At 41.1% G+C, this 288,358-nt stretch overlaps 4 protein-coding genes and 1 pseudogene across 6 annotated transcripts; 2 read left to right on the forward strand and 3 right to left on the reverse strand.

The window, feature by feature from the left end:
• Positions 1-1,947: 1,947 nt before the first annotated feature.
• VSIG1 (V-set and immunoglobulin domain containing 1) lies at positions 1,948-42,885 on the forward strand. The gene is made up of 8 exons (XM_063084861.1): positions 1,948-2,077; positions 23,054-23,217; positions 26,593-26,700; positions 32,107-32,305; positions 38,251-38,406; positions 38,774-38,893; positions 41,633-41,774; positions 42,582-42,885. Exons 1-8 carry the CDS (start codon positions 1,948-1,950, stop codon positions 42,883-42,885), a joined length of 1,323 nt encoding a protein of 440 aa, XP_062940931.1.
• Positions 42,886-49,813: 6,928 nt separating this feature from the next.
• PSMD10 (proteasome 26S subunit, non-ATPase 10) lies at positions 49,814-57,769 on the reverse strand. Its single transcript, XM_063084062.1, has 5 exons — positions 57,648-57,769; positions 54,203-54,301; positions 53,178-53,324; positions 52,917-53,083; positions 49,814-50,607 (listed from the first exon to the last, which is right to left on the reverse strand). Exons 1-5 carry the CDS (start codon positions 57,759-57,761, stop codon positions 50,454-50,456), a joined length of 681 nt encoding a protein of 226 aa, XP_062940132.1. The 5' UTR covers positions 57,762-57,769; the 3' UTR covers positions 49,814-50,453.
• A 255-nt stretch (positions 57,770-58,024) lies between these two features.
• Positions 58,025-125,632, forward strand: ATG4A (autophagy related 4A cysteine peptidase). Of its 3 annotated transcripts, XM_063083277.1 has the most exons (13): positions 58,660-58,715; positions 105,310-105,420; positions 107,734-107,805; positions 109,788-109,886; positions 112,294-112,395; positions 112,577-112,649; positions 114,966-115,045; positions 115,672-115,856; positions 115,978-116,056; positions 121,136-121,281; positions 122,495-122,551; positions 123,942-124,050; positions 124,599-125,632. In XM_063083277.1, exons 4-13 carry the CDS (start codon positions 109,826-109,828, stop codon positions 124,667-124,669), a joined length of 963 nt encoding a protein of 320 aa, XP_062939347.1. In that variant the 5' UTR covers positions 58,660-58,715; positions 105,310-105,420; positions 107,734-107,805; positions 109,788-109,825; the 3' UTR covers positions 124,670-125,632. The 3 variants fall into 3 exon arrangements, with proteins under 3 accessions (XP_062939345.1, XP_062939347.1, XP_062939346.1); XM_063083275.1 differs by lacking the exons at positions 58,660-58,715; positions 112,294-112,395 and adding an exon at positions 58,025-58,071; XM_063083276.1 differs by lacking the exons at positions 58,660-58,715; positions 105,310-105,420; positions 107,734-107,805 and adding an exon at positions 110,810-111,070 and having other exon boundaries at positions 109,837-109,886.
• LOC134367073 (serine/threonine-protein kinase 38-like) lies at positions 71,060-103,026 on the reverse strand (annotated as a pseudogene).
• A 2,297-nt stretch (positions 125,633-127,929) lies between the features above and the next one.
• On the reverse strand, positions 127,930-215,714 carry COL4A6 (collagen type IV alpha 6 chain). The gene is made up of 44 exons (XM_063084862.1): positions 215,709-215,714; positions 187,976-188,110; positions 186,776-186,820; positions 180,909-181,025; positions 178,314-178,382; positions 176,613-176,648; positions 173,631-173,693; positions 172,767-172,802; positions 172,547-172,588; positions 171,454-171,546; positions 169,955-170,008; positions 164,442-164,501; positions 163,337-163,381; positions 162,797-162,850; positions 161,829-161,898; positions 160,673-160,780; positions 159,805-159,954; positions 158,887-158,985; positions 156,966-157,126; positions 156,142-156,321; positions 155,407-155,590; positions 152,502-152,552; positions 149,663-149,734; positions 149,282-149,389; positions 148,008-148,229; positions 147,481-147,642; positions 145,664-145,834; positions 144,800-144,943; positions 144,136-144,261; positions 143,504-143,685; positions 141,314-141,377; positions 140,584-140,658; positions 139,832-139,939; positions 139,631-139,738; positions 138,984-139,055; positions 138,533-138,658; positions 134,878-134,994; positions 134,384-134,545; positions 134,107-134,205; positions 133,362-133,508; positions 132,531-132,647; positions 131,426-131,617; positions 130,458-130,744; positions 127,930-128,190 (listed from the first exon to the last, which is right to left on the reverse strand). The coding sequence occupies exons 1-44, from the start codon at positions 215,712-215,714 to the stop codon at positions 127,930-127,932; spliced, it is 4,980 nt and encodes a 1,659-aa protein (XP_062940932.1).
• Between the last annotated feature and the right edge of the window lie 72,644 nt (positions 215,715-288,358).

Consider the following 288,358-nt stretch of genomic DNA (forward strand, 5'->3'; position numbering starts at 1 on the left):
TTGAGCAGTCCCACTTGGGCCCAAGTCCTGATTCTGCCACTTACAAGCTGTGTGATCAATGGCAAGTCATTTATGTCTCCAAATTTCATTTTCCTCATCTGTAAAATGAGGAGTATGACTAATAACTCCTTCATAGTATTACTGTCAAATATGATGTACATAGAATGCTTAGCCTAGGGCCTGAGCATCATCTAGTAAGCCTTAGGCATTTCATAGCCATTATTACTATGTCACAGGTACCATTAACCAGCTTAGGCAGCTGTGAAATGCTTCAATCTCTTGGCTCCAAAAGGATCTCAGGTTTTTAGGATTAATATCACTCAGGTATGGCAATTTTAGGAAGTATTGGATGGTTTAAAAAAACAGGGCCCTGAAATCGTACAATTAGAATGTGATTTTTCATGGTTCAAGTCAAGCTTGACCTCTCCTGATTGGAAAGAATTGGAGGGTCTAGGACCTGTTTGGATTGAATAAAGGTAGGTGTGTGTGTGTGTGTGTGTGTGCATGCATGCGTGTGCATGCGCCTATGTTTCTGCCCATGCATGTGATTTTTTCAAAGCAGAGTCTATGACATGTGTTTGTACAGTGTGTCAACACAAATTGCCTAGGAGTAGGCTTCCCCAAACACTTTAATGTACACAACATGTTGAGTCACACTATCGGTTAACATAGAGTTCCTGGTACTAACCCTTTCCAGCCTCCCTACTATCGCTGGGTAAGCAATCCCTGGCTACTCGATACAAGCTGATTCATACTTATTGTTAAAACACGACTTGCTAAAGGAGAACTTTCTGTATGGTTTTTTCTTCTAGGACAGTAAACAAAGTTTTCCCAAATTCAAGAGGACAGGAACCTCCATGGCTCTTAAACATATCCCTGAAGTGCCCCTGCTTCACAGCCACTTCTGGCATTTTTCTGGAGGCATCTGGAGGACTATCAGTAAGGTGTCCAGAGGCACATTTAGGGACCATGTGTTCACACCAGGTTGGTCACTAAGAAATTTCAGTCCTTATATGTGACGATGGCAGGGAGAAGAGGCACTCTCACTGCATAACAACATCACAGAATTCACTTCAGAGTTTCCCTTTTTAGAGTTGCAAGTCTGGAACTCCCAGCCTCTTGGTTTAGAAAATTGTAGAATTATGCACTGTTTCCTCTTCTTTTTATTGTTTTCAAGTCAATTCAGTCTTAACCTGGGATAAGGAAGTTTGTTGTTATTGAAAATGATGATTATTTTAGGTTTGCTTTTCAACAAATATACCAGATCATGCACATCCAAATGGGTGCTACCCTTCAAAATAGTCATTTTGACGTATCATGATCTTGAAAAAGTGTATTTATAAAACATCTCTTAAACACTTACTGTGTGCCAATACCAGGCCAGGTCCTTAAAGACACAGTACGTTAACCATAAGTTAGGAGCACATGCTCTGGAACCAGCTGACTTGGAATGAGGTCCCAGCTCTGGCATTTATGTGATCATCAAAAAATTTCTCTCTGAGCCTCAGTTTTGGCAATAAGGTGGTTACCATGGACTGAGGCTGTGGCCAACGAAAACAGCCATACTTGTGATGGGGATGACTGCAGACATTTCACAACAGTGAACCGGTAAAGCAAGATAAAAATGGATGCTCACTCAAAGTATGCAGTAAAGGATGAGAGGAGGAGCCAATAGGTACCACCCACTGAAAAGAATAGAACATCACCTAACTAACTGTGCATGTGAAATAGGGTGTGAGCTACATAATGGGAATATTTGAGGTGGGTTGAGAGGAGTGGGAATATAAGTCCTGAGTCCACCTCTTGCCATCTATGAGATTTGTGCAAATTGCTTAATTTCCCTGTGCTTCAGTTTCTCTTTCTACAAAATGGAGATAATAAGACTACCTACCTCAAAAGGCAATTAGGAGGAGTAAGTGAAATCATGCATAAAAAGCACTTAGCACAATGCCTGGCCCCAAACAAGCACAAATCACCAAAACACAGTCCCTGTTCTCCTTTGGAGCTTGCCGTCTTCGAGACATGAAGAGGACTAGTACACGATTAGCTATGATATATTCAAAGTACTGTGTGAAAGGTATTAACTAATGCTGTAAAGGTGAGATCACATCATTTAGGATCAGTAGATAATCCATGGCGAAGTTAGCATCTGTGGTGAGGCTCACAGGATGAACAGATTTTTCGACAAATAGACTTGGTGGGGTGAGTGATCTGGGAGAAGAAATAGACTGTGTAAAGGCACAGGGATGGAAAAATGAGGCATATGTTCAGGTAATAAAAAGTATTCCATTTTGTATGGAAACCGCTTGTAAGAATTCTGCCAGTTCTGACATTCTTTATTGTTACAAATAGCAGAAAATCAAGAGGAAAGGCAGGTTGGATAACAATAGAAAGCCAGAGAAAAATATTTATGTCTAGGGGAAAAGGTGGTGGAGAGTCATGAAGATTTTTGAACACAAGAATGACATGAGTAGACTTTAGGAAAACTTATTTGGTAGGATTATAAAGGATGGATTTGAGAGGGATAAAGAGTGCAGGCCAGGAGATGGGCCTGGAGGCTACTGCAGCCATCTAAGTGAGAGCTAATAAGGATGAATTTGAGTATGGCAGAGGAGATGGAAAGAAGATGGACTGAAGAAAAGTTTCAGAGCTATCCTTAGTAGGTCTTGGGACAGGTGGTATGGCGGGATAAATAAAAGTAGGAGTCAAAGAATACCCCAATGGAGAGTTACAATAGGGGCGCTAGCAATAGTGGTTGGGAAGTGTCACTGATTTGGAAACAGAGGGTGACATGTGTGAGGCTGAGTTTGAAGCGTCAGTAGGGCCTATAAGAGGAGATGCCTGGCAGGCAGTTGCAACAAGGAATAACACTTCAATGGTGCTATGATTGCCCAAGGGATTTTTGAAACACCTTCTTTGGAACCATTCCAACAGAAGTAAGTTAAAATCTTTAGATTCTAAGCACTGACTAGATTGTGCTTTTCCATATGTAATTCAAAATTTTAAAAATCATACAAAACCATAAAATATGGATAAGGGAGCCTAATAAATTCTGATTCCCATGATGACTACTTTGATGATCAAAAAATATACATATATGAAAAGCTTTAGCCTCAGATCTCTCTCTCTGTCTCTGTCTCTCTCTGTCTCTGTCTCTCTCTCTCTCTCTCTCTCATTCTGGTGCTGTAAGAATGGCATTGGTCTGCCTTTTGGAACCCCCAGACTGCCTTCTGAGCCAGTTCCCAAGCCATGCAAAGACAGCAGCCTCCTTATGATTACGACTCATTTCTTGACTGCAAAACAGCATTACTGAACTTGATTGCCTATCTTGTTCATATGAATTAGCCTCAAATGTCCTAGCTGTTTCCAAAGAGCAGATCTCCTCAAAAGGTAATAATTTGCCACTATTTAGGACATTAGGACATTTAAAAAACATTTCACCTTATCTTACCCAATACACGAAAATAAATTCCAAATGGATTAAATCCAGATTCATAAATTCATCCATTTCACAAATAGTTCTTGAGTGCCTTCTATGTGCAAGCACTGTTCTAGGCCCTAGGAATAAATAGTGAAGAAAACAGACAGAAATCCTTACCCTCTTGAAACTTACATTCTAGCTGGGTGGGAAAGTGAACAGTAAGTCAACTGTGCAGTATGTTAGAAGGTAGTGAGTGCTACAAAATAAGAAGGTAAGGGGATTGGGAAGGGTGGAGTGGGGAAAGGTGAAGTTTAAAATTTTGTGAACAAGGGATACCTTGCTAAAAACTGACAATGGAGCAAAGACTTGAAGAAGATGAGAGAGTCAGCCCTGCTGCTATCTGGGGGAAAGTGTCACAGGCAGAGTCAGTTGCCAGTACAAATGCCCTAAAAAGTGGGAGCGTGCCTGCCTAGTAGGAGACTCAGCAAGGAGAGCAGTATGGCTAGAACAGAGTGAGAAGAGGAAGTATGGTAGGAGATGAGGTCAGAGAGGTGGTGGAGTGGACGAGACAGAACATTTTAGGGTCTTCTAAGCTATCTTTTTTTTAAAAAAATCTTTTAAATTTTAATAATATATTTTATTTAACCCAATATATTCCAAAATTATTCTTTTAATATGTAATCAGCATAAGAATTATTGATATTGTGCTTTTTTTCATTCTAAGTCTTTGAAATCTGGTGTGTTTGTTACACTTACAGCACATCTCAACTCACACTAGCCACATTTCTAGAGTTCATATTGGACAGCACAGCTCCAAGAGAAATAGGGAGGGCACTAGAATTGACTTTAGCAAACTTAGGGGCTTGTAATTGCCCTCATCAACTGTGCTAACCAAGGCACTGAACATATGCGCTATGGATTCCTTAAGCTATTTTAAAGACTTTGGTTTTTATTCAAAGAAATTGTGAACTAGTGGAGGATCTGAGCAAAGGTGAGACATGATCTGACTTGTACTAAAAGGTTCCTTCAGGTGGTGTGATGAGAATAGACTGTGAGGGGCCCAAAGTGGAAGCAGGGAGACCAGTCAGGAGGCAATTGCAGGGATCCAGGCGATAGGTGCTGCTGGCTCAGACAAGGGTGGGGGCAGTGAAGTGAGTGAGGTCAGAGTCTGAAGAGTTTTTAAAAATGGAGCCAAAAGAATTTGCTAATGGATTGGATGTGGTATATGAGAGAAGGGGAGGATTCAAGGATGACATCAAGATGTTTGTCCTGAGCAACTAGAAGGACAGAGTTGCTATACCTGAGATGGCAAGAGACAAAATTATATAAACATTAGAAGAATATATAATATTACATATTATATAATAATGATGTAGAATAATATTTCTGTAGTCTTGGATTGGGGAAGGCTTTCTTACGGAAGCCAGGAAACTCAGAAGCTGCAGAGAAAAAATTAATAGATTAACTACAACAAAATGCAAACTTCTTTATGATGAAAGACATAAAATTAAAAAGAAAAGCTATGGACCAGAAGAAAATATTTATAACATAGATACTAAACCCAGAATAAGATTCACAATACAGTCATGCACTGTAAATGACATTTCAGTCAATGATGGACTGCATTACACTATGGTGGTCCCATGAGATTATAATACCATATTTTTACTGTGCCTTTTCTGTGCTTAGATATGTTTAGATACACAAATACTTACCAAATGTGTTACAATTGCCTAAGATATTCAGCACAGAAACATGCTGTATAGGTTTGTAGCCTAGAAGCCATCGGTTGTACCATATAGCCTAGGTGTGTAGCAGGCTTTACCATCCAGGTTTGTGTGAGTACACTCTACGATGTTCACATAACAATGAAATTGCCCAAGTATGCACTTCCCAGAACATATTCCTGTCAAGTGACACATGACTATATATGAGTACTTCTATAACATTAAAAGAAAGATAACCTAATGGAAAAATTGGCTAAGGTCATAAACAGGCAATTCACAAGGAAAGGCATACGAGTTAAGCCAGTAAATCTGTGAAAAGAGGTTCCACCTCATTAGAGAAATATGAATTAAAAGAACGAAGCAATACCAGTTTTCACCCATGATACTAGTAAGAGTAAAAGACTAATAATTTTCATTCCTGATGAGGCTGTGGAGAAACAGGCACTCTCATATACTTTTAATGGAGGTGTAGATTTGTAAAGAATTTCTGATGGACAATTTTGCAGTCTACCAAAAAATTTAAATGTCCATACCCTTTGATCCTGCAGTTTCATTTCTAAGGACCTAATTTACAGAAATAATCACAGAAGTGGGCAGAGATTTACACAAAAGATGTTCATAATAGTGAAAAACTGGAAATGATCTAATAACTCACCAATGGGAGAATGATTAAATAAGTTACAGTATATCCATACTATGAAATACCATGCAGCCTTAAAATGGATAAGGTAGATCTACAGATGTCATTGGATATAGTGATAGAAAGAGATAATAAAAAATGTTTTTTAAGAGAAAAAAAGCAAACTATAAAACAATATGTACAGTATGATCACCTTAATGCTAAAAAAAACCCAACAACCATGTGTGTGTGTGTAAATGCATAGAAAAAGGTCTGAGAAAAATGCTAAACTCCTGTTGCCTATGAGGTTGGGCATGGGATTACATGTGCGGGTGGCTGAATGGGGACTTTTTTCCTCTGTATACTTCTTTGTTCTTTGAAATCTTTTTACAGTGAAAGTGTGTTACTTTTATAATTTTTAAGTAAAAAAAAATGAGGGATAAATCAGAAACTACGTATTTCTGAAAGTTCCCAAGGGAGAATCCTGGGTGCAGTAGCATATTTGTTACATTACAATCACTCTGTGCCACTGTGCGATGTGATGGGAACAGCATCTAATGCGTACTTTGTGGCCTTGGGAAAGATGCAATGTTTCTGACCCAGTTTTCTTATATGGAAAATTTAGATAATACCTGCTCTATTTATTTTATCTGTCAGTTGCAAAGATAAAATGGAAAAGCAGCTTAAAAATTATAAAGTGCCATAAAAAGGCGAAGGATATTTAATATTTTATGTGCTGGTTAATTGCCCACTTCTTTCCGAGCAATAGTCAATAACATCAAAATTCAGTTCCAAGCAGAGAATTTATATTATCTCCTTGAGTTTGTTTTAACAGAATTCTTCCTGTCCCAGTTAGATCTCACATAACGACAGTATACGTATTTTAATTAAATGCTCCAAAGTTTTTGTGTTCATATGAAAACCTCTGGTGCAGATAGATTTTGGCGATGCCCTTAAATCATACCCTGCACCCCACCCATCTTAGGGCCACCCAGCTCAGACATATTGAATTAATTATCAAGTGCTTACTTAGCACCTCCTTTGTGTCTAGCACTCCCCTGTGGGTAGGTGGCCAGACATCCAGGTTTGTCTGGGACTGTCACAGTTTATGCTGTTTGTCCCATGTAATTACTAATAGTGCTCTTTTCACTCTCAAAAGTGTTTTAGTTTTTTTTTTTTTTTTTTTTTTTAAAGATGACCAGTAAGGGGATCTTAACCCTTGACTTGGTGTTGTCAGTACCACGCTCTCCCAAGTGAGCTAACCGGCCATCCCTATATAGGGATCTGAACCCACGGCCTTGGTGTTATCAGCACCACACTCCCAAGTGAGCCACAGGCTGGCCCTAAAAGTGTCTTAGTTTTAATGATCAATTATATGGTCACCCTACTATGGTTGCCTATGGGGCATGGAAGAAAACACAGGAAGTCCCTGGTTTACAAACACTAGACTTACAGATTTCTTTCCCCATCCCACCTCCCCACCACTGGAAATGCCAGTATTACTTCCAGGGGAGCCATTGTGAAAACCATGGATCTTTTGGAGATTTGGTGGACTTAGAGGTCAAGGCAGAACCAAGGCTGAGAGCTGATGTGGAGCTCCAGAGGGCTATGCTACAAGTTGTCCTCCTCTGCAAACCTCCTCCCTCAAACCATTTCTCTTTATTGCATTTCTTCATCCTCCTGATCAGAGATTCATGTGGAGAAAACCAGCAATCTATTTTCAATAGTGCAAACGGGTTAGGGAATGTTCATGAAAATTGATTTCTTTCCCTCCTAACGCGGAGCTGATATCTGCTTTTGCAGAGGAGGGGGAGTGTTTCTGGGAGGACTAGAGATGGAAAGAAAAAAGTAATTTTGGTGCATGGGATATTCTGGGGAGTAAGACTCTCCCTTAGGGCAACCCAGGGATACAAGGAGCCTGGGAGCTATGAGGGCAGGGGACAGAAAGGAAGGTGAGTGTCCGAGACATGCAATGGTTATTTGGGAAAAAAAAACGTTGTTTTGTGCACAACCCATGTCTTGGGAAAGGAAAGGAACATTCTTTCTCTGCCACCTGCTGCTCCATCTCCTCCTCCCCTTCCCTATATGGCCCTGCTCCCAGAATCCAAGCCAGTATTAGACTATATACCTTCTACTTATGTGGAAGGCTATGTAAGTCTGGGAGTGAGACTTCCATTATAACGTTGCTTCTGTAGGCATATGTACTCTTGGGCCAAGCAGTGAGCTTACCAGTACATTTTTTGGACACACCCTTTCATAAATTGGGCACTGCCTATATAAGGCCTGGTCCCAGCCCCGGAGGGGCTCACAGTCACTAGATTTGGGGGAGACTTAGTTAATAAATAGGAAACTACTAGAGAACAATCAAGTGCCAACTGTAGGGTATTGGCTCTAAATACAATATGAATTTATGGTAAAGGGAGCCAGGAGAGGAGTGGTATGTGGGTTCACTAGAATCCTCACATAGGAAGCATGATTGATCTGTGCTAAGAATGTGATTGGATAACAAGAGGAGTGAGGGGAAAATTCTAAGTAGTGATGGAAGTCACTTGGAGCCAAGATTTTGCATTAGACATGAGCCTGGGTGAGGAAGGCTGCAAGGAGGAATCAGGCCTGATGGAAACAAAATAGCTTTCTAAGAAGCAGCAGGAAATTAGCTTTGCAAAGGTAAGATGGGGTCAAATATTTCCTGTAAATTAAAGTCCATAAAACATATCACCTAAACTTGTGTGCATTTCATGTGTCTGAATACTTTGAGGCAGTAAATCTTGACAGCATTTTTCAGATGGATGATTTAACATGGCTAAAGTTCAGATGAAGTGAGGACCAGATCTTAGAAGGCTGGGAATCCAGTTTAAGGACTTTGGACTTGATAAAAGAGTTCATATATGGTGTTACTGAAAATGGTTGATTAGAATTGGAACATTGGCCTGTGGCTGGTACATAGGATGAAGGAGAAAGAAGTCAGGGAAACCATTTAGGAAGCTTCTATGGTAGGCCAGGGGCGAGGAGCTGAGTTATCTGGACCAGGATAGAAGCAGCAGATTGGAGAAAGAACAAGTCAGAGAGTCACCATGAAGATTGAAACAACAGGACTTAAGAGATCGCTTGGGAAGAGACAAAGGAGGCCTTAGGTTTCTCAGGATAACTTAATCCTGAGAGGAACTTTATTAGAAGTTCATGTTCACATGAAGGCTTTTTACCTGTGCAGCCTCCCCTGCCCTCTTAGTGAACTCCCTTTTCCAAGGAAACCCTATAACACCTATTCAGTAACTTAATTCTGCAAAAATTCAGACTCATCCAATGGAAGTCTTAAAGCATTTATTCACTAACCTGATTTTGCAAAATTAGGTTAGTGAATAAGTGCTATAAGGTTTCTAACCCTAGAGATTTAAGCATGTAATTCATTCTTCTGCCAGTTTTGGCGAAGGGTAGTAACACCTGCCAGAGCTTCAAAAAAGAGTGACACGTCCAGAGTTTGTTCGCATGGAAATGAATGTTTTTTCGCTTCATAACCCCTGTGCCCTTCCTGTGAACCCCATCTCCCCAGGAAACCTTATAGCACCAATTTAGTAACTTAATTTGTAAAAGGAGGTTAGTGAATCAATGCTGTAAAACTTTCATGGAAATATTTGAAATTTATTAGCCTTGTCAGCTTTTATTTGCATAGGCTCTCTTCCAACTATACCGCCCCCCCACCGTGCAAGTACAACTTTTTAATAAGATTGATTTTAGACAATGAGACTTAGAGAATCTGTGTACAAAGAGCTTGAAGAATTTAAATAGGCGGGTTTATTATTAACACAGTAGCAAATATATCAAGGAAACACGCCCCATGAAAAGTGTTTCAAAGAAACACAAATCTGCTCTAAGAATGGTCTGTACCCAATAAGTAAGCCCGAAGAGGCATGTTTGCTTGGTGATGCCCAGTAGATAAGCCTGGCAAACTTCGGTGTGATTGAAGAAGCCAGTTTGAGACACAGCCTAGTCCAGGCAAGCTACTGGCACCTACTGCTCTCAACGAACCTCAACACAATGGTGTTCGCATTTTGGAAGGTCTTTCTGATCCTAAACTGCCTTACAGGTAAGGAATGGATCTTCGAACCACCAAAGATAATTGGAAATGGAGTTTCCTTTTAAACTGAAATTGCAAATTTTTACATAGAATTTTCTGCTCGTGTTCTTCAAAGGAATCGTGATCGGTATGCTGAGTAGAATAATTTTCAGAACTCTTGTTCAGCAAGTATGTGCTATACTGATATTTTGGGGGACCAGCCTATAGTATAATTGTTTATGGAGCTTCTGAATTATAACTTTCTCAGAAAAAAAAAAAAAATCACAGTATCTTTTTTTAATTAGTTTGAAAGGTAAACAAATGAATTTATTCACAATTCGAAGTGTATGCTAAGGATAATTTTTTCTCTGTTTTACTTTAGTGTTTCCTTTAAGCTCACTGTAATTCACTTGTGTTGCTACAGCGGGCAGAGCATGGATTGGAGGGCCTGCCATGGCTTACATGTGCGAAGAACAGAGATTTACTAAGTGCTTTACTATCTAATATTTCTTAGGGAGTTGTGGTCTTCCAATCCTAAGTCTGTATTTTGGAAAACATGCGAGTGATTTATCGTTGTGTGCAATATGGGTGACCTTAGGGATTTGAACAGAACAAAATCATTTTTAGAATTAAAATCCTAACGTTGGTTAGACACAGGAGAGATCACTAATTGAGAAAATCTCTTAGCTAATTTTTTCAAATACTAGATACATTTTGAATCTGTTCTTATGATAAATTATGTCCATGGTAGATAAAATAATATTGTTTACCCAAAAAGAAGATATCCTTAAATCATCAGTAATATTAGGCAGTCAGAATGAGGTTTACTAAGTATATTTATTTATTTATTTATTTGTTTATTTATTTATTATTTCTTTCTTTCTTTATTTATTTTTTAAAGATGACCGGTAAGGGGATCTTAACCCTTGACCTGGTGTTGTCAGCACCACGCTCACCCAGTGAGCTAACCGGCCATCCCTATATGGGATCTGAACCCGTGGCCTTGGTGTTATGAGCACCACACTCTCCCGAGTGAGCCACAGGCCCGCCCCTACTAAGCATATTTAAGGACATAAGAAAACGCTCTGGATAAAATGTTAAGTGAAAAAGCAGGATACACATAAATTATTAGAAAGTTATATACTGAAATGCTCACACTGGGTATCTTTGGGTGATGGAATTATAGATGATTTTGGTCTTATTCCCCAGATTTTCCATACTTTCCAGGTTTTCAATAAAGAATATTATACTATTTTTATAATTAGAAAAAAAATTTTACTTTTCAAAACTATCTGGTGTTTAGTAATAGTTCTTTAAATGTTCATTATTAAATGTTTAAACATAAATGTTGTATGGAATCAAAAGTTACCAGAAGGCAATACTGCATTTATCCTGTGACCTAACCAGGCCTTAGAGCTGGACACACATGTTACTATTTTCCTTTTTCTCCAGGAATATTCACTTACATTTAACTTTAGACAGTGAAAGTCTCTGTACCGTCTTAAAGAGCTTCCAGTTTTTAGCCAGTTGGGTCAACCCCTGGGCCTTCTGCAGCAGTTCTCTAAGGTCACGCCTGGAATCAACATCTACTTCCCTATGTAAGGTCTTATCCCGGCCAATACAAGACTGGGGGTTTGGGACAGTTGCAAGAATGTTTCCTACTATAACTAACATACATGTAATTTTTACTGGTTATAAATGTAAGGTATGGTCATTGTAGAAAGGTCGGAAAATATGGAAATGTATAAAGAAAATGAAAATCACGTGCAATCTTATCACTCAGATTTGAGTGAAATTCTTACCATTTTCTTTCTTTGAAAGTGCGTATATTACGTTAAAAATTGGGTTCATACCTTGTATACAAACTTTTTATTGTTTAAAAACGTTATTATTTAGCATGAAGTTGGGATCTTACTTGATTGTAACTTTTAGAAGACTCAATCAGAATGACCAGTAAATACTTCAGAAAGTTTTTTATTCAATTACCTTATAACTGGTTTTGTTGGTGTATAGTATATACTGTATATCTACACATACATGATCTAGCTGACCCAAAGCAAAATATGGTAGTGCGGTCCAGCAGCGGGAATGGAAATATGGTATAACATATTGTCGTTTGTGCTTACGTATGTATGGAAGTCAGAGAAAGGAAGGTTTCGGTAATCTATACATAACTTTAGCAGTGTCCATTAGTTGATCCAGATATGGCTGTGGGACAACTGATAATGTTTCCCTCAATGTGCAAGTTGACACGCTACCTGGACTTGTTTCAGAGAGAATGCCACTTTTTGGTGTCAAGCATAGTGCCTGACACATAGTGGGCATATAGTAAAAGTTTATTGAAAGATTATTTGGGATTTACCTTCCCAAACTCCAAACATTCAAAAATGATTTTCGTATACATATTTAAAATCATTTTTCTGTACAACTAAGCAGGACAGATTTTCCTTTAATGACTTCTTAGGAAGTCTTAGGTTACATTTTAATTCAGGAAAATAATTTTAATTAAAAATTTCTTCGGCAAAAAATTCATGCATGTCATTTTAGGTACTCATAATATGTATTAGTTACTTGTTAGAAAGATATGTTAATGTTTTACTTTTCATTTTCTGGAGGTATGTGCTATGCATTTTAAAGCAGTGACATATTTGAACTTTGGTTTCGCAGTCAAATCTGAAAAATGAGTGACCTTTTGGTTGTAATATTTCTTAACTCAAAATGAAGCAATTATACATGAAGTAGCTAAAAATTAAATCACTTCAAATGCATCAGGTTAAATATGGCTATTTGGGGGATATTTTCGCTGTGTTTATTAAGAGAATATTAAATTTTATAAACAAAGTACATTGTAGGCATTAAATAAATGAATGAACAATCATCAAAACAGAAGATATTTTAAAATACTTTAAAAATGTTGATTAAGTGTATGTACCTTGGATTATTTTCCTTTAATAATAAGCACTGAATTTTTAAAAGAAATCACACATATTTCAACCACATAAACATTTTTGTTTTTTTGTTTTTGTTTTTGTTTTAATTCAGTAGAGTCAGTGAAGGAAACTGCAGTCCTTAGTTTTGTTTAAATCAGGTACTAATCTTTAGTTTGCTCTAACTCACAGTCCTGTTAATATAAAAATTTTTTCTGACTTTCAATTTTTAAATAATTTCTCAAATTAAAATGACTTAATCCAAAGGAAGGGAACTTTTTTTCTCCCTGACACTCACAGAACTACCTCTGGTTTAAGACTAAATTTGCACTATCTTCTATCTACATGTGACTATCTAAATTTAAATTAATTCAAATTAAGTAAAATTATAAAGTCAGTTCTTCAGCCTCATAAGCCACATTTCAGGTGCTCAATAATCACATGTGGGTAGTGGCTACTGTAGTGGACAGTGTAGAGATAGAACATTTTCATCATCATAGAAAGTTCCCTTGGACAGCACTGGGCTAGAGGGTGATCTCAAAGGCTTAAGTAATGTGTACTAATTGAGGGATGTGACTTTTTAAAGAGCTTATATGGAAATATATAGCTCTTAGCTCTGAAGTGTATTGTTACTATATTAGAGTTGGACAATGTCTGAAAACCATCTTTTCTTGAGAACTTAAGAATTATGATGCTGAGTATTGGGAATCTGGGCAATAAAATTGGTCAGGATGTTTTGCCTTGCCAATTGTTGCCTATTTACAGGACAAATAGTAACCTTAAAAATAAGTGATCTCACTTTAAATTTGAAATTAGCTTCCTAATTCCAAGGTAATACTGAACTCTACAGATCTCAAATTAGTTATACATTTATATGTCTTCTAGTTTAAAAATATTGGAAATGTATGAACAGATTTCTAGTTCCCAAACCCTGATTTTCATTCACCTCCATTCTGGTCTGTGTTATAAATGGCTTCCTGCTGTGTTGACATGACAGACAGAGATTGTGTCTGTCTTGTTCATTATTGTTTCCCCTGTGTTTAGCACTGTTTGTGGCACAAAATAGGTGCACAACAAATATTTGTTACTAGGCTCCACAGCCTCTTCTATGGCTTGCCTTGTGTGAGACCTGTGCTTACTCTGCCTTCAAACACTTTTGTTGAGAGTAGCCATCAAAGGTATTTTGTTTTTGTTTTTGTTTTCCTTATCTGGTCATAAGTTCCCACTGTTAGCTAAATAACAGATACTGGGACTGAAACTGTAGAACAAAAATTATGGCCAAATAATATCTCCAAAAATCTCTGTTTTTATGGAGAAGTTTAGGAACTTTAATGGTCACCAGATCCCCAGTTCTGTTTTTTTTACTTTGGACTCTTTAAAGACATTTGGAAGTCATTATTTAAGCACAGCTAGAGATGTAGCTAACTTCCAGGAGAAATGAAATGGGTTTTTTGAAGACAGGAGGGAACCACTTTTTCCTCCAATGGAGAGAACCAGCTTTCTCCAGTGAAGTTTTCCTCAGAAAGAATAGCTGCATTCTGAAGTCCAGTTTCCTCTTTGGAGGAGATATTATGGGAACCAAGAAAGCATGGGGAGGAGAACGTAGGGAAGAGAGAAACTGCCTAGAGTTAGAAGGTGCTGCATTCGTGTATACACTAAATCATTTTTCTCAATTCATCAAGACATTGGTTGCCATGTAAACAGCCAGCTTCTGGCAGGAAAGCAGCTGGACCAGTAACCTGGCTGTGACAGAGAATGCAGCTATTGAATCCAGGAAACCAGGGGTAATCATTACAATAGTTTGCTTTTTCTTTTGCTTTTTAAAAATATTTGTCAATCCCCTAAGTTCCTTTTGTCTGACTGTTGTAAGAAATCAAGAAGTCTTTGGGTATGCAAAGTTGGGAAGGGGGACAAGAATTTGTCTCTCGACACAATTTCTTCTAAACTTGTCATGACCTCTGTATCCTCATCCCACCCCTTACTCCCCCACCCCTTTCTGGAACCCTGTAGGTAGCTAGGGCTCTCGCTCAAGCCTCCCTACAGCATAGGGAGCATCTCTGAACTTGACCTTCTCTTCCGATACTTACCTGCCAATCCTATGTCCCATCCTGGAGAACTTTTATACTCTTTGACTTTGCAATGGATTAATCAGGTTAATGAGATGAGCCAGTGCCTCCATAGTGTTATCTAAAGTATTGTCACCTATTACAGCCATTTGGAAAGTGTTTATATAGTACTGTAGACTCCCTAATCTGTGGTTTTGCTTCCTGTGGTTTTAGTTACCTGTGGTCAACTGTGGCCCAAAAATATTAAATGGAAAATTCCAGAAGTAAACAATTCATAAGTTCTAAATTGCACACCATTCTTAGTAGCATCATGAAATCTCACACCGTCCTACTCCATCCCACCCAGGATGTGAATCATCCCCTAGTCCAGGGTATCCATGCTGTCTCCACTCCCAGGCCTTCAGTCACTTTTGTAACCATCTTGGTGATCAGACCGATTGTCATGGTATTGCAGTGCTTATGTTCAAGGAACCCTTATTTATTTCATAATGGCCCCAAAGCACAAGAGTAATGATACTGGCAAGAGTAGCCTAACACTGCATCATAATGCTTACATCATTCACCTCATTTCATCTCATCACATAGGCATTTTATCATCTCACATCATCACAAGAAGAGTGAGTACAGTACAATAAGATATTTTGAGAGATTACATTTGCATAACTTTTATTACAGTGTATTGTTATAATTATTGTATTTTATTATTATGGTTGTTAATCTCTTAATGTGCCTAATTTATAAATTAAACTTTATCCTAGGCATATATGTACAGGAAAAAAACATAGTATATTTAAGGCTTGGTACTACTCACAGATTCAGGCCTCCAGTGGGGGTCTTGGAACTTATCTCCCACGGATTAGGGATGACCACTGCACTGAGAATTTTAGTACAGTGGCAGGCTGGATTTCGGGGTAAGGAGCTCTTTGGTGTGCCTCCAAATCACACGGGAAGCTAATTACCTCATTCTTTTTGTACGCCCAACAGTTCTCAAAATTTGTGGTCTCAGGACCATTTTACACTAAAAAATTGAGGGAGATTTATAATCTGGGCCATATGGTATAGACATGTTTCTCCTTTCTTCTCCCTTATAAGCACAATTATAAACCCTAGAAATAATGCAATAGACAACAAAGGGAAAACTGTGAAAGGTGATAAAAAGAATGCAAACTGGTTTAGGACCCTGGGAAAAACAAAGAGGCAGGATATTTTATGTCTCCTGCCCAGCAGAAGAAGGAGGTCCAATCCTGGCATTTCCTGATCCCCATCCTAGTAACAGCGGGCAGCCCAGGTAAGCTCATTCCTCTCCCAGATTGAAATGGAGTCCCTCTGACAACATCAGGTGAGCTTAACACCACTGGCAAAGAGGAATCATCAAGAGCCCCACCAACATTAGAGGACAAAAGAAACATTTTCCTTATCCACTGGGCCTGAGATGCCCCACACTTAATTAGGGATTCTGAGGTGGGAGGGTGGAGTGGACAGGCAGTCCAGTCTGGGAAGGCTCTTTGACTCTGTGGGTCTGTGACTCTCTTCACTCCCACAGAAACACCAGGGCAGCTGCAGGAGCCAGTAGGTGTGTCTCATTATCCTCATCTCCCACTGAGAGACACCTGGCAGCCTGACCTAGGGAAACCTTTCTGTTCCCTCAGGCAACATGTTCAGGGACAAATGGAAGCCACAGTGATACCACATAAACCAAACAGAACAAAATGACACTGCAAAGACCCTGAAAATTAAACTGCCATTGAAACCACAGCCAGCAAAAATAGGCTAAGACCTCTGTGTGAAACATAAATAAGGTAAATAAATATTACATAAATAAAATATTTAAATAGGAGTCTCCTAACATAGTAGACAAAATGTTCAATCAAAAATCATCTGTCATACCACGAACCAAGAAAACCACTTGAATGAGAATTAGACAATAAACAAATGCAAACATTGAGATGAATCAGATGTTGGAATTATCTGACAAAGATTCCAAAGTAGCCATCATAAAAATGCATCAACCATCAATTGAAATTCTCTTAAAACAAGCAAAAAAATAGAAAAGTGCAGTAAAGGAAAAGTTATAAACATATAAAAAAGAAGGAAATTCTATCATTTGCAACATGGAGGACATTATGGTAAGTAAAATAAGCAGGTATGAATACTGCATGATCTCACTTATATGTGGAAGTTAAAAAAGTCGAACTCATAGAGAGTAGAATAGTGGTTACCAGGGGCTGAGGGGGAGGGAGTGGGGAATAGAGAGAAGACTACTAAAGGGTACAAAGTTCCAGTTAGACAGGAGGAATAAGTTTTCAAGACCTATTGCACAGCAAAGTGACCATAGTTAATAATAATGTATTGTATATTTCAAAATTGCTAATAGATTTTAAATGTTCTCACTACAAAAAAAATGATAGATATGTGAGGTGATGGACATGTTAATTAGCTTAATATAGTCATTCCACAATGTATAAATATATCCAAACATCACATTGTATCCCATAAATATATACAATTATTATTTGTCAATTAAAAATAAAATTATAAATTAGAAGACAAGAATTCAAATAAGATCCATACATTGCAATTGTCTACTATTTCTCTGAAGACACTTTTAATCTATAGTTTCACCCTCAATTTCCTTTTTTCCCCTTAGAATTACATGATTGTTTGCCACCCCCATAAGAAACAAATGGAAATTATAGAACTGAAAAATACAATAACAAAAATGAAAAACTTGTTGATGGATTCAATTGTAGAGCAAAGATGACAGAAAATAGAATACATATCTGGTGAAGCTGTCTTTTAGGAATAAAAGAGAAATAATGAGATTCTCAGTTAAAGGAAACCGAAAAGATTTATATACTCTTAAAGAATAGCTAAAGGAATTTCTTGAAACAGAAGGTAAATGATAAAAGAAAGAATCTCGGAGCATGAGGAAGGAAGAATGAAAAACAGAAAGAGTAGAAATATGAGAACATATAATGGATTATCCTTTAACTCATGAGTTGTATGAATCATATTTGATTATTGAAACAAAAATTATAACACCATCAGGACAATGATATTTAAAAGTGCGGAAGGTAGGGCTGGCTCATGGCTCAATTGGGAGAGTGTGGTGCTGACGACACCAAGTCAAGGGTTAAGATCCCCTTACCAGTCATCTTTAATAAATAAATAAATAAATAAATAAATAAATAAAAGTGTGGAAGGTAAATGGACCTAAATGGAAGCGAAGCTTGCACATTTTGCCCAAAGTGGTAAAATATGGAAACAAGTAGATTGTTATGACTCACATATGTATATTGTAATACTCAGAGCAACCACTATGAAAACTCTACAAAGATATATACTTTAAAACACTATGAATAAATCAAGATGAAATCATAAAAGGTGTTTAACTGACAGGAAGGCAAGAAAAGAGAAACAGAGGAATAAGAACCAAAGGAAACAAACAGAAAGCAAATAAAATGGCAGACTTACAAGCTAATATATCAATAATCACATTAAATATAATTACATTGAATATAAATCCCACTATATGCTGCTCACTAGAAACTCACATTAAATTTAATGGAATAGGTGTATTGAAAGTAAAAGGATAGAAAAAAGATAAATCATGTAAATATTAACTTTTTAAAACCTGGAGTAGCTATATTAATATCTGATAAAGTAGACTTAAGAGCAAAGAAAACTACTAGAGACATTATCTAATGATAGAAGGATCAAGCCAGCAGGAGGACATAACAATTATTAATGTGGGTACATCAAACAACAGTGTCTCAAAATACATGAACAAAAACTGATAGAGCTAAAGGGAGAAAGAGACAAACCAACAGTTATAGTTGAGAAGTTCAATACCCCCTCTCAGAAACTGACAAATCTAGTAGACAGAACATTAGCAAGGATACGGAAGATCTGAAAGACAATCAACTAACAGAATTTAATTAAATATTTTTATGATTCCATCTTGATTTATTCAGTGTTTTAAATTATATCTCTTGTAGAGAACACTTCACCCAGCAACAGCAGAATGCAGTTTTTTTTCAAGTACCTGCAGAACATTCACCAAGATAGATTATGTGCTTGGCCATAAAACAAACCTAAACAAATTTAAAATAATTGAAATCATACAGAGTATGTTCTCTGACTACAATGGAATAAAACTGGAATTCAATAACAGAAAAGTCTCTAAACACATAGATATTAAAATAATTTAATTTTAACACTTCTAAATAATTCATGGATCAAAGAGGAATTCTCAAAAGGAATTTTAAAAATACATAAAGTTAAATAAATAAAAATACAACATATTGAAATATGTAACATGCAGCTAAAACAATGCTGAGAGAAATTTTTAACACTAAATGCTTACATTAGAAATGAAAAAAGGTCTTAAATTGACAACCTAAATTTCTACATCAAGAAACTAGAAAAAGAAGACCAAAATAAACCTGAAGCAAGCAGAAGGAAGGAAATAATAAAGAGCTGAAACTAACAGAATTGAAATAAGAAAACTATAGAAAAATATCAATGAAACAATAACCTGGTTCTTTGAAAAAACAATAAAATTGACAAATATCTAGCAAGACTGATAAAAATGAAAAGAAATAAGACACAAATCACCAATATCAGAAATGAAACATGGAATATCACTACAGATCCTGCAGTAATTAAAATATAATAACTTCACATTCACATATTTGACAACTTAGAAGAAACAGGCCAATTCCTCAAAAACCACAAACTACTAAAACTTACCCAATATGAAACAGATAATCTGAATAGCCCAATAATCATTAAAGAAATTGAATTCATAATTTAAAAAGTCCTACAAAAGGAATCTCCAGGCCTAGTTTCAGTGGATAATTCTACCAAACATTTAAAGAATAATTAATATAAATTTTACACATTCTCTTCCAAAAAATAAAAGAGGAGGGAGCATTTTCAACTCATTTTATGAAGCCACTATTACCGATACCAAAACTAGACAAAAACGGTACAAAAACAGAAAACTACAGACAAATGTCTCTCATGAACCTAGATAAAAATCTTCAACAGGACACTAGCAAATTGAATCAAACAATATATAACAGTATATTATATACCATGACCAAGTGGGATTTATTTCAGGTATGCAAGACTGGTTCAACATTAGAAAATCATTCAGTGTGATCCACCATATCAACAAGCTAACCAAAAAAATATAATCATATTAATTGATGAAGAAAAAGCATTTGACAAAATCCAATACCTATTCATGATAAAAATTCTCAGCAACTTAAAAATAGAGGGTATGTTAGTTTCCCAGAGATTCTGTAACAAATTTCCACAAACTGGCTGACTTAACACAAGATAAATTTACTCTCCAGAGTTCTGGAGGCCAAAAGTCCTAAATCAAACTGTTGGCAGGGTTGGTTCCTTCTGAAGTCTCTGAAGGAGAATCCATGCCATGGCTCTCTCCTAGATGGCTGCTGGCAGTTCCTGGCATTCCTTGGCTTGCAGACACATCACTCCAATGTCTGCTTCCATCTTCACATATCCTTTACCTCTGTGTGTCTGTGTGTCAATTCTCCCTCTCCCTTTTCTTATAAGGACAACAGTCATTGAATTTAGGACCCACCATAAATCCATGATGACCTCATGTCAAGATTCTTAACTTAATTACACCTGCAAAGACCCTAGTTCCAAATAGATCACATTCACAAATATTGACAGTTAGGACTATGATTTATCTTTTGGGGGACCCAGTTCAACCCACTACAGAGGAGAATTAACTCAACTTGATAAAGAGCATGTACAAGTAACCTACAGCTAACATTGTACTTAATGGTGAAAGACTAAATACTCTTCCCTTAAGATTGGGAATAAGTCAAGGATGTCAATTCTTAACATAGTACTGTAAGTTACAGCCACTGCAATTAGTCAATAAAAAGAAATCACAGGCACACAAATTACAAAGAAGAAATAAAACTGTGTACCCAACAAAAGACTAGCATCTAGATTATACAGAGAACTCTCAAAACTCAACTGCAGAAAAAGTAAACAATCCAGTTAGAAAATGGGCAAAAGATATAAATAGACACTTTGCTGAAGACATACAAATGACAAATAATCACGTAAAAAGATGTTTGATACCATTCACCATTAGGTAAATGAAAGTTAAAACCACAATGGCATATTACTACACACCTATCAGAATGGCTAAAGTAGAAAATAGTGACAATAGCAAATGCTGGTGAGAATGGGGAGAAACTGGATCACTCATACATTATTGGTAGGAATGTAAAATGGTACAGCCATTCTGAAAAACAGTGTCTTTGTTTTTTGTAAAACTAAACATGCAACTACCATATGACCCAGCAATTGCACTCTTGGGCGTTTGCCCCAGAGAAATGAAAATTTATGTTCACACAAAAATCTGTTCAAAATGTTCATTGCAGTTTTATTCAATAGCCAAAAACTGGAAACAACCCAGATGTCCTTAAATGGATGAATGGTTAATCAAACTGTGGAACATATATACCATCAAATACTACCAGGCAATGAAAAGCAACCAACTACTGATACACACAACAACTTAAGTGAATTTTTAGGTAATTATGTTGAGTGAAAAGAGCCAATCCCAAAATGTTGCCATGATTCCATTTTTATAACATTTATGAAATGACAAAATTTTAAAACTGGAAGACAGATTAGTGGTTGCCAATGGTTAGGAAGAGGGACTGGGTGCTGGAGGGAGGTGGGTGTGGTTTATAAAAGGACAACATGAGGGGTCTTTGTGGTGATGAAACTGTTCTGTATCTTAACTGGGTGATGGATACATGAACCTACATGTTATAAAAATTGTATAGAACTAAAAGCACACACACACACACGCACGCATACGCACAAGTACAAGGAAAACTGAGGAAATATGAATAAGATCAGAGGGTGTAACAATATCAGTGACCTGGCTATGATACTGTTGTATAGTTTTACAAAATGTTACCATTGGGGGAATTGGGTAAAATGTACATGGGATCTCTGTCTTATTTCTTAGAACTGCATGTAAACCTACAATTATCTTAATAAATATTTCAGTTAAAGATTATTGAGGACCCCAAGGAGGTTTTTTTCTATGTGAGTTATTTCTATCTATACTTACTGTGTTAGAAATTAAAACTAAAAAAAAAAAAAAAAATTATACAGAAAATATATAAAAACACATTCCATTAGCTGCCAGAGCAATGACATCATTACCTGTCATGTAGCTTTTGAAAAACTCCATTGTACATTCATGAAAGGATGAGAGTGAAAAAGAAAAATAACATCTTAGTATTTTTATGAAAATAATTTTGATTTTGCAGTTCCCCAAAATGTTCTTAGGGATAAGGTGACAAACTCATCCTGGTTTGCCTGGGATTTTCCTGGTTTTAGCACTGAAAGTCCTGGCAAAACCTGTATGGTTTACCTGAGACTTATCTTGTTTTAAAACTAAAAGTCCCTCATCCAAGGAACTCTCTTGGTCCTGGGAAAACTGGGATGGTTGTTCTCCATACAAACAAACCTTTATGGGTGTAGTGGATTGAATTATGTCCCCCCAAAACTATTGAAGCTCGAATTGCCTCCCAAGTTTTATGTATTAGAAACTTGGCCCTCACTGTGACTGTTAAGAGGGTGGGAAATCCTATTACGGTAATTGAAAGATGGAGCCTTAAAGAAGTGATTAGATTGTAGGACCATGCAGTAGTGAATGGATTAAAAGTGGTGGCCAGGGGCGTGGTTCTGAGGGTTTTAAAAGGAGAGAGAGGAGAGTCTGTCTTTTCTCTTGTTCTGCTCTCTCTGCTTCCACCATCTTGCAATGTGAGACCACTGGGTCACTGTCACCACCACCAGGTGGAGTTTAGACTTCCCAGCCTCAGAAACAGTAAGCAATAAATTTTGTTTTCTTTATAAGCAACAAAAACGGACTAATACTATGGGTCTCCAGACAACTCTAAGAATCTCTGTGTAAGGCCATCCTCGCACAGAAGAAATACCCAGTTCTGTGTCATTACCTCACCATCACCTAGGATTTGAGTATCTTCACATTGTAATTTGTTAGAAACTCCACTCTCCACCCAATTGCTTGCTCAGCTTTCCTGTATGGTTCATTCGACCTTCTCCTCCTCGCTTTAATAAGATGTCTTTGAAAGTATTTTGTGATGAAAAAGTGTCATCAGAATGTGAGTGTGTACCATTGTCTTTTTGATGATTATCTTTTCAGGTCAGGTTAGTGTGGTGCAAGTGACCGTCCCAGACAGTCTTGTGACCGTGACTGTTGGATCTGATGTCACTCTCGTCTGCATCTATACCACCACTGTGGCCTCCCGGGACAAGCTTTCCATCCAGTGGTCTTTCATCCATAAGAAGGAGTTGCAGCTAACTTCCGTAAGGACACTTTTCCTAAACTCTTCCCCTTTGGTAGTGCTGACTGAAAACTGTTGGGGTAGATGCATGAAAGAATGGTATGCCAGTGACAACAGGGGTATCACCTTAGAAACAATGAGGCTGAAGATAGCTGTTTAGGAAAGACCGTCATCTAAGTGACTTTGCCTTTGTCCTCTTCATATTTAGTTATAGCCTGGTATCTCAATTCTGTGTAGGTTAAAATCAAGTGTATCATGTATTCTAGAGTAAACAAGAATGGTTCTTCTCACAGGTGAAATGAGCAGTAATTCTGAAAGGGCTTTCCCCCTAAATATCTCCCTATTATTTGCAGAAGTCAAGTCCTAATTAATCTGCAGACCACTGCCAAACTAAATATCTGGCATTTTCCTGTCAAGTGGGCTTGCTCACCATGCCAGGCTGAGTCCTGACAGAATGAGACTCCTCAGATGGGTGGAGAAGAACCACAGCAGTGATGAATCTTGGGTAATCAAGGACAGCATAAGGCTAGAAATAGGGGATAGGTCAGGTAGGCATAGAGTCTGGGGAAGAGGTTGCCCGACAAAGGTGGATGAAAGTCAAGAGAGGAGAATGATTCCAACTGCAATCTAACTATTACCAGGTTTCCTTCATCTGGTCTAGAGGGTAATTTCCTCTTTAAATTAGTCCAAGGATTGAAGGTGTGTGTGTATGGGGGGGGGGGGGCGGGGAGGCCTGTATGCCATATGTGCCTAGACACATCTCTTGAGGGAAAAGATCTATACCTTTCCTCAGGTTCTCAAAAGGATGTACACAACCCAAAATGGAGTTTAGAGAAGAGACAGATCAGTGTGGTTTGAAATAGTTGGATGCAGTTGAGTCGGGCTTTGGAGGAAAGGAATAGTCTCGATCAGTAGGAAGATAGAGGAAAGGCAAATTAAGTGGGCTGGGGGTGGCCTAGGGGTAGAGGTGGAGAAGAAAGAGGGCATTCGCTTGGAGCAGCCACACCTTGGCCATTTTGCTTCAGCCACCACTGGTCATTTGGAGGTGCTGAGTCCTCTCTTTACTGGAGATCCTGAACATTTGTTTAGCAGGAAACATCATTCAGGGGGAGATTTCATCACTGCTACCCTCTAGTCAAAGTTAAACAATTTTGCTCAGTACTGGTTACCTTGGACAAATATCTGAATCACTCTGTGCCTCTCTTTAAAATATGGTAGGACAGCAATACTCATGGAGAATCAGCTGACATAATGCATGTGAAAACACTCGAAAAAAAATTTTTAAACCCTGTAAATTTTATCCCTTGTAAACACTATTATGATTATCAGCAGCAGTAGCACCACCACCAACAGTGATTCTACCAGTTTCTATCACCCAAAATGTCCTGACCCAAGACCTTGCATGTTGGAGTTAACTAAGAAATTATAAGAAATTACCACTTTCCTTTGCAGGTTGCTCTCAGATTGTGGATGACAATAATTGCATGATCTTTCTTCCTTTTTAAAATTTAATTTCCTGATTAGTCTTTTCAACAACACGGTCTTTATCTGTACGCTTGAAGTCCTTCTCATTTTGCTGGTAGGGGCTAAATTTAGAGTGGTTCAGCCAATACATTTTGAAATGTTTTATGCTTGATACTCAAACCAAGATGTCCTCAACTGCTTGGAGGCCAGGTGAGGCCAGTTTGAGTTCAAAAACACAAATTCTTCTTTATGCCTCTTCTGACACTGGAATTTAAAAGGCCACCTCTTGGTTGAACTGTGTAACTAGTGAGGAGCTGGGAGGGAGCTGCAAGGCTGAAGGATCTTGTGACCAGCAATGAGCTTTTTCTAGACCTGGAGATGCAGGGGAAGAAGATATAGGTGATTGAACTGAGTGTGGCTTGAGCTCAGGACACCTCTTAGAAACACTTCCAAAAAGAAGGGGCCGAGCCCGTGGCACACTCGGGAGGGTGCGGCGCTGGGAGCGCGGCAATGCTCCTGCTGCGGGTTCGGATCCTATATAGGAATGGCCGGTGCATGCACTGGCTGGGTGCCGGTCAGGAAAAAGACAAAAAAAACAAAACAAACAAACAAACAAACAAAACCAACAAATAAAATAAAATTAAAAAAAAACAAAAAGAAAATCTATTAACAAATAAATATTTATTGAGTAGCTTATTTACTTGTCATTTGCCTCATTCTCTAGAATGTCAGGTACAGGTGGGGCAAGTATTTTAAGTTATCTACTCTTTTAGGACGCCCATATCAAAGGAGGTCCTCTGGATTGAGCTGCTGGATCAGGGAGAACATGCTCCCTGATCTTAAAACTGCATGAGACCTGTGCTATGCCTGTGCTTTAGCTACATGGAAGACAAGGTGAAGTAGGGCCAGCTCTTGGCTTGGTGACAGTAAAAACCACCTCCTGAAAGACAAACTTTCTCCTTCTCCTGTTTTCCTGTCTTGTTTCAGCTTACCCTAGCCATATCCCCATTACAACCACCTTTAGGACTATACTTCTAGAGAATTGGAGCCCCCCCCACCATGTTCTGCAGGCATGTGCTTCTTTCTCCTTTGCCAGATGAGTAGTTTTAGGGCCCCAGTGGAAACCTTCTGATAGTCAGTTCTACTCCTTGCTCTGCCACTTACTTAGTGGCTGGATGACCTTAGACAAATTACTTGACCTTTCAGAAGTTCAGTTTTCCCATCTGTAAAATGAGGGTACTTACCTACCTCATAGGTTTCATGTGAAGATGAAACGAGGTGATGCTACTGAAGTGCTAGGAAGCATTCCATACTGTAAGCATTCAGTAAATGTGAGCTATTATTGTTAGCATCAACACTCACAAAATGGTGATTTTGAAGAATCCCTACTGCATCTATACCTGTGGTGTACCAGAGGGACTGGGTCATGGGCACTCGGGAAGCTAGCCCAACAAGATACACTTAGTACAGCTGAACAGTGGGACAGAGCTCTTCAAGGACATCCTGGCCCAAGACTGGTTTCCAGTTCTACTGCTTGCCAGGTCCCTGTGGCTAAAGGGAGGGCCCAGGCTCCTTCTCTGCCTGATCGTTATCGCTGAACAGAGAGCCTGCTCAACCAAGAGGTTGCAGACATTCTGGGTTAAGATGGTATTTTTCAAAATGGGATTTGTCCTCCATTTCAAGTCTATTTCCTCTTTGAGCACTTTTATGCATTCAAAATTCTGTAGTGCATGTTGTATGTTAATTTAGTGATTACTGGTGGGACATTTTGGAGGTGATAAAAAGAGACTGCTGTGTTATTAGACAATTCTGCCATTTATGGGAGTAAGATGTTGCCAGACTGACCACTGAGTGATTCAGTTCAACTCCTGGGTTGATGTAGTGTAACATGTAGCTTCGGCTCTCAGATCCACCCATTTCTGCTCAAACACAGCACAGCCCGTGCCTCAGTACTGAGGGTATGGAGGAAAAGGCAGTCAGTCAGTGTCTAAAAATGGCGCATGCAAGAGACGCTCGGGGAAGATGTAGCTGGACCTCTCAGGTAAGAACACCTATTGGTGTACTACTGGACCCCTTCATTATTTGGAGTCTCTGGGGCACTGGCACCAGCTTTAGGATTGGTATGGGAGTGTCTGTGTTTGGTAATCATCCAAATCCGCACTAGATCCTGACAAAACTGGGACAGTTTTGAGTTTACCTTCTCACGTCCATGTCTGCAACTCTTTCTAGCCTCCTCCAACAGGCTCAGGGCCCTATTGCTGCCCTGACCAGGGCAGTGGCCAGCTCTTGCCATATGCTCTCTTCTTCTCCTCCCCCAAACCATCGTTTTGAAGTAGCAATTGACTCTGAAGCCTGGGATTTCTCAATACCCAGGGGCGGATGTTATCTCTTACTGACTATCCCCTCCAAGGGGTTCCTTTGATGAATAAAGACTGTGGAAGTGTCCCATAAGTCTTATGACCAGGAGGGCCAGGATATTCATTAGCGCAGTCCTCCTCTCAGAGAAGCCCTCCTCTCAGAAAATACGGACAGCTTCAGACAGTCAGTCCTTCAGCGGGGAATTTCAGCAGAAAACTCTAGGCCAGGTACAGGCAGGGTAACATGGAAGTTTTGGGGGGTCTGATGCCTCTCTGGTCCCACAGATGGCCTCTTCATCCACCCAGCCTGTTCCAGGTAAAACTACAGAGACCTCACTTGTCCATGAGCAGAACATGCATTGACCCTGCTTAGCATGGGTCTCTCAGACAATACTTACTTTTCTAGAATATTCATAGTGGAAGAAACCCTTTGCCATCTTCATATCTCCAACACAGACATAATTTGAACAACTTCTTTCCCAGGACTTAGTGTCCTCATGTTTTCGGGCTTCACAGATTTTCCAACTCGGACTGTCCTCTACAGGTAGCATTACATTAAATGATTCTTGAATGTCGGTGGTGCTGGTGGGGCGGGAAGAGTGTTCCATCTCCTCAGGGGCACTTGAAAATAGAGAGGGTGTTGGTTTGATTGTCGTGACTGTGAGTCACTACTGGCACTTAGCAGGTGGTGGCTAGAAACTCTAAATGCCTCCCCCATCAAAGTTTATCTATCCTATGTCCCATTCCTTCAGGAGTCTATTCTTGCTAAATCTGACACATTAATCGAATGCTAAGGTGTTAGGGCTTGGTGATAGCTTATTTTGTTCTCTTCCAAAGAAATGCATTTAAGCAAGGACTTTCTATGCTGTCACCCAAAAGTAGCCACTCACATGGCAAGTCAGGCAAATGGCAAGTTGGTAAGAAAGTGGTTTGGGGACAGGAGAGTCTTTCTTTTGGCATTCTATTCCTTCCATATGCAATCCGAGGCCCCCAGCACAGTCCAGAGAAAAATCTGGGCTTGAGACCATTGCCACCTTACACCTGTCCCCTATAGATAGCTAGCCCCTTTATGAGCAATACAGGAAAGCAAGAAGATGGAAGGAAAAACCGGGTGATTTGCTGTGGATTTCCACGCCCTCCACATTCCTAGAAGGAACCTGCAAAAGCAGCTCTGGAAGCTAAAGGCATTTATATCTCCAACTTAGACTCAAATAGAAAACAGACTGAATTTGATCAACCCTTCTTGGTACTCCAAGCCTCTAGTTAGACAGCAGTGTCACAAAACTGAGGAAAAAATTTTTTAGGACAAATCTGGCTCCCAGCTGCACAGCCTCATATGAAGAGGAACTTGGCACAGAATGAGGGAAAAGGCTGCTCTGCAAAGAACTGAGGGGCGTACAACTGCAGCTGGCAAATGTCGAGGGCATCATGTGGTGAACACACTCCAAGCCAATGAATAGCAACAATCGGCAGGAGAAAGGTTGAGCTGTAGTAGGGGATGGAATGGCCCCAAAGAAGGAAGTTTGCCCAGGAATCATCTTTCTCATCTCGGGCAGTACTATGAATGCCATCTTAATGTACTCAGTGGGAATCAGGCGGTCTGGATTCCAGGTCTGACGGTAGATTAATTGTGTGACCTTGGGAAAATCACTTTCTCTATTGGGAGCTCACTGTCCTTCTCTGTAATAGAAGAGGATGAGTCAGAATTTGCAAACTGGAGGCCTCTGGGTCAGATTTGGCCAGTGGATGCATTTTGGTTGGACATCCAGTATTTTGTTTGTTTGTTCCAACAGTCCGAATGCCTTGTTTGCACTGGCTCTTCAGTTTACCACAGTCCCCACTATCCCTTATGATCTTACCACTATCCACCAGCCCCTCCCAGCCATTTCCCATACTTCCAATATCCATCTGGCTCCTAAAGGCTCCTTAGCCTTAGAAACCATGAACTAAGCCATCTCAGAGGGTCTTAAAAGTAATGTGCTATTGTGAGTTAACACATCAGCCTCTAGCATCACCAAGGGGCAGGCAGAGAAGCCCCTGGGGGAAAGCAGGGCAGTCTGTCATGAACACATGCACAAAGGGCAAATGGGTAAAAAATTAACAAGCAATGCTTAAGGGAACACTTGGATGGATATTCTTAAAGCAGGACTCAGAGTCCCCTCTCCTCCGTGGCTTTTCCTGGACCTCAATTGCTTTGATCTCTAAATTGACAATATTATTTCTTTGAAAAGTGTACAAGCCTCATGGGCCAGGTCCTCACCATTGTTCAGCTTTGATTTTTAAAAGAACCATTCTTTTCTGGAAAATGGAACCAAGTTGCAGTCCTTCCTGTGTGATTAGATAAGAAGTTTCAGAAAACATTTCTTTCTTTTTCTCTTTACAAAGACAGTGTGACAGCGTGGACTTCCCCTAACAGAAAGCCCCTCCATCTATGTGTCTGGCTGCTGTCTAGCCCTGGGGACATTCTTTCTCATAAAGCGACCTGAGGCTAAGGCCTTTCTCTTTTAAATCTCCATTGTTGTTCCTCCTTACCCCCATTCCTATCCCTGATGCCCTTTAGTGTCATTTGTGAGAGGGTAAAATTTATTAGACTGCAGTGTGAGGAGCTAGGGCAGAAAGATTAGTGAAATTCCTTTTCATAGGTAAGTTACAGGTCAAGGGCCTCGTTGCTTATTTGCTCATTTCATCTTGATTCATGCCCAATATGAGACTTTTACATGGCTTCTTTTTATGTCCTGGTCTTGGCTTAAAACACACTCTCTTGGTCCCCTGGTCTCTGCAGAAACAAGGTCCTTTTCACCTGGATCCTTTGGGACTTACTGTGGGCCTCAGGCAGGAGTGATGTTATAGCTCATCGTGATGTCATCAAACAACTGTGTAAAACAGGGATGACCTGTCCCCAGTCTTCTTGGGAGCTGGGGAACTGGCCAGATGTTTAGGATGTAAAGGGCTTTCTTAATGGACAGCAGAATGGATTCCAAGTAAGAGACAACAGGACCTCAAATTGTTGACTAGAAAGTAAATAGGCCCGATGCTAGCTAGCGAAATTGAGAGCTGGTTAGTGTGGGTGTATGGGTATCAACTCAAATGAAGGTAATAGACTTTTGATGAGTTGAACCTCCCCTGTCCTGCTTGAGTTCCTTGAGTTGATACTGGTTTTCTGGTTTGTAAGGCAAACAAGACCACTCTGGGCAAAACTTGTGATTTCAATAGGTGTGAATGCATGAATTATAAATGGCTACATTTAGGGCAGGAAAGAAAGCATGTTTATGTTAGAAAACCAAAGAGAGATAAGCTGTTTTCTCATTTTAAAAAATTTTTCCTGTAAACCTACATTTCTGTCTTAGTTTAAAAATATATTGACTTTCTGCTTATAGGAGAATACATTTGAATTCATCTAGACAATATCTTTTGGTTTTCTAATTGCTTTCCCTCTTTCACCACCTATTAAGGTAAAGAGAAATGGACAAGGAATTAAGAGAAATGGACTGTAGACCTGTCCCAATTGTTAATTTTGTGTGTCATTTTGTTTTTCACCTCTCTGGGCTTCAATTTCTTCTGTAAAGTCAGGGGAGTGAATTAAATGAACTGTAAGGCCCATAAAATTTAGTAGGTTTTATGAAAATATTAATTAGTCTCACCGGACTAGGGAAATAACAGTTTATTGAACAATAAACAACAATCACTTGAATTACACACATGAAGCTAACAAAGTGTGTACATAGAAGGTCTGTATTATGAAGGGACCTCAGGGATTACGTAGTCCAGTGATTCCTAAGCTTCTGTCATTCATGTACTGTCTTCATGATTTTTGTCGTATTTGTGTATCACCATCACTAGTAGTTACTTAATGTTGTTTTCTGTATTGATTTGGTTTTTTAAAATATTAAAAATATCTACCTTAGCCTCACCCTAAGCAACAATATCCATGAAGACACAGATCTGAAGTGTGTATTAGAAAGATATGTGTATTAGAAAGATATGTCTCTTCCTAATACTCATTAAAATGTGTAAGTTTTCATTTATCTACCATGTAAAATCAATGTAACTACTAATACTTGGGAATACATATCATACTTTGGAAAACATTGCTTTGGTTCCTCGTTCAAATGTGGAAATAAAAGGTTGGAGAGATTAAATAACTGTTTCTTATCACAAAGCAGGTTGCCATGGAGGCATGACTAGAGGCCACCTCCCCTATGTCACAGTCAGAGGCAGAGCTATGGCTAAAATCCAGGCCGCCTGACTCTTAGACCAGGCCTCTTTCTACCACATCATGCTGCTCCCGCAGTTGCCATTATGATCTAAGTATTCATGTTTTTTTAATGGGGATGAGACTAGAATACAGATCTTTAAGTCTAGTAAATTATAATAAGAAATGAATCCTTGTAGCTTTACATAAGTCATTTAATCTCTCTGGGTCTAAATTCCCTTCTTTGTCTCAAGGATATATAAAATTACTTTGTTTCATCTTCACACCACCACTACGAGGGGATGGGACCAGATGATTTCTCGAGGGCCTTTCTGCTCTGAAATCTTACTCTTCTAATAGGCAGAACAAACCATTTGCTTATCCAAAGGAGTATGCGTGTAAGAAAGGAGCATGAACATTAGAACTTTTAGGAAAACCGGGTAGTCTCACTGGGTAAAGAAAACTCAAATCAAAGCAAGTTTATAAAGTGGTAAAAAATGAAACGATGGTTTTGGTTTACCATCGGACATTGACGTCCTGTATAATGAGTTTCCTCCAGGTAGACTCATCCACAAGCATCTTGATCTCTTAGCCCAAGCACAGCAGTTCAGTCCTGTCAACTCCAGCTGTCTCCTCCTCTGTAAGATAGGCATACCAACTTCTGCCCTAATGACATCACAGAGCTTCTCTGAGGTGCAAATGAGGTAAGGACTGTGAGCAACTGTGAGAAAATTAAGTGCCCCACTGAGTTGAGAAACCTTGACCACAGGGACCTGTTCCCTGTGGGGGTAAGATGCTGCTTCTTCTTAAAGGTAACATGAGATAGAAAGAGCTTCCATGTAGCTTATCCTATTCCTGGACACTCCCCAGTCTCATTTCTGTTATTTTTCTGTCCTAGATTTACTACTCTGAAGGTGGACAAGGTACAGCCCTTGGGCAATTTAAAGATCGAATTGTAGCGTCCAATGCTCCAGGTAATGCGTCTATCACTATCTCGCATGTGCAGCCAACAGACAGTGGAATTTACGTCTGCGATGTTAACAACCCCCCTGACTTTGTCGGCAAAAACCAAGGCATCCTCAACGTCAGTGTGTTAGGTATGGGAACTCTTTTCTGCCTTTTCTTTTCCTCAAGCTACTTAGGACACTGAGTGATCCACGGCATGAGTTATGCCAACTAAGTCTCTGGGTGTAAATATCCCTGCTCCTTTCACTATCAGGGAAATAGAGACATACCCCCACCCGGGCCAACTCACACAGTAAGACTGAGAAATCACTCATAAAACATGTAGAAATAATTGCCAAAGCAAAAGTACTGCCAAAATGACAGAAGTAGATGACCCAACCTCCAGGGATCCTTATCTCTGAAGGATGGAATGAGAAGAGAGGGGATAACCCACCCTCCCACCAAATGGTCACTAGCAACTCTTTCAGAGAGAACCTTCAATTACAGCCAGAACTAATTGGGGGAAACAACTGTCAACTTTTTACTTCTTCAAAGCCTGCCACAATTCCCACCATTAAGTCATTTTTTTGAATACGGGCAGAAGGGTCCCTTTAAAAACTGCTAATGCTACTTGAAAAAAGTACCACATGTTAAGCCAGTGCTGAGATTTAAGTTATTTATATACAAATATTCATTATATAACATTTGGCAGGTCATATCTGCTCTTAAAATGAAGGTGGAGTAGATCTTTTATTCAGTATTTATTGAGTGCCTACTTTGTGCCAGGAGCGATGAGGTTTACAGTGATGAGGCTTGGTTTCTGCCCTTGAGGAAATCCCAATTTTGGCAATTTCTACGGCTCCTTCCAAGCTGTGTTTGAGAGGACAAAGGGGGCTAAGCAGGCCCTGGGGTGGGAAGTGCTAAAGGGAGGGGTGAAAGGGCTGCCACCCCTTGCTGACTAACCAGTTGAGCTAAGCGTTTTCCCACTTTTAAGTGACCCCAAATGGAGCTGATCTAGTCATTGCTCCTCTCAAGCTGTGTACACACATCCCTGGAAGGGAGGAACTAGATCACATCAGTGACTTAATAACTGAGTAGCTTGGAAAAGCCACAGTCGGTAGATAACAAGGTGCATGCCCAGGAGAACTGTCCAAAGTTGTCTTGGCTTGCTGCCCTGGATATGCCGAAAAGGTACCAGGTGATATTTACTGTGAGGTGTGCCACAGCATCTAGCAACCTGGAAAAGAGGGAAAGGTACTTGAGAGCTAATTTTCAAGAATGGGTTAGTTCAATCAATTGGGATTTTATTTTGCTGAGCCCTGTGCTAGGCATTGGGGTACAGAGGCAGACAAAAGAAGTATTATTCAAGCACTTTCCTGGGAGAGTTTATGTTCCAGTTTGGAAGACTAGCCATGTACGAGAGTCCATCAAAAAGTTGCTGGAAAAATAAAATTGAAAGATAATATAAATCTTTCCACAAGCTTTTGGGAATACCCTCATACATGGAAACTAAATGGTGTGGTATAAATGCCGAAGCAACAAGCTGGTAGTAAGAAAACATAGGTTACAGATCTTACTCTGTACTCAGTGACTTCATATAAGTCAGTCCACCTTTCTCTGGCCATTGTGAGATGGGGTTATAATTCCTGCCCTGTCTTCTTTGTTATGGGGCTCAAATGAGATGCCAGAGATTAAGGGTTTTTAATTGTTCAAAAATGTTGAGGGATTAATCCTCTATTTTCTGTTGCTCCCTGGCTCTGGGGTGTTCTGACCAGAAACAACTCAAAGAGGCCAAGCCTCTTCATCCTAGTGATACTGGAGGAGAGGGTCTGGGAAGGCCTGATAGCCAGCCTCAACCCACCCCCTCCTTTTACCAGGTTCTTGACTCCTCCACAGGAAAGAATTCAAGAGCAGAGTCACAGTAGAAAGTGAGAACCGGTTTAATATAATGAATAAGAGATACAGATTTCACAGGGAGAGTGCAGCCTAGCTCCAGAGACTGAGCAGGGCCCACACCATGTTTAACACAAAAGTAACAAATACAGACTTAAAGTTTAGGACAGAGCACAGGCTGGTTCAAGAGAGTGAGCAGCCACCTGCTAAAAGTAAGCTTCACATAAAAGTAAAGCATAAACACCTCAGCCAGTGAAGAATGGGTTGGCCCCAGGAAAGTGAGCAACAACCCCACCTTCTGCCAGGGTTCAGCTTTTATAGTTTTGCTATCTAATACATATTCATACTGGCTAATGAATATTCAATTAAGGGGGGTTAATTGCCTGCTATGTAACATAATCTTGCACATGCTCAGTTGGTCTCTTTTAGAGCATAATCATTGGTCAAATTCCATCACAGGTGCCAAATACACTTAGAATTTTCTAGGTGCTCTCTAGTGCCTCCAGTGAAAGGTTATTTAAGGGGTAAACTCCTTTTTACTGAAGACGTAGTCTCAATCTCCACCTGCTGGTGCCAAAAATAGGTGCTACAGGCCACCCATAGCTTAGGACTCAGGGATGGAGCTTGAGTCCTAGGAGAGTGGTTTGAGGCTCAGGGGAGTGGCCTGAAACCCAGAGGTGTGTACTGAATCCCGAGCCCAGGGAAACTGAGCACCTCTTATCTCACTAGGGCTTTAAAATAACCCTGAGATCAAGCTAGACAAGAAGGTAAAGTTCAGAGGATTCCAAATCAATCTCTATAAGAAGTTGAGGGTCACTTTCTCTCTGAGTTGTTCTTTCTCTTGAGTCATTGGTTCAGGTAGTTCCTGCCATGACTATGTCATGACTTTTCCTTAAGCAGCCAGGACCCAGGTAAGGAAAGAGGCAGAATAATCTGTGGAATTCTTTGTTTATTTGGGAACTCTCAAAAATTTGATTTTTCTTAATTGGGCAAAGAACAAAGGCATCCTACAAATTTAGGAAATCATACAAATTCTGGAAATTTTGAGATGGCTAATTTTTCTCTAAACATTGCAGAGTCTGTTTGGAGTTCTCAAATCCCATTGCATACAAGCGCCTATTCTGCTTGCCCTAACTGGGGGGTGGGGTAAGGTGGGGACAGGTGGGTAAGAGAGGCCAATTGTGGGGAGAGATGTTGATACTTCCTTAAAGATGGCTCTTCATAGCAATGCATCTTTCAGAGACATTTCATTACCCAGAGATGAACATCAATCCCATGCATTCAGTTGTTCATGCATGAATTCATTCAACAAACCCTGAACACATGTGCCAGTTACTGTGCTAAGCAATGCAGATGGGAAGATTTAAGAGATAGGGTCCCAGCCCACCAAAAGTTCAGTCTAGTGAAGGAGACAGATATGTAGCATAAAAGCTTTCAGTGGAGATATGAGAGGAGAGCTGTGAGGGCACGGGGAAAGGGCTTAAAGATGTGCAAGGGGAATTGGAGAAGGCTTATTGGAGAAAGTGACTTTTGTACTGAATGTTGAAGGATGTGCAAGAGTGTGTCAGGCAGAAGAGGGGCTGAGGTGGCAGGGCACAATTTAGGTGAAGGAAATAGCAATGAGTAAAAGACCAGGTAGTTTGGACAGCCATTTATTTGAGAGATTTCCATTAGGTATGACAACCTTGGAAAATTAATCTCTGAAAAATACCCAGATAGTGTTTGAATAATTATTTCGTGTGCACTTGGAAGGAACATCACCTACCTTCTGCAATCTGGCACACAGAAAGAAAATGATTAATTTAGAGAAGGTTTGAGAACACCCTGAAGCATTTTCATTTATTTTCTGAGGTGAGCCTTTTCCTCCCATCCCAATTCTGTTGAAAGCAATAAAGCTAAATTGGTAGATCAATAGCTTTGCCAATAAAACACCTAAGTTCTACTGGGAACTTTAACAGATGAAATGTCAATTCAATCCTGATTCAGTAGTTTTAGAAGATATATAGGTTTGGGATTGGGTTCAAAGTGATTCACTAAGTGTTTTGTTATTAAAAAAATTAAACGAGAAAAATGTGTTCGAAAAAAAAAAAAAAAGCCTATCTGGGTTTAATTTTGGGCTCAAAAAATGAGTGCAAGCAGGTTTTTGCCCATAATTTAGTTTAAGTCCTGGTGTCTGACTTTGAGGTGAAACACCTCCATTTAATTTTGTTTAAATTGTTCTATTCTGCTATAAAGGCTATAAATTGTCATCTTTTAAAAAAGGCTGTATCTAAATCTAGTGATAGTTGCAATGGACTTCTGGCTAAATAACCGAGTTTAGGATAGGCAATTCAAACAAGTTATTCTCATCTGAGAAAGTCATTGGTAAGAAAAAGAGAATAAAGAGCTAAGTAGAAGAATGCTTCTTCTAATTAAAAGACATCTGCTTAAAAGAGAGGGATAGTGAAGTGTTTCAAAGAGTTACAGCTACATGCAGCTGTCTTCTTGCTCATGTGTACAGAGGCTACACGTGAGTCTGAGATGGCTGAGTAGAGCCAAAGTCAATGCAGCATTAATTTTAGTAGCAGAAATCAGTCCTGCCTGTGGTCAACAGCAGTTACATATGCAAGGCTCTGTACACATCATTTTATTTAATATTCAGATCAGCCAGAGGTTCGATAATCTCTTATTCATGTTTTACAGATGAGCCAACTGAGGTTTGGTTAAGTTAGGTAACCTGCCTAAACACATATAGGGTAAACCTGCAGAGCCAGTGTTCTGTGTGGATCCAGAGTGTGCTCTTTACTGCATCCCAGACAAGAGCTGAACAGCTGAGCAGTCTGAAGCATTTAAGGTCTAACTCGCCTAACTTAGAGAACCTAAGCCTTTAGAGGATTCTATATCCAAATTAAGATAAGGAAGTAGAGAAATTCAGATCACTATCTGTGTATAGGATTAAGGATAGATTTCAGGAAATTCTCACGTTGAACAAAAAAATGAAAAAAAAAAAAAAAGATTGGCAGAATAAGCTTTGCAAAGATGAATGAGGAGATTCAGCTTCCCAGCTTCCCACAGGACAAATCCACTGAGGTGTTTTCACAAGCAGCTGAAACTCAGTATATCCCAAACTGACCTCATCATCACCCCTTCCTCCCTGTCACCCCCTCTCCTAGAATCTGCTCCTCCTCCTGTGTTCTTTATCTCAGTGGATGGCAAGATCATGTACCCAGATGTCCAAATCAGATGCCTGGGACTCATCATTGACCCCACTCTCTTCCTCATCCTCCATATCCAGATGGTCACCAAGTCCTCCTGATTCTACTTTCTTAATACCTCTTGAATCTGTCTTCTTCTGTCCCTTGGTTCAGGCACCCCCAGTGACAGAGCGATCCATCTAAAATGTTAAAATGACCATTATCACTCCCCTACTTAAGCTCCTTCCATGTCCCCCTGCTCTCAGTCTAAAATACATGGAATAGAAAGTCCTCCAAGATATGGCCTCTGCCACTCTCTAGCCTCATCTCTCATCACTCGTCCCACCCCACTTCAGAATTGTGTCAAAGTTACTTTTAAATTCCTGGTGCCTAGACCAGTGCCAGGCCCACATAACTAAATGCTTCTTGAGTGAAGGATGAATAAAGATTTCAGTGCTGTGTAGCACACACACAAAACGGGCTTCCCCTACTGATGAGGGACACAGGCAAATCAAACCTTGCAACCGTTTTGTGTCACCCACAAACAAATAAGTGCAAAAAAAATGACTCATAAAGGGAAAGAAAAATACAGCATTTGTAAAACAATTTTTAAAAAGAATGAATAAGTTTATCTCAAAGTATTTAAGGATTTTATCTTCCTTTAAAATTGTGATTCAAAAGTAGGAACTATGTTCCTAGTCATTTAGTGTTTACTTACATTTGGCTGCTTTAATAAAGGCATATTTTAAGACACAATGAGGAAATTCATGGTTATAAATCCAGGGAGGAGGCAGACAGAGGAGACACTATTTGAATCTTAATGGCCTCCTGGCTAGAGGGTTCCTGCACCTGAAGTGCTCTACTTCCACCTGGTGGTGTAACCAAAAAACTGTCAAAATAAGTTTTCAGAGATTTTTTTTTTTTTTTTTAATAAACACATATTCTGTAAAATGAAAGTGAGGAAGTGATTGTAATTGTCACAGACTGCCATTCATCCAGCAGGATTTTTACTCTTTGTCATTGCCTTCCAGTCAAACCTTCTAAGCCCTTTTGCAGCATTCAAGGAAGACCAGAAACTGGCCATACTGTCTCTCTTTCTTGCTTCTCTGCTCTTGGAACACCATCCCCTGTGTACTACTGGCATAAACTTGAGGGAAAAGACCTTGTGCCAGTGAAAGAAACCTTCAGTAAGTATAACCTTCAACAGCCCCTGGAAAGGCCTTGTTTGTGGTTGGCTGACAGAGTGTGTGGCTGGATGCTTGTCCTTAGAGTTTAATCTTCTCTTTTGCTTGGGGGTGGGTGTGGAACATGTAAAAGGAATATCTGTCTCCCAACATAATGATTGTGGTCTGGTCTACTCCCCAACTTCTAGGAATAGGAACTGTCCTAGATGGGCTACCTTTGGAACAGTCCTGAGGGGCCTAGGTGGACCCTAGACATCTCAAGAAAGGGAGGCCAATGTGGGGAAGTGCATGGGTATCGAATGATCTGTTACACTGATATGATCTGTACGTACAGAAGAGATCTCAAAAATCTATTTTCTGGTTTTGACAGACCCAGCCACTGGGACTTTGGTTATCAGAAATCTGACGGTTTTAAAACAGGGTTATTATCAGTGCACTGCTACCAACAACCTTGGCAATAGTTCCTGTGAGATTGATCTAACCTCTTCACGTGAGTTGACCATACAGCTTTAACAGTTTCTTCTTAAGTCAAGTAGCCTGGGCCTGTCAGCCAAGTAAATTGATTAGGATCACTGGCTAGTCCTTATTGCCTCTCTGGAGATTTGCGTGCGTTATTTATAGGTCGATATGATAAAAGCCCATCCTAATATTGAATGCTTACATAATACTTAATATGTGCCACACACTGCCCTCAATCTTCTCCAGAAAGAAATTTGTTTAAGTTTCACAAAGTCTCTAGAAAGTAGGTATTACTATTCAATAAATAAAGCAATAGTCTCATTGATAATATCAGTCTGAATTTTTCTTTGTGATGCTGTTGGTAAATCCAGGTAACACTGTAACTATGTATGTCAAACATACAGCTTGCAAACTTTTCAGTTCTTAACCACATTGTCAAGACCTGCTTCTAATAATAATAGGGATAAGAACACTGACACCCACAATCGTAGTAGCTAATATTTGTGGAGCACAAATTATGTGCCAGACAGTCTGCCAGGTGCTGTAGGAGCATTATCTCACTCAATCCTCCCAACCACCCTATTTAGGAGGTAGAATATATTGTTAGCCTCATTTTACTGAAAAGGACACTAAAGCTCAGGGAAGTAAATGATTTGCCTAAGGTCATGCAGTTAGTAACTGGCAGAGCCGGGATGCCTCTAAATCTCTAAACCTCTAAGTATAACACTTAAGGGCCCTGGAAGTGTCAAACTGGGACAATCCAGGGGCAAGCCCTCACAAGGGATTTTTCCTCAAACCTCTCAAGGATCACTTGATAACATTTAGGATCTTGTCATCTATTCATTTTTTTCTAACTTACTTTGAATTTGTGGTTTTATATCCAGGAGTGGCAAGTTCCATTGAATTCTTGCTCTTCTATGAAGCTGAGCATCCTTCCTTTAATTTGTCCTGAAGGTTGCTCCTTCATTTTCATATTGCTCTCAGCTCTGTTCTCTTGATCATTTCTGTTACTTTCGTTAGATCTTCCCCAATCTCTTTTGACTTCCCAGAGGTACAATCATACTGCAGATGTAGACACGTAGGATTTGTTCTGAAAACTTGCTTCCTTTCTAATCTTTTTTCCAATGATGTCCAGCATTTGCCTCCCTCCCTTCCTCAAACTTAGGTGATGAAGATGCAGAGATTAGGAAGATATATGTCCTACACTGAAGGAACTCACAGTTCAGCTAGAGGGACAAACAAACCTAAAATATGCTAAATGCGATAATAGAGATCTGCATTGGGACTATAGGACACCAAAGAAGGAACAATTATATTTATAGAAACAGGGGCAGCTTTCCTGACAAAGTGCTATTCCAGCTGGATCTCAAAGAAGCTTGCAAAGCCTGTTTCTTTATCTATAAAATGGGGACATCGAAAGATGGAAGTAGAGAAGCAGGCTTAGGAGGGCAGCCAGTCCATACCAGGGGAAGAGGAAGGGATGTCTCCAAAAAGAAAAACGTAAGAAACTTACAGATTATCTGATGTGTTTGAACCTATTGAAAGGAGTTTAATGGTTTTGCTGGGAATTTTGGGATTAGTGAAAATGCATTTAAGGAAAAGAAAAAATTAAACAAATCCCCCAATGAGGCAATTATTAACCTCAGGGAAAATTGTTTTAAAATGTTGTACAAGAAAGAATCATAGTATACTATGTTCCTCAGATGTGAATGATATTTACATAGTCATAATACTGCAACCTTTGATTTATCTACAACTTATGATATAACTATATTAGAAGCATGTGATTGGGTGTGAGGAGTGGTGTAAAAGAGCTAAATCTCCAACTTCCAGAGTAGGAAGTGTAAAAGAAATGATGAAAATTTTAAAAGGCAGGATGTATCAGAACAAGCCTATAGAAACACAGGGGCAAGAGATTAAAAAAGAAAGTTAAGAGTGGTCACCTCCACTGAATGGGACTCAGAGACGGGGAGGAGTGGGGCAGGGGACTACTGTTTTTGTTACAAGTTTAGTAGAACGATTTGACTTTTACAGTTACTCATACATACTCCTTCAGTGGTAAAAAGTTAAAAGAATGAGCAGGCAACTTGACGAGCCTCTCATCCTTATTTGAGGGGAGGCGGATGGAGATGGACCAGCTTATAACTCAGACATGGTCTCTTGGGGACAATAACTCAGGGCTTGAGGGTCTGGTCCTCAGCTGGATCATCTCACGTTCATTAAGTTTTCCCATAGACTGATGTAACAAACCAGATGACTGTTTATCGAAATGGGCATGTCCCTTCCCGGTGGTCAGAATGCATGAGGCTCCTTGGTGAGCATGGGCTCTGTTGGGGAGAACATGGTTTCTAGGGACCTATTTCACCTATGCTCTGGGAAAGCCTGGTGAAATGTCCCGGCTGATAACAGAGGCATATCTCTGGTGACCAGACTGCAACTCCATGGTGTCTCTCTCACTGGTCAAGCAAATGCACACTGAACACTCTCCTCTCTAAATGCCATTTCAAAACAAGCCCGCCTCCCCCAAGTTGGAATATTTTTTTCTTTATGTGTGTAAATGTCAATAATTAAGTTACATAGTCAAGCCAGTCATCTTTTTTTGCTCACTATGAGTCCAGCTGACAGATTTGTAGGGGTTTCCAGTCCCCCAGGCTATACACGTCACTTTCTCACTGTGTGAATGCCCCAAATATTCCCCCCAAGTCACAAATACACATGTATGAGATGACAGTATGTCCCACTTTACTAACCAGCTGCTTGTGTCCTCCAGATCCAGAAATTGGAATCATCGTTGGGGCCTTGATAGTTGTCTTGGTAGGTGCTGCCATCCTCATCTCTGTTGTGTGCTTTATAAGGAACAAGGCAAAGGCAAAGGAAAGGAAGAGAAATTCTAAAACCACCATGGAATTGGAGTAAGCCCTTATTTTGTTATCTTTACTTGAATACACACATTTCTCAGGCATATCTCTTTCAGTCAGCTTTTCCTAAGCACTTCTTTGCACATAAGATATCAGAAGTATCTTTCTGCTCACTCTAAGTGCTTTTACAAAAAGAATGATGAGGGCCACCAGACTCTGTTCTAAACATTTTCTGTGTTTCATCTCATTTAACCATCACAACCACTCTTTTAGGTCCAAGAAAATGTTTTCATATATAATAGTAACATATTTGTCTTTATACCAACACAGTCATAAAATATAATTTGAAATATGTTTTATGGAACGAGAGGCCCACAAAGGCAAAAGTGCCTAGGGCCCATAGAAGTCAGAATGTGGTCCTGCCTACAGCCCATGCTCTCACCCACTGTGCTATGCTCTACTGTATATCACATTCGTTTGTTGGTTCGTCCCTCCATCTCCCTGCTTCCACAACTAGGTATTGGATGCTAACCAGGTGCCAAGTATTGTGCTAGATGGAGTGGGAGATAGAGATGCATCACAACTGTGGATTTGGCCCTCAGAGACCTTATTAGATTCTTAGACTCTTTCATCCTTTTCAATACTGGTCTTTCTTGAATTTTCATTACGTTGTTGAGACCTAACCTTTCTGAACCCAAAATGAAGACATATGGTCTGACAGTGAATCAGAATATCAGAAATAAAAGATGTCACGGACAGTCTGGGACCTATAGTCACTGAAGCCGCAGACCATATGGCTCCACCTGAAATTTCAAAATTAGCATTTTCTGTCAGTTCTTTTCTTGACCTACTTTCTTGCAGACCAATGACAAAGGCAAACCAAGGTGCAGAGAGTGAAGCAATGCCAACTGAAGACATTGTCCAGCTAGAAGCAACCCTGCCACCTTACATTCATGAGATGGACCCTGCCACCCTCCTGGAGCCAGACCATGAGCCTAACCTGGAACAAGAGTCTGCCCCAGAGCCTGCCCGGGAGCCTGTTCCAGTGCCTGAGCTTGAGATCGAGCTGGAGCTGGAGCAGGAGCCAGAACGGGAACTGGAGCCAGAGCCGAGCCATGAGATTGTAGTTGAGCCCCTACGTCATGAGGAAAAAGGGAGTGGCTAGCCATAGGCTGGTGGCTAAGTACTACATTCATCACTAAGGAACCTATTACTGGCATTTGCAATTCAGTTGACCTAACCAGCCCCTACCTCTTCCCTCTATTCTGACCAACCCTGTTCTAACAAGGTGCTCATTCCTACCATAAATCCAAAATAAACAGGCCAAGATAACTACTAAATAAATGCAAGGGTTCCTGTATTACCAGTAGAGCGTACTTACAATTTTACTAACATGTAAGCATAACAAATGACAAAGCAAGTGATTTCTCAGTTGAAAGTTTTGCAACAACTCCTGTGTTGTATTTAAGAAAACTTTATTTCTCTGTTTTTAGTTACTCTTTATTACATTCCACATGCACACATGACAAGGTGGCACTAATTGGCTTCAATGTTATTTCTAGGTTTAGTTGTTGGGGTTTTCCTATTCATTTTTATATTGACCACTAAGAAAAGAATTCACCAGCATTATCTCATAGATTGGAGAAAAAATTCTCCAGAAACAGAAAAGGAGAATATGTAAAGGGTACATATTAATTGGTATGTAGCATTTAAAGCCAGGTTTGATAACTAATACTTCATTCATCATGTTAGATTTCCCACAGAATCACCCTGTTATCCAATATCTGAGTATAGCAAATTTAAAAAATAACCCAATTTTCAAATGCCAAATCATGTACAAACAGTTTCAAATACAATTTTTTTTTCAGTAAATACAAAATGGTGATATATCATAGGTGAAGTACAATTTGCCTTTGAATGAGCTATTATGTTATCACTGTGTCTGATGCTATCTATTTTGAAGGGGTGGACTAGAAAAGCATTCTAAATGAACACAAAATCTATTTTAAATAATATTAACTAATTATTTAAATATTCTGTTTTACTCTTGGTACATTCCAAATTAAGAGATAACTCTTGTATAAACGCTAAATATTCACAAAAATGCATTGATATCACCTCCTCTTCACCTGTTAAAAATATTTTTTTATGATCCTATTTTGACCACATTCCACCTTGGAAAAATTTACAAGTAGACTGACTTTTTCACTTGTGTAATCAATCATATTTTAAATCTTCTTTGGAAGCTCAATAAATAATACTCAATAAAGTTTCATTTTAATGACTCCTAAGGTAAACCCTTTTATAAACAACTTTATTGACATATAATGTATGTATAATACACTGCAACCATTTCAAGTGTACAGTTTGATGAGTTTTGACAGATGTACACAGCCATGAAACCCACCACACCCATCTAGATAGAGAACATTTCCGTCGGCCCAAAATGTTCCCTCATGCTCCTTTCTGCAATCCCACTGTCGCCCTAGACCTAGACAACCACTGATCTGTTTTCCATCACTAGAGATTAGCTTTGCCTTTTTTTGAACTACATACTTCCTTCTAAGGTGAGTCATTTTTAAATGAAGTAATGAATCTCTAACAGCACATGAAAAGGATTTTCTTGAACTGCAAATCCCTTTCTAGGTAGAGTCTTTGTAGGTTTTAAGGTGGGTTGGAATGGAAATTAACATTATACTTGTCCAGAGCCAGGGAGAGAAAAGATAGCAAGCTTTTACTTATGTATTTGATATGTCAATTTTCAGCTAATCTCAGGGATTTTTAAAGCATCCATAATTCCATTCAGACTGAATATGATACTAAGATATTTGGTGTATAGTGGGTATAGGAAGCAAAATGATGAAGGTCTTAAGAATGACCTAATTTAAACATTTTTAAATAATATTTTATTTAAAGATTAAAAACTAAACACCATAGTGTAAAAATCTCAATTACCAGAATGCCCAAGTAGCTGAAATTCATTTTTCCCTTCCACTGTTATGATAGAGGCAAATCACAAGAAAAGAGACTGACATGTAATAGGCAACAATTACACTCCCACATTTCTGATGGATTTGTGTTGAAAAGAAAGGAAGGCACTATTGTTAATCTTATATGAAGGTACTTCAAAAAGTTTATGGAAAAACAGGATTAAAAGAGAATATTGATCTTTCCATGAATTTTTTGAAGTACCCTTGTACAGCTTTGTCCTTATTTACACTGTTCTGTTTAAAATACTGATAAACAGTTGGATCAGTGATTTTTAACCATTTTTGAGGCTATAGATCACCTTGAGAATCTGCTGGAAAATGCTTATACACACAAAATGTCACATACAGTTTTAGATGAATTACAAACTTCCTGAATCCAAGATTAAGAACCAGTGACTTAAATAAAAACACAGAAGGTGCACTTAATAATTTATGGATGGCTTGCTCCTGAGGGGAATGGCTATTATGCTGTGTGACAGAATAATGATTCGAAATGCTCTTGATAGCCTAGAAGCTGAGCTGAAGTTAACGGAATGAATTTGATAGAAATGGGTGGAAAAGGTCTGGATTTAAAAACATAGAATACATGTTGCCCATGCAGAAACCCCAAGCTGGGCAAGGTTAATCTGAAGTGGTAACTTTCTCTCCCTTCTGTGCCTGTCCTGGCCTTGTGGCACCTTATTTTCCAAACACCTAGGATTCTCATACTCCTTCTAGCTCATTGACCCACTCAGGTCTGCGTCCCTCAAGCAGGACTCATTGCTCAGGACCTACCTCTACCCTTGCCACCTTTTCAAAAGTTAGCTGCTCTGTAACCTATTTGTGTCCAGTGAACATCATCTTTCATCATCCAGTGATCCCATTCAGTTTGGTAAATAAATTAGTCCTCTTAGGAGTATTTACCTTTTAAAGTGGACTCTTGAATACAGATAATCCTTAATCCAGAGTCTAAATGTTGGAATTTCATGTACTGAAACAATCCACAGGAGCGATATTTCTGGGGAAAAAAAGCCTTCACAGCGCCTCTCAAATCAAACCATGTGGGTTACCATCCATGCAACCTTATAAGGTCACTCTGGGTCAGTGCAACTTCATCCCAGTCTCCTCAAGTACATCCATGACACACCACATACTTCTATTTTGTGATGAATCCTGAGACCCTGTAAGATACTGAATTATAACAAAATTCTGTTCACCGGGGCTGGCGTGTTAGCTCAGTTATCACAGCACAGTCTTGAAGCACCAAGGTCAAGGGTTTGGTTTTCCATATTGGCCAGCTGCCAAAAAAAAAAAAAAAAAAAAAAAATTCTGTTCACCAAATCTCACTTGGGCAGAAAAATGGACTCATATCCTAAACGGCTTTCCAATAAGGGAACAAGATGGTTGTTTTTCTGCTTACTCATCATTGGATCAGAAAATATTCTGAACAGTTAAGCTTTGACCAAATTATTGCAGCATAATTCTCACTCAGACAGGTACTAACTGATTTATTTTGCCATAAGTAGTTAAAATTTAAGTGGGTAGTTCCAACCAAATTCTTGGGCTTCTTAACCACTCATTCTTAACCACCCAAAAGGATTTCCAGGAACTTTTCTCATCTGTTTCCGCACTTAGCAACTAGAGTATGCTGGAGTCAACACAACAGCTTTTTGGCTGCGGGTCCTTATTCTCCCCAAATTCATTAGTTTATTTAGTCACCCATTGGACATTTATTGAATGGCTACTATGAACCAGGTACTGTTGTTAGTGCTGGTGGTACAATGGTGTATAGAATCAGACCTAGCCTTTGTCTTCATGGAGTATCCAGTTTTGTTAACTATGACAAGTTCTTTTGTGTTAACAACAATATTGTGTTCACTGCAGGAGAGGAAGGCTGGAATTTGTACTGCACTGGGGAGTGCCTCCGAATTATAGTGCTGTCTGATTAAAAAGGGACTAAGACACAGTAATTCTTGACCAGTAGTTAAGAAACCACATACAGATGGTCCTGAACTTATGATTTTTTGACTTTACAATGGATTTATCAGAATATTATATGCATTTCAACTTACGATACTTTCACCTTATTTATTGGGACATAGCCCCTTCATAAACTGAGAGACATCTGTTCTCGTATATTGATATCTCTATGCCTTTTAGAATACCAGGTGACTTTCTTCCCCCATCTGGTATGCTGAGAAGTTAATACCTGCAACTTTTACACTGGCCTCAGGTTTGATGACCTTTCCGTAAGAATCTCAGAGCTAGAAAAGAGCTTTGAATTCAATAGTGCTCAGCCTGTTTCAACCCCAGCACACCTGAGGGTTATAACACACACAACGGCTCACTCCTGACAATGATGGGGCTGGAGGTGGGAGAGGATGTAGAATTGCATTCTTGGTGGGGGAGACAGGAAGGGGTAAGTGCATTTTTAAAAAGCTGGTTCACTTTTATATATTCCTACCCTGTCCCCGCAGGAGAATCCCTGAGTGAAGAGGGGTAAAATAATCTGCCTGAGATTACACAAAATCAAGATTACATCCAAATTCTGATTCTCAGTGTAATGCTCTTTCAAGTGCACTAAACTACTAATTTCAATAAAACAAGCCCATGTTTTAGTAATAAAAAGTTTTTCTATGACGTCTATAAGCTGGAAAACAGGTTGCAGGGCCTCATTAAAGATTCAAACCAATCAATAAAGACTCAATAATCCCAATTGTCTTTGAAGCTTTGATTTAAATACAAAGAATTCAGAAATAATAATGAGGCTCTGGGAAACCAAAAAAGAGATATGCCAATAAAGGAAAACTGTTCCTCTACTAACAACACTTCTTACAGCAAATGCATGGTTTTTTTCACACCAAGAAATTATCCAATTCTTTGCGGACTTCAACTGGGTGTCCTACAATTGAGTTCAATTCTTACTCTAATATCCCGAGTTGGCACAGACCCCACAGGTTAAGGGCTTGGTCCCACAAGACTGTCCCCACTTCAGACGCCAGTCACAAGTATTGGGTGCCTAGAGTACCCACACTTCTGACTTGGGAGTTCCCACATCTCCCTCCTCAGGTTTGATAATTTGCTATAATAGCTCACAGAACTCAGGGAAACATTTTACTTATGTTCACCCCTTTATTATAAAGGGTACAAATGAACAGCGAGATGAAGAGGTACATAAGGTGAAGTCCAGAAGGGTCGCAAGCACAGGAGCTTCCACCCCCGTAGAGTTGGGATGCACCACCATCCTGGCATGTGGGAATTCACTAACCCAGAAGCTCACTGAACTCCATAGTTTAGAGATTTTTATGGAGGCTTTATCACGTAGGCATGATTATTAACTCAATCTCTAGTCCCTCCTCTCGTCCCCAGAGGATAGGGTGTAGGGCTGAAAGTTCCAAGCTTCTACTCATGGCTTGGTGGTTCTGGTGACCAGGCCCCATCCTGAAGCTGTCCGGGAGCCCACCAAGAATCACCTCATTAGAACAAAAGACTCTCCTAATCACCCAGGAAATTCAAGGGGTTTAGGCACTCTGTGTAAGACATTCCCATCACCCCCATTACTCAGGAAAGTACAAGGGTTTTAGGAGCTGTGTCAGGAACTGGGGGCTGAGACCAAATACTCGTATATATTTTTTTATTATGTCACAGCCAATTTAAAGAAAAGCACCAGGGTAACTGTTACAACTAATGGGTTATTATCAAAATACCAGAGCACGTTCCATTTGGTCCACTGTTTTTGAGCAGAGGCAGAAAATCGATTATTATTCAGGAAAGCTAGATTTTAGTATTAGTTGCTTCTCTAGCTCTGGGTGTTTTCTTGTCTGTAAAATGGAGATGATTTCTGCCTTCTTAAAGGCTATGGTGAGAATGAATATAGAAACTTATAAAGTGTGATACAACTATATTGTAGAACCCACGTCTTCTGACAATTGATTCAGTAATCTTTTTTTCTCCCAACTAGGGATTCTTAACCTTTTGAGAAATCATAGATCTCTTTGAAAATTTGATGAAAGCTACTGAACCCTCTTCCCCCCCAAAATGCACATACAAATTTCTGCACTCATTTTTAGGCAGTCAATAGAACTGTGGAGCTGGAACCACAAATCCCAAAGTAAAGAACCGTCATACTATATCAAACTTGCCAACAGTTTGATTTGGGGCTCGATATGTAACAGAATATAGAAACAGAAAACAGCAGACACGGCTAAATAAGGAATTCATTGTAGTTGGTATAGCTGAGAAATTGGGAAATCAAAACACTGGGGTCTTATAGTTATATCAAAGATCATGTATAAAATGTAGATTTACCTTAAATCTCATAGCACCTCACTGAAATTTTAGATTCTCAATACTTAAAAATGTAAATTTTTTCTTACTGTTCCCATTGACTTATTTCTTCCATTTTATATTCTCGACTTCAGTTCTAACAGACCCTATTAGACAAAACTTTATTCTCTGATCATGCTAAAGAATATTGGAAATAAATTATTTCCCCCGTCATCAATTCTACTCCCAGCATTCAATAGTTTCGTTCCGTAAGATGCTTCCTAATTAATGCTTGTAAAGATTAGTACTAAAAATATCTATGTAAAAAGGGTTTGTATATTACCAGTACAGTTCATGCTTACAAAACTCATTTTAGCTACTGGTCATTAAGTCTTTGACCCAAAATTAACAGATGTTTGTGGGCTGACATGGATCACTTATCTCAAGCAATATCTGCAGCATAAAATTCAAATTAAAAAATAATGAGGAGTCTCTTGGAGTTCATTAGATTTTATGACTAGTAATTTAAGATGCTTCCCTGAATTGAGCCCAAGTTCACACTTATTAATTTCATTTCGTTCTACATTTAATTAGCAATTCAGAAGATTACTGTTTTTTGAGATTTTAGCTGCAGTTCAAGCTTCACTAATTTTATTGACTTCAGAGCTACCAAAAACTTTACTAAGGATTTTAAGGCTTAAGTGAGTGTCTGATTTGAAAGAAAATTTGGGAGATTCTTTCAATATTTTATTTTTTCGTTTCTGAACTACAAACCAAAATACACTTTTGTTACATATCATTTGAATTAGCTTGACATTCTTTTCAATAAAGGATGACTCAATATTGGTACTTTAAAACTTCTTTTTACAAACAATTTTATTTTGGAAAGAAATGGCTTATCAAAAAGATACATGGGTACACAGGCTATTGTTTTTCATTATTTTAGAACATGCCCTCCAACTTAAAATTTGGTCCACTAAAATATATAAGTATTCCTCCTATAATGAAAACAAATTAAACGCCATGGTTGAAGAAACAGAAATATTTGGCACAGGTCTCTGAGTGAGCCTGAAAAACAAGTCAGGATTTGTTTCAACTGAAGGGAGGAACATATAGAACCCATCTAGAACTATCCGGTAGAACTGGCTTGTTGCTACTGGGATTGTTCTTCCTCACAGGGGGAGAGAGGGCACACGGGAGGGTGCTGAAGACTCATAACAGCCACAGAATCACTTACTCGAAAATAACCAAAATTCGATACAGAGTAATAAACAACAACAGTAGAACAATCTCAATAGTTATTCAATGCCTGGAAAGCAATTTGTAAGCTTAGAATAAGTACCTCAGCAGGAACAATAGCCAACATGTTTAGAAGACTTTGAAAGTGAGAAAACTTCATCATTCATAGGTGATGTCTTGTGCACAACTACACTACACTAGTTTTCAGGACACTGGGTGCAACAAGAAAACATACAAAGTGAGAAGAAATCGAAGCTGATTAACCTTCCACCATTCTCTCGAGTATTAAACCCAGGCCACGTTTGGCCACTTGCAGGGGTGTCTTTTCTTCTTTATTCTGGATGTAAATACTTGCTCCACGAGACACCAGCAGTTTTGCTTCTTCCACTCTCTCCTCGTCACAGGCTAAGTGCCTGAAATCAGGGACCACAAAGACCAATTAATCACTACTAATTCTATGTAATGGTTACGATTTCCTGCTAGGTAGTCTAAGTTGCGTATTATTAGGCAGTGGAAATACTGGAAAGTTATTTAATCAGGAAAGGAAAATCAATTTGCATAGGGAAGACTGTTTATAAGTTAAAATTCAGTGGAATAGCCTTACAATAGCAGATCATAACGTAATTGTGATCCTACTGCAATAGAAAAGGGGATCTAGATGGCAGCCCAAGGAATAACGTCTTCATTGTATGGACATTAGTAGTAATTTACCCCCAAGCACTACGTATAATAATTCATGGACAGAATTTAGAAAAGCCCCATCTCATAATCTGTTAATAATAATTTATGTGGCTTAAATTTTAGAAAAGTAGTTTAAAAGATTTTGTCTCACTTGGTCCATATATCTACCTTATAAGTTAGTAAGGTATTATTATCACCATTTTACAGTTGAAATTGTGACAGAGATTAATGTTCTTACCTATGATGACATGGCTGAGCAGTAAACTGAGCAGTGAAGGAAACTAACCTTTGTCAGCATTTACAGTTTGACAGGCAGGGTATTAGGCACTTTACATGTTATTTTACTTAAACCTTGCAACTATCTAGTCAGAAAGAAATTATTGTCCTCATATTATGGGTGAGGAAATTAACACTAAGGAAGGTTAAGTAACTTCTCTAAGTTACTTAATACAAGTATTTAATAGAGTTGATAAGTGGCAGAGTTTGGATTGGGTGAACAGCATCTATAGTTATTCCTAAATCTTATGCTCTTCCCAGAACCCTGTAGTGTCTGAGTCGCAGACTTCCTCTAGGTCACCTTGCCTTTCTAGTTATGAAGAAAAGAGCTAGAATATGCAGATCTTTCTAAACAGAGTCACTGAGAAATACAGGAAAGAATTTTTAAACTAAGAGTTTAGAAAACAACACTTTAATAAAGTTGGTTGAAAGTCAAACTGGAAAAGGTAGAATCTCACTCTGGACTAAAAAGAAGACTCTCAGAATTTCTGTTTCAAAAAAAGGTCACCATTCAACAAAGAAGAAAAGTGGCCAAGTACTGTGGAAAAAATATCAAGGTAGAGGCTGGCCGCAGGTTATATACATGAATCAATTCCAGATGGATTTAAGAGTTAAATGCAAAACAATAACAATAACCCTTCATTAAAAGCAATGAAACATTAAAAAAAAAAACCTACAGTAAAACATAGGTGAATATTTAACTAATTTCAGGGTGAAGAAGTTTTCTAGTCATGAAGGAAGATTAACAAGCTTGACTACATAGAAATTGAAAACTTAAAAAAAAAAAAAACAAAATGAAAAGACAACTAGGAAAAATATTTTCAACGAACATGGCAGAAAGTTAATATTTTTTACTATGTCAAGTCAAGAGCACTTAAAAACCAGAAAAAACAAATTAATTCCCCAAAATGAAACAGAGGGCTGTAAAAAGTTACAATTTAGAGAAATGTAATTAGCCATAGGCATTAAAAAAATGTAACTTACAACTACAAAATACCATTTTTCATATAACAGAAGTATAACTTCAGTGTTGGTGAAGGGGTAATAGGCACTCTTAAACTGCTGTTGGGAGGGTACAATGATACAACTCCTCTGGAAGCAATTTGGCAATATATCGTAATAGTCTTAAAATGTGTGTATTTGTAGACCCAGCAATTCCACTTCTAAGAGTCTATACTAACGTAAAAGTCAACAATATGGCCAAAGGTTTTTAGAAAAAGTTGGTCAATACAGCATTATTTATAATAATGAAAAAGCCAAAAAAGTTTAAATATGCAACAATAGAAGGATAATTAAATTATGGCACATCCATAAAATAGAATTGTATGTAACCATGTAAAATGTTTTAAGCATTGGAAAATGCTCACAATATACAAGGGTACTTCAAAACGTTGGTGGAAAAACAATTAAAAATATGAATCTTTCCATGAACATTTTGAAGATCCCTCATATATGAGATGAAAAGAACAAGATATAAAACTATATACACAGTGTGTCCCCAATTTTGCTAAAAAAATAAGTAAAATATACATATCTGCATATAAAAGACTGGGAGAAAATACACAAAAATGTTAACAGTAGTTATTTCTGGGTGGCAAGATAAGCAATTTTTATTTTTATCTTTATGCTTTTGTGTACTTTCAAGCTTTTTAACCATTAACATGTATTGCATCTATAAGCAGAATAAAAAAGAAATGATGTGTAAGAATTATTGCAAGAGGGCTAAGGCCAGGTAGAATACAAATGACTGTTACTTGTTACTTACAGAGGAGTGTTACCCTCAGTGTCTTGGATGTTTACAGCTGCTTTGTAGTACAGAAGGATATGAATCATCTTCAGGTTACCCTTGGCTGCTGCACGGTGCATTGCTGTAGCCTCATAAAGGTCCTTAGCGTCCGGATTAGCCCCGCCTTCTAGTAACATGACAGCAATCTGGAAAGACAGAGAAGAAAACAATGCAGAAGTCTATTTGTGTTTGTGTACACGTTTAGAACTCAACAAAAGTAGCCTAGGGATGAAACCATACCTCATGCCTGTTTTTGGAAGCTGCGTAATGTAGGGGAGTACAGCCATTTTGATTGACAGCATTCACTTGAGCACCTTTTCCCAGGAGGGCTTTTACAATCTCATCCCGGCCAGCAGAAGAAGCAATATGAAGAGGAGACCAACCCGCCTGTACAAGACACAGTAGTACAAAAACCAGGGGGAAAAGGCACAGGTATTAATGCTAACATTTGGGCAGGATTTACAAAGAGCTGTGTGTAAATTGTTTAAAAAAATAACATTCTTTCCCCGCCCCCTCATTAAGCACTGTAGAAAATTTGGAAACCAGAATGTACAAAAAAGAAAACGCACCCATAACCCCATAACGAAGACAAAATAATATATAAATCTAATTCTAATGTGTTTTCTTCCATATAATATTTTTTAAATCCAAATTGGGATCAAAAGTTCTGTGAGCTACATTTTCCACAATTTCCACTTATCACTATGTTGTGAGAATTTTTCTATGTCATTCTATGGAATTATAACTGTATTGGTTGCATATTATTTTATCATTTTACTTTACTGTATTCAACAATTCCCCCATTAAATTGTTTTTATTTCTTTGCTGTGATATTACTTCAGTAAATACCCTTGAAAAGGAATTTTTGCCTACAAAAGCTTCCATTCTTATTCTTCACAAGTCTACTCCTAATGTAATCAATACCATTACAGTAAGTCTCCCTATATAACAACAAAAAAATCTAGGCCTTCAGTATTCATGCAATATTCACCAAAAAAATTCCAACATAAAACGTTTATAGCCTTTTAGGGTTTACCACAATAAGCTCTGATCTGTATGTTTACTGTAAATTGCAGAGTTATGAGTAGCAAAACATTCTAAAATAATGCAACCACTGGTCTCGTGCTTGATCACCAGGGCCATGCTGTAACTTCCTAGTTGTAAAAATTATAATTTTGTTTATGAGCTTAATATTCAGGCTTCAGTAAACACCAGTCTGGAGTCTAAAGATAACTGGGAATTTATCAACTCTGCTGAGTACTCACATCATCTTTATCATTCACTGGCACTCCAATCTGTAGCAAGAACTCAACAATTTCTAGATGTCCAGCTGAGCACGCCCAATGCAATGCAGTTCTGCTGTCCTACGTGGGAAACAGAGAAGCAAGATGATCAACATTCTTGAAGATAAATAGAAGACAAAAAAGCAGAAAAAATAATACTGGTGCCAGCAAACCTATAGTGTGAGAACAAGAAACGGAAAGCACTGGATCCTCAGGTAGGTAACCTTAAACCATATTACTTACTAATATACGAGGGACCAACATTAATGAATGTAAGTATTGCTGGGCAGATTTCAATGTTTTGGCAGAAATAGAGCTTTAGCTGTGCACTATTACGTTATTTATGTACTTTTATGTAAGGCACTGCACTAGGAGTTTTACATGCATTGTCTCATTTAATCCTCACCATCCTATATGTGACTATCATCCACATTTTACAGATCAGGAAACTAAGACTCCTCAGGGTAAGCAACTGGTGCAAGGTCACATGTCTAGTAAATGGTGAAGTTGGGACACAAACCTCTGTCTGACTCTGAAATCTCTATGCCACACCAACCTCAAGTTAGATGCTCTAGAAAAAACACATGAATCTTATGGGGGAAGAAATATTCATAAAACTAGTTGACATTATCTATATACCCATTTTAAAAACAAACCACACAGAATTAGAGAGCATCAAAAATACTTTTTAAAAAAATAGTAAGTTAAGTTAGTCATATTTTTCAAAGGGAATCCTTATTTGCAGTGACTGCTATACTTCTTAGTCCTATGTAATAGAAAATGGTATTTCAACTTTGATACAAAAAATTCAAACAGTAAAAATAGAAGGAATGTAATAGGAACCTACATGCCTGTTTTAGTCCGTTTTGTGTTGCTATAACAGAAATACCTGAGACTGGGTAATTTATAAAGGAAAGAGGTTTTTTTTGGCTTACGATTCTGGGACAGCTGCATCTGGCATGGGCCTCAGGGCCTGTGATGGGTGGGGGACCCTTCCAGACTTCTCAAATGCCTGCAGGGCTTTTAGCATTAGCATATTAGCACATGGCTGCCTTACCGCCTAGATAATGTCTTTAGCAACTAGTTTATCTGCTTCACCCTTGCATTGTTCTCCCACTCTCCGTTTCTTTACAGCATGGCCAGGCTGCAAAGTTTCCAAATCTTTACGCTCTGCTTCCCTTTTAAATTCTGGCTTTATGTTATGCCTTTGCTGCCATAACTCAGAGTAGGCTGTTAGAAGCAGCCATGCAGCGTCCTGAATGCTTTGCTGCCTAGAAATTTCTTCTGCCAAATGCTCTGATTCACAACTCTGAAGTCCCACCTTCCACAAAATCTAAGGGCATGGACTCAATGCAGCCAAATTCCTTGCTATGGTGTAGCAAGGGTGATCTTTTGTCCAATTCCCAATAATTTCCTCATTTCTATTTGAGACCTCATCATCCGCATGGCCTTTACTGTTCAAATTTCTATCAGCATTCTGCTTACCACCACATAAGGTCTCTAAGACATTCCAAGCTTTCCCTCATCTTTTTTTTCTTCTTCTAAGTCCTCCAAACTCCTCCAACCTTTGCCCATTACACAGTACCAAAGCTGCATCCACATTTTCAGGTATCTGTTTAGGAACACCCCACTCCTCGGAACCAATTTTCTGTTTTAGTCCGTTTTGTGTTGCTATAACAGAAATACCTGAGACCGGGTAATTTATAAACGAAAGAGGTTTTTTTGGCTTATGATTCTGGGACAGCTGCATCTGGCATGGGCCTCAGGCTGCTTCTATTCATGGAGGAAAGTGGCAGGCAGCCAGCGGGTACAAGTAGATCACATGGCGAGAGGAAGCAAGAGAGAGAGAGAAAGAAGGTGCCAGGGTCTTTTTAAGCAACGAGCTCTCGCGGGAACTAAACGAGCGAGAACTCACTCATTAATCCCCGCTCCCCCAGGGAGAGCATTAATCCATTCATGAGGGATCTGCCTCATGACTCACACATCCAAACTCCATCATTGCCTATTCCCTAGATTTAATAATAAATATTTTGCCACATTTGTGTCCTCTAGTTTTTTTTTTCCTTGCTGAGGCTTTCAAAACCAAATCCTAAATATCATGACTTTTCACCCCTAAATATTTCAGCATCTAGAAAATAAGGGTATTTTCTTACATAACTATGAGACCATTATTATATCTACTAGGCTACTTCAAAAATTCTTGGAAAGACAGAATTAAAAGATAATTTGACACCTTTATAACATCTAATACCCAGTCTGTATTCAGATTTCCCCAACTGTCCCCCAAATGTCTTTTGGCAATTGGTTTATTTAAATCAGGATCCAAACAAGGTCCATAAATCGCCATTTGGTCGTTATGCTCTTAAATCTCTTGATCCTGAATAGCTTCCTCTCCCTTCTTTTTATGCCATTGACTTGACTGAAAAGTGGTTAAACTTTCAATGGAGTATTATTAAATTTTGATATGAATTACTAAACTAAGTTTAAATTATAAAATATTATCAGACTTTAATGACGCAATTTTCAGGTAAAGTACTGAAGCAAAGTTCCAGAAAAGAGAAAAGCCTCTTGATTTTGAATTCTCTTCCAAAAGGCACAAAATGGAGATTTGTAAGTATGGGGCACAGTCTCGCTAGCGCTTATCACAGCGCCTGCAAACAAAAGGCAATCTATAAATTATTTGCTGGCTTACTGAGGGCACAGTGAATCTTTCCAGAAACTCAGGGCGAAGGCACAAGGGTCCTTCCAGCAGGAGAGTAGAGAGAAACACTTCACAATGTCCATTCACTTTTGCTCGCCTCTGCCTACAATGTTCGTTCATTCGCCAAGGAAATCCCGCTCACCCTTCAAGGTCTAACTAACTAACCAACCTTCCCTCCTTTGCAAAACCTTTTTCAATTACAATATTCGGCATCAGGTCTTCCCATTACATGTTCTAAAAGCACCATGCAAATTTCTCTCTCCAATATTCACCACAATTTGTGAACGGACATATGTTTTTGTTATTATTCACGTCTTTTTCTTCCATGCGACCCCAGCTCCTAACAGATGGCCCGGCACAGAAGAGGCGTTCACTTACACGTGTTTCACTGAATACAATTAGTAGTAAAGGTAAAGAAATTCATATAAAAAGCTTTCCTCCTTACGGATATCTGAACGTCCAGGCATTTCTGGGAAATGCGGTAGACGTTCTGAAATATCCAAAATTCAGCGAGCTAAGTGCCGGCCAAAAAAAAAGTATATGAGTTCGCGGGGCCAGCTCCTGCAGCCCGACTATGAGTCCTGAGGTGACCCCAGGGTAATGATGGCGCGGCGGAGGCGGGAATCTGCCCCTCGCACAACCGGCCTCCGCTTGGGCTGGGCCCGAAAAGCCACGTAGGGCTTTGCAGACGCCGCCGGCTGCGGAGAGGCCCTAGCGCTGCTTTACCTGGTCAGTTCTAATAGCCACGGATTTGTCGGCCATGATGCTCTCCTTCAGCTCCTCGATCTTCCCGCCGTAGGCTAGGTTGCAGACCATGAGGTTGGACACACGCCCCTCCATCTCTTATCCCAGGATCTACCGGAAGCGTGAGCAACGCCCGCCTCACGTCGCCCGCTTCGGCTGCCAATCAATAGAGCCGGTAGAGCTCTACCAATCACCGACCTTTTCCGTTCCCCTGTTTCTTTTCCCATGGCAGGGAGCTTCTGGGAGCTGCAGTTTGAGGGCCATTCCGAGCAGGAAGGCTCCTTTGCTTGGCTTCCCGCCTTGGCCCCTGGCAGTGCGGAACTACAAGTCCCAGGGTTCCTTGCAACCACCGTAGTCAAGTTGTCGGTGGAATTGGCCCAGGATGACAGCTGGAGAATGGAGTCAGGTACGGGGAGCGGCTTCGTGTGGAACCGTGTGAAAGAGCTGGGGTGGGCGGTCGCTGTTGGGTCATGGAGTTAGCCCCACAAAATGGGTGTGGGGGCAGGGCAAGAGAGTTATGGGAGTCTAAAGGTCCTGTGCCCCCGGGGCCCTGACCTGCAGTGGCAGGCGGAAGGGACAGCAGTTGGAGCTGATTACTACCTCCTGAGCTGGAACCGGTGACTGTGGCTACCCTCCCCCTCCCTGCCACCGCCCAGGGAGTGAAAAGAAGTACGGGTTAATTACCCTGACATCCCGGAGGGGTGGCATCAGGACAGCATTCTGCCACAGCAGTGATAGCATATGACACCATGCTAAGGTGATGTGTCAGGGTGATGCCACCAAAGGCAGGATGTGATCCCATGGGAGGCACTTGATATCTAAGAGAGTTCAGTGAGTCCTTAGCCTGGTGATATCACAACTTGATGAGGGTCATATTTAGGATATCGTGATATGGTTGATATCACAATAATAACGATGACATCGAGGCTTTTCCAGAACTATTAAGCTATAGTGTTTCTTTTCATGGAAATCCCAAATAGTGCCATAGCAGAAGAGATGCAAGGCTTATTCTGAATAGGGTTTATCCAGAAGGTCATTATGCCAAAACAGGTAAGATTAGAATACATTCAAGAAAAAGACTCATTATGTTTATGTTTATCCTGTTATGGTGTAGAACAGGGCTTGGCAAACTTTCTGTAAAGAGCCGTACAGCAAATATTTTAGGCTTTGCAGGCCAAAAGGCAAAATCGAGGATATTTTGTAGGTATTTATATGACAAGAGAAAAAACAAATTTCAACAAATGTTTATTGTTGAAATTCAAAATATAATAATAATTGAGTATATTTTAAAAATACAGGACTACTAATGAGAAGAATGAAATTCTTTTGGGGGTGGATAACATTTTGCTTAATTGTGGCTCAAAGTTAATGTTCCCTATCATCAAAATTAATTCCAAATATTCATCTATTAATGCTGATCTGTAATGAAATTTAACCTATTTCGTTTTTGAAAGTGTCTTTTCACACAGGTAGGTACTGCCCAATACTGATATCAATCCATGAACATATACTTTTAAATTTTATTTTTATTTAAAAAAATTTTTTAAAATGTCAAAATTGTTTTAGATTTACAGAAAAGTTGCAAAGATAATACAGAGTTTCTGTATACCCCCACCAGTTTCATCTACTGTTTTTTTCCTATTTTAACAGCTTTATTGAGGTACATTTTACATATTAAATTCACCTATTTCAGGTGTATAATTAAATGATTTTTAGTAACTTTTCTGAGTGGTACAGCTATCATCATAAATCTGTTTTAAAACATTTTCATCCCCCAAGCAAGATTGCTCATGCCCATTTATAGTTAATCCCCGTTTCCACTCCCAGCCCCAGGCAGCCATTAATCTACTCTTTTGTCTCTATAAATTTGCCTATTCTGGACATTTCCTGTAAATGATATCATACAATATGTGGTCTTTTGTGTCTGTCGTCTTTCATTTAGCATAATATTTTTGATGTTCATCCATGTTGTAGCATGTATTTGTACTTCCTTACCTTTTATTGCCGAATAGTATTCCATCTTATGGGTATAACACATTTTTGTTTGTCTGCTCACCAGTTGATAGACATTTAGGTTGTTTCCAATTTTGGGCTACTATGACTAATACTGCTAAGACATTCATGTGCAAGTCTTTGTGTGGACAGATGTTTTTGTTTCTCTTTGGTAGATACCGAAGGATGGAATTACTGGGTAATGGGGAAAATTTCTGTTTAACTTTTTAAGAAACTGCAAACCTGTTTTCCAAAGTGGCAGCACCATTTTGCATTTCCGCTAGCAAGGTGTGAGAATTCCTGTTTCTGCATATCTTTGCCAGCATTTGTTATTGACTGTGTCTTTTATTATGTAGCCGTTTTAAGTGGGTGTGAAATAATTTCTCAGTGGGGTTTTAATATGTATTTCCTTAATTACTAAGGATGGTGAGCATCTTTTCATGTGCTTATTAGCCATTCATGTATCTTCTTCGGTGAAATGTCTATTCATATGGGTTTTTGTTTGTTGTTAAATTGGGTTATTTGGCATTTTGCTGTTGAGTTGTAATCATATTTATATCATTTATATAAGTATTATATATATTTTATTCACATGTGTTTATATATTTTAGATACAAGTCCCTGTCAGGTATGAGGGTACTTCAAAAAGTGTGGAAAAATAGAATTAAAAGATAATATGAATCTTTCCATGAACTTTTTAAAGATCCCTCATATATGATATGCAAATATTTTCTCCCAGTCTGCTGCTTATCTTTTCCTTTTTTTTAATGGTGTCTTTTGAAGTGAAAAAGTTTCGAATTTTGATGAGGTCCCATTTGACATTTTTTTCTTTTATGGATGATGCTTTGGGTGTGCCTAAGAAGCCTTTGCCTGATCCAAACTCTCAATGACTTTCTCCTACGTTTTCTTTTAAGAGTTTGTTTGTTTGTTTTATCTCTTATATTTGAGTATGATTCATCTTGAGTTAACTTTTCTGTAGGTGTGAGGTGAGGGTCTAATTTTATCTTTTTGCATGTGGATATCCAAATTATCCCAGCACCACTTGCGGAATCTCCTATCATTAACATCTTACATTGCTATGCTATATTTGTCACAACTAATAAGCCCACACTGGTATATTACTACTAACCATAATCCACTCTTTATTCTAATTTCACTAGTTTATTTCTAGATGGTGTCCCATCCGGGATACCACATTACATTTAGTCACTATATCTCCTTAGCTACTTCTGGTTTGTGACAGTTTCTCTGACTTTTCTTGTTTTCATGACCTTGATAGTTTTAAGGAGTACTAGTAAAATATTTTGTAGAAAATCCTTCAGTATGGGTTTGTCTGATGTTTCTTATGATTAGACTGGGGTTATATTTTTTGGAAAGAAGTCTACAGAGGTGAAGTGCCATTCTCATGATATACTATGAAGGGTACATGAGCACATGATTTTAACTGAGTGTATTCATTGCTTGGAATAGAATTCTATTCAATTCTCTTAATATTTGCCTTTTAGCAGGTCATTACATTGCAGATTAATCACTTTCAATTGAAGGTTAGGTGAAAGTTCCTCAATTGCATGGTTAAATGGATTTGGGAATATAGAAATATCTTTTGCACTTGCCTCAAGGTCCAAAAGCCACTGCTGGAACTGTAATTTGGACTCAGAAAATATACAGATGGTCTTCAATGTACAATGGTGTTACTTCTCTACGAAACCATTGTACAAACCCATTGTAAATTGAAAATATTGTTAGTTGAAAATGCATTTAATACACTTAACCTACCAAACATCAAAGTTTAGCCTAGGCTACTTTAAATCCTTAAATGTGCTTAGAACACTTACAATAGTCTACAGTTGGGCAAAATCATCTAACACAAAGTCTATTTTGAAATAAAGTATTGAATATCTCATGCAATTTATTGAATACTATACTGAAAGTGAAAAACAGAATGGTTGTATGGGTACTCACAGTATGGTTTCTACTGAATGCATGTCATTTTCGTACCATCATAAAGTCACAAAATCATAAATCAAATCATTGTAAGCTGGAGATCATCTGTATATGCTGCAAATTTGTGTCAGAATGGAGATATTGCTTGGTTTTTTTTTCTTTAAGTCAGCTTTATTGTGGTGAAATTTGCACACAGGAAATCTCACCTTTTTTAGGTGTAAAGTTCAGTGCACTTGGATAAATATATATTGTTGCATAATCACCATCACAATCAAGATATAGAATATTTCCGTCACTCCCAAAAGTTCTCTCATGCTGTTTTGTGGTCACTTCTCTCTCCCCACTCCTCACTCTTGAAAACTACTGAACTGATTTCTGACCTCGTAGTTTTGCCTTTTTTTTAAGTGTACAATTTAATGATTTTAAGTATTTATAGAGTTATGTTACCATACTACAATCTTATTTTAAATCATTTCCATCAGCGCAGAAAGAAACTTCATGCCTATTTTTGGTCACTCCCCATTTCCATCCCCAGCCCTAGGCAGCTACTGATCTATTTTCTGTCTCTATGGTTTTTCATTTTCTGGGCATTTAATATAAATAGAATAATAAATATGTGGTCTTTTATGTATAGTACTTTACTTAGCATAATGTTTTTATGTTTATCCAAATTGTAGCATGTATCAGTACTTTATTCCTTTTTACGGCCGAATAATATTCCATTTTATAGATTTAACACATTTTGTTTATCCATTCATCAGTTTATGGTTATTCGGGTTGTTATCCCCATTTGGTTATTGTGAATAATGGTGCTTTGAACATTTGTGTACAAGTTTCTGTGCAGGCACATGTTTTCATCTCTCTTGGGTACATACCTATGAGTGGAATTTGCTGGGTACATACCTATGAGTGGAATTTGCTGGGTCATATGATAAATCTATGTTTAACTTTTTGAAGAACTGCCAGACTCTTTATCAAAGAGGCTGCATCATTTTACCTTCCCACCAGCAATGTTTGAGGGTTCAAATTTCTCCACATCTTTACCAATACTTACTAAGGTCTATCTTTTTTATTATAGCCATTCTAGTGGGTGTAAAGTGGTATCTCGTTATGGTTTTGTTGGTTTGAGTTGTGACAGTGTGGGAAGTGCACAAACCATCTTGATATTACTTGTGGTTCAAACAGGGTTGGTTGTTAAAATCTTTCCTATAGTGTAAGTTTTGCATATAAGCATTGTTCTGCCTTGTAATTTTAGGTTGAATTAATTAAGAAACATTGTCAATTCTGCAGCAGAAGTTAATTTTCAAAGCCATTCAGTATTCATTAATAGTGGTTGAGAGTAGTTCTCCCAACCATTTAAGAATGTAAAAATCATTTTTATTTTGCTTGCCATACAAAAACATGAGATGGGCTGAATGTGGACCACCAGCCATAGTTTGCTGACATCTGGTGTAGAGCAAAAGTGTCCTGTATGTAGTAGGTTGTCCTGTATTTATCCAGTTGACTATAGAGGTCAGTAGGCCTATCGTGTGGTATTCACAGACTGCTGGGTATAGTGACATTTCATCATAATAATGCATCAAGGAATTGGATCTGATTACTAGAAACAGCTTCCCCCACTGAGTGACTTGTTTGGGCAATCTTATTTTATAGACAATATATTGTGCTTTTATTTTACTTGATATGACATAGTGGTTAACTTTTAACTCTGAATCCATAAGGGTAAGATACCCCTTGACTTTTTCGAAGTTGCAAGATAGATAGATCTTAGAGAAGTTCCCTTCTCTTTTGTTGCTGGCCTCAAGTTATGGAGGAATGATGTGGTCACTGTTTATATCCATCAAGAGTCAAAGGGGGGCCCTGTTATGGTCTGACTCCCTTGCTGCTCATATGATTGAATGCCCCCTATTGCTTTTTTACTGGTCACCTAGCTTCTAGGTCCTAGAACAAGCCACGTTCATCTTCTAGACTTAAAGAATAATGCTAATAATAACTGGCATTTATAGATCACATGTGTCAGATATTGAGCTTATCTCATATAATCCTCACAACAACCCTGTGAGGTAAATACTATTTTTCCCCAACCCCTATCTTTTCTAAAATGAGGAAACAGGCACAGAGAAGTGAAGTAACATGTATAAGGTTACACAATTTAGTAAAAGTTGGAGCTAACATTAAAATCCAGGCCCATTCTACCCCAAAGGCTAGCACTTAACCACTCCAACTTACTGCTAAATATTGCTGAAGGTGGGATTATATGTAAATGCAAACCTTAGATAATACAATACAAATTCCTGTCAGAGCTCTTTGGGCTGTGACTCTACCTATGATTATGGGGAAATGGCATGATTTTCGTGCTGTAGAGCAGCGCTGTCCAATAGACATTTTTGTGATGATGGTAAAGTTCTGTGTCTACGCTGTCTAGTATGGTAGCCACTAGCCACATGTGGCTATTGAGCACTTGAAATGTGTTTAGGAACTGAATTTTTAATTTTGATTATTTTGATTTAATTTTGATTATTTTAAATTTAAATAGCTCCATTCAGTGACTAGTTGATACCATTTTGGATACTGCAGAGAGAGGTAATTTCCTCCACTTGCTCCTTTCTAATTATCACTAAATATTTTACCCGACACAAATATTCTTTCCATAGCACAACTTCAAATGAATATATCTTATACTGGAAAACAACTTGAGAACACCTTACACGGGGTATATGCCAGTTGGTTAACTGCTGACAGTCACAGGAATACGTTCTGGGTTATCCAGCATGAAACTTCTCCATTCTTACCACTTACTAGATAAGGTTTGAACAACTGGCCTGAAAACCCTTTGCAATTGATTTCTCATTGTTTGCAAATGTAATTTATGTAGCTTATTGTCTGCACTTCACACTTGCCAGTTGTCTGGTCTAAGATGAGGCATTTTAATCTGTGGGTGTATAGTTCTATGTTATTCTGTGACGTACATTTATTTAACTATCACTACAATAAAGAAATGTCCCATCACTACAAAGGTCTCTCCTAAGCTACTCCTTTGTAGTCATACCCATTACCTTCTCCCACCATTTATAACCCCTGACACATACTAATTTATTCTCCTTTTCAATAATTGTCATGTTAAGAATTTTATATAAATGGAATCATAAACTATGTGACTTTTATCAATTTTTTCAACTCAGCATAATACCTTTGAAACTCACTCAGGTTGATATCAATAGTTTGTTCCCTTTATTTACTGAGAAATATGCTACAATATGGATATACCACAGTTTGTTTAACGACTCACCTATTGAGGGATATTTTTTTTATTTCCAGTTTTTGACTCTTACAACTTAAACCATTATGAACATCTGAGTACAGGCTTTTGTGTAGATGTAAATTTTGATCTCTCTGAGTAAATAAATGCCCAGGAGAGCAATTGCTAGGTGGTGTGGTAGGTATATGTTTAGTTTTAAAAGAACTGACAAACTATTTTTCCAAAGTGACTGTACCATTTTACATTTTCACCAGCAATGATGAGAGATACAGTTGCTCCACATCCTTACCAGCATTTGGTATTGGCACTTCTATTTTTTAAATTTTAGCTATACTGATAAGTATGTAGTGATATCTTATTGTGATTTTATTTGCATTTCCCTAATGGCTAATGATGTTCAACATCTTTTTATGGGTTTGTTTGCCAAATCTATATCTTCTTCAGTTAACTGTCTGTTCATATCCTTTGTCCATTTTCTAATTGTAGGGGTATTGCTTGTTTTTTATTTTATTTATTTATTTATTTTTTACTGTTGAGTTTTATGTATTCCAGATGCCAGTTCTTTGTCAGATGTGTAGTTTGCACATATTCTCTTCCAGTTTGTGGCTTGTCTTTTCATCCTCTTAACAGAATTTTCCACAGAGCAAGACCTTTTAATTTTGATGACATACAATTTATAGATATTTTTCCTTTTATGGATTTTTTTTTGTCATGTCTAATAACTCTTTACCAAGCCTTAGGTCTTGGAGATTTCTCCTAGATTCTTCTAAAAGTATTATAGTTTTACATTTCAAGTCTGTGATCCATTTTGAGTTAATTTTTATATAAAATGTGAGGTTAGGTCAAGGTTAATTTTTTTGACTATGGATATCCAGTTGCTTCAGCTTCATTGAATTGCTTTTGCACTGTAGTCAAAAATAGGTATGCCATACTTCTGTAGGTCTATTTCTGGGTCCTCTATTCTGTTTCATTGATCTATGTGTCTGTCCCTCTGCCACACCATATAGAGTTGAATACTATAGTCATATAATAGATCTGAAAATTGGATAGAGTGATTCCTCTTACTTTAATTGTTTCAATATTATTTGTTCCTTTGTCTTTCCCTATAAATTTTATTTTATTTTTTTTCCTTTTTTATTTTAACTTATTGATATACAATGTAGTTGATTTTTATGTTCCTTTACCAGATCCACTTTCCCCCCTTCTTCTTCCCCCCCCCAATCTGCATCATATCTGTTCACTTGTCTTAACAAGTTCAAGGAATTGTTGTGATTGTTGTCTTCTTCCCCCCCTACCATTTATTTATTTATTTATTTATTTATTTATTTATTTATTTATTTATTTATTTATTTATTTTTAACTCTCCCAAATAAGTGGGAACATATGGTATTTCCCTTTCTGTACCTGACTTGTTTCACTTAATATAATTTTCTCTAAGTCCATCCATGTTGTTGCAAATGGTAGTATTTTATTCTTTTTTATAGGAGAGTATTCTGTTGTGTAGATATATCACATTTTCCTTATCCACTCGTCTGATGATGGACATTTTGGGCTGGTTCCAACTCTTGGCTATTGTAAATAGTGCTGAAATAAACATGGGAGTACAGGTATCCCTTCAACATGATGATTTCCATTCCTCTGGGTATATTCCCTGCAGTGGAATAGCTGGGTCATATGGTAGATCTATCTGTAATTGTTTGAGGACCCTCCATACCATTTTTCATAAAGGCTACACCATTTTGCAGTCCCACCAACAGTGTATGAGACTTCCTTTTTCTCTGCAACCTCGTCAGCATTTATCATTCTCAGTTTTTAGATATTAGCCATCCTAACTGGAGAGAGATGGTATCTTAAAATGGTTTTGATTTGCATTCCTGAATGCAGAGTGATATTGAGCATTTTTTCATGTGTCTGTTGGCCATTCATATATCTTCCTTTGAGAAATGCCTGTTCAGCTCCTTTGCCCATTTTTTAATTGGGTAATTTGGTTTTTTGCTGTAAAGTTCTTTGAGTTCCTTGTATATTCTGGACATTAATCATTTGTCAGATGTATATTTTGCAAATATTTTCTCCCACTCTGTTGGTTGTCTTTTCATTCTGTTAATTGTTTCTTTTGCTGTGCAGAAGCTTTTTAGTTTGATATAATCCCATTTGTTTATTTTTCCTTTGGTTGCCTGTACTTTTGGGGTCATATTCATGAAGTCTACCCATTCCTGTTTCCTGGAGTGTTTCCCCTATGTTTTCTTTAAGGAGTTTTACTGTTTTAGGATTAATATTTAATTCTTTAATCCATTTTGAGTTGGTTTTGGTATATGGTGAGAAGTACGGGTCTAGTTTCATCCTCCTACATATGAATATCCAGTTCTCCCAGCACCATTTGCTGTAGAGGCAGTCTCTTCCCCAGTGTGTGGACTTGGTGCCTTTGTCAAAGATCAGATGGCTGTAGGGGTATGCATTGATTTCTGGATTCTCTATTCTATTCTATTGATCCGTGTGTCTGTATTTATGCCAGTACCATGTTGCTTTGGTTATTACAGCTTTGTAGTATAGTTTAAAGTCAGGTAGTACTATGCTTCCAGCTTTCTTTTTTTGGCTCAGGATTGCTTTTGCTATTCATGGTCTTTTGTTATTCCATATAAATGTTAGGATAGTTTTTTTCCATTTCTGAGAGAAATGTCATTGGAATTTTGATGGGGATGTATTGAATCTGTAGATCACTTTGGGTAGTATGGACATTTTCACAATACCTTTCCCTATAAATTTTAGAATAAGCTTGCGTATACTTGAGAAAAGTTTTGCTGAGATATTGATAAGAATTTTATTAGACCTGTATATCAATTTGGGGAGAACCAACATCTTTACTATGTTGAATCTTTCAATCCATGAGCGAGATATGTCTCTCCATTTATTTAGATGTTCTATTATTTCTTTTATTAGGATTATACAGTTTTTAGCACACAAGTCCTATACATGTTTTGTTAGGATTATACTTATTTCATTTTTGAGTGACTGTCAATGGTATTATATTTTAAATTTTGGATTCTATGTGTTCATTACTAGTATATGGAAATATAAGTGTTTTTTGTATGATGATCTTGTACCCTGAAAGCTTGCTGAATTCACTGATTTGTTCCAGGAGTGTTTAAAAATTTTTAAAGATATTTTTGTTTTGTTTGTTTGTTTGGTTGATTTCTTGGGATTTTTTTATGTAGACCATCTTGTCATCTGCAAAGACAGACAGTGGCATTTCTTCCTTTCCACTCTATATGCCTTTTATTTATTTTTCTTCTCTTATTATGCTGGCTAGGACTTCCAGTATTATGTTGAATAGCAGTGATGAGAGCTGAATATTTGCCTTGTTCCCAATCTTAGAGAGTAAGTAGTCAGTTTTTCAGCATTAAGTATATATTTTTGTGTTTGTTTGTTTGTTTTGGTAGATATTCTTTTTCTAGTTGAGGTGGTTTCCCCCTCAATTCCTAGTTTTCAGAAAGTTTTTATTATGAAAAGTTTTTGAATTTTGTCAAATATCTTTTTCTGCATCAATTGATATGATCATGTGAGTTTCCCTCATTAGTCTGTTAATATGGTGGATTCACTGATTGGTTTTTAAATATTGAACCACCCTTGCATTCCTGGATAAACCCCATTTGGATGTAGTATATAATTTTTTTTATGTATTGCTGAATTTTATTTGCTAATATTTGTTAATGATTTTTGTGTCTCTGTTTGTGAATGATATTGGTTTTTAATTTAATTTTTTTGTATTGTCTTTGTTTGATATTGGTATCAATGCAATATTGGCCTTATATGGCTTGGGAAGTATTCCTTCCTCTTCTATTTTCTAGAAGAGATTGTGTAATATGGATGTTAATCTCCTTTAAATGTTTGGTAGAATGCACCAGTGAAACCATCCAGGCCCAGATGATTTCACTGGAGAATTCCTTCTTGTGAGTTTTAAAATTACAAATTCAATTTCCTTAATAGTTATAAGGCTATTCAAATTATCTATTTCATATTTCATATTGGGCAAGTTGTGGTAATTTCTGCTTTTTAGGGAGTTGATTCAACTTATGTAAATTGTCAAATTTATATGTGTATATTTGTTTGTAATAATCCCTTTTGGTGTGTGCAAGATCTATAGTGATATCCCTTGTTTCATTCTTCATGTTAATAATTCGTGTCTTCTCTTTTTTTCTTTGTCAGTCTTGCTAGAGGTTTGTTAATTATAAGGATCTTTTCAAAGAACCAGATCTTTGTGTCATTAATGTTGTCTGTTCTTTTCAGTTTTCCATTTCTTTGATTTCTACTCTTATCTTTATTATTACTTTTGCTTGCTTTCAGTTTATTTTGCTCTTATTTTTCTAGTTTCTTGAGGTAGAAAATTGGATTATTAATTTGAGACTTTTCCTCTTTTCTAAGGCAAACATTTAATGCTGTAAATTTCCCTCTCAGCACTGCTTTAGCTGCATGTCACATATAAATATATATTTTTATTGTGGTTAAAAAAAAGATAGCATGAGATCTGGCTCTTAAATTTTTAAGTGTACAGTACAATATTGTTAACTATAAGCACAATGTTGTACAGCAGATCTCTAGAACTTTTTCATCTTGCATGACTGAAGCTCTATACTCATTGAGCAGCAACTCTCCATTTCCCCCTTCCTAAGCCCCCGGCAACAACTGTTTCCCTTTCTGTTTCTATGAGCAAGACTACTTTAGATAACTCATATAAGTGGAATCGTGAAATATTTGCCCTTCTGTGTCTGGCTTATTTCATGTAACATAATGTCCTCAAGATTTACCCATGTTGTAGCATATGACAGGATTTCCTTCTTGTTATGACCGAATAATATTCCATTATATGTATATAACACATTTTCTTTATTCATTCATCTGTCAGTGAACATATAGGTTCTTTCCACCTCTTGGCTACTGTGAGTAATGCTGCAGTGAACATAGGAGTGCAAATATCTCTTCAAGATCCTGATTTCAGCTCTTTCGGATACATACCCAGAAGTGGGATTGGGACTGTTGGATCATATGGTAGTTCTATTTTTAAATTTTTGAGGCACCTCCATACTGTTTTCCATAACAACTGCTCCATTTTTCATTCCCACCAACAGTGCACAAGGGTTTCAATTTCTCTGCATCCTCTCCAATACTTATTATTTTCTGTTATTTTTTTTATAATGGCTATCCAAGCAGGTGTGAATTATTGATACCTCATTGTGGTTTTAATTTGCATTTCCCTGACAATTAGTGATGTTGAGCATCTTTTCATATACCTGTTTGCCATTTGTATGTCTTTTTTGGAGAAATTTTTATTCATTTCTTTTGCCCATTTTTTTGGACATTTAAAAAAATAGTTTAATAGAAAGACCACTAGTTCTACAAGAAGTCTTCATGGCCATTTCTTAAATTCAACTCACCATAATCAAATTAAAATAATTCCATGTCCTCTTGTTAATAAAGAAGTCCTCTTGTCACAAGAAAAGCAACCTTACATTTTCTATGATATGGTCCATATCCCTATGAGTATACAGACTACATATATAAAGGTGATCAGTATTTTTGAATGCAAAGTAAATACATTAGTGGAGTGCTTGAGTGAAGGTGTTAAACTTCCTCTTCCTTATTATAAACTTGTTACTCTCTGCTGTGGAGTTGGCGTAACCACTTGATGATGAATTCTATTTTTTAAAGAACCAGTGTATTTATTTTTAAATTTCTGAAAACAGTTACAGAAACTGTGTTCATATTTATTCTACTGATGTCCAAACCAATAGGGCAAATGTTCTAACATCAACTATGGAAGATGGCTTTTACTGATTTTCTGGACCCGTAAGATTTGCAGTAAAACCCCAATACTACAGCGTTACTTACAGGTTAGCCTGTGTTGCTTTAAATGATATGTGTTTCTCCTGAATCGATTAGAGGTGTTACAGTTCAAAGCTACAGCACACATTGGCAGAATGGACCATAACACGCACATAGGCAGTGCGCTTAGAAAGGGATGTACGTTCCTTGTATTACAGTACTTTCCTATAATAAAGTTAACAGAAATAATAAAATATTTTTTAAAAAAAGCCAGCTGGCACTGCTAACCAATTCCTGTGGTAGTCTTAGAAATCCTAATCCTGTAGAATTTACTCTTGTAGTCGATAAGCACCACCATCTTCAGGAATATTTCGGTGTATTGTTATCTATGCCAAGCAAGCCTGGTGATGCAGCTACCTGAGTTCTCTTGGCTGTGAGCGAATGTTATCTTCATTCCTAATTTCACAGCTTTTGTGTAGGCAGAGATAGAGACAGGTTGAGTCAACCCTTCAAACCTTTTATAGGTATAATTAAGAAAACCTGGTCTTTGGATTTGTAGTCTGGTTCTGTAGTATTTGGCACTTGGTTGTAAAATATCAGAATCAGGGAAGTCATAAAAATTTGAAGTATCTTCAATGCTTTTGATTTCTGTAAGGATTGTCACTGGCCTTTCCCTGATGTGCCCTCAGTCTACCGCTTCAGAAAAGGGATGATCTTTTTTTTTTTCTACTCTGCTATTTCCAATTCTATTTTCAGAATCAATACAAAGTCTGAGAATTAAGTCCTTGACTTTCTCAGATATAGGTACCTTTAGAGGAAATCCCAGAGTTTCTTTCTAGTTCATTACTTTTTGGTATGTTTCTGGAGGTGTTTCAGAGCAGAATGGTGGATATCCTATTAGCATTTTATACCTAATCACTCCCGAAGACCACCATTCACACAATATGTTGTAACTAGTCTGCATGAATACTTCTGGAGCAATGTAAACTGGCATCCCAACTGTGGAACATGCCAGTTGTCTCCTGTTCTTTCATGTTTCTGCTCTCCTCTTTGACTTCATGTTCTGAAATGAGAACTCACTTGGTGGGTTGTGTGTGAGATTTCTGTAGAATTCAGTCCTGTGAGCTTTCTTTGATCTCATGCATAAACCAGAATCAGATAATTTTACATAACCCATGGCATCCAATAAAAGGTTGTCTGGCTTAATATTTCGATGAATGAAACTCAATTGGTAGATTGCATCTATTGCCGGAAAAGTGTCTGAAATGTAGAACTGTGTTTCTTTTTCTGCCAAGATATCTTTTTTTCATTAGCAATGTCATCATGTCACCTCCAGGGAGGAATTCCATGATTAAATAAAGGTTTCCTCTATCCTGAAAACTGTAAAACGTCTTTACCACATGGGCACCATCTGCTCCTACCAGAATATCTCTTTCTGTTTGGATATGGGCCACCTGCTCTTTTTCAAGCATATCAGCCTTTCTTAATGTCTTCATTGTATGGGTATGGCCTGTATCTTTCTTCTGGACCAGCTGAATCTCTCCAAAAGCTCCTCTTCTTATAACTTTCAGAGACTAAAAGTCATCCAACCCATAAGAACTCCATTTCTTTGCGGGCATATTGTGATTGGTATAACTTCTTCTCTTCATCTGCTATCTTCTTCCATGGCTACTTCTAATTTCTTCTGCCTGGTTTCTCTCTCTTCATGCTGTAAAATTAGGTGCTGTAACAGTTCTCCAATGTGAGCTTGGCTACAGTCACTCTTTCAAGGTATGGTTGCTCATAGGAAATGTTGTCATAGTCCCTGCTATCATTGTCAAGTAACAGAAAAGTTTTGGAGGCTGGGAAGTCCAAGGTCCAGGGGGCACATCTGAAGAGAGCCTTCTTGTTGGTGGGGACTTTCAGCAGAATCCTGAGGTGATGCAGGGTATCGCATGGCAAGGAAAGTGAGCACACTCCCTTTGCCCATTTTTTAAATTGGGTACAAGTTTTTCACCTCCTTGTTTTCATTCTCATTCTTTATGTTCCTCTGACTGGATAATTTCAAATGACCTGTCTTCAGGTTCAGCACTTCTTTATTCTACTCAATCAAGTCTGCTGTTGAGTACCTCTTGTGAATTTTTCAGTTCAGCTCTTGTATTCTTCAGTTCTAAATTTTTTGTTTGGTTCTTTTTAAATATTTTGTAACTCTTTATTGAGATATTTATTTTGTTTATTCATCATTTTTTGAGCTCATAGAGCATCTTTATGACAGTTATTTTGAATTCTTTGTCAGGTAATTCATATACCTTTGGTTTTTTAGGATTGGTTTCTGGAGATTTATTTTGTTCCTTTGTTTTGGGCCATGTTTTCATGTTTCTTCATGTGTCTCTTAAGTTTATATTGGGAACTGCACATATGAAACAACAGCAACCTCTTCAGATATTATGGACTGGCTTTGTACAGGGGAAGACCCTCACCAGTTAGCTTGGCTAGAGTTTCTGGAGGCTTCTAGAACCTATTTTGGGGAGATGTGACTTCTCCGGGTCTGTGCAAGTAGTTTCTCAAGTAGGGAAGATTACCAGTTTCTTTTTCAGGAATTTATAATCGCTTGTTCCCTCTGGTTTCTTCAACACTGCAAGTTCTCTGGTTCTATAGAAGCGAGCTGCCCCACTCTCTCCCTTATTCTCAGTGGCCACCAGGCATCTAATGTATGATCACTTTCTGTCAACTCCCTGAGTCAGTTGAGACATACCAGTACCTTGGACTGCCCTGCAAAAAGCCAGAATACTGATTTATGCTCCACTGTCTCCCTCCCTCAAGAGGGAGAAGCCTCAAGTTGTGCACATTTTCCCAGTTGTGCTAAGCTGTGCTGCCTGTAGCAAGCCACCTACCGCTTTCCTTTGTTCTCAGCAGCCCTCAAGCACTCAAACTATGCTGGTCTATTGGTGCTCTAAGTGAGGTGAGACAGAAACCAGTTCCTCAGGCAGCCCTCCAAACAGCCAGAACATTGAGGATATTTTTTATTCTATGTTTTCTCCCTGAAGCTTAAGGCTGGGGTGTTATCTTCTGGTGCTGAGCTTGCCAGCTTGAGGGAGAAGCTGTTGCAGGTAAAGTGAAATTGCTCTTCTTATTTCAATGTGGCTGTTCTCAGCTTTATGCTTGCCTGGGGTACTGCAACTTCTTAACTGAATTCTAGAATTCTCATAAAGGTATTTGGGTTTATATATCATTGCTATATTGATGGTTCAATGAGGGAACAAGGGCTAGGACTTTCTATTCTGCCATCATGCATATGTCACATATTTCAATATGTTATATGATCATTTTCAATCAGTTCAATGTATTTTTTCACTTCTCTTGAGACTTCCTCTTGACAAATGGATTATTTAGAGGTATGTTGTTTAATTTCCAATTGTGGGAACTTTTTTGTTTTCTTTTTAATTATTGATTTCTAGTTTGATTCCATTATAGAAAAAAATATCTGCATAATATCAGTTATTTTAAATGTTCTCATGTTTTATGACTCAGAAATGTATATTCTACTATTGGACAAAGTATTCTATGAGAATACTTCAAAAAATTCGTGGAAAAATGGAATTAAAAGATAATACAAATCTTTCAATAAACTTTTTGAAAACCCCTCATGTATATGTCAGTTGGATCCAATTGATTGATTATGTTGTTCACATCCTCTGTATCCTTATTTATTTCCTGTCTGGTAGATTTATCAGTTTCTGAGAGGGGGATGTTGAGGTCCTCAACGATAATTGTTGATTTATCCATTTCTCTTTCAAGTTCTGTCAGTTTTTGCTTCATGTTTTTTTAAGACTCTCTTGTTTGGTGCATACACATTTAGGATTGATATGTCTTCTTGATGAATTGACCCTTTAATCATACAATTTCCCTCTGTCCCTGGAAATTTTATTTGCTCTTAAGTCTACTTTTTAAAAAAATTAATGTTTGCATGTTTTCACTCTTTTCATCCTTATATTTTCATTCTCCTTATATTGTTATATTTGAAGGGAGTTTTTTGTAGACAGCATGTAGTTGGGTCATGTTTTTATCTACTCTGCCAATGTCTGTCTTTTATCTGATACATTTAGACCACGTACATTTAATATAATAATTGATATGTTAGGACTTAAGTCTGCCATTTTGTTTTGTTCCATTTTATTTTATTATTATTTTGTTTGTTTTAGGTTTATTTCCTCTGTTCTTCATTTCTCAGTTTTCTTTTGCCTTGCTTCTTGTGGGTTCCTTGTACCTTTTTTAGAATTCCATTTTCATTTATCTGTAGTGTTTTTTAAATTTATTTTTATTTTTTAAATTTTTTATTTTTATTTTTTTTATTTATTGAATCAAAATCGATTATACATATTTTTGGGGTTGAACATGGAGATATGTTGATTAAATCAATATTACTAGCATATATATTGTTACAAATCATAATTATTCTTTATGCCCCTTGTCCAACCTCTTTCTTTCCCTCATTCCCTCCCCCTCCCCCCTCTAGTTACCCTAGATTTCTTCTCTCCTTCTGAAAGAATAATGATTACTCTGTTAACTTGTTGCTTAGATGATCTGTCCAATGCTGAGAGATGTGATCAGTTCCCCCAATATTATCATAGAGCAGATGCTTCTTCTGTCACTCTGAAATGGGTTTTGTGGAGAGAGACATCTTTGTCTCTACTGGTGACCCTTCTTGTGTGAATGCACTCCAGTGGTTGGCGGACCACCTGTGTGGTGGCTGTGGCGTCTACCCACTTTTGCAGCAGCCATGGTTATTGTGGTGGCTGTGGTGGGCCACCCTCATGGAGGTGCTGTTTTTGGCATGCTCCTTGGCACTGGTGGTTTGCCTGGTTGTGGGAGAGAGGACCATTCATTCCCCTTCTCCTTGACCCAGGTCTCTGGGTGGCCTCCGAGGTGCTGGCATGTTGTACCTGGGAGGGTGGTCTGGTCCCCAACTCCATACCCTGGGTCCCTGGGTGAGCTCCAAGGCACTGGCTCAGTGTGCCTGGTTGTGGGAGAGAGGTCCGGTCCCCTTCTACTTGCCTTGCGTCCCTGGGCAGGCACCAAGGTGCTGGCGTGGTGTGCCTGGTTGTGGGAGGGGGGTCCAGTCCCCTTCTCCATGCTTCAGGTCCCTAGGCTGGTCCTGAGGCACTGGTGCAATTTGCCTGGAAGTGGGAGTGGGGTCCAGTCCCCAGATCCAAGCCTCCAGTTCCCAGGCATGCCCCAAGGTGCTGGTGGTGTGCCTCAGGTGGGTCGGAACTAGTTTTTTGTCCTTTGCTTCTAACACAGGGGAACTTCCTGTGGGAACCAGTACTTGAGCTGTGTAGTTGTTTAAATAGCTACTTTGCTGCTGTTTCCCTAGGGAAGGCTTTTTGTGCAGCTCGGGTTTTAATAGTTGATCTTATAGGTACTTCCGGCTCTCCAGAGACCTGGTGCACCTGGGGTGCTTAGAAACTCTGATCTGGGCCTGAGTTTTTTCATCAAATTGCACCCCATGCAATTCTGCATTCCTGACCAGTCTCCTCTGAGTGGTTCTGTGCTGATTGGGGGGCAGACCAGCTGTCCTTGCTGTGTCTCAGTGTTCCCCTGGTGGGCCTGTCTCCCCCACCGCCTGTGCTGCAAACACTTCACATGGGATGGGCCCTGCACCGGTCCCTTACGATGACTCACCGGCCTCTGAATGGCTCCCTTTTTCAGCTGTTCTGGCTCCTGGCTCCTGCATGGGTCCATGGGAACCCTATTAGTGGTCTTGCTGTCCTGGGGGCCGCAGAGGCCCTCTTCTCTCTTGCTGCCTCCAAGTAACTCCATCTGAAGGGCACAGCTGCGGCTTCTGCCGGCTCCTGCTCCATGCGCTCATCAGCTCGAGCCTTAAAGCAGCTGCGGCCCGAAATGCTCAGAGCAGCTTTTTCTTTCTCTCATCGTAGTTTCTCTCGCCTTCATGAACTCCGTAGGTCTCTCCTCCTCTTCCCCTGAGCTCCAGCGGCCCGGGCTTGGCTGATGTTACATTTTTAAAGTTGTAAATTTGGTTGATTTGTGGGAGAGAGTGACGCTGCAGTCCGTCTATTCCTCCATCTTGATTGGATCCTATCTATAGTGTTTTTGAGTGCATCTTTTAAATATATATTTCAGTGGTTGCTCTAGGCATTACATTATACGTATGTAACTTATCACAGCTTCCTGTGTTGACATTTTACCAGTTTGAGTGATGCATAGAAACTTTAATTCCCTTTAAGTTTCTTTACCCTCCCCATTTATAACATGATTTTCTTAAATATTTCTCCTGCATTATTTTAGAATCAAATCAGATAGTGTTATGATTTTGGCTTCATCTGTCAAACATAATTTAGAACACTATGAAAAATAAAGTCTATTTTATTTACCAATATTTTTTCCTTTTATATTGTTCTTTCCTCCCTTCTATTATTCAAAGTTTCCTTATTTTATCTTTCCTTTCCATTTCACAGACTTTCTTTAGCCACCCATTCCTTTAGATATGTCTGCTGGCAACAAATTCTTAGTTTTTCTTTATCTGCAAATGTCTTAATTTCCCCCTAAAAGATATTTTTGCCGGATATAGAATTCTGGGTTGACAGGTCTTTTTTCTCAGTTTCTTGAATCTGTAGGTTTATGTCTTTTGTTAAATTTAGGAGATTTTCATGTTAATTAGCTTTATTTAGCCATCCACAATGTGCGCTTATATCATTATTTTTATGTAATAAATAAATAAGTTTCTATTTGTAAATAAATAGTTTAAAATAGGGGATATTTTCACCCATTGTTTTTTGAATACTTCTTTAGCACCACCCTGTTTCTCTTCTCCTTCTTGGAATCTTATGACATTGATGTTTAATGTGTTGTTATAGTCCCATATGTCCATGAAACTCTATTCCCCTTTTTTCAAGTTTATTTTCTCTCTGTTGTTCAGATTGGGTAATTTCTATTGTTTTGTCATCAATTTTACCGATTCTTTCTTCTATCATCTTTCTGCTATTGAGTTCATCCACTGCTGCCTGGTAATAATGGCATCCCTACCCCTACCCCAGGTATCAATGGATGGTAAGTGGAATTCTCACTTCCACCTGGAAGTAATGAGGCATGCCCCCATTTACCCACCAGAGTTGTGTCAGAGCTCATCCAGTGAGTTTTTCATTTTGCTTATTGTATTTTTCAGTTCTTAAGCTTCTATTTACTTCCCTATTACATATTTTATTACTTTGCTGAGACTTTCTATTTTTTAAATTTGTTTCCAGCATGTTTGTAATTGTTTTTGAAGCACTTTTAAGATGGCTGCTTTAAAATCCATGTTGGATAATTTCAATATCTGTGTTATTTCAGTGTTGGTGTCTGTTGAATGTCTTTTCTTATTCAAGTTGAGATGTTCTTGGTTCTTTGTATCATGAGTGATTTTCTACTGTATCCTAGACATTTATGTTATGAGAACTGGATCTTATTTCAATCTTCTGTCTTAGCAGGCCTACTTTAACACAACTCTGGTGGAGAAATGGAGGCATGGCTTCATTACTGCTAGGTGGCAGTGGGAGTCAAGATTTCCTACTCACCATCCATTGATACCTGAGGTAGGGGTAGGGATGCCATTATTAGCAGGCAAGGGAAGAATTTCAGGATCATCACTAGACCTCCACTGACATCACTCTAGCTTGGAGAGAGAGATTTCCACTATCATCATGCATTGGGGGACTTATTACTGCCTGGCAGGGATGAAAGTCCCTAGTTTCCATTTAGCCTTTCCTGAAACCACCTCAGTACGGAGTGGGGGAAGGGGATATGTGACTCTTTAAAGCCAGATGAAAATAGAAGTCAAGATTCCCCACTTGGTCTTTGCTGATGGGGGTGAGGGTGGGACTGCAATTTTTTCTGTGGTGTTTGGCTGAAGTAGGGCAGTTATTACCTACAAGTTGTCGGTCTTTCTAGGCTGCCCCTTTCCCATTCCTTTGACTAGAGATAGCCAGCTTTTTGAGGGACTTTTTTTGTGTCCACCCATTGGCATTGCTGGATTGCTGGCTTCTCCATGAGCAGGTTCAGGTTATATTACTCAAAAATAAAACCCAGGGAACTCACTGCCATATTGTTACTTGGGTCTTGAGGTCCCTCACTACCAGACTGCCTTCTTCTCTTTACCTGCCAGAGTCTTATTATATATGGATATATATTTCAAAAAGTTAGTGGAAAAATTAAATTAAAAGATAATACAAATCCTTCCATGAACTTTTCAGAGACCCCTCATATATTTAGTGCCCAGTATTTTAGCTGTACTTAGTAGGAGGAATAGGGAATAAGTGCATGTACTTTATCTTTTCTTGGAACTAGAATGTACATGTGGTTGCTTAAAGAAAACATGGATGTTGTGTTAGTTGTAGCCTTTCTCCTAGTAAAAATCTAGTTAAGAATGGGTAAAATCACCCCGACCTCCACCTCCCATTGCTATACTTTTTTATTTTTAGCTATTATTTTTATTGTGGTTGGAAAAGCACAAAGCATAAAGTTTCTTCTTAACCATTTTGAAATGTACAGTTCAATAGTGTTAAGTATATTCACACTGTTGTGAAACAGATCTTCAGAACTTTTTCATCTTGCAAACCTGAAACTCTTATCCCATTAAACTACAACTTCCCCTTTTTTTCCTTCCTCTATTCCCTGGTAATCACCATTCTATTTTCTGTTACTATTAATTTGACTACTTTAGATACCTAATATATGTGGACTCATACAGTTTTGTCTTTTTTGTGACTGAGGTATCTATCCATCTCTGAAACCCTGTTGGCAGTACTTTTGGACACATACCCAGAAGTGGGATTGCTGGATCATATGGCAATTCCATTTTTAGTTTTTTGAGGAACCTCCATACTGTTTTCCATAGCATTTGCACAACTTTACAATCCCACTAACAGCGTACAAGGGTTCCAATTTCTCCACATTCTTGCCAACTCTTACTATTTTCTATAGCCATCCTAATGGGTGTGAGGTGATATCTGATTGTGGTTTTGATTTTCATTTCTATGAAGATTAGTGATGTTGGGCAGGTTTTCATATACTTGTGAGCCATTTGTATATCATCTTTGGACATATGTCTATTCAATTCTTTGACCATTTTTTAATCAGGTTATTTGATTTTTTGTTATTGAGTTGTGGGATTTCTTTCTATATTCTAGATATTAACCCCTTATCAGAAATATGGTTTGCAAATATTTTCTACCATTCTGTGGGTTGCCTTTTTACTCTGTTTGTTGTATCTTTTGATGCAAAGTTTGATGAAAGTTTAAGTTTGATGTAGTCCTATATGTCTATTTTTGCTCTTGTTGCCTGTGCTTTTGATGTCATATACAAGAAATCTTTGTCAAGTGCAATATCATGAGGCTTTTCCTGTATGTTTTCTTCTAGCCATTTTATAATTTTAGGTCCTATTTTAGGTCTTTAACCCATTTTGAATTAATTTTTGTATATGGTGTATGAAAAGGGTCCATCTTCACCCTTTTGCATGAGGATATCCATTGTCTCCAACACCATTTGTTGAGGAGACTATTCTTTCCTCATTAAGTGGTCTTGGCAGCCTTGTCAAAGATCATTTGACCATACACGCTTAGGTTTATATCTTGGCTTTCTATTCTATACCATTGGTCTACTTGTCTGCCTTTATGCCAGTAACACACTGTTTTGATTACTGTAGCTTTGTAGTATGTTTTGAAATCAGGCTGTTTGATTCCTCCAACTTTGTTCTTTTTCAAAATTGTTTTGGCTATTCAAGTTCCCTTGACGTTCCATATGAATTTTAGGGTGATTTTTTTCTATTTCTGCAAAAAAATGCCATTTGGATTTTGATAGGAATTGCATTGAGTCTATATATTGCTATGGGTAGTATGGATATCTTAGCAATATTTAAGTCTTCCAATCCATGAGCATGGGATATATTTCCATTTATTTTTTTCTTTAATTTCTTCCAGCAATGTTTTGTAGTTTCCCATTAGTATATTTCTATATACTAAATAAAAGTTGAATACCAAGTAAAAATTGTTTGCTAAACCTTGATTTTCCAGTGATATCAGGTTATAGAACTATGGATGGTGAATTAGTACATTTTGTGCTGCTATAACAGAAAACCTGAGACTGGGAATTTATAAAGAACAGAGGTTTATTTGGCTTATGCTTCTGGGAGAGCTGCATCTGGCATGGGCCTCAGGCAGCTTCTACTCATGGGGTAAAGCAGGGCAGGCAGACGGCGGGTACAAGCAGATCACATGGCAAGAGGAAGCAAGAGAGAGAGAGGAGGTGTCAGGGTCTTTTAAACAACAACTCTCATGGGAACTAATAGAGTGAGGACTCACTCATTAATTCCCACTCCCTCAGGGAGAGCATTAATCCATTCATGAGGGATCCACCCCCATGACTCAGTCAGTTCCCAACACTCCTACATTGGGGATCAAATTTCCAAATGAGTTTTGGAGGGGACAGCGCATCCAAACTCCATCAGATGGGGTACCTCTTTTTGGTCCCACATATTCTTTACTGCTTGGCAAAATTGTTGCCCATGCCAGAGGCTCTGTTTATTCAGACACTGAAGCCTTAGCTGGCTCCTTTATATTACAGTAGAGTGGGATGAGGGTCTGCATCTTTCTTTTTATTTACTATCATGAAATTTCCCTGAGGAGTAGTCTTTTATGACTCTAACCTGGGACCTTGGCAGAACTGCCTAAGGGTGACAATCAAGAAAGGCAGCAGCAGGCTTTGGATGGAGAGACTCTAACTAAATCCAACCCTGAGCCCTACTTCTTCCATAAAGCCTTCTCTGACTCTGCTTACCCATGTTCATCTCTTATTTCTGGCCTCTTAACAATACTTGTCTTTATTGTAGAACCCAACAGTCATCTTGTCTTACCAACTCAAGTAGGACCTCAGTTACCTGACTCTTTCTGGAAAAAAGGCATTTTTAATAACCAGTTTTTCTAAATGGCTCATTATTTGCCCAATTTAAGCACAATGAGCTTTTTAACATTTTAACCATCCTGAATAGAGTTCTCCAAAAAACAATCTACTCCCTTGACTTCTTAAACAGAATATGTGGAATATGACTTAATCTTTTTTGAGTAAGGATCATTATTATGACTATGAGTTGTTGTATTATCCTATAATACAGTGATATTCTAAGGCCTCCTGAAATATTTTTTAATGTTTGCCCTGTACTAAATTGTCCCAGAACATTTAGTGTGTGTGTGTGTGTGTGTGTGTGTGTGTGTGTGTGTGTGTGTGTGTGTGTGTGTGTGTGTGAGAGAGAGAGAGAGAGAGAGAATACATATTAGGTTTTTATGATTTTCTGTTTCTTTCCTTGGCATTTGGCTCTTGTTGCTGCTGTCAAACTAGTTTTGTGAAACTGACCCCCCACTCCCCAGCTCAGTAGGCTCAACAAAGGCTTCTTGATCGGACTTGATGCTTGAAGGAAATGCTTCTCAAGGACCCTGAGAGGTTCAAGGTTTACCTTCTTTAATCTGTTTTGTTTATCTGCAGGCTTGCTCTAGTTTGGAGAGCTTAGTTGTGGGACTAAGAATTAAATCTCCAGGAACAGGATCCACTGGGGCCCTTGAAACCAGATCACCCTAATTTTTCATTCTTTCAAGCTCCTCTCACGCTTCAGGGCTTTCTAATTGGGGGTTTCTTGCTGGGGCTGCTGGAAAGAATAGTAGGTGACAGGAAGCATTTTGAGGCAACTTTAGCCTATGTCATTTCATCTTATTAGAGAAACAAAGTTCAGAAAGTGACACAAGTAAAGGCACCTTGCATTTGGGGCTCTGGCAAGAAGTATTTAGTGCATTGCCATGGAGTTCAGAGTAAGGAGTATTTTTAAATTTTGCTGTAGGAGTCATGATGGATGGCAGAGAGTAGAAATGGGAGCACCCTTCAGGGACAGTTATTTTGAAATTTAGAATGGGGTTGGGGAATGATGGTACTATGTATACTTCATGTTGCAGAAGCAGTTCAATGTTCTAGATGTGTGACCTGAATGCAATGCATATTACATGGCTAGAGATGCATCTAAAAGTCATAATTGGGAAAAGCAAGGAAGGAAGTTATGAATTGTACTATCCTTTACACATCTATTTTAGTACTTATAATAATGGAATTGCTTCAACTTCTCAGAGATGTTAGAATTTGAGTATACTTGCTGATCTTGAATCTCTGGTGAAGTGGAAGATATGTGAAACTGGAGTACAAGCTTTGAAATTAAGTACATCTTCTATTGACACACCCAGGCACAAGCTCTTATTAATAATTTAGTTTTGAGCATATTAACATTTCTTTTAAGTTTACAAAGCACTTTCATATCTATTTTTTCACTTGATCCTCACTACAGCCCTGTGGGGGAGGTATTATCTCCATTTTATGGATGAGGAAAGGTAATCCTAGAGAGCTTAAAAGACTGGCTCAAGGTGATTTGGCAGTAAAAGGCAGAGCAGAAGTAGAACCCAGCTCTCCTAATTCACCAGCCAGTGTTCTATTCAGTCTACTGCCTTTTCTTTCAATAAGATTTAGGGAGCGAATTTGTTAAAAGATAAACTTAGGTACATTAAAATTTTAAAGAGTTTGAGCGGACAGTGATTCGTGAATTGAGCGGTGCCAAACCACAAGTGGTTTGGCTCCACAGAGGGAGTGTGAAGGAAAAACTTTTATGAGGTGCTTGAGGAAGTAAGACAAAAACTATATTTGATTGTTTAAAGTTGAAAGTCCCTAGTTATACGTTAGTTGGTGGTTTCTGATTGATAAAGTCTCTAGTTAGAGGTTAGCTGGAATTTTCTGAGGGTTTAAACTTAAGATTCATTTTATTGTTTATACTGAATTGGGTATTGGTTTGCTTAAGCAGGAGCCAAAGGCATTGGAGCCATCTTGGCCCAATGGCCTCTCAATTTATTTTTAACTAGTTAAATATATTTCTGTGTTGAAGAACAGCTAATACTATAGTAGGAAAGAACAATTAATAAATTTGTGGTCAAAGTGAGTCTGTAAATATTGATAGCATTTTGGAAAGCCATAAATTGAAAAATCTAATAAATTAGCATTATAGATTATATCTGAAGCCCCTAACAGCTTGTATTTAGATTTGATGTGTGTGTGTGTACAGGGAGGTGGGATAAATTTCGAACTATATCTCTACTCCTGATAATGAAAGAACATTTTGTTGTTAGCGTAATTTTGATCTATATTGCTAGCCTTACTAGAAATAAATCTAGTAAAAAGACTTACTTTTTTCTTTTTCTTTAATTAACTTACAGACAGTAAAGTGCACAAGTCTTAAGTGTACAGTTCAATGAAATTTTATACATGTGTAACTCCACCCAGATAAAGAAAAAGACATTTCCGGCCATCAGAAAGTTCTCTCTTGCCTCCTTCCAGTCCACACCCCCTCCCAAGGGTAACAACTGTTCTGATAACTATCATCATAGATTAGTTTTACCTGATTTCAAACTTCATATGAATAGAATCATACATATGTCCTTTGTTGTTTCTGGCTACTTTTGTTTAACAAAATGTGTGAGATTCAGTTCTTTTTCATTGCTATGTAGCATTGCTCTGTTGATGGACATTTGGGTTGTCTCTAGGCTCTGGATTTTATGAATAAAGCTGCTATAAACATTTTTGATCATATATTTTGGTATACATAAGCACTCATTTTTCTTGGATATAAATCTAACAGTGGAATCAGTAGGGTAGGTGTAATAAATAAAACATTTTTAACTTAGAAAAGTTTTAATGAATGAACTGATGGCTGACCATCTTATGGGGAAGCCCAGTCTATAAAGAGCCACTGTTGGAGTTGAAAATGGGTCTGTGTTTTGTTTAGCAGGTCAAGATTCCCTGCCATCAGATATTAGAGAGTATTTTTGCTTCAGTCAGTGGGCTGGGTCTTTCATGCTTGTGGGTAGACATTTATTTTCCTGCTGTCTGGTACATAGGGTGCACATCCGGGATGAGGAGCCGTTTAATTGCAAGCTGTATCTTTTTTGGGTGGGGTCAAATTGTCTTTTCTTGGGCAAGGTGGCTCAAATGATTATAAAATAACATTGGAAAATCAAGTTCACTTAACAGAAATTTGCCTTAGGATTAACTTGGAATACATCTTTTGTTTTGAAAGTGAAGGTACATGTGTAATCCAAAAACTTAACTCTGGGAGTATAATTTTACAAAGGTAAAGAATTTTTAAACATTTTATGTCTCCGGGCGACATTTACTAATGGAGTGTGATGTTGAAAGGGTATGGGGAAAATTCCTGTGGTCTGGGAAGAGGGCGAGGTGGTTGTAAACTGAGGAGAACACTGGGAAAGTGTTCCAAATGAAGAGTACTGTTCCTGGAAAGGACTCTGTACTTCTCCCATGGTGTTGTAATACTTAGCATGCCATGAGACAGAGACCCACTATAACCCCTTCCACACCAAAAATAGTCACTTCTAGTCTTTGGTTTTGTTTTAACAGAATTTAATTTGATAATGAATGTCAAAAAAAAAATAGGGTTTGCATTACAGGTAATTACTTGGCGGACTACTGTTCTGCAAATCACAGAATACCTAGACTTAGTTCTGGGGGTGTTTGAAATCTTTCAGAGGCTCCATGAAGCTCGGGTTAAGTTCAGAATCCTTACCAAGGCTGCCAATGCTGGCATATTCTGGCCCCGCCTGCCCTTCCAGCTTCAACTCTTTACAGTCCCCACATGGCATCAATATTCCATGCTCTCTGAGCTCTTGGTGTTTTGGTATAAGTTTTCTCTGCCTAGAACATCCTTTCGCTGCTCAATTTGCTTAACCGTCTCTCATCCTTCAGGCTGAGCACTGCCATCACCTTTCTTCCGAAAGCTTCCTGTGTACCCAAGATGGCTTAGATGACCCTATTCTGTGACTCCTAAGCCCTCTGTGCAGACACTCATCATACTGTATCAAAATGAACTCTTTCCTTCTCTTTCTCCTCCCGTTAGACTTGAAATTGCTAAGATATATTGCTATCCCCAGGCCCTAGCACAGTACTAGTCACATTTTAGGCACTCAGTGAAAGGTTGTTAAATTGACATTTGGATGGATATACAAACTAATTTTTAGACTTTTTTCAGTGTGTCCATCCATTCAATAAAAATTTGATGGACCTTAGGGGATGAAATCATTGCAAGGCACTATGACCAGAGCTGTAGGGCAGACAGATGTGAACACTACATGGACTGAGACTTTAAGGAGATCATTTTAATAGCAGAGAGATGACATGTCCACAAATAACAATAATGTAAAGTGGAAAGTGCTTAGTGCCATAGAGGAAATATAAATAAAGAACTATGGGCTTCCGGTCAAGATGGCAGAATAGATGGTTCCCAGCATCACTCTCTCCCACAAATCAACCAATTTACAACTATTAAAACGCAGCAAAAGCCAAGCTGGGAGCACTAAAGCTCAGGGGAAGAGGAAGGAGAGACCTACGGAGTGCATGAAGGCAGGAGAAGCCATGGTAAGAGAAAGAAGGGACTGTTCCTACCATTTCGAATCCTGGTCACTTCAAGGCTGGCCCTGGTGAGCACATGGAGCAAGAGCTGGCAAAAGCTGAAGCTGTGCCCTTCGTATGAAGTTGCTTGGCAGTGGCAGGGGAGAGGAGGGCCTTGGTGGCCCTCAGGCTAGCAAGACTACTAATAGGGTTCCTGTGGACCCACATAGATGTGAGGAGCCACAACAACTGAAAAAAGGAGCCACTCAGAGGCTGGTGAATCATTGCAAGGGACCAGAACATGGCCTGTCCCACGGAAAGTGTTTGGAGTGTGGGTGGTGGGGGAGATGGGTCAATGGGGGAACATTGGGCACAGCAAAGACAACTGATCTGCCCTCCAATCAGCATAGGCTCACTCTGTGTAGACTTGTCAGGAATATAGTACTGCAGGGGGAGTAGTTTGCTGAAAAGACTGAGGTCCAGACCAGAGTTTCCACACAACCCAGGTGTACTGAAACTCACAAGACCCAGAAGTAACCTACAAAGTCAACCATTAAAACCTGAACTGCAGGAAAAGCCTTCCACAGGGAATCAGCTGCAAAGCAGAAATTTAGCTCAATCACAGAGCTCGAGTACTGGTCTGCACAGGAAGTTCCCCCATTTTAGAAGTAAGCAAAGGACAACAAATTAATTCCTGTGCAGAATTTAAGTGGTAGGAACAGCGAATAATCCAACACAGAACTGAAAGAAAAAACAAAATATCCACAGACCAGAGACAAAGTTTGATATTAACTAGAAAAGGTCTCACTTCACCAAAGAACACCTATAAAACCTAGAAGGACTGGAAACCCCCTGGGTTCCCAAGCCGGGGAGGAGGGAGGTTGCAGGGCTTCAGCCATGCCCCCGACACCTGCAACCAGCCAGCAACAACTACTGAGCCATCACAGGAAACACCCTGGGCTCCTGAGCTGGGGCAGTGGGGTGCCAAGGGCTTTGGCCACACCCTCCCTGACATCTGCAACCAGCCCAGTGACAACCAACAAACCACTGCTGGAAGGTCACTTGTCTCCTGAGCCAGGGTGGTGGAGGTTGAGGGCTTCAGCCACACCTCCTGACATCTGCATTCAGTGCAGCAATGACCAAGCCACCACTGGAAGCCCCCTGGTCTCCCCTGCAGGAATGAGGGGGGTGCCATGGGCCTCAACCACGTCCCCACTTCCTCCTTCTCTCACCCTATTTCCCTCCCCCTTCCCCTCTCTCCCCTCCCACCCAACTGCTCCATAACTATATCTTAGAACGTAAAAACAGATGGAGCCGGGGATTGATGCCTCCTCCCACATCCAGGCAAGGAGCATGCCCAAAACACCACTTCCATGTCAGTGGCCCACCACAGCCACTACAATAGCCACGGCTGCTGCAAAAGCGGCTAGATGCCACAACCACCATACAGATGGCCTGCCAGCCATTCATGTGCATTGACACAAGGAGAGTTACCAGCAGAGACCAAAGAAAAGAAGAGGATATCTCTCTCTACAAAGCCCATTCCAGAGTGATAGAAGAAGTGTCTCCTCTACGATAATAGTGGGGAACCTGAACACACCTCTCTCAGCACTGGATAGATCATCTAGGCAGCAAATCAACAGAGTAACCATTACCCTTTCAGAAGGAGAGAAGAAACCTTGGGTTATCAGAGGTGGGATGAGTTTGTATTTGATTCCTATCAGGTGGAACAGTCTTTGAAGCCTGTGGAAGTTTTTTTTTTTTTTTTTTTTTTTTTAGCTGTTTAGTGACACCAGCAGGGAGATCCCTTAAAATTAGTTTGGCAATGACATATTTTAGTATCTTCTTAGTAAATCATTATTAACTAATTAATTGCTAAGCTGATAGTTTCACTAAATAGCCTGGGAAAACTCCAAGGCTTTAAAGCTCCTTGACCTTTTTGCACTAGTCCCTTCTCACTGGAAATCTAGATGAGTTAACATCATATGACCAATTAGTTCTTAGAAATGAAAATTGAAATTGACAGGGGAAAGAAACACTACCAAGATAGTAATGCCTCATAAAAATGCATAGACATATAAAGTGTTGTTTGCTTAGGAACCGTGTCCAAAACATTGCCTTTAGCTGCCTGGAAAAATCCGGACATACTATATGAATTATATTGTTAATATTTATTTCTTTGAGGTAGTTTAGATCACTTCCAGTTAAACGTAACTATAATGTTGTGACTTCAGACTGTCTACTCTTACTCTCCTCTTTTAAACAGTGGGTACTCTATTGTCAGTTTGTATATAATCAGAGAATTTGATTTCTAGCCCCTTCAGGCCAGGCCTTCAATACTTCCTGCCTGGAGTATTGCAACAACCTTCTCATTGGTCTCCTTGTCACCAGTGCCTTGAATACAGCCTTTATCATAACAGCAACACATAGTGGGCAGAACACTGGTTGGAGAGTAAGATTAACTGGATTTGAATCTTGGTTACCCTGCGTATTAGCTATATGACCTTGGGCAAGTCATATTACCTCTCTGAGACTCAGTTCCCTCAAGTCTAAATGGAAGTAATGGTCGCTGCCCTCTCTATTTCAAGGGTCTATCTCCAGGATTATGTGAGAGTGCTCTGAAAACTGTCAATGGCTTTATTGGGACTTGGACTCTACTGGCTGGCTTTAAACCAGTCCCATGACACCTTTCTAATCTCATTTCTCAATATTCCCCAGAACCTACCCCTCCTTCCAATATGCACATACTTATGGTATTCCTCTCATCTGGAATATTCTCCCCTTTTATCTCTGCTCATCCAATTCCAAGCAATAATTTAAAGACCGGTTCAAATCCTACTTCCTCCTTGAAAACTTCTCTGATCACTCTAATGCTCATTGATTTCCCCCTTTTCTGAATTTTGACAGCACTTAGTTGTTACCATCACTTGCCTGTACATTGCCTTTTATTATTATTATTATTTTTTTCATTGCCTTTTATTATTAGCTCTTTCTTTTATATAGGTTCATATCTTTAGCTGGATTATGATTTTATGATGCCTTAGCTCATTCACGTAACATTTAGTGGATGTTTATGAGGATGTTTTCTCTGTATTCCTCACAGAACCAAGGTCAGTACTTAAATAATCATTCATTTATTTAGAAAGTCACATACAGACTCTCTTAAGAGAGAGACAAGTGAACCCATCTTGTCTTCCTAGGGCTTGGAGTACTCCTCCTAACAACCCACCCTTACCTCCACCTCCTACAGAACCATTAAAAAGCCCTTAAAATAGAACTGTCCAGTGTAATTTTTTGAGATTATGGAACTGTTCTGTGTCTGTGCTGTCCAATATGGTAGCCATTAACCACATATGGCTATTGAGTGCTTGGAATGTGGCTAGTGCAAATGAGGAAATGAAATTTTAATTGTCTCTACTTTTTATTAATTTAAATTTAAGCAGTTGCATGTGGCTAGTGCCTACTGTATTGAACAGTATAAACCAATGGCTTTCTAGCTTTTTTCATCACAATGACACAATGAGAAATACATTTTACATTGCAACCTGGTTTATATACACACAGACCAATTTTATGAAACAATACTTACCTTTATTATATGCAATATACTCTAATATTTTATGTTTTATTCAATTTCATTTTTTAAAAACGCTGATTGCAACCCACTGTATAGATTTTATAACCCATTGATGCATTACGATCTGCTGTTTGAAAAACACACTGCTCATTTTATAGATGGAGAATCTGAGGCCCAGAGAAGTACAATAGGTATTCTAAGGTCACTTAGCAAATTAAGTGGCAGGGTGGGGACTAGATCCTAAATTTAGGGATTCTTAGCCCAGAGCTATTTCTAAGAGGGGTGGTAGGTGTTTCCTCCTCTTCCTATTCCTTTTCCTCCTCCTCTTCACCCTGCTGGATGTTGGAGAAAATTAAACACACTACTCATTTTGACTAAATATTGTCCTGGTATCTTGATTCTTACATGAGCCATAAGTTCAGTATTCGAGTATTGCCACTTTTTAGTTTGGTTTTACTGTCTAAAGTCAGAGAAACAATACCATGGAGGCTTACTTTTGACCTACTACATGACTTGGCAGTGGTACTAATGTGAAACTGTCCTCCTTGGGAATACAACCATGCTTTTCTCCAGTTACTCAGTAACAACTGTCTAGCAAGGTGATTCTTAAGAACAATAAAACCTGTGGATGAAAAATCAAGGTGACTCTCACCTCAGTTTGTGGAAGAGGTGCCTCAAGACTTGAATTATATAGCCAACCAAATTTTTTTTCCATTCATATGTCCAGTGTACTACCTTCTCGGTATGCCTTATCAACAAAAATGATAGCCGTTAGAAAGGTGGCATCTTCTGAGCAGCACCTTTTTTTTTAAATCATAGAGGCATTTAGAATCCTCTCCAAGCTAGTCTCTTTTTATTCCTCTGAAAAATGTATCTCTTCAAAAAGAGCAGAGTTATTTTATTGAAAGCAAAAAGAGGCAGCAATTTGGAGGTGCGATGGTCTGTGTATTAAGTGTATTCCTCACCAGTTTGTGCATGGAATCTCCTTTCCCTGTGTACATTTCCAGATGCATTTCAGTCAGCAGTCAGCAGGCAGCAATTTGTCCCTAAGTGAAAACAACAATAACAACAATATACACTTGAAAAAGGCAATAGGGCCGAGCCCGTGGCGCACTTGGTAGAGTGCTGCGCTGGGAGCGCGGCGACGCTCCCGCCGCGGGTTCGGATCCTATATAGGACTGACCGGTGCACTCACTGGCTGAGTGCCGGTCACGAAAAAATGACAAAAAAAAAAAAAGAAAAAGGCAATAAACTTTCCAAAAACATCACTTTAAAGGAAACACAGAAATAGCCCAGTTTTGCATTACATTTGTCGGTGGGTTTACCATTATGTCAGTGGGATGAATTGACTGAAATCTCTAAGAAATGTTGTATCTTGTAGGGCCAAGTTATCTATGGTCCAATTGATTTTTCTAGCTGAAAACTGAAGAGTGTCACTCTTACCAATGGTCTCTTGCCAACTGGACTTGTTATTCCTTTGCTGACTTGCCCTGAAATTTGTCAGGTGCAGCCTCCTGTGCTTCATCACCCACCCACACGAGTCAGTTAAAACAGAATCTCATAAAGTTCTTTCTGGCTGAATGATAACACGTTGGTTATACAAGTCTAAAAATGCCCCTGTTCTCTTAGGAGGTCAGAGTTTCTACTGGTCTGTAGAGATAGCATTCATGTCTTTTGTGTTATTTGACAACCTAGTTTTGCTAGGGTGGGACTTGCTGAGTGAATTCAAGAAAACTTGCAATTTTGAATGTGAAAATCCACTTAAATGCTAAGAATTGCTGATTATTCTTTCATTTTCTTGGTTGTCAGAAAAGTAGGGCACAGGGAGGAAGACGAATGAAGAGGGCGCAGGGCCTGTGCACAGGTGAGCAGAGGCTGGGGAAGAACAGGCATAAGTGAACCCAGGAGGAAGGGGGTGAAGACATGTTTTTGGCTGGGCCCGAGCTTTGGTTTCTGTATTTTCTCCTGCCTTCCTAGCTTCTGCTAATCAACCTGCCATCTGCCATGCCTCCCTTCAAAATCTGTGAAGGTTGACTTCCCCTTCACTTTTTTTTAAACCTCTCCTCCCTTGTCAACCAAATCCATGAGTCTAACATGTTCTGGCTAGACCAAGCTTATTATCTCTCTGCCCACCCCCATGTTTCTCTGCCACCATTTTCTCACCCATGCTTGAAAACTGCAAGTTATTTTTGACTCTATCTCTTTCACTCTCCTCTGCCCCACCTCACACTCAGTTGCTTGTCAAGTCCTTTTAGTGTTCCCTCAACCAGGAATTTCCTCCCTTCCTCCTTGTCACTTATATCTTATTTCCGTTAAGGTTCAGCTCTGATGCCACCTTTTCTAGGTTATGGAAGACCCATTCCCCTCCAGTTGGAATTATTTGTTTCCTTTTCTCCCCCTGCCTTCCATATCACTTTCCTCTCACTTATCACACTTCTTGTTTTTAGTTGTTTCCAGACCTATCCTCTCCACTAGGTTAAAAACCTTTGGAGGATGGGGTCTTCATCTCACCGATGTTTTATCCTCTGTGTTTAGCACATACTTTGTACTCTGTAAAATTTATGGAATGAAATATGGATGAATATTAAGCTGTTACCATACCTACCCCTCTATGGACGTTTTCTTCTGTTTTTGAAAATGTGACCTGACACAATATTAAATATGTATGTATTGCTGAGAAGGCTGTATTAGAACAAGCAGTGTCCTGGCACATTGTTAGCACTGCATGACCTACAAGGAATTTACCCTTTATCTAAGGCCCCTCCTGGCTCGGGAGAGTCTTTTGATTTCAGTTTAGAGAGTTTGTGGTTTTCCTTTCTTTAGCATAAACCCCTCAGAATCTAGGAGCCTTGATTTACAAATGTCTGTTAAGCTCTATCAGAAAATTCATTTTTCGAAGTGATTTTCTCATTTACTTGCAACTTTCCAAAATAACCCTTAGAAATGTAGTCAGTTGCTGGAAAGCAAATTATTAAAGTACAACCTCAGCAAAAATGGCAGAGTAAGGATCTCTGAAAATTCTCCCCATAACAGCAATGAAAAAACTGGCAGAAATTGTTAGAATCAACTTTTTCAGAACTCTGGAAATGAACTTAAAGGCTTGCAGCAATCCAGGGAACATTTATTCAAGAAAAACAGCTGCATGTTAGTAAGAACAGTGTCTGTGGTGCTTTCACTTGCTGTTTCCATCCCTTGCTCCCCGGCTCAGCAGCAACCTTGAAAATGAAGAGGAACAGCCTGAAATCACAGGGAAAACCAACAGCCTGCCAGCCACCAGAGGAGATAGAAGGGGATTGGAGCTCCTTTAAAGCCTCATTTCTAGAGAATTGTCATTGTTTGATCTGTCTGGTGTTTCCCTGGAAGACCCTCCACTTCCAAGATTGTGTTTATTAGAACTGACTTGGAATGGCAGAAAGGCTTTTTCCCAGGGACTTTTTCTGAAAATTATTAGAGGCAATTGATTAAATTCTGACTTGCTTGAAGCAGTAGATAACATTTCCAGTTAACCAAAAAGCTTAAAAGGGAAAGTTGGGGAATGAGATTCCTTGGGGCTTTGAAAAGCTTGGGCATGTCCCTGGGAGTCTAGAAGACCACAGGCATGCATAGGGCTGTATGCATTCCCAGGGCTGTGCACATGCTCAGGAAAGACTTCAATAGGCCCTAATCTCTCACTCTGCCTGATTTTGAGCTCTGCAGAAGCAGAAAGTGAAGACTAAGGCAGAGTTATCAACCGCTTGGTTGAGTGTTGAAGACATGCCCCAAAGATACACAGAGCCCCTTGGCCAAGCCTGGGAGACTTTTTGGTTCCAGGAGTTTAAGGAAATCTTTGTTGCAGTTATTAGCTGGCCACTAATCTAACTCAGCAGAGACTTCAGTATGATAATTATTATTAAAATAAAATGGAACAGGGTGAAGCCTGTTGTCCTTCAGACCTTGAAGAAGCAAATACTTGGTCCCCCAAGCTGCATATTTATAGCTCTGCCTTATATAGTCCTTATCTCTTTAATCAGGCTTGAAAGGGCAAGGAACTCATATCAAGCTGATATCTGGCTTGTTAATTTTTTAAGGCAAGACAAAATGAGTTTGTGGGAAAAAAAAAGATTGCTGTTAGAAGTAATTGTGTTGGAAATGGGTTTTCACTTCTGCACCTCAACCACTTCCCAGATTGCTTCTTCATCTATCTGAGTTCTCCTTGTGTAGGACCTATTCCTCTTTCCTCCCCAGACCTCCTTGTATATAACCTCCTCATGTCACTGCTCTTTGCTTCTGTTAATCTCATCTTCTTTTCTGCTTTCATTTGTTCCATACATGTAGCTTTGACTCTGGGATGGCTATAGCCTAACACTACATTCTGGGAGTCTATCTTCTAAGGGGAGAATCAAAAGGAATAGAGACAGTAATGACCTCGCCAACGTTAAGAAGCAAAAGTAAAATTCTTTGGCTACCATTTTGGTCAGAGCTGTCCCAAATGAAGCAGGGCAGTTGTCACAGGTTTTAAAGGCTTGTACTAATTTGACCGGATAGCTGAGCAGTGACTCACTGAGACAAGGTTGGCGATAGAGAAATGGTTTTTTTTGGCCAGTACTAAAAAAAGACCCAAGGCTTATATGCATACATGCTGTACATTCATCCGAAGCCTCCCTTCCTCACCCCTACGAGGGCAGTGCCAGAGAGGCTGCCCTTTTGCCATTCTCCTCTCAAGCTACTTATTTTCTGATTTTCTTTCTTTCTAGGCCATACTGGATGTTCATTTTAAATTGATTTTTTTCTGCCTGTGAAGGGTAGAGGGTAGGGTGGGGAGGTACACAGTGTAATTTACCCAGCCTTGGTCTACCACCTCGGGGGTGGCCTGACCTGGGTGATCATTTTTAGCCTGGTATTTCCTGGGCATGGGCCAGCAGCTGAGAAAGGCCCATGGCAGAGAGGCTGAGATGGCACAGGTTCCCTGGCAGATTTGGTGGTGATGAGTTTTCACTGGGGAATGAATTGGTTGTTTCATTTCTAACTTCTTTAGGTTTGAAAACTGCAGGGACTATAATCTTAATAATTAAAACATATGGAGGAGAAAAGCTACTTAAATCCCTGAAAGATTGGAATTATATAATATGTTTCAACAAGAGCAGTATCCCTGTGTTTCTGAAAGTGCTTCTATAAATTATAACTTCAACTTCCTACAAAGTTGCAAGTAGGTGAACCTGTTTTCATGATCAGAACTGACTCATTTATATTTAGGAACATTTATTTCTATGAAAACAGCATGTTCCTACCTTGGATAACAAAAAGAGAACAGAACAATTTGTCCTTTCAAGTGAGTTAAACATATCCCACAATGCCATTTGCACAGGAAACTATACCCATAGGGTTCTTAGGGACTGCTTTCAGAGAGTCTCTGCAGCTACTTGTAGCTGCACGAAAGAACAGAGAGAAGGTGTGTGTTGGGTGTCTTAGCTTTGAACTTTAAATATGCTATCTTGTAAAAATAGCATCATAAACTGAAATATACTATCAATTTAATTTTTCTTATTGCAGATTAAAATTGTTTTCTTGTGGGCTGCCTTGGAAGCTTACTATCTACAATATTTTCTTAATTTTCTAATTTTACATATTTGTGGGATATGGTGTGTTGTATCAATACATGCATATATTATACAATGACTCACTTAAGGTAGATAGCACATTCATCACCTAAACATCTATCTTTTCTTTGTGGTGATTGTGGTCAATATCCTCTTTTCTAGCTATTTAGAAATATACAATATAATATTATTAGCTCTTCTCAGCCTACCAGAACGTATTCTTCTTATCTGCGTGTAACATTATACCTGCTAATTCACCTCTTTCCCTCCCCTCCTGACCTCTGGTAACCATTATTCTACTCTACTTCTATGAGAACCACTTTTTAAAAATCTTTTTTTAGGTTCCTCATATGAGTGAGATCATGCAGTTTTTGTCTTTCTCTGCCTAGCTTACTTCACTTAACATGGTCTCCAGTTCCATCCAGGTTGCTGCAAATGACAGGATTTCATTTTTTTTTTAAAGCTGAATAGTATTCCATTGTGTATATAACTACAGTTTTTTATTAAACAAAACCAAATAAAAACATTGTTCTACTTATATGAGGTACCTACAGTAATCAAAATTCATATGGAAAAAAGTACAATGGTGGTTGCCAGGGGCTGGGGGAAGAAGGAAATAGGAAGTTTGTGTTTAATATGTACAGAGCTCCAGTTGAGGAAGTTGAAAACAGTTCTGGAGATGTATGGGGGTGATGGTTACACAACAATGTGAATGTAGTTAATGCCGTAGAACTGTATACTATAAAATGGTTTAAATCGTAAATATTACATTACGTATATTGAATCACCAAGAAAAAAGGAATGAAGAACTGATCTACATTGCAACCTGAGTGAACCTTGAAAACATCCCAAGTGAAAGAAGTAGTACACAAAAGGTCACATATTGTATAAGTCCATTTATATGGAATGTATTACCTGAGGAACAGCCACGTTAACAATACTGCTTGGGAGTTTGTCCCTCAGTCGCCACAGTGTTAAGAACTTGCCATCCAGCAGTAGGTGACAGACTGAGCCATTGAGTTCATTGAGGTTAATGTAATTTTGGCATTGGATGTATACTTGCCTAAAGTCCCATAACAGAGCTCTGACATGATATTTACACCCTTTCTCTGCATTATAATATCCATAAATATTAATAAGCCATCTGTTTAATTATAAGTTTTCTTTACTAATTGTCCATTGTATAGAGAAAGGTGTTTTCAAGTATTTATATAGATTATCACAATGTACTAGAGTTTTTTTATGCATTCATCTGTTGATGGGCACTTAGGTTGGTTCCATCTCTTGGCTACTGTGATTAGTGCTGTGATGAATAAGGGAGTGCAGGTGTCTCTTTGTTAAATTGATCTCATTTCCTTTGAGTATATACCCAGTAGTGGGATTCCTGGGTCACTAGGTAGATCTATTTTTAGTTCTCTGAGGAACTTCTATGCTGTTTTCCATAATAGCTATATGAATTTACATTCCCACTAACAATGTAGTTTTCTCTGTAGTTGTTTGAGGAACCTCCATACTGTTTTCCATAATGGCTGCACTAATTTAAAGACCCACCAACAGTGTAGGAGGGTTCCCCTTTGTCCACATCCTCATCAACATTTGTTATTTTCTGTCTTTTTGATAATAGCCATTCTAATTGAAGTGAGATGATACCTCATTGTGATTTTAACTTGCGTTTCCCTGATGATTAGTGATGCTCAGAATTTTTTTGTGTGTGTTAGCAATATGTATGTCTTAAGAAATGTCTGTTCCAGTCCTTTGCTCATTTTTTAAATTGGGTTATTTGTTTTTTTTCTGTTGAGCTATTTGAGTTCCTCATATATTCTGAATATTAGCCAATTGTCAAATTCATAGTTTGCAAACACTTTATCCTCTTCTGTAGGTTGTCTCCTCACTTTATTGTGTCCTGTATTAGTCTATTTCTGTTGCTTATAACAGAATACTGGAAACTGGGTAGTTTATGAAGAAATGAAATTTATTTCTTACAGTTTCAGAGGCTGGGACATTCAAAGTCCAGGGAACACATCTGGTGAGGGCCTTCTACAGCAATGCAGGGTGTCACATGACGAGAATGGGCCCAGCAAGGGTGCTAACCTGCTCATTCACTCTCCTTATGAAGCCATCAGAACCACATTCATTACTCCATGAATGGATCAATCCACTCATGAGGGTACAGTCTTCACCATCTAAACACCTCTTAAAGGCACCATCTTTCAATTACCGTAATAGAATTTTCCACTCTCTTAACACTGTTACAGCAGAGATCAAGTTTCCCATACATAAACTTTTGAGTGACACACTTAACCCATAGCATGTCCTTTGCTTTTTAGGATTTTTTGACTGACTAGAACAGGGGTCAAACCCCAGGCCTTGCTGTTATCAGAACCACACTCTAACCAACTGAACTAACTGGCCAGCTCAGAAGCTTTTTAGTTTGATGTAGTCCCATTTGACTATTTTTGCTTTAGTTGCCTGTGTTTTTGTAGTCTTGTTCAGAAAAGTGCTGCCCAATCTGATTTCTCATAGCATTTTCCCTGTTTTCTTCTGGTAGTTCCATAGTTTTGGGTCTTAAACTTAGGTCTTTAATCAGTTTTGAATTGATTTTTGTGTATGGTGAGAGATGGGGTCTAGTTTCAGTGTTCTGCATGTGGATATTCAGTTTTCCCAGAACCATTTATTAAAGAAGCTGTCCTTTCCCCAATATATATTCTCAGCACTTTTATCGAAAATCAGTCAACTGTAAATGTTTGATGTATTTCTGGGCTCTTTACTCTGTTCCATTGGTCTATTAGTCTGTTTTTATGCCAGTACTATGCTGTTTTGGTTACTATACCTTTATTGTGTATTTTGAAGTCAGATAGTGTGATGCCTCCAGCTTTGTTCTTTTTGTTCAAGATTACTTTGGCTATGTGGGGTCTTTTGTGGTTCCATTCAAATTTTAAGTTTTTTTTTTTTTTTTTCCTGCTAAGAACATCATTGCTATTGTGATAGGGATTGCATTGAATCTGTAAATTGCTTTGGGTAATATGGACATTTTGATGACATTAATTCTTCCAACCCATGAACACAGTGTATCTTTACATTTATTTGTGTCATCTTCAATTTCTTTTTTTCTTTTTCTTTTTGTCTTTTTCATGACTGATACTCAGCCAGTGAGTGCACCGGCTATTCCTATATAGGATCCGAACCCGCGGCAGGAGCGTTGCTGCGCTCCCAGCGCCGCACTCTCCCGAGTGCGCCACAGGCTCGGCCCTCAATTTCTTTCACCAATGTTTTATAGTTCTCATTGTAGAAATCTTTTACCTCCTGGGTTAAATTTATTCCTAGGTATCTAATTTTATTGGAAGCCATTGTAAATGGTATTACTATCTTGATTTCTTTTTCAGATATTTCATTACTGGTATATAGGAACACTATTATTTTTTATATGTTGATTTTGTATCCTGCCACTATACTGAATTTATTTATTAATTCTAGTAATTTTTTGGTGGAGTCTTTAGGGTTTTCTATGTATAGGATCATGTCACCTGCAAATAGGGATAGTTTGACTTCCTGCTTTCCTATTTGGATGCCCTTTATCACTTTCTCTTGCCTTATTGCACAAGTTGGAACCTCCAGTACTATATTGCATAAGAGTGGGGAAAGTGAGCATCCTTGTTGTGTACCAGATCTTAGAGAAAAAGCTTTCAACTCTTGTCTGTTCAGTATGATACTAGCTATGGGTTTGTTGTATATTGCCTTTATTGTGTTGAGGTACATTCTTTCTATACCTAATTTGTTGAGTGTGTTTATCATGAAGGGGTGTTGGATTTTATCAAATGCTTTTTCTGCTTCTGTTGAAATGATCATTTTTTTCCTTCATTTTGTTGATGTGATATATAACATTTTTTGATTTGCATATGTTGAATCATCCTTGCATTCCAGGATGAACCCCACTTGATCATGGGGAATTATCTTTCTAATGTGTTGTTGAATTTGGTTTACTGGTATTTTGTTGAGGATTTTCACATCTTTGTTCATTAGGGATATTGGTCTGTAGTTTTCTATTTTTGTTGTGCGCTTTTTTGGTTTTGGTATGAGGGTAATGCTTGCCTCATAGAATGAGTTTGGAAGTATTCCCTCATCTTCAATTTTTTGGAAGAGTTTGGGAAGAACTGGGATTAGTTCTTCTTTAAATGCTTGGTAAAATTTGGCAGTGAAGCCATCTGGTCCTGGGGTCTTCTTTGTTGGGAAACATTTTATTACTGCTTCCATCTCATTACTCATTACTGGTCTGTTTATGTCTTCTAGTTCTTCATTATTTAATCTTGGTAAGTTGTATGTGCACAGGAATCTAGGTTTTCCAGTTCATTCGCATATAGTTGTTCATAGTAGTCTCTTATCATACTTTGTATTTATATGGTTTCAGTTGTAATGTCTCCTCTTTCATTCCTGATTTTATTTATTTGAGTCTTCTCTCTTTTTTTCTTCATTAGTCTAGGTTTATTGATTTTATTTATCTTTTCAAGAAACCAATTCTTTGTTTCATTGATCTTTTGTATTGTTCTTTAAATCTCTAATTTACTTATTTCTGCTCTGATCTTTGTTATTTCTCTTCTTCTGCTAATTTGGCATTTAGTTTGTTCTTGAAGTGGAACTTTAGGTTATTTATTTGATGTCTTTCTACCTTTTTGATGTAGTATTTATAGCTATAAAATTCTCTCTTAGAACTGCTTTTTTTATATTTCATAGGGTCTGGTATGTTGTGTTTTAATTTTCATTTGTCTCCAGGGATTTTTTAATTTCCTTTTAAATTTCTTCTTTAACCCATTTGTTGTTTAGGAGCATATTGTTTAATTTACATGTATTTGTACAGTTTCCGATGTCCCTTATGTTGTTGACTTCTACTTTTATTCCATTGTGGTTGGACAAGACAGTTGATATGATTTCAATTTTTTTGATTATATTGAGCTTGTTTTGTAACCAGCATATGGTCTATTCTAGAAAATGTTCCATGTGCTGCTGGGAAGAATGTGCATTGTGCTGCTGTTGGATGAAATGTTCTATAAATGCCTCTTAGGTCCAGTTGGTCTGGAGTGGAGATTAATTCTGATGTTTCTTGGTAAATTTTCTGTCTGGATGATCTGTCCATTGCTGAAAGTGGGTTGTTAAAGTCCCCAACTATTATTGCGTTCGAGTCTGTCTCTCCCATTGTAACTAATAATGTCTGCTTTATATATCTGGCTGCTCCAGTGTTGAGTGCATGTATATTTAGAATTGTTATATCCTCTCGTTGAATTGATCCCTTCATTATTATATAATAACCTTCCTTATCTTTTTTTACTTTCCTTGACTAGAAGTCTATTTTATCTGATATAAGTATGTCTACCACTGCCCTCTTTTGGTTTCCATTTGCATGAAATATCTTTTTCCATCCCTTCGCTTTCAATCAGTGTGTTTCCTATACGTGAATTGAGTTTCTTGTAGGCAGCATATTGTTGGTTCTTGTTTTATAACCCATTCAGCCACTCTGTGTCTTTTAATTGGGGCATTTCTTTAATTTACATTTTGGGTTATTATTGATATTTAGGGACTCATTACTGCCATTTTGTTACTTTTTTTTCTGGTTGTTTTGTAGAGACTTTTTTCCCTTCCCCTTCTCCGCCCCCCCCACCTTACTGTCTTCCTTTGTGATTAAGTGATTTTTCTGTAGCAATATATTTTAATTTATCACTAATTATTTTTAGTATATTTATTACAGGTTTTTGTGTTATGATTACCATGAGGCTTACAAAAAAAACATGTTATAGTTATTACAGATTATTTTAAATTAATGACAACTTAGCTTTAATCACTAAGGAAAAAGAAAAGCATACTGTATACTTTGTCATTCCTCCCAGTTTTTGACATTTGGTTGTTTCAAGTTACATCTTTTAATATTGGCTCTCTCTTATACAGTTGTTGTATTTGTTATTATCTTAAAAGATTTGTCTTTTAGTCTTCATAGTAAAAATATAAGTGGTTTATTCACCACCCTTACAGCATTGGAATATGCTGAGTGTGTCTGTGTACTTACTTTACTAATGAGGTTTATACCTTCAAATATTTTCTCATTGCACTTTAGCATTGTCTTCTTTCAGACTGAAGATGTCCCTTTAGCATTTCTTGTAAGGCAGTTCTAGTGTTGACGAATTTCCTTAGCTTTTATTTGCCTAGGAGAGTCTTTATTTCTCCTTCATATTTGAAAGTTAGTTTTTCTGGATACAGAATTCTTGGTTGACAGTCATTTTCCTTCAGCACTTTGAATATATTGTCCCATTCTCTCCTGGCCTGTAGGGTTTCTACTGAGAAAACCCGCTGAAAGCTGTATTGGGGTTTTGTTTAATGTTATGTGTTTCTTCTCTCTTGCTACTGTCAGTATTCTTTCTTTGTCTTTGGTTTTTGATAATTTGATTAGAGTGTGCCTTGGGGTATTCCTCTTTGGACTGAATTTGACTGGTGACCTCTGAGTTTCCTGTTCCTGGATGCTGTCATCTTTCTCCATACTTGGGAAATTTTCAAACATTATTTCCTTAAATTTAATTTCTAGGTCTCTTCCTTTTTCATCTTCTTCAGGCATGCCAGTTTTGTGGCAGTTATTTTGCTTGATGGTATCCCATAATTGCTGCATTTCTATTTCATTTTTTCTTATTCTTTTTTATTTTACTCCTCTGAATTGGTAATTTCATTTGTTCTGTCTTTGAGCTCACTGATTCTTTCCTCTGTTGGACCAAGTCTGCTGTTGGAGCTTTCTATCAAGTTTTCCAGTTCATAGAAAATATTCTTTATTTCTAGAATGCTATTTTAAAAAATTGATTCTATTCCTTTGTTGAGTTTCTCATTCTGCTCATAGATTGTTTTCCAAATACCATTTAATTTTCTATCTGTATTTTCTTGTGACCCCCTGAACATCTTTAAGAGGATGATTCTGAGTTCTCTTTCAGACATTTCATAATTCCAGTGTTCTTCTGTGTCTATTGCTGGTGATTTGTTGGTAACTTTTAGTGGTGTCATATTTCTCTGTTCTTCTTGATCTTTGTGTCTTTATGTTGATGTGTGCATATTTGAGGTGATGGCTACCTCTTTCTCTCTTTTGTAGTGTTCTTTGGTGGTGTTAGACCTTTACTGGTCAATATCAGAACTTTATCTCTGTTCTGCCATTTTTTCCATTCTGTAGTGGATTAATAGTAACCATCACCACTTAAACACTTCACTGGAACTAATTTCTTGTACTGCCATGAATTCTCAGGTTGGGAAAGACTAATTGTGGGGACCGGAACTTAAATGTTGTGTCTGAGCTAAATTACTGCCTTGCCATCATTTCTTAGTCTGGGGAATACTTTTTGTGTGGACTGGACTTTAATTATTGGCCTTTTAGTCATTTCCACATCATGGGGAGTCTTTATGAGAGCAACTGGGCTGTGTGGAAAATATGGTCCAGGAGTGAGTCTTTTCTGCAAATTGTGCCCCCTATATTTCTATCACGCTGGCCAGTCTCCACTGTGTGGTGCCTGTGCTGAGTGGGACACAGATCAGCTGCCAGTATTGTACCTCAGTGCACCCCTGGTTGATGAGTACCCCCCGTCCCCCAGTATTCCAAATGCTTCCTGTGGGGCAGGCACTGTACAGGTTTCCTGTGATGACTTACAGACCACTGGGCAAATCAGCCACTTACCTCTTACTCTGTCCTCTCACATCTAAGACAGCAGGTCCAGTGGCTTTCTCCATGTATGGTACTATGCCAGCCTTGAAAGTGGGGGATGGGGCATTCCAATGTGTAGTTCCTCCCTCCCATGTGGGTATAGGGGTTTCTCACGAGTAACTATGCTGGCTTGGAAAATGAGATAAGGCATTCTGAAGTGAACTTTTTTTGCCATCAGTCATGGCACTTTTCTCCCCTGCAGGCTCCAAGAAGTTTCACTGAAAAAGCGCTGCAGTGATTTTGCAGTCTCCAGGGAGCTGCTCTGTGTATTGTAGCAGGCTGGCCCAGGGAGCAACTGGGGCTGGGACTGAGGCTGAGACTGATCAGTGTGATCCTTCCTCCTGCCTGTCGTGGCTTTCCACACCTTTGTGGATTCAGCAGGTCTTTCCTCCTCTTCCCCTGAGTTCTAGTGATTTCAGGGTGATGATTTCTTGAGTTGGGGAGTGACACCAGGAATCATCTAGTCTACCATATTGGTGCTATTACTCTACCTACAATATTATTTCTCTCAGAAAATTACTTACAGAGAACTTTGGAGATAGGACCCCTTTATAAGTCAGTCCTGAGCCTTTTAGCAAACTCTTTCCTCACAGGTGGCACAAAAGTGAATTTGAATTTTACTCCCCCCCCATTACATGGTCATAAGTTCTGAAGGTGTGGCCTATAAACTAATGAGGTTTTAGTTATATTTTACTTGGTTACTTTATCTGAGATCTAACCATAGCTGTATGAGATAGAAAAAAACAAACTTTTTTCTTCTCTCACATTAACCACTTGACACTTCTGACACCAGAGTTGGGGGAGGGGGAGTGGAGTTCCTACAAACACTAAGCAGTTTTTCAGCAGACACCAATAATATGTCCTATAATTTACTTCAATTCTGACACTATCTACCTGGAGTTAGAATCAGGTCCCACAGGTAAAGGGCTCAGTCCCACAAGATTGTCCCCACTTCAGATGCCAATCACAAGTCCCAGATTGTGACCTGTGCTTCTGACCTACCAGCTATAAATCAGGGTTCCCATGACCTCCTCTTCAGGCTTGATAATTTGCTAGGATGGCTCACAAAACTCAGGGAAACATTTTACTTACGATCACTCATTTATTATAAAGGATATTACAAAAGACACAGATGAATAGCCAGATGGAAGAGATGCATAGGGCAAAGTATGTGGGAAAGGGAGAGGAGCTTCCATGCCCCCTTTGGGCTTGCCACCCTTCAGGCATCTCCATGTGGTCAGCAATCTGGAAGCTAGGCTTTATCATGTAGACATGATCAATTTTAGACTCAATCTCTTTCCTTTTCCTGGAGGGTGGGAGGTGGGATCGAAAGTTCCAAGCTTCTAATCATTACTTGGTCTTTCTGGTGATTAGCTCCATCCAGGAGCCCACCAAGAGATGCCTTATTAGAACAAAAGATGCTCCTATCATCCAGGTAATTTTAAGTGATTAGGAGGTCTGTGTCAGGAACTGGAATCAGAGATCAAATATCAGAACAAAAGATCCACCTAGCATCCCTATCACTCAGGAAATTACAAGGGTTTTAGAAGCTCTGTGCCAGAAAATGGGGATGGAGACCAAATATATATTTCTTATTTTATGAGGGTATTTGAGAAAGTTCAGGGAAAAATAGAATTAAAAGATAATATGAATCTTTCCATGAATTTGTTGAAGACCCCTTGCATCACAATATCACAATAGTCATTTACGAATCCCAAGTACAAGTTATATTTATCATCTGCCTCAAGGGCCTTCTTTGCAGAAGCCATATGTGAATAACATAGCAAATAAAAATACTATGAAACATCTGGTCTTTCAGCTAAAATATTATTATTTTCACAGTTGTACAGTCTTTCGGGCATGTCACAGCCCTTTCCAAGCCACCAGCCACTAGAAACCTCACAATACAAACCTCATGATACTCCCCGTGAAGTGGGCAGGAGTGAGGTATGCAGTTGTTATTGTATTACCTTGATACACTTCCAAAAGGAGAAGCTAGATAATTGGCTGTTTACAAAAAAGGCCCCATGGGGGAAAAAAAGGTTTTGAAGTAACTGTGGCCAAATGATTTGTCAGAGATGGTGTTAAATGGGACCATGAGAGAGGAAAGTTCAAAAGCTGGTCAAAAGGAAATCCCCCTATTAAGGGACTTTGAGAGCTTTTTAGTGTCTTTGTTCCTTAAGGAACAGGATTTGCTTCCATTAGATTCAAGCTAATGACCTTTCACCTTCAGGGCAAAGGTAATAATCAGTAAATCACAGAAGTAAGCCCCCTCTATTTCATTTTGTGTTTTTTTCTTTTTCTTTCAGTTTTATCCAAGTATGAAAACCAGATTACTATTTTCACTGACTACTTAGAAGAATTTCCAGATACGGATGAGCTGGTATGGATCTTGGGGAAGCAGCATCTCCTTAAAACAGGTAAGGTTTGGTAGCATTTGTCTGTGAGGACCCAAATGAGGTGGGCACCTGAGGTTGAGGTCGTATGCTTTTTTTTCCTCCTTGGGTTAGCAGAGCATTGCCTTGATAAATGTTAATGCTGCTCTGAGGCAAATTTTCCTTATAGCCAGTAGAGCTTAAGGCTCAGCCCCCTTGCTTGCATGGCCCCTTCGTAGGCCCTGAGAGGTCCTAGAAGTATGTTCAGATTCTTACAGGTTTTTGTATAATTTGCAAAAGTAATATACTTTTATTCTTTTTTTTTTTTTTTAAAAGGAGAATCCCCCAGTTCTAGAGGCCTTGGGTTTCAAAAAACATAGACCCACTCCAGGTATCGCTAACCAGTATCTAGTCTTGGTGACTGGGCTACATACTTCTCATTCCCCTCACCTCCTTGTCTGTCTAGATGAAAATACCCAGGCACTTGTAAACATACCATGGTTGTCAGAAACAATATCAGACATGAGAAGTCTGCTGGTTTAGATCTTTTGCTGACTGTATCACTGTCTCAGTTTATTCTGATTTGGTATAGAACTTGTAGCTGCTACAGCCAGAGGGAAAGAAGGCTTGACTTTTTCTTCCTTACCATTACATTCTTATAGATCGGGACAGACCTTTTAACCTGAAACTGCTAACGACTGAGCACCCAGATAAAGCCTGAGCTTGAAAAGAGACAGCTCTGAGATTTGTATCTTTGTGAGGAAAGAGACCTTTATTTAGCATGGAGTAAGGAACAGGAAGAAGCTGATCAAAAGGCAAGAGGGGAAGCTAGCATTGTCCAGCTCTTCCTGTGTCTGGCTTTATTATTTTGATTGGAGAATTGCGAACAGTGGAGACAACCTAGAGCTAGCAATTAGGAGACGTTTTGTATTCTGACTCCTCTTGGATAGGTCCCTTTCTCTTTCTGAACCTTAACTTCCTTCACCGGTACTTAAAATGAGAAGACTGGAGAGGATCTCTTCTAGTTCTGTATTCCATGATAATAGGAATCCCCAGGTTGCCAAGTATGCCCATATTCAAATGTAAGGTTAAGAAATGCCTTTCAAAGTGAAATTGACTTCCCCAGACTTTCTATCACAAAGCCAAGCTGGAAGGCATAGAGACTGTCAGAGGCGGGAGTGAGCAAGCAGTTTGAGCATTCCAGAGGATGGATATTTAATAAATAACAGCTAATGTTTGTCACAGGCTTACTGCATACCAGGCACCATCTAAGCACTTTATGTACCCTTATCTTGTTGAATATTCACAACTCAGTGAAGTAGATACTATTATTCTCCCCATTTTACAAATGAGGAAACTGAAGCTCAGAGAGGTTAAGTAACAGGGTCACACAGCTGGTAAGTAGCAGAGTCAGGGTACAAGCCCAGGCAAAGTATGACTCCAGAAGTCTTACTCTTAACGACTATACATCTGCTTCCCCAAATCAGCTGGGCACTGGGGGCATGATGGGGAAGGAAAATCCAGGCAGCTCAACTTTCTGATTTGCTCAAAGGAAAAGGAGAGAAAACAGATGCTATTGGCTAAAATTGAATTTCCCTTTCTTTTAAAGTGCAGTGATTATAAGTTCTATACAGAATACAGATATGGATATCTTGTTGAGAAAAGGGAGAGATGACAGAGAAAGACAGAACCACGTGTAAGTGCAGATGGAAATGTGGAAGCCATATTTGTGGCCATCAAAGTAAATTTATGTCATAAAATGCAAGAAAGCATGCTTTGAAAAAAGACAGGAAAACATTTGTGATGTTATACATCTATTTAGATTACAAATGCCAGTTGAACTAAGTACTATAGATAAATTTCTTACACACTTAATTTGCTCAGCAGAGACATTTCCATTTTAGTTAGACACGCAGCAGGTGTGAGCACACACACACAACCCCTGGTTTTAGATAATGGACAGTGGGTACTGATGAGAGAACCAACCAACCATCATCATTCAGGCTGGAGCTGATTGCCTTGTTAGTGGGTTATCTAAGATCCCTGCTTTTCCTATTCCTTGTTTTCTGATCATGGCTCCAGTATTAGTACCTGCCAGGGCCATAGAGCTCAGTGAGGAGACAGGAACCACCCAGCATCACTGGATTAGTCAAGTAGCTCTAGTCAAAACATAGGTGGGGGGAAATATGGAAATTATCTGGCTAAAATGAGATTGGGTTTTCTATGAATTTTCCTAGCTCCATAACAATGGAATTGACTGGCTATTGGAAAATAAGTTTGCTGCTGGCTCAGAAGTCAAAGGCAGGTATTTTTACATGAGACATGGTGATTTAATTTTAATTTCACATTTAATTACAGAAAAATCTAAGCTGTTGTCTGATATAAGTGCTCGTCTATGGTTTACATACAGAAGGAAATTTTCGCCAATTGGTAGGTATACCATTTGTTGTGCTGTGCTTTCTTCCTTGTAGATAGTTTGCCTGAGGTTATCTGTGACTTCACAGAAACCTCAGAATTATTAGCTCACTATGGCAAAAATATTGATTTAGGGGAGTAGGTAAGTTTTAGACTTCATACAAAAGTTTCATTGCTGAAGTACTCATCACATATGGCTCCATGTTGTTGAGGTATTATGCCAGTATGCTTTTGACCCCACCTCCAAGTGTTCAGACACCAGATAGTATTACTTGTTTTACTTTTGAGAGTAAGGAAAAATCAAATAAGCTTTTAATTTGGATGATATCTATTAAATTGCCATCCACTACTTTGTGGAATTACTTGATTATTTGTGACAATTGTGCCTTGAAGGATAGGAAGTAATTCTTTTGATTTTTTTCATTTTTCCTTATGAAATGAAAGCACCTTGACATTGGGAGATGAATTATGATGTATTTCCTTGGAATTAATTCTAGGACTGGCTGCCATCTAGAAAAAAGGATAGCTCAGTAAGCTAAGTGAATATGCTTCCTCTAGAGAGGATTTGCAAAATGTTTGCACATAAGGTAGCCACTTCCTGGTATTATGGCCCTATAGGAAAAGGGCCTGTAAATTGTGGACACTACTCTCCTAAGAGGAAACCCGGCTGGCCAATTTTGATGCAGGACCAGACCTAGTAACTGGAATGAAATCAACCTTTCTCTTAAATGCCAAAAATGAAGTCCACACAGATGATTTTTTTTTGCTCCCCACAGAAAGTACTCCTAGCAGTAACACCAACAAAAAAATAATCTTTAGTACTTAATGATTCTAAACTGTTAACTTTCTCTTGGTGAGGAGTTCTTTGCAAGGCTGGAAAACATTTCCAATTTAACTCTGACAATGTTTTGGCAATAGATGATCTCTTCTTTATGTGGGCCTCATTGCATCTCTTCTATACTAATCTGGCCTATAATCCCAGCATTAGCAAGAGCCAAAGGGCTCCCATTCCAGCTCAGAAATTGGCTCACTCCTCCCCCTCTTGCTGTAGCAACTTGCCTGTAGTCTCCACAACAAATAGAAAGAGGGGACCACTTTGGTCCATTTATCTTCCAAGGTTGATGACCCCCTTTAAAGTTAGTCTCCTGAGATCATGCTTCTAACATACTTTTCCACTTCCATGTTGGGAAAAGAAAACAATAAAAACAAAATGTCCCTTCTGCCATCCAAGTTATCTGATTTCATTGTCCCATGAAAAAGGATATTGAGCTCATCCTGGCCGTATATATAGAATTTTCTTTACATCTAGCGTTCTTAAAATGAAACCTGTTGTCTTATTTCATTTATTAACTGGTTTTGTACCTTTTAAAGATATGGTACATTTCTAATGTATTAATATTATTTTACATTAAGACCATACTCATAGCACCAAGTATTTGCATCCTCCTGTGTGGATGGATCTTTTTCATTTAATTCTTTTTTTTTTTTTTTTTTTTTTTTTTTTTTTTTTTTTGTCTTTTTCGTGACCGGCACTCAGCCAGTGAGTGCACCGGCCATTCCTATATAGGATCCGAACCCGCGGCGGGAGCGTCGCCGCGCTGCTAGCGCAGCACGCTACCGAGTGCGCCACGGGCTCAGCCCTTTTTCATTTAATTCTTAAAATTTCCACTGAGAGTAAGCAGAGTATGTGCTATCATACGTAGCAGTCATCTACCAAAATGGCATGCATACCTAGATGTCTCTAAGCAGAAAACCTAGGGGGAAGGTTTAGTTCATTTGTTTCTTTTGTCTTTGGCCGTAGAACCTGTTTTGGTTGATTCAGCATTATCTTTGCACTTTCCAACCTTGTACCCAACCCTGTTTGATCTCTAGGTATATCTCTTGCCTCCCTTTTTAGAGCACATGTATTTGCCTTTCTGTGTGAGTCCCCAAATGCTGATGTTTTAAGAAAGGGCAATTTGAGGAACCTATATCATTCCCATCCATTTTGCCAACAGGGGGAACGGGCCCTTCATCTGATGCCGGCTGGGGATGTATGCTCCGCTGTGGACAGATGATGCTGGCTCAAGCTCTTATCTGTAGACACTTGGGAAGGGGTGAGTGAAATTTGTCCTGTAAATTGTCTCACCTCAGAGACCTCTGCAGTATCACTTGCTGATGTTGGTTTAGCATTAATGCTGAGCTTTAGGAACACTCAGTAACAAAGCTGTATGTCCTAAAATGCGATGTGCGAGCTCAAGTGGTAGAGCTAACAAGCCGACAAAGCCCCTCATAAGAAGGAAACAGCCGGTATTTTCTTATGACTCACTAAACCAGAGCATTATTTTCCTGGGGCAAAACTGTATGTTGAGGTAGGTGGGTCATTTAGAGTTTCCATTTTTGCTGTTGTTCGAATGGGTCCTTACAAATGCCAGATAACAAAGGGAGCAGGAAGAAGGGTGTGGTGGTAAGTCTGTTTCTGCATGATGAAGGAACTAAGTGACCTAAAGGAAGTGCCTAATGAGGGAGCCTGCTCTATTTTGGTTTTTGTTCACTGAGAATGTCCATGTGATGATGAAGATATCCTTAAATTAGCTTCCTCAGGAAGCCACTTCATTAAGAACCTTCCAGTAATCACTGTTGGAACTCCTAAATTTTGCTTTCTTAAGACTTAAGATGTGTGTTCTTAAGATGTGTGTGCTTCCCTGTGGGCACCTGGAGTATGACCTTGGCTGGATGGCAGTTCAGGCACTTGGGTGACAGTCCAGTTGGACGTAGGGATGAGAGAGTAAAGAGACACCTTCGATGAGATTGGGCAGCCAAACTCATTGACTGTTGCTAGTTGAGGTCCAGAGGGATGGAAATGTCACCTCCCCACCCCCACCCCAACCCCGTGCAAACTCACAGATCTTGCTGTAGTTTTCAGAGAGGACTGGGGAAGGGTCTGGTGATGTTTAAGGACTTAGTGCCTTCTCTTCGGGGTTTAGGATATTCTGTGCCAGCTTCCCCTGGGGAGTATCATCATTTCCTTTTTTTACAGATGAGGAAACTGAGGCTCAGGGAAGTGAAGTGATTTTTCTAGGGTCAAACAGCAAGAAAGCATAGATTTGGAGATAGAATGCAGATCTTCTGACTCTTCAGCCAGTGATTTCTCTACGGTACACATGCTTCTTGGTGCAGATCCGCTCTTACTATTTAACTTGTTGTTATTTATAAAACACCTCAAGGTGATTATTCTGGAAGTGGGGAGCAAACTGGAAAAAAACCTACGGTCAGCAGTCTTAATTATTTCAATATAAAAGTAAGTAGCAGGAAGAATTTGGAAATAGATCTTGTTGCTAAAATGAATTAGAAGATGTAATTTTGTAAAGTCTTTTGGATTATTTCCTATTCAATTATTTTAAAATCGAGGTGGGGTGTTCACGTAGCACTGTCATCATAAACATTTAGTGATATGTAGCAGCCAGACTAATCAGGATTTCCCCAGACTTGGACAATTCAGTAGTTAATGAAAAAACTTGGATGTGGTTCACCCTCTGAAGTCTGTGCTGGATTCAAGGTTTAAAACTTTGCTTTCAGAAATACTAGAAGCAAAAGAGAACTGAAGATTCTGAAGATAATGGCCTTTGGCTTCAAGTGCATTTCGGTTGTTAATTCAAACTCTGTCTAAAACCTCAGGAGAGAAATTTATGTCTTGGAAGCAAACTAAGCCTCAGGAATCTGTCCCACTAGATAGTTCCTAGAGCTGAGGGATGGGAGTAGTGCATCCTATCCACAGCGGTGATTATGTAGAGTTTTTACAGTTGTCTTCAGTAAGTTGTAAGTGGTCTCTGTAGGATTTGGGGGCTGTGCCTAAGGCACGGATGGGATCCTTACAGATATAGTTATTTTGGCTTTGGTCTTAAGGAAACCTTGAACACCTGATATCAAAGGTATTCGTTTTTCCAAAGCTCAGCATAGACTTATTAAAAGTTGGTGTAAAAATGGCAGCATGCAGTTTTTCCCAACTTCCTTAGTTGTGAATTGTGTTTATTCTCCTGTGAACTGTTGTGTGTCAGAATAGCACATCTCCCCTTGAGATCCTTTTGGTAAAGCTGCCAAAATATAAGGACAAAAGCCATTGCTGCCTGTGTGGAGATGAGACACTATGGCATCTGGGTTACATACGGATATACTGCCAGGCTTTGTGGTGACCTACTGTTCACTGAACAGCTGACCAGAGAGGCCTTTGGGACACTGTTTTTATGTAATATTTATCTAGCTCCAGCCCTTGGGATAAGTCAATTACTTGGTAAACTTCTTGTTTTGCTTTTACTTTCTACCCACTGAGTCTTTAAAAGTGATCAGTTTCCCAGGTGTCTTTGTCATTAAAATGAAAGGCACTTAGGAATGTTCTAACTTGATCATTTCTGCCTTCTAGATGTAGCTCCTCTCTTTTCCTTCTAACTTTGTAGTTACAGTAGGAGTGCAGAGAGGTAATAAACAGTTACAAAAATGATTTTAACCCATTTTTTTCCTAAAAAGACTGGAACTGGGAGAAACAAAAAGAACAACCCAAAGAATACCAACGGATCCTACAGTCCTTCTTAGATAGAAAAGACTGTTGCTACTCTATCCATCAAATGGGTAAGGTCATAAATCAATAGTTTAAAGACAATGCATATACCTGCTCTTTCTCTTCCCTTGCCTTATATGTAGATCCACTAAGTTGTCCATCTGCTTAATAATTTGTGCAAAAAAAACTAGGGCTTTGTGGCTTGTTGGAAGATCTTATGTTAATGTGTTAATTTTTTTCACGTAAAAACAGCACAAATGGGTGTAGGAGAAGGGAAATCAATTGGCGAATGGTTTGGACCAAATACCGTTGCACAGGTGTTAAAGTAAGTAAAAGTGTCTGGCATCTGCTGTATTCTACTGTCTCCTATGCTTCCCTCCCCAACTAAACCTCTCATTAACCTAAGCATTCCTGGAATCCCACTAAGCCGCCTCTCCCACTGAGCCATGAAACATCTGTACCATTTTGCTCAGGCAGTTCTTTGAAATGTGTAATTGTGGACAGCTGGTTTGGTATATCAGAGTTGTATTCATTGGTATCAGTATATGTGGCTGTACCTCAGGACATATTTGGTATCTCACTCCACAGACTGATACTCACATGCCAGGGAGCCATCAGCCTGAGGGTTTCATTGAAGCCAAAAGGTTCATATTAAATGGTGGAGGCTGAGCCAGCCTAAGCAAGAAATTGCCTCCTGCCCGGCATGGTATAAAAAACCCATTAATTCATTCAGCATTTACTAGGTATCTTTACTTTGCTAAGTGCTGGGTGTACAGAAATAAACTAGATGCAGTCCTTGCCTTGAGGAGCTCACCACCTATTGGAGGAGACAAACCCGAAGAGAGTCTTGGAATCAGTTTGTCATCTCTTAGCAGACTCTAGGTACCCCAGCATGGTACTTTTGCAGTTATCCTGTTAAATTTCAGAATTCAACTCCCACTGCAAGAGGTGAGGTGGAAAGGCCAAGACCAAGTTTTTAAAAGTTAAGGGGGTAAGTGGCCTCAGTACCTACACCTGCAGGCCACCTCACCTATTGCCACTCTTTTTCCTGACAACTTATCACCAAATGAAAATTCCATGAGGGCACAGATTGTATTTGTCTTGTTCACTCTGTAACACTAGCACATAAAACTACCTGGCACACATAAGTGCATAATAAATACTCGATAAATGAATGAAAATGGCAGCCAGGTAAACCTGGGGCCAGATTTAGGGATCAGAAGATTGAAACCCTCTGGCCTCCTTTGGTGTGGCATACTTCAATTCCTGGGCATTATGGTGGGACCTGCCCCATGCAAAGTATGGATGGAGCCCTATTTCAATTATTAGCCAATCTTTAAGGAACTAGAATGCTTTGGAAATATTCATGTGAGGAGAGTAGGCTGGATTTCCTGGGGCCCCCAGAAAAACCTATATGGTGGCTTTACTCCTTGTTAACAGTACGGCCTCTCTGAGACCACTTTCTTGCCTTAGAATGCCTTTTGGGCAACGTTGACTCTGCTGAGTGAGGATTTGGCATTATTTTGGAAACCCAGGAATACTGTAGGATCCCACTGTAGAAAGGGTAAAAGATTGTAATGGCTGTGCCGAGCCCAGAACCCAGCTTGTAATGATTGGCTTTTAAATGACATCCCTCAGAATTTGCTTCTTTTTTCTAAATTTTGAGGTTCCCAATAACAAATAAATGGACACATACATTCTTTTAGGAATTTTAAGTGGGTCCTGATTCGTTATGATTGTTATCATTAATAGTATATTATTATCATCATTATAGCATTATTATTATCTGGTGAAAGATTATACACTAAAATGAATGAAATAAAAGTGTAATAGTAATTAACATCTTCCTGGGAGCTACTTTGGTGGAGAGAATGTTTTTCTTTTGTCCCGTGAGACTGGGCTTTTTACCCACAAATCCCAGAAGCAGCCAGGTTAAACATGCTTTCTCTCAAACTGGCAGGGGGAGGAGAAGGTAAGGGAGAAATAGGCAGAGTACTTTACCTAGACCTCGGATGATCTCTCTTGTAAAGGGGTTTTCTTTCTAATGTCCCCTGAAGTCATGCACTTCAGCATGCTGTCCCTCTTCAGCTGCTGACCACTCAGGCCCAACATCAGGGTCAGTATGTGGCATTAGTCTCCTTTGATGGCATTCTCAGTGCAGCTGGGGAGGGGTTTAGGATTCTCTCTCTCTCTCTAGGTTTTTCAGGGGCTCATTGTCCATATCATCTATGCTCCCAAACAAATATGTATTTGTAATGAGTTTCCTTTTTTCTTTTCTTTTGTTTTTAAAAAAGGAGTAAGTCAGAATGAATGTCTTTTATTTAAGAAAATGAAGTCTCTTGGGATTTTGGTAGCAGATACATGGGCAACTTTTCTTTTTTGCCCAGTAGGAGTACTGTCACTTTGTGAGACACACTTTTCCATGTGGTAAAGCAGAACCTTCTTTTTAAGGTCCAGATACCGTGACTCTGTGGCATTCTCAAGGTCCCTGGACATGGAATGTGTCAGAGCTCTGTCAAAGGAGCCAGAGCTGACCTAAATACCAGCTTCTCTATGGCTCAGGAATGCTGGACATACATTGTACTGCTTTCTGCTGATATTTTCATCTTCCCCAATTGTGATATTATATGTTGCTTTACAGAAAACTTGCTTTATTTGACGAATGGAATTCCTTGGCTGTTTATGTTTCAATGGATAACACAGTGGTCATTGAAGATATCAGTGAGTCCCCAGCCTGTTTACCTTCCCAGGTGGTGGATGATGAGATACTTCCTCACCATTCAGAAATCTGAGGCTCAAGAGAGTCTCTCTGGACAGCCCTACCAGGGCAGGGGAGATTAGGGGAACATGGGGCTCTGGTTCCCTTCTCTTTTAGCTTTCTGAAAGGGAGAAAACCATTAGAGGGTCTTTGTTGCCCCTTCAGTGAAGTACCACATCCTTTCCCTGCAGGACACCCAAAATGTATATAATCTGTTAAACCACTAATAGATCTTTTGTGGAGGCCCACTCTTGTCTAGGCCTGTGCTCCCTGCCATGGGGGTTAGAAAAACCTAAAGATAGAGTCCCTGTCACAAAGGCCCTTGCAGACTAGTTGAGAAATGAGATTCTCTCAGTGAGCCTAGAATACCTGCTGGGAGCTAAGCAAGTGCTCAGTGGCTGGAATGAAGGGCATGAGGGAATGGCTTGTGCTTTCTGTGGGCGGCAGGGCGGACTGGGCCCTGGGGACAGAGGGAAGGGCCTTCCAGTCAGGGTGGGGGCATGTGAGGTCACCCTTAGTTTTGCTTTTCGAGTATCTCCTAGGGTTGGATACCCCTTACTAACCCAGCTCTCTTGTTTTCTGTTTCTAGAAAAAATGTGCTGTGTCCTTCCCTTGAGTGCTGACATAGCCGCTGAAAGCCCCAATTTTCTGACTGCTTCAAACCAGAGTAAGGGCACCTCTGCCTGCTGCCCAGCCTGGAAACCCCTGCTGCTCATTGTGCCCCTTCGCCTGGGCATAAACCAAATCAATCCTGTCTATGTTGACGCGTTCAAAGTAAGTCGCTCCTTGACCCGAGCCCATTGCTGCCTGCCCATCACACCGCCATGTCAGCACAGAGATCCGTGAGCAGCAGTCCACAAGTGAGTTGAGAATCTTGCATTCTCTTTCCCTCCAGGAGTGTTTTAAGATGCCACAGTCTTTAGGGGCATTAGGAGGAAAACCAAATAACGCCTATTATTTCATAGGATTCTTAGGTAAGAAAGGAGGAATCACAAGTAAGTCATCATGGGCTAGGGGAGGGTGTGGGGAGAAGGTTTGCATGGGAGGCCAGGTGATTCCAATTAATGGGCTCACATCTAGCCCAGGGATGCTGTGGCCTCTGGTCCGCTCCTCTGTCTCCAACCTGATCTATGGAAAGTGACTCTTCTGGTGCCTGACGGAAAGCAGGCACCCTTTCAGTGCCTCCACTTCCTTGCCTCTTGATAAGATGGTTCCTCTGCTTTCCCACTGGATGGCCTCAAGGTCACAGCATTGCTTCAGCATATCTCTTTCCCTCCTGGGGGGGTCAAGGTGGCAGAATTTCAATCCCTCAGCTTTGCTGATCTCCCTCTTATTGGGGTTCAGGCAGTCAGGCTAGGGGCCTTCCTCTGGCTTCTTAGGTCCCCACAGCTGAGCCTGCTGGCTTATTGTTCAGAGCTGTGACAGGATGGGGCTTAGCGGAGGCAAAGACAAAGTATTCCTTTCCCAGTAACAGCAGTTAAGCCTTAAAACCCACTGACCTCCTAATGTGGATCCAGATGAGCAGCCTGACATTCCCTGATTAGGTTGGTACCTCTGGAAACGCAGCCACCTTACTCACTAGTTGTGACCAGAGAAATTTAAGGCCCTTGGCACAGAAGGTGAGCTAGCTCAATGCTTCTCAAACTTCGGCGTGCACACGGATCATGTTGAGGGTCTATTAGAATGCAGATTCAGTAGGTCTGGGAATTTGGTGGGTAGCTGCTGGTCCACAGACCACGCTTTGAGTACCAAGGGCCTAGACGCCTGGTTAGTACTGAAGAGCACAAGTAAGCAGTGATGCGGCCAGTCAGGTTTGGTGCAGGACACCTTCTGCCTGGGCGGAGTGGTCTGAGACTGGGCCGCAGGGAAGTTATGAGCTTAGATTGGTCGACAGGCAAGGGAGAGCTAGAGCAGTTGGAAGGGAATGGCACGAGGGGATGTGCAGAGGACAGGGTGGAGATGGTCTTGTCACCCTCACCAACCCAGGTCCTCCTTGGAGATTCAGGGAGGTGAGGTGGATGGAAACAGACGTAGCTGGCTTTGTGTGCCAGTCCCCCACTTGCTAGTTGTGTGACCACAGGAAAAGGATATCAGCTCTTTCAGTCTCAGCTGCCCCTTATGGGAAATAGGGCTGACAACTGACTTGCCATGTTGCTCTCTCACAGTAAAGTGTTCAGCAGAGCCGGGCGTACAGTACTCAGTCAATAAAAGGTAGCCCCACCTTGTCTGACCCCAACGCCATTTTCCTCTGCTAGCTCTTCCTCCCTCTCTTTAGGGTGGGGCTTTCTGCATGGCTGCCTCTGTTCTTTCTAGTGCTGTCATCCATTGTCGATCCTAAGAACTGCTGCTTAATGGAAAGGCTTTTATTTTTCTAAGTAAAAAACCCCATTTTTGCAGTTATGTGAATTCAGATGCCCTCTGTTTCTAAGCTTTTGGGTTCCTGTCAAAGAAAATGTTGCAAAAGGGTATTTCCTATTGTTTGTGCTTGACTTAGTCTATTTGGGCTGCTGTAACAGAATACCATAGACTGGGTGGCTTATAAAAAACAGGCATTTATTTCTCACTGTTTTGGAAACTGGGACGTCTGAGATCAGGGCACCAGCAGATTTGGTGTCCGGTGAGGGCTCACTTCCTTCTTCATAGATGGTCGTTTTCTTGCTGTGTCCTCACGTGGTGGAAGTGATGAGAGTGCTCTTTGGGGTCCCTTTTCATAAGGGCACTAATCCCATTCATGAGGGCCCCACAGGCCACAGCTCCTAATACCATCACACTAGGGGTTAGGATTTCAACTTATGGATTTTAGGGAGACACAAACATTCAGTCCATAACAGTGCTTGAGGACAACTTTGAAACAGATTGGAAAATAATTTTGGAGGAATCTGTGTATGTGATTCCCAGGTACCCTGGCCTTTGTATCCCAAGTTACCCCTGAGAGAATTCACTGAGCTGGTATAGCCCTCCTGTTTCCTGAGGCTACTGGGTCAGGGTGACTTTTGTAAAGTTTGACTGCTCATTAAAGAGGTGTGGGCAATCTTCAGTTCTTTAATAGCCCAATACAGAAGTTCACACAGTGCCTGTTTGCTCATTAACTTTCATACATCCTTTGTGCAAACTTCACTTGAGAATCCCAAGTCCCTCCAACTCTCCTTTTCTGACTCACCCCCTTACTGTATGAGGTTAGGTGGTCCAGATTGTGCCAGGGACTTGCAAAGTATGTTCTCTCTCTGTCTCTTTCTATGTGTACACACACACACACACACACACACACACACACACACACACACACACACACACACACACACAACAAGCACAGGGACTTGCAAAGTATGTTCTCTCTCTGTCTCTTTCTGTGTACACACACACACACACACACACACACACACACACACACACACACACACACACAACAAGCACAACATCCCTGGGAGGTAGAGACTGTTGTTTCCATCTTGCACATAGTGAAACTAAGACGAAGAGCGGTTATTTCTTTCTTTCTTTTTTTTCTTTTTTTAAGTTTTTAAATAATTTTATTTTGTACAGGGTTATTTTCAGAGGTTGGTGAATGGCATTGCCAGAGAGGTTATTTCCTCAAGATCACTCAGCTAGAAAATAGAGGAGCCAGGATTCGATCCCAGTTTGGTCATTTCTGCCTGCTATACTCCATTGCTTCCCTAGGGCCATCCTGCCCAGTGGGAAGCTGGGAGAAGTGCTAGATGTGGGAGGATATGGCCAGGGTGAGACTCTGGCTGTCAGATTTTATGGGTGTAGAGAGAAGATGTTGATTCCCTGCATTTGGGTATCGGTTGCCACCTGGAGATCCATAGCATTAGCCCTGTCTCTGCAGATGGTTGACTGACCTGTGTCTTCTCCCCAGGCCTCATTAGAGACCTTTGTTTAGTCCCCATATCATTTGTAGGACTTTTTATATCTTTTACCATATCTCATATAAGCACTCTCAAAAATGAGGTAGCCTGCAGAGCTCCACTCCACACACACACACACACACACACACACACACACACACACACACACCCCACCCATGGGCCTGGCCAGAATCAAGGAATTATTATTATTATTATTATTATTATTACATTATTATTCCCAGCATCTTAACTCTAAACACTCCAGCAGATGGCTCGGGTCTAACCCTGCTTTGGCTGTCTGTTTTCTTGTCCACAGCTTCCCTTTCCTCTTACCTTTCTATGGTCTTAGGTAGGCTTCCTTCTAAACATTTTGGTGGTTGCTCTTTAGTGTGACCTGAGGCTTTTTTGATATCACTGATCTCACCCACCTATGGTCTCAGGGGAACATGAACCTTGACTTTCATAAAGCAAAGTCACATGGGGGCATTGATTTCCATATACCCTTAAACATATATTTGTAGGGAAATACTTTTGATTTGAAGTACGATACTTCTGAGTCCACTTTCTGTTTGTATTTTGTTTGAAGCATTTCGTGGAGGTGAAATTTTCAGGTTCTTATAAGACCCTGTGAGATAACTAGAACAGGCCCCAGTTTCAAAACAAAAAAGTTAAGACAGAGAGTGAATTAAGTGGTTTGTCCTTTGTTTATGACAGAGAAAAGTTAAACTTTTCGTCAGACATCAGAAACACACTCTTTGCAAATGGCAGTATTTCATTCGTTTTTATAGCTGAGTAGTATTCCATTGTGTAGATGTACCACATTTTCCGTATCCACTCATCTGATGATGGGCATTTGGGCTGGTTCCAAGTCAGACACAGAAAGAGAAATACCACATGTTCTCACTTATTGGAGGGAGCTAAAAATTAATATATAAATTCACACACACACACACACACAAACCGGGGGGGGGGGGGAAGAAGATATAACAACCACAATTATTTGAAGTCGATACGACAAGCAAACAGAAAGGACATTGTTGGGGGGGAGGGGGGAGGGAGAAGGGAGGGAGGTTTTGGTGATGGGGAGCAATAATCAGCTACAATGTATATCGACAAAATAAAATTAAAAAATAAATAAATAAATAAATAAATAAAAATAAAACTAAATATGCTCTTAAAAAAAAAAAGAAACACACTCTTTGCCAACAGAAACACCTAAGTGTGCCCAACACAATCCTGGGTGCCATTCCAGGGAGGGTCTTTGGGGCATCCCTCCCTGCCCCATTCTCCTGCCACAGGTAGATCTCTTTGGTTGCCTGTCACAGTCAAGGACACAGAGGCCCAGATGGCACTCAGGACTAGACAGTGAGGTCGGGGTGCTCCCTTAAATACTTTTGCCTGTTTAGCATGTGGCTGATGAGCATTAGAGGGACTCTCAGCCCTTTGAATACCACATCAAAGAAGAAAGTTTGTTATCCCAAACTCCTCCGAGATCATTTTTGGGCTAGGCTTTTTCAGTTTAATGAAGCATATCTTTTCTCTCATGTGTAAGGGTTGATCATCTCAAAGTAAGTTTTCCCAGTGCATGTATCTGTACTGATGTTAATGTGACAAAGGCAGTGCTTTCTGACAAGAATTTACTAGCTTGCTAACAAGTACTAACTCGCTAGCTAATCAAGACCAGACATCAGCTTACTGATGGCAGAGGTAGCGTTCCCATCCTATCTGGGTAGCATTTCTTCTGGAGGCCATGGCCTTTTCCCTTACCAGATGCGCTCTCTGAGTGTAGGTCTGAGAACCAATGTCAAAAGAGGCAGACAGCTCCCTAGTGACACCTTGGCTCACGGCCTGGTGACTCTATCTATAGCCTCTTTGCTACTGCTGCTCACAGAGCCTGCCATGTCATCTGTGGTCTCTCATTACCACCTTTTCCCAAACCTGTCACTTTCCATTTTTGGGCATGGACTTTGAGATGTAAATGCTAGGGCAAGTCTTCTCATTGAATGATTAAAGCGCAAGTGACTTCCTTCAAAAATGCTCACCCTGGCTTCAGGCTTTCTGTCATCCCATTTTCATTGTCACTGGGGGGAGAGGAGGGGTCTAGGAGAACCAGAGTGCCTCTTCCCAAGGACAGCAGTGGGGCCAGGGCCAGTGGTTTTTCAAAGGTTAAACATGTCTCATTCAAAACAGGCAATGAGCTCATCTTCTTGGATCCTCACACAACCCAGACCTTTGTCGATGCTGAAGAGAATGGAACCATCGATGACCAGACTTTTCATTGCCTGCAATCCCCACAGCGAATGAACATCCTGAACTTGGATCCCTCTGTAGCATTGGTGGGTCTCTGAAGGTTGGGTGTGCCAGAAGATACGACGCCAGCCTGGTGCAGATTGGGTCCCTGGGAGTTATCCGGGCTGCTGGGTAGGGTGGCAAGGATACGTTTGCTCACCACCCCATGAGGGGCAGCGTAGCATAGTGGGGAAGGAATGGATCCTGGAGCCCAACTGCTCACAGTTACTAGCCATGGACTTAGAGGAGTCACTTAATCTTTCTGGGCCTCGGTTTCCCCATCTCCATAATGAGGAAAAGAAAAGTTCCTTCCTTGTCGCATTGTATGAAGTGCAATGTGCATAAAGCACTTAGCACAGGCCTGGTACACTAAGCGTTCCATAAATGTTAGTTATTATTAGTATTATCATCTCTCCCCTTTTTCCTCCTTGTCCTCAAATTATTGTCACACAGGCACAGGGAATAAGGTGAGACACAGCTAGGGAGGGATAAGGAGGCAAGACCCCTTGGATGGACAGTGCCCATTTCTTGGTGCATACAATCTTGGAAGATGCAGGTTTTTCCCCCCAGAAGTATGATTGCTGTCTCCACACACTGAAGGAGCATCTGCCTGTGAAGCAACCAGTGGTTCTGAGGCCTGTCTGCATCCTCTCTTATTTAATCCAGCTGTCAGGGTACTAGTGCCCGCAGAGCCCTCCTCTTGTTTTGGACCTGTCTTTCCCTACTGTAGGATGGCTCTGAGGACAGGGAAGGAGACTAAGGGTTCTCTCTGTTCTAATAGATAATTCCTTGAAGGTCAAAGCCACCTTATTAAGTATTCCCTCTAGCTAAAATTATTTGGCTTTTGTTTGCTGGTTTAATTGAATATTCTTTATTGATGTGTATATTTGTGCACTGAATGTGATAGAATTAACCCCATGCTTTGGACACTGGTCTTCACATTAAAATATCTCACAGTCTCAAGGAATAGGGACAGGGAGGGAAAGAGACAGGAAAAAAGGGAAAGGGACAGAGAGCAAGAGGCAGAGAGACAGCAAGATAGTGGGAGAGTGAGTGAGAGAGCTAGCAGGTGAGAGAGTGCAGATGTGTATGTCCAAGTGAGCAACCAGCCAGGAGAGAGAGAAGCTTAGCCAGTCTCCCTCGTTTATTGCTGGAAAGACACATCCAAAGACAGTGGCCCACTTCCTAATTGCAGGCCAACAGCTCCCTCTTGCAGTACAAAGGGCAATTCTCAATTGTATTCTTTTGCTTCCCCCCAAGGGATTTTTCTGCAAAGAAGAAAAAGACTTTGATAACTGGTGTAGCCTTGTTCAGAAGGTAAAATTGTATGTTCTTTGTCTTAAAAAATGAAAGTTACTCAATATGATTCCTTTTCAAGATTGTTGTTCATAGTATTGTAAACCTAGTCCGATATGACTGTATTGCAAGAGAAAGAAACTAAGGCAACAGAGAAACTGCCAGATGTGGGGAAGTGTACATAACTTTGGGGGAACTAAAGAAAAACTTTGGTTTGAAATGTGCTTAGTATGTCAAGTGAGTGATATTCTTAGTGATGAAACTTAATGTTTCATCTCATTAAGCCTATGAGTCATATGTAACATTCAGCTAATACTCTGCCATTTTAACCTAAAAATGCCAATTTCGTATTGCTTAGCCTAAATTCTTCCTTACTCTGTTCATAAGACTGAGATAGCTAAAGAAACTAAAGTACTTTTCTATTTGCTTAGTGGTCCATTTACAGTTTAATATATTCCACCATGGTTTAGAGGGCTTGCCCTTCTCTTAACTGGCTTGTTTATATAAAATATAGGCATGCTATCACTTAAATTTTGCAGAAATCTGTATAGAATGATTCTTTCTTTTTGGTGTCTCATGTAAAAGGGAATAATTTCACTGGCTCACCAATCTCTGTGTCTGCCTCCCTCATCCTCAGCCTCTAACACACACCAAGTATATGGAAGACAGTGATAAATGCTTATTGAAGGAATGAAGGGAGAACATAGTTTTAAGAGCCCTGGATGGGGTGGCAGGAGACATGATGTTCTTCTATCTGCAGAACAAAAGGATTGGAGAGATGGGAGCCCAAAGCCTTTGTAAATATAAGGAGAGAAGATTTTTCTTCACAAGTGAACAAATAATTCACACTAATGTCCCTAACTGAAATCCAAAACCCCAGTTAATAATTTGCTAAGGCATAGTAGAGAATTATTTTCTAAAGGCAATATTTACATTTCAGAATGCAGCAAAACTGTATTTATATCACATTTAAAGGTAGACTGAGAATTTTCTGATAAGACTATGTCATTTAAATCAGGACATATACCATAAATGTTGGACTACAACTGAAACCATGCCAATATGTGCCAATATTCTCCTGGAGCAGATTTAATTTGATTAGCTGACATTTGTTTGGAACTAATTCTTCAGGAACATCTCAGCCGTAAGTTGAGCTGAGCCTGTGCAACTGGCACAGGGACTGAGCCTGGTGATGGAGTATGGGCAATGAGTACTGGCCTCCATTGATACTGCCTCCAGTGTCTCAAACTGAAGATGGCTGGGGCTTCAGATGGTTCAAGTACAGGATGGGTGTGTCTGTTAGGTCTGTCAACCAGCATGCCACTCTCTTAGGGATTGGGGTTATAGATTGCCAATTGGATAGAAACGTAGTGACTCTGCAGTGTTTACAACTGTTTTTGTGTCTCTCCAGGAAATTCTAAAGGAGAATTTAAGGATGTTTGAATTAGTCCAGAAACATCCATCGCACTGGCCTCCCTTTGTGCCTCCAGCCAAACCAGAAGTGACAACCACTGGGGCAGGTGAGCTGTTGTTCAGGGGCTTTCGGCCTGCAGACCCACATGTAACAATTGTTTTTTGAGACAGAAGCAATTGTGGCTTATGCGTTCTGTGGAAAGTAAACTTTCTGCTCAGCTGGACTGATCAAGGAATGCTGCTTCTGATTATTTTAATCTCTTGATGAACTGATATTACCAATTTTTTAAAAAAAGAAAATGAGCTCATTATAAAAGTTCTATGCAAAATCAATATGACTAGAATTGTTTTTTCATGGTGTGGTTCAGAGTAACAAGTCAGAGGCCACGGGTGATTTAAAAGGTACCTCAAAGGACTTGCAGAGCCTCGGCCACATCACTGTGATTAGCCCTATGTAACAAATCCAGTTATTTTTAAGTCTTTATAGACAGTTTGTAACACTTGGTAGTGGTCCTAATTGTAAGTCTCCTCCAGACAAGCCTTTCCTTAGCAAAGTAATTTAAAAATGCATAGTCTTAACCACTGAGTAATTTATTGATTGACCACTTTAACGCAAGTGTCAAAGGTTTTCTTTCTAATTTCTGTATTCTGGTAGAATTCATTGACTCTACTGAACAACTGGAGGAGTTTGACCTGGAGGAAGATTTTGAGATTCTGAGCGTGTAGAATAGTGGGAACTCAACTTGGAGGTCTGTCTTCCATCTGGCACCGTAAGAATATGAACTTATTACATAAAACTTTTCTAGTCAGCAAGTGCCTGATATGCCAACAGCATACAAACTCGATAGCAATCATGACTGAGCCAATCACTATTTCTCAGAAAAAAAAAAAAAAAAAAAACCAAACAAACAACAACAAGCCTTCCCCAGAAAGAAACAGAACAATCATGGAGCCTAGGAGCAGAATGATTGGGAAGAGTTCATTGCGTCCCAGCTTGTCTCACATGGCTACAGCAAGTCACAGTTGCTGCAATGAGGAGATGGACATTTGGAAGACAGACAGCAACTCCCGTATTGCTTCAAGCACCAGCAGATGAGAGATGATCACACTGTTCTTCTTCACCCTTTCAGGTGTGACTTCTTTGGGGCTAAATACTAAGAAGCAATCTGTTCTCTTGCTCAAATAATAAAGTGACTGAATCAGGGAGAAAAAGTTCTTGTTAAATTATTTCAATATGTATTTTAAATAATTATAATTTATATCACAACTTTGTTGAAGAAATTATGTCAAATGTACACTTCTTGATCTTCCTATCTGGGGAAACCTTAGTATTTGACGGGTCACGGTCCCCATTCTTACTGATACTTTGTCAGATGTCACCCTGTCCTTCAATCCAACCATGATCGCTTCAATCAGGGGTAAGCAAACCTTTTGTGAAGGGCCACGTAGTAAATATTTTAGGCTTTGCAGGCCATGCGGCCTCTGTCACAATTACTCAACTCTGCTGTTGAAGTGCAAAAGCAGCCACAGACGGTATGCACACAAACGAGCATGGCTGTGATCCAATAGGACTATTTATACAAGCAGGTGAAGGGCTGGATTTAGCCTGTAGACTGTAGCTCACCAATCACTAACTTAAAGTGTTGATTTTTGTTTGAGAAATTAAAAATAAATTGTGTTTGAATTATACTCTGATTTGGTTGACAGCCATATTTACAAAGAATTATTCACGTGGTGACATTTCATCTGTGCATCAAATACAATTCCAAACCATTTCAGGACTAGCAACATACTCAAGTTTTAAAGCACATATTCGTTAAATTAGCTTTGCTGATCACTCTCCTGTGAGTATGCTCCTCGAGTCCCAGCAACATCTTCCCGTTTCCCTTTCCTTGCCCTCTTAACTTGTCTGCATTTTACCCTCATTCTTAACTGAGTTCTAGGGAAGGCCAGCAATTGGGATTTGGAAGCTAGCAACAAACCAATTCACTTGTTTCCTTACATTCCATATTTTTCTTTTTTTCCAGTAAGAAAGATATTCCACTAGTTCAAACCTCAGCAGATGAAAATGATATTCAGTGAAATGTCTCTCCCTCCCACAGGTCAGTTCCCTTCTGTGAAAGCTCCCAATGTTATTTTTTGTTTATCCTTCCAGAGGATTTATTTTATGCATATATAAATACATAAATATATGTATATATATAAGTATATGCACATATATATATAAACATATGCATATATACACACATACACATATCTATGGCTTAGATTTGATTTTAACAACGTTAACATTTCTGTACTTTTGATTTATCTGTAAATGATCCTTAGGGCACAGAAATATGGGAATGCCTTTCTTTGTATGTGATGGGGATAAAAGCAGTTGCAGGCTTATCTTGAAGGAGGTTTGGGGTTTATTGACCATTAGAGGACTGTTTCAGCCCTTTGACTTCGATCATCTTCTAATTTTTTCCTGCCTCAATGTTTTGTTCTAGAGTTTGACTCACAGTAACAGGAACCAAGCTCTGAGGCGGACTCATAAATTGTGGCGAGATGGACATTAGAATAGTTTTTTTCAAAGAAGTCGAGTACAATGTTCAGATTTCATTCATTTTATTTGTTATATACAAAGCTGACACCATGCTTATTATTCATCTAGGAGGTGAAGGTAACAGTAATTGAGATTATACTGATTATGCTTTGTCTGCTTTGGAACAGTTTACATAATACTTAAGGAAACAGAATCACCTGGAAGGAATTGCCTCATGTCAACATAGTTAAGAGTATTCTGGGAAACTGGTAATTAAAGAAAATGGCTAAAACAAATCTGCCCAAACAGAATACAATACGCTTCATAGCCAACTCAGGTTTGCTTCAGTTCTGCTAACGGTTAATGAGAGGACTGTGCTAGATTTTTATGAGGTTTTAAAAATATATTATAATAGTTTAATAGGCTACCTGTGAAAGAGCAGTTGGATGAACATTTTAATGGAAAGTCTCTAATAGCCTCAGAATGCAAAGGAACCAACCCACTGCAACTTCAGTTTGCCACATTGCACACATCTGGATGGCATTTTGAATAAACGGACTTCTGAGGAATTGGAACGTGGGGTTTACCTTTTTGTTCCTGGAGTCAAAAGCAAAATTCACACCTTCTTACTCATCCGCCCCTCTACTGCCGGCCCAGGAAAAAGGGCTGTGGTTCTCATTTACTTTTATGGCCTTGGCCACATTTGTTGCATCCTCTACTCTACTTTGGACCTGGCCAAGTCCTCTGTCTCTGGCTGAGGAGAGAGCCGGCAAGGAGGAAGTGATTTGTCTAGGACTGTGTGAAGTTAGTGAGCCCCTCTCAACTGCTGGCCTTCTGGCGTCCCTAAGCAATATGGGGCCCAGTTTAACTCACTCTGGAACGAGTCAAATCTCACCCCGGCCTACTGGCTGGCACCTCATTCCAGTTCTGCTGCCTGCCTAGACGCAGTGGGCCTCCTTGAATAGTGAGGGGCTGCCCTATGCAGATGAGTCATCCATGAATGTTTGAATGTTCAGCTGGAGAATTTTTTTTTTAAATGCAGAAACACTGGGTTCTGCTTTAAGCCGAATTATGTGTGGTGACTCTGGACATAAAGAAACGACTTACTGGCTATTATGAAGAGCTTTCTGATCAAGACAGTGAGGCAAGCTAGCAACCTAAGATAGCTGTGGCCCAGCAAATCTTTCTGAGGTAGCCATGAATAGTCAGGCAAGCATCCCCATCAAATGGTAGCACCAGGTTGACTGAAATGGGACAGCAGATCTCAGCAGGGTGGGCTCCTCAATTGGGCCTGAGGGTTGGGGTGACGAGTGTCCAGTAGTCCAGCCCAAATGAGACTCCAACGTACTCCTTGACAGATAGACAAAAGGGCTCAGGCCTTCCTTCTTCAGACCTTTCGGGTTTGTGAGGTGACCGTGGCGGGGGCGCAGAGGAGGACTAAGGGCAGACAGGTGCCGCCCTACAGGCTCTTCATACACACCTGGCAGCGGCTGACCCGGGTGTGGAGCTGCCCAGCTTTCAGCGTTTCAGACACAGGCTCCTCTCCAAACTGCTGCCTCTCCTCCACTGTCGTCAGCCAGAAACTGTACTTGTTGGCAAAGTAGTGGCAGGTGCCCCGGGCACCACTGCACTCGATGAAAGGAGTGGCCCGAAAGTCCTCCAGGCAGGAGCCAGGTGAGACGAGGGACTGGCCTCCGCCCTCGGCACCGGCCGCAGTGTGCTGAAACAGACCGGGGCTGTGAGCCCGCCGCCCCCCTCACGTGTGCTCCCTTCCCGAGCACTGGTCCCTCCCTGGGCTCAGCCCCGGCTCCCAGCAGCATACCAGCAGCATACCAAAAGCGGGAGGGGCAGCCTTCAGGGCCAGGAGTGCCCCCTCCATGCTCCCTAGTGCCCTTCTAACCCGTTACGCGTGACCAGTGTTCCCAAACTGCTGCTGTCCCACTGAGTTTGGACGTGTGTTGCGTGCCCCTCTCCCCCCAAATTTCCACAGACACATCAGAGAAAGGTGGAATTAAAGAAAATTCAAATGGTTTCTGAACTGCAGTTTTCAGGCCCCTTGGTCCACTGTGCATTGCACTGGAAGAAGGGAAAGAGCCTGCAATATTCCACACACTGGCTCAGCCATGGCCACTCCTCTCCCAGTGTGTATATCGGTAGCTTTTACTTTGCAGTTACCTTTATTAGAACTACTTATATTTTCAATCAGTGCCACACCCTTTAGAGTGTCATATAGTTTTTGTTACCTGCTGAGTAAAAGGGGGCCTCATTGTATTTGGCCTAAATGTCCTGGCCTTCGCTTCAGAGGGCTCCCTCAGCATTTGATTTTAGGGCCACTCATGAGCCGATAGTCTCCTGTCACTACCCATGGACAGCAGCCCCCGTGTCTCCACCACCCCCCTCCCTTCACCTTAGCCAGGTTATCATCTGGACCACAGGAGATGGGGAAAAAGTCTAATACACACCAGGGTCAGCCAGTGGCCAATAGGACAGATGCTCAAGTTGGATACACAGGGACCCCTCCCAGAACTTTGGGAGAGTGAGAGTCTCCACATGACCTTTCAAGTGACCTTCCTGAGAACTGAAGCATCAAAGTTTTCCTCATTTTGATCCCCAGATAGAAAACTTTGAGAAATGCACACCACATTTTCCTGCTTTACTAAACAGCAGATGATGTTGATTTTAAACTTTGCAGATGACTCAGGTTTGTCATTATGAATGTCAGTTTTGTGTGGGATATTTATGCAAGAGCCCCATACCAAGGGGTGCAGCTGGTAGAATTCTCAGGCCTCCTTTGAATCAGTCTCTCCCTCTTTTTTTTATTTTTAGTAGGCAGGTCTCATTGCTTCAAGATACCTCACTAGACAGTCCAAATTCTCACCCTTTCACATTTTCAGGAAAAGAATAGATGTTCTAGTATGTCAGAACTATGTGTAAAGTGAGAGTAAGGAAATTCCAAATAAAGGCTAAGGGCTTGCCCACAAGCAAAGCACATGAGATTTAGTGCATAGCTTTTATATTGTTTCTTGTGGAAGCTCAGGGGCCTTTTCTCCTTATTTCTGGTCTGAAAGGTAGACAGAACATAATGACAGGTGAGGCATTCTGTATTACATTGGGATAAACTGCCCAATGCACAAAGACAGAGCATAACAAGGAAGTACCTTTCCCCAGGTAACTACACTAATGTGAGTGAGCCTGCGGCTTTGCTCATTCTTCGAAGACACTCTCTCACCATCTCGCTGGTGGTGATTGAGCAGAGAAGCTCCAACAAGGCAGGGAACTTCAGTGGGTGCCACTCTGGTTTTCCCTGGGAATTGTCCTGACCCTGAACCTGACCTTTCATTTGATGAAACATCCCCAGGTGTTCAGGGAATATCATGTGAGGGGCTCAACGCCTCCTTGGGCTTACAGATGTTCTCTCTTAGCAAGACACACACATGGCCGGCCACTGCCTTCCCACCAAAATGGAGGTGGCAAAGATGCCAGCAAGGACCCATAAACACAGCATGCCCTCGGCCGAGCCTTTCAGGAGGAGATGGCAGTGGCCGGAGGGGTCTGGTAGGGTGGGTAGAAGGGGGGGGGAGTGCCATGCCTGGCCTGACCAGTGAGAGTAGATCCTAGCCCCGAGTGGGGATAGACTCTCCTTCACTGTCCCCCCAGATCATAGTGTGTTTTACTCTTTCCTTAGTTGTAGCAGAACCGAAGCAGGCATAGAGATGGTAGGGCCTTGGCCTGTGATTCGTAGATATTCTTACCCCGAACCACTGGGTGCAAACTGCTTTTCTCCCCTTACACCCATAACTACCTGTTATTCATGCAGAACTAGGCTCTCTGATCTTCAGCCAAGCCCAAACCAAGTATTTCCCTTCCTTTTGAACTCTGTGCTTTTTATCCAGTGTCCATAGAGCCTAGGAACCAGTCCGAGGGGCCCTCCCAGAGCTCCTAGCCCTCTGTCTTTACACTGAGGGAGGGGACAGCCCAAGGCCTTACCATAAGGAAGGAGTACCCAATCCAGAGGCTGCGCCAGCCCAAGGGACACGACGGGATGGTGATGTCCTGGCTGTGCACAGCAATGGCTTGCGAAGGCGCCTCACATACAGAGCAGCGGCTGATGTACTGGGGAATCTGGGACTGGCCGACGGGCATCATGGGGATGGGGGCGGTGGTGGAGAGCCAGTAGGATTTATCGTTCCGCCTGGCATAGTGGCACACTTCATTGATGTTGCAGTAGATGAAGGGCATGGTGCTGAAGCGGGGCAGGCAGGAGCCAGCAAACCCTGCAAGGAGCACAGGCGGGCAAGGGCAGGTGAGGTCTGGCTGGGGGCAGGGCCACCGGGACTGGACTAGATGGTGGTTCGGGTTTACACCCAACCGCTAGTACCACACCAGGGCAGCCCTCTCCTTCCATTCCTGTGACACTGTACACACACTGAAGCCTGTTGATAAAATGTTATTTTAAATGCATAATGACAACAATCTTTTTATAAACTGAATAATCACTCCCTTTGTGAAACCATCATTTAGTAGACAGAGTCTGCCTTTAAGAGTTAGCACACTTGCAGACAATACAATTAGTTCTCAGGTAATCATCATTGCGCTGCAGGTCAAATTATTATTACTACTAGTAATCACTAGCATTTAATGGATGCTTAAATGCCAAGCATTGTTCTAAGCATTTTACACTGGGTGATTCATGTACTCCTTACACCACCCTGATGTGATTAGCTTTGTTTTAAGGAGGAAGTGGAAGCTCAGAGAGGTTGAATAACTTGCCCAGGATACACGGCTAGTAAGTGATAGAGCCAGGACTTGAACCCTGATCCGCCTGACTCCAGAGTGGTGCTTGTAACCCACTACACAGCAAGTGGGCCCACCAAAGGCTGGGACAAGAGAGGAGGTTGGCTGTTGGTCCTTGTGGGGACAGGTGGCCAGGGCTGGCTGGCAGAGCTGGTACCTACCTAGGTCCTGGTTGTGGGCTTTCTCCTGCCCCTCCACGAACAGCAAGCTGTATCCCACCCACAGCTGGCTCATCCCAACAGGACACAGGGGCACCTGTTCCGACTGGCTGTGCTTCACCAATGTGTAGCCCACTCTCACGCTCTGGCCAGGCATTCCAGGCCTCCCAAAAGGCCCTTGCTGCCCCGGAGCCCCTGAGAGGGAGAGAGCATAAAGGGTGAGCACAGTACAGCTAGTGGCAATATCTGCTAGTGACTGTGTGCCACTCATTGGGTGAAGTAATTATGTACATGCGTTATCTTTATCTCAATTGATCCCCACGACCACCCTGGGAAGTGGTACTGTTACCCCAACTTGTAGATGAGGAAACTGAGGCTCAAGGTCCCACAGCTCACCTCTGATGTACCCAGCTACAGAGTCCCCATTTTGAAGAGTACACTATCCAGCTTCCCTCCCACAGCCACCTGGCCTTGGGTTCTCTATGAGTGGGGATGAGGCGGTGGGGTGGGGTGCTTTTGGGCCCAGTCTTATAGGCCCTCAAAGGAGATAACTAAGTAGCTGTTGAATCAGAGGCATTAAAAGCAGAGCCAGGATCAGCAGGGCAAAATCCTTCTCTCCTCTCCTGTCCATGGCAGACGTGACTAATTGATTGCAACATTTTCCCACCTAGCCTCAGAACTGTTCTCTACTCAGAACAACTGATTTGCTATACTGGATTAAAAAAAGAAGGTAAGTAGCAGAGGTACGGACAATCATAACTTATCTCGAATGTCGTTATCCCTTGAACCAACCCCCCTCCCATTCATGTCAAAATCCCTGGGTGCAGGGCAGGGAGCCATGCTGTAGTATACAGTCATAGCTCTTAAGAGCTGCAGAAGAACCCAGAAAAGGATTTAGAATGGTCCTTTGCCTTCTGGAATATAGAGCATCCCTTCACAGGCTCAGAGGGTGATGGGGAATGAATGGACTAGAGTCCAATTTTTGAGCCTCCTAGTAATGTCAAGCTCTACCACCTGGTTTACTAAGTCTCAGATTTTAATTTTTACTCATTCCCTAGCCTCAAATCCTCACAGAAGCCCCGTACCCCTTAATGTGACATCACCAGACCTTCAAATCCTGGAGGGCCTTGCAGTCCAGGGAGACCAGGATCACCAAGAGTGCCAGGCGGGCCTGGGAGCCCACTGGGGCCATCCTTGCCAGAAACGCCAGGAAAACCTTTGGGGCCTGCAGGAGAGAAAGTTCATGGGGGTGAGGGGGGACTCAGTGTGGAGGCGCCCTCAGCAGGAAAGGGAGACTTGAGCGTCATGCCCAAGACTCAGCAGGGGAGGGCTCACTGGCTGTCGGCTTGACGCGCACACTGCACATCAAGGCTGAAGCCTGCCTAATCTAGTCCCTAGATCGTGGGGACATCTCTGCCCTGGGATGGGCTCTCAGCCTTTCTGAGCCCCTTCACACCCACTTCCTCCTCCCTTCCTCTCATCCTCCCAGCAATGCTGGGAAGTAGGCAGGGCAACTGCTAGCGTCCCATATCAGAACAGGGGATGCCAAGACCCAGAGAGGCTAACTCACTCCAGTTGGTGCAAAGCTGGGATTAGGAGTCAGGTTTCCTCTCCCCCAGCCCTGGGCTTTCTCCACTGCCCCTTGTGTTGCCCTTTACCCACCACCCCTTTAACACTCCCTCCATCCCTCAGCAGCCCTTTACAGAGGGACAAGCTGTCTGGAGAAGTGGCCATGCCCTGCCCACACAGTCTAAACCTAACTACAACCACTGCCTACTGGCCTCTCTCTGGCAACAAGCTCAGGAGCTCTGTGAAGGTGCAGAGGGAGCATTTGATGAAGGCGCCCCCTGGGAGCTGGGGTTCCAAGCCAGTAGCTTCAGCCTCAGCCATGGCCGTTTTAGCTCCTCAAGAAGTCCCTTTTCTCTGGTGCCCTCCTCACCTTGTAGGCCTGTGGGGCCTTGAACCCCAGGCTCTCCTGTGAGGCCGGGGATGCCATCAATGCCTGGTAGGCCCATGGGTCCAGGAGGAACCTGGACAGCTTCTGCAATTGGTGTTTTTCCAGGAGCACCTGGGGGACCGGAAAAACCTACGGGCAGGTGGAGGAAATGGGAATGTGATGAGAATGAAGACGGAGGCGTCTCATAGTGCTTTGTTGGCCGTAGTTTATTCTGATGTCATGGGAAGCCACTGGATGATTGTGCAGAAAAATGATTGTTGGGGGTGGGGTGGGGAAGGGCACTGCATAAGAAATATTGATGGCTTGGACCTGGGGTTATGCAAGGCACATTTAGGAGATACAACCCTCAGGCTTGCTAATAGATTGGATGTGTATGAATGGGGTGGGGGTGGTAAAGGATGGAAAGGTTGGTTCTTCATTTCACGATTGAGCAAATGGGTGAGTGGTGATCTGAGTGCGAAGCCAATGTCCACTAACGCAGAAATAACACAGAAATAACGCAGACAGACAAGGTCAGTGGTGGGATCCACAGTGGCAAAGCAGCAGTGGCCTTCAGTCCTGGCAGCTGATGGTGGCAGGAGTTTCCCCAGGGTGAAGAAACTACCTCCCTGGGGGAGTTGATCCAGCTGCTTGGGGCATCCAGGCTTCTTGGCATGGTGAGCAGGGACCTTACCCCCAGGCCCCTTCCTTGAGCTTCAGATCATCCCAGCACGAGCTCTCAACTCACCTCTTGACCCTGCCTTCCCCTTCATCCCGGGAAATCCTGGGTCTCCAGGTGGCCCAACCTTGCCTGGAGTTCCCATGGAGCCAGGCTCACCTCTCATGCCTGGCAAAGTCCAAAGGAAAGCAAGTCAGGCCTTGGCATGGTGGTGGGGGTGGGGGGCGTGGAGACTAGGCAGGGGCAAGGTACAGAAGCGTGTTATCAGCTGGTTTTCCTTCACAGGGCTGTGGGGAAGGAGCCATCTTGGACTGTGGAGTGGGGAAAGCCAGCCAAACAGCCATACCTTTCAGTCCTAGCTCTCCATGGAGGCCAGAGAAACCTGGAATTCCTTGGTCTCCCTTGGGCCCTTGAGGGCCTGAAATTCCAGGAAAGCCAGGATCTCCGGGGTCACCTTGATCCGAGGATGGCCCAGGGAGACCTGGGGGCCCTTGGCGGCCTGGGCGGCCTGGAGATAAGATTGGAAGAAGGATGAGGGGCAGGTCAGCAGAAAGTGGCTGCTGCTGAAGGCCTAGGGACTGATAGGCAGCTGAAGCCCATTCCCAGGACAGAGAATGTTTCCTTGCTGTCTGTGGGGTCCCAGTGCTCAGATCTTCCCAAACCCTTTTAGCAAAATGCAGCCAGTTCCAGTCCCCCGAGTCCCAGCTGGAGGAGGGATGTGAGGCTAAAGCAGGCCCACGCCTGGCCAGCAACAGGGACTGGATTGCACTGTATAAAGGATCTCCCTAGATGCCAGACAAAAGGTGGTGGCCAGTCTTCTTTTGGGCTTCCTGCCTTTACCTCGTTCTCCATCTAGGCCTGGTCGCCCAGGGTCACCAGGCTGTCCCGCTATGAGTGAGGGCAAGGAGATGCCTGGGGCACCAGGTAGACCAGCAGGGCCTTGGAGGCCTGGGAAACCTGCAAAGAATAAATAAAAGGGGCTGGAGGGGCTTTGTGTGCCCAGGAGAGGGCCAGGCTCTCTCAGAGAAAATGGAAATTCACACAAGAAATGCAAGCTGTTAGGTGGCAGCCAGACCAGAGAACGCCAGCAGAGGGCTCTTCTCCCCTCATCCTGCCTTCCCAGCAAGCAGACACATGCGTAACTGACAAAAGCTCAGACAGTCCTCCTTTCCAGCTGGAGCTGCATTTTATTGGGATACAGCTGTGGAAAATTCTAATAGCTCCCCAACCTCACTCGTAATGCAAATATTTTAGGCCGATTACCCCCAAATCAGAAAGAAAAGAAGGCATGACTGAGCACGTGGAATTTGTTTCCCGAATGTTTGTAAACCTACCGTCCCTGTCAAACAACATTTCATGTTAGCCAGTTATGTCTGATGTTACACAAAGGTAGGCCACAGGCCTCAGCCAGTCCGAAGGGCCACTGGCCCAGTAAGAATGGAGACGACAAGGACTCAGGATATTAGCCAAATGATTGCTTAATTGCCTCTAGAACAAATTTCTCTGTGCTAAATCCCTCCCCCACTTTTGGCACAAAAGACTAATCACTTATTACAGCAGATACAAAACAGTGGTTTGCTCAAATTTTAACACTGCTTTACATGTTTCTGTTTGTAAAATGATATCTATTATAATACATGCAAAAAACTTTCATCTGATTACAAAAGATTTGTTTAATATTCACATGTCAAATACACAGATGGTAATCCTGATGAGAAAACACATCAAAGCTCTATATACAAATGCAGAAGTTTATAGCATGGAAGAAATGTATTTATTACTTTGGCATATTCTAGAAGATATTCAAATGAAGAGAAATAGATTCGAACTGGATGATAAACCATTCTGGTGGTTGAGATTCTTGTTTTTTTGTTTGTGACCAAAAAGTCCAAAAATATTAATGTTGAATTTTTTTGTGGCAAGAAAAATACAAAAATATTAACGTTGAATTTCTCATATTTGTCTAAAAATATAGCAAATCAATGAAAACTTGTCAAGAAAAATGGTAGATTGGTTAATTCAGGTGTTTTAAAATAGCTTATTGATTAATTGAATCCTATGGAAATCTAGAGAAGGAAAAATTAAATTTCGAGAAAAGCGTAGTTTAGGTCGAAAAGAAAAAATTAATTGTATTCTCGGTTATGTTTTGATGAATGTTTGAAGTATTGTTCTTTCTTATAGAGGTAAAAATCTGGAAAGAAAGACATATCGTATGCTTTTCTCCTGAAAATATGGTTTTATTCATTATATATACAGATGTAGCTTATGCATGTAAACTGAAATTACACAAAACTAGTACAGAAGACACCACATATTCACATATGAGAGTACTTCAAAAAGTTCGTGGAAAAATTTAATTCTATTTTCCACGAACTTTTTGAAGTACCCTTGTACAATAGAGTAAGTATGGGCAGCACACAGGTTATAAAAGTTCCCATGGCAGTTTTTGGAGCCTTCTCCTTCCTTTACCTGTTTCTCGATTTTGTAGTTATATCAATATATTATCAAACCTGAAAGAAAGGCACTACAGACCTCAAGTAGTGCAAAAAGCTCATGTATTTTTTTGATTAGGAATAAAACAATTCAAATGAGCAGATGAAAATGCAAAACGGTCTATTTTTCTAACTCATTCCAGTGTCAAAGCCTTAAAAAAAAAAAAAACCTAAATAATACCAATGCACCTCTAAATATTTAGTATAAATACAAAAATTGATGGTGTAATTAAAAGTTATTTAGATAAAGGTATCGTCAGGACAGGGATTGTTCTATGGAGTTTTCTTAGGAGTAAATCCTCATTTTGCATTGACTTCCAATATCAAATCAAAGACAAGTTCCTGTGGGGGGGTATATTTGCTCTATTCTTTTTAAACAAATTGTTTTAATTAGATATCGAGAAGATTCAACAGAATATTTATAAATAATATGTAAAGAATAATCCAGAAACAATGAACCCCTTCCTTTGCATCACAGTTTGACCACATATATTTGTGTCTCTAAACAATATGTTAGTTGTTTTTGCTTATTTTTGAACATTAAGCAATGGAATCATACCAAACGTATTTCTCTGCGACATGATTTTTTTTGTGGTCAACATTATGTTCCTGAAATGGATCTATCTTGATGTGTGCTGTTTACCACATCTGTAATTGTGATTTTATGACCTCACATAGCTAAAGGAAAGAAATAATTTAATGACCAGGCATTCATAGTCAAGATTTAAACACAGAAAAGGAAATACCCCTGTGCTTCTATCCAGTCCCCTCTTGTCCCCTCTTTTCTATGTCCTGTGAAAGAAGCCACAGTCTCTGCTGGCTCGGACCCTACTTTGAGCCTGTTCTCTGGAGAAGCTGCTGGCTTTCAGAAAAGAACAGGTTGGTCCAGATCAAAAAAAAGAACAAACACAGAAACAGCAGATGTACCGATTCAAAACTCAGCAGGAAATGAATTAATGTACAAATATAGTTCCTGGGAAACATACGTACATTATACAAACATGCACTTAAAGTATTTTGAGACCTCAGTCCCCAGAGCTATGAGGAACAGAGCATTTTGCAAATATGATTTCCCCAGGTGACATGCAATAATATAATGGTCAACATTTTTTGAGCACCTGCTATGTGCCAGGCACTGAGCTAAATGCTTTTATATACGTTACCTCACTCCTCATTGATTCTTCACAAAACCTATGATAGGTTCTGATATTATGCCCATTTTACAGAAAAGGAACACTAAGGGTTAGTTTGAGATTGAGGGACAAGTAACTTCCCTGTCCAAGGTCATATAGTTAGTGAGAGGTAGAGGTGGAATTCGAACCGAGCTGGTCTGACTCTAGAGCCCATACCATGATGCTACACTGAATTTATTTCCTGGTTTACATTGAATGGGATATGGGTCTTCAGAACATTCTTAAGGGAAGTTGAAGAATGAGAATTTATTCTCACTTTTTGAGGGGTAGTGAAAGGGAGGCTCAGAAAGGGACTTCAGGTAACGTGACGAATTGGCGGCCAATATTAGAATGGAACCTAATTGAGTGCACACTGTGGGCCTGTCCTGGGGAGACATTTATTCTTAGTTTTGGGCTCTTTCCAGCTTCCACACTGTCTTCCCAGGGCCCTGGGAATGCCATCCATACTGGACACTGAGGAAATTCTGGCCAGCCTCTCACTAAGTGACAAGCCCTGTCCCTTAGGACCATTAAACCCGGGCTCTGGCCAAGTGTGAAAGAGAGGCCCTGAGATTAATAGGGAAGAGTGGGAGGGAATCCGGAGGCTACAGTGGACTCGGTGAACTGCTCCCTGACAACCTCTCATTGGAGAGCCCTGAGCATGGCCTATCCTCTCTTTCTCAGCACTCAGTCTTGCTGGGTTCTGAGACTCCCAGAGATGTGAAGACACACGCAGCTCAACTCTGTGAGCCACATGGCCCTGATGAACCTTAAACCTGGTTCCCCCAGCAAGGCCTCAGTTTCTACATGGCCTGCCCTGGGATCACTTACCTCGGCCACCTTTCTGTCCCCTCAGGCCTGGCTTCCCTGGACTTCCGATGCCAACTCCTGGAGAACCCTTTTCCCCTTTGGGACCAGGCAGGCCAGCAGGCCCAGGCACACCGGTTATACTGGGTCCTGGGAGGAGATGCAGAGTGTGAGGACAGAGCTCAGTGCGGGCAAGGCCTTCATGCCTAGCTCATTTGCCTGGGGCCTGAGAGGCCTGCCCGACAGACACCAGGGGCAGAGTACTGATGTGACAGGAAATAGAGCTCGTTCAGGTAGAAGGACAAACCCCATCCTTTTTCCATCCCATATCAAGGGACTTCAAATTGGAAGCTGGTGAGGAGGTCTCAGTCCAAGGATGTGGGATACACCACAGTCGAGAACTTGTGGCCATCTCCTGCCAGCCTTGTGGAAGAGCTGGTGTGACCTCCTCCTCACCCTTGAGGGTCCTCCTTACCTGGAGTGCCATGGGTGCCCTTGGTGCCTGGAAGCCCATTGAGGCCATGTAAACCAGGAAGTCCAGGGAAACCTGAGGGGAGAGAACATCAGAAATAGCTCCAGCAGCTCTGAATCATGAGAGGTCTGAAAGAGGTCCTGCCCCCAAAGGCATTGCAAGGTCCTCATTTTAAAGTCCTGATCTTTCTTGAGGCACTGCTTAGTGCCCTAAGGGAGAACAGACCGCCCCTAACCTAAACCCTGCACCCTAGGTTCTCATGACTCTTATCAGAGACCAATACAGCTTTAAGAGTGGGGTGGTATCTAATTAGGTATCTTCAAGAAGAACTCAGAGTGGCAATGCCATTACCTGGAGTTGCCAGTTCCCAGAGACTGGTTCTAGAAATTAGCTGCCAAATCTCTAAGTCAGGGAAAGGCTACATATGCCAGGGCAATGACCTTTGCTAACTCTTCTCTCCATGGATTGCATGTTCTTCTCTTCCCATTCATGCTTGTCCACCTTCCTTCCTCTTCATTCTCATGCAGCCCAGTCAATGACTCCCAGGGGCATGACGTAACCTTAGCTAGTGTTTTTTCAGATAAAGTAGTTGCTGTCCTTTATTGAGGAAAGGACACTTTTTTCCACTGCCTGCTCCCAAATACACATACCTTTGGGTCCTGTTAGGCCAGAGGGTCCCAGGGGCCCAGCTGCCCCTGGAAGACCAGAGGGACCTGAAAGTCCTGGGTCTCCTCTCATACCTGCAATCCCTGGAAGTCCTAAACATGAAACCAAGGCAGAAGTTCAGAATGGGGCATGGCTTGAAGCTAATCCTAACTCTTTTAGAATAAAGCTGCATTGTGGCATAGTACCTGAGGATCCAGGGAGGCCAACATCTCCAGAAATACCAGCTTTTCCATCTTCACCTTTGTTTCCCGGTAAACCAACATCACCAACTACTCCATGTTTTCCTTTCGCACCTACAAAATCAAGAAAAATGCTGAGTGATCAGACCACATTTCTGGCAGCATGTTCCTCAGTGGGAAAGGGAGAGCAGGAAGGTGAAATCATTTTGAACTGCTAAGGGAGCTAAATCCAGTAAAGAAACTCAAAAGGTTATTGGCAGCTGTCTTCACATTTGGAAGGTGCCATCCAATTGTGAAGTGAGTAGACTTGTTCTGAGTGCCCCCAAAAGTGGGAGCAATGGGTGGAAATGCTTGAGAAGCACAGTTTAGATAACAATCTATAGACTAAGGGGGTGCATAGCATTATCCCAAAGGTCTCTGCCAGCCTACAAGTCTTGAAGGAAGAGCAGGCTGGTTTGCTTGGGGAAATCATAGGTAGAAATTTTTCTGCACTGTACTGAAGTTGGTGCACTACAGAACTTGGGGTTGACCTCCAAAATTACTTCCAATCCTTAGTTGTTTTTTTTTTTGTCGTTTTTTCGTGACCGGCACTCAGCCAGTGAGTGCACCGGTCATTCCTACATAGGATCCGAACCCGCGGCTGGAGCGTCGCTGCACTCCCAGCGCAGCACTCTACCGAGTGCGCCACGGGCTCGGCCCCCAATCCTTAGTTTTGAGGAGACTGTGGGGCACATGAGACAAAAATATAGCAGCTTTACCTTTCATACCAGATTCCCCAGGTTGTCCCTTGGGTCCTGGGCTGCCAGAAATTTCAATCGTCTGGCCTTTATCTCCTAGGAATATCAAAGACATTGTTCAGATGGTCAGGAGAAGTTATAGCTCATTTTGCAACAAAGAGATCTTTTGAACACAAAATGTTTTTCAGATTCATTGTAGCCAGAGGAGCTCCTCGACAAAATTATCCATTGGGTAGAAGGTGATCAATCACCATCCAGGAGCTGGGATGCTACCAGGCTACTGGCATGAAATGCAGCTACATGCAGCATATCTCCATTGGGAAATACACCACTAGGCTCAGTATGGGCAGAGAGGATGGTAAGCGGGGCCCTGAAAAATCACCAGAATGGAATGGTGATGCCAGGAAGGATGGGAAATTGTCCTGCCTAGTGGGCTGGGTTCATCAGGAAAAGAGACTGTCTAGAGCTGAGGTTCTCCTCTGCTGCTGAGTCTGAAAGGCAGATGGGTCGAACCACAAAGCTGAAGGACAGCCTTTTCCTTGGCTCCATGAAAGCCATGGAGAGAGATTTTGGTAGGTACCACTGTTGCATCCTATTTGGGGAACAAGGACTGCAGAGGGGGTTTGGCCAAAGGGGAAATGTAAATCAATTCACTTTCCCCTAAACAGAGTTTCTCACCAAGAGATCTCTGGGCCTGCTAGAAATCTTCCTTGCTGTAGACAAACACATTAAAAGAGAAAACACTCCTTACCTTTTGAGCCTGGGAGACCAGATGCTCCTGGGATCCCGGGAGTCCCACTGAGACCCTGTGGACCCTTCAAAGCAATAGGAATCATCATTTCTGCCCAGAGCTCAGGGCTGCCCACCTACTCACTCCTCCTCCCCTCCCTGAGGCAATGCCTGAGAGATGTCTCTCACACACTCTGTAGCAGGGGTGGACTCAGGGGTACATCCTGCAAGTGGGAAGGTGATAAGCAAAGGGCGTAAGTGCATACTTAGGATTTATAGGGGAAGGATTCAACTGGCAGATTAATCTAGTCTTATCATTCATAACTTCCCACTGCCTATCAAAACTGGAATCTTGGGAAATTAAGGCATAGCTGCTCTAGGGAGTCTCTTAGAAAATACAGAACATGACAGGCCAGGCACTCGGTGCGCTTCACAGACGGTCTGCCACCACCGCCCTCATCAAGCTCTGGAGCTATTACGCACAAGAAGTGCTGCTTCACCCAGCGGGGCTAGCTCTCTGCCCCAGGTTCTGCAAGGAACACAAGGTCCTTCTTCCACCAGGTAGCAGGCTGTATGTGTGCAGTGCTGGCATCTGAATTTGGGCAAATGTTTACCGTTATCACAGGAGAAGCTGCCTTTGCTGGCTAATGTCCGACACACTACCTGAGTCTGAGAAGAAGGCATGCTAACCACTGTCAGCTCAGCTCTTCCCCTGAGAGCCGGGGTGGTTTTGATTCATTTTGAGATGTATCCAGTACCCAGTAAAGACATATGCCACTCCGTGCTTTGGGTAGGAGGCCAAGTTCTAGGCTGGGTCACTGCTCACTGGTCCACTACCCAGGACATCCATCTGTGCTGCCCGCTTCCTTGCCTGGCTTCATCCTGCACATTGCCATTTCTGCTGCTAGCTCTGAGCCTTTGCTCATGCTGGGACCCCTCTCAGAATGCCTTGCCACTTTGTTTCCATCTCTTCTAGTATGTGAATAGTTGGGATCATCCACTCTAGAACTATTTCTTTTGCAATTGCTTTGTGTGTGTGTGTGTGTGTGTGTGTGTGTGTGTGTGTGTGTGTGTGTGTGTTCTCTCCACCGGATGGACTGACACAATTGAAGGACAGGGACTTTGCCTGCAAGGAGCACAGGTGTTCTGTGATCCAGTTCATTTGGACCCTTCAATACTGCTACTATTCATGTAGCACCTGCCACCTGCCAGACACAATGTTAGATGTTTTACATGTATCATCTCGCTTAATCCTCAATAGTGTCTCAAGGAGGTTTGAATATTATTCCCATTTTTTTACAGATGAGGAAAGTGAGACTCAGGGAAGACAAGCAATGTACACAAGATCACAGAGCTAATGAGTGATGGAGCTGAGATTTAAACCCAAGACTGGCTCATTGCTTAGCCTACTCTACCACTCTGCCTTTTAAGAGCCCAGAGAAACTGGACTTGATTCTTTGCTAGTCGTTGCCCCTTGTGGAGCATCAAAGACATTTCTGTCAAAACATCATGAAGTGTGTACCAAATTCTTAAGATATGTCAAGCTCAATGTGGGGTGCTGGGAGTGGGGTTGCAGATAAAAAAGCATATGAGGTAGTTCTTGTTCTCAAGCCCTAACAATTTCACTGAGGAAGTCAGACCCGTGCAGAACCAACTGGGATCAGTATAAGCAGTGAGACGGGGAGAGTCCCAGCACGGTGGGAGCTGAGGGGCTCCTGGAGGGCTGGGGCCTAAATAGACAGGCAGGTATTGGGCAAGTGCAGAGGAGGGAGGAGGCTCTGCCATGTGAGGGAGATAATGTGAACAAAGGCATGGAAGACAGGATGTTCAGGAAGGGGTGGAAAGAGCCCTCAGAGGGGCCAGCCCGTGGCTCACTTGGGAGAGTGCGGTGCTGATAACACCAAGGCCACAGGTTCGGATCACTATATAGGGATGGCTGGTTAGCTCACTTGGGAGAGTGTGGTGCTGACAACACCAAGTCAAGGGTTAAGATCCCCTTACTGGTCATCTTTAAAAAAATAAAATAAAATAAAAAAAGAAATTAAAAAAAAAAAAAAAAGAAAGAGCCATCAGACTCGAGGAGAGGGCTTTGTCTGAGGATGTCCTGGGGAAGGGGCTAATCCTCAGGGATCAGAAAGGCGGGCAGTGAGGGCATGTCTCCCTATATGGAAGCCCTTCTCTGGTGAAGAGACAAGGATCTGGGCAAACTTACACTTTCTCCTGGCATTCCTGGGAAACCTGTGATCCCAGGGGATCCCTTCGGGCCAAATAAGCCCCGTGGTCCTGTAGAGCCAGGGAGGCCTGGCCTCCCAGTAAGTCCTTTGATGGTACTGGGGGAGCCAGGAGCTCCAGGAAGGCCTGGTGGCCCAGGGCGGCCAGCCTCTCCTTTGTCACCTGAGAAAGAAGCAAAAAGGCTTGGAAAAGACTCTGGGCTAGAGGAAACCTGCTTGCCGTGGTGCAGGTACCCTGGGTAATAGGCCAAATGCAAGCTTGGGGGGTAGTTACCTTGGGGGAAGCGCCTTCAGCATTATGAGGCACTGTTAGGGCCACCCCAGCTCCAGCACTTGGAAAGCAGCTCAGTGCCCATGTCCCCCGATCTGCCAGGGTCCTCTAGGGCTACCACAGCCTGTGGTTCAAAATCTCAGTCCCCAGTGGCAGTGACACATGGCAGTCTCAAAGTCCAGGCACCCCTAAGGCCCAGGGAAGGCAGCCTCCTTGGGCCCCCTGCTGCCATCCCCATGGCTGCTCTGGGGTGGGGGTGGGGGACTTTTCTCAGGAAGGAATTTAAGTTTGGTTGTAAAACGTTTCTTGGGCATTTCTCCTGCCCATCCCTTGCCCCAGCACCTCTGGGCCCAGGAAATCCATCTGATCCGGCTGATCCCTGAGAGCCTTTGTCTCCTTTGAACCAAAGGTTCAGCATTGGAGGTCTTGGGCTGGGTATTCCGACTGGCCCCTGATGGCCTCTGTCTCCTGCAGGGATGGAGATCAGGAGATCAACGTGAGAGAGAGCTTAGACATGGGGTCAGGCAAGGGCTGACCTTTCATACCATTTCTTCCCACACCACCCCCGGCCTCTTTCTGGGCCCTTCCATCTTCTTCCCCCCTCCATTCCCCCAACTTTGCATTTCTGTGTGTGCCCTCTTTTTCTACAAACCCAAAGTCCATCAGCAATTTTAGACCTTACTCAAAACCCTCCTCCATTTATCATCTGGAAATGTACAGACAAGGCCTCTAACATGCGGTGCTCACTCAGAAGTGATTATGTCTTTTGGTTTAATTGTAATAAAGTCCAGCTTATTCTTTCTTTCATGAGGCTAGTTTGTTGTTTGTTTGTTTTTTGCTAACCGGCCATCCTAGGTCCTTTGGTTTAAAAGGATTTAATTCAGAAGCCCCAAATCTTATTATCTAACATAGGGTTGGTACAAACCGCAGGAATGACAAAGTCAACAAACAAAGTGTATATTGAGAAGCATGAGTGCCAGGAACAGAATTAAATTCTCCAGCTCACCTTTTTCACCAGGACTACCAGCCAGTCCAGGTGTCCCCACTTTTCCAGCTGACCCAGGAATTCCCTTCAGTCCACTTGCACCAGGAATACCAGGGAGACCTGGCATCCCTGGAAAACCTATCAGTCCCACGGACCCCTTCTCACCTGTTGAGAAACAAGAACTTCTATTGTTATCCCCATTTTACATACAAGGAAACAGAGATGCAGAGAGATTGAATAACTTGCCCAAAGTCACACAGCTAGGAAGTTTCAGGGAAGGGATTCAAACCCAGGTTTTTCTAACTCCAAAGTCTTAGTCATTACCAAGATCTTAGTCATTACACATTATACTAATCCCGTGAACAGGGACATGGCACTAAGCAACACAAACGAAATAAGTGGGCCCCTCTATTACGATTCGTCAAGTTAGAGCTCATGTGAAAAAAAAAAAAAAAGCCGAGGGCATGGAGATGAGCTCTGTCCTGGCTCTGCTGCTAACCAGTTGTGTGACCTTGGACCAGTCACTTTCCCTGTTTAAATTGGAGATGTTCCCTGCCCACCCACTGATGGTTATCAGGGCAATCACATGAAGTGAGAGCTCTCAGGCTCCACGATAGAGGCCACGCAAGCGAGTAAACCCAGTGCGGCTGTTACTGCCCTGGGTTTTACTGTGATGCCCAGCCCAGTGCTCAACCCAGCAGGCAGTGACTGTGACTCAGCTTGGGTGGGGGTCTTCACTTGGCACTAGCCTTGTCCAACTACCCTGTCATAAAAAGCCCTGCCCACCTCCCTCCCTGTTTCCCATTCCTGGGCAGAGAGGAGGGTGCAATCTCCTTTTTGGCACCCACTGGTCACTTCACTGGCCTTCCTGATCACTTCACTTACCCTTCGGGCCTGGGAGGCCTGGCAACCCAGTGCCCCCTGGCAGGCCTGGGCTCCCCAGGAAGCCAATTAGCCCCAGAGATCCAGGAAGGCCTTTCAGCCCAGGCAGACCTCTCTTTCCAGTTGATCCGGGGGGACCTGGCTCGCCTCTTGGACCTTTCTTTCCAGGATGTCCTGGAAAGTACAGAAGAGAGCACAGGACGGCTGCCAAGAGAGTCTCTGGCAGGATCTGGGTCACTGCCTATTCCCATAGCTTCTGGTTGGTTGGCTTGTTGGGTTTTGCACATGGCCCTTTAACAATGGCATATGCAAGCTGCTAACAGGCAGAGTTTTTAGTTGGCTGAAGCATTAGCAACTACCACCCAGAGCGCCACGCCAATGGCTATTACTTCCAGCATGGCACAGTAGCTGGCAGGGACAGCAAACCCCTTCTGATTATAACTTCTCCCTTTATGAATGTGGTTCACGCTTTAGCCTCTGAATGGAGCTCTGGGAAGCCAGGGTGGCAACTGGGCTCCAGTTTCCTGGTTCTTCCACTCTGAATCACACGACAATGGCTGTTTCTTGAGCCAAATGGTGAAGTAGAGGTTAAAGCTGAGCTGTTGTTTCAGCCTCCCAGGGAGCCTTGGGTACAGGGCTGCCCTTTTAATCCCTCAAGCAAGCAGTTAAGTCAGCCAGTTCCTTGGCATTAAGGTTGAAAGACCCCCTAGTGCCAAGTACTGTAGAAACCCACAAGGCCCATTTGGTCTCCTAGGTATTCTGAGACGTCTTTCACCACGCTTTAAAGTTGGTCAATGGGATTAACCTCCCGAGCTGCCGCCAAAGTGGAATGTTCAGGTACAAAGCAAGGAAATTAAAAAACCAAAGGATTAAATCAATGACGACAGAGGTATTTGGGCCCCCAAAGACCTAAATGAATGGCTGACTTGGCTTTCTATGGATTGAAAAGCATCAAGTAGCTGTAAGCCCCAGGATTCGAATGGAAGGCTGTGAAGGGGACTCCACAACAAGGGAAGGAAATTAAATGGGAGCCGACCTCACAGCATGAGCTCAGGGATCCCCGCCCTAGTAAGCAAGTCCATGTTATAGCGCATAGTCAGATAACTCCCTGAGTGGTAGAGCTGGCAGGGGTGTTAGTCTGTGTGCTTGTGGGCTGTGTTTTCTCACCTAGGCAGCCTATGTGAGGACCCCAGAAACACAGAAGGACGAAGAGGATAAAAAGGATATTAATAGTTCTGCTGCAAATAACTCAACTTCATTCACTTCGCTATGAGTAAGGGGGGGAATGACGTAGTCACTGAGGTGGGGTGACGAGGAGGGTGGTACAAGAAAAAGGCAAGCTGCAAACACTAGGCTGGAACCAGCGGGTGTCGTGTCCCACTGCTGAGTGAAAGACATTTTGGCCGTGGGTCCTCAGAGGCACGCTCGTCTGACAGGCAGGCCACCAGGCCGGTCACACTGTGCTCCAGCTTCTCTCCAACCCAAAGCAGGCTCGTCATGGACCCAGGGAAGGCGATGGAGGTGGGCTAGACCCAGCTCAACAAGGGCGGCTGCTCTAACTAGGGAAGGGAGGAGGGGGTGAGGTCATGGAGGAGGGGCAGGAAGTGATTTGTTGTATTCTTTTGGAAGCTAAACTGCAGCAATCTGTTCTGCTTGGCACTGCAAGAGTGACTTGAGATTTGATATTTGAGAGGTTAGGAAAGTCAAGCCCCATTTTAAATTCTGACCATGTCACACTGCTGCTACTGCCTCTCAGGGCACCTGGGCCCAGGGACTAGCTGAAGTCTGTCAAACTGGGGCTCCTCCTCCAAAGGACCTACCTGAAATGCCTGGAAAGCCTGGTGCTCCTGGGAGCCCGGATTTGCCCTTGATGCCATACAGACCACCAGACCCTGAGGGGCCTGCTTGTCCCACATGTCCTGGTGTTCCAGGGCTGCCCCGCTCACCTTTGGGGCCTAGCAAGCCAGACTTCCCAGGCAAACCTAATAAAAGGAAGGGGCACATGATCACAGCCTGGACAGATAGCAGAGACTGGGTCACCAAACCAACTTCCAGAGGAAGAGGTTGGCCCAGGATTTATCCCAAGCTCCAGCCTTGTTGCTATTCCCAGAAGTAAACTAGATACTCTGCAAGAAATTTGACTATTGGTTATGGTCACTTCTGGAATTACTAAGACAAGATAATGAACCCAGGCCATTTAAGGAAAACTTCCCAAAAGGGAGGGACAGAACAAAATGATATTTCATTTTAAACCCCTAATTAACTCATCAACCCAAATTCATGCAAGTGCACTGGTTACTATAAGGCTTTCTGTAGATTGTTAAATAAGTGGGGCAAAAAGAGTCACCCTCAGGTCCCGGAAGGCCAGAGTCTCCAGGAAATCCTCTGTCCCCTGGCAATCCCTGTAGGCCTTGCTCTCCCGGAACACCATTTTCAGCACCAAAGATGTCACCAGGGCCTCCCTTGGAACCTGGTAAACCTGGACTTCCAACCTTCCCGGGTAAGCCATCTTTTCCAGGGAGCCCAGGAAACCCAGGCAAGCCCTTCTCCCCACGAGGTCCAGGAAATCCTAAATGTAAAGAGGCAAAAATAAAAGGCCATGGACATTTAGAAGCAACGTGTCTGGGTAGAGATCTCTGAGACAGGTTTTTCTTATACAAAAGTTAACATATTAATAACATATGTCACTTCTCTTGAAGGTCAGGGGCTCTGGTCCTGGGAGGACTGGCACAGAGACAGGGACTGCATTGCATGACCTGCAGGAGGCGCTAGGTTGGGTGAGACCACCTGCAGGCAGAGCTCAGCCACCTGCTCCTGGGACCCCACAGTTGCTGAAGAGCATGGGCTCCCCCCAAGGCCTCCTGGGAAAAGCCCCATCTCTCCTGGGTTGTCTGCCTCCTGCTGCCATGCCTCCCTCTTCTTGGGTGGGGAGGGTGTGGTGGAGGGAACTGAGGCACCATAAACCCTGGAGCATGTTGCCCGAGATGAGCCCAGAGACAACCCTGAGCGTGTGTCGCAGTCACCTGGGGAAGCACGCAGATTGCTGGGACACCCTGGAGTTTCTGATCAGCAGGTCTGGGGTGGTGGTGGCTGAGAAGGGGCATTCCTAATAAGGTCCCAGGTGATACTGATGCTGGCCCAGGGAGCACAGTTTGAGAACCACTGGTGCAGTGTAGCACCAATGAAGCTCAGGTTGGAACAACAGGGTATGAGAAAAGGGATAGAAATGGACAACTTCCCTCTGACTGATTTGAATCTCCTCCTCTGACCTTGAAGGAGTTTGTCCAGGAATCTGCCAAAGGACTGCCAGACAGACAGCCTGGCAGAGGCCTAGCTCTGTCACTAGTGGGTTTGTGATTTTGGGCAAGTTACTTTCGATCTGGGCCTCAGCTTCCTCATCTGAAAGTTAAGGCGTTGTCCCAACTGATCTCAACTGGCTCTTCTTGCTCTGCTATGTTGTCATTCTATGGCTCTACTCTGTGTTTTGCCTGGGTATGAAATCAAACCTTCGCCCACACACCAGAGAGGAAACCTAGCTTCCTGTAATTGGTGGAGTGCTACCACTATCCAAACATACTCATACAAGAGGAGAAGCAGATGAGGAGAGAATCCTTTCCTTACCTGGCAATTCAGGGAGGCGAACCAATCCTGGACTTCCGGGTTCCCCCTTATTTCCACGTGATCCGGGCTGGCCTGGAGTCCCAGGGAGGCCACGGGCGCCTTTAGGGCCTTCAAACCCAAACGTAAGTAGTGAGGGCAAAGGAAAGTCAGTGGGGCTAGGGATGATTTGAGATATTCAGTCAAGAGTCCCATTCTCTTGGAGGCTTCTCTTATTTCCACCTCCCCACACTGCCCTCTCCAGCACATTCTATTTCCTCAATCCCTAAGGCTGCTCTCAGAAGGAATGTGGATCCCCAGATGCTACTGGGCTGTACTCATCTTCCTTTGGCTCATGGCCCTTACCAAGTGTGCTCAGTGGCTTTCTCTGGCTTCATTCCATACCTGGGAATCCAGAAGTTCCTCGCAATCCTGGTGGACCGTATGACCCAGGAATAATACAAGGCAAGGTGATTCCTGAAAATGGTAACATGGATCTGGTGAACCCACTAAGTCAGGGAAGATTTCCCTCTAGCATGCTCTTTTACTTAATACTATTTCACTTAATGGGATAGCCATGTTCTCCCCACCCAGCAGCTAGGAGCCCACACAGAAGAATCCTGGCATCAGAAGCTCTTGTGAGTTACTTGCAGTGCAATTGCTTACAGATGAGAATGTCCCTAGTGTCTGAGTGCCAAGATGTCACTTATCAAACCATCAGTGCTCAGTGGGCAAGCAGTCACCTATGCAGCAAATGTCACTTAACAAGTTTTCCTAGTGGTGGCCTCTGCAGAAGAGCAGCAAACATCAATTTGAGGGTGGGGACTCACTCTGCCCTCAGATAGAGCCTCTCCCTAGGATGTGTTTGGTTAGTCCTAAGGGTCCGTTATCCCCACATGACTAAATTGGAGGGTTTGAAGCTAAGACCCCTCAAATTCACATGGCTGCCATCTTCTTGGAATGAGGGTTTTCCTAAACCACTGGACTCTTTTAATACAATTCTTTTGGGATCTACTGAAACTTGATTGTCCTTGGTCAGATATACCCAAATGTCTGTACCAGGCAAATAGTAAAGGCCACTCTTTTGGCCATGACAAACAGTGGCGACCCTTCCCTCAGCTCCTTATTTGAAATCATCAACTCTGCTACTCAGTGAGAAGGGGCATTTCAATATTAAAGATGTCCAAATTGGCATGCATAGCCCTTCTCCTAGCAAATTCTTCCTTGCTCATTCATAATGCAAATAAAAAGTCTATAAGATTACAGAGGGGAGGTTTAATAAGGTACTGGTGAACAAATTGTTTGTAGGCTCCCTCAAGTGCCATTTACAAACAATTGCTATGCTAATTAAAATTAGTCTTGTCCATTCATTAAAACAATCCCCCAAGATCTGCTTTAAACTACAGAGCCAACAGTGCTAATCAACTGTTACAGCATTTCCCTGCACTTAAATCACAAGCTGCATTTCTGAAATGTATGTATACAGCTTATGATTCAGACTGCTCACTCAACTGGCTGGCATTCTCCTTTGATTCCACTTCTATTTTCCAATATGAAGCCTTGGCATTTTTAGCCCACTCATTCTATTCCTAAATCAAGACTGGGGATTGAACAGTGCAATGTATTGGTTAAGAGGTTGGGCTCTGAAGCCAGATAGACCTGAGTTGGTATCCTAGTTCGGCTACTAACTAGCTATGTGGGCAAGATACTTAACCTCTCTGAACCTCATGTGTAAAATGGGAACTACCTATTTCATATGGTGTTTTGAGGACAACATGAGACAGTGCTAATAGCACTTACTACAGTGTCTGACACCCTGGCATGTGCTTGGTGGACAGTAGTTTTTATTATCTTACTTCAGGAGAAGTGCTCAGAAGAGCTCCTGCAAGGTCATCCCCTGGTTTGTACCTTAGTCAGGTTAGTGACACTACTTTGTAGCTTGGGCAGCAACTTTCTGCTTAGAAGGCCTCAGGTTTCTATAGTCATATTTCCAGAGGTGGAGAGATGGCCCATAGGCTTGGATCTTCCTCCACAGGTGGTCACACCAACCTGCTAGACATTGAGATGATGGAGCTATTTCTGAAAGTTGTTTCCCTACTATGGAAATATGCCCTATAGGCAAGCACCTCATGGTGAGATGCTTCTCTGGAAGGGGGCTTCCAACCCAGCGCTCAGCTCAGGCCTGGGTCTTTTGAACTAGGCTGAAGAACTACCTCCGTAGATGGTATCATGAGAGGAACCCTGCAGAGGACTCCCCTCCCTCCAACTATCTCAATAACTCATTGGCTCCAATGTGTCAAACTCCACCATTATAGTTTTATGGCTTTATGTACTAAGAAACAACCTCAGTAAAATAAAAATATCCCTGCGCTGGGTCCAAATATGAAGCCATACATCCTCAATTTATCAGATCAGCTCAATAGATTCTTTTCACCTGTGACAGCCAGATTAAAAATAAAGACTTTTAGAAGATGGGCCAGGACAGGCATCTGGAAAGGTCCAGGACAGGAAAAATAATGATAAAAGGGAAGATGGGTAGACACCAGAGGAAAACAAGGACGTATTTCCCTTCATAATTGTGCCTCAGACCCATCCTGTACACCACACCACACTTGTGTATTGCAAGCAGAGGTTCAAAATGGTTCAGGATTTCAAGTCATACTTGTATCTGGCTCTTTTACTTTACATCTCTGTTTTCTATTTTACATTCTCGAATTCAGAGCTGTTCTGTTTTGTAAGTGCAGCAAGTGACCTAATTATTCAGAATTTTGCCATCAATGCCAAAAGGCATCTTCAGAATAAAAAGGGCCTCTGGTTATCAAGATTCTAACATCTCCATTTGTTCTGGGTCCAACAAATAAAAATCAGATATATGTATATCCTTCCAGGTACCTCTAAAAGCAAGTTATAGCCCCAGTTAAGTTCAGAAAATGAAGTCATTTAAGCGGAGATAAGCCAAGCCATCAACATGCATGGTGAAGGAAATCAGCCCCTCTCAGAGACTACATGCCTGCTTACACCTGTACTCCCCCCACAACCCACTCAGGCAGTATGTGCTAAGGAGCCTCTGAAGCAGTGTCAGTGTCAGCCTTTGTAACCCAGCATTACAATCATCTCTACCCAAACAGGGGCTCCAGTGTGGTGCTCAGGCCATTGTGAGTGTCTGAGACAAAGGTGAACAAAAAAGAAGGGGACTTTTGCCAAAACTAGTGTCTGAGAACCAGTAGACCTAGCTAGCTCTCACCTCCCTCTGTCTCTAAGTCTCCTTTACCAACCTCCCTGCAGCAGCAGTCACCTAGGCCAATCAAGTAAAGAAGAAAATTAAACCAGGATAGAAGTTCCTTGAGGCTGAAGGGAAGCCTTGTCTGCAGCCCAGACATACCCACCAACCGTATTCCCTGTCTGGATTGAGTGGAGAGCTGGCACCTACACGGGATCAAGCACACAGTAGCTGCTTCAGTAATAACTAGGGTTATTGATAACTATGAGCATCTGGAGCACAGCCTCTTTGGAACAGCCAGTTGTCTGCTTGCCCAGGGTTTGTAATAATTCACACTATTAGGTTGAAAGGCTTCTGATGATTACATTCCCTTTCCTGGCAATGCAGCTGTCCTAACCTGGACTACCACTGGTTGAAGTGAGCACATTTAGAAATGGCATCTTAACTTTTCATGGCAACAGAGATGGCTACAGTGCAAATGTCTGGGGCCCATAGGTTATTTATTATTTAAATTGTGTGGAAAAATAGCTAGGTTCAAGGAGTTGTATCTTGTTGTTTTAGAGAGAAAAAGAAACCTAATGCTTTTTACTGAAGCAATTTTTTGGAATCTTAGTACTGCAACAAGGATATATTCTGCATAAGGCATCTCCCAGGCAATAGCTTACTATAGCACTATATTCTTAAGAACTTTCTATATCCAGGGACGACTGAAGTTTGGGACAGAAATGGTCCCATGAGCTTCCTTCTATTGACAGCTTATTCTCAAACAGTTGGAATGTTGATAATATCCAGAAGAGCTGAGGGTGTGTAAGTTTATAGGTGCCATATTGTTATAACTCAGTTTAAAACCTAGTTGTCTACAGAATAGGATGACCTAGAATGAAGGCCCAATTGGTGGAGAGGCAGTGGAATGACCATGAGTAATGCCTCTGGGAACAGAGCTGGAAGCAAGACGATGTCGACACTAGGCCTTCCCAAAGGCAGAATGATTTTGTTTGAAAAAATTGCTCACAGCCTTCATAGGAATTTGTGAATTTAAATATTGGCTTTTTCTTTTAATAAATTCAACTTTATTTTAAATGTATTATTAATTTCCACTAATACAGAAATTATTGATTTCTTATGCCAAATTCTGGTTGCCCTGAGTTTTTAAGGGACTATATTATACCACTCATTCAGCCAAAATTTAAATACAAATCTTGGCCATCACATGTCACAACAGCAAGAAATTTTCACATTTATAGAGAATTTTACATATGACTTGGTTTTAAGAATCCTGAATTATCAAGTTTTAACCTATACCATCATCCTTATTACACCAACTCACAAAATAGATTTTAAAACAAATATAATTTTATAAGACCTGGTATTCTGTCTTTTTCTTCTTCTTCTTCTTCTTCCTTTTTTTTTTTTTTTTTGTAACTCTTCAAGGTGACAAAGTGGAAAGAGGAGAAATAGGTCTAAAAAGTGGCCCTTGATTATTTGGAAAGCCCTCTCTTCTGCAAGTAAATATTAGTCTCCTATGGAACAATGCACCATGCTAGGCAAGTTGAGAAATGCTAAGTGTCACTTACCTTCTCTAGTATTCAGAGGCTTACAATGTAGGTGGGAAAAGTGAAAGCATTAATGTAAGGAGATACATAATTTAAGTAGCAATGACATACCACAGAGGTCAAGGGAAAGCTTATGTTGAACCCTGAAAGATGGATATGATATGACTACAAAGAGAAAAGAGGAAGGACACGCCAGAAAAAGGCAACATAAGCAAAAACTTGGAGTCTGCAATGGACATATTGAGTTTGGGTGCAGTGAAGAAGACTCATGTCTTAGATTTTTTTATTTAATTGTGAGAAGTGTGAGATATGGTTGAAAAGGTTCATTGTGTCCATGTTTGGAGACTTTTGAATTCCAATCTGAGGAGTTTGGACATCATCCTTCATTCAATGGGGACCATTTGTGACTTTGGACTAGGGGAGTAACATGATGATATTGACACTTTACAGATATTAAATTGGCAGATGTGTTCACAGTAGAACTGAATGGGAAAAGTCTGGAGGTAGGAGATGGGAAACTGTATAGGAAGTTGTTATTCACTCCCTCATTCATCCATCCAACCAACCATCCATCAGTTTATCCCAACAAGCATATAGGTATTTGATAAGCTAGGCATGAGATAATAGTGTAGTCGCAAGAAGAGGAAGGAAAGAATATAAGAGGCACTGCAAAGGAAGAATAAGAGATAATCTCAAATTTTCAACCTTCACGTAACTATAAGAACTGTGGTGCCACTAATGAAAACATAGAAGCTGTGGAAACAAGTAAGTTGGAATGAAAAGCTGTTTTGGCTATACAGAAGAAGATCAGTTATTAGCATAATACCTTCATAATCTATAAGCATTATAATCCTGAAATTCAAATAGAAAAACAATTTATAGAAAGGGGAGGATTTTAAGGTGTCAAATGGGGATTAGACTAGATGTAACTAGCATCTCTGCCCAATCTGAGATTCCATGAATTAAGAAAAAGTTTTTTCCTGCTGATATTAACATACAATTTAGAGGACACCTCATCCAATCTCCTACTCATTACTTCGATGACATCTGCAATAAATGGCCATCCAGCTTCTCCTTGAGCTTTTCCAGGGGTTATGAGCTCATAACCTCCCCTAGGTAGCTCTGCTACATTTTCAGACTGCTCTGTTAGGAAGTTTTTCACTAACGAGAGCTGAAATCTATATTGTTCTGCCCTCTAAGCTTACCACATAGAATTATGATCCTTTTCTACATGAAAACCCTTAAGAGAATTGAAAGTAATAATTACGGTCAGCCAAGTCTCCTGTTATGACACATTTCATGCACCCTAGTCACATCACATCCACTCTACAAGGGGTCATTTTCCAAGTCCAAAGCTATCCGATTCCTTGACTCACCTGGAAGCCCAGGAAGGCCTTGTTGTCCTGGTAATCCATCTATTCCTTTATCTCCAGGAAGCCCACGAGGTCCAGGAGGCCCTGGCAGCCCAACTCCTGGGGGGCCAGTTGGACCATGATGGCCTTTTTCACCAGGAAGTCCTGGTAACCCCTTTTCACCTGGGAATCCCTGTCCACCATCACCCTAGATGACATAAAAAAGAATGAAAGTCCAACTCAGAGACTTACCTGGAGAGTCCTCTGACCATAGGAAAGGCAACTGATGTGAGCAATGCTTTCTGTTTTGTTAAAATTCTTTATCAATCAACTTCCTCTGAGTTTAATTAGTGGGAATGAGTCTTGTCCACTCTGGATGACCCAATAATGCAAAAGGTTCTAGATGGGAGTTGGGAGGGAGGGCAGGAAACAAGCAGGATAACAACCCTTGAGGTCACAGAAAGCAGGTACATTATTTGAAGGGGAAAAGCCATTGAGAAACTGAAGCATTTTTAAGTGATATGGTCAATTGTTACTAGCATTTATCAAATGAGACAGTGAGCCATTCTGAGAAAAACATTCCCACTTTACATAAAGGAAAAGCATGGAGCAAAACGTATCAGTGGCAGAGGCAGGAGAAGATGCTCTGGAGTCTCTCTGTTCTGTCCTGTCTCATGGTCCAGTGGCCACCAGACCACCCCCCCCCCAAATCAGGCGTGAGGATTTATAGAGCTACTTACCCAGGAATGATCAACTTACTGGAAGGCCTGGCAGACCTGGTAAACCTGGTACTCCATCCTTGCCTGCGGCTCCTGTCACACCAGGAAACCCCTGGGGGCCAGGATTACCCTGTTCTCCTGGCATCCCTGATCCTGTACTGAGAGTTGGCTGCCCCTTCTCTCCTTTGAGGCCCGCAAGACCTAGAGGCCCAAATAAGCCCTGATACAGAAACAAAAGGGAATAATTAGGAGGTTCAGGCTTCGTAGAAGTCTGGCACCCTGCCTAAGTATGACCTAAAGCAGGTACATTTGGCACTGTTCCAGGCACTTGATTATGTTGTCATCTTGGGTAATAATTGCCCATTCATTCATTCATTCATTTATTTATTCATTCATTCATTCATTCATTCATTCATTCATTCATTTATTTATTTATTTATTTATTTATTTTTTGACCACGCTCAGCCAGCTAGCGCAATGGCCATCCCTATATAGGATTTGAACCTGTGGCCTCAGTGCTACCAGCACCGCACTCTCCCGAGTCAGCCACCTGGCTGGCCCATAATTGCCCATTTATGATGTACATACTTTCTAAATTTTGAAATCTTTGAAGATGGGAATCTGGTCTTAATTTCAGTGTTATCTTCAGGGCCCAGCACAGTACTGGGCAAACGTAAACAATTTTGTGGAAGGAAGGGAGGGAATGTAGGTATTTTAAGCAGAAAGCGACTTTAGAGACCATCTAGTCAGATTTCTTCATATTACAGACCAAAAACCCAAAGCTTTGTTTATTCCCCTCTTTTGTTTATGAGCTTTAGGACAGCTCCCATTGCTCCCTCAGGGCCAAAGATTGGCAAGACTTACTGGAGCCCCTGGTGGGCCCTGTGTGCCCCCAGATCCTGGATCTCCTCTGGTTCCTTTAAGGCCTGGAAGGCCCATGAGACCTTGTGGCCCAGGCAGGCCTGGTTCCCCAGGTGGTCCAGTGTTGGGGACACCACCATCACAAGCACAAAAACCATAGTCCCCTGGGGGAAAAAAAGGCAAAATAAAACAAAGTTTTCCATCTTTCCAAAAAGAAGGAAGACCTCACCGTGGTTATTTGTGACTTAACTCCATGGAAGGAATCAGAATACCTTCAGAGAACAGACTCCAATGAACTAGGTTCACTCACCATCAGAGTACGTCTGTGCTGACGATTTGGAGTTCATTAGTTTGGGATGAGGCCCAGCCATCAATGATTAAACATCAGTCTAATGTGCAGCCAGAGTTGAGAAACACTGACCTTTACTAAATGACTGAGAGTCTGGAATCCAAGCCACTCAAAGCTCTCCTCACTAAAATTTCTTTACCCCTGACTTTTGTACACATGAGACAAATGCCAAAAACATTGATGATAGGGATTTCAGCAAAGTACCTTTGAAGAGGTGTCAGGGAGTCACTAGCACTATAGCCCAACAACCCACACCTTCCATGCTTATGGTCTGGAAAAGGAGAATTGGTGCCAATATAGGTGACTCCCCTAAGATCCTGGAGGGCCTCTTCTTACTTTTAGAAAACGGACAATCCCCGAAACTCTAAGAAAACAGTCTGTTCTCCAGATAAGCACTTCTCAAGTGTGATCCATGGACTTTGTGCATGAGTCACCTGTGATGCTTGTTTGTAAGGCAGCTTGGTGGGTCCCATCCCAGTCCTAATCAGTCAGACTCTCAGGAGGCCAGACCCAAGAATATGATTTTTAATAACCTCCACTAGGTGATTCTCATGTATGATGAAGCTTGAGAATCACTATCACTGTTCCAGACTTAGAGAAAAACTTCTGGCCCTAATTCCATAATGGAATTACGGAAGGGGAAGCCCTGGAGTTGTCCTTGTTTTAGGAGTGAGAATGGTATCGAGAAATAGACCAGTTCTGTATGAGTTAGGGAAGGGCTAAAATGAACATCCTAAGTTCAGGCTTGCAATTTAATGCCCTTTCCCCTCAAATAGTCTTCCTTTTATCTGAATAATAGAGATCAAGCTTTCAGAAATTTCTTAACTAGCTCCTATACTTAGGTAGTGACATTTTATGACAGGGCAACGTGAAGGGAGAGAAGAAAGTTAGAACTTCTCTGCTTGATGCTGAAGAGAGGTGTTAATTCCTGGAGAGAAGAGATCTCAGGTAACTGAAACCCCTAGGCCATCCCCCAAACTCTCTTCAGTTAGCAGGTTCACTTCTTCCTCCAGGCTGGCTTGGGCCACCATTGTAATGCAATGACATATTTGAGCATCTTCCCCTCAGAGGAAAGAATGAGGAAATGACCCAAAGGCAGCAAGAGACTGGAGAGAAGCAGTGCAGGTGAAGGCTGAGCTCATTGATCAGTTCTTCAACATCAGTGGGGACTGGAGTTGTTTTCCTGGAGCCAGTTGGCTTTTTCAGAGACCCAGGGCTTGACCTGTTTAGAGCCCTTTCCTGCAGGCTGAAAACCAAGCTTTCCAGCCTTAGCCTTGCAAACTCGGAAGGGTTGCAACATGTGTTGGTTAACACCCTGAGCTGCCAGCAACAGCTTTTGCAGGTGGGCAGCGGAGGAAAGGTAGCCTGTGAGCCACTCTGTCCTGTGTGACCTCAACTGTCAGCCTCAGTCTTAGATCCCCAAATATAGCATTTCTAATAATCCTATAATCAAAGCCCTAATCAAGATCCAGGATTGCTTCTGTTTGGGTTCCCAAGGCTATTTGTTTGTTCATTCCCCATAAAGCTTTCTCTAAGGAGTTTGGGCAACAAAGAAACTCAAGGGGACAAAATCACCTTTTACACCTTTGAGGCCTGGATTTCCTTGTGGACCTCGTTCTCCTCGGAGACCGGGGAACCCTGGCTCTGTGTTGCGTAGGGTTCCAGTCTCAAGTACTGAACCTTTAGGGAGAAGAAACATAAAAGATTGCTTGGCAGCTTCTATGAGCCTGATGACTCACCTGACTCAGCACAGTAGCTCAATGACCAAGGCTTGAGTCTTCAAGGCTCAACAACCAGAATGGAGACAAAAAAAAAAAAAAAAAAAAAAAAATCCAAGACAGTGACCCTACATCTGCAACAAGGAGCTAATAGGATCCTCTTTTGGCTGAATTCACTCTACTAATACTGTCGGAATATCTACTTTGCTTCAGGCACTGTAGTAGACACTGGAGATATGGGAATGAACAAGGTAGCTTCAGTAACTCAGCAGTCCCAAGTGTCTACCCCAGAAAGACCCCCTTAGTACAAAAGAGGAAATTGGTAGGCTGCATAGGATTATAGCAGCCACCTTGAAGATCCAGGCTTGGTTCCTCCTACCTCAGGCTCCCAGCCCACCGCATTGGGGCCCTGTGAACCAGGGGAAGCTAGAAAAAGCCAATGCTCCTTCTTTAGGAGCTGAAAAACTGAGGCCTCAGGGGCTGAAGGATGGAATGGAAATGGGTACAAAAGTTGGAAGGCATTAGGTGGTGTTTGGTCATCAAGATGGCCCTAGCTTGTTAGTTCCTTGATGAACAATAGTCTGCTGTAGTCGATAACTGGTAGAGGCAGGGCTCTAACCAGAGAGGATGGGGCCTTTATTGCTGCTCCTCTGCAGTTATCATGTGTCCTGACTTAGCTGTTTCATCTGTGACAGGCTCCCTCAAAAATTATGACTGTTCTGCAGTCTAGATCACAACTGAGTCTCAAGACCAAAGAGAGAAATGAATAACTTACCAGGTGGGCCTGATGGGCCTGGTGGACCTGGCGGGCCTGGCAAACCATCTCTGCCAGGGAGGCCAGCTGCTCCATTTGTGGTACGGCCTGGGTTTCCCTGGTCCCCCTTCAGGCCTGGAAATCCCTGAGGTCCTAGTTCACCTGGAACACCTGGAAGGATAAGCCCACACAAAAATGCTCATGATATCACTCTACTCTTCAGGGGTATTCCAGTTATCTTGGTGCTGGGGCCAACTGTACCTCTTCCTAGTGGCTGCTTTAAAAGCACAGGTGCCTTTACAGAGGCCCATCTCCAAGGAATTTAGAAACTAGTAACTTTAAAAGTAATGTCTGAGGCTTTGTATCTGGGACATCACTGCCTCCCAGGCTCTGGCATGCTCTTTTTCCACCTGCCACTACAGAACGACATAAGGGTGCACCCCTCTGATGATTGGCTCAAGGGTGTCACCCATAGGATCCTCGGACAATCATGCCTGAGTTAAGTCAAGAGTGAGGGTCTAGGCACAGATTTTCCTCTGGACTTTTTTAGACCCTCTTGGCAAGCATCAGCTGGGATGGCACATCCACAGAAGAGTGATAGGGCTCCAGCAGCCCAAACCAGGGTCCCTCTGGTTTCTGCAAACCTCAGTGAAAGTCTGGGATTGCCTGTTCAGCTATGGTACATTATTTAAGCCAAAGAAAAGCTGCTCACCCAGACCCTATTCCTGTTTACATTAGCCTTGGGCTGGCAGTAGGGAATCTACTGTAGTCGACCTTTCCTTTGACTTTGGCTAGGTGTGTGCTCAGACCCAGAGGTATAGAAGAAGATGCTGGGAACCAGAGCGGATAGAGGACTGATCTATGCAGGAGATGGGTTAGTTTGCTTCACCTGGTAAAGCTGGGAAGCCAGGAACCCCAGAAGGGCCATGCAGGCCTGGGATGCCTTCATCTCCTTTAAGGCCTGGGAGGCCTGGCTCACCGGGGTCTCCAGGATAACCTGGCATTGCAGCAAAAAGAAAAAAAAAAGCAGTAAACAAACACAGAGGAAGCCCACAAATGCCACAATATGCTCAAGAAGAGATGCAGGGAGCTGTTCTGGGGTTAGATGTGCCTTTCTTGTCCTTGCCAGGTCATCCAGATGCTAATGGTCTCGGGTGATAATGGACCTAGAGGAGCCAAAGCTCCACTAGCGTTCAGAGCTGGTTTGGCCAAGGCTGGCCTTCATGATAAGTTCTGGTAAATACTAGGAAGGCTCTTCTACCACTACTAATCTGCTGTAATGCCTCAAATGTCCACTATTTGGGTTAAGATGTTGAAGTCCACTATTTATGTTATACACATAGGTTTGCTGGGGGTAAAACACAGGAAGTCACTGTCAACTATTAATACCAGACACGGCATGGGCCTGAGAGGATAAAAGAAGAATGGGTGAGTTAGGAGACCCAGGTGGAAGAGGCACTATAGTAGAAGACTTTGGTCAAACAAGAAATAGCTGGAGACACTGGGCATCTGCATCTCAGGAGAGGGCAAAAGGAAGAGTTGGGCACACATAATAACTATGACAAGGAGAGATGAAGACAAACTTTCTAAGCATCATACTGTTGAGGGCTCTCAGCCACTTGTTCCCTTAGCCAAAGATACTTTTCCATGTCCTGTGAAATCCTCAAGCTCAAGCATGCGTGGGATCATCTACGTGAGACCCTGCATGTCCCAGAGTATTGGGGTGAAGTCAACCCAGCTGGGAAGGATATTAATACTTCCCTAAGCATCACCAGGAGAACCATTTTTACCAAATACAGGCCCAGACTGACCCCAATCCTAGTCTTGGTAGACCCAACACAAAAATGGGCTGCTTGTCTTGGCTTCTCTGCCCAAGGGATTGGAGTTACTTCATTCCCCAAGCTCAGGACCCACAAGGGTCCCTTGGGAGTGTCGGATGTAGAAGCAATCCAGTGGCTAACAAAGTATCCTTTTAACAACTACAGGTGATATAGAATTTAACTCCTTGTCTTTTCTTCTCTACTCAAATCAACGAAAAGTTGCACCTGGGATCACAGCACCATCCATATCGATGAAAATGTCTGGGCCTGGCAGGCCAGTGCCACCTTTTTCACCCTGCAGAGGTTAAATACATTAAACACAAATATTTCTGTGCCCTCAACACAAAAGATCTATGTGCTCTCAAAGCCAACCCCCAGGAAATTGAAAAGTTCCTCCTTCTGTAACCCCTGATAATCCCTGATTTCCAGGGTCAACTAGTCTGTAGGTTAAATTCAAAGTTCAATAAATTTAAGATGAAGGTGACATGAAGCAGGCAAGAGGCCTGACACTCATTTGCAAACCTGTCAAGGACAAGGGATCCCAATTTTATTTTGCAGCCCTACTCAAGGACAATCTGTTTGTGGGTCTGAGAAATATATCACAGGCATAGACAACATGGTTGGACCCAAGAGCTGCTAAAGAGGGAGCAGAGTTTCAACTTTTTTTCTACCCTCAGCAGGCCTAGGACTCTGCTACTGTTACACTCTATTAGTTGATGAGGACAGGCAGAATTTTCCTCTGGACTTTTTTAGACCCTCTTGAGAGTCCTAATTCTCCCCAAAGAGGTACTCAGGTACCAGAAGCAGATACAGTGGCATATCCAGGGTGGGGTGGTGGGAGTTGACTGCACCTGGAATCCAATAAGGGGATTCATTGTCTGTAGAGGATTTAAAAACAATAAGAAAATCTGAAAGGTAGCAATTCTACACAATGTCAGTAATAAAATATTCCTCCTCTTAGGGACAGACTCACTCCCACCAGCCCCCACCCCTTAGTTTACCACTGATCAAGTAGTATCTAAGGAATGCTCATCAGTTTTGTGTGTTCAAAGTAAGTTGTGTACATTTCTTGAGAATACTGACATCTAAAACATCAAAATATTTAAAACACTTCATCTTTTATGTTGGCATTTTGGGAGGTGAAGACTCTTCCACCTCCCAAACCCTGGATTTTTACTTCCCAACAATATTACCTTAATTCCTGGAAGTCCATTAAGCCCGGGGAACCCTGGGGAGCCCTTTTTGCCCTGTGACAGAAACACAGTTACTACTGAATTTAAAACATAAGAGCATGAGAGAGGCTGGTCTTTGAATTAGGCCAGGGCAAATGGCACAGGGATCTTGGCTAGCATTCCAGGGTATGTATAGCTTTTAACTGATTCTGGAAGCTGTGAAGTCTTTCAGAAGGCAGTATGGCACTAGGCAGCTAACTTCCACATTTGGAAATACAAGGGCCACAAGGCCAGAGATGGATACAAGGAGGCTGGCCTTGCTAGACCCTGATAATGTGCCAAAGATGTATGACCACATCATGGCATGGCAAGGAACCAAACTTGACAATTGATACCCATTTTCTTGGGTGAAAACAAAAGAAGCTAAGATTATACCAGTAAAAGGGAAGTGGACTGTTTGCCTTATAAGAAATGTCTCCCTTTGGCCATGCTGAGTTAAGCAAGGGGGTCTTTTAATTAGGATTTTATACATCAAGGCTTTAATGATATTAACCAAAATACCTGTTTCCCTGGAGGGCCTTCTACTCCCTCTGAACCCATGGGACCCTGCAAAGAGAATAGCCACACCTTAGAAAGATTAATAATAGCCCACACTAGAAAAAGCTGCTAGACTTAACATAACAAAGCTATCCTACTGAGTTCAGGATTTAGCGGCTCCTAAAATCAGGTAAGAGAATGTTCCCTAGGCCGGGCTTAATGACTTCTTTCTAAGCACTAATCCATCAGGCTGAATAGCCACATGGAGCATTCTTTAAGAACTAAATAAATGGAAACATTTTAAGTAGTCAGTGGAATTTGGTAGAAGGGCTGGGTGGTATTATACTTAGTCTGCATTAGTTCCAAGCCAGGGGATTTTTAAATAGAGTACGGGAGGGCCTCTTGTCTTTCGCCCCAAATGCTTTCTTTGTAGGTGATTATGCGTTTTCAAGACAAGGGGGAAGGAAAAGTAGAGAAAGAAATGGCAGGGTAAGGGATGAATATTGCTAAATAGTTAAAAGACTCTTAAATTTCATGGCAAACTAAAAACACAATTCTCTAAACTGTTACTTCTTTAAGGCTAAGGTTGGCCAACTGCTTATAGCTCAAGACCTAAGTGCTTGAAGCTAGGAATTAGAGAGTCTAATAGTTATCTCTCCATTTGAAGTAAGACTATTATTGGAAACTGTTGACTCCAAACATCACTTACTATATTCTAGAACTTCCCAGGCTTGTTTCTGTTCTGTGATGATTGCACTTGGCCCTTTTCTTCCATTCCTGAGCCACTCCCCTGCCCACATTCCCTCGGAATAGAATGGAACGAAAGCAAGACAACTCTTACATCATTCTTTAGCCCAGAAGATAATTATGCATGAGGGCAAGGAGAGTAAATAGGCTGAGGAGCCACCTAGAGTAAGGATACATCATTCCTTATTCAAGGGAGCCACTCAGTCAAGGGAATGGGGCTGAGTGGAGAGGAGGAGGTCTTAGGAACCTGCCAGAGGGTTGAGGAAGAGAAACAAGAGAAGCTTAGGTGGCTATTAAGTTACATTACATAAAGAAGCAAAAAGGAAAGAAAATGGACCAAGTGACTTGACAGATCCAGGCAAGCAACATTCCAGGTTCATACCCTAGGTCCTGGCAAACCGGGAATTCCCTTTTCTCCCTTTTCTCCAATAGTTCCAAAGTCCTAAAGCAAGAAAGAAAGCACATGTTATAACATTTACTTTCTCATAGGTCTCCTGGCTCCATCCAAAGCAAGGAGGTAATTTCAAACCAGCTCTGTACTAGAAGGAAGAGTTTTTCCCCTTTAGAGACATGATGACTGTGTCATCCTTCTCAGTGGGAAAGAGTATTTCTGTGTAGGCATGGATAGGCATGGTCTGGAACCCTGCAACTCCTATACTGGGACTGTAGGGCTCTTGCCTGGCCCTAGGAGCACTCCAATGGGAACTGAGATGGTCTCCAATCCGTCTTGTTCTGCTCATAGGAGGTGAGGACTTGCAGCCATGGGGTATGACATGGGGATTCTCTAGGGACAAGCAGGGATCCAAGAAGCAGAGTGAGTGAGAGAGAGCTTCCTCCCCTTTGGGCCCAAGGCTAACATCCAGGCCTGAAGATACAGAAGAGTTCATTAACGAAGTGGATAATGACTTTCGTGGAAAACTGAACTGAGGCCATTTTGTTGTTGTTTAAAATTGTACTTTTGGGAGTATAGATTTTGACAGACAATATTTAGGTCTATTGTGAGAGTGAAGGAGGCAGTGAAGCTTTCTCAAATTAAGCTTGAGAAGAATGCTAAATGTTGTGGCAGATCTCCTGTTGTCCCCTTGATGTGACCTGGCTCAGCTGGTATGAGGGCACTGCTCCAATCCCACTTGTAGCTCTTTCTTCCTCTTACATACTCAATGCATTCCCATGGGTACTGAAAGCTCTCCCTTGGTTTTCTAGGCCCAAAGGTTTTGTTTTTATTTCTTTAAAATGAGTTGTTCTATTGTCTGTTTATAGGGGGCCGGGAGGGGGGATTCTGTGAAGGGTCCAATTGAAAGTAGGCTTTGGTTCTCATTTGCCTTTTCTCTTTTCGACATCTGTAGCTATGTGTCAAATAGCCAGCCCTCATGATGAATAGAATTTCTAATTTGAAGGGCCCGTGGGTCAAACCGAATGCAAACTTATTTGAAATCTTAGTTTTCCTGCATCTCAAATAGGAAACCAAGGCATACTGCCACCTGGTGGAAGGTGTCTATCGGCTTCTGCCATCGAACTCTTCAGGCAGTCTTCCCTGACCTGTCCTGTGAAAGCTCTGCATAGTCCACACTGCCCTGAACCCTTAAAGTGCCAAGATTGGTTGTACGTGAAAGTTTTGTAAGCAGAAGTCCTATATCAGTCTGTACCCCTTCCAGGCATATTACTGCAGCCTGAACACATACAAAGTGGCCCAGCAAATACTTGTTGAATTGAATGGAATAATGACCCAGAGAAAAAACTTGCAAAAGGTGAAAGAAAGAATGTCCAGAAACTGTCTCATGCCCCCCACCTATTTTGCCCACAGTTATAAATACAAGAGGGCCTTGTACTCCTTCTTCAAAAGCAAAAATAGCTTCTGGATTCTTGCTTTCTCAGAGAGGGGGTCTGGGAGCTTGTGCTATACTTTAAACAAAAATAAATACATGAAAAAATGTAAAAAAAAAAACCTAAAAGAAGGATATTTTGTGTGTGGGGGTTAGAGCCAATAAGAGATAAAAGGCTTGGCAAGACACTATGCTGTAGGCTCAGCCTGTCTCCCAGTGCAGGGAGGCACTGTACAGGGATCCTGCTGAACAAGCTGTTCTAGAAGATGTCCTGGGACCCGTCCCATCAGCCCTTGCGAGGGTGTGCAACCGCTTCTCCCACGTCCCTACTCACCCATGGCCCAGAATGCCTCATTAGCACACTAGCTGAGCTGTTTCCTCCTGGTGCTTTTGATTCTGAGGAGGCTCAATGGAAGGAGAACCCCACCTACCCAGCAGTTAGCTCAGATCCACTCACTAGATCCCTCAGGATTTGCCAGTTTCCGCTCCTCTCCCTCCCCTCATCTCTCCCATTTTGCCTTCCCCTGTGTTTGCGGGTCCCTTGGTTAGAGGGTACATGGGTATATGATTCCCTCTGACAACCTCCACGGGAGGACCTGTAACCTACAAGTGTGAGTATGCTGCTGCGGACAGAGGGATAAAGTGAGGGAGGCTGAGACTGAGCCAGAAAATCAAGGATGTCTGGTCAGTGCAGAGGGGGCAAGAGAAAGAAAGTGAGGCACATATCTGTCACGTTGGGCACTTTGTCTTTTGCAAAGATTTGGGCTCAGATGGGAAGGAAACAAATGGTTAAAGGGAACATTTTGGATTCCCGAGAGATTTCCGTCCTCTGCTCTGCCTTGTTTTTCAGCGAGCATGGATAATTGAAAGCCGATGTGAAGGCTTTAGATCTGAGTAGTGTGTTTCCTCTGAGAAGCCCAGAGTATCTCAAATATGTTACCATCTTTCTCTGCACAAGTTTTCTGTTAGGCGGCCTACAAGGTATCTATGAATATTCCCATTGAACAGAGATATTAGGACAGAAGGAGTTACATGATTTGGCCAGGGTCACACACTGAATCTGTGCCAAAATGGGCTGAGAACTCTGGTTTCTTGATTCTTACCCTATGAAAATATGCTGTTCTGTGTAAAGGGAGGTATTTTCCAGCTTTGATATCCTTACAACTGGGGTTTCCATGTTTCAGCTCACACTGAAACACTGGAAATACTGAACATGGTACTGCAATTTATCATCGTGCATTGTTGTCAGTCAGTCTCTCTTTCTTTTACAGGCTAAAGGGGAGTGGGTTGAAATTGCCCCAGGGGAAATCCTCTGAGGTCAAACGTGGAAGGGAAGGGGAGGGAGGGAGCGTGAGCCAGTGAACCCAATAACACCAGAGATCATAAAATCTGTTCTTAAGCGATTTAGAGATGAAAACACTGCCACCACTGTGACTAGAACAAACCGGACTGTAGGGGGCAGTATGGTATGGGAGAAAAGCCCTGATTTAGCTGGAATTCAAAAAAGCTGAATTTCAATCTCAGCTGTGCTAATAACTAGCTATGTAACTCTGGACAAGTCTCTTCATCCGTTCATGCTCTGGTTTCCTCGTCAGTACGAGAGGGATAAGCCTGGCTCAACTTGCTTACCTCACAGGGATGAGGCCGGGGAATAGCATCTACGTGAAGTGCTCTATGAAGAAGGGTGCAAACCTTATTCCCAAACCCCCTTGCAAAGTACTTTATACCTGTGCTATCCAATAGAAATATAATGTCAGCTACTATGTTATTTTCAATTTTTTAGTAGCCACATTAAAAAAGTAAAACAAACAGATAAGATTAATTTTAATGACCTATTTTATTTAACCAAATATAAATATCATTTTAACATTGAAGTAAAAATTGTTACTGAGCTATTTTAGATTTTTTTTTATATACTAAGTTTCTGAAATCCAGTGTGTATTTTACACTTACAGTACATCTCATTTTAGACCAGTCACATTTCAAAGGCTCAACAGCCACACATGGCTAGTGGTTATCTTATTGGACAACAGAGCTTTATACTTTGTAAAGAAACTTCACAGACATTGTTAGTTGGGCCTCAAAAGAGCAGGTATAACTATTGCCATATTATGGATATACAGAGAGGTTCAGCAACTTGTCCTATTCTTTGAACTGGAGCTGGGTCTAAAGTCTGGGTGTTCTGTCACCAACACCAAGGTTTTCTTCCTTTCTGATTCATTAGATACAGAACTGATTAAAGTCAAGAACATTGAACAGATGATTAGGCCCCTTTGTTCCTATGGAGTAATAGGAATCATCATGGGAGCAACCTACGACTGTTGTGTTACTACTGGCTCTTGTGTTACTGTCTCTGTGCTACTGGCTCTGCTTTCGGGCCACTTAGAGAGATCCAAAGTATTTCAAAGTACTGTAGAGAAGGACGGTAGTCATCTATCCCCACTGTGCCAGCAAGCATGGGCAGGCCTAGACATCTTTGATTCATCCATTTCCCTTGTGATCCCTACCCCCAGTCCATGAATATCTTGTCAGCTACTGCTTCAAAACACATCTTGCAATTTAAGAGACAAATCAACCGAATATAATGTATTGGTGTAGTTTGGGTTCTCACTCAAACAAGGTAACTGTAAAATATATATATATATGAATTTGTGGGACAACCATAAACTTAGATTCTTCCTTGTTAACTGATATTAAGTAATTACTGATAATTAATTGCTGCTGATGATATTGTCACTATGTTTTTAAAGGTTCTTTTAGAAATACTGAGATATTATGATGAAATGATATATCTTATTTGCTTCAGATGGGCCATGAGTTGCTAATTGTTGAAGCTGGCTGATGGGACACAGGAGGATCATTATGCCCTTCTCTGCTTTGTATGTTTGAAATGTTCCATAATACAAAGTTTAACATTTTTACATTTTCAATTAATCCACTTCTTTCCATTTCCACTGCTATCACCGTAGTACAAGCCACCACCACCGTCTCTCACCTGGACTTCTGCAATAGCCTTTGTGTTTGCCCACCCCCCCCCACCTCCAGCCAGAGTGACCTTAAAAATGCAAGTCAGAATGGCTTCCCATTACACTTAAAATAAAAGCCACATTGAACCTACGAAGGCGGCCATGATCTGGCTCCAACTTCTCTGCTTGTTTCTTGAGCTTGCTCAGTTGGTTCCACCCAATCACCTTCTTCCTGTTCCTCAAATGTGCTGAGGTTTTTCCAACCTCAAGGTCTCAGCACTCCTTCTGATCTTCATGTGACTTTCTCCCTCGTTCTATGCAGGGCTCAGCTCACACCTCCCTTAGAGAGGCCCTTCTTGACCACTCTGTCCCAAGTAGCCCCCATTCACACTCCATCACTTTAACCTATTTTTATCTTCTACTATCACCACTATATAAACTTGTTATTGATTCATCTGTTTACTTGTTTATTGTCTACCTCATCCATCACTCCCCCCATTAAAATGTAATCTCAAGGACAGGGACTTTTATACTTAATTACTGTTGTAGCCTCCAAGTTGAGCAGAATGCCTGACACATAGGAGCCCTCAAAAGGTATTTATATGTTAAATGAAAGAATCTAAGCTAGAAAGGCAGATAAGAAAGAGAAGATAGGATTACTAAGATTATCTATCATTTACTGAAAAATTGATAAGTGCCAGGCATATATATACTAAGCCTTTTCCTTGCACGTTATCTCACTTACTCCTCATAACCACCCCCATCATTATCCCTTTTTTTTGAAGGTTAGAAAACTAAGACTCAGAAAAGTTAAAAAAAACTTGTCCAAGTTCCCATAGTTAGAAACTGGTGAAACCAGAAGTCAAGCCTAGGTGTGTTTTAACTCTAGAGCTTGAACTACTAGCCTCTAAGATACACAGCCTCATGGAGAACCATGGTAATGTCCCCATGGGTTCGAGAAACAAGAATTAAATGCCTTCCAATAATGAAAATGGTGGCATTCTCTGCAATAACCATGGGGAGAAGTGTTCCTGTTATCCTTCTATTACTACAGCTTTTGCCCAATCAGACCCTAGAGTACATGCTGACGAAACAGGGAGACTTACCGGGAAGCCTGAACGGATACTTATGCCTGGAAAACCCTTAGGCCCTGGTTCACCCTGGAAAAATCAACCAAAGCTTAGTGAGTAGCAGCAGGAAGCAGTGAACATAAAGGAGGATGGCTCCCTCAAAGTACCTGGACTGAGGAGTGGGGAATCAATGGGGTGTCAAGATTGAGGCACCAAAGAGCAGTACAGATTCTCCAGGTTCCCTGACTAGTGGCTGTACCAGAATGATTTAATTTCGGGAGCTCTTTGAGGTGTGGGAAGAACCAAGGCCTATGAATCTCAAATGCTCAGGCTAACTGGGAGACAGAAAGCCTGGTTATCTATTCTCTTTGTAGTGGAAGAACAAATTACAGGATGTAAGGAAATCGGTGGTTTTGGGAAAGGGTAACAATTACAATTTGGATAGGGACACACAACATTCTAATTTTTCTTTCCCTGATATGGTAATTTATCTTTTATGTGCCATGAAAGGGCTCCTGAAGGTTTAGAATGATCAGGGAAGCAATTTCTCATATGTTCCCAGACTGTTCCCAAATTAATGGTTACTTTCTATAAACCTGGAGGGGTCTGGAGCTATTGCTTTCACAAAGATAAAATTAAAGAAATGGGGCTAAACACATTCCCCTGCCTGGGTCTCTTGGCCATGGAAACAGAATCACAAAATTTAAAGGAATCCCAGGAAGGAAGGGAATATAGGTTGCTGAAAGATATCTGCACACCTTAACAACATACAGCCATTCAAACACAACCATGTACATAGTATACACTCACTCACATTAAAATACAGATTATAGGATATCTCAGTTAAATGGGTCTACAGCTTAAGCCTTGGCAGTTCAGGTCAGGTGAATTAGGGCATCTATTTCCACTTAGTAACAGTATTTCCTATTTTCAGGGTCAAGTTTTTTTTTTTTTGTCTTTTTCGTGACCGGCACTCAGCCAGTGAGTGCACCGGCCATTCCTATATAGGATCCGAACCCACGGCGGTAGCGTCGCCGCGCTCCCAGCGCAGCACTCTCCCAAGTGCGCCACGGGCTCGGCCCCAGGGTCAAGTTTTGAGGGCAAATAACTTCCTCAAAAAGATAACTCAAAAGCAACCATATATATACCCTATGTGTTCTGTCACAGTGATTTGGGGACAACCTAAGTATTGAGAGGGTTAGGAGTTAGGAGGAAAAAACCCCAACTATTTAATGTTTGTTTTAAGTTATTCAGCATATTAAAAATTGAATCTGCAAAACTGAAACAGAGAAAATAGCACTTAAGCAAATACTCAGAAATCCAGGCACACTCATACCTACACATCACATAACAGACTCAGTCTTTTTAGAAACTTTCACAAGGGACAAAACAAAGAAGGCTTTCATCCTCACTTCCAAACAAAAATCCATTGCTCAGAACCTTCTATTCTTCCAGTATAGTCTGGTTATTACAATTGAATTTTAGTTTTAATAAGAAATGTTTATTAATTTTTCCTGTTCTTAAATGTTCACTACCTTGGATCCTTTCTTTCCTTTGGGAAATCCCATGAATTCGAGTTCCCCAGTAGATGGTGGAGGTCCTGGAGGGCCAGGGGGTCCAACATCCCCCTGTAAGATCAAAGGGAACATCAAGCAATGTGTAAACCACACAGACCATTTTCCAGAGTGTGGGTTTGTCCTCTGGATGCAATTCACAAAGAAACTGTCCATTACTGTGGCTTCTTCACCCTTGCCGCAGTAAGGAAACAAAATGCTCATTGCCAAGGGATGAGAAGAATTATAAGCCTGACCAAGTGCATTTTGTGCCAGCACTACAGAGGGAAGCAAGATGGATGAAAGGTTCATGGTGTGATGGTCATGCATGAGAGGGTGCTCAGAAGAGAGCCAAAAAGGGGTTTGATCAAGGTGAAGGACTACTTCTTGCCAACAATGACCACACTCTAATTGGTCCAAATCTTGCCAAGAGTACAAGCAGAGGCAGTGAAGTCTGTGTTGGGACATTGGAAGCTGGAGTTGCTCCTTCAGAAAGTAGTGCAATTTACAAGAGACAGCCATGAGGCATGGGGAGGGCAAGCTCCCAGCCCCGTTTGAAACTCCCAAATCACCATACAATTTATACAAAGGAAATGAGGGAAGAAGAGAAATAAAAGAGAATGGTGAAAGAGAGGTTAAGGAATAAAGATAGAGGAGAGAGAGAGAGAAAGAGAGAGAGAGAGAGAGAGAGAAACAGAAGAGGAAGAGGGGGAGAGGAGGAAGGACGAAGGGAAGGGGGAAGCAGAGAAAAGACAAGGTGACAGAATATACAAAGCACCAGGGAAATACCCAGGTGGAAGGAACAGAAGGAATATATTTCAAGAAAGTATATTTGTAATACATACACACTTCACAGGTAGGAAGCAGGGAGAGGCTAATATTTTGAAGGAAAAAGAACTGCAACAGCTTCTGCGTGGTACGTGCACATGCAGCCCTTAAGGGATCCCACCAGAGGATCTATGTGGGTTGGGAAACAAAGAACCAAATCCCCTTACACAAGCAGGCACATGTGTGTAAGTAGAGATATTTCTCAGAGCATAAGGAATACAGATTATATTTTCCAAACTCTGTTTACCTTGACTCCTTTTTCTCCTTGGAAACCTAACCCCATATTCCCCTGGGGCACAGGGGTGCAGGGAGAAAAAAAAAAATCAATTACTAAACGAGCTCCAGGAACTTAAATTGGAATGCAGTTTTTTCACTAGAAAGTAGGTTTAACCAAACCAGTATCTCTCTGGGGAAACCATAGTACTTAGGGATAGGAGGCAAAATGACCCAAGACAAAGTATACTTACATCAGGACCGGGGAAACCAGGGGGGCCTGGAGGACCCTGGATTAAAAAAATAAAGAAAAGAGTTAGCACTTGTTCATTTCAGTCAAAAAGAACATGGTCATGTTGAGAGTCACTGGGGATAAGCCCCCCTCCCCACTTAGTGTAGCCTGGCTTTAATATAGCAGATTCTAGCTTCCTCTCTAATGGTTTCTTTTTATCTCCTTTGAAATTTCCCAGATTGACCTGGTAACCACATTCATGCTAAGGTAGTAAAGACTTCATGTGTCATTCCTCCCAACAGGCTAGAAATTTTTAGATAATGATCTTTGGTGAAGCTAAGCCAAAATAACCAGAGGTAAGGTTTCACGCACTGGAGAGCACAATCTGGGGACAGGGCCTTCCCAGAAGCACACAGATGTCTGGCTATGCTCTTTCTATACCAGTGATGGCAAATAGTTTGGTATCAGAAAGACAGGTAGGTAGAACTGTCCAAGGAGCAGTGTTCAGAAGGATTTTGAAACTTCCTTGGTGTTCAGGATGGATGATGGTGGTGGTGGTATGATTAATTAGCAACATCTGTCATGGGTGAGGGAGTGGAAGGTGGCAATAGATGTGTCAGGGTCTGCCATCCTTGGGCTATGCTTTAAGGTGAGCTAGACCAGGAGGCTTTAGAGGCATAGACTGGGCAGTCAGAAAGGCTCTGATAAAAAAGACAGCTAATAGCTCCTAGCAAAAGCATGCTTCACTTTAATCCTCCAAGAACGCAGGTTGTCTTTCTCCACTAGGAGGACCTAAATTACACTGGCTCACATTTAACCCATGGCATGGTAGGGAAAATAGTCATGTGAATGTTATGATCATATATTAGGCTTAAGTTAGTCTTACTTGCAATCCTGGTGTTCCTATGGGTCCTACAGCTCCAGGAGATCCAGGTGCTCCTTGTGGGCCCTAGAGAAGCAAGTTTTTATGGAGGTCAAAAAGCAAGACAGTTTCCCAAGAAAAATGAAAATATACATGTCCACAAGAACTGTACAAGAATGTTGATAGCAACTTTATTCATAATAGTAAAAAACTTGAAACATCCCAGGTGTCCACTGACACAAGGATGGATAAATAAACTGTGATACATTCATACAGTGAAATAGCCAATTACTGATATATGAAACAATGTGAATGAATCTCAGAAGCATTGTGCTAAGTGAAAGAAGCCAGACCCAAAAGGTTCCATGTTATATTATTCCTTTTATACAAGGTTCTAGAACAGGTAAAAACGGATCTATAATGGAGAAAAATCAGAATGATGGCTGCCTGTGGAGTGGGCTGGGGGCAGGGATTGACTGGGAAGGGGCAGGAGAGAACTTTCTGAGGTGATAGTAATGTTCTATACCTTAATACTTGTAGAGGTTTGGGTTATACAGGACTATGCATTTGTCAAAATTCAGCAAATGTACATTTAAGATGTGTGTATTTCATTGCATGTGAATTTTATATAGAAAGAAAAACTGGAAACAAATATTGAACTCTAATGATAGTCAGGCTTTAGTATTTAGGAGTATGTGTACTGTTATCTGCAATTTACATTGAAATGCATCAAAAATAGGATGGATTGTTGGACAGATGGAGGGATGGATAAATGGACAGAAGTGGGATAAAGCAAGTATGCTAAAATATTAATGGTATGGGTGTTCGCTGCAACATTCATTCAACTTTGCTCTATATCTAAAATATTTCCTATCAAAGTGTTGTAGAAAAGAATATTTTGACAAAATAAAATAAAATAAAATAAAAAAACAATAAAAACTAGAAAATAAAAATTTTGGAAGTAAGCTAGAAAACATTTTGATAAATGTTTGAAACCAAAATAAAATTGCATTTTATGTAAAAAAAAAAAAAAGAAAAACTTAAAAAAGAAAGCAAAACAGTTACATTAATATCAGATAAAGTAGACTTCGAGACAAAGAATATTACCAGAGACAAAGAGGGGGTATTTCATAATGATAAAATAAGTCAATTCATCAAGAGGACATAACAATCTTAGATTGCTTCAAAATATGTGGAGCGAAAACTGACATAACTGCAAGGAGAAATAGACATATCTGCAATTATGGTTGGAGATTTTAACAACCCTCCCTCAGTAAAATAGAACTAGACCAAAAATCAGCCCAGACACAGAAGATCCAAACAACATTATCAACTACCTTGACATAATGGATTTTTTTTAGGTGATTATACCCAACAACAGCTGAATACATATTTTCTTCACGTGCATATGGAACATTCACCAAGACAGACCATATGCTGGCCCATAAAACTAACCTCCACACATTTAAAAGGATTGAAATCACAGAGTGTGCACTCAAATTGCCGTGAAATCAAAGTAGAAATCAATAATAAAAAGATATCTGGAAAGTTGCCTAATATTTGGAAATGAAACAACACACTTCTACATATTCTGTGGGTCAAGGAAAAAAAAAATCAGAAGGGAAATTAGAAAAAGTTCTGAACTGACTAACAACAATACTAAAAGCAAGACAGTGAAATCTCAAGAGAAAGATAGTATGGAGAAATGTCTGGCCCAGTTGCAACGGGGCAGCAGGAATAAGGTGCTATGTGCCTAGGCAGGGGATGGAGAGGATAAGAGAAGTAGGGACTTAGACAGGAGGAAGACAAAGGAGGGGTTCAAAGGTTACCCAGAAATGAATGATAGTATGAACATTGCTTTGAAAATGATTAACCTGTGGTCTCCTTACTGATCACAAATCTCTTATTCGGCCACCAAACATGCTCTCCCCAAACTGAGGTGGATTATATGTCATGCCTGGGTATGTGGAAAAACACTGTAACTTTGTGGGCAGGGAAATGAATCCCTAAGAGAAGGTATGCAGCATGTACACTGGATGTTATTCTACAGATATAATGAGCACACCATCTAAGCTAATTCTGTTTAGCTGTAGGGGACCTGTATGGCACTGGTCCATACTCATCCTTGTTTTCCTGTGTGCTTGCACACATCCTGTTTCTTGCCTACCTTTTTTTCCATTACTCTATTTAGAAAGCCTCCTCCCACTGCCAGCTAGTGTAAACACCACCCACACTTCTCAGAAGCTGCCTTCACTCTCTTAGATATAAAGTCTCCCATGATGTATCCTTAGGTGAACAGTATCTTTTCCTCTAAGCTGCTGGGGAATACTCATGCTACATTCCTACTAGTTTTTCACATCCTTGGGGGCAGGGACTCTGTCTACATTGCTTCAGGGATCACTCGGCACTTTGCTGATAGTAAGTGTTCAATATCTGTTGAGGGCTGAAAAAAGAAAGGAAGGGAAGAAGGAAGGAAGAAAGGGAGGAAGGAAAGAAGAAAGAAAGGGCTTTTTTTAGCTACTTCAAAAGAAAGTGATGACAACGTGGAATCTGGAAGAAAGAAAAAGCTCTTATTAATACAACTCACAGCCTTTTATGGACTCACTATTATCAAAAAAGTCCCTAAAAGGAATTTCTGTATGGAACACCTTTTAAAGAAGTGTGTTCTACTTTTGTTTTACCCACAGCACTGAACACACAGAAGACACTTAATAAATGCTTGCTGATGAAAAGCAAAATACTTTCCTAATACATCCCAGGGAATTCGTAGGTCCCTGGCCTAAAGTGTGAAAGTCTGCCTGTTGTGCAAGTTGAGGTAGACAGTTCATGCTCTCAGTACCTTCTCATCTGGAACATGTCAATAACGTGATTTACTCTACCTCAGCTCTCTAGATTCTCTCTGCGAAGGTCTATAACGACCTTTAAACACCATAGAGAAGGATGAAAAGGCATCATCAGCATCTGTTGACTAAACACTGAGAGCTCAACACATAAGTAAAAACTTACAGTGATTCCATCCAGTCCGGGCAGGCCAGGATCCCCCTGAGAAACAAACAAAAGCAGGACACTGAAAAGATTAATAAATTAAGCCTATGGTATATCAGACAACTAACTGAAGATTCATGGGGATAAAAACACATCATGAAGCTTGGGCCCCCTCTGTCAAGTTCTCGTGTTTTAAATAATGCATGAATTGGACATGTTCAGCCATTTACTTTTTTTCCCTAAGAAAAAATCTGGTCTCCAGAAGACAAATATTACAGCCTTGGCTGAACAGGATTTCATATTTTGCTTGGATTAATTAATTTTCACCTTTGCTAGGAACTTATCAATTAGAAACTGCTTCTGCGGGCTGGTGATTTTCCTGCTCTTTTTTGTAGGAAAGCAAAGCTACTTTCCTGTGTGCCTTCATCCCCAGAGAATCTGTGCCCATATGTATACAATGCAAATCAGACATTTCAAGGGAAAATCAGCAGAGCATACAGTCTCTGATTACATTTTAATTACTTTGCAGCATCTTAAATCACCGCATGAATGTGTAATATAACCATCTTGTGGAAATTGCTGTGTTCCACTGGATCTGGGGCCTCTTTGATTCTTGGCAAAACTATTTAATCAATGTTTGCTAAGACAATAGCCATCTTTTGACACCTGCTAGTCTTACCCTACTTGGCTTATGGTCAAAAATCAGTTTTCTGTAGCATGGAAAGAGTATAGCTTGCGTTTTTAGCTCTTTGGTGAACTGGCTGTGTGACTCTGTGCAAGTCACATAGCCTCAGTATACCTCAGTTTTTCTCACTGTAAAATGAGCAGTATGAATCTGACCATCATGAGGTCTTTCCCAACTCAAACATTCTATTTTCTGCTATGGCACTTATAGTCAAGGGCCCAAACCCTGGGTCTTCTCCAATTCTCCAGCTACCCATTCCCATCACTGTCTTTCAAAGCGATTCCCCATGTCCCTGGATCTGTGAATCAACAGAAGACAGAAAAGTGCCATCAATTAGCCAAGTGAGCTTGGTGCATGTTCCCCTTGGATGTTGGAAATGCAGATTCCCATATGCGACCAGGGCAATGACCGGCTCCTTTCCCACTCTGCAAGGGAATCATTCAGATCCGGGGTTTACTGAAGCCCCACAGGATATGAGGCAGTATACACTAAGTGTACAGTCACAAGAATATAGAAGATTCTTGTCAATTCTGGGAAGAGACGAAAGTTTCCAGCCAGCTGCAGAGCTGATGGGCAATTTCTGCAGATATCCTGGGGCCCAGCTAGGGTAATGGGTTGGTGTGCAGAGACAGAGAAGGGTGGGGCCAGGATTTTGGGCTGGTGGCCATGCTGAGATGGGCAGAGACATACATGGCTTCAAACCAAGGTATATAGACATCAAGGATCCTAAAGTAGACAAAAGGTATCTTCCATCAGGAAATGTCTTTGCTTGTCAAAGAAAATGATACCCATGCAAACTGTTTGCTGATCTGTCTCTTATTTTTGGTGTAGATCCTACACAGCAAATCTCTTTGACAGAATAGTTGCAAACATTTCTGTCAATGTTTCCACCACAAAAAGCTCTGGATCCTTTTAAATCCAGCTTGGTTTGCCCCTTAAATAGAGACACAGATGCTAGTTCTGGAAATGCTTTTATTGGAGGTGGGGCCCAATCCTGGCTTACAGCGTACTGAGCTGTCTGCCTTAGAGGCTCTTACCTTCATTCCTTTGAAACTACCTGGAGCAAAGACAGATTCACCTTTAGAACCTTTCTGACCAGGAAGACCCTGAGTAAAATAATAAGAAAAACTTGTGAAGAAATGCACACACACATAGTTTTGTTAATAGCGTGATTTGATCAGATACAGGATAGAACAGCAGAGCCTGAAATTTTGTGGCTTATTCTATGGCTGAATTGGCTGTGCTAAGGGGCAAAGCAGATCCCCTGTGCAGGTGCTGTGCCCCAAAGTTGTATACCCATTCTCCCAAGTCAGAGGTCTGTAAAGGGATGGGGTTAGAAAGTAGAAGACTTTACATCTATTCAGACTACTGGTCTGAACAACCACATACAATTCATAAGCCTAGCGTTCACTACCCTACCCCTCACAGGTATAAGTAACTGACAGCGCCTTTGTCTAGGACACAGGTCAGCAAAATTTTTCTGTAAAGAACCACATATTAAATAATTTAGGCTTTGTGGGTTGGGTCACATCTGGGCTCCGTCCCATATTCTTCTTCTTTATTAAATCTTTAAATATGTAAAAACAGGCTACAGGGCAAGGGCCACGTGGACCTGTTTGTAAACCCCCGGTCTAAAAGTTTTCCGCAAAACCACCCTCATCTTGTGCTTCTACCACACTTCAGCTTTAATACCTGTCTAAGAGGCTGGTATATCTCACCGTTAACATGGAAAACAGCTCAAAGTACCCAGCCCCCGTCTTTCAACCAGATTTTCTGCTGTCTCAGTGTCAGATGCTGGCTGATATCTGCTAGAGTTTGTCCTACTGGGGAAAATCAATGTCTCTACACATAAGAGGAAGTCAGAATTAGTATTGGGGGTAGGCCTAAGCTTTGGGGACTGAAGCGTTGATTGAATGATAGATTCTTTGAGCACAGGGATCACTGGTATAATAAAGGACAATGTGGTCCCAGAAGCATAAACCAGTGTCCTTTTATTAACACTCCTGTTTCCCCTTATTCTCATGGCCATTACTCCCTTCAAAGAAGCCTCAAAGAAGCCAATTGAATGGACATCCGGTTGGTATTCAGCAGGGAGTAAGGTTTGGTTTAGTAAAATATAGGCCCAAGTTCCTATTTAGGCTTAAGGTGAGGTCTCTTATTTTATTTTATTTTTTTTGTCTGTCAGGGGATGTTTATTACCTCAAGATTTCTTTTCTCCCTCTTGGGGGCGGCATTTCCTTGCTTTGCTGGATTTCCATTCTCAACACAGAAGTGTTTTGTTCTCCTCCCCTGTTGCCATGGCAATGTTTGAAGGCCTTTGTGACTCACACGGCCATGATAGGCATACATCCTTCTCTACCCCTGCCCCCCACCCTGCTGCATATTGGTTTGGTCCTTAGATGTCAATGTCCTTTATGCCAATCTGGGCTTGTGCTTTGTCTGTCTGTCTCACTTTCTCACACATATGCCCACACCCACAACCTGGTCACTGAAGGCAATGGTGCTGTTCTTCCAGTGATGTGCCAATTAATTCATGTAGCTATGAAGTCTTTCTAATGAATGGTGTGATTTCTAGTTAAATATCTCACATAAGTACCCTCATTAGTTTAGGTTGTTTCAAGTGAAGTTAAGAATGGGCTTGAAATATGTTATTTTTCTTTTTCCAGCCACGTGTAAAATCAGCTTTTCAAGGACATGGTATCTACTAGAGATCCTTTAGATCCAAATATCTGAGTTCTGCCTGCATGAATGAAATTAAATAAAAGTGGTGACACCGGAATCTAATAAGTATCTTTTTTTTTTTGACCGGTAAGGGGATAGCAACCGTCGGCACGGTGTTGACCGCACCATGCTCAGCCAGTGAGCGCACTGGCCATCCCTATACAGGATCCCGTGGCCTTGGTGCTACCAGTGCCACACTCTCCCGAGTGAGCCACGGGGCCGGCCCGGTATCCAATAAGTATCTTATCCATTCCATAACCAAGGGTTATGATGTGTGTGTGTGTGTGGGGAGGGGGGGCAAGCTCTGTCACTGTAGAGTAGGGTTTCTCAATCTCAGCACTATTGATGCTTTGGGCCAAATGATTCCTTAATGTTGGGGGTGGGGGCAGGCTGTCCCGTGCCAGTAGCACATCTCTAGTTGTTATACCTAAAAATATCAATAATAATTGCCAAGTGTCTCCTGAGGGGCAAAATCATCCCTGGTTAAGAACCACTGGCATCGACCAAGCTTGACAAGCCCTTTGGTTATAGTTAGTGCTTCCATGATCCCATATAAACTTTCCAAGCACTTCCCAATATCATCTGATGTGGGAAAATGTCAAATAGTCCAAGTGTGTATTTTGTTCTGAAATTTACTACAGACTTTTCACAATCTTGTCAACTCTAAAAGCAGCATTAAAAAAAAAACAAAGGCAACCCTAAGTAGTGTAGCATGTGTACACCCCCCTGCAACTGGTATTCTTCTTTAGACTTTTACTGTTGGTGCTAACAGCATAGATTCCTGCATTAGACAAGGGACTGCAGTGGCTGCCCCACAGAAGCTTAATGAGGTTTCCAGAGAGGCAGAAAAAGGGCACACTTGAAGGCAAGCAAAGTCATTTGAAACAGAGTGCAAAGATCTGGCAGCATACGGGTGGCCCGAGAAGCCCAGGATAGCCATCAGGGCCTGGAAAACCAACAGCTCCTTGAGTTCCATTACAGCCATCCAGGCCAGGTGGACCTCTGGGGCCTGGCTGTCCAGGGTGGCCCTGTTCAAAAAGAAAAGAAGTGATCAAGTTAGCCACAGTACTGTCAGCTACTCTGAAAAGCTCCACAATGAAAAGCCAAGAATGCTGCTAAACTGTGGCTCCTTGTCCACACCCTCTGCCCTATCACATATGCTCTCATATATTTCCTTTATACTCAGGTTATGTGTCTAATCACAGCTCAATTTCACCCCTCCCAAAAGGATCAATGCTTTAATAAGATCCAAGCTAAAACCAAAAAGATCAAGCATAAACAGATGGGATACTCAGGGTGCTGCAACTTCACCTTCTCTGGATACAAAGATGTACTAAAGTGGGGCTTAGTGTCTGCTACCAGCAGGGAACCATGCCAGGCCCCGGGATTCCTAAGACCAGACAGAACCGGGGAGGCCTGGCATGACTTTCTTTATTGGAATCTCTGCATAGGAAATGATGCTGGATTTTGGTCAACAGAGCAAAAGCAGTTCCCACAGCACCTCCTCTCCTGAAAGCTGCCTAGCCAAAAATAAGCAAGGCCTGCAAGAATCACACTTTCAATATCTTTTTGTCATCATCATATGTCAGGCCATTGCTTCAGTTAGAGAACTGTATCTTCTCTTCTCCATACTTGCTACGGATGCAGTTGTTTTGCTGGGAAATAAGTAATCATTCTCATAAAGTTTATCTGAATTCACTAATTTTCTAGAGTTGGATTTCCTTGGTACATAGAGTCTACCTTTTTCTAAGGAATATATCTTTTTAAAACTATCAAAGGCTGGTTGTGTGGTGGGCATGGAGCAAAGAGATGACCAGAAAGGCCAGAAATCTGGACATGTCAATAAGAAGTAGATTCCCACCCACCCCTAAACACGCTTTTTAAAGCCAAGTATATATATTTAATGATTTGAGGGAAATATGCCATGTGTTCAAAAATGAACTTTTCAAATTATTAGAGGAAACAATCTTTGGTCAAATTCTTATAGAGAAAATGCTCTGTATAATTTCTGAAAAATGCTCTGTTTCATTTCCATTGTTGCTATAGTTGTTGGAAGTAGACAGACTGTTAATACAAAAGTGTGTCTGCACTACTGGATTCATAGACTGCTAAGTCCAGAGGAGGATCAATAAACTTGTCTTTGCGTTAAACTTCCTGTGTAGTTGCACTGAGGAGACCAAGGCAGCTTACTAGAGTCCTCAACTTTTTATTACCAACTGGAATGGTTATGCTTCTTTACCCTGAAGATCCACACTATACCTTGCCCAGATCTGTGTCTTGAGAGGCTGGCCTCTATGGACTGTACCACCTAGGCTCCCTTTCCTTCTGTCTCCCAGTTGTATTTTGCCACTGAGAGACACAGGCTGGAGATTGCAGCAGGAGGAGAAAGGACACAGGTTATTTATTTCTGCCATTTCCTCCTTCCCTGTCTACATTTCTGGCAATGGACACATTTCTCTAAGTCTTAACTCCTGTTGGGCAACAGCTATTCCATTGCTCCTGGTCTCACTAGGTTCCAGTATTACCATTTTATTCTCCCCTCCCCCACCTTCTGGCCTAGAGGTGCTAACAGCTTTGAGTTCCTTCACCATCCATTGTTGTTTCCCTTAATCCTGCGTACATCCTTTAAATATATCCTTTATTCACTCTATGCAGTTAAACCCTTCATAAAGTGTCTGTTTCCTGCTGGGATCCTGATTACCACTGTAAAATTTCCCAGCCAACCTTGCTAGGGGTTATCTCTCAGCTGGGTAACAGGGATAAAGTTAAGGCAAGACAGCATGCTGGCTCAGTACCAGGGATTTTCCTTACTCCTAGGACCTTGATTCTGTTTGACACCAAAACCTGTGTCTGGATTCTTACCCTTCAGTATCCACATTTTTTACTTGGGCCCAATCTTTCTCTAGTTTTCTCACCTGAACTCCTGATATCTCCTACCTGTGGGATTTCAGGGATACCTGTTTACTCTTTCCTAACTTAGCTGATTTCTCTGGAGTTAACCTCTGATCTCTGACTCAGACCTGTAAGCCCTTTTGCATCCTGCTGACCCTGCAGGATGGAGGATAAAGTGTGCTTTGAGCCAGTCAGACCTGAGCTCCCATCCCAGCTTTGCTACTCCCCAGCTAGAACCTCAGTTCTCTCATCTGTAAAATGGAGATGAATAATACCTACTTTTTAGGGTTGTTGTCAACATTAAAAATGAATGATGCCTATCCCACTGGGCTATGGTTAAAATTAAGTAAGACTAGATTCACTAATTAGGAGCTCAATAAATGATAAGTCTTCTTCCAGGCACGACAGGAAGGATAACCCACAGGGCCGAGCTCTACCTCCTCTTGATTCTCAGTACCACAACTTCTGGCACATTGCCCTTTCTGGTTATTGCTAGTGATTTTACATATGTGTTTGCCAACTCTTCAAGAACATGTAGCTCTTTGAGGAAGGAAACTATGGTTCTATATAGCCATAGGGACTGAGCACACAGAATAGAATAGAATAGAAGGATCTGCTGTATTCCAGAAAAGCAATGTTCCTCAGAATCCAGTTTCAAAGGAAAAGTTTCCACTTGGTGAGTGCTATGTGTTCACTCTGAGGATATAAATCTAGTGTGGTCATTTACAAGTCTCTAGGCAGGGAAATGTTTGAAATTGACTCCATGGAAAAAGCTAAATATAAATTGCAAACGACAACTTGACAACCTTTGCTCTCAACTTATTTGAACTGAAAACATTTGATAAACATACATTTCTTATGGGTGCCAACAGCCCTACCTCACAGGCAGGATATCATTAAAAGTCACAGCCCCAACCATCCCTAATCGACATTGTTCTGATGTTGAATATCTTAATGAATGCTCGTTTGTTCACTCTCTCAATTGGTTGCTATGCCCCTTAGAGCAAAGACTTGGATTATCATGAAATGGCTACTAGCCCACTCATGTTAAAATTGTCTATATGATAGCAAAAATGGAGTTTGGGGACCAAAACCAGTGACACATGTGTTAATGATTAGTCAACATGAAGAGAGGAACCAGATCTGATCTGGTAGTGATCCAGTGTTGGAGAAGCAAATTGCTTAATATGTGTTGCTGAAAGTTGAGCAAAATAATTAGTCTGACTGGGCCTATGGTGTCTGTGTTTTCCTCTGTCTGAGGGAGTCCTGCCAGTCTTAGAAGTGTTGCTTTTATAGACCCTAGGGATTGGAATCAGCCCCCCAAATATTTTTAGAGTTCCTACTATATGTTGAATTCAGCCCTGGGCCTCTGGGGCTTCTGAGAGGAGCAGAAGACATAATCTGTGTGTTCAAAAGCTAGATGAGACTATCACATAAGACAATTAATAAATACCATGGGGCTGTATGTAATGAGGAGCTTGAGTGTGGAACAGATACGAAGGACTCCTGGGAGATTACAGATGGAAGCAAGAGGTAAGCACTGAACAGAAGATGCTCAATAAATACTTCTTGAAAACCTGGAAGAGAGGGAAAGAACAAGGCAGAAGGATTTCATGGAGTAATGAGGCTTGGAGCCTGAAGCTTGAGTAATCAAAAGTCAAAAGAGAACACATGCAACCTTTGGTGAAGGGAAGGGCCAAGGAAGGGGGGACTTCTATGGGAGCAGCAAGCTCATTTGGAGGAGTGTGGACAGCCGCAACTCATTCCCCCAAGCAATGCAGCCCCAAAGACAAGCGATCAATTCCTGCAAACTCTAGGGCTCTCTTGGCCACAAGTTAGAGGTAGAAGTGTCCAGCTGGACTCTGGGGGCAGGATCCGGCTCAGAACTGGAAACAGCCTCAGCCTCACAGGATTCGCTTCCTTCCAGCTCCCATTAGAAAGAGGCTGCAGGAGAAAGGGCATACTAACACTGCAAGCTCCAAACTGCCACTCATCTCTGGCAAAGCCAGGTCCACAGGCTGAATGGAAGAGGCTGCCTCAGTTTTCTAGTTTCCCTCACCCACCGGCTCCCGGAAGATACACAGTCTGAGAGAAGACTCTAGCTAAAGCGGCCACAGGAACACAGCCATAAGAAAACAGCAGTGGGAATACTGTGAATTTCATGTAATGCAGTCGAGCTGACAGCTCTTTGTTACTCTATGACAGGGGAGGCCTGACACAATCCACTACAGGAAAAAGGCTGTTTCGGAAACACATTTGGTTGGTTTTCATAAGGGTGATTGACTGAGCGATAATGATGAGCAAGAATGCTAGATTATTGACTCACTAAGTCAAGGACTTGAAATCTGGTAATTTTGTTTCCTTCCTTACATTTTTCCCAGGAACATTCTGGATTTAAAAAAAATTTTGATGAAATATTTTGTTGCATATCTTCTGGAGCTATCTATTGGTCTTTTGATTGGCCTCTGTGTTTGTCTTCAGCACATTGCTTTCCTTATGGCTTTGATTTAATAAGAATCCTTGGTATTAAAAAAATAATGCCAGGGGATGTCATAAAAAGATGGCCAACCCCATCCACTTATTTTTCCATTGGCCTATTTCTGGGCATTTCCCAGACTCTGCAGTTGAATAAAATGCAAAAATTTGATGGCTAACTTGTTGATACATGTAATAAACACAAGGTAAGTGAGCCTTCTCTTCTCCAAATCCACAGAGGTCTACTAGATCCAGGGCGAAAATGGAGCAGATGATAATACTTTTGAGGGCAGAGGCATATGCTCCCTCTACATCCACATAGTAGAGTGCTAGCACATAGCAGGTGCTCAAGAAATACCTGTATATTGGCACAAAGAGATTTGAATCTCCTTCACTGATACTAGATGATTACGTAGCATAACACAAGAAGCTGTTAGGTCTAGGGCTTCCCAAACTGGGCTTTGATAAGGTTCAGAAGAACCCCTTAGAGGTTGTTGGAAGGATAAAACCAGGCTCTAGGACCTCCCTCAATTGGAGGAGCTGCATTTTTTTGTTGTTGCTGTTGCTCTATATGCTGAGCTTCCACACAAGATATTGTTTTTTCCTTAAACAAGATTGAAAACCCCCTGCTGTGGACAGACACAGCCCAGGCTAAGGATTAAATATACAGAGAAGTGGCAAGAGACAAAACTAAAAGGTGATAGCCAGTAAGTTCCAAATATTGTATTTCAAAGGCTGGTGAAGTGTTACCATGAAATCTCTAGTGGTGGGAAAAAATGGGGATATAGGACAGAAATGGAGAGACTAAGGGATTGGGCTGGATGGAATGGGAAAAGAAAATGACTGCAAGCTTCAAATCCCCCATTTATCTTCAGCAAAGCAGAGGTCCACAGGATAAATGGAATAGACTGCCTTCAAGTGATCTTTGGAGTAGTCACTTTGTAAAAACGAAAGGGAAATTCACTCTGAAATGAGGTAAGAGTGAAGAGAACAAATTACTGGAATAAAATGTATCAAGATACGCTAAGGATTTTTCTACCTAATCTCGTGTCCCTTGTTAATTTTCTTACAAGTAGTATGTATATGCTCTAATGTGGCTCTGTCTTTATACTTTAGAGCCAGTCCCTATCTCCAATCAAAGCTCCCCTCAATGCACAAGACCTAACTAATTTTGGTTAAGATATTGAAAATTTCTTATAGCTATACATGTCCCTCCACCTTTCAACCATCTGACTTGAATCCAAGGGTAACTGTGTGTGACCACTTGTATCTTCAAACCTCACCCCACAAATCTCAACACTTGACCCTGAACGTGCTTGCATGAGACAAAATGTTGCTAAGGCCAAAGTGCCTGAGCTATGAGGCAGAACCTAGAAGATGATATTAGAAATGCTTTTGTGGACACACTCACCGGAATCCCATTGATGCCAAGAAAGCCAGGAACTCCCAGGGGACCCTAAAAAATAAGGAGCAGGAGGGGGAATGTAAGAGGCCATCATTCAATTGATGTCTGTTAGAGTTGGTAGGTTTGTTTATGTGATTTAATGACCTAAGTGGTCAAGAAGCATTTTATACCTCCTTCCCCACATTGTATTGCTTTGCTCCCTACTCCAGTTCCTTGCTTCTACCTGAGGTCTTGGACACATCTGTGTTCTGAGACCAGCTTTTGTCTTAGGCAGTGTAGTGTTAAGTCCTAAACTTAAAGATCAATATAATGTACTGCCTTGACATTTGGGGAAAGCAAGAAGGGCCTCAAATGGCATAACCACAAGTTCCCCTCCCCACTCTGCTTCTTCAGATGAGATCCCCTAGCCAAATAACCCTCTTTATCAAACGGACCAGGTACAATTCCTGCTTATCCCTGAATAGTGGTTTCAGTTCAATCACATCCTCCTTCAGGAACTAGGGGCACCCCACCCTCTTGATACTACAAAGTCTGCCTCCCATAGCCTCTTCTAGCTCACTCTGTTCCCAAGTGCAACTCCTGTGCGGCACTATGTGATATGTGATGTCCTCCTTTCCTGAGCTGTGAATATATGTGACTAATAAATAGTTGTCAATCTCATCTGTCCAGTGTCAGGTGTCATGTCTTAGGCCATCCCCATAATCCTAGTGCGGGAATCGCTCCCTCACCAAGGGGGTGAAAAGGAGGTGATTAAAATAGGCAGGGAACATAAACTGAGCTGACATTATCACTCTCCTTTCTTGTAGCTCTTTCCCTATATTTGTGGCCCAGATTTCTTCCAAGCATTCTAGCCCCTTGATTCCCAGTCTCTTTGCTTAGATTTCTGATCTGCACTGCACAGCTGATTGGACTTCTGACCCATGCCCAGTTCAAACCCACATGATTTCTCACCACAGTGAGCCCACTTGTTTAGCAAGTAGCTAACACATTCACTTTACAGTTTGCTTGTTCTGGGAGTCTCTCCAGAAATGGGCTGACCCATCGGCAGCACATCACCCATCCTGTCTTCTTAAAGTACGTAGCCTGGCACCAAAGTATTCAGGAATAGTATTATTTCCATAAATGAGCAGAAATAAGATTTAGAACTTTTGACCTTCATACTTGTGGCCCATGAATCAAAGGGAAATCAAGCTTTGGTGCTCTTACCTTATCTCCTTTTGGTCCATATGGTCCCAGAGGGCCTGGGGAGCCCCTTTCTCCTTTCAACCCTGCTAAACCAACAGGGCCAGCAAATCCTTGAGGACCTGTTGGACCTTGAATTCCAACTGGTCCAGGTCGCCCCTAAGATGGACAGAAGTAGTGCAATTAGTCAATAAAGGACTTAACATCAACACTTTCACTTTCCCATGCACAAAGAACATTGTCATCACATCACTAAATAATTTTGGCTTAGAGATCTGTGAGACAAGCCAAAGTTCCAGACATGGATCAGAAAGGGCTATTTTAGGGGCTGCTAAGCTTATTTGGACAGAACACATTTTATAAGCACATTTAATAAGATTCATGTGCACCCAGATTCTTCAACTTTGTACTTCTTAGGAGATTAGTTCTTCAGGCTGAATAATATTGTCCACTTCCTAGTTAATGCCAGGCCATCCATCAGATTGTCAAAATAGTGAGAGAACAGAATGCTGGAGAGCATCATGACATTTTGTAACTCACATACAGATGGCCAATCACATGGTTGCAGTGAAGTCCAGCAATGGCTGTGCCTAAAGAACATTGCCCCAAGGGGATAACCCAGGAATCCATGAGCTGACCAACCTGTCAGAACTCATCTTTGTTGGCACATCCCAGGATCCCATCACTGCACATGGTAATAGACACTCAGAGGGAAAACACACACAAACATATACACATTCACACACATAACTAATTATTTGTTCTTCCTCTCTATCCCCTTCTCTTCCACCCCCCAATCTGTACAGTGCCGAATGTGTAAAATACAAGGAGCCTGAGAATATCCACTAAGTATCAATTATGATAGCAAGAGGGAGCAGCGTGAGGATTTTGAATGCCCTGGTTATAAAATGTCTGTAACAATTAAGTCTGAGAGTTCAGGCTGACATTTTAAAGCAGACTAAGACTGAGAATTAACCCCAGTGGGTGCAACACAGGCAGGCTGGTCTATCATTTAGAACAAATCCCAGTAAGAACTGAATTTTCTTGGCAGAGAAGTAAAATCATTAGTAATGTGCATTACTTCTCAGAGAACACACCACTATATTTGGTAGAAAACCTGTTTACATAAATTCTTCCCATCTCCACCTCTTGGCCCCTTTACTAACTGTCCACAATTTCCTAAAAATCTTTTAAAAAACCGAAGAAAGCCTGTTAAGCAGGCCCTTTACTACTCACCTTCAAAGTTTACTTTTTAAAAGGCTAAAAATGGGACAGATGCCTTATGCAGGGGCTGGAGTCACGTACTGGAGAAGCAAGTGGCCACCAGCTGTGCTGGTCCTTTGCAGTATAATTTCCAGTGTCAATCAAGCACATGAAGACCTAGGACTCTTGTAAACAAGTAAAAGATGTTCTTCCTTAGGAAATGCAATTCTCTGGGGCACCACCCACCACTTGACCTTTCTCGACACTCAAAATGGAGCCTACAAAAAGTGCTAGGCTGCAAACTATGTAAAAGGCTTACTTCTGGAAATGATGGGAGTAAGAGGTGGGCTTTCATTTTTCAGGCTCCTGCCTCCCATTGTCAGAATTTTGTTAACAATGATTCTGTTATTTATTATTCTTGTGATTTTTACAAAATCAATATACATGTATATATAAGTATATGTGTGTGGATATGTATATAAAGAAACTAAAAAGAAAAATAGCAATACTTAAAAAAATAATACTGGGATGCTGTTGCGGATGAGTGAGGAAGTCAAAAATGTGGGCCTAGGTTTCAAGACTGATGTGCACAAGCCATAGCAAACAGTACAATTTTGGCCTAGAGTGGAAGTGTTGCGGGAACACAAAGGAAGGGTTGGCCATGCAGGGTCTGTGGAATGCTCACATTTAACCCATGGCTGGAGGGAGTCCCAGGCCACATTGGAAAGGCTGAGTGGACCCCAGCTGAAGCAGGCCTGGAAAGCAAGGCAGAAAAGTTGAAGACTTCATGTGGTAGGACATTGGGAACCCTCAGAGGCTTGGGAACGGGGTGGGGAGGGGTGGCACTGAGAGGACAGCAGTGTTTCAGGGCTGAAAGTCATCCAGGAGCATTCAGGAGGACATATGTGTGTCAGTATGGGGCCGGAGAGCCTGCCTGAGACTGGAACAAGGGAGGCAGATAAGAACCAGCTGTTGGGGAGGAGGGGACTGTTTGGTGGGAGTATAGGGGGCGGGATGAGCTTGCTGAGGCCATGTTATTAATATCAGAGAGGACCCAGTTAAGGCATTGAATGCTTGACCCCAATCCAAGCACCGCCAAAAGTTTTCCCATGTAAAGGGAGGGGAGGAGGAGAGCACTATAATGCATTGTGTAGCCACTGAGAGAGCGGACTGTGGTGTGGCCCAATTCCCATCCTGCTCACAGCACTAGAGAGAGGAACCCGAGCAGCGCCAGGCATGGGTGCATGGGCTGGCACACTCCACCTGTGGTCCCTTGTCTTTGCGAGCACATGCTCATCAGCAAGGGTAAGCAAGGAGATTTGGGAGTGAGGTAATTCTAGGGCTGGGCTTGACAGGAATTCTGATCCGGTCCAGAAAAGGCAGGGTTCCTTTCTCTTGGCTGGGTGGGTGTGCTGAATTTGCCAAGTCCACTGTTCTAGCCAGCGAGCTGAAAGTGAGTCTCCATAAGAACTCCCGGATTTTTTTTTTTTTTTAGTCCCACTCTTTCCAAAAGGGCACTTGAAAAGGCACTCCTTGGAGGAACGCGTACTTCTGGGCTGCTCCCAGGTGTTTGGGTTGGTGGCCATGTCAGCAGCCCAGCTGAAAACCTCACAGACTGACTTAAGGGCCAGAAACAGGGCCTGTGGGATGTCTGGAGGCTGCTGAGGCCCTTCTGGAGGCTGCAGTCATAGGATATGAGACAAGGAGCCTTCCCACCCACTGAGTTCCTTTCATATGGTGGCACAGAGCACCAGGAAGAAATGAAGGTGGCCAAGAAAACAAATAAGAATGACACATTTCTTCTGAGGGTTGTTCTGTCAGCCATCTCTACATATGCTCACTCTGTGCTTATAGCCATATGATCTTTTTTCCTCCTCTCCAGTGCACAGGGTTTCTGTCTCAGCACCCAGTGTATTGCTGGAGCTTAATACTTCAGCAATGAACGGCTTTTTTTCCTCCCTCCAGATGCTATTGGTGACACTTTTCATAATGGCCAGCAGAGGTCAGTGTGAGAACACAGAGGCTACAGATAAGCAGGTGGGTGGGTGGGCCTGTCCCACTACAGAGAAAAAGAAATCAAACCAGTGTCAGAGAAATCACAGAATGTTCGAGCACAAAGGGCCCTTAGAGACCACTCAATCCAGCCTTTATTTTATACATGGGGGCAAAAAAAGCTGAGAGAAGAGGACAGACTTGTTTAGGTTACATAGATAGTAGGAATGCATGGGACTAAAATCAGACAGCCTGTTGCCAGTGTGTGGTTCTTTCCCTGTTTGCCAGTGGCAGATGTCGTAGGGGGCCCCAGGCCCGCCCCTGGGACTGTCCCCATCAGCAGGCTGCAGCAGCCAGATGCTCACACATCATTTCTCTCTTCCTAATCCCGATCGTTTTATAGAACCAATCTGAAACATCATCGCTGTTTGGACTGCTAGCAGAATTTCAATGGACTTGGACCAATGCCCTGCCCTGATACATGTCATTTATTTTGGCAAATAGACCCAGACAGGGCAGAAGGGACTCCTCAAAGTCTTTCCAACAAGCTCTCCTACTTCCATCTGCTCAGGAGTTTTAATATGCACATCAGGGTCTAATTCTCAAGGGAATGAGTTAGGACTTGTGCCTAAGGTCAGGAACTGCAGGTCCACCACCGCAGCCCAAGCTGGCTGCCTGCTGTTGACCACCGAGAGTTGGGGTCAGCGTGCAGTTTAAGGTAACCTTTGATCAGGCCCAGAAAACTGGAGTAACAGACCCAGAAATGAGGCTGTCTATAAAGTGGTAGACATATGCAGAAATAGCATCTAAGAATCTTAAAATCACATGCCTTAGACTAGGTAGGACTGTGAAACTGATGGAGGGGGCTGAGTTTTCATAACTTGGTCCCTTTCTGCTTTTACATCCCTCCCTCAAGGTTCTAGTGTTTTTCTCCCATAAAATTAAAATTTGTTCCTCAGGAAGAATCTGAAACTCATTCTCACTGAGGCATAAATGACTGACAACAACTTAGAGCTTTACTTTTCCCAGGGGAATTGTAGTTTAATGGAGAGCAAAGTGTTAAGCTAAGGGATGCAAATGATATTTATGAACCAGGGAAGGGAGAAGGGTGTGCACAGTCCTTCTTAAGGCCCCGGTTGTATTTCAGGAGGTGGCACAGTGCTGTTAGGTAGATCTGGAGTCAGATCTCCTTCCTACCATTTAATAACTATGTGACTTTGAGCAAATGATTTAACCGTTCTGAGTCTCAAAGGATTGGGTGCAATCATAGTTCTTGTATAGAATTATTTTGAGCATTTAAGTGAGTTAATGAATGTAAAACAGCTTGGCAGATAGAATGAAAGTATCAGTTCCTTTTCCTCTTTGGGTATCATTTATGGTAAAATGGATAATTTAGGAGTGGGTACTTTATGCTCCTTCCCTTAAGCGTAAGTGGGAGGTGCACAGACATCACTGAGAAGCCCTCTCTGGGGCAGAGATGTGTGCCCAGGAATGAATGAGCTTGCATGGCAGCACCCTACATCTATGAGAGCATTTCTCCCCTTACTTAGTGCTAGTGCCCTCATTCTCCTGGGCACTTGGCTCCTTAGTGTCTGCTCATTCTCCTAAAGGGACCTCATCGATATGCTATTGACTCCCAAATCTGAACCTCCAGCCCAGATTTCTCTTCTGAGTGTGTCAGATCCTTGTACAATGGCTTGTCAGACCTCTTCACCTGGATATTCCAACTGAAACCGAACATGACCAAAACTGAACTCATCATCTTCTCCTCATCCCCATTCCCCAAATCAGTTCCTTCCTCCTGAGTTAATAGAATTAATTCAGTAAATGGCACCATCCACAAAGGTGATCAAGCCAGGAACCCAGGGGTCCTCCATGACTCCTTCCTTTCCCTCATCTCCTACATCCAATCCATCAAGGGCTGTCAGTGCCACCACCAAAATCTAACTTAAATCTGTTCATTTATCTTTATCCCCATAGTCTTCATGCAGGTCTTCTTCATCTCTGCCCTAGCCTCCCAATTGATCTGCTACCCTGCAATCCTGCTTTACTCTATCCTAGCATCCTGTCCCAGGGCCCTTGATGTGCTTTTGCATATGCCTCTTCTCTCTTGGCCAGCTCCTATTTACCTTTCAGGCTCCAACCAAGATATTAGCTCCTCAACAAAGCTTTTCATGATTATCCCCACCCCACAGTGTGGGCTAAGTAGCCTGTTTATGTGTCGTCCCCCCAATATACTGAGCTCCTTGAGTATAGGGCCTGTGTCTTACTCCCCACTGAATCACCTGTGCTAAGCACAGTGCTTGGTGCACAGTGAGTGTCCAGGAAACGTTTGCAGAATGAGTGGAGAAATGAACGAATGAATATACACATGGAAAGTCAGTGGCCCGGGTACAGCGATATCTTCTTTGGAAGTCTAGATAATTGCAAGAGTGCAATCAAGAAACATTTGATCGCAGAACCACAGAAAAGAGAGCTGCATAAGACTTAGGACATTGGGCTGGCCAGTTAGCTCAGTTGGTTAGAGCATAGCCTTGTAACACAAAGGTCAAGGGTTTGGTTCCCATACCAGCCAGCCACCAAAAAAAAAAAAAGACTTAGGAAGTCATCCAGTTCAGGATGGAGAAACTGAGACTCAAAAAAGGGGCACTTACCAAGTTTGTACAATATCAACTCTAGATTTTTAAAAGCACAATACCATAATACCATTTAGAACCTTTAAAAACAAATGGTCTACATACATCTGATATAATTTCTGGGCATTCTCTGTTTCCCAAGATCTCTGAGTGAAATGACTTTGGCTCTCATCCTGATTGGATCTACCTGTTCAACAAACGTCTATTCAGCACCTACTCTGTGCCGGACACTGGGCTTAAGACAGTGGGTAAGACATAGTTTCTGCATTCACGGAGCTTATAGTCTTGCTATCCCCTGAAACGGGATGATGCATGGCCCATCACCAATCTATTTCAACACTTTTCATCTTGTGCTAAGTTCTGCGCTAGGCAAGTATGTATATACATGTGTGAGGCATAAGAAGGTAATGCACAAAGGAAACACACTGCATGGCCCACACCCTCAAGGAACATTTAAGCTTGTTGGGGAAGAAAAGGCCACATCATAAGAAGTGATTGGAGATAAGGTCATGCAACAAATTTTAAAAATTGTACTGTATATGCCATAAATGCAAAAGGAATTGGGGGGGGGAGGCAGAAGAGTAAGGAACGGCGAAGGAAGTGTTAGGGAATACATTCCAAATATGGAGAACAACATGTTGGTGGGAATCAGCGAATTATGTAGGCAAGGGCCAGTCAGAAGTCTGGGCCTAGCTGATGCAGAGGGGAGATCTCAAAGAAACAGTGAGAAAGGGCAGGAGAAGCTAGCCCGTGCAAAATTCTAAGCGCTGTGGTGCTTACTCTAGTTCATTAGCTATGTTTTGTTTATCACTTTAGTTTGGGTCCCAGTTTAGTTCAGAATTTAATGAGACAGTGGTGTAGCAGCTAAGGGTACAGGATTCAGAGTCAAAAAATCCCGGATTCAACTTCCCTCTTTACCACTGTAGGACTCTGGGACAAATGACAGCCTCAATTTCCTCATCTGTCAAATGAGGATACTAATAGTGTCTACTTTATAGGGTAATTACAAGATCATTCACGAGATAAGAGATCATTCATGCAGACCATGATTTTCACTCCTTCGCATTCATTGGAGTCATCTGGAGGTGATGTTAAAAACGGAGTGTTGGGCCCCATCGCCAAAGTTTTGGATTCAGTAGGTCTGACTGGGTCCAAGAATTTGCACTTCTACCAAGTTCCCAGGTGGTACTAACCTACGGGGTGGAAGATCACACTTAGAGAATCCCTGTTGTAAGTGATTTAGTGTGGTGCCTAGCCTAGAATAAGTGTGCAATAGAAGTTATTTGTTGTTATTGGTATATTGTTATTATTTAGCAAATGATTGTGGCTTGGTGCAGGTTTGGGGTTCACAATCTTGGAGAGGCCCTCAGCAATCTTTTACCACCATGGCTCAGGGCACCTCCCCTTCTTTCTCATTAAGACATACCATAAGAAGAAGGGAGTAGATGGGGCAGCAAGACCAGAGACAGGGAACCTAGTGAGGAGGCTATGACCTCCTGGAGAGAAGTTACAGTGACCTGGACTGGGTTCATGGCAGTGGAGACAGGGAGAAGGCAGATACAGGTGAGATTTCAGACGCTAAAAACTAGAAAATTTAGTGCTAGATCGGAATCGATGGGTGAAACAGAAGAAGGTGTAAAGGATGACTCCCAGATTTCTTGGCAGTCTGAGCGGATCTATCCACTGACATGAGAAGCCTAGGGAAAGCAGCGTCTTGGGTGGAAGATGAGGAGTTCACTTTAGAGCAGGTGGAAATTAATATGTCTGGGGAACATCTAGGGAGATGTTCAGCACCTGTTTTTCCCACTAGACTGGAAGGTTCGGGAGGGTGGGGAATGAGGTTGGCTCTGTTCACCACTGTATCACAGGACATGTAGTGTCTGGTGTGCAGTAGACACTCAGAATATAATTGTGGGAAAAAAGCATAATTGTGGAATGAATGAAAATAGGGAATGAAATATGCATGTGGGAGTCTTTGAGAAGGCCACTTCCAAGTCTCATTAGCTAGGGGCAAAATGAGATTAGGAGACTGTTGCTATCTGGAAAAGTTCCATGTGGCCTTCCAGGAAGGGGGAGCAGAGATCCCAGACTGCCAGCGTAGGGACCAGGTAGCTTGAATTTTACAATTTGTCCTTAGTTTACAACTGGAATTCCCATCTCAGTTTATAGGGTGGGGTGGGGGGATGCAAGAACTTAACGGATTCTGGACAAAATAGCTGGGGTCTCTTTACTAGCCATGAAATGTGGTAAGAAAGGTACTAATGATAATACCCCCAAGAGCAGAATACTTAAGAAACTTCGGAACACTTTTCCTTTTGCCATTCCTTTGGACAATCTCGATATATCTGTGAGGCAGGCTGAGGGCACCAAGCTGCAAAGCAGTTAGCCAATGGGGCTGGCTAATATCACATAGCTGCTCAGTGGCAGAGCTGGTATCATGGCCTCCCAATCAACTCTGTGCTTTTTCTATTGGAACAAATGGAGATAGGCCTACACTCCACTCTCCTAGTAACAGTGCTAATGGACTAGCATTGTCTGCAGAAGTAAACGAGGGATAAAGAACACTGGTAGCTGAGAAATACATCTAGCATATAGCAGGTAAAGACTCATGCAGATATACAGACCCATTTTGTGGCCCAGTAAGCCCTGGTTCGGCTTGATAATGTTAGCATCATCTACAATTTGCCAGCAAGAGCAGTGACTCTTTCCATCTACATACATACAGATAGACAGACAGAAATAAAGAATCAGTGTCTAGCAGAGAGTGAACCTCCCAAATTCTCAGTGTTTGCCATAGCTAAGAAGCAGTAGCAGAGGCTCCTCCTCAACATGTAAATAAAAACACATTTCTAGTCCTTCAGCTAAAATCAGTGTTCAAAGCAGCCAACCCAGGCATGAAGACATGCGTCTACATGTTTTGTTTTCATAGAAACACACACCCATTCCATTGGCTATTGTCAGCATGTTGAAATTTTTGGAAAGACAACTTCCAGACTGATAAAGTTAACTCTTGCTAGGCAATACTTTGCATCCGTCCCTTCTACCTGTTAACTTGTATTTCTCTTCTAAAACATAATAATGACTTGCTTTTACTAAGCATTTATGAAGTGCCATCTCTTTTAATCTGTTTCCTTTAATCCTCTAACAGCCCCAACAGGTGGGTATTTTCCTCATTTTACTGATGAGGGACCTAAAATACAGAGAGGTTAAGGAACTTGCCTGAGGTCACACAGCAAGCAACTGGAAAAGCCAATTCTGGTGATACCAAAGCCTCTGTTTCTTCCACCAAGCAATACTGACTCTCTGCATTGAATGATGCTCTGAATTTAGAAACACAAACCAACCTGAAGAGGAACAGTAAGAGCTAATCTGGGCAGAAAATATTCTTATTTTCATTGATACCAGAACAATTTATCTCAATTTGTCCAAACTTTTCATTGAAATAGGCACTCTTTAATAGAAATGTACTAATGGAATTAATAAAGTAAGTCATAAAATGCACTTCAAGCAATGGCACTCCTTAGAACTTAAAAAGACGGGATTTATGGGGGATTTCTCCTTATTCCACAATTAAAGTGGCCTCCTTAATTGGTCAGTGGGCAATGAACAATTTACTAGGCTCTAGTAGACAAATTCTATTGTTCTATGAGTCCCCAATGCCTGCATTTTAATTTAGTAGCAGAAGGAATGTAGGCACAGTATGCTAATTTGATGATCATTGTGCTGCGAAGAAATTGAAGAATTTAGTTTTTAAACATGTGATATTTTTCCTTGTCCCTGGTGAATGTCAATAATTGTTAGAATAGGATGAAGCAGAGATGTCTAGATAGCAGCAAGTAAATTCATGAAGAGTCTTCAGGTCTCCCATTACTCTATAACATGTTCATAAACCTGTATCAAAAACCAGAACAAACTTTCCTTTTGTGATATGAGAATTTCAAGAACGAAAAATCAGATAAAACTGTAAATATAATCAATAGCTGGTCATAAAAATAAAAACAGAGAAACTAAACACCTCTGTAACTATTACAAGTGGTTGAATGAGCCCCCACATCCTCTGGAATGAGCATGCAGGCCATACAAAGAGCCCCACTGTTCACTGAGTTTCTGGATTGCAAGAGAAAATACAGCTCTACAGGGGATGAATTTAACCTAAAATTAATATACCTGTTGAAGACATAAAATACTTAATTTGCCATAATTTTGTTTTCCTTTGTAGCATTTCGAAGGGAAACTTGAGAATGATTTGATGGCGCAGGCCTCTTATGAAAAGCTTTCTAGCAAACTTGGATTGACATTGCCTTTGCCTCTCAGAAAATCCTCCTGTTTGAAGCAGAATCATAAGATCTAGGTTCATTTCCCTGCTCCCGCTTTCTAGCTGCATGATCTTGAGAAAGCCAGTTAATCTCTGGGCCTTCATTTTCTCATTAGCAAAATGGGAATATTACTTGACCTCCCTGTTTCCTGGGTTGCTTTGAGCATCCATTTAGAAAACATATGTGAAAAAGAGCTGTGGGTTCATTCCATTGACAAAGCTTTGCTTTGGGGGAAAACACTTGAGTAACCAAACCCCAATTTTCAAAAAACCCGTGTTTGCTGGGCTCATAAGGCAATATGCCTTTAAATGAATAAAGGCTCCTGAGGAAGAGGTTTCAGTAGAAAAAAAGACTGAACGAAATGAGGAGCAGAATTTAAAGCTGTAAAAGGTGGGGGCAAATTGACTCTCTAGCACAGAATTCTCCTTATGGTTTTAAAATGATTAGAACTACATTGTTAAAAATATGTGATTTATTTTAAAATACATGACTTAATTACAACCTGGAGCCAATCTTTTTTTATTTGTTTTTCTAGCAAAACATAGGTATGGTTTTGTAATGAAAATCAAAGTGAAACAAAACTTGCCAGAAATTCACTTTAGAGCAATTTTTGCTGTAGTGTATCTATTCCATTAGACAAGAGGTACTTCCGGTATTATTCTCTGACAATAAATTACTCGTCATTGATATGCTACACAGCCTTTGGTCCAATACTGAACTGGTCTGAGCTGATTGTTTCTGGATCAATGCTGGTTTCCCTGATTCTCTGGTGAGAAGCCGTCAACTTTTAGAAGTGAGAGGTAACAGGGAGCAACCAACTATAAGCAGAAGGAGAAAAAGAAGGGTAGGATCAAAGAAATTCCCTGTCAGGATTCCCTTGCCAGAGAACTCAGGGAGCTCTGAGAGGAAAGGGCAAGGAAGGCAGGGGAGCAAGGTACTCACATTGTCTCAGTGCTGTTCCCATGCAGACCTGCACTCCTGTATTCATTTAGAACCAGAGAAGCATTCACATCCACACCCATGCAGATAAGGAGATACACATTCCAAACCAAATACACATGCCCACAGGCTCAGGAGTCAGCTAAAATAGTAGGGCCTGCTATTACTCTGGCACAGCTTACCATACACCTCCCAGCCAGTATGCAGTAGTCCCTATGGACAAGTAAAGCCATCCAAATACACAGGTCAAAAAGGAGATGAGAAGAGGGTCTGGAGGGTGAGGGCTCCACATTTCTCATTATCTTTTCCATTTACATGATGGACAACTGGAAGCTGAGATTAAATTGGGCTCTCTGTGCAATAGGAAAGATGGGCTGTGGAGGTAGTGGCAGCTGAGATGTAGATGAAAAGTAGACGCTCCAGAGCTATTAGTGGCATCAGGAATAAGAGCTACAAGTTTGCACTGGACAGCTGCTTCAGATTTCAAAGTGTTTTCACATCCATGATTCCATCTAATGCTCATAATAATGCTGTCCTCAATCTACTACGGAAAATAATTGAGGACCAGAGGTTAACTTGTCCGTGGTCACATAGCTTATGAGCAGCAGAGCCAGATCTTCTTAATCCCTGTCTAGTGCTCTTTCCTCTACTCCCTTTACAAAGTAACAGGTCAACTCCAGGGCAAAAAAGTCCCATTAAAATGTCATGTAACTCCACCAAAAACCTTGGGTCTGGAGCTTACAGAATCCTCTTGATTCTTTCCTTTATCCTTCTTACTACCCAGTGGCACCATTATTAAACAACGAAGTAGATGCACAAAGGACAAAGAACTCAAATCAATCTACTCTGTCCCCTCATAACTCATCAATTCAGTAAACATTCATTGAATGCCTACTATGCACCAGACATGGTGCTAAAAGTTGGGAACAAAAAGGTTGAGGAAGGCTGAAAAGGGCCAGGAGGATATGCTGTAGAGGATGTGGCCTGAAGTCAATTGTTAGAAAAGTGTGAAGGCCTGTCAAGCAGCACTGAGAGCTCTGCTGACACCACAGAATATGTTTTTGTAGGGAAAGCTCCCTTAAACAATACTTGGCAGCCCAGGAGCAGGAACACACAGAGCAGGTGGTGGGGTTTTCCAGGGTCGGGCACTGGCAGATAAATCAGAAATACTGAGGGTGAGGATGAGGGTGAGGGAGAGGAACAGGTCCAGTAGGAGGGTGGGGAGAGCTAATCTTTGTCCCCAGGATGGAGAGTGAGCCATAGGGGAGCTAGCAATTTCTGGCAAATGATTTACTAGAAAATTTGGCCTAGCCCAAAGTAAGCAGTCTGAACTACCTATAGATATAAATTACGTACAGCATATAGTACTTGAGTCAATTCTGTCAAGACACATCTGGAGCGAGAGAGAGCAACCTGGCAACCCACACAGAGAAAATCCACCAGATTGTTAGTAGTGTCACCCCACCTCTAGCCCAGACTGAAGACTTTGTTGCTTGGTCTACTATCCTACTCAAAGAGAGGTGGATTCGGCTGCTGCAGAGTTAATGGTGCTAACGCCTGGATCAGAAGCAATGGCCTGTGGAGGGAGGGAAGCCAGAAGCTCACATGTTCACAGCTCACTGGAGCCTCAGGGTTTGTCAGGGTTCATCGTCTTCTGTACCTTTCCCATTTCCCCACTCATTTCCTTTTTGGTTATACCTCATTCTGCCTAAATGTTCCCTTAGAGTTAGGAAAAATGAAAACACTTTAAACAACTTGAAAGTCAGTTATCCGGTTTGTAGAGAAAACAGAGCTAGGGATAAATCAGAAAACTATCCTGAGAGGAATCCAGGTGGGAAATGGGGAGGGAGGAAGTGGCAGCCAGAAAAAGAAGCAAAACAGGCCAAACCCTAGCTCCTGGGGTAGAAAAGAGGTGAAAAGAGAGCTGGCCAGTCCAGGGCCTGGCCTGTCGTGGTTAACCGGGCCTGAGGCTTCATGGCCCCCTTCCCCTTCCCCTCCATCACTGCTGTTTTTCATTCTCTGTTTTAATGAAGATTTTAAAAGCTTCTAGATCTGGTGCTGGCAATCTTTCAAAAAGAAGTTAACAGAGAGAATTTTGTAGAGATGAAGTCCCCAATGAAGCCTGCCACAACCAAGAGTAGCAACAATTGTCCCCTAAAGCTGAGCGAAAAACACATCTTCAGGTACTTTCCCCTCCAAGGCTTTGAATGCTTCATGTCCTTTGGCCTGAGAACCAAGCAGCTAATCACCTCTCTTGACTTGCTGACTGACAAAGAGAGGTTTCTTTGTTAGTCCAGTTTCAACCAGTCTCTGGAACCAAGGGAAAAAATGAAAAGGTGTAATGGTGGGGGGGTGGGGGCAGGGGTGGAGGAGAGCTCTAGTAAATCCATGTGGGAGAGGGCAAAGTGAAGGGACACAGGAGTGCTGCCAGCTAGGCTGCTCCAGGCCTCCTAGCCCTTGGGACCCTACTCTAGTAACTATCCTTCTCCCTTATATTTCTGTACTGGTTGCTTTTCTTTGGCCTTCTAAACATGCTCTGGTCTGCCTGATACTGAAGAACAACAACAAAAATCCTTCTTCTGACCCCTGATTCCTGTTCCCCACAAGCTGCCACCCCATGTCTCGGCCACCCTTCCAGAACAAACTCCTTGGTAGACCAGCTAACACTCACTGCTTCAACTTCCTCTCCTCCCACTCTCCCCAAGCCCAGCAATGTGGGCCTAGCAACTCCTCTCTCTTGAAAGTACTCTCTGGAAAGTAACCAGTGACCTCTGCTAAATTCTAATCCCACAGACCTTCTCTGTAGCGTTTGTCGTTGCTGATCATCGCTCCCCCTTTTTTTCTTCTGACACTTTTTTCCTTGGCTTTCACTGCACTAGACTATGGGTTCCCCAGTCTTTTGTCCTCTTATGACTCTCTTTGCTTGCCCCTTCCATTATGCCCAAAGGCTCTTGCCTCTCAGTAATTTTATCTACTTCCTACAGCATCCACCACTTCCTCTATAAAGAAGAGACACCATTTTAATTTATTTCTCAGATCCTGTCAATTTCCTGAGTCCATGTCCACACCACTCTTATTGGTCCCCTTAGGGACTAATAAACAAAGCCTAGCTCAGTCCCTCATTAGCTCTCACCTGGATAATAACAGAAGCCTCTGGAGTTCTCTCTGTGTCCAGTCAAACATTGCTGCAATCCATGTAACACTCTGTGGACAGTAATCTTCCTAGATCTGTTCCCATTGCTACCCTGCTCAAAAACTGTAAATCATTCCCTGTTATTTCAAAATAAAACCCACACTTTTTAATCAGGCATTGAAAGCCCTTCATCATTCAGCTTCCACCTGTCTTTGCAGGCTTATTTTCTGCTAAACACCTCTACCTGCCCTAGACTTCAGACATAATAGTTTCCTTGCTGACACTTAAATCCATTCTGTACTCTCCCACCACCTGGATTCCATCCAAGATGTTCTGTTGCAAAAATATCCTTCTCTTCCAGAACTCTGTATGAAGGCTCTCTCCGTTCTTCAAAGCTCAGCTCAAATTTGACCTCTTCCAAACAGACTTCTCAGATTTCCCTGGTTGGAGTTAATGTCTACTTTCCCATATCACTTAAAAAAATTTTGGAGGGGGAGACTCAGTTATAGAGAGTTAATCAAACCCCTCAGTTCATGGCAAAATCTCATCATTAGTCCATGTCAGGCCCCTCCTTTTATATGGTTATTTTCTTTGATCACCATCACTACTCCCTTTCCTGTCTTCTCTCAGGCACCTTCTCTAATGTACTTGATGTAAGTTCAGGATTATCTATCTATCTATCTGTCTGTCTATCTATCTATCTATCTACCTACCTACCTACCTACCTATCCATTCATTCATCTATCTATCATCTACAGGGTTGGTGGTGGTGGTAGTGGTATGTGTGGGGTGTGTGTGTGTGTGTGTGTGTGTGTGTGTGTGTGTGTGTGTGTGTGTGTGTGTGTGTGTATTTAAATTGATGCAGCACAGCTGTCTTTGGGCTATATATCATTCTATTTCTCATTTTTTTCATGAGAATGTGTTCAAGATCTATATTGCTATTTGCCCAACTACTTTATTGCTTCTAACCCTTGGGTAATATCCCACAGTATGCATTCAGCACATTTTACATGTATATTCCTCCAATGATGGACTCCTAGTTTGCCTCCAATCCCTTACGCAAACCATTCTGTGATAAATAAATGATTCTGTGATAAACATCCTCATAAATATCCCATTTTAGAACCACAGAGAGCTTCTCCAGGATATACGAGGAGTATACTCAGGAGTGAGGTTGCTGAGTTTTAGGAATATATATATAGTTACTATCAATAAGTGCCATCAGATTGCTCTTCAAAAAGCTGTACCAGTTTACACTCCCACCAGCAATACAGTAGTCCCCCCTTATCCATGGGGGATACAAGACCACCAGTTCCAAGACTCCCAGTGACGCTTGAAACCACAGATAGTACCAAATCCTATATATACAGGTTTTTCCTATACATACATAACTATGATAAAGTTTAATTTATAAATTAGGCACAGTAAGAGGTCAACAACAATAACTAGTAATAAAATAGAACAACTATAACAATATATTGTAATAATAAAAATTACATGAATGGGGTTATTCTCTCTCAATAGATTATTGTACTGTACTCATGTATTTTCGGGCTGTGGTTGACCACAGGTAACTGAAACCGTGGAAAGCAACACTGCAGATAAGGGGAACTACATGGAAATTCCTCTTTCCTCATATGCATACAAACACTTGGTGTTATCTGACTTTTTAATTATTATCAATCTGGTGAGTATAACTTGATACACGTCACTGTTATTTTAATTTGCATTTCTCTGAATAATAGCAAGATCGATCATCTCTTCATAGGCTTGTTAGCCATCCATTTTCCCCTTCTGTGAGTTGTCCATTCTGTGAGTATGCTTTACTCATTTTACCTATCGTGTTTTCTGCTTTTTTCTTGCTAATTTACCAGAGTTCCTTGGACATTATAGGTATTAATGCCTTGTCAGTTTCAGACATTGTAAATATCTTCTCCCAGTCTATCAATCTTCTTTGAATTGAAAGTCTAAGATTGAGGTAGTAAAATTCATGACTTTTTACCTTAAGTCTTGTGGTTTGGGGTCTTATTTAAGAAGTCCTACACTATTTTGAATTTTAAAGAAATTCTTCTACATTTATAGTTTTACCTTTCACCCCTAGGTTTTTAATCTACCTAGAGGTCACCTTTGTATGTGATATGGGATAGCAAGCCAACTTTGTTTTTCTCCATATAGAAGTGCCCCTCAATCTTTTTTGGGCACTGGCACCAAGAGAATATGACAGTATATGCTCAGCATAATGTGGTAAACTGGTGGGGCTGCTCAGAGCCAGAGGTGGAGGCTAACAGCTTGGGAGCTCTGACCACTTTAGGTCCTGCCTGGCTACCCTAAGGATCAAGGAAATCAATAGCTCTGCACACCTATAATCCATTTGTGGTTTATAATGTTACACACTGGGAAGCTCTGCCACATAGTGATGCATCCTTTCCAACTACCAAACAATCCATCCTTCCCTTGCTGTGAGATTGCATTTATCTTATCATCATCTATTTCTGAGTTCTGCATTCTATTCCTTTGGTTTACTGGCCTTTTACTGTGTCAGTCCTATTTATTATTATTATTATTTTTCTTTTTAAAGGAATTTGTTTTTTAATTGACAGTTATTGATTGTACACGTTTATGGGGTACAGAATCATATTTCAATACATGTATACAATGTATGATGATCGAATCAGGGTAACTAGTATATTCATAATTGCAAAACTTTACCATTTCTTTGTGATAAAAACATTTGATCTCCTCTCTTCTAGCCATTTGAGAACATACAATAAATTATTGTTAATTATAGATGCCTAGTACTACTGTAGACCACTTGAACTCAATTTTCATATCTAGCTATAATATTGTTATTTATTTATTTTTAAAATTTATTTTATTTCATTTATTTTTTATTTTTTTTAGCGTATTCATTGTTACAAATCATACTTACTCTTTATGCCCCTTATCCAATCTCTCCACTTCCCCCTCCCCCTCCTCCTTCCTCTTCCTCTTCCCCTTCTTCCTCCCTCTTTCCCCTCTAATAACCATAGACTTGTTCTCTCCATCGGATAGATTAACTGTTCCTCTGCTGGTCTGTTGCCTAGACTAGATGATTTGTCCAGTACTGAGACAGGTGTGATCAAGTCCTCCTCTGTTATTGTAAATCAGATGCTTCTTTTATTACTCTGGAGTGTTCTTTGTGGAGAGAGAGGACCTCTACTTTTTTTCTTTTCTTCTTTTTTTTTTTTTTTTTTTTTGGTCTCCACTGGTGCCTCTCTTGTGTTAATGCAGTTGAAAGTCTGGTGCGCCATCTGCACGGTAGCTGTGACTGCTGCTATAGAGACTAGCCACTTTTGCAGCAGCCATGGCAATTGCGGTGGCTGTGGAGAGCTAACTGTATGAAAATGGTGTTTTTGGTGTCCTCTTTACCTGGTTGCAGCTGGGTTCAGCTTCCCCTGGCTCCATGCCTCAGGGCCCCAGCACGGCACCAGGGCAATGGCAGCATCCTGCCTAGTTGAGGCTGGGTTTGGCTTCCCCCAGTTCCATGCTTCATTCTAAGATGTTGTTGCAGAGCAGTTGAGGGGGAGAAGGAGAAGGGAAGAGGGAAGGGAAAGAGGGGAAAAGAGGGGGAAGAAGGGGGAGTGTGGTCAAGGCCCATAGTACTCCCTCAGTCCAGCAGGGTAGGCCTGGGGGCTTCCAGCAGCAGCTGGGTCATTGCTGGGCTATATGCAGATGTCAGGGGGTGTGACTGAAGCTCTCAGCCCCTCATTGCCCCAGCTTGGAAGCCTCGGGCACTTCCTGCAGCAACTTAGTGGTTGTTGCTGGGCTGGTTACAGATGCTGGGGGGGGGGGCATGGCTGAGATTGCTGGGCTGGTTGCGGATGTTGGGTGTCATGGCTGAGGGCCTCGGCCCCCTACTTCCCTGGCTTGGGAGCCCAGGAGGCTTCTGGTCCTTCTTGGTTTTATAGGTGTTCTTTGGTGGTGTTAGACCTTTACTAGTTAATATCAAACTTTGTCTCTCGTCTGTGGGTGTTTTGTTTTTTTCTTTCAGTTCTGTGTTGGATTATTTGCTGTTCCCACCACTAAAACTCTGCACTGGAACTAATTTGTTGTCCTTTGCTTACTTCTAAAATGGAGGAACTTCCTGTGGGGACCAGCACTTGAACCCTATGGTTGAGCTAAATTGCTGCTTTGCTGCTGATTTCCTGGGGAAGGCTTTTTGTGCAGCTCAGTTTTCAATGGTTGACCTTGTAAGCACTTCTGGGTCTTATGAGGTCTTGTACACTTGGGTTGCATGGAAACTCTGGTCTGGGCCCAAGTCTTTTCAGCAAGCTGCACCCCTGAGCAATTCTATATTCCTCACCAGTCTCCACTGAGTGGTACCGCACTGATTGGAAAGCAGATCAGCTCTCCATACTGTGCCCCAGTGCTTCCCCAGTGGGCCTGTCTCCCCCACTGCCTACATTCCAAACACTTCTCATGTGATGGGCCATGTGCCAATTACCTTGCGATGACTCACTGGCCTCTGTGTGGTTCCCTTTTCCTGTTGTCTGTCGATCCTTGCTCCTATGTGGGTCCATGGGAACCCTGCCAGTGGTCTTGCTGGCCTGGGGTCCACCGAAGCCCTCTTCTCCTCTGCCCCGTCCAAGCAACTTCATATGAAGGGCACAGCATCAGCTTCTGCCAGCTCACTAGCTCCAGCCTTGAAGTGGCCAGGGCTCAAAATAGTAGGAGCAATCCTTTCTTTCTCTCATTCTGGTTTCTCTTGTCTTCGTGAACTCCATAGGTCTCTATTCCTCTTTCCCTGAGCTCTAGCAGCCCGAGCTTGGCTGTTGTTGCTTTTTACTAGTTGTAAATTGGTTGATTTGTGGGATAGAGTGATGCTGGGGACCGTCTATTCTGCCATCTTGATCAGAAGACTATTATTGTTAGAAGACTATTACTGTTATTGTTGATCCTTAGAAGGATCTCTGAAATTGAATAGAAACAGAAACAAATGGAGGTATTTGTGGTGGTTAATAACTGGGAGGGGGCATATGGGAGACTTCTGGGTTGATAGTAATGTTCTATAACTTGTATCTGGCTGGTGATTACATGGGTGTGTTAACATTGTAAAAATTCTTTGTGCTGTACACGTATGATTTGGGCATGTTGTATATATAATATCATATAATTTAGAAGTTGTAAAAAATACAAAAATGACACTTAGTATAGGAGGTTCACAAGTAATATAAATGTATTTAAAACACTTAATACAGTGCCTGGCACATAATAATAACACCTAGCACTTTAAGTCAGGTCTGTGCTTTAAGCACCTTGTAAGCGTGGTCTCATGGAATGTTCTGAAAAGCCTTATGAAGGAGGCACGATTATTATCCCCACTTTATGTATGAGGAAAATGAAGCAAAGAGAAAATAACTACCCACAGTCATACTATTGGAAAAGTGGCAGAAGCACCATTCAAACCCAGGCTGTCTGACTGCAGATTCTACACTCTTAACCACTGTGCTGAACTGCCATCCAGTAAACAGTACTATTATGATATTTATTTATTTATAGCTTAGAACCCTAAAAGAAAAGCACCCCTTTTAAAAAATTTTAACTTCATAATATACCTTGTAGTTGAATTTTGTGACCCTTTACCCGTTCCTCTTTCCCCGCTTCCTCTCCCCCCTCCCCACTACATCATATCTTTTCACTTGTCTTAAGTTCAGGAATTGTTGTGATTGTTGTTTCTTCTTCCCCCATCACCTGATTTTCTTAATGTTAACATCTATTATAACTATTGTACATTTATCAAAACTAAAAAATTAACACTGGTATGATACTATTAACAAAACTCTATACTTCACTCAGATTTCACCAGTTTTTATACTAATGCCCTTTTTCTGTTCCAAGATCCAAACCGGGATACCTCACTGCATTTAGTTAAATACATTTAAAATTTTTTTAATCGTGGTAAAAATACATAACATAAAATTTACCCTCCTATTTTTAAGTGCATAGTTCTGTGCCATTAAGTACATTTACATTGTTGTGCAACCATTTCCACTCTCTTCAGATCTTTTTCACCTTCCACAACTGAAACTAGTAAAATGCATTTTTACAACAACAAAGAAAACCTGTAGTCCAGAGTTGCTGGTGCCAAAGAGAAACACCACCACGCAACTCACGCAATTAACAACTAAGTTGTAACAAGACAAAGGGATTGAATTATTTGGGAACTATGGAAACAGGTACATATGAGCAGTACATGTAGGAAACATCTAGTTTGGGTTACTGGTAAACTGTTGTAATAAACAAATTTTTGGCAATAATAAGCTAAGCAACTCAGTTGAGTGAAATCCATAGTCTGAACCAGAAGCTGAAAATGGTTTTGAGGAAACAACTCTGTGAAACCAATCCAATAGTCAACAAATCACCAGGAAGAACAGTCTGTACCCCTGTACCCCTGTTTTCAGAAGAGAGCCTAAACCAGTCACTTGACTCATTGTCTGGCAGTTACCCAGCAATGTGCACAACGTCTGAGTGATAAGATACCCAGTCTGGATGTCTCTGGGGGCCCTCTCAAACCCACCAGCACACTACCTCATGTATGCTGCACCATCAAGCAACTCTCAGAAGACTGCACAGTCAAGCACCTGGTACTGGTGACAATCCTATAGCATGTAAAGAGCTCACACAGCTATTGTTGCAAGCATTTGACTACGTAAAGGAGGAGGAAGATTTTTGAGAGTAGAAACATGTTAGATGCTCTCAACCAGTGCCTTGCAAACTCTATTGTGCATATGAATCACCTAAGGATCCTATTAAAATGCAGGTTCTGATTCAGTAGGTCAAGGGTGAGAACCAAAGTTCTGCATTTCTAACAAGCTCCCAGGTGATATTGATTCTGCTGATCTGTGGACTGCACTTTGGGTAGCAAGACTGTAAACTAGTAGTTCTCAACTTGGGTACATACTGCAATCATGTAGGAGCTTTTAAAAAATATTGATCCTGGGTCCCATTCTGAGAGAGACTGATTCAGCTGAATTGTTTCCACCACCACCCCCCAGCCAAATTTATATGTCGAAGCCCTAACCCACCATGTGTTTCTATTGGAGACAGGGCCATTAAGGAGGCGTTAAATGAGGTCATGAGGGTGGAGTCCTGATCGGATAAAACTGGTGCCCTTTTAAGAAAAGAGGAAAAGACACCAGAACTCTCTGGAGCCATGTGAAGACACAGCAAGAAGATGATAGTCCTATTGAGCCAGGAAGAGAGCTCTCACCAGAATCCGACCATGCTGCTACCTTGATCTCAGACTTCCAGCCTCCAGAATTATGAGAAAATAAATTTTTGTTTAAGCCACCCAGTCTATGTTATTTCGTTATGACAGCCCAGGCTGACTAAGAACAGCATGGCCCAGGCAGGCACTGGGATTTTTAAAAGCTCCCCAGGTGATTCTAATGTGCAGCTAAGGTTGCAAACTTCTTTAAATAGTAGTTGAACTGAATGTGACTTCAAAGCTGCATCACTCATTCCCCCCCTGTGAATATGCTTAGAGAAACATCGCTGACCGTAACAAACCCATATCACCAATTAATGACAGGATAGATGCGAGTCTCTCTCCTGCTCACACAGCTTAAGTCATATTCATCAAGGACACGAATGCCTTACCCTAAACTGGGACAACTTATGTAATGTCTACTAAATGACAGCTGTCATAGTTTCTCTTTTAGATCTCTTTAAGAGAAAGGTTGCCGACAATGTTATGATTTGTATTTTCTGTTTGTGGGCTTAACCAAGGCCTATGGTCTTCTTATCTGAGTGGGCATATGGGAAATCCTGTGAAGAATGAACTCCTCAGATATGATCACTAACATTTTTTAAAAAAATTATTTATTTATTTATTTTCTAAATTTATTTATTTATTTTTTATTTATTATGAATATTCATGAGATACAAAGCTGATTGTCCCCCATCCTGCTCATGATGTGGGGGCAAGATTCATACTGGGGGCATACCCATTACCAGAAATTACTTTTGTACCCTTTGTCCCCTTCCAATTATACCCCAACCTCCCTTCCCATTCCCCTCTCCCCTCAACTCCAATTTGAAGCCCTAGGAATGTTCCCTCCCTCTGTTGGATCACGGCACTACTGTGGTCTTTCTTTCCTGCCTTCCTTCTCCCTTATCTCCCACATGTGAGTGAGCACATGCGGTATTTATCCCTCTGTGCTTTGCTTGTTTCATTCAACATAAGTTTCTCCAGGTTCATCCATGTTGTTGCAAATGGGAGTATTTCATTTATTTTTAAATGGCAGAGTAGCATTCTATAGTGTATATATACCACAGTTTCCTTATCCAATCATCCATCAATGGATATTTAGGTTGGTTCCATATCTTGGCTATTGTAAACAGAGCTGGAGTAAAGATGGGAGTGCAGGTATCTCTTTGACATGATGATTTCCATTCCTCTGGATATATACCCAGAAGAGGGATTGCTGGATCATATGGAAGATCTACGTGTAGTTGTTTGAGAAACCTCCAAATTGTTTTCTGAAGTGGTTGTACTAATTTACATTCCCACCAACAGTGCAGTAGGGTTCCCTTCTCTCCACACCCTCGCCAGCATTTGTTATTCACCGTCTTTTTGATCATAGCCAGTCTAACTGGAGTGAGGTGCTATCTCAATGTGGTTTTAATTTGAATTTCCCTGATGACTAGTGATGTTGAGCATTTTTTCATGTATCTGTTGGCCATTTGTATGTCTTCATTTGAAAAATGTCTATTCATCTCCTTTGCCCATTTTTTAATTGGGTAATTTATTTTTTTTACTGTATAATTGCTTCAGTTCTATGTATATTCTGGATATTAGTCCCTTGTCAGATGCATAGTTGGCAAACATATTCTCTCACTCTGTAGGTTGTCTTTTCACTCTATGGATTGTTCCCTTTGCTGTGCAGAAACATTTTAGTTTATGTTTTCTTTTGCTGCTTGTGCTTTCGGGCTCATGTTCATAAAGCATGTGCCATGACCTAACCGCTGAAGTGTTTCACCTATATTTTCCCTTAGTAATTTTACAGTTTTGGGTCTTATACCTAGTTCTTTAATCCATTTTGAGTTGATTTTAGTGTATGGTGAGGGATGCATATCTAGTTTCATTCTTCTGCATATGGATATCCAGTTTTCCCAGCACCACTTGTTGAAGAGGCAGTCTTTTCTCCAATGTAGATTTTTGTTGCCTTTGTCTAATATCAGATGGCTATAAGCCTGAGGCGTGATTTCTGGGTTCTCAATTCTACTCCACTGGTCTGAATGTCTATTTTTATACCAGTACCATGCTGTTTTGGTTACAACAGCTTTGTAGTATAGTTGGACGTCAGGCAGAGTTATGCCTCCGGCTTTGTTTTTTTTGCTCAGGATTGCTTTGGCTATTCGGGGTCTTTTGTTTTTCCATATGAAATGTAAGATTGTTTTTTCCATTTCTGTGAAGAATGTCATTGGTATTTTGATGGTGATTGCATTGAATCTGTAGGTCGCATTGGGTAGTACATACATTTTCACAATGTTAATTCTTCCAATCCAAGAGCATGGAATATCTTTCCACCTTTTTGTGTCTTCTTTAATTTCTTTCAGAAGTGGTTTATAATTCTCATTGTAGAGGACTTTCACCTCCTTGGTTAAATTGATCCCCAGGTATTTTATGTTTTTTGTGACAATTGTAAATGGGCTTACTTCTTTAAATTTCTCCTTCTGTTAATTCGTTATTTGAGTATATAAATGCTACTGGTTTCTGGGCATTTATTTTGTATCCTGCAACATTACTGAAGTTATTAACCAGTTCTAGGAGTTTTTTGATAGAGTCTTTAGGTTTTTCTATGTATATAGTATCACATCTTCAGCAAGTTGGGAAAGTTTGACTTCATGTTCTCCAGTCTGGATTCCCTTTATTTCTTTCTCTTGCCTGATTGCTGTAGCTGGTACCTCCAGTACTATGTTGAATTAAAGTGGTGAGAGTGGACATTCCTGTCTTGTTCCTGTCATTAAGGGGAAGGCCTTCAATATTTCCCCATTCAGAGTAATATTGGCAGTGGGCTTGTCATAAATGGCTTTTACTGTGTTGAGATATTTTCCTTCTATACCTAATTTGCTGAGTCTTTATCATGAAGGAATGTTGAATTTTGTCAGATGCTTTTTCAGCATCTATAGAGATAATCATATGGTCTCTGTCCTTGAGCTTGTTGATGTGATGTATCACATTTATTGACTTTTGTATGTTGAACCATCCTTGCATGCCTGGATGAATCCCACTTGATCATAGTGTATAATTTTTTAAATATGTTGCTGTATTCTAATTGCTAATGTTTTGTTAAGGATTTTAGCATCTAGGATCATCAAGAATATGGGTCTGTAATTTTCTTTTTTTGTTGTGTCTTTATCTGGTTTTGGTATCAGAGTTATGTTGGCCTCATAGAATGAGTTTGGTAGAGTAGCATCTGTTTCAATTGTTTGGAACAGTTTCATGAGAATTGGTATTAACTCCTCTTTAAAAGTTTGATAGAATTCAGCTGTAAAGCCATCCGGTCCTGGACTTTTTTTGTTGGAAGATTGCTAAGTACCACTTCAATCTCCTTGCTTATTATTGGTCTGTTCAGGTTTTCTATCTCTTCTTGGTTCAGTCTTGGTAATTTGTATGTGTCTAGAAACTTATCCATATCTTCCAGATTTTCAAATTTGTTGTCATACAGTTCTTTATAATAGTCTCTAATGATTCTTTGTATTTCTGTGGTGTCAGTTGTAATGTCTCCCTTTTCATTTCTGATTTTTGTTATGTGGGTCTTCTTTTTTTTGTTAATCAAGCTAATGTTGTGTCTATTTTGTTTATCTTCTCGAAAAACCAACTTTTAGTTTTGTTGATCTTTTCTATTGTTTTTTGGGTCTCTATTTCATTTAGTTCTGCTCTGATCTTAATTATTTCTTTACATCTACTAACTTTAGGTTTTGATTAGTATTGTTTTTCAAGTTCTTTGAGGCATAGTGTTAGGTTGTTTATTTGGAGTCTTCCCTTCTTTTGATATATGCATTTACTGCAATAAATTTGCCTCTTAGTACTGCTTTTGCAGTATCTCACAAGTTTTGGTATGATGTATCTTTATTTTCATTAGTTTCTAGAAATTTTTTGATTTCCTGTTTAATTTCTTCTTGGACCCATAGGTCATTCAGGAGCCTAATATTTATTTTCCATGTATTTGTATAGCTTCCAGCGATTTGCTTATTGTTTATCTCCAGTTTTAGTCCATTGTGGTCTGAAAAGATCATTGGAATTATTTCAATTTTTAAAAATATGCTGAGACTAGATTTGTGACCTAATATGTGGTCTATCCTGGAGAATGTACTCTGAGCTGATGAGAAGAAAGTGTTTTCTTGAGCTGTTGGGTGAAATTTTCTGTATGTATCTGCCAAGTCCAGTTGGTCTAGGATGTAGATTAGATCCTGTGTCTCTTTGTTGACTTGTTTCCTGGAAGTCCTGTCCCATACCAAGAGAGGGGTGTTCAGATTACCCACTATTAATGTATTAGGTCCTATCTCCTTCTTTAGATCTAAGAGTGTTTGCTTGGTATATCTAGGTGCTCTTGTATTGGGTGCATACATGTTTATGATTGTTATGTCTTCTAGCTGGAGAGTTCCTTTTATCATTATATAATGGCCTTCTGTGTCTTTTTTAATGTTTTTTCGTTTAAAGTCTATTTTGTCCCATATAAGAATAGCTACTCCTGCTCGTTTTTGTTTTCCATTTGCATGGTATATCTTTTTCCATCCCTTCACTTTTAGTCTGAGTGTCTTTACAGGTGAGGTGGGTCTCTTGAAGACAGCATATACTTGGGTCTATCTTTTTAATCCAATCAGTTAGTCTGTGTTTTTTGAATGGGGAGTTTAGTCCATTCACATTTATAGTAGTTATTGAGAAGTGTTGTTTAATTCCTGTTATTTAATTGCTACTTGTTTAGGTGGTGTAAATATCTTTTCATCACTATTTCCCCTTTATTTCTCTTCTTCAATGTGAATTGGGAATTCGAGGTGGAATGATTCATCTTCTTTCACTTTCTTGCCAGCATTTTTGTTTTAACTGTGGGTTTTGCTCTTTCGTGTGTATTCATGATGGTCACCATCATTTGGATTCCAGATGAATGAATCCATTGAGAATTTCTTGCAGGGCTGGTCCTGTGGTGGTGCACTCCCACAACTTTTGTTTGTCTAGGAAATATACTATTTTTCCCTTGTTTCTGAAGCAGAGACTTGCTGGGTAAAGAATTCTTGGCTGGGCCATTTTTTTCTTTTAGTATTTTGAATATATCATTCCACTTTCTTCTGGCATGTAGGGTTTTGGTTCAGAAGTCTGCTGTTAGTTTGATGGGGATTCCCTTATAAGTGACCTGATGCTTTTCTCTTGGTGCTTGTAGAATTCTCTGTCTTTGAGCTTTGTGAATTTAACTATAATATGTCTTGGGGAGGATCTTTTGGGATTGAACCTGTTTGGGGACCTTTGAGTCTCCTGGATCTGAAGGTCTGTATCTCGCCCTACCCCTGGGAAGTTTTCTGTTACTATTTCCTTGAGTAGGTTTTTGATACCTTTTCCCTTCTCCTGCCCTTCAGGAATACCCACAATTTGGATGTTAGAGTGCTTGAGATTATCTGCTATCTCTCTTAGGTTTTCCTCATTATTTTAAATTCTTTTTTTTTTTTGTCTCCCTGAGTTATTTCAAAAAGACCAACTTCAAGCTCCGAAATTCTTTCTTCTGCTTGCTCTACCCTGCTGCTCAAGCTCTCAATCATGATTTTTATTTCATTGAGTGAACCTTTCATTTCTAGAAGTTCTGCTGCACTCTTTTTAAAGGTATTAATCTCTTTGTAGATTTCCTCCTTCATATTCTGGATGTTTTTTCTTGTTTCATTGTGTTCTTTAATTGAATCTTCCTTTATTTCTTCGAGTTTTCTTAAGATCATTGCTTGAAATTCTTTTCTGGACATTTCAAGGATTCCCTGTTCCATGGAGTCTGACTTTGGGGCATTACTGTATCCTTTTGGTGGTGTCATTTCTTCTTGATTGCTTGTACTTCTAGTGTTTTTTCACTGATGCTTGGTCATTTGGTAGGGGGTTTGCTTCTTCTATTACACTGAGGTTGGCTGTGGAGTGGCCTTGGTTGCTACTGTGGGGGGTGAACTCTCTTTGCTTGACAGTAGGTGTAGTGGTGGTTATGTTAACAACTTGGCTCCTGTTCGAGATTCTGTTGTCATAGAATGAGCCCCTAGCATGAGGAGTTCTGCTGGGACAAACTCAGTGGGTTGGTTCTGTAGGCTGGTGCTCCCTGCTGGGTCTGAGGCGGGATGAGGGGCCACGTGGAGCCACGTGGTTTTGCTGGCTAGCTGGCACTGGTGGGCTCACCTGGGCAGTGCCAGTTCAGGGTGCCGGGGAAGGGCGTGGAGCTTCCCCACTGCCTGGGTCCAAGGCAGTGGGTGAGCGGGCCACATGGAGCCATGCAGTTTCACTGACTGGCTGGCGCCAGTGAGCTCACCTGCATGGTGCCAGTTCAGGGCACTGGTGTGGGGCCTGGAGCTCCCCCCCACCTGGGTCCAAGGTGGCGGGTGAGGGGGCCATGTGGAGCCGTGTGCGTCTGCTGGCTGGCTGGTGCCAGTGGGCTCGCCTGCGCAGTGTCGGTTCAGGGTCACATTTTTTGTTTTCTTCACAGGAGAATGATAGGAGAGCTATCAAATAGTCTTCTCTGACTACACTGAGCAAGGCTGCACTGCTGTAACATGTTATTTAGTGTTCACTTTTGAGCAACATTTTCAGAGTTGGGGTGCTCAGAATCAACACTGAGTTTAGTCAGAAGAGAACAGATTTAACGTGAAAGACTTTTGCAGCCAAATCAAAGGATTAAGAGAGACAAATCAAAGTTTTCTGTTGGTTATCTACTGTGTACTCTTGGCCACCAATCATAAAAACAGGTCACTGTGAACTCAGTTTGCTTAGGCTCTGCATCTCCTTGGGCTGACTAATAGTGCCACAATTCCCCAAGTCCCAGGCCTGGGGCACCCACAGACACAACTAAGCACCTGTCCTGCTGAAAGGCACTACTGCTGACCAACTGATCTATAAGGCGGCCCTAATCATGAAATTTTCATTGTATTGCTGTGAATGTTGAATGAGAATCTTTGATGGGAAGGTGTTTTAGAAAAGAATTCAGTACTAGGTGAACATGATAACAACATGATTATGTTGTGAGAATGTTTAAGGGTGCTGAAATGGTTGGGATGGTAAGTTTTAGGCTTGTTCAACTGTCCTAACCGTCACCTTTTTCCTCCACATACAGATAATCAAGAAATAATAACTCCTAATGGTTTCCTGGAGTTCACTCTTTTGCTAATTAGCTCCAGGAACTCATCCAAAAAAGAGCAAGCTCTAGTGGATACAGAGCTGGGCTTGACCCAGAGCAAAGAAATGTCTGTTTTCAGACACCATTCAGATGTTCCTGGCTATATTAGTAGAGAGAGAGAAAAAAAAAAAAAAAAAAAAAGAATGTATTCCTGGTAGACCCGTCATGTGCTACAAAATAAAGGGCCCTCACAAATTCTCTCCCAACCAACATCTTGGCTTGGCAGAAGCAGGGTTTTCTTCTTTAACTGGCAGAGAGAGATGTTTGCTGAAGGTAAAATCACAGAGGAAAACACTTCATCAGTATATGTGACAAGACAAAAAATTATTTTACCGACTTTCCCACCTAGCTTAAAAGAAACAGACTGTTTTGACAAAAGGGTGTGCACACACACGAACAGATCAGTCCAATAACATTCCAAATGCCTTTATCCAAGAAGCCTCCTTCACCAGTCAGCATTTTGATCCTCCCTCCCTTCAGATACTTCTAACAGAAGGCTCACTGCTGTGAGATGTTTTTGTCATTAATTAACTCAATTAAATGGTGCACTGAGCAGAGGGAACATCATATTATTGTCAGCATTTACAGGAATTTCACCAAAGGAACTCTAAATCCAGTGGGTAAGGCTGAAAAGCCACCCACCTCCCAAAAGCTGTGGCTTATTGTCCAGTATTTTCACGTTTAGCAAAGCAAAAGTTCTAGACTACTAAGCCTGCTGTGAAAGTGATCATCTACCTCGGCCACATTGAGAAGAGAGAAGGTTGCCAGTGAAATAAGCTTTTGTGGTCATCTGCATGTGAGCCACCTCACTTTTCAATATGTACGTGGAATTAGTGAGCAAGCCTTACACCCTGTCCTCAAAGTGCACACATTTTAGCAGAGGAAACAATGTGGTACTTTGGCTACTGACATCTGGATCCAGTGTAGGTCCCAGTGATCTGGAAGAGGGAATTCAAACTCCACAGCCTAGTATACTTCTCGACTGCAACTCAAATGTACTCTACATTTCTCAGCAAGCAAATGGGTGGCAGAGGGTCCAAGAATTGAGAGGTTGGTCTAACCTTTTGACAGAGGCTCAAACTAACATTTTAATAGACTGCACAGAAACAGCGAAGAGGGAAATAAACATGTCAAACCCAAGCTGCTGCTATCTCTATTCCTTTTTCTCTCTGTTTCCATGGCACCGATCACTTGGGTGCCTCTGAGCAAGTGGGGAGAATGATTGTCTTTTCTCTGCTATCTCAAAATTGTCTGAGACTGCTAACTGCTCCATCTCCATTTTCTTTATTTCTTTCATGTATGATAGAGTCAGGTAGAGCGGGGTTGGAATTTCAGTAATATCACTTACTAGTGCTTAGCAGCTGTGTGATTTGGGGCAGATAACTTAACCTCTCTGTGTCTCGGTTTGCTTATCTTCGACCTGGGGTTAACAATAGCACCTGCTTATCAAGGTTGTTGAAAGGATTAGATGAGATAATTCATTAGTATCAGTTAAAATTCTTGGCTGCAAGCAACAGAAATCAACTCTGCATATATTAAGTCAGAAAGGGGATTTATGGGAAGGATATAGAGCAGGAGAGGGCAAACTTTTTTTGCTAAAGGCCCGAGGGTAAATATTTTAGGCTTTGTGTGCCCTACAGTCTGCTGTAAATAGTCAAGTCCGCTATTGTAGTACACAAGCAGCGAGAGACAAGTAAACGAATGGGTGCGGCTGTGTTCCAATACAACATTATTTAGGAAAAAAGGTGGCAGGCTAAATTTGTAGTTTGTCAATTTGTGATACAGAGATCTCCAGAGTAGATGAAAGAGTGGAGGAGACTTTGGAGGCTAGACAGAACAATCTGGCTAGGGTACCATAACCACAGCCACTGACCACCACTGTGATTGAATTCTGACTCCTTATCTTAGCTGCAGTTGCTCCAGATTGAAAGTTCCAAGTAAACTGTCCTAATGGCCCAGCAGAGATCTTGTGCCTACATCCTAGCTACCCAGGGAGGGAGAAAGGGAGTATCTGGCCTCCTTTGGCTTCTACAGTGAGAAGTGGGCTCCACCTTACACCAAGACTCATACAGTGGGAGATTCTTTCCAACTACAAAAGGCATTTGGATGCTGAATGATTAAAAACTGACAAATGTTCACTATGCCGCAAAGAGTTCTTGGCACAGTGCCTTGCACATAGAAAGCTCTTGGTGATTACAATGATGACGATGCATATTATTATTAGAGCACTGGCCCAATGCCTGAGCCATGTGGGTGTTCAATAGGTGCTAGCCCTTTCCTGTGTACCTTTTCTCCTCTCCCTTGTGGGCTTTCCAATAACTTACTTCCCACCCCTCACTCTTGACAGGCAGCACGGCACAGGCTCAAGGGGCATAGATTCTGGAAACTGCTCAGGTTTGAATCCTTACTCTGAAGCTTGCTAGCTGTGAGACTTTGGGCAAGTTGCTTTACCCGTTCCTCCCTCTAGAAAATGGAATGATGGTAACAATAACAGTAATTTTCTCACGAAGGTTGTCGCGAGGATGAACTGAATCAACTTTGGTAAAGTGCTTAGAACAATGCCTGATACAGAAACGTTTGCTATTGTTATTCTCTCTTCCCTCATAACTGCTCTGCTCCCATTGTTTTAACTCCTCAGTCTTTGTCTCCTCTCCGATTGTTCCCCCAAGCTTCATCCGCACATTTCTCACTGCCCTCAGACCATTTCTGTTGGGATGCTGGGCGAGCTGAACCAGTTCGTAATTCCAAATAATCATTGCCCTTCCCCCTCACTACCCCAAACTTGAGGTCTCAGAGTCACCACTGAGTCCCCTCCGTTCATCTGCTATTGATCACTGAGAGCTGCCCATGCTTCCTTTGAAATGTCATTTGCATCTGTCCTCTCTTTTCCATTGTCATTACATTTGTATTTCAGGCATGAGGTTTTGAAGTAGCTTACTAACTTGTCTCCCTGCTTCTACTTTCTGCCCCCCCCCATGGGGTGTACACAATGACCAGATTCAATTCATTTTGTGCAGGATGACCAGATTCAACTGCCTAAAAGATTAAGCTACTCGAAAGCCTTCGGTGCCTTTCTCCACCCAGAGAAACTTAAACTGGGGTCCAAGAATGGGCTTCATGGAGTCTGTAGCCCACCCCTCCCGTCCCTGAAATAAACTATGAAAAAGTTAAGCATCTGTGCATGGATTTCTGGGGAGAGGACAGGATATGTAGCTTTCATCAGATTCTTAAAGAAGTCTGTAGTCCCAAAACATTGAACTCTAAAGCAGTGGCATCCAGAGTAGGTGCACAGATATTCTGGGGGGAGTACAAGATGGTTCTTTGGGGTATGAGAAGAAAATATTAGAACTGTTTTGTTTGTTATATCATCCTATATAACTTTTGTGTATGCTTTATAATATATTCACATACTAGTATAAGTATACAGTTTATAAACAGATATACATATATCGGGGGTGTGCTATTTTTCTGATAGGGGTGTATGATCAAAAAAGTTTTGAGGATAGTGTTATAAAGGATCAAATAAAAATTCTTCTGCTCTTCACTCTCTTTTCTGAAGCTATTTTTTTCTACTTTGTCTCTTTTATGTGAAATTTCCACATATATTACAGGCTCATTCCCACCTCTGGATCTTGGTTCATGTGCTTCTCTTTGCACAGACTGCCCCCTTCCTTCCTCTTTACATATTAAAATTATATCCATTCTTCAGGCCTCCAGAAAAGTCCCACCTCCCTTAAGAAGTCTATTCTGATTGATCCCTCTGCCCCACCACTATAAAACTCTCCATCTGGAACACTCATTATGTCACTTAAACAGATGATTCTTAAATGTATATGTTGCATGGTTTATTGGCTTATCTCCCACAATTAGAAAGCAAGGTCATTAAGGGAAGAATATGGAAATGTTTTCCATATCTGCTGTAGAACCTAGCACGGTGTTGGAATTAGTGCTTAATAGAGACTTGCTGAATAGAGACAAAGCAATAAACTGCTTGGGATGCCGTGGGATATAGAGCCCTGATGTTTCTACCAATTATGAGGCTATTGGTTGGCAGATGGGTGAATGCACATGAAGTAGGCATCTTCAGTAATTGCTGAAGATCTAGAAGCCAGGTGCCAAACGGTAAAAGGCCAGAGAAAGCAAAATCCTGTATAGTCACCCCAGAAAGCTTTATCCTTCTAGTTCATTTCTCCAGGGGTCCCAATTTTCTGTTAAGAATAATTTGATGAATGTATTTGGGGGATAAAGTATTAATGACTGATAATGTATTTAATACATGACCCATCCCAGATAATGGCTACACTCAGAGACCTTCATTGGTGTGATGAATGATTGTCAGTGTAGGCACTAACAGGATTGGCTGGGGAGATCTGGGCTTCGGGTTTCCTAACACCTCTCATATCACACCCCAAAAATGAATAGGGAGAAGGGAAAAATGGGGCATCAGAATTTTTTCACCACACAAAGAGGTGAAGTGCCTGTCTGAGGTCAAACAAGGCGCTAGGGCCCTGTTCTCTCCATTCCTCTCCAGTGCTATTGCCTTCCATGATATCCACCACCTCCCTTCCAGGAGCCTGCAGTTGTATAACATACAATCCATCATTAAAATGCCCTCCATTGCACAGCTCAGTGTAGGCTGCAATGACGTGAATGAAAGACATGGCGCGTGAAATACTTCGAAATCAAAATAACTCTAATTTTGAAGCTAGATTTATCACGTCAACCCCCCTTAGGCTACAGAACTGTGCAAATAAAACTCCAGGAACACAGAATACATCCCATTCCCATCTCTGTTCAGCAGGAAGTCCGGAGGATCAGAGAAAAAGCCATCTGGCCAAGCCAGGAAACCATAAATTTCCAAACAATTTCCAATTAGTTTTAGAGTATCAGCTCTCTACAGAGCACTGCTTTTTACTTCAAGTCTTCTGAGTGGTGGTAAAGGACCTCTGACAGCTGGAGGCAAAGATTAAGACCCCCAACAACTCCCTGAGAAGGGGCCTACTGAAAAAAAGGTGCTCGGTGTTTAAAATTTCCCTCTACTACAAAGTGGCAGATGTGCATTGGGCAAACATCCTGAGATGAACTCTTTACCTATCTCAATTCCTCTTGGCTAAAGTCTATGAAATAATTAATTCCAGCCCCCTTGTCATCACTTACATGATCTAGAGAAGTTCACGGGCATTGATGACAAGGCTGTCAACCTCTCCCTAAAGCACCATTCCTTTGTGTGCATAGGCTTCCCTTCCAATCTGCTCAATCTCTGGAGGACAGGAGCCTTTGTCTCAAAAATCCCTCCCTCCACAATACAATCAGGGCTTCAGTGACTCCCTGGGCCTGTAGAACCAGTCACAATGCCCCATGCTTCCTGCCCTGAGAGCCCAGAATTCATGACCGTGCAGATAAATGAATTACACACTTGGCCAGAGATTAAGCCTGGCCCTTTGTACAACAACCTCCGAGGTCTGGGGGAAGATTTGACCTGTCAGGATCTGTGTTCATTCTGCCTTGATGAGAGGCAGAGCAAAGCGGTCCTGGCTGTACACTCCCACACCCTGGGGTGTGATAATCAGCAAATTGCAGACAAGGAATTGGCTATTGCCCGGTTCTCATTGTCCAGAGCCCAGGCTGAACTGTTCAGTGGTCGGCAGGCTGTTTTTCTGACTCCAGATGGCAGACCCATCTCTTGCCAGGCAAGCCAAGAAAGAAGAGCCTCCTAACTGAGGTCCTGGCCAGAAAGAGATGACAGAGGAGTTTCAAGGGGCCAAATGTACAGAGCCAAGTCTACCTAGAATAACACATGGGGACTGAGTCAGGAGGGAAACTTGGTTCTGAACTCTGCTTCCTCAGCTTAAATACCAAAGATTTAGGTATAGCTGGGAGACCGAGAACATCTTCTGGATAAGAAAAACAGAAAAATTGCCACTTCAAGCTGATTCCCTAATATGTCAATGAGTAGCCTGCAAATGTGTCAATTAAAAACCAGACATCTTCAGACTTCCAGAGGCTTTTGTATGTCAAATGTGATCTGTCTGTTGTCTGAAGGATAATACTCTTGTCTTGGCTAACTGCTCATGCCTCGTTCATGTCTCTGCTCAAATGTCTCTTCCTCAGAGAGACCTATCCTTTTGCCCCAGTCTACAGCAGATTGCCTTGTTATAATCTGTAATCACACACATTAATTTTCTTTCATATTGTTTATCCTAATTTTTCATTATCTATATTTACTTTACTCATCTGTTCAATAAATATTTATTACATGTTTACTGGCTGTGTTCTATGCTCTGCAGATACAATAGTAAATAAAACAGACAGAACATAGCCCTCACATAGCTTACATTATAGTAGGGGAGACAGATTGACAAAAGTAATATTATATAGTAAGCAAAGGCTCAAACGTGAATTTTCATGCCAATTTTTTGCAACAAGTTTTACATTGGTCAATGTATATCCTATAATGTATGGTAATAACCAATTAAATTTCTCTCTCTTTTTTTCTAGTTCAGATAAATCTGATCTTAACCCATAATAATAAAGTGACCATCGGCAAAGAAAAAAATCATTGTTATAGCTATTTCCACTGTCTGATCAACAAAACATGCTCACATTGCACTGTTTATACCTGTATAAAATTTACCTTTCTGAACTGTAATTGTTAATCTCTCGGTCCTCTTCTATTACCAGGTAATAAGCTACTTGAGGGCAAGCACTATGTCTTACTCATCTTTGTTTCCCTTATAGGTGCTGAGACCACTCAGCGATTTGCATATAAAAGCCCAGAAACCAAGTAAGAATAGAAGATGCATCCAGCCCAGTAGAGGCCAGGTCAGGCTGGGACAGATCTAGAACTCCCAGTTTTTTCCCAAGCTAGAAAGGACACCATCTGATTCATAAGCCCTTCCTCACCCTTGGGAGTTCTATTCTAGGATTTGGGGGTTCTTGTGGGCCTCATCTTTCAGATAGCCCATTAATTTATTAAGGCATTTATCAGAGATTACAGCAAATCTTTAAGGTAATGGGGAGTCTTGGAGAATGAACTGTGCAAGTTTACAGAATTGTTTGATTCATTCATTGAGGCCTAAGGGGAAAGCCTTTATTGATGAAAATTTTTTCTAAATTGTCAGAGGCAACCTTCCTGCCTCACAAGGTATAGTCAAGTGGAGATGACAGAAAATCTTTCTTTGTTGTTTGAGGACTAGCTGGGCCTCTGAGTTATTTTCCAGTTGATTATTTTCTATTGTCTGAGGATGTAGGTATAAGAGGTGTAGGAGATGATCTAAATGACTACAGATCCCAGGATACTACCTGGAGGCTGCTTTTTTTGTTTTGTTTTTCCCTTAGCCTATATCCCTGATTTCTTCTTAGATCACTTTCCTATCCTATGATTTCTCCAAAAAGAGGAATGCCACAAACATCCCAAATAGCGAAGGTTCTGACCTATGAAGATTTTACTGAGTATGTCAACGCGATATCTGTAATCCTATGGGCACACTTATTTAAGACAAATCACTTTCACTCTACAGTCTTCTTCCCTAGGGTGGCTGAAATAGGGTTTCAACAAAAGCACTCCTAGACAATTGCAGTTGACATGAGGGGACTCTTGTAGTTTGGTTTGAATCAACACACTTCTAGTCCCAGAGAACTCGACAAGTTGGTTTGATAAAATGCAAGGGGAATAATGAGTTCCTGTCTAGGTATGAAAAAAAGTAAAATTGATCAATTGTACATGTTAAATGCATACTAATTTGAGGCTGAAATGCCTGTTTTATACAGCTCACACACTTCTCTAAATCTTGTATCAATAGACATGGTAACACCAGTAGGCTCTCTGGATACACCTACTCTCTTAGTTTTGCTTTTCTTGGAGAATTGTGCAGAATGAAAGAGGGGTCAGAGGTGGATATGTGTCATGATCATGATGGCTGGGGTAAAGGGATGGGATTGGGTGGGAGAGGGGAAGTTAGTCTTGGAGAAACCACTAGTGGGGTATAGCATTTTATTTATTTTACTTTATCCGGGAAAATCCTAACTTCTTAACTCTAGTGATTAAAAAAAAAGCAACAATGGAGATCCAATCAAGATGGCAGAATAGACGGTCCGCAGCGCCACTCTCTTCCACAAATCAACCAAATTTACAACTATAAAAATGTAACATCAGCCAAGCCGGGGCCGCTGGAGCTCAGGGGAAGAGGAGGAGAGACCTACCGAGTTCATGAAGGCGGGAGAAACTATGATGAGAGAAAGAAAAATCTGCTCTGAGCATTTTGGGCTGCGGCTGCTTTAAGGCTTGAGCTGCTGAGCACATGGAGCAGGAGCCGGCAGAAGCCGCAGCTGTGCCCTTCAGATGGAGTTACTTGGAGGTGGAAGGGGAGAAGAGGGCCTTGGTGGCCTCCAGGACAGCAAGACCCCTACTAGGGTTCCCGTGGACCCACACAGGAGTGAGGAGCCAGAACAACTGAAAAAAGGGAGCCATTCAGAGGCCGATGAGTCAGTGCAAGGGACCGGCACATGGCCCGTCCCATGGCAAGTGTTTGCAGCATGGGTGTTGGGGAGACAGGCCCACCAGGGGAGCACTGGGACACATCAAGGACAGCTGACCTGCCCCCCAATCAGCACAGGACCACTCAGAGGAGACTGGTTAGGAATGCAGAATCGCATGGGGTGCAGTTTGATGAAAAAACTCAGGCCCAGATCAGAGTTTCTACAGAACACAGATCCACCAGGTCTCTGGAGAGCTGGAAGTACCTATAAGGTCAACCATTAAACTGTGAGCTGCACAAAAAGTCTTCCCTAGGGAAACAGCAGCAAAGTAGCAATTGAGGTCAACCACACAGCTCAAGTACTGGTTCCCACAGGAAGTTCCCCAGTGTTAGAAGCAAAGGACAAGAAATTAGTTCCGGCCCAGGCACACCACCAGCACCTTGGGGCCTGCCTGGGAACCATAGGCTCAGATCTGGGGACTGGACCCCACTCCCACTTCCAGGCAAACTGCACCAGTGCCTTGGGGCCAGCCTTGGGGCCAGCCTGGGGACCTGAGCATGGAGAAGGGGACTGGACCCCCCTCCCACAACCAGGCATACTGAGCCAGTGCCTGGGGGACAATCCAGGGACAAAGGGTATGGAGAAGGGTACTGTACTACCCTCCCACAACCAGGCACAACATGCCAGCAACTTGGAGGCCACCCAGGGACCTGGGGCAAGGAGAGGGGACCAGACCTCTCTCGCACAACCAGGCACACTGAGCCAGAGCCTTGGGGCCTGCCCAGGGACCCAAGGCAGGGAGAAGGGGACTGGACATCTCTCCCACAACCAGGCACACTGAGCCAGCGCCTTGGGGCTTACCCAGGGACCTGGGGCATGGAGGTGGGGACCAGACCACCCTTCCACAACAAGGCACAATATGCCAGCACCATGGAGCCCACCCAGGGACCCAGGGTATGGATAAGGGGACCAGACCTCTCTCCCACAGCCAGGCACAACATGCCAGCAACTCAGAGCACACCCAGGGACCCAAGGCATGAAGAAGGGGACCGGACCCTCCTCCCACAACCAGGCACATGGCGCCAGTGCCTTGAGGACTGACCAGGCACCTGGGACATGGAGAAGGGGACTGGACCCCTCTCCCACAACTAGGCACATGGTGCCAGTGCATTGGGGCCTGCCCAGGGACCAGAGGCGTGGAGAAGGGGACCAAACACACCTCACAACCAGGCATACCGCCAGTGCCAAGGAGCATACCAAAAACAGCACCTCCACATGAGTGGCCCACCACAGCCACCACAATAACCATGGCTGCTGCAAAAGTAGCTAGATGCCACAGCCACCATGCAGATGGTCTGCCAACCACTGGAGTGCATTCACACAAGAAGAGTCACCAGCAGAGACAAAGAAAAGAAGAGGATGTCTCTCTCCACAAAACCCATTTCAGAGTGACAGAAGAAGCATCTGCTCTATGATAATATTGGGGGACCTGATCACACCTCTCAGCATTGGACAGATCATCTAGGCAATAAATCAACAGAGTAACCATTACTCTTTCTGAAGGAGAGAAGAAATCTAGGGCAATTAGAGGGGAGAGGGGGAGGGAGTGGGGGAAGGGGAGACATGGGACAAGGGGCATAAAGAATAATTACGATTTGTAACAATATATATGCTAGTAATATTGATTTAATCAACATATCTCAATGTTCAACCCCAAAAATATGTTTAAGCGATTTTGATTCAATAAATAAAGTAAATAATAAAAAATAATAAGCAACAATGGAAAATGGTGCCCCAGGGAAAAAGCAAACTCCGACCAAGTTTTGTATAAACTCTTCTCTAGATCTGCCAGCGAAGCTTTCCAAAAGTTGGAAGCCTTAAGAAGGCTCTATCCCTCTTGAGAGCACACTTAGAAAGAACCCCCAGTGTTAGTTTTTCTGATTGCTCAAGCCACTCTGAGTCCCACAGGGTAAAAGAAAAAACAAGGGCACCCCCAGAATGGAGGGGGGCGCTACTTCCTGATGAGAGCTGTCTACAAAGTTCTGCCCTGATGGCCTGCTGTTTGAATTGGACCAAGGAGAGGGTCTACATTATCTAGAAGAGTCTGTGTTAGTGTTCCACACTTCAGTAACTCTAAAAAGTAAAGCAGCATTTCTTAAAGGGAGGGCCAGAATGCCCTTGGGGCTGAAGGAATTAGAGAGAGAGAGAGAGAGAGGGAGGGGGGGAGAGAGAGAGAGAGAGTCAAGTAAAGCAACTTGGTAGCAAAATTTCCCTTGGCCGTGCAAGGCCCACCACAAATAAAACATTATTCTAACGTTCTTTTCTCCTCCTTGTTCTTCTTTCTTTCCCCTAACTGGGTTCAGATCCCAGTTCTGTATGTACCCTGAATCTGCTTTTCAGTTCTCTCTTGTCACTGGTTCTGCCAATCTCACCCCATTAACAAATCCTGACTCCTGCTTGCCCATGTTCATTTTTCACACTTCCACCTCATTACGTGGCAGCCAGCACATTTGGCCTCTCTTCCAACTCTAAGCTCTTATGACAATAATCAACCATGGCCCAAACTCCCATGATATAACAAATACTTTCACAAAACCTATAAAATTTAGGTTAAGTGACAAAGCCTTAATAGAAAATTAAGTATCTTCAGTATTAGAGATACAGCTGCTATGAAGTCATCACAAGGCAGGAGGAGGGAGTAGTGGGGAATTTTTTTCAAGAGGTGATAGAGAAAGTATACCAGCCAGGAAGATAGCAAACCTGGTCTCAGCTCTACTACCAACTTTCTGTGATCATAAGTGGGTCCCTCCTTTTCTCTGGATCTCAGTTTCCTTATGTAAAAAAGAAAGGTTATAAGTGAAATCAGTGCTTTTTCAAAGAGGAATACCCAAACTACTGGTGGTTTGAGGTGGCACATGAATAGATCTTTTTTATTCTAGTAGTTTTTGCATTTATTCTATTTTACATTAAAAGAAACTGCTTTTCCATTTTTAGTTTCATTTTAAAATAAAATTATTCATGTAAAGCTGAGAACCAACCTAAAGAAAAGTATTTAGTAAAATAATAAGTACTATATATAGCAGGAGTTAAAGTGTTATGAAAATTTTGCCTTGGATTTGGGCTGAACGGCTCCTGCTGGCTCTAGCATTCTGGGTCAATAAACTATGACACTAACACTTTACAGCATTGATTTTGTTCCAGGTATGTGCCAGGGCTCTAAGTAATTTATACATAATAAATCATGAAACCTTCACAATGACCTTATGAAGTAAGCACCATTATTATCGTCATTTTACAGGTGAGGAAACAGATATACAGGAGCTAGGAACCTGCCTAAGGTCATACACCTTCAGAGTCAGAGCCAGGATTTGAACTTGGGCCGACTGGATCCAGAAGCCACACTCTAACTGCTATACCAGTGCTTCTCAAGGTGTGGTTCTTGGACCAGGAGCATCAGCATCACTTGGGAGCTGGTTAGAAATGCCAATTCTCAGGCCCTCACCCCAGACCTACTAAATAAGAAACTCTGGAGGTAGAGTCCAATAATCTGCGTTTTAACAAGCCCATCAGGTGATTCTGATTTGAGTTTCTGATTCAAATTTGATTGCATGCGACACTGTACTGAACCAATGGTAGCAAGTGTGGGCTGAGAGGAAAGTAATTTGTTTTTCTTTTTTTCTTTTTTAAAAAAAGATGACCGGTAAGGGGATCTCAACCCTTGACTTGGTGTTATCAGCACCACACTCTCCCAAGTGAGCCATGGGCCGGCCCAGAGGAAAGTAATTTGGACGGCAAAATGAAGTAGAGTAAAGGTTTATGCAAGATTGGAGAAACTTGGACACATCTGATAGCAGAAGGCAAGGAACAAGTTTAAGATTATGGATAGAGAGTAGAAGAGGAAGAAAGCAGAGTAGTTTGGGGTGTCACAAAGGACAATAAGCTACAGTTAACAACAAAGTACTATGTATCTTTGAATAGCTAGCCAAGATGATGTTGAACGTTCCTAACACAAAGAAGTGACAAATGTTTGAGGTGATGGATATACTAAGCACCCTGACATGATCATTGCACACAGTATGAATGTCCCCAATTATCATATTGTACTCCATAAATATATAATTATCATGTGTCAATTAAGAAAAATAAATTAAAATGGGAGAAAAAAGAGAAATAGAGACTAGAATAGTGGTTACCAGAGTCAGGGAAAGGGAGGGGGGAGGGGGGACCGGGGAAGGGTTGGTAGACTGGTACAGTTACAAAGGTACAGTTAGATGGGAGGAATAAGTTCTGGTGCTCTAGGGTGACAATAGCTAATAATATTGTATTGTATATTTCAAGATAGGCGGAAAAGAGGATCTTGAATGTTATAACCACAAAGAAATGATAAATGTTTAGGTCATAGAAATGCTAACTATTCTGATTAGATCATTATACAATGTACGCACACATTGAAACAACAAACTGTACAATGTAAAAAAAAAAAGGACAATGAGGATGACTATCTCTCAGAGGACTGGAAAAGGTGAAGATGAACCCAGGGAAGAAGCAACTGATGGTTTAGATTTTTCACCCCTATGACAAAAAATCGATTAATAGCTTTTAGTGATGTTGGAGGGGAATTTGACCAGGTTTTGAGGACAGAGATGACTGATTCAAACAAACTGCGCTGTGAGGCACAACATTGCCATGGTTGAAATAATATTTACTTATAGTGCTTAGGTCAGAGTAGCAGCTGGAGATTTTTCGGTGAAGATAGCCAGTGATTATTAGTGTTTTGTGGCAGCCATGAAAATGTGCCACTCAGATCTCCTGCTTTGGGGAGCATAACTGATAGATGGTCCTAGCTCCTGACTCCTCGAGTCCATCACTGCATTTGAGCCGATGCCACATTCTTAGAGGATATTTCCCAGCCAATGACTCAGTGTGGCAATAATACTAAGGTAGACCCATTTCTATGAGACAGGGAACTCCTCTGATATGTGACTTTGGCTAGAGAACTCCCTATTGGCATGGCTGAAACTTTCTCAGAGCTGTGCTGCAACCTGAGACTCTACCTGTCCAATCCTCTTTCTTTGTCTCCCTCCTTTACAGAGGTGAACTTGCACTGTGGTCTTATAGGTTCTACCTCCTCTGGCTCCCTTCCTTTTTTTCCCCTCACAGGCCCATCCCCCAATAAATCTCTTGTATATCTAATGCCATCTTGGAGTCTGCTTTACAGAGGTCCCAAACTAATAAAGAGTTCTTCCCCAACCAAGATTTGCTGTAAAGATGTGGACTCTGAAAGTATATCACGGTTGGATGATTTGAGGTTAAGAGTAATATATGGGTAAGGAAGAAAAGGGGGATGAAAATGGAGATTCTGGCATACTTAATTAGTCCTGGAATTTTACAACAGGCGACCTGCTTCATTCACATTCTGTCAGTAATTTAGAGACAAATGGCAGATATTTATAAAATCAGCACTTGTAAATTTCACCTTTACACTGCTGCTGTTCTCTATGTGGATTCCACAGGAAAAGCTCTAATACAAAGCTTTGAACATAGTAGTGTGGAGGGAGTGAATGATCTGAATGAAAGGGGTGGATACTATTGTGGGATGAGATACTTTCAATCTGGTATGATTGAAAGGTGTCTGACTACATGTGAAAATAAGGATGGTAGTGACTGCAAGATTGAGAGAGAAGAATGACTTGTCAGAAGTTGAAGGGGCTAATATCGGTAGTCAGACTTTTCTAAGAGTGTACACTTATAATACACATACTCTTTGGAAGGAACCTCTCCCAGGCTAAACACTTCTGGGAAAAGTAACACCTTAGGAGACAACATCTAAGAGGAGATAATCTGCAAAACAGAGAAGTCTCATTAGGAGCGAGCTGTGTGGTCTCACTGAAAGAGGAGCTGAGATGATATTAAAAAAACAACAAACTTTTACAACTTTACCTTTTCCATTTTTGATCTGGTGGAGAGTACACTCATACCCTCTTCTCTGCCAAGGAACCCTGGATGTCTTGCCCACTTCTTCCAAGACCCCAAGGTATGGCAGGAGACAAGCCAGTCTTGTAAAGGAAATTACAGGTCTAAGTCACTAGCTGAAGGGTGAATCTCCCAATGGAAATTGGGGGATCAGGCCTCTCTTACTAATACCTTCAGAAGAGCTGAGCTGCTTCAAGCACACTGAAATTTAGTTTACTTAAAGTATTATAAGGAACCAATTGCAAGAACAAGATTAGGATCCTTAAGACACAACAAAGAGTTAAAAGGAAAAAAAAAAAGGAGGGAGGGTAAAACTACCCTAATATTTGCTACTTGGGTATGTTCAACAGCAGGGGAAACTTTAAGATATAAACACATTTTCTAAACAGAGGCACTGAATGTTTGTTCAGAAACAGATGCATCAGACAGTTAAATGATACCATTAACCACAATTTTAACCTTTTCCTGATTGTTCATTTGTAGTAATTACACTATTTAATAAATAATAATGGCATTTCTTACTTTAGAAATCATGTAACATTGCAAACCTGAAGAATCACTCAGGTCATAAAGACTAGTCTAAAGAACTGGTAACCAAGATTCCCAGGTTCCCGCTGCTGCCACTGTAGGCTTCTCTCCTCTCTATTAAAACTGTGAGGGCTGAACTCTTAGATACTTCCTGACAATGATATCCATCCACACTATTACACTTAATAAACACAATTTTGGCATAGGAACAACCCCTACTGAGGGCACAGGCCGTAAGTAAGAGGAGCATATTATTAGTGGAGAGCAATACATTAACAAAGGCAAACATCCAGGAATTTGCTAATGATGACAAAGACTGCATTTGTTAATCATAACTACACATTCCAGCAGATCCTACTTAGCTAGGATTGGTTGTTTCAACTAATGAGCTTCTATTTCTTCCTTCTAAGGTGGCACTGGACACAGATGCCTGAAATACATGTAAGTCCAACCCATGGGAAAATACATCAAATAATCTGTTTGGATGTAACCATACCACAAATCAATAGTTCGACCCAGTTTAATAGCCAAGCCTATCCGGCCTCAACTGTCTAGCAAGGAGACATCATTTCCAGTAAATTTAAGAGTCATGATAATCCTGTACCAACCATCCAAGGTATAATTACTATATGGTAGACTAAAGACAGTGTCTTGTTGGACTCTATCTGAGTTAGGAAGCTGGGATCTGCTCCTGTTTTTTTTTTTTTTTCACCAACTGACTTTGTAACTATGGACAATTCCTCTCCCTTCTTTAAGCCTCACTTCTTATCTATAAAATAAGGGGATTAAATCGAGTACTCTCTAAGGTTCCTTTCAGCTTTAGAGCTGTATGTATTTTATTGTGTTTTTATCTCTTAAAAATTGATTATGTCTCCATCGCAATGATCAGGGAGGGAAAATAAGTTTCATCTTAAATGTTGTCATTTAATTGCCTTAATAGCCTTAGTTGTTTGATACTGGCTGCCTAGAACATTGTATTGAGAAGAAAACTATCCATGCTCGGTAGGAAAGAATGACAAAGACAAAGGAATGGGTGGGAAATGAGTTTCATGCAATGGGCTCACCATCCCAGACACAGATACTAAATGCTTGGTTACTGAATCATACTAGTTACAAGCCTCCATTCTAACCAGTTTATGGAACTGGAGTTTGGTATTTTTTCAAACACTCCAAAACTTATCATGCTCTTTAAGAACTGCGATACAAAAGTCTTGACTAAATAATAAAGGCTTATAATTATTTAGTTATACTACTACTAATAATAACAAATAATAATACTTATTATTTTCTATGTTATACAAATATTGTAAATTTGGGAGTGGGAAAGGGAAGTCTAGGAATAGCATTTACCTGCTGGTTGATAGCTGATTTTCGGCTCAATGAGTTGTGTAATGAGGACCTGTCACTGTTTTTAATTCAGACAGATTAATAACTCCCTGCAGTCAGTGCTACGGGATATAGATCAATAAACTATTAAATGGAAAGGAAACATTTTGCAAATTAAGTAAACAAGCTCTTTTTTTTGTATGAAAAATGCTTGATTAATGTGGGATGATGGAAGCTAATTCTGTGCAATCTGCTGTGTATGTCTTAGAATGCTTTACAATGATACTGTTTTCTCAGCTTAACATAATGTGGCTAAAAGCATATTAACATTTCAGACAGGAAAAATCAAAAGAAAAATTAGTTCAATGGCTTGTCATCCCCTTCTACTTTTTAGTGGAACTAATAAGAATTCGAGAGTTGTGAATTTTGAAAACCTCAAGACATCTAGAATATTTGATTGTATACTACCTTCCACATTGGAGAAAGAACATTCCTACTGAGAAGCATTTACCAACCACTTATTTAATTTTCCCCAAATTAAAAGCCCTCATTAGCACTGATAACGGCATTCTGTTAGAAGCTGGTCAACACCATTGCTGATCATGTAGCACTGTGCTGCCTCATATGTTAGCCACTAGTTGCATGTGGCTATTACATTTGTATTAATAAAGCAAGATAAAAAATTCAACTCCTCAGCCACATTAGCCACATTTCAAGTGCTCAATAGCTACATATAGCTAGAGGTTATTGTATTGGACACCACAGATGTAGAACATTTCCTTCCTTGCAGAAATTTCTATTAGATGGTACTGCTCTAGAAAGCCTATGTATTGCTCCTGGTGTAGATAGGAGTTCCAAGATGATTTAGAGCAAGCTGCCATAAATATTCATACTGGGAGAAGCCTCAAAAATTTGAATTTATCTCTCTTATTTTATATATGAGTAAACTGAGGCCCAGAGAAGGTCGCATACGTGATTTGTAGCAGAGTTGGTACTAGAATCCAGGTTTCATAAACATGAGGCCCCCACTCATTTCATGATCCTACTCTGGATTCCAGAGCATTTTCCTAATTACTTTACTAGCCCAGGGCCACTCTGACCAGTATCAGTAGCTCTAAACTACCAGTAGCCAGGTGTTCCCATCATCTCCCCCAACACACATATTTTAGAGAGAAAGCATCAGTAGAACACTGGATAGGGTCATAGGTGGGGGAGAAGTATGCAATTATGCAAGTAAATACCTAGCCCCAGAATCAAGAGTAAACATTCTGACTAATCTATAAATATTTAACCAAAGTCATACATCTGTGCCTCAAAGAAGCCAGTTTGTTCTTGGCATTTACAATTAAAATGGACTAATCCCCTGACACAATGTTAATACTAACCTTTCTTAACTATAAACATGTCCCAGGATACTCTGCAGTGAGTGTAAATGTATAGGAACATATTATTCACTGAATAGACAACTCTTGGCAAAAACACAGTTGTCTATTCTTAGGGCAGATGGATGGGGGCACTGTATCAGCAAGGGTCTGCTGTGTCCTGTTTTCCGTGGGGGTAAAGGAAATGGTCTTATTTACAAGGCCAATTGGGCTGTCCTCCAGAGGTTTGGCTGCTGGGTCTCTTTTGGACAGGACCAAGGCTGGATCCAAAACTTCCCATGGCAGTTCTAGGATGGTACATTTTCTCCAACCACCATTCCCTCCACTACCCCCATCCATATGCTCATGTGAGGCATTGGGGCTACAGAGATGACTAGGCCCCAGTTCACTGCTTCTCAGGACTGACCCTTGAATTGTGTGATTCAAAATAGGTTACCTCCCTAGAACAGTCAAATTCATAGAGATAGAAAGTAGAATGGTGGTTGTCAGGGGTTAGGTGGGGAGGTGGAATGGGGAGTACTTGCTTAATGGGTACAGAGCTTCAGTTTTTAAAGACGAAAAGAGCTCTGGGAAAGTAGAGTGGTGGTGGCTGCACAACAATGTGCATATACTTAATACCACTGAGATGTACACTTGAAAATGGTTAAGATGATAAATTTTATGTTATGTGAACTTAGCCACAATAAAAATTTTTGGAAAAAAATGAAAAAACAAAAACAAAACAGGTTACGAGAAGTCCTGAAATAGGAAGCATGAGAAAAACCAACTTGCATTATCAAGAAGAGTTGGTCCTCTCATCCTCAGCCTGTCTTTGTGAGGTCCTTTTACCTCTCTCCTTTGGAATCTTTCCTCCACCAAGACAGTCATGGCTCTTCCTTCCCAAGAGTTCTGGAAGTATCAGGGACTTCCTGTGTTATTTCTGTTTATATTTAAAACCAACGATTTGAAGAGGGAATGTTTACATCAAATGCATTAATTGCTAATGGTGAAAATTCAAGCATAAGTGAGGAAAATGGATGTAATTTTTAAAAATGCATTTTAAAGAAGAAAGGGAGTCCTACTGCACTCTGCCAATCTCATCACCTCTGCTATGACCATCTCTGTGAGGGTGACCATGTCTGTGGTTGTCTGGGTGTCTTACACGACTAACATGAGGTACATAAATATAAAGGCAAAGCTTCTAAAGGAAAGAAATCACATATCTTCCATCTGCTTCAAAAGAGACCAACAGGACCAATCATAGATTGGTAGTTAAGATGTCTATTTGCTTCTACTAATTCACAGTTGAGGGGCCTTGTGGTCCTCCAGCCTTAAATACAGCTTTGTCTTTACAAAGCCTCTGTCTCTTAAGAACATCAGTTGCCCTACACTTCGTCTGATTATCTAAAACAAAAAATTGAAATTAAATTAATCTTCATTAAAAACCCTTCTTTTTTTGTTTTTTGATTTTTTTTCCTTTTTTCCTTTTATAAATTTTATTTTATTTACTCAGTATACAATGTGGTTGATTATTGTGGCCCATTACCAAAACCACCCTCCAGAGTCCCTCTCCCCACTCACTCCCAACAACCTCATATCCGTTTGCTTCTTGTATCAACTTCAAGGAATCGTAATTGTTGTGTCTTCTCCCCCCCCATTTTATTTGTGTATTTGTTTATTTAGTTTTAGCTCCCAGAAATAAGTGAGAACATGTGATATTTATTCTTCTGTGCCTGACTTGTTTCACTTAATTTAATTCTCACTAGGTCCATCCATGTTGTTGCAAATGGCAGTATTTCATTCGTTTTTATAGCAGAGTAGTATTCCATTGTGCAGATATACCACAGTTTCTATATCCACTCATCTGATGATTGACATTTGGGCTGGTTCCAGCTCTTAGCTATTGTAAAGAGTGCTGCAATGAACATTGAGGAACAGGTATACCTTTGATTTGATGATTTCCATTCCTCTGGGTATATTCCCAGCAGTGAGATAGCTGGGTCATATGGTAGATCTATATGCAATTGTTCAAGGAACCTCCCTACCATTTTCCATAGAGGCTGCACCATTTTGCAGTCCCATCAACAATGTATGAGAGTTCCCTTTTCTCTGCAACCTCACCAACATTTATCATTCACAGTCTTTTGGATATTAGCTTTCCTAACTGGGGTGAGATGGTATCTCAGTGTGGTTTTGATTTGCATTTCCCGGATGCTGAGTGATGTTGAGCATTTTTTCATGTGTCTGTTGGCCATTCATTTATCTTCCTTTAAGAAATGCCTATTTAGCTCTTTTGCCCATTTTTTAATTGGGTTGCTTGTGTTTTTCTTGTAAAGTTGTTTGAGTTCCTTGTATATTCCGGATATTAATCTTTTGTCAGATGTATATTTTGCAAATATCTTCTCCCACTCTGTTGGTTGTCTTTTCACTCTTTTGACTGTTTCTTTTGCTGTGCAGATGCTTTTTAGTTTGATATAATCCCATTTGTTTATTTTTCCTTTGGTTGCCCGTGCTTTTGGGGTCATATTCATGAAGTCTGTGTCCAGTCCTACATCCTGAAGTGTTTCTCCTACGTTTTCTTTAAGCAGTTTTATTGTATTAGGGTGTATATTTAATTCTTTAATCCATTTTGAGTTGACTTTATTATATGGTGAGAGGTATGGGTCTAGTTTCATGATCCTGCATATTGATATCCAGTTATCCCAGCACCATTTGCTGAAGAGTCAGTCTCTTCCCCAGTGTATAGGCTTGGTGCCTTTGTCAAAGATCAGATGTCTGTAGGTGTGTGGGTTGATTTCTGGATTCTCTATTCTATTCCATTGATCAGTGTGTCTGTTTTTATGCCAGTACCATGCTGTTTTGGTTATTATAGCTTTGTAGTATGGTTTAAAGTCAGGTAGTGTTATGCCTCCAGCTTTATTTTTTCTGCTCAGCATTGCTTTGGCTATGCATGCTATTTTGTTATTCCATATAAATGTCTGGATAGTTCTTTCCATTTCTGAGAAAAATGTCATTGGAATTTTGATGGGGATTGCATTGAATTTGTATATCACTTTGGGTAGTGTGGACATTTTCACAGTGTTGATTCTGCCAATCCAAGAGCATGGGATGACTTTCCATCTTCTTGTATCCTCTCTAATTTCTCTCAGCAGTGGTTTGTAGTGCTCATTATAGAGTTTTTTCACATCCTTGCTTAACTCAATTCCTAAGTATTTTATTTTTTCGGTGGCTATTGTAAATGGGCAAGCTTTCTTGATTACTCTTTTTGCATGTTTACTATTGGAGAATAGAAATGCTACTGATTTTTGTGTGTTGATTTTGTATCCTGCTACTTTGCTGAAATCATTTATCAACTCCAAGAGTTGTTTTGTAGAGGCTTTAGGCTGTTTGATATATAGGATCATGTCATCTGCAAACGGGGACAGTTTGACTTCATATTTTCCAATCTGGATGCCCTTTATTTCCTTCTCTTCTCTGATTGCTCTGGCTAGTACTTCCAACACTATATTGAATAGGAGTGGTGAGAGTGGGCATCCTTGTCTAGTTCCTGTTCTTAAAGTAAAAGCTTTCAGCTTTCCCCCAATTAGGATGATATTGGCAGTGGGTTCATCATATATGGCTTTATTACGGTGAGATACTTTCCATCTATACCTAACTTGTAGAGAGTCTTTATCATGAACGAGTGTTGAATTTTATCAAATGCTTTTTCAGCATCTATAGAGATGATCATATGGTCCTTGTGTTTGATTTTATTGATATGGTATATCACATTTATTGATTTGCATATGTTTAACCAACCTTGCATCCCTGGGATGAATCCCACTTGATCATGGTGTATAATTTTGCATATGTGTTGCTATATTATGTTAGCTAGTATTTTATTGAGGATTTTTATGTCTATATTCATTAAGGATATTGGTCTGTAGTTTTCTTTTTTAGTTGTATCTTTACCTGGTTTGGGTATCAGGGTGATGTTTATTTCATAGAATTTGTTTGGGAGAATTGACTATGTTTCAATCTTTTGGAATAGTTTGTAGAGAATTGGTGTCAATTCCTCTTTGAATGTTTGGTAGAATTCTGCTATGAATCTATCTGGTCCTGGGCTTTTCTTTGTTGGGAGCCTTCTGATAACAGCTTCAATCTCTTTTATTGTTGTTGGTCTGTTCAGATTTTCTACATCTTCTTAGCTCAGTTTTGGTAGTTTCTGTATGTCCAGAAATTTATCCATTTCCTCCAGATTTTCAAATTTGTTGGCATATAGTTGTTTATAGTAGTCTCGAATGATTCCTTGTATTTCAGAGGTATCGGTTGTACTGTCACATTTTTCATTTCTAATTTTTTAAAATTTGGGTCTTCTCTCTTCTTTTTTTTAGTTAGTCATGCTAATGGTTTGTCAATTTTATTTTTCTTTTCAAAAAACCAACTTTTTGATTCATTGATCTTTTGTATAGTTTTTTGGGTTTCTATTTCATTAAGTTCTGCTCTGATCTTAATGATTTCTTTCTGTCTACTAACTTTGGGTTTGGATTATTCTTGTTTTTCTAGTTCTTTAAGGTGAAGTATTAGGTTGTTCACTTGCCATCTTTCTATTCTTCTGAAGTAAGCATTTAATGTGATAAATTTCCCCCTAGCACTGCTTTTGCAGTATCCCACAGCTTTTGGTATGATGTCTCATTGTTTTCATTAGTTTCAAAAACTTGTTTAATTTCCTGTTTGATTTCTTCTTGGACCCATATGTCATTAAGTAGAATGCTGTTTAATTTCCATGTGTTTGTATAGTTTCCAGAATTTTGCTTGTTATTGATTTCTAATTCTAATTCACTGTGGTCTGAAAAAATGCATGGGATAATTCCAATTTTTTTGAATTTGTTGATACTTGATTTGTGACCTAACATGTGATGTATCCTGGAGAATGGTATATGTGCTGATGAGAAGAATGAATATTCTGAGTGGATGGAATGTTCTGTAGATATCTGCCAAGTCCAATTGGTCTAGAGTGTTGTTTAGATCTTGTGTTTCTCTGCTGATTCTTTGCCTAGATGATCAGTTCAATATTGATAGTGGGGTGTTCAGGTGCCCTGCTATTAAGGTATTAGTGTCTATTTCCTTCTTTAGGTCTAATAGAGTTTGTTTTATAAATCTGGCTGCTCCAAAATTGGGTGCGTATGTATTTATGATTATGTCTTCTTGATGGATCAATTCTTTTATCATTATGTAGTGGCCCTCATTATCTCTTTTTATGCTTTTTAGTTTAAAGTCTATTTTATCAGATATAAGAATAGCTACTGCAGCTCATTTTTCATTTCTGTTTGCATGGTAAATCTTTTTGCATCCTTTCACTCTTAGTCTATGTGAGTCTTTATAGGTGAGGTGGGTCTCCTGAAGGCAGCATATAGTTGGGTCCTCCTTTTTAATCCAGTCAGTCAGTCTGTGTCTTTTGATTGGGGAATTTAATCCTTTTACATTAATAGGTGTTATTGAAAAGTGTTGATTTACTCCTAGCATTTTATTGATTTTTGTTTGATGTCTTAAGTGTTTTTTGTTCCTTTCTTTCTGATGTACTGTTTGTTTTCTGTAGTTGTTAATTCCTTGGGTTGTAGATAAACTTTTTTTTCCTCTTCATTGCTAGCATTTTTGTTTTACTAGTGGGATTTGATTTTTCTTGAGTTTTTATGGCAGTGGTAGTTATTTTTCAGGTACCAAACCCAGTACTCCCTTGAGAATTTCTTGTAAAAGTGGTCATGGGGTAGTTAGCTCATGCAGTTTTTGTTTGTCTGAGAAATATACTATTTGCCCTTCATTTCGGAAGGACAGCCTTGTGGGGTAGAGTATTCTTGGCTGGCAATCTCTGTCTTTTAGTATTTTGAATATATCATCCCATTCCTTTCTGGCTTTTATGGTTTGTGATGAAAAGTCTGATGTTAGTCTGATTGTGGCTCCCTTATAGGTGATTTGATGCTTCTCTCTTGCAGCTTTTAAGATTCTCTCTTTGTCTTTGAGTTTTGCCAATTTGACTATAAAATGACTTGGAGAAGGAAGACCTTTTTTGGGTTGAATACAGTTGGGGATCTTTGAGCTTCCTGAATGTGAAGATTTGTGTCTTTTCCTATACCTTGGAAGTTTTGTGCCACCATTTTGTTGAATGTTTTCAATGCAGTCTCCTTCTTCCTCCCTTCTGGAATACCCATGACTCAGATATTTGAGCACTTAATGTTGTCTGATATCTCTCTTAAATTTTCTTCAATGTTTTTAATTATTTTTCTTTTTTTATGTTTGCCTGTGTTATTCCCAACAGCCCATCTTCAAGGTCAGAAGTTCTCTCTTCTGCTTCTTCAAGCCTGCAGGTTAAACTCTCTGTTGTGTTTTTTATTTCATTGAATGAATTCTTCAGCTTGGCAAGCTCTGCTACATTCTTTTTCAGGGCATTGATTTCCTTGTATATTTCTTCTTTCAGGTCTTGTATACTTTTCCTCATTTCATCATGTTGTCTATCTGAGTTTTCTTGTATCTCATTTAGTTTCCTTAGAATTATCACTCTAAATTCTTTGTCAGACATTTCAAGGGCTTCTTGTTCTATAGGATCTAGAGCTTGAGAATTATTACCCTTTGGTGGTGTACTTTCTTGATTTTTCATATTTCTGGTATCTTTCCTTTGATGTTTAGTCATTGTGAGAAGGGCTTTCACAATCCACTGGTTCAACACTATTGTCTGGCTTGGATGCTGCTGTGGCTGCCAATTTGGCATGGCTGCCTTAGTGCCTGCTCGGTCACCCACTGGCACCTCAGGTCTTGGGCCTCTCCGGGGAGGCACCTCTCTGGTCATTGCCCACTTGGCTGGGCTGGGGATGGAGTCCAGCGGCTACAAGGCCTACCTGCTCAGTCATGCGCTGGCACCATGGGGCATGTGGTCTCTGCAGATCTCGGGCCTCTACGGCAGGGCACCTCTCTGATCAGTGCACACTTGGCCATGCTGGGGATGGTGTCTGGTGGCTGGGAAATCTACCTGCTCAGTCACGCGCTGGCACTGCAGGGTGCATGGACTCTGTGGATCTCGGGCCTCTCTGGCAGGGCACCTCTCTGGTCAGTGAGCACTCGGCCGGGCTGGGGATGGAGTCTGGTGGCGGCGAGGCCTACCTGCTCGGTTGCGTGCTGGCATATCAGGATGCGTGGTCTCCATGGATCTCGGGCCTCTCTGGCATGGTGCCTCTCTGATTGGTGCGCACTTGGCCGGGCTGGGGATGGAGTCTGGCAGCTGCGAGGCCTTCCTGCTAAGTTGCGTGCTGGCATCACAGGATGTGTGGTCTCCATGGATCTTGGGCCTCTCCAGTGGGGCACCTCTCTGATCAGCACACATTCAGCTGGGCTGGGGATGGAGTCTGGTGGCGGCGAGGCTTACCTTCTCGGTCACACGCTCGCACCGAGGGGCATGTGGTCTCCATGGATCTCAGGCCTCTCTGTTGGTGCACCTCTCTGGTCTGTGAGCATTCAGCTGGGCTCCAAAAACTCTTCTTTACACAGGTAGAAGATACGAGAATTGATGGTTCATAAACACTCTAATACATTCAGTAACCATTTGCTTAAGCAAATGGAGGAAGGGGCGGGGCAGGACCTCATGGTCCTACAGCCTCATTAGGCTCAGTCCCCACCCATAAAAAATAATAAAAATAAATTTCATAAAAATGGATGAGTGACTGCAGCCTATGTTACTAAGTCCAGAAAGACCCCTAAGAACACCACAACCATTGTGAATGATAGATTCTGTAAGCAAACAAGGTTCAGGAAACAGAAGCAGTTCTATCACTTAGTATCAAGCCAATGGTTGGAATGTGTCCCCCCCAAATCCATGTGTTGGAAACAGGGTCCCCAATACAACAGTGTCAAGAGGTGGGACATTTGGGAGGTGAATGGGTTGTGAGGGCTCTGCCCTCATGAATAAATTAATCCATTTATGGAGGGAGTGGTTTAGTTATTACAAGAGTGGGTCTGTTATAAAAGCCAATTTGGCCGTCTCTTGTGAGCCCCCTCACCATGTGACGCTCTGTGCCAACTTGGGACTCTGCAGAGAGTCCCCATCTGCAAGACAGCCCTCACCAGATGCATCCCCTTGATCTTGGACTTCCCAGCCTCCAGAACTGTAAGAAATAATTTTCTTTTCTTTATAAATTACCCAGTATCAGGCATTCAGTTATAGCAACAGAAAATGGACTAAGACACTAAGTCAGGGACTACATCCATAGAAAACAAGAAATGAAATCCTGACAGGGTTCTTAAATAAGATTCTTGTGTCCTACTTCTCAGAGCAGTGATTCTCAGTTTTAACTGAATATTAGAATCACACAGATTCTACCCTAAAGATTCTGATTTAATTGATCTTGAGTTGGACGTAGGCACTGGTGTTTTTAAAAAGTTTCCCGGGAAAGTACAGTGTGTAGTCAGGGTTGAAAACCACTGTCCTAGAGCATAAGGTTCTGCTCAAAGTTCTCATTCATCTGAGGCATTAAGAATAGCTCAGGACAATGGTTCCCATCAACATCTTTTTGAGAGGTTTTAAAAAATACTGATTCTTGGGCCCTACACGCATACTTCCAAATTAGAATTTTTAGGAGTTGGTCCCAGGAAGTCACAATTTTGCAAGCTCCTCAGGTAATTCTTATGCAGCCAGCCTGGAAGGTCCTGGTTGGAGGAAATACATGTGGGAACTACTGAATTAAGTCATCTATATGTCTGTAGTGGTGCATAGCAGTGGTTGTCAACCATGGTTGCTCCAATATCTGACTCTCATCTCCAGAGAATCTACTTTAATTGGTCTGGGTGGACCCATGGTATCAGTAATTTTTAAAAATTAATTAATTTTTTTTCACTGTACATGTTTAAGGGGTACAGTTTGTTGTTTCAATACATGCATATATTGTATAATGATCTAATCAGAATAGTTAACGTATTTGCCACCTAAACATCATTTCTTTGTGGTTAAAACATTCAACATCCTCTTTTCTGACTATCTTGAAATACACTATACAATATTATTAGCTATTGTCACCCTAGAGCACCAGAACTTATTTTTCCTATCTACCTGTAACTTTGTAACTCTGTACAAGTCTACCACCTTTTCTCTGGCCCCCAACCCACCACCCTCTCTCTGCCTATCACTACTATTCTTCTTTCTCTTTTTAATTAATTTTTCTTAATTAACCAAGGCTTAGAGCAAGGATGTCAAAAAATGTCATTTGCCAGCCTTCTGTATTTTCATGTTCATGGCAGACATCACTAATCGATTCTGGCATTCTTTCCGACAGTGCCCATATGCGGCCTCATAATTCTTCTCACTATACAGTATTGTTCTAGGCAGTCACTCCTGTGCATGGAGTGGGCAGGCAAATACTATTTGCTATTTTTATCTTAGATACTGTCTGGCAGAAATCTAATGACCCCTGGAGAGCCCTTCCTGGCTTTTGTTTCTAGGTTTAGTACTTAATGTCCAGATTATTGTCTGCCAGGACACTGCTCTGAAGCAGGGGAAGGGGCAATAGAGAGAGCCATAATCTAGCTACCTCTACTATCCAGGGAAGCACTTTCAACTCCAGTTTCTGCTGGAAGTAGAAAGTTTTATGCAGAGTAACTTATCTGCTCATAATAATAATAATGAATTACTGCTCATAGTAATTCATACTGGGTTAATGAAAGGCCTCTGTGAGACCTCCTAACACCAAGTATATAGGAAAGGCCAAGTATAAAGGGAGTTCATTGCTTACACCAAATGCCTGATGATCTTATTTGTACATCTCAATCTACTTTCTATAAATATTCCACCCATTGAAGGTTGTCTTATCACAGGACTCATACCCAGTGCACTGAACCTTTGTCCCAGGCCATGGCACACAGGAGAGCATTTGAGCTTCAGAATTAAACTCGTCTCTTGCTGTGTTGCTTCCTGTTTTGGAGAAGAAGTGCCGAGTGACTCAGAAGCTTCACCAGTTTCTTCTGTGGCTGATAATTAATGTGGTATGTGAGGACAGCAGAAAGAACGTACTTTTTTCTTCTAAAAAAGGGCCTCTTTCCCTGGGGCTTGTTGTTTCAACAAGTGCAGAACAAAGAACTGCAGGAAGACAGGGCTTTTTCCCTTGGTAACCTGCAATAAAGCACCTTTAAAGGGAACAGATCATAATTCTGATTAGGACTGGAGAGTTAAGTGCACATTAAGAATGCCAAGGACCCAGTAGTCTGCAAATGAGGAGAGCTCTGTGAGAGGCAGGCAGCCTGGAATTAAGGGAAAGAACATGCACTTTGGAGGCAGAATATGTTGAGGGGATCTACCATTTATTAGCTGTGTGACTCTGAGCAAATTACTTAACCTCGCTTAGCCTCAGTTTTCTCACCAACAAAATAGGGAATTATAATAATACCTTTCTCATAGGCTAGTAGAAAGGATTAAATGAGATAATAATAGCTTTCTGTAAAGCCTCTTAGAACAGATCAGTGCCTGGCAGATAGTAATAATGAACAGTAGCTAGTCGTATTATTTAAGCAGGTCACTACACTGCTTCGACATCCCATTCAAAATCCATATTAGTCTTTCTCAAAGGATGATTCCTAGACAATCAGCATCATAATGACCTGGGGAGCTTGTTAAAATGCAGATTCATAGATGACATTTGGGATATAAAGAATTATAATTGGGTTTGAGTTTGGGAATCAGTCATTTTAGCAAACATTCTGAGTGATTCTATTTCACATTTAAGTTTTAAAACCACTGATCTATAAAACAGGGACAATTATATTTGGTTTGTTTGTCTCACAAAAATATGATTAATTCATACAGGAAAAATTGTGTACAAGCACTTGAGGGAAATGCCATTATAGACTTTCTAAGTGGTATTAACCAATATCATTTAGATGACAGGAAAGGAAATGGGGTGAAACTCACTTTCCAGGTTCGGGGGGAATCCTGATACAGGGATCTTCCCTTGCATTCATTGCTCCCCTCTTTATCTACGAGTGGAATAAACAAGATGTACTTTGGCTGGCCTCTACAAAGATGCCAAATTGTTTTAAAACTAATATTTTGGGGGTATGCTACAAGCCAGGCTCTGGTGATATAACAGCAGTGAATAAGACAGACAAGGTTCCTGCCTTCACCAAACTTCCATCCTCATCGGAGGAGACAGACAGTAAAAAGTTTTAAAATTTGAGCCTAAAAGATCATTCATTCCTTGATTCATTCACCCATTCATTCATTTTTTTTTCAACAAACATGGAACTTATATCTAGAGGAAGACAAAAAATCCAAGTAAGAACAACTCAATAAGTGCTACCAAGAAATGCATGGTGCTAAAGGATAATGTGTTGAGGTAGGGTATTATCCAGGGAGACCTAATATAGGGGTTATTTTTATAGAAAATGATATTTGAGTTGTAAACTGGAAGATGAAAGAGCCAAGTGAAGAGGTGGGGGTGGGAGTGGGAAACCGTTGGTGAAGAGCATTTCAGGAAGATGTTTGAAGGCCCAGAGGTTGAAGAGAACATGGTGCATTTGAGGATGTCAGAACAGCTATTGAGGACAGAGAGGGAGAGAATGGCACTAGATGAAGGTGGAGAGAATGACAGGGCCACCAGATCATGGGGGTCCAGAGAGCTATGACGAAGAGTTTGGACTTTATCTTGAAGGCAATGTAAAACACTGATGGTGTTTCTAGTTAGGAAAGTGTCAAAGCACACATGCCACACATATTAACTACAGAACAAAATGACATAGTAAATAATAAGGGGCACAAAAACATGACTCAGAACTATGTGTACTATGGAGGCAAAGATGAGCTTTTAAGGTGAGGGAAGGCATTGTTGAAGGCAGGCACAGCTGGACCTGATAAGTGGGAGAAACTTGGATTTCAGGGAGTGGTTCATTTTGGATAAAGAGAACATATGAATGGAGTAGAGAGCTTAAAATGAACATGGCCACTTGAGAAGACAGAGCATGAGGGAACCACCCTTCTCTTTCCTTGGTGGAAATATCTGTTTTGTTGATGTTGGAAGTCTGTAATAATAGAATTTTGGAAAATCACTTTTGGGGATGAGGGAATGAGTAAAACAGGAGATACCAGAGTCACAATCAAAGGCAATCTGAGAAAAAGGGTTAAGGGAAGAATGGAGTTAGTAATGGCTTAACTATACTGTTCTACAAATATCAAAAAACTATAGCTGTTCCTCAGTCCAGAAATAAAAAGGTATTGAGAACCCCCACCCCCACCACCTAAGTACACATTTTGAAATGCGAGGGTATGATGAAAGTAGCCTGAGAGCTCCATAAAGACAGATCCTATATCTGTGCTGTTCATGGATGTGGCCTTAGCATTTAGCATATTGCCTGACCAATGGTAGGAACTTACTAAATATGTTGCTTCTAATACTAGACCCAGATGTTAATATAAATCCTATCTCTAGGGTACCTGAAAGTATGAACGGCCCAGGTTTGCTATGAGCACAGTTGGGGTGAGAGGAAGTTAAGGGGTAAAATTTGTTGTTTGTCATCAACTTGCCTCAACCTCTGTATTAGTTTCCTGTTGTTGCTGCAAAAAATTGCCACAGACCTAGAGGCTTAGAACAACACAAATTTATTATCTTACCATCCTTTAGGTCACAAGTCTGATATGGGTCTCACTGGGCTAAAATCAAGTTGTTGGCAGAGTGGCGTTCCTTTATGGAGACTTTAAGGGAGAATCCATTCCCATGGCTATTCTACCTCCTAGAGGCTGCCCACATTCCTTGGCTTGTGGGCTCTTCTACTATCTTCAAAGACAGCAACATCAGGCTAAGTCTTACTTACCTCACATCATTTTGATACACTCTCTCTCTCTTGAGCTTTTCTCTTTCACTTATAAGCACCTTTGAGACTACATTGGGCACACCCAGATAGTCCAGGATAATCTTCTTATCTCAAAGTCTGCTCATTAGCAACCTTACTTCCATCTGCAACCTTAATTCCCTCCTGCCATGTAACATAGCATATTCATAGGTTATGAGGACTGGTATGTGGACATCTTTGGGAAGGGGAGGCACAATTTTGCCTACCACAAGTTCCCATCCATAAATCTGGTAAATATACTCTACTGGACAGTGCTCCCTCTTGTAAGCCCACAGCATATAAAGTATTTAATGCAGTACAGTGACCATACAGCAGAAGCTCTCTTGGTTACACTATCAGAACACTCTCAGATTGATTGGTTTAAGTGAGGAGTCATATAAACCATACATACAGCCTTTAAGTATTTTATTTCAACTTGAACCTTACAAATGTACATTCATTTACCAATCTGGCGATGTGTTGCAAGGCCTTACTTTTCATGGAGACAGTAGCTTCCTTTTCATACTCATATTTCACAAATTGACATTAAATTACCTAATCATAATAGCAAGTGCAACTGGCATAAATGGGTTTAGCAACAACACAACTAATTCTTGTTAAGTATTCAACTCAATGTGTAGGACCACACAAGTATAAGGGTCCACTTAACTGCTCATGAGCTTCCAGTGTGCCCTGAGCATTGGTTGGTGTATGTTTTAGTAGGAAGGAAAATCATCAACTTAATCTATCATGTCAATTAAATGGAGGTCAGTAAGGAGAGATCTTTACTACATTTAAGAGTATATTTTCCAAAAAATCAGTATATACCATAGTCTCAATTTACTCTTGTAATCAATTCCTTCTTGAAAGTACCCCCAAATGTGCAACAGCTAGTATTAATAATGACTAATATTTATGTGGTGCTTACTATGTGCCCAGCATTGTGCCAAGCACTTTATAAACATTATTTTATTTAATTCTCACAGCAACCATATGAGGTAAGATGTATTATGCCCATTTTATAGATGAGATAACTAACATTTAGAGTTTAGAAAATTGCCAAATGGTAAACATCAAAAGAGATTCTGGTCCAGGCAGTCTAGATCCCAAACTTACTGCTATTATACTATGTGGTCAACCATCAGGCAAGGGAGTCAAGACTGCCAGCTGCCCCCTTGCTTCCTCTCCACAGTCCAGTGGTGGATCGTTTCAAAGCAAGAGGCACAGCATCTATGGCAATGCTCCTCACCAGATTTCTTTGCTTCCTTATCCCCTATGGTAGCTGTACAACTCTCTCTCCCCAGCGATGAGCCAACAAGACAATCAAGAGCCAAAAGCAGACACTGTTTGAATTTACTGAGGTTCTTTGTGAGCAGCAGCTATTCTTTTTTTCCAGCAGCAACGTTTGTACAACCTTGTCCCTATTTATTTTTCCCTCTGGATTTAGCTGTCATCTTTGAAAACTCCAGGACAACTATCATTCTCTCTTGGTTCTGCCACTATGGAGCCCATCCACTTACTTTCCGCCTCCAAAAATCACTTCAAATAATCTGTATTCCAATCTTCCATGGAATTATGGGGAAAGAGAACATCAGAACTCTGTGGCTGAGCCACATTATCCCTTAAAATCAAAAGAGATTAGGCAGAGCCTCACTGAACGGTAGAGCCAGCCAGCCATATCAATCAGCTGCTGCAAGTTGTGCTGCAGAAAAATAGATCAGGAAAGAAAACTGTGCCAAGGAAAAGGGAGGGGCTTTCAGAGCCTGAAATCATAAAGACCTCTGTCTAGAAGGTTTATGAAAGCTAAGCACACTGTCAGTGCAGGTCAGCTAGAAACCTAGAAAAAGTGAATTTAAGATCAAATGGTGCCTTCTACCTGTAGGACGCCAGAGGCCAGATTTAGGAGTGCAAGTGTATTGAAAGCCAGAAGCACAGAGTTGCCATGGAGACTCATACCTGAGAAAATCTCATAGGCTGTATCAGAGATACCAGCTCAGATCTCTTCAGGCTGGGTTTGAGCAGCTTGGTCTAAAATTCTACCTAGACCAGACTAGGCAGAATGGGGCAGATTTACGATTCAAGGGCCACTGAAAGTACTCTACAAAGGCAGTCAGAAAATGGCTAACAGAAAACTAGACTGGCCCTGTTAACATCTAAGTGAAGCTGAGAGTCAGCAATAAGTATGTTGACAGATTTTAGGTGATTGTAACACTCCCATTCTTCAAAGAACCATAGTATGTCAGGATCTGAGGTCATTCTGGTTCAACTATCATGTGATGTTTGGATTTTCCATAAAAAGTTACATTTTTGTTAAAAATGGAGAGGCTGATATGTGTGTTTTAGGGACAAGGAGAATTTGTGTCTATGTGTTTCAGTAGGGGGAACTTCATCCATTCCCCATCCCCAAGCAGGTCCAAATAAAGAATAGGTGGAGATGACTGTGAAGGAGGCAAATGGGCGAAATCCCAGGTGTATAAGGAAAAAAAAAAAAAAAAAAAAAAAGACCAGTCCACAAGGAGTCATCCCTGAAAAGAGCCATGGATCTTAACTAGCTGATAAGGCATATGTAATGAACTCTTGTTTGGAATTCAGTGTGGCAAAAAGCAAGGAAGATTAGAAGTCATGAGCATTGGGTTTGCATTCCAGCACTGCCCAAATTTTCTGTGTGACCTTGGGCAAATCATTTCAGCTCTCTGAGTCTCACGTTTCTTACCTGTAAAATGGCAACAGTCGTATCTTCCCTACCTACCTGTGGTAAATTGCATTATTGAGCCCAATTCTTTGTCCCCTCCTCTATCAGTGCCATTTGACCCATTTCTTCCATAAAAGAAGCGGAATATATTTCCCATTCATTGAGTCTGGTTTCAGTCATGTAACTCGCTTTGGCAAATAGGATGATATGGGAGTAACAGCGAACTAGTTATATAAGCCTAGGCCTTAAGAGGTATTCCATGTTTCTCTTTGCTCTACCATCTCAGCCTTAACCATGAAAAGAACATGTCCAGTGGGTCCTCGGAGGAAGATGAGGAACATGTGAAGCAGAGCCACTCCCAGTCTAGATCAGGTAACCCCCAGCTTGCCACAAACTCATGAATGAGTCCAGTCTGGACTGGCCAATGCCCAGCAAACCTGCAGACTGGTGAGAAATAATAAATGTTTTAAGTCAATGAGTTTGGGGTTGGTTTGTTACATAGTGACAGCAAATTGATACACTAACTCATAGAGGTGGTAAGAATCTCAAATGTGATAATATCCGAGAGTACTTTTTAAAATTTTTCAAGATTTATACAGCAATTTTTTTTTTCATTTTTAACATTTATTTGTACATATTTGTGGGGTATAGCATATGTTGTTTCAATACATGCATATACTGCACAATGATTCACTTATTCACTTACAGTATACAGCATAGTTTTGTACCCATTAGTCCACCATTACTTCCACTCACCCCTCCCCCTGCCTCTGGTCACCATATTCTACTCTCTACTTTCATGAGAACCACTTTTTTTTTTTTTTTTTAATATTCCACATAGGAGTGATAAGTGGTATTTGTCTTTTTGTGCCTGACTTAATTCACTTAACGTGATGGTTTCCAGGTCTGTCCATGTTGCTGCAAATGATAGATGAGCATTTCTTTTATACCTGAGTAGTATTGCATTGTGTATATATACACACTACAGTTTTTTATCCATTCATCCATTGATGGACATTTAGGTTGATTCCATCTCTTTGCTGCTGTGAATAGAGCTGTGATGAACATGGGAGGGCAGGTGTCCTTTTGATATATTGATTTCATTTCCTTTGGGTACATACCCAGTAGTGGGAGAGCTGGGTTGTAAGGTAGGCTTATTTTTTAGCTCTCTATACTGTTTTCCACAATGGTTGTACCAATTTACATTCTGACCAGCAATGTAGGAGAGTTCCTTTTTCTCTGCATCCTCATCAGCATTTGTTACTTTTTGTCTTGTTGTTAATAGTCATTCTAACTAGAGTGAGCTGATATTTCATGTGGCTTTAATTTGCATTTCCCTTTTGATGATTAGTGATGTAGAGCATTTTTTCATGTGTCTATTGGCATTTGCATGTCTTCTTTTGAGAAGTGTCTGTTCAGGTTCTTTCCCTGTACACAAATGATTGTTCTAAGAGTAACTACGTAGTTTGAAGGTCTGGAATACTAAGGTGAAGTGGAATTTGGTCATGTTCTGTTCTTGTAGGTTTTAATTGAAAGGGTACCCTTGGCCATAAGAAAACTAAGGGAGCTAAGTCCCAAGGTTCCACCCCAATGACCTCATCCTGAAGTTATGGTTGCAACCTTGGAGAACTAAAAATCAACCTACCTTACCTCTTCAGACAGCAGAACAGGAAGCCAACAGCTTTTCACTCTGCTTCTTCAAATACTTATTCTGTTCATTAAATCAACCATAAAATTTGTCAGTGTTGGTGGAGACTTGTGGGCTGTGGCCGGCAAGCTTGTTGGGCAATAATTCTGTCAGCTCTCTGTTCCAAGCAACTGTCTCTGAGAGCTCCAAAAGCTAAACACAGGAAAACCACACCAGCCACAGGCCTCATTAACCAATAAACCTTTGATGGAAAGCAGGATCTCACACCATTGTTGCTGCTATGAAGCTCCCCCTGGGGAGAGGGACAGTTGTACTTAAAAATCCCATTGGCTGCCTAAAGATGCTCCTATCTTTCACAATTTACTTCAGCGTTTGGGTTAGGCCAGTATTTCTAGCAAGAAATAAATATCAGAAGGGATATTTAGAAGACCCTGGCAAGAAAAGTATAAGTAAATATAAGAGCACAGGCAGGGGTATTTTGAAAAATAATATTAACAGGACTCATTCGAATAAAGAGTAAATTATTTACACTTCTAAGTATTCAGGGCAGACTCAGTCATTTAAGAGAGGGAGGAACGACCATCTGCTACACCAGCTACAAGTGACCAGCTTACACGTCACACGCCAAGACTTGAAACACAGCCAAAAGTGCGAGTATAGACACAGCCCAGAAAGTTCCACCTTGAGGATCTATAAAGGGTCGGGGAGGAATCAAGCCTTCTGTTTCTTGGCAGTTGGGATCACTAGTTCTTCCTTTACGGAACTGCCCAAAGGGAGTTCTCTCCTTTACAGAGTGTGAGAAGCAAGTGAACTACCTTTTTTTGGGGGTGGCTGGCCAGTATTGGGATCTGAACCTTGACCTTGGTGGTATAACACAGCGCTCTAACCAGCTGAGCTAACCAGAAAGCCCCTAGCAAGTGAACTACTTTAAACTACTTTATCTTCACCATGTTTCTCTTGTAAAATCTATCCCTCATCCACCCCCTGGGTAAGAGAGCATCTGGAATGGACGTATTCTCTGCATTATCCAGCCTTGAGGTATACTCAAGAACACCTGAAATCTAATGAACCAATTTATCCTTTCTCTAACCACAATGCCAAAATAGATACCTTGTACTCAGACTCCTTCTCACCATCTTACCAAGCCCAAAGCTTGCAGCCCTTCCCATTCCTTCACTCTCACATCCGGTAGGTCCTTTACCTTTGACTTTTTCTCAGGCACAGCTCTTGATTTGTCCTGCTCCTCTCCTTCCACTGCTCTGCCTTGGGCTAGGCTCTATTTCCTCTTGCTTTGCTTACTGAAACAGCCTGTAAACTTCCTGGCCACTAGGTCTTCTCTAACTTTTCTTCATGTTGCACTCAGGCCATCTTCCTCACCTACTGCTATGAAAAATCAGTACATTCCCCACTATTTTTTTGGAATGAATGAGAAGCTCTCTTGGTTTCTTATGGCGTCAAAGCCTCTGTGTGGCAGCCATGTTATTCTACCTTCACTCACTGCATTAACCAACTTTAGGCTGGTCCGAGAATACTGATTCCCACCTTTGAGACTTTATTCAAACCATTTACTTTGCCTGGAATGTTCCTTGAAGATCTCTTCAACACTCCTACCACTTCATGTCTGCATAGCCAAACTCAGCTTTCTATCTCCCCATTAAATTTTTTCCTAATAATACTAATTAGGTGAGTGGGAACATAATTAATAAACAAACAAACCAAACAACAACAACAACAACAACAACAAAAGCAACATAGGTGGGAGAATTCCTAGTCTTCTTACTGTTGGATTACCAGTGACTTCTTCAGGAACGCCTTTTTCACCCATCCCCCGTTTACTATTTCAATAGGACCACTTTAATTCAGGACGGCACGCTACCTCTATCTGCCAGTAGTTCTCAACCTTGGCTGTATGTTAGACTCACCTGGGAAGATTTAAAATAACAGACGCACAGGTTGCACCCCAGACCAATTAAATCAAAATCTCTAGGGGTCCTAGGTATCAGTGTTTTAAAAATTGTTCTAGGTGATTCCACGTTTGACAGCCACTAATCCAGATGATCATTAGAATCTCCTGCCATGTTTTCTCCACCTCTTGCTTCTCTTATCTTCTCCACATTTTACTGCTATTTTAATGATCAGCTCTAAGTGTTTCATTCCCTTACTCAAAATTTTTCATTGGCATGCAGATATATATATATGCTATATTAATATGAAAACATAGATTGGAGAAGAATACAGTATGTTTAAATATAATTTTTACATGTATACTAGTTTCTTATTGCTGCATAACAAATTTCCATAAACTTAGCAGTTTAAAACAACACACATTTATTAAGTCACAGTTTCTATGAGCCAGGAGTCTAAGCATGTTTTAGCTGGGCCCTCTGCTAAGGGACTCTCACTGTTTTAAAATGTAAATTTTATTATTAATTGGATATGGTGAGTCCAATGGATAAAGAGATGACTGTCACTACAAAGATAGTTTGTTACAGTACCCAAGAGGAGGGGGGCAGGCTTGCGATGTCACATGGGGCCACACGGGGAAGCACCAGGCTTGGCCAGGAGGCAGAAAGAGTGAGGGAAAAGCATGGGCAGGAGCCTTTATTGAAGATTCCATGGGAAAGGCAAGGCAAGGCAGGGTAAGCAGGTGTAGGATTGGCTAGTTTGAATAATTTTAGTGGGCACTGGGGTATAAGAACCGTCTCTAGTTTTCTGGTACTTGGCCCTGGGATGATTAGGGCAGGGAAATATTGCTTCTTGGCCTGTAAAAGCCAGACAGAGGAGGTGATTCAGAGTATGGGTTCTGGATTAGTTGGTTTGCTTGTGAAAGGCATGGTCCTGGGTGAGCAAGTTATTTGCTATGTGTAAGATTTGGCTAGCCCCGGGGAGTCTGTCCCCAGTCAGTGATGTTCCAAATGCCAGAGCAACAAGAATACAGAAAATAAGAAAGTGTAGTTCATACACTCACCTGGCTGAAATCACAGTATCAACTAGGGCTGTGACCCAAGCTCACCGGTTGTTGCCAAAATTTGGTTTCTTGTGGTTTTAAAATTAAGGTCCCTGTTTTCTTGCTGGCTGCCTGCTGGGGTAAGTTTCAGCTCCTAGAGGCTGCGCTCAGGCCTAAGCCACATGGCCCTCTCACAACATAAAATTTTTTCTTCAAAGCCAGTTGGAAATTCTTGTATAATATAACATAATTATGGGGGTGACTGTCTCAGTATGGGAACAACATCACATCATATTCACAGGCCCCGCCCACACTCAATGGGGGAGATTATACAGGACATATAGGGAGTGGGTGAGAATCTAAGAATTCCGCCTTCCACAGTGGAATTATTTATATGAATATATTCTCATGGGGGAAAAGGCTGGGAGCTTATATATTAAGATGTTAACATTAGTCATCTCTGTTGAGGGGCTTTTAGGTGGTATTCATTTTTTTAGATGATATTAGTTTTTATTCTATAAAGCACATGTATTACTTGGAAGGAAAGGAAGAAAAATGGGAATGAAGGAAGGAAATAAGGAAAGCAAAGAGGAAGAAGGAAGAAAGGAATAATCTTCAGTTGCTTACTGAACTAAGCATAAGCACATTCTGTCAAAACAGGTTCTTGACATAATCCCAGTTATATTCAAGGAATCATCTTCCAATACCTCCTTCAAACGATCCCATATTCAAGCCAATCTATGTACCCTAGGCCGACATTTGCCCTGTGTGTTTCTACCTGTGTGCCACATTCATGTTACTCCACTGCTTTATTTCTATCAAAATCCTATAGATCCCCCAAGGCCCGTTGCTGTCTCCTCTATTAAGTCATTCCTTATTCCACCAGCCATGAGGTGTTTTCTCCTGCTTTTGAAATCCCTGAGCAGTAAAGTATAGGGGTTAAGCTCCCACACTCTCGGGTCATATTGCCTAGGTTCTACTCCTGGCTATTGCCACTTTCTAGCTTAGAAATCTGGGGTAAATTGCTTAACCTTTACAAGTCAGGGCCACTGCTCAAAGGTGATAAGGCAATTGGGAGAAGAGGGGATGTAATTTGTAATCCAAGAGGAACTACCACAGTGGGAGCACTGGAATTGAAATCTTCAAAACAGAAACTCAAAGAAAAACACATATGCCTTCAGAAGGAAATCAACTGCAAGGGACTGAGATTGAGATGAGGGTGCAAATGAGTGAAGCTTTGAAGTTCAAGCCCCAAATATAACCTTTCCTTGGAAAATCCCCCAGTCACAGACACTAAACAGGAAGCAAATGCTCCACGAAACCAGGCAGTGCCATCAATGATGCCTCCCAGGTCATTTCTCCAAAACAGAGCATTCTCCCTATTTAGGTCTCTTTTGTAGCAATATTAATTCCAAGTGGGGAAATTTCATTCATGATTTCTTGAGAATTGCATTTATCTAAGAAAAACATCCATTCCTTATGGTAATTTTCTCCCCCATTTATGTCAGTCAGATTATGAGACACAAAGCATAGTATTTTCCAGACCTGTGCTTAGAAGAAGCCTAATACCCTGATCTCTGTTGAGCACTCTGTTCTGGCACAGTGGGGCACAATAGGCTTGCAAACCCTGCCAAGCTCCCTGGGAAGTTAAGACTGTGCCTTGTCCTCATCAGCTGACATATGAAATTGTCGTTCAGCTGGTAAACCAGGTTAATTAAACTCGGACCTAAATTTTGATTCACAAATCCTCATTTTCTTTGCTTATTGAATAATCAGGAGCCATATCCCTGAAAGATACCACTTTATGTTCCTAAGAAATAGTGATACTATTAAGTTCTACCATTTATTTAGCACCTAGTATGTGTCAGATACTTTGCATATATGATCTCAATTAATCCTCACAACAACTCCACCAGCTAGGTACTCTTATCCCCCTATGAAAGATGAGGACATTTGAGGGCAGCAAAATGAGAGACTGAACAATATCCCTCATCAATCTTTCCTTTCTTTGACCTCCTGAAGTAATTCAGGACCTGAGCACTCACTGGGCTCAGGATACTCCAAAGCAACTTCCTCCTGCTCCTAAGACAATTGGCTGTTCCTAAGACAGCAGGCCACACTGACATTTTAGAAATGTCTGCTTCTAGGCTGATAGGTAGCATGAGGAAGTGGATCACTGGAATCAAAAACCTGAGGGTTTCAGCTTCTAACTGGCTAGGTACCCTCAAACTAGTTCCCTTACCTTTCTGGGGCTCTGTTTCCTCACCTATGTCATGAAAGGGTTGGACTAGATTAATGGCTTGGAAATTTTTGAAAGCTATGGGACCTTTGTTCAAACAAAATCTTACAGAAGCTCAATCTTACAGTGCCAGTGGTTGAAAGGGGTGGAGGCAAGAAGAGAAGAGAGGCAGGCTTTGAGACACTCTGTTGAATCTTAGGGCTTGGGAGGTCTACAGTTTGAAAATGCAGTTAGCCTAGGTGATAGCCAAAGGTCCTTTCTAGCTTTAACATTTGATGGTTAATAAGCTGGACAGTTTAGTCCCATAGTTTTGCAGTTTATTTCTCCTTCAAGCTGAAAATAGAACATCTTCCAAGGTGGGGCCGTGCCATGTCAGTCTTATATTTCTGCTCCTGTACCTAGCTTAATTCTGTACACTTAACATGTGTTCAGTAAATACTTGCTATGTGCCTATCGTGCAAGGAGAATGTTTGCCTTGAGGCATACGTGCCTTTGGTGAGAGGGTGACCCTCTAAAGTTTTGGGAGGGGAGCAAGTCTCAAAGACTATCATTCTATTCTCTTCAGTACCTAAAGCTGACCCATTGTGGGATCTGACATCGTTGATTACAGGGAGCAGCATAACACAGTGTTTTATAGCTGGAACACTTAAGAAAGCCTTTAAAATCTACCATGGCAATGACATACAAAGTGACAAGAATGTATTAGACATGGCCTTCCAAGAAAAAAGAGGGCTTGAGAGGAAGGTAGAGGCTCTTCAATAGGGAGTGTTGCGGGAGGAAGATTGTTGGATACTAATTTGCTGTTTGAAAAAATGTTCTGGTCCTAGAGGACAACATCTGAAGAAGGGCCACACTTGAGAAATGTGAGCTAGATGAAGAAAGCCAAAATATGGAGGGAGAAAGAATTGTAACGTGTTCAATAGGTTTAGTGTTATATGTATTAATTTGCTAATACTACTCTATTGCCCTGCCTGTCTAGAGGACAGACAACTCTTGTGCTTTAGGTTCAACCCACTGGAAAAGAAAGACACAAAACTGTCCTGTATATTATTGGGTGAAACTCTCAACTAGTATTTTCTCATAAAGACCAGAAAAAACTCTTTGATTTGCCTCAACTGGGGAAAATCACTATTTGGAACCAGATACTTCACAGATCTGGAGCAAACCAAATCAAATCAATAAAAAAGAGGAGTCAGAAAGACAGGCACTCAGCCAGCAAATGTTTGCAATTTACAGTATGAATAGTCATTGACAGCTCAAACTTTCACCCCAATCTTTCGATAGTCATGGTCAAAGAGGGATTTCTTAAGATAAATGGAACCAAGTTCTAGTTTTTGGAGTTCATAAAGTGTCAAGCTTCAAACATGACTCCATGACTAACGAAGATTTACTTCTTAACTTCACATGGAAAATAACTTAACCTCTTAATACCCATTTGCTTCTTGTGGAAACACCCACCCAATCCTATGAGTTATCTTCCCTTTACATCACCTCTCTACCCCTACCCTTCATTTTATCCAAACAGTAAGGTCTTACTGAAAACAAAATTATACTTGACAAACAGCATTTTATCAAGTCAAAAATCATCTGCTCTTTCCCAAGTGGCCCAGACTGTTTACTCTGGGTCCACTGGGTGTGAGTGTGTTTATGGATCTATTCCATCATGACCTCTGTGGACAGGTTCACAGTAGGAGAACCCAAGGGGAAAGGGTCTTCCCCTGAGGTCACAATCTAGAGTTCAAATCAACACTAGAAGTTTCATTCCAACCTCTTCCACCAAAGTATTTTTTTTAAGTTGTTAGTTTGCTATACTAAAAACCTACAAATATTATAGTTCAAAATTCACTATTACTTGATGTAAAGAATAATGATAGTGGTGATGCTAATCACAGAGAAGCAATGTGATTATAGGAGGAGAGAGCTTTCATGGGGGAAAGTGGAAATGTCACACTCTAATGTCTGAACAGAAGGTTATTAGAGCAATCAAAGCCATTAGCAACTGGAAAGCTCCCAGGCCAGACTTCCTGCATATTTTTTGGTTTGAGTTGCTCAAGACAGCACACAGAGCTAGTACAAAATGCTCTGCAGGAATACTCAGTAAGCCAGCCATACCACTTGGTTGTATGGTACCTTGAAAGGACTGCCATTTTTTAGCAATACTTACTTGCCTGACAAAAACAGATCAACCACATGCTGGCCTACCATCCCTCAAGAACGATGGCATCTGTTTTGGTACTATGAGTGCAATAATATCCCCAGAAATACTGAAAGGCTGTTCAAAATGATCAATGAATTATAACAACCAGGTAATTCAAGATTTAGGCACAGTTATGTAGCAAACCAAAAGAAAGTCTGGGTAGGAGTTATGTGGTCCATAGAAAAGGTTGTGTCTATCATGTGCCAAATTTTTTTTCCATCAAGAAAAAGGCACTGGGTTCTAAGGCATGAAATGTGGATGCTCTTGTAAAAGTTGGTTTCAGCTGCAGGTGTTAGTGATTTTATTAGGAAAGAAAAAGTGAGCTGTTTCAGGACTAAGGCATAAACATGTTGAGTGACCATGGTTTCTCGGCTATAATAAACATAAGCATAAGTCAAACGAAATGTTAAGCTGTATTTCTAGCTTGGTGTCACTGATTTGGGAAACGGAGCAACTCTGGCAGTTTGTTTGAGAAAAGCTCAAATGTATATGTAGGTGTGGAGGCTGGAATTTAAACCACCCTAAATCAAATTACTCAGATTTCTAATTTCTGGGTATCAGAGACACTGAGGGACAATCTCATTGAGATTATTTTTAAGCCAGGGGTCATAATGTTATTTAAATGGAATGAGGACCTTTTCTGCAGTATGGTAAAGGCTCTGAACTTGAGAAGTGATAGCTAGTTGTTCCCCTATTTCAGTTCTCTTATTCTTCCATAAGAAATACAACTCTGACATTTTAACTGGGTGCATAGCCACCCAGAATAAAGACTACAATCTCATTTTCAGATGAGTATGACCCTGGGATCAGGTTCTGGACCATGAAATGTGAGCAAAAGTGATGTCATGAAATCTGTAAGTGTCTTTAAATGGAGGGGCATGCTCCTTTCCCCTGATCTTCCATACTGTTGTTGGAATGCAGATACGATGGCTCAAGCTAGAGCAGCCATTTTGGACCCTAAATAGGAAACCACATGTTGAGAATGGTGGAGCAACAAGATAGAAGCAGCCTGGGTCCCTTATGGTCATGGAGCTGCTATTTGAGCCCTCAGCTGCCTACATGGACTTTTATGTAATCTCAACATTGAATTTTTCATCTATAGAAGTTCTATTTGGATCTTTTTAATGTCTTTCATGTCTTTACTTAACATGCTCAATCTTTCCTCTAGGTTACTGAACATATGGAAAACAGTTATAATAATTGCTTAAAAGTCTTTGTCTACTAATCCTATCATCTGTGCTATTTCTGGGTTGGTTTTGATTGATGGGCTCTTCTTATTAGTGGTTATATTTTTCTGCTTGTTTTGAATACCTGGTATTCAATTAGGTATCAGATGTGAATTTTATTTTGTTGGGTGCTGGATATTTTGTATTTCTATAAATATTCTTGGGCTTTGCTCTGGGACACAGTTAAATTACTCGGAAACAGATTCTTTTAAGGCTTTAAAAAAGGAAAAAAAAAAAACTTTACTAGGCAGGTCTAAAGCAGCCTTGAGTCTAGGGCTAATTTGGCACTACTACTGAGGCAAGAACCTTTGAGTCCTCTCTCTGATGCCTGTGAATTATGAGATTTTCCATTCTGGCTGATGGAATAGGCACTATGTGATCTCTTAGGATTGTTTTCTCTGCTCCTTTTGGGTCATTCTTTCCCCAGCCTAGGTTACTTTCCCTACATACATGTGTTGATCAGTACTCAGCCAAAGATTCAAGGGGAGCTCTCTACAGATCTCCGGAGTTCTTTTTCTATGCAGCTGTCTCTTCACTACTCTGTTCTTCAAATTCTAGCTGCCTTGGTCTTCCTGGACTCTCAACTCCATCTTCTCATCTGCTGGGCTCTTCCTTGGTTCCTTCTCCCTGTGCCAGTGCCTGGAAACTCTCTCCAGACGATAAGCTGGGGCTACCATAGGACTCACCTTGTTTGTTTCCTATTTCTCAGAGATCACTGTTCTTTGTTGCATGGTGTTCAATGTCTGAAAACCATTGTTTTCATTTTGTCTGGTTTTTTACTTTTTTCAGGTAGGAGGGTAAATCTGGTCCCTGTTACTCCATCTTGGCCAGAAGTGGGAAATTCTACATCAGAGAGAAATAAATGACTATATTGTTTAACCCACTGTTATTTTGGGGTTTCTATCATTTGCAGCCAAATCTAATCTTAACAAGTACAAGGCTGATGGTTGATTTATTTAGAAGAGTTCCTAATTTTAATATAGAAAATCTAAGACTTTTAGAACAACCAGAGACTTGAATAGCGCCTGAGTAATGTCAAATACCTGGAAAAACTAAAAGCTCTGTCATTTTCTATGAGAAGCATAGTGCTTAAGTTGCCAAATCAATTCCAGCTGGTGCCAGTTGACAAAATAAAGTACATTTTTTGCTTAGTGTGATTAATTTCTCATTTATTAAGACAGTAATTCCAACTGGAATTTATTCATTTTTTTTCCTGAGCATCTACTACAGGCTAGACACTAGGTTAAGGATACAGGCATGTATAGACTGGGTCAAAATTCTCCACCAGCAGTTCACAATCTAGATAAGGAACCCCCTATTTAGATAAGGTCCCTTGTCATGTGAATAGCTCATGAATTTGGCTAAGAGGCTTAGTGCCAGCTTATTATTTTTTTAAAATAAATCTCTTCTGTTTTTTTTTTCTTTTAATTAGGGATAATGCCTTTTCAACCCATGGTTCTGCAGTGAACCAAGTAATTTATACTTTCAGCATTAGGAAGCTTCTCCTGGAACAGGATATTCACACAAACTCAAAGCTTTACTGGTATCATTGCAATGGAGAAATATGTTGGATACCACCTTAATCAAATGATAAAGTTTAACATTATCAATAGTGGGAAAAATAACATCGTGTTCTTCCTGATGAGAGACACCAAGAAAGACATAACATGTTAGTAAACAAAATGTTTAACTTCATTGTATTTATGAGAAATAATCAGACAAATCCAATTGAGAAACATTCTGCAAAACAATTGACCTGGACTCTTCAAAAGCGTCAATGTCATAAAAGACAAAAGAAAAAAAAGGTGTGAGTCTGGGGAACTGTTCTAGATTAAAGGAGATCAAAGAGACTTACAACTAAGTCCAATGTATAATTTTTGACTGGATTCTGCACTGAAAAACAAAGCTATAAGAAAATTATTGGGATAAGTCGGGAAGTTTGAATACAGACTTTCAACCTGTACATTGTATGTTATATTTCCCGAGTGTGATGACTGTATAGTGTGTGTGTATGTGTGTGTGTGTGTGTGTGTGTGTGTGTGTGTGTGTGTGTGTGTGTGTGTAATATATATATATATATGTATGAGAGTGCTCTTATTCTTAGGAGATTTATACTCAAGGATTTGGGGGTGAAGAGTCAGATATCTGCAAGTAATCATTTATAAAAATTATGATAGATGATAGATAGAGAAAATGCAGAAAATATTAGCAATTGGTGAATCTAGGTGAAAGTTATATGGGTGCTCATTGTACTATTCTTGCAACTTTTCTGAAGGTTTGAAAATGTTCAAAATTAAAAGTTGGCAGGAAAATGAAAAGCTTGTGACAAGTAAAAAAGTAAAAATATAAAAAGCTTCTCTAATCCCTGTTGTAGGTACAAGGTTTGGCTTTTCTGAGGGGTTTTGTGAGGAGCCAGACCTGCACTTGCAGGTAGCAACCAGAAGCCTTACACTCACTTCTCCTTCCCTTTTGCATGTATTAAAACCAAACTCCTTGAATAAAGTCCATGCTTTTTTTTTTCTCGCTGAATTTATGTAAACTCAGGAAAGAAATGACCTAAAATTGGAATTTTGTTTCCAGTGGTATGCTGGAACTGGCCCGCACTGGCTTGACTGGCTTGCACTGTCTAGTAATCATTCACAGGAGCCAATCTAATTGGTTGTTTGAAATCAGCCATGGTGGAAATATTTACACTGGGTATATCTGCAAATGCTACAGATCAGGGTCCCCCACCTCATCCTCTCCTAGAGCCAGTGATTAAACATTTACCAGAACACCACTGACTTTAATCCTTATCCTGAGAGGGGTATTCTGCAGACCCTGTAATTTGTTTTATAGCCTTTTAAAAGAATCTTGAAGTTCTCAGAAGACTGCTAACAAAATATCCCATAGAATATTTCCTGGTGGCCTCTATTTAGTCCAAGAGGAGGCTTTGTTTAAACTAAAGATGCAGGTAGAAAGAAGGTACTCTACAGTAAAAAGGAAAAATGTTGGCTGTGCCCTCATAGAAAAAGGCTTTTAACTGGGTGGCAATTTAATGAAGTAGAAAAGAGTGCTGAACCAGGAGACAAATGTCCCTGTCACTGATTTTATAAACTTAAGCAAGGCAATTAACCTCTCTAGGCCACAATTTTCTCATCTGTGAAACGGAAGCATTCATAGAAGTACTTATCTCATAGAGTTGCTATTAGGTGGGATGTGGTTTCCATATCTGTATTTTCAAATGGAGACATATGATAATGTTTAATGAGTGGTTACTAGAACACAAGCATTGTACTAATTTATTTAGACATATGTATGGCTAGGGCTATTGTCAGAATCCTGCCAACACAGCCAATTGTATTGTTAGGGCCCACAGACCCTTCAAACCCATTGTACAGGCTAGGTCACCAGACCCCTCACAGGTCCACGAGCTAGATAATTGGGAAAGATCCCGGGAACAGTTGGCAGACAACAGGAGCTCAGTCCTCAGCTTCCTCAGCAGCAGCAGCTTACAGCAGCCTCCAACTGAAGTGGCGGTGGCCTCCTGGAGGGTCTCAGGGGCCCTGGGAGCAACAGCTTGCAGCAACAGCCTCCAGAAATAGTAACAGCCTCCAGCAACAGTAATGGCCTTCCCATGACCCCCCCTGGGGCATCCCGGGGGCAGGAGGGCCCTGTGGATCAGAGCCCTTAGTCCTTTATACTTAAGTCCGATAACCAAGGACACCTGGGTGTGAGTCAGACAACCCAGGAACACCTGGGTGCCCATGCACATCTACATCAGACAATAGCCAAGGAACACCTGAGCACACGTGCATATTTACATCAAATGCACGGCAAGATTCTTAACATCTGAAGGAGCCCTGACCATTTTCTTCACTTTCCCTACAACATGTAATCTTAATTAAACTTTACCATAATTCTGTAAGTTTGGAATTATACTCCCTTGATCTTAGAACTGTGCCAAAAGCAATGTCATATGTGCCCAGTACATGTTTATTGTTACTGATGACCTCCTGTATTTGTGAATAATTGAATTTAATCTGTGTAACAACCTGGTGAACAAGTAAGGTAAGCGTTACGTCTTTAACTAAGCCTCAAATTAAGTGTCTTGCTATTAAGCAGCACAATGGGGAGTAGAACTAAGCCCTGTGAATTCCCAGTCCAGTGCTCTGCTACCTGTGTGACTTTGGTTATGACGCTGCCCATCTCACAGTTTCAGGAGTTTTTTAATCTGCAAAAGAAAGGGGTTGAATTTGAAGGTCACAAAGGGCCTTCCAAATCAAATATGTCTTGAGTCTGGGGTGACCAATTCTTTCCAGTTTGCCCAGTAATTTTCCATTTTTAGCATTTGAAGTCCCATGTCTTGGGAAACCCCTTAGTCCTGGGCAAACTGGGATGGTTAGTCACCCTACTTGAGTCTCCCCCTCATTCACAGAATAGACCCCAGGAAGACCTATCCGGCTTCACTACCCAGGTCCAGTCACCTCATCATCTCAGCTCTCATTAATACCTTACTTACTGATACTTTCTCAGTCTCTTTGTGGACTCCTCTTCCTCTGCCTGTCCAAAAATTTCCCCATAATCTTACCTCCTGTTGATAACCACTGATAACTTTTTAGTGCATGTCCTTTCAATCTTTTATTATAGTTATTGTCATTACAAAATTGTGATTATACTGTCCAAAATTCATTTCCCCTAATTCTCATTTAATATTATATCATAAGCATTTTTCCAAGTCACTAAATATTCTTCAAAGAACACATCATTTTTAATGACTATATGATATTCCACTGTAAGGGATATACCATATTTCTTGATTTAATCATTCCCCTTTTGCAAGACATTTAGGCTTCTTCCACTTTTTTGACATTATAAATAGGGCTCTGATAAATATCTCTATTCATAAATCTTTCTGTACTGCTTTCTTTCCTTCAATTAAATTCATGAGTAGAATTACTGGGTCAAAGACCGTAAACATTTTTAAGACTGTTGATACATACTGCCAAAACGCAGAGAAGATTAATTCAGAAGGGAAATTGCCAGTATTAATTTTAGAGACATATTTGGAAATGATTTGAACAATATCTGGGTGAATGTGAAGCTTCATTTTATAAATGGCTCTGTGGAGAGAACTAGATTACTTTGGAAAGCACTTTAAAGTTAAAATCTAAGAAGGCAAACAAAATTGTTAATAAAACAATTGTGTAGTTAATGTGTATTGTATTGTTTATTGTAGATGGCATTTTAGATTTAGATGACAGAGATGATGTAGCAGAGGTCCCTTTTATAATCATTGTATAGACTATATCTATGCCCATTATAAGGCACATGGCTTAATTTTGTTATTTAGAATTATTATAGTCCTACTGTATTTGTACCTTTGCTAATATGACAAATTGTTAGTCATATTTTAAATTCATTCGATACAGAGTCCGTGGTCGGAAACATAGTTCCATTTACAGCATTGTTCTCAAGGAAGCAATCTTCTTTGGATGTTACTTGCAGGATTGCAATTATAGTAAAAAGTGGGTACCACTTACACCATGATTCTGTCCTCCTCCCACTGACCACTAGAGGGAAGAAACCATTTAGAAGTAGCTGACAGCATAGCTCCATTCTTCAAAGGGAACAAGGTGGTTTCCAACAGAGGCCACCCACTTAACACTGGTCTTCCCTCTTCAGCTATTTCCTAGCCCTAAGAGTCGACTCTTTCTGTAGCACCCAAATTCCGTCCTTGCAAAATGGGGCCACCTCTTAGAAGAATTGCCATTTGATTTACCAGGAGTTTATGGAGCTCTTTAAGGGAGAAAGAGTGATCTCCTCCTGCTTGTTGCATTTTCTTTTCTTTTTTTTTTTTTTTTTGTCGTTTTTTCGTGACCGGCACTCAGCCAGTGAGTGCACCGGTCAGTCCTATATAGGATCCGAACCCGCGGCGGGAGCGTGGCCGCGCTGCCAGCGCAGCACTCTACCAAGTGCGCCACGGGCTCGGCCCGCATTTTCTTTTATAGATCAAGGGAAGGAAATGAGAAATTTAAAGGTAGAGTGCTATTATTCTATTTGTGACCACTGAAAATTAGAATATATGAGGGAATCAAGACAAAATTTCCAGGACACATCTATAGAAAAAAGTGAACTTATGTACAGCAGCAAGAGAAATAAAACCCTGAAAAATCATTGCAGTAATCTGCTTTAATGCAGCTCAGAATCTCTCTTAGTCTCTCCCTGATAGTCTTAGTCCCCACTTCAGGCTCTTGGCTTACTGCTGCCACCACACAGTAGAAAAAAGCATGACCCTCATTCCAATAGTTGTTTGGCTAAGCAACAAGTCAGCTTCATTGCTGGGACTATGTTATACTTGTGCTTAAGTCTCCAAGTGTGTAGCCTTTGGTTATCCAGCAGCACTCTAGTGTTTTGGGAAGCAATATTACATTATAGTGCTTGAGGGCATGTATGTTTCAAGCAGATGGATCTGGGATTGAATTTCAGCTTCACAACTTTCCAGATATGTGATCTTGGTTTCCTTTATTTTTAAAATTGTGTGTGTGTTTGGGGGGGTGGGGGGGTGGATAATACTACATACCCTCATAAGATTGTTGTAAGAATTAAATGAGATAATTAATGCATAGTAAAGCCCTTAGCAAAGTGTCTTACATATGCTGAGTACTTAACTAATGGAAACTAGTATTATCAGTCAAGTTTGGGTCTCTGGTACTTGCTCTTAGGTTGTGTAAAGGCAGCCTGCTATTTGGACCTCTGCTGACTGTTCATCCTGCCCATGCTTGATTTGGATGTTGGAATCTACTTAAGCCCTAAATTGATAACCTGGCTTGAAATCTGTTCCAGATTCTTACACCAACCTGCTAACTCAAAATAGCTCATGGGTTATAATCTCAACCATAGTTAGGCCTTTGGCCTCTACCCAACCACATAGGTCTGCCAGGACTATTGGTCTACTCCAGCAGGCTAGACCCCAACCTGACACTGTGCAGCTCCTGGTTATGGTAAGAAGCCAGCAGGTCAAGTGAAGTTTTGCTTTTTGATGACCACTGGGAATCACTGCAGATTCCTAAAGAGGGAAATTCTGTGACTGCTATGAGGAAAGCAGTCAGAGATTTAATGCCAAAAGTGATCTTTATGCTTTTAGTTGATTAAACTGGCAAGAAATTGCAAGAACTATTTAATTTGATTGGTATACTACTTGGCATGCACTTCCTTGCTTAATAAATGGTTTTTATCAAAGCTTATCTTGTAAGCAGGCAGCCTAGGGAAGTTCTAGGCCATATAACTTGATGGGTGCTCTATAATTCCCCATGCTACCCACCTACTGATGCCACCAAAATAACTACCACCATTTATTGAGCATATACTCTGTTTCAAGACATTGCACTAAACATTTAGCATGTATATTCATTTTAGCCCTCATAGCAGTCCTGTGACATATATACCATTATTATCTCCATTTTTCAGCAGGGGAAACTAAGGCTTACAGGGATTAACTGCCCAGGGTAATACATTTAGCATGGGGAAATCAGGCCAGAATTTAAAATCCAAGCTTGATGCCAAAGTTCTATTCTTAACATTATGCTATTACAAATTCAAGTTTCATAAGTCTTTTAGATCTTCAATGAAAATTAATGTTACTGAGAGCAGATTTTGTCAGGGGAATGATGAGCTGTACATTATTGTGTGTATGAGGGAGGTGTGAGCAAGAGAAGCGTGGTTGTTAGAGATACCAAAGCTATCAATCCATTGAGGGACAAAGAAGAAGAGGGCAGGAAGTGAAAGAGAGAAACAAGAAAGGTAAAATTTCTCCCTTTGGTGTCTCTATTAATGAAAATGGTAATGGACCATGGCACAAATAAAAGACTATTGGGGAGACAGAAAGAGATGCATGGGTTTGGGGCCAGAGAGATCTGCCTTTGATTCTCATCACTTAGGTGCTGTGGGAACTTGGAAAATCTTTGTTATCTCATCTGTAAGATGGGGTTTAAAATAAATACCTACTCCATAGGGCTACCATGAAAATTAAATGAGACAGGGTGATAGAATATTTTGGAATTGGATAGTGGTGATGGTTGCAAAACCTTGTGTATATACTAAAAACCACTGAATTGTATACTTTCAAGGGGTGAGCTTTATGGTATATTTATATCTCATTTAAAAAATTAAATGAGGTAACATATATAAAATACCTGACACAATGCCTGACACAGAGTTAATAGTTTATAAACAGTAACAACTATTACTACCTCATTGTCATGTGTTATCCTTATCATTTTTTGATGATGATGAAGAAAAAGATGACAATTATTATCACTAATAGCTCTGACAGCAATCCCTGTATCTTAGTAGAAACAATACATCTCTATGAGCACATTAGTCAAGAGGAGATGAGAGGACAGTTTCCAGATACATACAAATTACAGATGGCATTACTAGGCTAGGAGCTCATTTGGCATCTACAGGAGGCTCATGGGACTCAGGCAGCTGGGTCACCTTTCCAGAAAGGAATACAGCTTTTCTCTTGAGCTCTATCAAGTCTTCTTTCAGGAACCTTGGCTTTCTGTGGGCCCAGATTGATATTTGAGAATCTTTGACAAATAATAGTAGAACTGCCAAAAGTCACCAACAGCCCAGCCAGGTGGAAAATCATGGTGGTCTTTATGTCACTTGCGTATTTATTAAGCACCTATTGGAAGGCTTAAAAAACAAGACTATTAAAAAAGTTTACAAAATTTAGAAACTAAGTTAATTTTTAGAGGAACTTTGAGTCTAACTCAAGTTCAAACTCAAAGGAAAAAAAACTAATTTGAAAATAAAGTTGTATTAACATAATTCCTTTTGAAGTCAATGGCTTGGGTTTTGGGGATTAAAATCTTTTCTTTTGTTGTTTATGTAAGCCAGATTAAAATTTTTCTCTGCACTTGGGCAGATCCCATCTGGCAATTTACAGGTAGGGTGACCCAACTGCAAAGCAGGTTGGTTACTGCATATGGGCTGTAAGGCAAGTGAGCAGGAGTGTACATTTTGAATGGTCAGGAACTGGAAACATACGGGTTTTATTTAATAACATTTCTAAGTCAGGGTCCAAGTTGTGGACATTTTGTTGGTGTGGATTGTGAAGGTGAGAAGGTAGAGGCTAGCCATTATTTAACATCACAGTTGGCAGTAGTTAATGGCATTAATATTATACAAACTATACATTCTGTTTTTAATGGGAAAAAGAAACTTGGTTCAAAGATCCTATTTTATTATTACCTAATTTTCACTCAGAATGCTGCCAAATTATGTTATTAGAATGATCAGCAACCTAATGGATATTTCAAATGTTCACAAGTTTTCTAATAAAATTTAGGTTGTATGCTTTTTCTAATGGCTATCCCTAAGGGACAATATACTCAGGGTAATATAAATGCCACTTGCAAATTTGAAAAGATGGTGTTATGAGCTGATCAGTGTACAAATTTGCTCAAAGTTCAAGATGACTAAAAATGGAGTTAACTTAGTACCAAGAGAAAAGTGAATTTATGTTGCACAGTCTGTCAAACAAAACAGATAAGCTCTGTCCATGCCAACATTTGGCCATAGTCCCAATTCTCCCTCATACCTGGAAGAGGAGGCATTGGAATGATTAATTGGTAAGAACTGCTACTCCCTCCCTTTTATGGTCCAATCATTACAAAGAGAGGAGTGAAAATGGCTAGGGTGTGACTCCCTCCTGGATGCCCATTCCCATGAGCCTCTCGCCTCCCACCCCCACCTTCAGTTAAGCTCTTCATAACCTATTTCTCCTCTAAGGCCCTGCTCCAGCCTCATCCCCTCATCAGCTACTCCTGCACCTGGATATATACTCTTATATTGAATAAAGCTCTATACAAGGGAGGATCAAGGTAAAGTAAACATTAATCTCATTGTCAAGGGGCTCATAGCCAGTAAGGGAGAGTAATAATAATAGCAATAACATCAATGATAACAGTTGTAGTGGTGGTGGTGATGGTGACTATTTATTGAGTGTTTAATGTATGCTAAGCATTTTATACACATTATCTCATTTAATTCTCACAATAAATATTATTCATTCATTTATTCATTTGACAAAATAACTCAGACCAAATGTCTCTCCTCTTGAAGCAAAGGAGGTGAGAAGCTTTGTCCATCAAGATAGAGGAATCAAAGGAATGGTATCCTGGAAGTCAAGCAAAGAAAGCTTTTCAAAAGAGAGGAAGTGAAAGCCATCTCAAATGCTGATGGCAGGTCAAGTAAGATGAGGGCTGAGAAATGATAATTGAAATTAACAATGTGGATGTCAGTGGTGACCGTTACAAGAAAGAAGTGGTGGCAATGAAAGCCTGATTAAAATAGGTTCAAGAGAAAGTGGGGAAAGTGGATATTTTTGAGTATAAACAACTATTTCAAGGAGTTATGCTATATGGGAGCAGAGAAATGGGACGGTAACTATAAGAGAAGGGGGAGTTTAGGGAGGGTTTGACAATACTAATATCTAATAATGAATGGAGCACTTACTTTGTGCCAGACACTATGCTAATTACTTTATATATATTAGCCTGTTTAATTATCATAACAATCTTGTGAGATAGGTACTATTACTCCAAAGTCACAGATAAAGAAACTGAAGCTCATAATGGTTAAGCCATTTTTCTGACAAAAGGTTTCTCATCCTTGGCATTATTGACATGTTGGGCTGGATAATTCTATGTTGTGAGGGGCTATTTTATGCGTTGTAGAATGTTTAGCAGAAACCCTGTCCTCTACCCACTGGATACCAGTAGCAATCCACCAGTTGTGAGAACCAAAACTGTTTCCAGACACGGTCAAATGTTACCTTGGATGCAATATTACCCCTGGTTGAGAACCACTAGGTAAAAATCAGACAGCTAGTAAATGATAGAGCCAGGGCTTAAAAGATCGGTCTGTCTGACTCTAAAATGCATGCTCACAACCATTGCACTTATTTGTACTCCCAAGATAGCAAATTTCCTTACCCTGTTCTGGATACCTGTGGGTCCCTGGGAAGTGGAAAGAATATCTGGCCAAAAGAGTCCATGGGCAAGTTAGACTCAAAGATTCTTTTATTTGTCCTCCAATATGTGTTCCTGCTCAGAATTTCCCTGGTATAGACTTGCATATAGTCTTTCAATACCTTCCTTCTACCCCCTTCTCTCCCTCTCTTTCTGCCTCTCTCTCTCTTTCTAACCTCCCCCCCACCCCCTTCAACATCTGGTGTTCATAATCAAGGAAAGAAGTTTTTAAGCACTCCTCAGAGTTTAAGCCTCTTTCCTACTTGGGCCTCAGTTTCCCCACATGTAAGGTGAAAGGGTTGGACTGGATGACCCCTAAGCTGTTCCTCTGGCTCTGAAGTCTGTCCTGTGAGCGCCCTCCTCTTTTTCATCAGGTAAACACTTTTTTTTTGTGGGGACACAAGGGACGTTTGAAGACTTCCAGTTCGGAAGCTGGTGCAAAGTTACCAGGTTGTGTTTGCTTTTGTGGCGTGTTTGCTTCTTTTCTTCCCCACTGGCTTCTCCCATCGCTAAAGGCCAAGGGCCGCTGGGGTTTAGGCCCCGGGCAGCCACAGTGGGCGTTCAGGGCCACTACTTGCGTAGGCCCCTTCCTTGGCAGCAAGGCCGCTGGCCCCGGGAGCTCACGTCCAGCCACTGCGGGGAGGGGAGGAGCTGTTCTCGGGGCTCCCAAGGAGGAGCGGTGATTTTTCGGGGACGATGCGAAGGGCCCGTGCTGATCCCAGGGTGGGATCAGTTTCCCCTCAGGAATCTGGGAAACTGGCACGGAGGCCCTGTGGGGGCTGAGCAAATGTGGGCCTGGGGCGTTTCATCATTAGGCTGTAAATGGGTGGTGGAGGGGGACAGAGGCCTGCGACATCACACACACTGCTTCCTCCAAGGGACATTGGAGGCCTTCAAGTCCTGCTCCTTGTTTTATGGAGGGGGAGGGGATGGGGGAGGAGGAGGAGAGTGAGAGGGGCTTCCATCCTACTCTCAGGGCTGGAGCTTGATTTGGACTTGATTAAAAAGGTAAAACTAGAGAGTTAATTTCTTACTCTGGTACAAATCTCTGGAGCCATGTTTCGACAACGGATTATATCGGTTCACTAAACTCCCTGTCACATGCCTCAAAAACCAGCCCATGTTAGGCATTGTGGAACTCTGTGTCTTCCTGCTACTGAGCCTCTTTCTGTTTCTAATCTGTGCCTTTGTGGTACCTTTGGGGTTCGTGGGGGTCAACATTAGTATCTATGTGGATATACAAGTTTAGGTACATTTCTGAGTTCTTGGAGTGTCTGAATGGGTTTTAAGAATATCGAATGCTGCTCTATATATGTGTGGCTTGTCTCTCTATATATGCTCGGTTAATAATTCTTCAACTGACTTGCAAAGGCCATGACTCCCTCCCATCCCTGAGTTTTGTGAAGTTTAAGGCTCTGTTCTTACAGCAAAGGGGCCCTGTCTGGGGAACCTGTTTAGACCTGTCTCTTCCTTTTGTTTGCTTTCTTTTTGTCTCTTTCTGGGGAAACCTGGCTCCTGAACCCTGGTTACCCCTCATTTCATTCCAGGCCCCACAGCATGTTTCTCCACAGCTCCCTGCTTTGCTCATAGCTTTATTGGCATTTCCCCAACAGCATGTGAAGGTGGCAGCAATCACTGACTCATGTTGGCTCTGAGAGGGAACCCAGCTAAAGGAGTGGAATGCCAAGTCACTACAATTACTTGAACTAGCAAAGACATGCACAGGGACAGAGACCATGGTTTCTTTGATATGGATGATAACCAAACATATATATTAATCTCCCTGGGGGCTGAAGGGATGAACTTTTTTTAGGGTTTTCAAAAATTAAAGAGTAAAACTAAGCTTATAAAGCTAAGGATAAAAGGTGTAAAGGCTGTTACAGCAAAGCCAAGTGCTTAGTTAAGTCCACAGCAGGAGCCTGCCATGGGCATAGCCAGTAATTTAGGATAAGGGCACAATTCTAAGGTGCTCTGAAGATTTTTCTGCTGGCCAAACTTTAAAATCTCTCTTGTGAAACAATGACTTCCTTCTTTCATGATTCTCCAAGCCTTACCTTTCACTCATAACCCCACCACAAAATTTGCCAAGTAGAAAACAGATATTCTTTCAGAACCCATTGAGTTGCTCTTTCTCCCTGGGCATCATAGTAACAGCAGGAGCGTTTAGTGTCCCATGGACAAGAGCATCTCACAGTCCTGTCTCTGTAATCAAGACAGGGTCACCCCAGGATGAATTCGCCTCAAGGGGGTCAGTAGGGACTAACCAATGGAGACATTGGTTTCTAAGAAGTTAGAGGAATGGGAGGAAAAGGAACTAGCACCATCTTCCAGTTAATCAAAAAAGTTAAATGATGATACATTCATCTAAAATGAAGACAAGCCCCCATCATCAAGTCACTAGTTTACGGGTGTGCGTGTGCATGTGTGTTAGGAACAGAGAATAATAATGAAAGATAGCATCTGAGCAGCAGATAATGCAAACTTTCCATTCTGTTGTGTTAGGGGATTTTAGACATGCCACTTAACCTCTATAAATAGGGAGCATAGTGTGCCTATCATGTCTCTCACTCAAATCCATCCTGCACAGCTCCCACCAAATTAATCTTCCTAAAGAAACATTTTTGTTGTAATAAAAAGTGTTTGCTTAATCACTCCATACCATAACCAGAGGTTTTCTGCTCTGCCATTCAGACTTTTAATCAGATGTGGTGCCAAGTAGTTAAGCACTGTCATGGGTTCGGGTGTGTGTGTGTGTGTGTGTGTGTGTGTATGTGTGTGTGTGTGTGTGTGTGTGTGTGTGTGTTTAGTCTCCCTAAGTAGAGGTCTGGGGCTTGGAATATGTGTGCATTCCCCACAGTGCCTACACCAATATTTAGCTTCCAGATTGCTTTCTTAATGTTTGTATATTGGGCTTGAACATCACACAACACAATGGGAAAAGTAAAATACAGAGCATTGTCTAGGACTTCCACCTCTAGAAGTAAACGTGGTCATTAATTAATTGGTCACATACCTCATTTGTTAAAATAAAAGCTCTTTTGAAAACATGACAATGAAGCAAATTTCTGCAAAGCAATGTACATTTTCCCACTGACTTCTACTATAGCTTAAGAGAGATGCCGTGCAATTAATTTTGTTAAACATTCTTGGAACTCTTCCATTAAGGCAAACCTTCTCACAGTAGACACCAAATTACTTCCCTGACATACATTTGGTAATTTCACCTCCACGTTTTTTCAACTCCATTGCTTTGAACTTCCATGCAGTGAGTAGCCGACATAAAGACAGACCCTCATTAGAGCTGTAAAAATTGACATGACTCCTCACAAAACTTGCAATCACAGATTAAAAACTAGGCTTTCCTTAAGCACAGAGTTCATTTCTTTAATCTTTAAAAGACAGGAATATTAGAAAAATATTTTAAAACTTAGACAAGGGTATGAACAGATGCTATTCATGCGGTCAGGAGTTACTGCTCACTGGAGTTACTGCAGAGGGAGAAGGGCAATTGATTTGTTGATATCTGGTCTGTGTCTTAGCAAATTTTCTCCACTACAATTACCCACAAAAATCCAACCCCAATCTGATTATGGCCATGGGGTTAAGAGGCCATTTGACATGGTGGAAAGGACACTGAGCAGGGGGATGAAATACTAGGTTCAAATCTCAGCTTTGCTATTTACAAAGACCTGAGACCTTCTTAACCTCTCTGAAACTTTCTTCTAAGCTTCTTCATATTTAAAATGAGGGAAAGAGCATTCACAGCCATGCTGGGAAAGCCTTTTGTAAACTATCATGTGCTATGTGGGAGCTGGATCCCATCTCTCAGGCTTCTGATTCTATGATTTCAAAATTTCTTTTGCTGTCTTACTTCTCTCAACTCCTGAACTCCCAGTTGCTTTATTTTATGTGAAGTTTTCAAAGTAAAGCTCTAAAGCCGGGTGCATGACTATTCTATAGGGAAAGAGCAAGAGAGTTTTTGCCTCTGCTTGTGAGTTCCCATCTATTTTAAATATACTGTAGGTCAGTGGTCTCGAAATCCTTTTGATTGCACACCATTTTCAATTAAAATAAAGCATCTTTGAGCATGCTTTATCAATACATGTATACTTATACAATATATTATTAATAGATATATAATTATATATATCATATGCACGTCCTCTATATATGTATATACATAATACAAATATATAAAATGAAACACACACAATAAATAGAAAACGTAAAAATATGAGATAAACATGAAATAAACAGCATGTTAAACATCTTGTCAATTGTGATGGCCTTATTATATTATAAGCTAATATTTCAAGGCACAATATATACTTAGGGCAAGATCTTTCATTATTGACAATAGATATAAATCCATATTTCATATAGTCTTGATTATTCTTGCACTACGTTTTTGCTGACTTCTTGTCAGGTGTAATTAAATTGGCATGGCTTTACCTCATAATGAGACTGATGAAAAGCTCCTTCTAGGAGTAGAAGTGTGAGCTCTGCCATTTTCATGTGCTTACATTATTATTATTATCTTTAATACATGGCTTATTTGCAGGAATCTTCTTAAGCCACTTGTCCATTTTGTGAGGGTTAATGTAGTTAGATAATATAGTCCATAAATCCACTTAACTGGATCCAAGGAAATAGCAGTATCTCTGCTATACATATAGGGAAAAAAAGTGAAGGCCCCAAGGTCACCCCTTCCATCTTGTGTCACTCCCTCTCTTCTCTCAGGATACCTTGCAGAGCGTATGCAAAAGGAAAGCTGAAGATGTTGATGGTGCCAGTGATAATACATACATTACATATTTAAAAGTCTTCGTAATCGTACAGTAATAGCTAACACTTACAAAACATTTAGTGTGCCACAGTTTTAAGCACATTACATAAATTAAATCATTTAATGCAAATCTTACTTTCTTTCTAGATTTTCTCAATTTAAATGTAAGTAGAAGTTCTAATACTTTCTTCTCCACCCAATAAATTGACTTGCACACCCCATCTCCAGCCCCAGTTTTGGAAACCACTGGTCCAAACTCTTAAGATTTAGAATGTCTGGATAAGTGGATGCTTCTATAAAGTATATCACACCAACTCTTTCCTGATATACTGCTGCTGTAGTTTTCACATCTGCTGATAGATGACAAAAACCAGGAACTCAAGGCAAAGATAAGTGTCTCAGAAAGAAATCCCAGGCAACTGACAACACAGGAGAGAACTGGGTGAGGAAGTCATAGCAGGGGGAAGGGTGTGAAGGATGGAGAGCTAGAAATGCCAAAGCAGGAGGTAGGGAAGTCTAGAAGGAGAAAGGAGGAAGTTAGAGACTAGGGAGGAGAAAGAAGAATAAGGAGAAAAAAGGGGTAAACAGCTGATGAGGGAGGAAGAGGACAGACTCTAGGAGGAGAGAATATGTTACACATTGACATGCAAGATGCTCATCCATGTCTTGCTATCCAGTGTCTCTGGCCTATGGATTAGCAGGGCCAGCACAAGGAAAACTCAATGGTTCCTAAAGATTTGCGATTTGTGCATACAACTCCTTTCCAGGTATGCAGGGTAAGCCTGCCTCCTCTCATCAGAGCAGCATATGCAATTTATTAAAGCAATAAATGGACAGGGCAATGCTTCACCTGAAGAGTGAGTTTCCAAAGCTAGAACTGTAAGCAGAATGACTCCTAGGCAAGGCTGGGAAGATATTGTGGGTTTTGGTGAAGAGAAATCCCTATGACTCTCTTCAAGTCACACTATCCAGATAACCAAGGGGTGGGGGGAGGGGGCATTGCACATTCTTGAAGGAGCACAGTCTCAGCTGTCAGAAGCTTCCAGCAGCAGCAGTAAACAAGTCACAGCAAGTGAGTTTTGTCTGGAACAGCTGCCAAGGCACCACTCACAGAGTAGGACACTGTCAAACATCGCCCTCCATATGTCACTGCAACACTAGAAAGCACGATAAGATAAGACACTCTAGGGGCAAGGAACCATTAGGGTACAGTAACATGGTGTCTGACTTAGATTGTCAGAGCTGGCAGGTCCTTCAAGATCACACAGCTCAAACTCTCATTTTGCTATGGGCAAACTGAGACCCTGAGAGGGGAAAACACCAGCCCAAAGCCATCCAATTGGCAAAGATCAGGCATGACACTTAAGAGGGTCCTTCAAAGAATTCATGGAAAGATTTGCATTATCTTTGAATTATATTTTTCCACAAACTTTTTGAAGTATCCTCATAGATCTCTGCTAAATCTGTGCTCTTGACTCCACAGCTGCGTATTTATCTTTTCCTCAAGCTCCTTGGCTCCTCTCTAGCAGAAGCCTCCCTCACTAGTACAGATAACATATTCCATAAATTTCGTAATGTCCCAATATGATCAAAGAAATGATTAAGATGACCATGAACATCTGCTGGGCTGCGATTGCATCTTGATTCAGTGCAGAGACACTAAATTTTAACATTAACATCAATTATCCTGGACCTAAATAACCTAAATATTTAAATACAGAGGGACCCTTCATTTTTCTACCTCCCTCCCCTACTGCCACCCAGTGGTTACTTCCTGCTCAGACGCTACTTCCCTCCTTTACCCATTAGGAAGAGAAACAAGCAAAACTCAAAATCATCAACTTTGCACAAGGGAAGAGGCTGTAGGCAGATTTGGTGTAGAGGATGGTGGAATCAGTATCACAAAGAAAGATACAGATGATTTTTGATTCACAATTTTTCATGAATTGCCCTTATCTTGGAGGAAGAAAAAAAATGCTTTAGTAAAACAAAAGCACTTTGCCAAGTCCCTTGCGTTGTAAGTACAGAGTAAGAAGCTATCAGGCAAAAGAAGAGGCCAGGATAAAAAACTCAGAGGAGTTAGGGAGAGCAGAATCACAAAGTAAATTATGGAAGTGTGTGACTCTTACAGCTAACAGGATCTAAAGAAGATATGAAAATGACTGCCCTTTGCCTTCTTTTAACAGCAGTGATTCCTTTCCAGACAGGAGACTCCTATTGGCTTCACAGTAACCTAACAGTTGATCCAGGATGTGGAGAGTAGGGCTGGAACCACACCCATGCAGAATTGCTTATAGGGTACAATCTCATGTTTTGATACATATATATGTTGTATAATGATCAGGACAAGGTAGGTAATGTAACCATCACCTCATGCATTTATTATTTCTCTGTGGTGAAACATTCAAAGCCTCTCTTGTAGCTATTATGTAATAAACAAAGCTTAACTGTTAACCATAGTCACCCTACTGTGCAATAGAACATCAGGACTTATTCCTCCTGTCTAAGTGTAATGTTATACCCATTGGCCAGACTCTCCATGTTTTCCTTCTCCCGTCCCCTCCTCAGTCTCTGGTAACCACTGTTGTACTTAGAGAATTAATATTTATCATTGTATGGATGGTGGCTGATATTTCTGGAGTATATGAAACCACCCTGGGAGAGGCCTACATTAAGAAGAGAAGTGGGATGAGGACAGAACCCTGAGGGATCCCAATCAAAGTAGGAAAAGAACTAAGAGAGAATAGTATTATGAAATCCAAGGAAACAGAGAGTTTCAGGAGATAAGGAGGTGTCTTGTGCAGTAGGGACATCAAGGAAGATAAGGAATGAAAAATGTCCACTGGGTTTGGCAACAAGCAGCTTAGTGGTGACTAGTGTCAGTGGCGAGACCAGCCCACAGAAGGCTGAGGAGTGAGTGAGCAATGAAAGTACGAAGTTTAAGTGAAGGCAGCTGGAGCAAGACCTGGCCACCCAAGGAGGTCATGTGCAATATGAGCTTTCACTCTGGAGCTGTAGAAAATAAGGATATGGGTGTGTGTGGTAGTAGTTGGTCGGGCAGGGATGTGGGGGGTACAGAGGGAGTAGGGAAAGATGTATACAGCAATTGCCTAGTTCAGGAGAAAATGGAAAGGCCTCTTCGTAGCCATGGCACCAGTCAGCTGACATAGGGAACGCCAGCTGTTTGCAAGAGGAGAGTAAATTTAAGGACTAGCGGTTAATGCATCTAGGCTCTGGAATTCATGGGAAACACATTTCTGTGACAGAGAAGCAGCAGGATACAGGCAGGAGATAAAGAATTAAGAAACCTGGGCTCAGTTTCATATGAAACTCATGCTAACTTCATAAACTGTCAAGCTAGGATGTAGCTTCTCAAGTCATAAAACAGGAGCAAACAGCCCTTACCTAGAAGAGAATTTAAACATTCCCAGTGGTTTTGGATTATCTGTGATAATGCTCCTTTAGATGGCATGGATAATTAGGAGCTCACCATGTTGTATATAAACACCAGAACACTGTTGAAACCATAAAAACTCTGAAATACTAGGCTCAGAAAAAAACACACAAACCTTTCCTCCCACCCCCAACTTCAGACACACACACACTGATGGAATATAATGCAAAGATAGCTTTCAAATCCAGTAGGGAAAAAAGGGAAGGAATGAAATTGTCAACCTAAAATGTTTTGTTTAGTCAAATGGCAGGAAAAAAATACCAGGAAAGAGAACAACTCAGAAGAATGATTCTTCTGGATAATAAAACATACCCCCAGGAAAGAAAACTGAAAGTCAAACATTAAATCCAAATCTAAATGTCTGGGAAAGGGGAAAAACCCCTTTACTTAACACTATGAGTATGTCATCTTTTAAAGTTGTCATTCTCCTAAAGTAGGCTAAATAAGGTTTAGTCATTAACAGGCTAGTGACCTTGGACAAGTCACTTATTAGTTTTCTTTATTTGTTGCATACAGACAATAATGCAGCCCCTGACAGAAGATGCTTTGGAAAGTACAAAGCAACGCACCAACATTAGGCAGAGGCTTTTACCAGGCAGAGCATACCCTTGAGGAATTAGTTTGAGTTAGCTTCAGCCAAAAAGGGTTGGATTGCAGTTTTGCGGGAGTGCTAGGTGTTGTGTAAATGTCGTAGTCAGTTCAAGAGGCTTTTGGCAAAGGAAAAGTACACACTGCCCAGCAAGCTATGTGCTTGATGTCTCCCCAAGGCAGGAGGCGGGCCGGCCAAGGGCTGCAGCATATCTCAGGGGTGACCCAACGTTCTGTTCCCCTCCCAGCTCGAGAGGAACAGCTTGAAATCCAAATGGGGCCCTCTGCTCAGCTAAGGAAAACAGTCTCAAATCTTTCTGACATCTGCACAAAAGGGGTACTGAGGGGCTGTCCTGCAGGGTCAATAGTGCTGGAGCCAGTTTAAACAATCCTGCTTGGCCCTGGGAACACAGGAGGGAAGGGAGGATGACTAAATGGGACCTGGCGGTGCGGGTGGCTTCAAGCATCCACATCAACAGAGTTTGCCCTATGAGCACTGTCCTCCTTATCTATTTGGGAAATAGGACATTCCTGCTCTTGACTCATGAAATACAGCTTGGTCTGGTTCAATAACTTTGACAAATGTTCTTAGAAACTTCAGACTTCACAAATAAACTTTTAGAAATATGTTTAAATGTGTGGAGTCTGTGTCATTTAAATATTGAAGAAAAAAATCTGTGAAGTGATATTCTATTTTCCTCCACCCCCCACCCCTTCAACCACTCAGATGTTTTCAAAGGAGAAGTCAGACTAGGGCTCCAGATGTTTGGAACCCAAATGAGGGCTCCTCACAGAGTAAATTCACTGCCCTTCATCTTCAAAGATCGAAATCTCAGCCAGGGGTTAAACAATGAGGTCATCATAGACATGTTTGCCTGGTGTATCTGACCTCAGTTCAGATACATAAGATTTTCTACTTTTAAAGGCTCCCCAACCCAGCAAACAGTACAGAGCTTCTCAGTTCCCTCGTTGTTGGGTCTGACCAACCACTTCCCGCCCCCCACAACCCATCAGGAAATGCCCTTTGTGTCAAACCTTAAATCTCATCTCTTCCACTTGGGTTGTTTTTACTTGCAGAGGTAAAGTAAATCAGTAAGAATCATCACTTAGGCAAGTGGTTACAGGATATTTCCAGGAAATTCACAGAAAAAATACAAACATCCAATGAATATATGAAAAAACACTTAAACTCACATGTAGTCATAAAATTAGGATGATTTTCACTCAACATATTAGCAAAAACATGAAGTGTTGGCAAGAGTGTGGAAACATGGGTACTCTTGTACAAAGCCGATGGGAGTGTAAATTGGAAGATATTTTGTGGGGTAATTTGGCAGTAGCTTTGAAGGTTAAAATTGTTTATTACCCTTGTATCTGATCATTCTGATTCTTAGTATTTATGCTAGAGATGAGCACAAGGAGATCTGTTCAAAGATTTCCACTATAGCATTACCACTTTGTAAAATAGCAAAAATTTGGAAACAACCTAAGTGCCCATCAAAAGAGGAATGGCGGGCCAAGCCCGTGGCGCACTGGGGAGAGTGCAGCGCTGGGAGCGCGGCGACTCTCCCGCCACGGGTTCGGATCCTATATAGGAATGGCCGGTGCACTCACTGGCTGAGTGCCGGTCACGAAAAAGGAAAAAAAAAAAAAAAAAAAAAAGAGGAATGGCTAGTCATATCAACTTCAAGGAATTGTAATTGTTTTGTCTTCTTCTCCCCCCACCCAGGTTATTTGTGTATTTATTTATTTATTTTTAGCTCCCAGCAGAAAGGACATTGTTGGGAGGGAGGGGGGAGAGGGAGGACGGAGGGGGGTTTCATTAATGGGCCACAATAATCAACCCATTGTATATTGACAAAATAAAATATAATTTAAAAAAAAGAGGAATGGCTAAATTAAACTATCAGGTAGAGAAAACATTTTAAGGACATATCATGTGGGGAAAAAAGGCACAGAATATATACTTATGACTATTTTGGCAAAGAAAGCCAGAAAATGAAATTATTTTCGTACATATTATACATATCTCTGATTATGCACAGAAAAAGACAAGAAAGACACCAGTGGTACTAAAAGAGCATCAAGGGAAACTTCTGCTTTGTTCATGTGGCTTTCGTGTTGTTTAAGAATGCATTCATTGGACTGGCCAGTTAGCTCGGTTTATTAGAGTGTGGTGTTATAATACCAAGGTCAAGAGTTCGTATCCCTGTACCGGCCAGCCTAAAGAATGCATCATATATTTATTGTAGAATTATTTTTTTCTAAAATGTTTCCTGGTTGTAAATCAAAGGTAAAGGCATGGGCCTTGGTGGCTACAGTAAACATGGCTTCTCTGGGAGGCAGCAGTGGGTAAGTGGGTGAAGTAAATAGGCAAGAAATAAAAAAAAAAAAAATAGCCAGGAATCTGTCATCAATTTGCTGTGTGATCCTGGGAAGTCATTTTCCTTCTGAGTCTGTTTCCTCTGTACAATCAGTGGATAAGATGAGAAGCTCTCTAAGATACCTTCCCTTTCTGATATTTTATGATTCTCTAAGTCTATGCCTTTAATGTGTAATAGGTCTGCTCCCTTTTGATGAGGAGTTGGCTTTTTATTCTTCTCCTTCAAATTCTGGCATAGTTTGACATTTCACTTTACTGTAAATGGAAGATAATGAAAGAGAAGGTGGAGCGGTCACTGTGTTCCCTGTTTTGCTATGTTTTTGAAGGTTTGGTTGACCTATTTATGCCACTACCTTCCTTTGACAGTGTAAGCTCTTAGGCTTGTTTGAGTGTGATGAGAGTGCAAACACAAGGCTGAAAATCGGACGATCTGAATCCTACAGGGTAGCCAGAAATTTTGGAAACATAGACTGTGCACACACACATGCACAAGCACACACACACGAGGGAACTTCAAAAAGTTCATGGAAAGACAGAGTTAAAAGGTAACATGAATCTTTCTATGAACTTTTTGAAGTACCCTCGTGTGTGTGTGTGTGTGTGTGTGTGCGCGCGCGCGTGCGTGTGTGCCCGTGTATGTGTTTTACAGATCAAGCCTCCTTCAATACTTTTTCTGGGTTCTACTAAAGATGAAGTTTTACTCAGTGAAAATCAGAGTTACAAATTATCTGAGGCCTATGCATATACAGAAATTGATGAAAATGCTTTGTCAATGCACTGTGTTCCTTGCAATTTGCACAACAATTTGAACTTTGCATTGCTAATGAGGGACAATGCATTGAATATGTCATAATGTTTGAAAACATACCCTATGTTTTAATGTGATATGTATAAACATTTTTTGTTTGTTTTTTTTGGTGGATGGCCGGTATGGGGACCCAAACCCGTGACCTTAGTGTTATAAGGCTGCATTGTAACCAACTGAGCTAACTGGCCAACCCTGTAAACCATTTTTTAGGTACAATCACCTATATTTCTGGACTTTATGGCTTCCCTGTACTCTTGATTCTATCACTAACAAGCAGGGTAATTTTGGAAAAGTCACATCCCCTGTAGATAACAATTAGACCACCTGTTCCCCTGAGTTGTAAGGAAGAACCATGTGGTTACAAATAAGCTACAAAAACTTACACGTATCTACAAACATTATCACAATCTGGTTCTGCACAACCTAATTGGTTTTGGAAATATTCCAGATGACACCCTGAGGAAACCCTGGCCTTAAGTCAATGAAGGAAACCTCTTCTTGGTAGCTCAGAAACATTGACCAGTCTAGTTCTGCCTATCATTAGTTAGCAAAGTTCCTTCCAGCTGGTCTTCATCACTTTGCTTGTTCTGTGAGGTCTAAAAGTAAACTCTAAGCAGTTTAATTCTAAAGAAAACAGATAACGCCCCCTGTAACTACTTGTCTATCAACAATTAAATAAGTAACTTACTCTTGCTCCTTTCTCAGGAAAGCATTTACAGCCCCCACTGCAGTCTTGACCCCCACACGGCTTTCCATAAGATTTCTTCTCTCCCTATGAAATAAAAATGGAAAAAGTTAGTAAACCATGTGAACCAAGAAGCAATGTTGTCCCAGGAAACCTAACCCTGAGCCATACTCCTCTTAACCAAGTAAATTTAGAGTGGCTTAATGATCTCATCTGATGGTGTCACAAGTCAAATGAAACAAAAACTCATCTTAAGCTGGCATCCTTTAGGTCAGGTCTCACCAAATAGCCATGTTTTGTAGTTGCTTTAGAAACAATGATTTAGATACCACCGTGATGGTAGAAATTCCAGTCACAAAATACAAGAGAATTTATTTACATGGGGCTGGAAATAGACCCTCAACATATCCCTGAGTGAAAGCAGGTGTCCAGTGACTTATGGATTTGTACTCACTGAGAAAGCAATAACTGTAGCAAAGAAAATTAGAGAATTTCAAGTGCTAGAAATGTACTGACAGATGAAAATGGCCACCCTGTACTCTGTTCTCAGAATTGCTTTTCTCAGGCTCCATTTTCACCAGATCATTCAAACCTTACAGTGACACCTCAGTGCCCAGTTGGTCAGGTCCAAATTCCTCAGGTGGTATTTGTACAGTACCCCCAAACTCTCTGACTTCATTTTTCCCTTCCCTCTGCTTTATTATAATAATGATGATGATTAAGAGCCAATTTTCTGCAAGGCCCTCACATGACCTGACATGTGCTGACCCTCTCCAACCTCGTTGCCTCACTCTCTTCCTCATTTTGTTCTTTAAAAACATCAAGCCTATTCCTGCCCCAGGACTTCTGTCCTAGATGTTACTTCTTGCTGCAGTGTTCTTCCCCTAGATTTTCTTTTCTTTTATTTTATTTTACTGCTGGTCTCTTTATCATCCAGGTCTCAGTTCAATTGTCCATTCTCAGAGAAGCCATTACTGACCATTTAGCCTAAGGTTACTTCCAATCATATCATTCTGTTATCTTTAATCATTAGACATTCTGTCTTCCCCTACTAGAATGTAAGCTCCATGTAAGTTGGGGCCTTATCTGTCTTGTCCAATATTGTACTTCCCATGCCTAAAACAGCAGATGGCACTCAAGGGATGTTTGAGGACTGCATGAATGGAGCTTGGATTTGAACGCAGTTCTGATTAACTACAAAGTCTTGACCTTAACTCTTATGCCTTAGTGTTTTCTAAGTCCTCTGTGTACCAGAGCCTCAATATGAGGACTCAAAAATAAGGAAAATTGCCATTCTCACCCTATCCACCTTGGGAAAGAAGCAAACATAAATTCTAACTATTATCTGTAACAAGAACTTTATCTTTGGGATGGATTTAGTATCATCCAACTTTTTTTGTTTAATGTTGGCTGTTTTTTTCCAAAGAGAAAAGCGTATTTATGAGCCTGCCTCACACTTAATCATTCTTGCCTCTGTGTACTGTGCCTTTTCCTTATTCCCAGGGAGTACCGTGAATTTCTCAGATTGTCTCTTATCTCTTTAGACATTCCCACAACTCTTTATCACCACAACACCTCGGTAATAAGGTAGTGCTGGCAGAGCTATGACAAAATATTGCTATTTTAGATTCCAAACACCTTCCTGATATGAGATATCTCTCTTATATACATTTGACATGGTAAGTGCTATTGTACACTTTCCAGTTTGCCCTCCATTTTATGGTATATTAGGACAGGCAAATTTTCTTAAGGGTGAGATCAGAAGGTGCTCTGGGAGGAGAAAACTGGGGGCTGGCATAGAATAAAGAACAGAGAAAAAAGCATTGAATTTAACCTTCACCTATGTTGTCACCTTGTCTAATGTTGAGTATTATATTTCTTGGGATTATGGATAAATTGTATCTGCTTCTCCATACATTTCTGTATTTTCCAAGCAGTCTTCAATGAACACATATAATTAGTAAGAAGAAAAACTAATACATGTTATTGAATGATAAAAGTCATAGCCTTCAAGGGAGAGGACTCAACAGGTGTGGCCAAGGTTGAAGTGGCATCTATTTAGAGCTATGGCCTACTTCCAAATAATGTCTGTTTGGGTGTCCCATAAAATTGGTCTATTATGGACCAAAAGTTTCAAGATCTCTAGCAAGGAGCACGGAAGCTAGAGGCAAGGGAGCTGGATAAGGTGGGGGTGTGGGTGAGGGCAATGCCAATAACAGGAGCTGAATAAACATGTAAGGAGCATAAACTAAGATTTCTTAGGAACTTGCCAGAACAAGGAGTCAAAGAAACCCAGCTAACAGACAGGAAACCATCACTGTCCTTTGTAACCAAGGAAAGTAACCAGAGAAGCACCATTGGCCGCAAGGCAATTTCCTGTAATTCCAGCCTTGGCAGTTTTCCCAGGAGTCTTCAATTACAATAAGGTGGGAGGAGTGAAGGAGTGGCTTCCAGGGAACGTGACCATACCAGGCCCTAGGAAGCCTCTGCTCTATCCTGGCTTGCCTGGGGACACTTCAGCTCCTCCTTGACCAGACTGTGTCGCTGGTATCATTTCCACCTGAGAATGTTCTCGAAATCCAACACTTCTTACAAACATAGAAAATTAAAACTGGAAAAGCCTTGGGAGATCATCTACTACAGTGGTTCTTAACTTTATCAGACCAGCACATCATTTTTTGTTACAATTATTTATTACTCTCCCTTACTATCCTGAAAAGAAATTTGTATTTATAAGTAAATGTATTTATAAGTAAAGATGTAAAGCAATAATTTTAAAAGCACATATTATGCCCTAGTTGTATTGCAAAGAAAAAAAAAACAAAACAAAACAAAGGGAAAGTCATTTATAATGAAACAATATGTATTTTAATATGTAAAAGCTCATTGTCCAGTATATGCACATATAGAAACAACATACTGTATCCCACAAATATGTATAAATAAATGTTAAAATATTTTGAATAAAAAAAGCTCATACATGGCTATATTAGAAGATGTAATGAAGTAGTCAGAGGCTAGCAGATCTATACAGAATCATCATGAATGTGACAGCCTCCTGACACAGAATGACATTGAGATGTGGTATTAGTGATTCAAGTACCATGAATGCAGTTGTTATTAGTGCAGTGATTCTCTAAAATGGTAAATCACTCATGGTAACAGTCTGAAAAAAAATACAATCTTTATTTACTGGGTAGTTTTAGTCAATAACAATAAAACCATGAAAAAATTCATTTTGATATGTAAAATGTGATTATGTTCCAGACTCAGATAATTATAAACAGAGTTTTCACTTCCATGAATGCCCAGTGGTCTTCTAAATGAAGGGCAGGATACAGAACACTTCTTCATAGTGTACAGAACATCTCTCATTCCTGGCCCCCACCTAGTAACTGCCTCCATGCCTAATCATTTTGACAACCAAAAATGGCCTCACAATTTCCAAAATACCTCTTGGGGTGGGGTACTTCTGTTAAGAACCACTGGTCTAATCCAAATCACATATTTAACAGATGAGAACACTAAAGAAAATAACTTTGGCCTGAGTCACACTGCTAGCGAGTGGACCCTAGCACTTCTGACCCTAATGCCTTATTTTTCCCACTATTCCTTATCTCTCAGGACCAAGTACAAGTTCCATTTCATCCAGGAACACTCCAGCTTCAGTGAAAAGCTACAACTCTCATTAAATCACCCACTCATTGGACAAGTGTCACATGTTGCTATGGGACAGACTTGCAATGTTCTTCAGGTTGCATGGATGAGGGTCTCGTTTCCTCAATCAGACGGTAATATCTATAAGAGAAAGGTCAACCTGTTTTACCTCTTTGTATATCCCTACACTGTTAAAGAGGCAAACCTACTCTGTAGCCACTACCTGAGGCAGTATGCCTTAGTTAAGAATATAAGTCCCGGAGCCGGTCTGTACAAGTTTAAATCCCAGCTGTAATATTTCCAATTTAGGCAAGTGGCTTTATCTCTCTGATACCCAATTTTCCCATCTGTAAAATGGGGATGGCAACAGTATCTACTGTGTATGTAGAGTTTGATTGGAGGATTCAATAAGATAAAGCATGCAAATCACAGTGCCTGGCTCATAGCACCCACTAAGTGTCAGTTATTATTATTACATGAACATTATCTATGCCAGACTACTTAGCATTTCTGCAACACTGTGGTCTCTCGCTGGAGCTGATTATCAAGTGACATGCACTGGTATGGCTATGCCAGTTCGTCTATGGCTGAAGTCCACTCTGCTTGTCAGGATGTCCATTTGGATTTGTGAAATATTTTTAATATCACCCCTATCTCGCACATCTATCCTTTTGCTGAAGCTGGTTCCCTTTTCTGAAATGCCTTCCTACCCCCTTTTCTCATTTACTGTAAACTAAACTTCTATTCGTTCTTCAAAACTCAGCTCAAACACCGTCTTCCTGGTGAAGACACCCCAAAACTCTCCTTTTCTCTCAGCAATTTCAGGCAGAAGTTCTTACTACCTCCTCTTTGCTGATGATGTTTTGCCGTATTTTATTCAATCTAATTGGCTATGCCATCAGATTGGAAGCAGAACGATCCTTCTCTGTAGGCCTGGCACAAGCAGGTATTCAGT

Source organism: Cynocephalus volans, chromosome X, assembly GCF_027409185.1.
Source record: "Cynocephalus volans isolate mCynVol1 chromosome X, mCynVol1.pri, whole genome shotgun sequence".
Classification (NCBI taxonomy): Eukaryota; Metazoa; Chordata; class Mammalia; order Dermoptera; family Cynocephalidae; genus Cynocephalus; species Cynocephalus volans.

Coding starts and splice junctions, on each gene's coding strand:
- VSIG1 (XM_063084861.1), top strand. CDS start 1,948: ATGCCTGGCCCCAAACAAGCACAAATCACCAAAACACAGTCCCTGTTC. Junction 26,701..32,106: donor GATGTAGCTGGACCTCTCAG/GTAAGAACACCT, acceptor TTTCTGTCCTAG/ATTTACTACTCTGAAGGTGG. Junction 38,894..41,632: donor GATTGATCTAACCTCTTCAC/GTGAGTTGACCA, acceptor TGTGTCCTCCAG/ATCCAGAAATTGGAATCATC.
- PSMD10 (XM_063084062.1), bottom strand. CDS start 57,761: ATGGAGGGGCGTGTGTCCAACCTCATGGTCTGCAACCTAGCCTACGGC. Junction 54,302..57,647: donor TGGCTATTAGAACTGACCAG/GTAAAGCAGCGC, acceptor TTTCCCACGTAG/GACAGCAGAACTGCATTGCA. Junction 53,325..54,202: donor CAGTGAATGATAAAGATGAT/GTGAGTACTCAG, acceptor TGTCTTGTACAG/GCGGGTTGGTCTCCTCTTCA.
- ATG4A (XM_063083275.1), top strand. Junction 105,421..107,733: donor GCAGCATCTCCTTAAAACAG/GTAAGGTTTGGT, acceptor ATTTAATTACAG/AAAAATCTAAGCTGTTGTCT. Junction 124,051..124,598: donor AGTGACAACCACTGGGGCAG/GTGAGCTGTTGT, acceptor GTATTCTGGTAG/AATTCATTGACTCTACTGAA.
- COL4A6 (XM_063084862.1), bottom strand. Junction 134,995..138,532: donor GGGACAGAAAGGTGGCCGAG/GTAAGTGATCCC, acceptor TATTCTTTGCAG/GTTTCCCAGGCCTCCAAGGC. Junction 133,509..134,106: donor GGGGAAGGCAGGGTCAAGAG/GTGAGTTGAGAG, acceptor ACCTGCCCGTAG/GTTTTTCCGGTCCCCCAGGT.